The sequence below is a fragment of the Lepeophtheirus salmonis genome, chromosome 2 (genome assembly GCF_016086655.4).
Source record: "Lepeophtheirus salmonis chromosome 2, UVic_Lsal_1.4, whole genome shotgun sequence".
Taxonomy (NCBI): Eukaryota; Metazoa; Arthropoda; class Copepoda; order Siphonostomatoida; family Caligidae; genus Lepeophtheirus; species Lepeophtheirus salmonis.
In genome coordinates, this window is record NC_052132.2 from 23,433,667 (window position 1) to 23,722,024 (window position 288,358).

At 28.4% G+C, this 288,358-nt stretch overlaps 1 protein-coding gene across 1 annotated transcript; it reads right to left on the minus strand.

Moving 5' to 3' along the window:
• Positions 1–69,898: 69,898 nt before the first annotated feature.
• On the minus strand, positions 69,899–222,306 carry LOC121132231 (dopamine receptor 2). The gene is made up of 3 exons (XM_040727618.2): positions 221,211–222,306; positions 75,301–75,400; positions 69,899–70,420 (listed from the first exon to the last, which is right to left on the minus strand). Exons 1-3 carry the CDS (start codon positions 222,269–222,271, stop codon positions 70,031–70,033), a joined length of 1,551 nt encoding a protein of 516 aa, XP_040583552.2. The 5' UTR covers positions 222,272–222,306; the 3' UTR covers positions 69,899–70,030.
• Between the last annotated feature and the right edge of the window lie 66,052 nt (positions 222,307–288,358).

The window sequence follows — 288,358 nt, forward strand, 5'->3', positions numbered from 1 at the left end:
ATTACAATACGAGGGTTTGATACGCCGAAGATAATCAAGAAATTGTTAAATTATTAATTGTGCCCTTTTCTGAAACTTAAATCAATCCCATTGTTACGTTATAAAATGACATTATTCTTCGAAATTTATCTAAAAGTTAAAATAAAAATACAGGATTATCATCTTGAGAGAGAGGAGTCTCATCCGACGATTTACATGAGATCTAACGATTTCAGAGTTACTGGATATTTTGATAATAATTAACTATAATTAGTACACTCTACAGGGGGTAAATTAAAATATTATAAAAATTTGTAGAGATTTATATAAAGAATAATATACCAACCTTATCTCAATTTTAGAAATAATAAAAGCGTTTTGTTTTCCAGTAATTGACTTACAAATACAAACATATTAGCTAGTTATAACTTATAAAAACTTATCCACTCTACGATCTCAATGATGTTATGATGTGATGCTAACATTTATTGCTGATTAACTCGTAAAGTAGGGGGAAAATGCATGTTATTTACTGGAAGTCAATGATTGAAAATGTTTAAATGTTTTCATTGATTTTAAAAATAAGGAAGCAGTATAAATTTAGGACATTACATTTCTCTAGCATCCAGAAAAAATTATGCTAATCATAAAAATTTGAATATATTTACTAAAATAATTACAACAAAATTATGCAGAATTCTTATCAGAACGATATAACAAAGAATAGATATTTTTATGAAAAATAACTTTGGCACCCATTGTTTTTTTTGGTTTTTTTGCTCATACATCTGACTAATTTTGTTTCATTTTAAAATTGGCATGTATAATTATGATTTTTTCCTGTCTCAGCGTATTTTTCTTCTATTGTATATCGTATATGTTTTCATTAAGTTGAATGGTATTTAAAGAACCATTAAAAATCCATAAAAATGTTAACTATTTAAAAAAAAAATGCAGATAAAGTTGATGTATGAAGCAAAATTATTTTTAATTATTAAAATTATTTTTACTATATTTTTAATGATGGCCTAGGCTTTAAAAGTAGTGACTGAAGACATATTTATTGAAGGAAAAATATATTAGGGCGGTAAACATTTACATTAATATATAGTGGCAGCAGTCTCGGAAAAAACACCTCTGATAAACGGATGAAGAATGTTTGTTGTCAAATTGGGTAGTATTTACTTGTTAGTAGAAGCTTTCGAAAAAGATGGATCCTCAGAGATCGTTGATCACTCCATAATTAACCAGTCATTAGCCTCTAATATTTGTGTGTTATTAATAAATATACATACATAGTGTTTGGAAAAATCTTGACAAAAAAGTTGAATTACTGCAAAAAAAAAACACAACAAATTCTCTTGTTCGGTATTTGTGAATAGTAAGTTTTTTTTCTTCAACTTTTTATGACTGCTAAGAACAACATTCCTACTACACCATGGTATTTGAAAATTTTATATTCGAGGGATTTTAAGAATAATGTTACTGAGATATGTGAACATTTTAGATCTTACGATAACATGGATAAAAAAGAGAGAGACCCTTACGACGACAAAAAATTTACTACAAAGTTGGAAATATTGGCTGGCCTTATTTTTTTATAATGCTCCGTGTAAGGACTGTGGAAAAACTTTTAACACCTTTTTACATTGTTTTGTGGATTGTCCCCGTGTTAGAGTTCGAAAACAATGGATTCTCTATGCTTCATTTAGAGAAAAAATGTTCCCGGGTTTCTTCTTCAATTTTACAGAAAAAGACATAGTGTCTCCTATGGTGTTTTTACATATATTTTTTCGAGATGGGTGAGTATTTGTTATGGTTTTGAAAATGACAAAAATTCGGGAAAGGAAAAGTATTTTAAAATTTATAGAATGCCTTAACAACCATAGATTCCCGTTTATTGTTTATTTATCTCATATATTGTGTTTTCGTGAATTTACGGACATGCAATCTCCAAACCTGACTAATTCTCTGTCGGTTTATTAAACTAAATGAACTATCCCGCGGTGCAGTCTACATTCCAAGTACTTTTACGTTTTTAGGAACTCTCTTGTTCTCCAATTCCTCAAGGTAGGTCGAATGATGATTTTCATTGATAATCTTGCCAACATAATCGAATTTAATTTTTTTTTTTAACTCTGACTTAAAATACAGTCGAGGACTTTTATTAAAAGGTTCCTTCCAGACTATTGTTTTATTTGTCTTCAAAGACATCTACCTCATTATTGTGGATGTTATTTTCGAAATGTTATTAATTTACCCAATGGCTTCAAATAATTTGTCAGGGCCATTGCTCAAAATTTTTCATATCGAAACACTGTCAACAACAGCTCCTCCTTTAAAAATAACTTCCAACCAGTTCGAATCATCCTCAAAAATTATTGTACTTCTACTTTGGTCAGTTATATCAGTATTGGTAGTTATTTATAGTCAATAACAAGTATATTATAGAATAAAACATGGCTACCACATAGCATTAATGAGCATGCTTAACCGTAACAACAAAAGTTGAAATTATAACCACATTCTATCTATTGATTCTAGTTTTAATATTCCAACGTCATTAGTTCTGTTTCCCATTGCTCTGTTTGACATCATTAAAAGGGCAATCAATTCACAGACTCTAATTTTGACATCTCTTCTAATAGTGTGTAATAGTGTTGTGCTATTTATTACCAGGAAAATTGCAACTCATGTTGTTAAACTTCTCTGTGTATTGAGGGTAACAACACATTGGATCCGGATACTAAAAGTTCCTTTGATCTAATTTCCGAACCAGCTTCAGAATCTTGAATCTTAAAATAATCTGAGGGATTTTTCAGATCTTAAGAAGCGTACAGCATTGCCTAATAAAGATAAAAATACCATTGAATCCGGATCTAAAGTACTCGGGTACGGTTTAAGTAAATTTGTATTATTTGGAACCAAATAGCTTTTAGGTATTTGACCTTTTACGGATCTTAAAAAAAATCCAAAGGAGTTTCGGATCGGAAAAGCTTATAGTATTGCCTAATAAAGATAAGACTGGCCTTGGATTTTGATCCGATTAACTATGGTACGATCAAGGTAAATTTTATTACCATGATCCAAACAGCCCTGCGGGTACTCGAACATTTAAAGATCTTAAAAAAAAAATCTAAAGAATTTTGTGGATGTTAAGTATTTTATAGTATTGCTTAATACTTAATCTAATTTAAAAATAAAAATATACTATTTAAGTCGAACGTAGACTCTACATTTCACGACTAGCTTTTTTATCCACTCCCAACTTCGATAATTATGTTATAACAGCTAGTTGCTGGTACTCTTAGGCATCAGTAAATATTAAAAATGTTATGTAATCCAGATTATATTTTATTTAGGTCCAAACTTTGGTTAACATCGTTATAAAATTAATGAGAAGTGTCTTTTTATTTTGGTTTTGAATCTGAATTTGAAAGTTTGGGTATCCCAAATTTACTCAAATAATTAGTTTAAATATCGAATCAACCTGGACAAAGAAAATGTGGATTTGTCCTATTTTAACTCAATAAGGGAATTTTGATATAATTATATCTACATGGTTTCTAATAGGAGAATTCGCCTCAAAAATGTTCGCCTCGCACTCTTTTGCCTCGAGCAAACTTGTAGTCAAGCTTCTTTGCCGTCATACATGTTTGCCTCCAACACATATTCCGTCCTATATACTAGCCACCCAGCACTTTCTTCGTTAAAAGTTATAAAATAGATCTTCTACAGTAAATATTGATATTATTAGTATTTTTCATAGATAACAAAATACATCTTAGTTCTAATTAATTGAAGTCAGGCTTTAGGTATGAAATAGCGAATTGACTTCCATAATTCAAAAAAAAAATATATATATATCTGTATAAACTTGAAGTTTTTTTGATTTTTTTACTGTTCCATTACTATTGAAAGAAGATAGAAGATAATTCTCCAACAAAGCCATCCACGAATGGCTTAGCACGATGTAGAATATTGCACATGTATAGTTTTAAGATTCATCATAGCATGTGATTTTTGGATCTACTTAACGAGCCAGACTATTTCCTGTATGAGATTTATTTTATATCTTTGGACAATGAAGGTGCTGAGTGATAAGTATGTAGCACGGCAAAAATGTTGGAGGCAAGCATGTATGACGCAAAAAAGTTTAATGGCGAGAGTGCTCGAGATAAAAGAGTGCAATGCGAACGTGTTTGAGGCAAAGCTGCCTGTCACCATCTACATGATGGCAAAATAATTAGTAACCAAAATGCTATTAGTTACAGGGAAAACAATGAAAAACTGTCTCCTTTATTACTAAAATAAGGATACTATTTTACACACGAAAAAACATTGAGTACTTGTGAATAAAATGAAAATTAAAAATTATTTATGTAAAAACATTATTTAAAAAAAATTATTTACGTGAAATACATATATATCTATTAAAGCTTTAAGGATTGTAAAATATTTGTATACAAATGTTTAAGGATAAGATTTTTTTTCTTTTTTTTTGAAATAATATCCTCTCAAATCTTTAATAAAATATTTATGTATATATTATTGGTAGGAAGTGTAAGATTATTTATAGTGTATTATCAATAATAAAGTACATGAATGGGATATTTTCAATATAATTTTTTGGTTGAGTAAAATATTACAACACAAAAAAATTATAACGTTTTAAAATGATATTGGTGTATATATGTTGAAATTATTGTAGGAATTTATATTTAATTGAAAGAAGAATTAAAATACAAAGATAATAAATCGAGGTATCATAGATTAATAAAAAAATTAAAAATGTGAATATAAATCTATAATTTTTTTTATTGCTATAAATATTTTGATGTTTTATTTTTTACTAAAAAGAAGGATTTAATAAAGTTAATACTTTTATCCGGATTAGACTAGTCAACAATTGACTCATTCCTTTTTAAATATGTATAATGTATATCTATTTTTATATAAGGTTTGCTTTTTTCAATAAACACAGATGTACGTAGTGTATTTTTCTTTCTACTATTTTTATAAGTTGACCTTTGTATGATTTAAAACAGGCGACTACACGTATTATGAACTAAAAAAAGGTATTACATGAAATTTTGACTTTTATATTAATTTATTTCAATCAAAAGCCTTTAAAGTGTATGCCACATTATCATTATTTTGATAAAATTATCAATTCAATAAATGTTATAATCAAAAAGTATTCTCTAAATAGTCATTAGTTTTTGGCAAAAAAAAATACTTAGCATATGTTTTATCAGTCGATATAAAAAGTGGGTAAAAAATTAGTTGTGATGTTCCGTGATATATATCTTTATATTTGTAAAGGAAAAAAACGTATGATGTTTCTGGTATGCAAATAACAAAGGCATTAACTTGACATTACAAAGTACCAAAGTTAAAAATTAAAAAGGGTAATTTTTAAAAGAATTGACTTAGTTTGATCAATATATGTTTTCAATTAGGGTAGACATATCTATTGCTAATTGCTAACATGTTAGATCATACAATATTCCCTTTAAGAATATGAAACGTTGTCTAGCAATTAAATACTTGACAACACATATTTGTCAACAACAATCTATGGTAGTTGGATTATTTATGACGTCAAGCATCTTATCCATATACAAAAGTAATACAAATTAATGATTGAGATATTTTTGACATAGGTCACATAAACTTATGGATTACTATCAATAGGAGGAATAAATATCTGAAATGAGCAAGAAAAAGCAGAAGGTAACTTTTACCATGTAAATATTAATATCCTGATAAAATAAAATATATCAACCTAAAAATATTTTAATCTTTCATAAATTATTTTACAATTGATTTAATTCAATATTCTTTTTTATTTAATAACAATGTATTGTACTTTAAAAAATACCCTTTAGTTGGTCAAAAAATAATGCATGTTCATTGTAAAAATAATTCATAGATTGATGCCATAGAATATATCATAGCCATCATGAAAAAAATATGAATCGGCTTGCCTATGTATACGAGTTGATGCTTACCTTTTCAATTGTACACACTAATTGAAAATTCTTGCAATTCAACATGTGCAAAACATGGGTTTTAATAAAAAACAAGGTGAAAAAATATTCAATCTTCAAAATATTTTTATTAATCTATTTAAAATCCACATTTGTTAATAATTTGGTATGAAAAGACATATTTTGTTTCTTTATTTACTATCTCCTTTCACCCCTAAAAAATATAAATTATGCGAAAAATAAAAATTCCTTTAATAAGTATATATAGTTGCTCTAGATATTACGTGTATAAATTTATATTTTGTAAAGATTTACATACTTATACAAATAGGACATTGCATTGATTGACTTATCTTATCTTATTTGGTTCAATTTCTATTCAAAATGAGTAGCACATTGACAAAATATATGTTATATTTAGGTTTCAGATTAGAATTGTGTTCAAAATCTCATCATCCAAGACCAAGACAATACCAAGAATTTAATTATACTTTACTTTTTCTTCAAATTCTTACGTGACAACTTTTTTGGGATTTTTATTACCCCTGACTCAAAAAAATATAAATTATAATTATTTATAACAGAAATTTTCCTTACAATAGTATCTTGATCAATGTATGTGGTTTGATGAACAATTGGAATATTTTTTAACTTTGTATCTCATTTATTTTTGTTTAAATTTTTTTTTTTTTTTTTTTTGTGTCCTTAATGAAATTATTTTGAAATGATGCATTATGTACATATATGTCTTCATAGGAGTACTTCCAAGTTCTACACGTGCACCAGTTTAAAAAAAATTTATATATTCGGACATATAGATGGAACTATACCTCAACGGCTGCAACACGTTCTTTTACCCCTTGGAGGTAATACATATATGTAATTAGTTTAAATAAGCTTTGATATAAGTTTAAAAATTTTATTATTTCTTATTGCAAAAAAAATTCTGAACTTGGTAGTTCGTTTTTTATTTAAAGATAGAACGTAAAAAAATCTACGGACAGGCACTAAAACTTTTTTTTTTTTTACATTATTATTTTACTTTATTATACTTGTTGTTGACAATTAAATTAGTAATTTGGTTTATTTGGTACTTACAGTTGTCATGGTTTCATGAACTTTTTTTTTAGTAAACAATAAATTTCTCAGTTATAAGTACAGATGGCATATCTACTATGTCTCTCTGGAAAAAAAATAGTCTAAGAAATGTTGTATGATCCAGTGTACTTAATGAACATATGTTCAAAAAACATTTTTTATTCAACATTAAATGTAATTTTTATATGAGTTATTTTTATGTGATAGATAAATATTAAAGAACAATATTTCAATAACAGTGAAGTTATGTGTAACATTATGTATTCCATTAAATAAATTACTCAAAATCTTTAACACAGAATCATTTCTTTGGAAGATTAACACTCTTACACTTCGGGGGGAGTACAGTAACCAATGAAGATAAATAAAGTCACGGTACAGTTTGCCTTTGATTTTTCTAGATTTGATGTTCCTAATCAATGTTTTAAACAGTTTCAAGTTGACTCTCTCAACAAACAAGAGTGTATAAAAAATCTTGAATATTTCAAAATATATCACCAATCACATCAATGTATAACATTGTTATTCTCAATTGTAAGTATGATTTGTCTGAAAAAAACATTGCTTGATATATTGCTTGACTTGTTGTGGTACTAGATCATATAAAATGTGGCCCAATGGCGTAACCCCCAAACTTCTGAGCTCCCTACAACAAAATAAATTGTCCATGATAAAGAAAATGTCATCAAATTACTGAGCACAGCCTCTTTTTAAAAAATACACTGATGAGTCCCTTTAAGTGCATGACTGTTAAATTGTTCAAAATTACATTTTTGTCTTGTATTATTTTAGAAAAAGTATTGAAATGTACCAAAATAATAATAAATATTTTGGTACCGAAACTGTTTGTATCATGACAACACTAGTCTCAACTAAACATATGAATATTTTTATGCAAATATTATCAAAACCAAAAAAGAAAAAGGAATTTTATATTTTTTAGTTATTTAGCTTAAAATTTTGGACTTTAGTGCCAATGCGTAGATTTTTCAACCTACCTACCTCTCAACTGTGACTTATTAGAAATTTCATTATTATAAGTTAATTTTTCAACTTTCGGCTTTAATGCGTGAAATATGTTGTATCTTTCTTAGGAAATAAATATATTGACAAAATAAACTTCAGTGTTTTATTAAATATATACAGGGTTCGGAAGCAAAACGTGGACTGAATGACGGATTTTAGAAAAATGTCAATAATTTTATTTTTTGATAAATAATTTTGAAATTGTTTAACTAAACTATTAGACAAGACCTTTGTGAAATGTTCACTCAATATGGCCACCTCAGTAGCAATCACAGCCTCCACACGGCGGGGGAAAGCCTTGCAGAAGTTGATGATGAACTTCTCAGACAAGTTGTTCACTCCTTCACAATGGCTGCCTTCAGGGAGTCCATGTTCGGGTAAGATGTCTGGTTACTTTCCCTCTCCAAAGTGCCCCACAGCAAATTCCAACGGTTTCAAATCCGGCGAAGATGATGGTCACATGTCCTTGTGCCAAAAATCAGCCATATTGTTGGCGCAGAACTTCTGGCATGTGGCCGATGTGTGTGAGGGTGCACCACCTTGGGTCAACACGTAGTTGTCCTCTGCGTAGGTGGCATTGAGCCATGGCATTATGATGAACCTCAGCACTTTGTAGTTGGCCTACTGGAACAAAGGATCCGGATCCAAGGCGTTGTTACCCACAATACACAGAGAACTTTAACAACGTGAGTTGCAATTTTCCTCGTAAGAGGACAACCCCAAGTCCTCTTTCACAGCCCTCCTGATTGTCCCCTTATCCACTTCAAACTCGTTAGGGAAAAAATTACCCAATTTCTGTTGTGCTTCAGATCATTCAAAAAGTTGCAGAGATCGCTGAAGATGGAGTTCTTTTTGAGGTTGGGACAGGAGTGGCCTTTCAATTCTTCTAAGTAACCTTCCTCCAGCCTTTTGGATGGCCTTGCCCACTGTAGACAGATACACCTCTTTCTTCTTCTTGGCGTACTCTGACGCCTTTACCGTTGAGTTGACCTTAAAGGCCTCCATGATGTCTTCAGGCTTCGGTTTGGTGAAGGATTTCCACTGTTGCATTTTCCTTAAGGTTGTCCCTATCAGCCAAACGATTTCTGACCCAATAGACTGTTGCCTTGCTGACGTTTAAGGCCTTTATGTTGTCCGAGGTTATCATCGCGGTGCGGATTAAATTGCCTATGATGGATCTTTTTGCCTCCATCCCGACGTATAAAGAACTTTTGTTTACAACATGTACATCAATCAAAATCTTAGAATCTAAGCTATTCAAAAATAATCGTAACTTTAATGTTTAATTAACAGCACCTATTTAAAACTGTATATTTGAAAGATCTTATTACTTTTTCTACACCCAGTATACTAATCACACTTTATCGATCTGCAAGCAACTCATTATTACTGCTACAATGAAAAAGTTTTGAAATATACACCTACAAATATAAGAATAGAGGAAAATATTTTATGAGTGTTCATTTATTTTTCCCTTCTTCTTAAAAATAGCCTTGATAATTTAGCTTCCATTTCAAAGACTGAGGTTACTCATGGATTATATATTATTTAAAAAAGTAAAAATAAAATAGTTTACAATTGCATATAAGCGGTCATAATGTGGATGTTTTAAACCTTACAAACCCGGGAGATATATAATGTTAATTATTTTTTTTTTGTATAATGTTGGTTTTTTATTCTCAAGGATATTCTAGCATTATTTTGATAAATGAACTTTTTTTCTCTCATTCTGTTTGCCGAGAAAATTAGGAAAGAATGTTGTCCCTCTGGGAATTAAGGGAATTTTTGATCCATTCACAAATTAAGTTTATTTTTTTATTTTTACTCTTATACATTGAATTAAGTTTATTTTACATACTCTATTTGAAAAAAAGTAAATATATACATAGGGCATTGAAGTTACTATTACATTAAGAATGCATTCTCGGAAACTTATAATATTTATAGCCTAGTAGTTTATTAAAAATTTGTAAAGTTGTTGAAAGTGATCTTGTGCTTTGATTAATTTGATTATACTTCCTCTAAGCTTCAATAACCTTTGTGATACATGGCCTGAATTGTGCTGCAGAATTGATTACACAATCAGCTGGGTTTTACTAGAGATATGTCCGGAACAATTTATTATCACTTGGTAAACATCACAAGCCATACAAAAAAGGTTATATTTTATTTATCTTCTCATGCATAATACAGATATTTTTTCCGGGTTTACTGTAAAGTTGTTTTAAGATTACCGGATAATTTGATAATATATTTTATTGGTTCTATTTCCATGATCTATAGTTGATTCAACTGAATATGTTTAATTATCATTTGCACAAAAAATGGTATAAGATAGAAAAAAAACTATGATGAACCAGTTAATACATTGACAAAAAAAAATATTTTCACACCCAAAGGAATACCAGTCTCCCACAGAATTCAAACGTAAATACTTTTGAGGTATATGTTACGGACAATGTGCAAAATGCCCGGGCAATCTATAAACTTCCAATAGTCAATTATCACTTTAACTTCATTTAAATTGTCAGGTGAAAATAAATTTGATTATTAATCAATGCATTGCTAAGCAATTTGATCATTTAGGATTTGATTATGATACAATTTCATTGCAAGTAATTTGATACTTTAGTTTAATTAATTGAAATTTATATTGTACATAAGGAATCAAACTATTGTATGATAGAAATTGTCACGAGAGACTCAATGCTATTTTTCAAAATATAACTCGGCCAATAGGTTTTTCCGGTGAATAGCTGGTCCCTAAGGGGGATCAAAACCTATCCCCACTACTACTCTGAGTATCATGGACCCCTTATAATATTTTATAATACTCCACGGGTTACGCTAGTGAACCTCTTGTCGACAAGGGGAATCAAAATCTATAGCCACCGCTATCCTGAGTATCAAGGATTCCTCCAAATATCCTATGATACAGCGACTCATGGGCTGTGCAAGTCGACCATTACCAACCCCAACCACTTCTCTGAGCATCAAAGACCCCCTTTGGTATCCTATAATACACCCCACTCTCGGGTTGTGCCAAAGAACCACAGGTTCAAGAGATGACTCGTTACTCACTGCCTCTTCTTCCCTGAGTCTCAAGGACCCCTTTCAATATCTGACTTTACTCGCCAGTCCATGGGTTGTGCAAAATTACATAGATTTAATGTTACTTTGTTCAAATTTGAAAAAAGAGAGGAACACGAATTTACGACCCAGTTCAAAATTTCAAAGGATGTATTTTCTTCAGAACACCTTTCAAGGATTGTGGGAGTATAGTAAATTCAGTTCTACATGCTTTTGTGGAGTATCCAGTGGTATCGGAAATGTTATGTCCATTCATTCAAAATGCTTAGTTGTTGAGCTTGATGGGGTTTCCTTTAAACATCTTGCAAGCCCATATTTGGCTCAGAATTTGTTTTCAAAAGAAATTCCAGCCCTGAAATCAGTGCAGTAAATTATGCATTAATATGTTTTAAAGCACTTATAGCAGGTCCACTTACTTCTTGCAACGAACCACGATTTGGAAAAATCAAAAAAGTAATCTTCGGTTCTGAGTTGGTTTGATATTTTCCTTCTGGGTCGGTTAGATATTATCATAAACTAAATGTCTTTGGTATCTTTTAGTACTATATTATAAATAGTCTTTAAATTTAGATTTTAGTTGTCACTAAGATGTGTATATTTTTCGTTGTATGTGTACATCTTGATTTAAAAAAATGATTCATGAGTTTATTTCAACTCAATGGATTTTTATGATATTTTTAGAAATAGTGTATGGAAATGGTTGTCAAAGTTATATGATTCAAAGGTATACAAATGGGATTGTGGGATATAATTGAGGAGGAAAATGGTTATTTATGATATTTATTTTCGCATTCCCTCTAAACTTTTTATTATTTCATGATGCTATATATGTTTAGTATATACTTTTGTGAATAATAAAAACCCATGAAGAAAAAAATATACATATTTCAAAATTAATGGTGGGTTTAAAACAATTTTACAATAAAACTAGGCAAAGTGTCTGTACATTGTGAGAGAAAATAAACAAAAAAATACTTTTCTTGTATGTATAGCTTGTGATGTAGCTTTATTTTCACTAAATGAAATAATTTCCAAAAATATTAATTATAAAATTTAAAGTAATTTCAAAGAAAATTGTATATTTAATATTTTGTTGTTCATGTCAATTTACTAAAAGTGTTATGTATTAGAATCATAATAATTGTTTGTCAAATATAATATTAAATAAAAGTACTCAAATGAAAATCTCCCGTCACAAGCAGAGGGCTACAAGTGTCCCATAGTTTTTCTCGGAAAACAGGATAAATTATAATTTATTCTTAATTATAATAGTGTTTGTACTATCCTAAGACCACAAAAAAAAATCAACATTCAAGAAAAAAAAAAAATATACCTCATGGGTTTGAAAAGGTTAAAACTTTCATTTTCCGTCCATCTATATATTTATTCACTTACTGGCTGTTCAGATTTCTAGGGAAAATGCTTGAAATACAATTTTGAAAGGAATACGGGTTTCATGGGTCCTGCTTAGCTGTTCAAGTCTTCAAGTATAGTTAGAGCTCACTCGAAGAAAATATGACAAATTCATGAAAATGAATTGTAGATTCCGTTCTTCCAATGGTGGTCCTTGACAATCCATTGAACTTCAACCATAGGTTGAACACTAGATATGAATCCTTCGAAGCATGGGTTCCCCGGCTTAGTTGGTGAGTAAACGCTTCCTTCGATTAGGTTGTAAGCCCTGAGAAGATGTACTGAAAAACTCAAATTAAATATTTTGCAAGCCTTTCATGGGCTCAAAAGAAAAGTGGTTCCGCAACAGTATGACTACTTCAACCCTTTTAGAAAAAAAGTCAAAGATATAGAGAGAGACTTCAAGACATTTGTTTTGGGATTTCCCCAAAAGCGGTTAACTTTGTGCAAATGACCATTGAGTTTTTGAGGAAAAACTACAATTCAGAAATAAAGATTGGGGATTGGCTTTTAATGATACACCCTAAACATATAATTCACATCAAAATAGAATACTTAATAACTATGGTGCTATTTTTTCTCTACGCTGCAAGAAGTAAGAACTCTTGCATACCTATTAGTAAGGGCAGACTACTCTTAAGATCCCACAAAGGGGCTAGAGAGGTTCTATATGAATGGAAAATTGTCTTATAGTTTTTTTTTTTTTTTAATTTAATTGCTTAGTCGATTTTCGTTAAAATGCTATTATCTTTTTTCATTTAACCATGCTTGTTTTTTTATTGGAACACAAATGATTGTCACTATTATTTTATTAATTAGTTCATATTATTTTGTGATGAAGTTGCTATGTGTTTTTTAGAATGTTAAGATATATAAAATTAATGTACAGATAACAAAGTAATTGATTTAAAAAAAACATTAAGAGCTACCCGAAACATTTTGTTTATTGATCACGGTTCACCTTGAAGACATTGGCAATATATTTCAAATCAATCAAGAACTGAAAGGATACATTAGGCCAGTAGCACACAAGATTGAACGACGTATCAAACCTGTTACAATCGATATTTTAATCCTGAGATATCTGGCCATTAAAAAAGTTTTTAAAGTAGTGACATATTTACCCAAATCTAAGGGTTTGTATTTTATCAAGTCAAAAACATTGTCTTGGGAATTACCATCTATTTTTATTATAAAAAACAGTAGATATAACTCTAGAGGATACAATTATTGCTCTAAAGCCTTCTTGATAAATTGGCTCTCCACATTTTAATTTATTGTCAATACGAGATTTTACTCTTAAAAGAGTAAAATACATTCCCTTACTTTAAGAGGATCTTTTATGTTTCTTTAATTGTTCAGACTTATTAAGTATAAATAAAGATTATAGTATTACATTTACTCCATCTGCCCCAGGAATCTTCTATAAAGTACATATAGATTAAGTCCATTTTCTTCGCTAGGAATGGCCGGGGCGCAAACTTACGCACATTGAGTTGAAGAGAATAATTTCTCCCTTAGCGCGTTGTCTATTGAGCTGAGTCGAAAGTTTGTCGTTACTTTATCCGTAAAACAAACTAAATAATTGTCATCAAGATATTAACAATTTCCCTTTTCCCATTAAAAGAAATAAATATGACTCAAAATGAAACTTAAAAAAAAAAAATGAAAAACACTATCAACAAAAGTATGCAAAGTACTGTTAAAAATATTTGCCTAATCTTCATAGGAATTGTATAAAAAAACAATTTATCGAAATCCGGAATTGACCTATAAATTTTCTTGCTTCATCTACATTATTAAAAACTTCAGCCTTAGACTCCGTCATCTCCAGTTTGCTTGCAAACTTATAACATATCTCGTTAGATACATCAGTACGCGAAGGTAAAATACTCATTTTTAAGTAATCCTATAAGTAAAGGATGGCTGGGAGATTTCTTAGAGGAAAGATATATTTTCTGCAAATTAATATGCAGAAAAAGGTGGCAGGATTCAGATGATGAAGAGTCAGTTTATTACCATTTATAGGTTCTTTCAAAATTTCTAAGATTTTCTATACACTTGATAAAACATATTTAGGATAAGTTTTGTTTTTATGATATTCAGTGTTAATGTAGAATTAAAGAAACTAGATCTTCAAGCCCTATAATTATTTGTATTGCCACCAAAGTCTGAGAGATATACTCTATAAAAACAGTTTGATAGGTCAGAGTTGAGCATAATCCAGGAGTACTATTAAAATGACACTCATTCGATCTTCATTTAAGTTGAGGTATATTAGACATATCAAATAAAAGTGTTATGCATATTTTAGGCAAAAACCTGATGAATTTTTTAATGTAGTTTAATAACCTTTTATAAGAAAAAAACAGGAGTTGATGACCATTTATTATATTAAGCTAAATTAACCCTCTGTCTATTCTACTAATAATGTTCTTGTACATTGTCTTGTATAGTTTGATAAATAATTATGTATCATTCAATTTATCTCAAACGTCAAAAATAAAAGTTAATATATTGGATATATTTGAAAGCTCTCATTTTGTTCTTAAATATAACGATGCTCATAAAAAGAAAATAACACTCGAGGGTTATAATAATATTAGAGCAGAGGAAATATAATTTTATCATGAAATTGAAGTACACCAAAATTAGACTTCAAGTTATCTTTCAGAGAGAGATAATATCACCCGGACATTCTATGAAAGAGTTAACATAATTTTATAAAAGTTTTTCCTTTTCTAATACTAAAACAGTTGTTTTTTCTACTTTTTGCCTTTTTCTAAGTTTAGATAAATCTAAGAGTGTCAGCAAAATCCGGATTTAACATGGATTAATCTCGAATTAATTGTCAATGTCAATATTTTTAATAATGCAAGACAGACGGTCGAGGGAGATGAAGTGGTGACATTTTTTCTTCAATCTTTTTACGATTAATTTTGTGTGGATTATCTAAAAACTTTTCTCCTTGCAAGATTTAGCTAAGGTTTTATATAAATTCTAGAAATTTTTTCATTATTTCTCGTGACGTTTGCAATTTATTTTTCCCTTTACAATTAACAAGGTGAATTTATAAACTTTTGTGTAGTTAGTTATATATTCATGGGACTTTCAGTGCCCCTAGTAGACAAAAAGGTCATATTGTAGCCTAGAGACTTGTTTCATAAGTAACCTTATCGTTGTTTTATCAATTTCTTTTATTTTTTTAGGTAAATTTGCCATAATAAGGGGGGGGGGGTAACTTGAAAACTGTTGTTCTATTCCTTGAAACTTTTGTTCAGGACAATATGGGCAACATCTGTCATAGAAAATGAGGATATACATATTAAGAAAAGAAAGAATGACTGACTTCTGACTCTTTTATGCACTCTTAGATATATTTTGAACATGGTTTTTAAAAACTGTTCCAGTCTTTTAATGATGAGCAAACTCACGATGCTTTTCAAATAATTAGCTACTCAGATTGTATCCAACATCTGTCTAATATGAGGATCATATTGAAATAATAAAAAGGATTCATCTTTTACTAGAGGCATTAGAGAACCACTGGGGGGGGAATGTACCACTCCTGATTTCCCGGAGACTTATGCAACTTGGTTCCCAGAAACTATAAACAGTCGGCAAAGTAAAAAGTCCAGTTCCATGCCAATTTCAGTTTTTTTTTTTTAAATTCTTGAGACAAGCTGATACATAAAAAATTTAGGGCTGCAATTGACATTGGTATTATCATATTTCTACAAATATGTTAAAAAGGCAAAATATATTATTTAATTAAAAAATGCGATTTGTGTATTACATAATAGGGCTAATCATTTATCTGGAAATCATGGTTTAGAAGGATGCCGGGAAACAACATCATCCTTTGTGTATATAATAAACATGAAAAATTATTATTGTGAAAGGAATGAAAAATTGAACGGCGTTCCATAAACGGAACACATTTTTTTTACGCTGAATGCTAAAAATGAGATTTTAATGTTCCGTTCCAATAGGTTATAGTAATTTCGAACGGTGTTGCAAATTGAAGCAACTTTTGAAATCCGGGAGGGACCTAAGCCTCCTCCTCCCCTGCAAAAACCCTTGATATCAATATTTATGTAAATGGGAATTAAATCTTCGTACAAGTAAATAATTTTTATTTCGCCCCCCTTTCACGCTTAGTAATAATTCAATTTATCTTGTACTGGATGAAAATATTTTTACGCTCTTTATTATTTCAAAAGTACTTTACAGCAAAAATAAAAAAACAAAGAGGCACAAAACATTTCCCGTATGGATTGAAGGGAGCTCCCGAAAAGTGGATATCTTAGTTAAATGTTATGTTTAACGCTACTGCCTGCAATCAAGCTTGATATTCCTTCTATTAATCTTGGCTTCAATTTATTTTTTTAATGTTGCCTACATGTTCAGGGTTTAGGTCAAAAAACTATTTACTTTTTATGAAAAATACACGAATTATATAGTCAAAGGTATATTAAAAAAATGACGGCCAATATTTAGAAGATATATTACAGTGAATTAACTAAATTTGACCAATACATTTTCTTATAAATATATTTTAATAATTTCCTAAATCGATAAATGTTGTGGTGAATTTTGGCTACTTCTAGTAGAATTTTCGATGCCTCCAAAGGATTAATCAGAATCATTTGTCCATGAAATAAAAATTTGTTGGAAAATGTATTCCATGCTAAATTTTGAGAAAAATTATTTTAACTTTCTTTTGGGTAGACGTGTTAGCAATTTTCAATTTTATAACAATTACTGAGTACTATTAAGAGTTCGTTATTAGTTATATTTTAATAATTAGTTATGACTTAAATCATTTGTATTTACATATGAGATTAAGAGAAGATAAGAGACGGACATAGCTATTCTACATCTGTGAAAATAAAATATTGTAATTTTTAGTATTCCGAACTTGAGTTTGATTAATTTTTTTATTATTCCCAAAGACAATTCATACAAAAAAAAAAAAAAAGAAAGCGCCAGACATACATGAAAGCGTTTTCATTTTTCTATGTTCAATCTGACTTAGCAATCTCACTTGAACTATCCGATATTTTTATGCCCATTAAACTTTATAGCTTCATTTGTACTGTGTGTTTGCATACTGTACTAGTCTGGTACTACCTCATTATTGGAATGCTGAACGGAACGCGGAACATAATGAAAATAATGGCGAAAGATGAACAGTGAACAAAAAAAAAAAAAAAAATAGAACGGCACGCTTACAAGCCTGTGAACAATGAAATAAAATTATGTATAATTAAACTTTTTGAAAAATTCATAAATTTTTGTACAGCCTTAACCATATATATTCTAAATTCATATTTTCTATATTTTGTTTTTATTACTAATAAACGTTGTATGCGCATTGGTTATTTTTGAAATTGTGTAACCCAATTGGGCACACACAAAAAAAAAAACTATAATAGTAAGTTATAAAAGAGCTAATTTTTGTTGGGTAGGATGTTTTATAATTGTGACATACACAAATAGATTTGCGAGGCTAAAAGATAGTGAATTAGAATATATAATTATCAGGTGTTCCAAAAATGTTTGACTACTTTGCTTAAGTAAAAAATAACAATGTGCAACAGATCAAAATGAGGTTGTACAGCAAAATACTTTTTTATTTAATAATTATCCTTATTATTATTAATGAATTCAATTTCCACCAACTTCAATTACAGCCTCCAGACGAGGTGATAAGGCAGTATCTACTTTTAAAATGTAAATGCTCGCCATCTTTTACTAATGGGACTCCATAAAGGCTTGAAGAATGGGTTCAGATCAGGGGCCTGGGAGGCCAAAAGTATTTGACGGAGAAACTCATGTTGTCTCTCATCCAGATTTATTTGTCTTCCACTTCTAGACCAATCCCTATGGCTTTTTACATTCTCCACGAGCTTTCTGACCGTAGAATGTATACCGATTAACCTTTTGTATCTTATCAATGTCATAGTTGCTATGCCAGGTGAGGACAAATGTGTTCCTTCTATTTTTTTCATAATTTATTTATAACCATGTTACACCATTTTCTTAAAGCTGATAAATCCTGCTTCAGCTGGTATAACTCGAAAAAAATTTATAATTAATTAAAAGGAAGCTTTCAAAAAATAATTAAATGGGGAATTACTAGAGAAGTTTCAGTTGGTGTTAAATTCCTAGAAATACCGTGAAACTAGAGGTAAAACCTTTTAAAAAATTATATATACATTCGTAATATATTTATTTCACACCCACGTTTCATACATTTATTAAAGCTATTCCAAATATTTTCATCCATGTAGACATTTATCTTTTTCAAGATTACATTCAGCCTTTAGAAAAACATTGTTGTTTTTGAGTTGTTGTAGAAATACACCCTTTTTTTTTTTTACAAATATTGTTTTGTAATATTAAGTAATAAAAATGACAAATTGCTTGTGTTTCCAAGTTAAATGAAAGAGACAACTAAAATGTTCAAGACATTCTGTCAAATCATAATGACTTGATGTATGATACTATGATGAAATTTACGTTCCGTAATCGAATTAAAAATCTAATTCATAGAAAAACTAGCCTTCTCTTGAATGAACAAATTGATGTTTTACTTTTCATCATTTATAAACAGACTTGAAACCTCTCACAATTTTGTTTGTTCATTCATTCATTTCCGAAAAAATTGTGCTCAGACGCTTATTCGTAAATTTAATTATGATCTTTTATTCTTTTTTCCTTGAGTCGTTCACTTTTTTTATATGAAACAACAAATGAGGTTTCTAAATCATTAGAAGTATGCATTTTTTTCTAACCTACGAATTCAATTAATAATGTGAACTCACGGAGATAGTCAAAGTTCCATCAAAAAATTAAATTACTCAATCAGAATGGTTTTTGTTATAATGTGTTTAATAATTTTATTTTTATATTACTACAACAGATTGTTCAATTCGCTTGTCTTTATTCTGACCAAATTAGTGGTGACGCCTTGTCAACTTGTATACACGACATCTTTTGGAATATTTTGTCCACACTGCTGCCATCAGGAAGTTTTTTTTGATCCTGGAAACTGTATTAACATCCCATTTGGAGCATATCCTTCCTTTTCAAAGGGTTAGGAACAGGTTAAATTAGAGATCAAAATATTTATTGCCAAAATTTTGTTTGTACCGTTCTTGGACTCAGCAGATAGACGTACTAAAAAACTTTGAGGATGCGGGGTTCCCCTCGAGAAAGCAGGTCTCGCCAGAAACTTTACACTAATAATTAGAAGTTTATCATAAGTCTTGTTTACCGGCTCGCTTCTCGTCCTTTATTTTTTGCTCTCTTTCATCATTTTACATTATGCAGTAATAATGTCAGTATGTGTATTATTGCTCCGTTGTGCTGGATGAGGAGTGAGGACAAATACTCATGGAGTACTTTAGAACGCTCGCGAATAATATGAAGGAGCGAGCGATATATAGAATAGGTGAAATATTTGATATCAAAGCTTATGTGTGTACGCCTTCTGTTTCTCCTTTTTTTCCTCCCATCTTCTCCCTTTTGCTTATATTAAATAAGAATGTATAAAACACGGATGTACATTACTACTTTAAAAAAATATTTTTACTACTTTAAATGAATAACTGGGAATTTTTTTTTTTTTAATAAAAATATAAAATATTACAATTAGATCTCTTTAATGTAAATGTATGAATATGAAATAAATAGATATATATATACAAATCCGCTTCAATCTCTGAGGATCCATTAATGATAAAATATCCATTTTTTTCTGATTGAATTTTTTAACACCTTCCCTCATTTTCCCCATCCTCGTTTTAATCTTGAAGTGATTCTCAAATAATAACTTCTTCAAATATTTTATTTGTGTATCAAATAATCGTAATTGTGCTTTTTCAAACATCCAAACATCGGCAATTTGGTATCCTTATTTGACATCATCCTTGTATGTTCTTCCAAAAAGGAGTTATACTTATATCTGAGTTCTCACGATACTTAAAACACTAATACATGCGCCATGTAATGATCAAATATTTTCGGTTTTATTATTGTGGAAAAAAAGGATTGTGTAGACAGTGTGGCTTCCAATTTCTTCCAAAGAATCGGGAAATGGGGCCTGGAAAAAGTGTTGAATGCTAAAGATGCGGTAAAAAAGACTACTAAGAAAGGATGTGCAGATGTCTAAAAGAAAACTTCATTAAAATAATCTTCTCTATTCAAAAATGTGGATACTCACGTAATCAAATATTTCATGTCAAAATCTAGATCAAACGTCCCTACACATAAAAAAAGAATGAAGAAACACATTCAAGTGTTTAAAAGATGGTGAAATATAAGCTTATGAAATCAAAAATCATAATACGACATCCATTCCAAATTATTTATTGGAATTAGTAATCTAATTAAAAAATTATGAAACAAAATTAGAATAGTAATTTCACAGAAACACAGAACATATAAAATGTACATGGAAAACAGAAAGGTATATTGGAGGAAAAGACGTTTCTGAAGAGTCACCTGCCAGCGTGCAAAGACCAAGGAGACAACTCCGAATATCCCAAATAGAAAGATTAATCTAGATACCAACACAATTCAAGGAGTATTATTCAGGATATAACGTAGCCTTAAATTATTTATTTATATATGAAGGAAGAGGCGGTTGTATATTATTTATTTTTAAATTCCGTATAAATAATTTATTAAATTAAATTATTTAATTAATTAATATTTAATATTGTAAATTTTGCAAGATAGAATATATTGTCAGTCACTTAGAGAACGTCAAGCCCATGTTTACAACTATTGTAATTTGATGATCAAAATACGGCTTTAGCCATCTATGACCAATCATAGTCATCTATGCAAATGTTAGAACTCTAGAAGTATTGGAGTTTGATTGGAAAGAAAAATTGGGATGGACCAAAGCTATAATCAAATGCATGTATGTATCATTTTTTTTTTTTTTGGTTCAGTTGTGGCGTTGAATATTACGCCTCTAAGTAACTAGGAATCTTAAATGAATTCGCCTTTTCAATTTAGTACACCTATAAATTCTGCAAAATTAACATAAAACTGAATGGAAACGCCTCGGGAAAATTATTCTATTGAATTCAATGTACGTGGGTTTGCGACTCGGTCATTCTTAAGAAAGAAAACATGCATTTTGTATATGGACTTCAAAGAAGATTCCTAGAAAAAAGATGTGTACGTCCTCAAGGTAACGATCATGTGAATATGTGGTATTATAAAAAATACATCTTGTGGGGGAAAGATTTCAATAAGCCAATGAGTCTACTTAAGCAATCAAGTACATTTATAAACATGGTTTATAGTTTTGAAACTGACTGACGAACAAAATTAACATTCTGAATTACATAAATGATGAAGAAGTTGTCGTAGATTCAAAATTAGATTATTTTTTAACTATTTCATTCATTTAACCCTTGTATGTATGGATGAAAACGGAACATAAAATATAAACAGTAGTCTATGGCAAAAAGAAAAAATACATCCTTCTTTAAAAGTTAATCCAAACCAAATAAGTGTTGGGAGCCTTAACAATATTATTTTATTTATTAAAATATTATAATTTAATTTTTTTAAAAGCTTATATCAAACATTCCTTACTTTTTTTACAATTTTGGTGTACTAATACACTCATACATTACACTACATATGAAAAATAAGAATATGAAAATTCTTACACACATACAAATACCTGTGTTATATACTCATTATTTCAAAATGATAATCTAGTTATTATAGCAAGGGGTTTTAAAATATTTATACATATTCCTACACAAGGAGAAGAAAGTTCTAAGGTATCCTAGTCTAAAAAAAGTTTATTAAGCGATAAAAAACAGAGCTTTACTCCTATTCACAATATTTTTTATTCAACATTGCAAACTATTCGTATTCCATAAAGTATAAATTATAATATAAAAAGTTTTTACATGTTATGTCAATAAAAAAAATGTTAAAGTAAAAGTAGTTGATCGAGCCCATACTTCTTACCCATTACGTATTGCACTTATCAAACAACCACTGTAATTTAAACTTATATTCTAAATTATACATACTTTAATTCTCTCAATAACAAAAAATTATGTACAAAAAAAACATATTTTTCTGTACATAAAACGTGAAGTGCCATTGTAAAAGATCGAGTTGTTATTATTGAACCTTCCTGAAATAAATATTCCAGTTGATTCAACTTAACCTTTATCTAATGTTAGTGTCACCAGTAACTCATTTTGGATTTCAATTGTGTTTCGTTTCTTTATATGTGATTGCGTTGTATCTATATCTTTTGATTTTGCTTGATAACCTGATTTGCTTGACTAAAATCATCAAATACCTAAGCACAAAATTACCTTTATAAAAATCATAATACTGATCATGTTAGGATAATTTTTAACGAAGTTTGATAAAAATGATGAAAAACAAGACAAGCATATTCCTATATTCATAATAAACTATATTATAAAATAAGTTTATTTTAAAATGAACTTGTCAAAAAATGACGACATATACTCTATTGTTGTTTTTTTGTATATGTTTAACATTCTTGCGTACAATGCTTTTATTCTGCAGTTCCAAATCAAAAAACAGTAGAATGATAGATATTGAAAATAATATATGAATTTTAGTAAAATCAAAGCAAAAAAGTGTCATACATCATACGTTAACGTAATTTGTGTGCGTAAAAAGTCAATAACAGAGAAAAACTAAAGTATATTTATGAATTTTAGATTAATTATACTTTTGAAAACATATTTTTAAATGAGCTTTATAATTATACAAACTAACTTTAATTCCAGAGTTTATATTCGTTAATTTATTCATTAATTGTCAAATTGATAGCTTAGGTAATGTTTATCTCATGTTACTCTTAGAAAAACCACCTTTTTTAACCTCTATTAGTAAACATTCTTTTTATATCGTGGTTCTAAAATATTTGTACAAATGTAGGATATGGAGAAAAAACAAGAGCTAATAAATTGGAAATTAAATTATTTATCACGAAAGTTTCTAAGATTTCACAAACACAATAATCATTAAAATTTAAAACTAGAAATATTTTAAATAATATAAACGAGTACATTAATAAATTAAATATCGGAAGATTCTTCATGTACATGATCGTAATCTCACATAAATTCATAATCATTTTACGAAAAAAATAATTTTTTATTTTATTATCTGTTTTGCACGGACAAATGACTTCTTCTTTTTTTCAGTAACTAGCTTCTAACATTTTTTTTATACAGAATTACTACGGTTCTCGTTGTAAAAAGTGTTATGCTTATATTGAGTGATAAAAGTTTTTTTTTTTTTTAAATGAAGAAACAAAATTATAGCACTTTTTTCATTCCATTGACAGCATAACAGCTGACATAATGGACGAGGATATCAGGAGAAAAAGTACTTTATACAAGGTGGGCGGGTTATATTTGCCGCCTCTTTGGTGCGCTCTTTATGTCAAACAATTAATATAATATATAAATGTGCTCAATCAAATCCAATTCGTTAGGCGTTGTTATGTTTTTTAAAGAAAAAATTTGTGTACTTGTATAAAATAACACAATCTGCGTATTTTCTGAAAATTCTAAAAACAATTACTTTTTATATGCGGAATCGTTACATGTAGAAAATGAAATTGCTCTCTAAAAAACTAATAAAGTTCAATTATAACTAAGATGAAAAAACCCATCTGTATTTGAATTCCATCTATAAAAATAACTATTAGGTACATATAGTTTATTGTCTACATAACAAAATACAAAGAAAAATAGAATTTACGCTCTCTATATAATTAGTAATCTACTGAAGTTATTTAAAGATGTAAAATATGTCATTGTTACACGCCATTATTTCACTGACAAATAAATTTACTGTTTTTTGTAGATTGTTCAAATTTTTTCCTATTCATACCGTATATTACTGTTTTAAACATAGTCTGACAGGCCAATTGTTCGGAAAATCTTGATATATTATTAAAGTAACAGTTGAAGAGGTTTGGTAAGCATTTTCTGTGTAAACATCTAGCTGCAACACTTTCTTTGACACGATAGTTTTAGAAGTAGTTCAGCTCTATGGGTAAGATAAAATTCTTTTGAGTAGAAAATGGAAGCAAAAAAAAAAAAAAAAAAAAGATAAAATGAAAGGAGGTTGGCTGTTCTAATCCGTGCAGTCAGGACAACCTCATGACCATTCTTATAGTCAACAACCAGACAGTCAAGAGGATTAGGAAAAATATTTCTCAATCGGGATCCGGTTGTCTAAGATTTATCTAGGGGTTTAAATAGAAAGTTTTTCCTATCAATAACAGGATCAACAGCGAAGTTTTTTCGTAACTGAAGAAAATTACCCTGTTTTCATGATGTTTAAAATAATTCAGGATATGTTTCTAGTACTGGAGACAAATGATTCATTTTTTACTTGACTAAGTAAAGGTCTTCAATTTGGTTAGGCACTTTGCTTTATATTTATCCATCGAATTGTCTGAACGTCTCTCCAAATGTGGGACTACTCGAGATTTTCTCAAACTCTCTCGTATATTCTTTTTTGATGTCATTCAAATTCCTAAATACTTCCTCTGTTATTTGAGTATATTTTTTAACTGCATTTTTTACAGCTTAACGGATAATATCGATATAAAATGAAGTCAAACAATATTGTTTATCTTTTGATTGTGTTTCAAATTATCATTTAGAGCATTTCAATTTTTTCTCACTATGAAAAACATGGCAGTTTTCTTTTCTTTTTACATTTTGTGTGTTCTTTACTTCTTTAAGTCAATAAATGTTTGATATTTTTATAAGAGCTTTTAGTAGCTATGAACATACGCCTTATATTCGAAAAAATCATCTCAGAAAACTAAGAGCACCATGTAATAATATTCAATCTTGATAATGAAACTCATGCACTCCGCTTTATCAGGTTCTATATACAATTGTATACTTTATTAAATTTTAATTTAATGCGTAATATTAAAGAATTATATAGTTGTATATAGACCATGATGATATTCATATATATTTTGCTCCAAAAACTATTTTATATTGATTTTTAATTTCATGCTGAATAGTATATACATCCTTTTTTGGAGCAAAATATTATTATTATTATAAATACATGGTTTTTACGAAATATGAAGAAAATAATAAATTAAAAACGTAAATCTATAAATTTATCGAAGCATTATAAGTACTGTGTAGGGCTGTAAAATGTGGATACAGATGGATTTAGATCTACATCAATAATTTTAAACTTTCAATAATAGGTAAAAAAAATCTGTTAACAAAATCTTGTTGAATAAGATTCTGCAAAAACTTTTTTCCTTCAATATGGTCACCTTCATTATCAATTACAGCATTTACTCGTCATCTGAAAGTCATGCAGGAGTTGATGAGAAATCTGTTTTTCTGTCTAACCTTCGAAAAGAACAGAGGCTTTTCTTTCCATAAGCGGCCATAACGCTAAGGACCATTGTTTGGGCCGTATATTTGGTGCGATAACCCCCCTGGATCTCTTCTTTTCTTTTTGCAAGTCAACAGTCGTTCTGGCGGTTGTGGAATGATCAACAGTCAAAATCTTCTTGTCTGAGAATATTTTCACAATATTACCTTGATCCATTTGAGGATTTTCTTGTACCAATAAAGGTTCCTAGCTTTCATGTCATCTGTCAAAAGGTGGTGGGGAGTCTTTGTGAAAGAAACTAATCCCAAGTTGTGCTGTATAGGGCTCTTAATGGTCCTAGGAGCCGCAGAGAAGTCGTCGACGAGGCGATTCATCGTCTTTGTGCGATCCTTCTTTATATTATTCTCCAAACTTAACTTGGACTTCGTATCCCTCTTCCAATTATGCGTTCGACTTTTTGCCATCCTGGAAATGTCTTTTCCAATTTCTTTATCTTGACCCACTAAAAAACCAGATTTTTCGAACACTTAACAATGTCCGTAATCTTCATCACATCAACTCCAGTAACTAGGAGATCTGAGAAACGCTGCCTTTATCTTTGTTGCTTGCTCATGATGATTAAATGACTAAGTAATTATTATAGTTTCCTTATGTAAAAAGGACGGCAGAATATCAATAATAGTCACTAAAACTTTTCATAGAAATGAGAAAACACACATTAATTAACAGTCAACGTTTTGTTGCCCTACTCTGAATGTGTGTTACGTAGAAAAAAAAAAGATTTTATCAAAAAATTTGGCAGATTAGTTGGTATCTTTGCTGTAATTAATGGTAAAGAAAAACTGTTAATATGACGCAATGGCACGACTTTAGAACTAAATTTTGAAGGGTTAATTGATTAAAAAAATTGTCGGATCTGTATAAGTCAGACACTAGAAGTAAAAGTTAATTGGGTAAACTCTAAATAGCCTTGGTGTTACTATTATTGAAGAATAATCCGACATTAGGGAGGAATTGGCTATTTTGTCTTTATAAAAAAAGTTTGAGAAATATCCCGATCCGGCTAATCTAATCTTACACATTTTTATTTTTTTCAATTTAGAATGACATTGGTGTAAAATCAACAACAACAAGACATCTTATCTATAGACAGAGCAAGCTGAGACGGTTGGAAAGACCAAAAAAGTTTCTAAATTATCACTATTATAATTTTATTATAAATGTCCTAAAAATACATCTTTTTTAAATTTTACTCTTGAAAAATTGAGAATTATAAAATGATTACTACTAGATAAAATCAATCCATAAACTGTCAAAATATGAGAATGTCATACTTAGTTGGGAATCTACAAATAGCACTTTAGTTCATTCACTAATCAAAGGTTTTATATATCTAATATATGTATACGATTGACACATAATAATGTGTTATTTTATTAAAAAAATTATTATTTTTTAATCAAAATCTTTTTTATATAAGCCAAGCAAATTTGCATGTTATTATGGGGTTTCATAGAAATCATTATTCTATAATCAATTTGAAATTCAATTAAGTAGGAATTATTGCTTTTTGATTGGAATGAACAATGGAATATATATGAAAACAAAAAAAAGTATGTATATGATAAAAAGATAAGTATAAAAGCTAAGTCTTTATTAATAAAACAAAGTTTGTTTGTATTTTAGTAGAGACACCATTTTTGAGTGGGCAATTAATATCTATTTCACGTAACACATTGGCTGAAAAATATACAAATAGTGCAATTCTTTTTATTAATTCACTTCATTTTCAGTTAGGAAACACCTTCAAAATACAGCTGTCAAAATCTCGTGACAAAATGTCCATTATTTTTGGGTTAAGGTTCTAAGTGTGAAGCTAATTTTGTTATTTCCAAAGCAATTGATGATAAGCAGGTTCTTAAATAAATTTTAAATTGCTTATTGATGAGATAAAATACAAATCAAACTAAGTAAAGACTTCAAAGTGTTATGTGGGCTTCACTACATAAAGTGAAAAATACAATAATTATAATAATTTCAAAAAAGGCCATTTGGAACAAAAATATTTTTTTTTGTTCAGACCGGGACTTTTCAGGTCATCTGTTACTTGATCTAAAAAACAAGAATGTAATAACTAATATGTTTAAGTAAAGCACAGTGGTTCAAATTAAAAAAAGAAAAAACATGGTCATTTGTATGTTGGATGCTAAAGTATTTAAAAAAAGTTTTACTGAAAAAAAAAAAAAAACATTTTTGCTCTACTTGAATAATTTATTTATGAAATAAATCCAATTAATTTTTGTTCATAAAATATAATTTTCTTTTACTTTTTTTGAATGCCCTATTTGTAGCTTTTCCTATACTTTTTAATAAAATTTGTTAATATTTCCTAAAATACAATTTCTTTCAATTTTCCAAATGCCTTTTTTTTAAGTTCCTCCCACATATATTCAATCCGAATTAAAAATATGAAATAGTATATTTTAAGAAGCGACATTTTTTCATGTCATTACATAAATTATTCATATTTTCCATCTACCAACATATTTTCCCGTCTAATCATCCATGCGATGTCTCCTTCCCGTTATACTAACTATCTTAAACATTGTGCATTTGTAAAAGAAAGATTTTGTCGTGTAGAAAGATATATATTTCATGTTTTAGGAAAGAAGAATTTGGTAAATGTGTTTACTGTATACACAGAAAAACTCTATTGATTACATAATTTTGGTGTGAATAACTGTTATTTGGGTTAAAATGCCTATAACAAAATATATTGACCGTTACTTTACTTCAAGTAATAACGTAATAATTCTTTATGACGTTTACTAACCTCATATTACATAATATTTTCGAAATACAAAACTTTTTTTCCCTTTAGAACATGTAACTATAAGCAAATGAGAACAAAATGAATACTTTTCAGAAATATATTTTAAACTTGTGAATTATGGTGTATCATACATATCCTTTCAAGTAAAAAATATTGCCTCGGCGGTATGATAAAAATGTTTTACCTATAATAGAAAATATTTTTAAGTTTAAATAAATTCTACCGGGCCTACATTAAGGATTTTCAAATGATATATTATATGGATTTATTACTATTGCAGGAAACGCTAAACATTAATTTTGTTTTTTTTAGTAAGAAATACATGGTTATTGTGTAGAAATAATGTTTTAATGGGTTAAGAGAGCCAATGCAAAGAAATTGTATCACTTCACTGGTATTCAAAACATATGTGTACTATCCTGCATAAAACTCCCATGATTTAAATTGTTTTTTATATTTTGTTATAGCGGTATAGCAAAAGTGTATTACCTGATAAAAAAATATTTTATGGAAATTTCATATATGTCGGTTAACATTTACTGGGCCCATATCTATGGTAAAAAAGGGAATATTACAAGATTTATGTCCATAAACTAAATAAATGAGACAAAGGTAATTTAAATAATAAGAAACATATTTCATGTTTATACTTTCTTGCACAAAACATAAGACATCAAATAGTATTTTTGTTTTCGAAGTCACTGAAAAAATACTAGAATTTTGTTTTTTGATAGCCAAAGTTAGAAATATACATATCAAAGGTAAATATATAATTTACAAAGGGATAATTTTCACAGCTACACAGGTTTACTAACTATAAAATTTGATTTCTCTTGCGTAATTCCATCTCTTTTTACTATTTGTAAAACATTCTGAAACTCTTTTTCTAATTTAGCTACACCAGTAAAGTTGAAGCTTAATTTTATGATTCTTTTTCCAAATTCATTAATGACGTTAATGGAATTGATCTTTGATTTGGAAGACATATAAGACGCCAAATTGAATCAACTTTGTGACTTTTTGGTTAGGAAATTAGTCTCTAAGGCCAGCAGTGTAAAGATAACCCATGAGTCGCATGAAACTAAATTTACGAATGTCGTAGACTGTGTTATGTCAATTGGAAAGCAATATGTATGTATGTCTTGTCTGTCAATGAGTTCAAATTTTATTAATATGAGCCTATTAGTCATTTTGTGTTGCTCACTTGATTGAGTTAAATCACTGTAGAGTATTAGTGGTACCATTTCTGCGGTTTCTGGGATTTCTTGTACAGACACAAATCATTCTAAAGAGTATCTATGGCTGTGGAACATGCCTTCCACCATGAACCCTAGATAAAACATACAAAATTGACAGAAGCATCTAACTTTTCACTCTGATATTTGGAATAAATGGTTCCAGGTGACAAAAATAAGATTGTTATGTAAAATAACCATTTAGATGGAAAACAGCAATTTCAAACATCCAGTGGGTCAAATGTTATGCACCAGGACGCTTGAGGCAGAAACCCTTGTTGCTGAGGGTAACTAAATACAACACGTACCGTTCAAAGAATTCCTTGTAATCATCACACTGATGTTGTGTGAAGACTTTTATCAAACTGAATTGCTTCATTTCTCCATTCTTGTTTAACAGTCTTTATGTTATCAATGATCCTGGATTAAAGAGTTTCAGCTTTTCTTTGCTGAGACAGCTCACATAAGCTATTGAACGGGATACTACTAGTGATTTTGATGTTTCTATTTTCTTGTCTTGCAATATCTGTGTCAGCATCACTTTGAGGACGACATGGTACCCAGAGTAACGGCCGTCCGAAGAATTGTTGAAGAAAAATAAAAGCAGCATGGCCTGTGTTAGAGGCATTTGTGTCAAACAATCTTGATAGAACTGATTTTTCACATTTCCATAGTTTCAGCAATTCCATGCTTTTCTCAGTTATAATTTATTTTTTTGAGCTTCAGTACGTGCCTGTTTTGTTAGATGGAATCCCAAGAAGCTTCCTTCACATAATCAATCAGCCGCTCTTCCTTAACATTCTTACTTGTCAAGGTACTCATAAGTTTTGAATCCCGCTGAATTAATGACATTTCTTTCACATGGCTTTGCTATACCATTAAAATCAATATTTATTGATTAGTAACCATGTATTTATTATCTCCTAAAGTTAAGATAATATATTTTTGAGGATGTGCAAATGAACAATAATAATATTAAACACATAATTCTGAACAAAAAATGAATGTTTAGCGTGCTTTGCAATAGAAATATAACCATATTTTAAAATTTCTAATAAAATTTAAAATTTATACAAATTTAAAAATATTTCATACAGTGTGTTTTTATTATACCGCCAAGGTAATTTTTTTTGAACTTGGGGGGTCTGATGCATCATCATATTGTGAATTTATAACTATATTGTATAATGGATATAGTATTAATTTTTTTAAACTCTGGAGGATAGGTTTTTTCTTGTTCCATAACGCATTATGAAATGAGTCGTGTTCTTTAGAGAAAGAAAAATGTATTAACCTCACCTAGGCACCTTATACAATTTGGTCAAAGCAGTCTTGGTTAAAACTTGAGATATCGATTGAACCGCTTTTCTCTCTCAAAGGAACAAGAAACTCCGTTTCGAACGTGGCTTGTGCCTAATAAATATTATTCGGCATCATATAATTTTTTTTAGCTTTTCTCAGATGAGAAGACATTTGATATTGATCTGATAATAAATTATTCCAATGGTTGCCATTATAAACTTGGCCGCATATATAGGATTAAGTATCCTACAAAAGTGAAGACACAATTCAGTTTGATATTAAGTAGTTGGTAATCTTGAAGAAAAAGGTTCGCTCTTAGAGTTACAAAAAACTTAACATACTCAGAAGTATAGTTAAGTTGTCTTATACTACTCTATCTGGTGACTCATTCAATTCAAAGGTAGCCAAATTAATTACTAGTAATATTGAAGACCTAAAGTTATATATAAACAAAGGATGAAGAAAATTATTAAGGGGTATATTTAAAAAATAGTATGAACATCCAGTCTCGTTTGCAGGTCCTAATTGAAAACTAAAGAAATTATATTAGTGATTAAGGATCCTTTACATGTCTGGCTGAATTAGAGTTAAGAATTAATCTGAAGTGTTAAAAGACTGCAAAGAATTTGAATTACGATTTTGCTTCGAAGCTGGAGCAAAAAATGAACCCAAAGATATAACAAGGATATTAATAGTCGCTGAGATTAATAAACTTAAGGGGAAGTAAGGGATGACCAGGCCTAATTTAATTGTAACACCTTACACTCGTATTGGACTTGTATTTATTACACTTAAGTTGACAGTATCCTGGGAACAATGAAAAATATGCCAAAATAATTTTTGGCACAGTGATAACCCTATTTATATTAAACATGTTCCCAAAGTTTGATATTCATATGGTTTTTTATTGTTGATCAAGTACATGCTAGTGTATTTCAGATTCTTATTTTTAAATCAAAATTAAGGTCATAAGAAATTTAAATATCGTAATTTTGACCTTTTTTTGTTCCTCACTCTTCAAGATAGTTAAGTACCAAATTTGAAGAGGTTAGCATTTTTGGATCACAAAATATACAAGAAAAAGTAGCGTCCATTAAAAAGACATAAAAGTGACGTATAAAATTTTGGTCTGAGACGAGTATCTATATCCCAGAAACGACTTAGGATGATGTGCTGAAATTTGGCATCCTTAATTTACTTATGAATTTGAGCTTCTGTGCCAAAAATCATCCAAATCAGAGAGGGTTGGATGACTAGTATAGTTGATTAGACCTATACTAAAAACGATTTTCTTAATTTAAAAGAACACCAAACATAGATAATTATCAATGATATGAATGATTGTACGTATATAGATTTTTCTAATACTATTAGAATAAAAGAACATTGTTGATTGCAGATTCGAAGGATTAGCTAGATATTATCGGAATTGTGTTTTGAAATTCATTAATTTCTGTCTTTTTTTTTATTAAAACGAATAGAAAATTAGTAAATTTTGTAAATACCAGCATCTTAGATTAATTGTAACGAAGTTTAACAGTTGAAATTTTAACACTGAGTCCAGTAGGCGGAAGAAGTTAGAAGCCTACATCCTCAAAGTTAAGACAATATGACACACTTAACTCTATAAATATTTAATGGCGAATTCACTTCATTTATATTAGAATCACATAAGGTTCACAGTAGTAATGAGATTGCATATAAGTACATAACTCACTAAAATTTCAAAACTTGTATAGTTTTCAAATAAGATATTTTTATGGAGTCTATTACCAGCCGAGTTCACAACAACTCAAGACAATTCATTTTATTTTGTATCGATACATACACCATTTGAACAAAGATCCGTACGTAAATAAACTAAACCTCAATAGTCATAATTCATAAATATTTACTTTCTCTTCCAAAAGACAAACAAAGGAATGCCTTTATAGTGAAACAGTTAATTAAATTCACAAAACCTTCATTAAAAATTGCAAAGTTTACGAATAGATCCTAAACTAGGCATTATCAAGAGAAATAAAGTATTGTGTATTATCTGATTGAATGTTTCAAGAGCATACTGAAAAGTATTGGAGATAAAATATAGATTCAAAGAGAACATAAGCATTTTTATAAATATAGGGGTGTGGAAAATCTCAAATCAATAACCCAGGGTTAATAAAAACACTAATATTTTTCGGATAACAAACTTACACTTTTTTTTAAATTTATGATCACAAACATTTTGACAATTTTACATCCCTATCGATGGGGCACTCCCCCTCCTTCCCCACATTTACTCAAATAACTGATTTAAACATGTAATGATTTCAATTTTTATTGACTTACTTATCAACCCATGGGTCATTCCATGTTAAAATAACGAGTTAACGTCTTGAAATTTGGTACTTAAATATTTTGATAGGCCTGATTAATTGGATACTGTGGCATGTCAACCAGCAGTTCCTTTAAAAAATAAATGGGAATTGGCTATTTGTGTATGTGCTCCATGATTAATTAAGGTCCATTATACAATATATAGAAGGAATTATAATCAAAGCAGAAATACATTTGTTTTAGCTTTCATGAACTGCAAGGCTTGAGCATCAGAAGCACTACAGATTAGTTCAATAAAGGCCACTGCCCTTTCCTTCATATAATTATCTTCTCAAGGATAGGGGTTATATCCAAGAAATCCACTCCTCGAATGTACTTGTTTTATTTCGAAACACTATCTTGAACTGACAGGTTTACATATGTACTTTTTTTTAACTCTATTCGATTCTCTTTTATAATATGGAATATCTTTGAATAACTGTTAAGTAATAGGCCCTATTTTTTTCACACAAAACTTTCAAAAACATTCTTTTTAAAGTTATAAATCACTTGCTTTCCATATTGGTTAGAGGTTAAATTTTTAAAAAGCAAATAATAAAATGAAATAAGAAGGTTAGAAATTAATAGAAAAGATTCAAAAAAATTCATGAGGATCACAAAAACAGTCTTTTATTTTAAAATTGAATATGTAGACTTACATAAATACTTTTCGAATGAAACAATACAATAGTTTTCATGTTCAAAAGATGTATTATCAAATTGCGAATCCAAGACAGAAATACTTTGCCTTTTCTAGGAACCTATAATGTTCAATTGAACACACCCTCAATTCGAGCTAGACTCTTAAGTAATGCAGCACCACGTTAAATAATTCATACTTTTACATTTTTATAAAATATTAAGTAGAGTACTCTGGACGACAGATAAACATAAATTGATTAATAAGTATTACATTTAAAAGTCAAAAATTTATACTCATATGTTGTAGTAAATTAATTTATCTATATCCTATAATGTGTTGAAATAAACCTGCAAAAAAAGACAAGGTTTGAAAATCAACCATTTCCTTTCTTTAATTTTTATTACATTTCTAGAACATAAGTCATACGATTATTATAAAACAATTTACTAACAGAACGTTGAAGCAAATACGACATTGAATCAAACAAGCAGAGAAAACAGCTTATATTTTTAAATATATTTAGAATAAGATAAGGTAAATGGAATTACCATAAGTCATGGAAAACGTGCTCGGGAGAAGTTATTCTCTTGAATTCAATGTGTGTACATTCGCACCCAGGGATTCCTAGAGAAGGAAATACACTTTGTGTATATGGGTTTGACCAAAAAATTCCTAGTTTAGATGGAGTAAATGTTTAATTACACTTAACAACTTCATCTATCAAATTATAGGAACATTTAAAAAAGAAAAGACAAAACAGTTACATTTTTTGCTCAACTGAAATTAAAATGTATGCAACATCAAAAAATCAACAAATTATAAAAAATACAAATTCAAAGGTAATTTTTGAAATTTTAAAGGGTCCTAAAGCCTCCTTCCCTACAAAACACCCATGATATTAATATAATGTAAATTAACCACTCTAAAAAGTACTTAATTATTATTTATGTCTATTTTACGCAAAAATAATTTAATTTCTCTTGTAGTCAATAAACAAATTCTCACGCTTTTAATTGTTTCAAGAGTACTCTACAGCCAAAAAAAAAAAAGGCGCACAAAATATTTCCTGTATGAATTCAAAGTACTTCAATTAGATATTATGTTTAACTTTACCGACTGCAATCAATGTTAATAGTATTTCTATTAATCTTGGCTGTAATGTATTGTTTCAATGTCGCCTACATGTTGGGGTTTAGTTAAAAAAGACTATTACTTTTTATGAAAAATACACGAATCATAAATTTAAAGGTTCAACCATATATAGTTATGAAATGGCAGGCATTATTTCAAAGAAATTTTACAGTCAATTATTGGCTTTGAATTCAAATTTCTGAGATGTAAAGATATACCCTAAGGTATTACCATTAGTTGAAAACTTATTTTTTATCTATCTGAATTAATTAGGCCTCAATATTGTCTTAAAAATATAATTTATTAATTTCCTAATTCAATAAATGTGCTTGTGAATTTTGGCTACATTAAGTGTAATTTGCAGTTTCTCCAAAGAATTAATCAGAATCATTTGCTTATTAAAATAAATTATAATATCTCGGAAAATGTATTCCATGTTCGATTTCGCGATTTTTTTCTTCAAATTTCCTTGTGCGTGCTACAAATATGCAAACTTTATAAAATGACTCAGTACTATTAATGGTTGGTCATAAGTTATATATAATAGATTTTAATAATTAATTATGACTTAATTAATCTATATTTGCATGTTGGATTAAGATAAGAGCGATATGAATCACAACAGACATAACTATTCTACCTTTGTGAAAAAAAAAAGAAGATTGAAATGTTTATTCTACTTTTAGTATTTAGAGCTTTAGTTTGATTAATTTTTTTATGATTCCCTTTGACATTTCAGACAAAAAAAGCTTCGGCGCCCAGAAATATATGAAAGTGTTCTTTTTTTCTACATTCAATCTAATTTAGCAGTCTCATTTGGAGTATTTGACTTTTTTATGCCTCAAAAACTTTACAGCTTCATTTAACGGGCGCAATAGTGTATATACAATACAAGCCTAATACCACCTTATTATTGTAACCCTGAATGGAACGCAGAACGGAACGAAAATAATGGCTGAACGATGAACAATTAACGATAAAAAAAACTTGAGCGAAACACCAAAATAGCAGAACGCTTACAGGCCTATATTAAACTATAAAAATGAAGTTTCTGACGGCTATGTACATTGTACTTCTTCTATCATAATTAATGTGAAATCTTAAAGATAAATTTATACAGAGCTATCCATTCAAAATATACATACATTAAGTATTATTGTCGTAAAAAAATAATTGGCAGACGATTCTAAAAATGAAATACCCACGTACAGATGGCAAAATAAAAATCTGGAAGTAGTTGATCTCTTTTGTGACCTTTGATCTTCAATATGATCTTAAAACTATATTTTATTAATTAAAAAAATAATAAAGATTTTGCTTTAAGCATAAAAGGGCTTTACTGATAACGAATTCACAAGTTTTTTCTTATAACTTTGAAAAAAGGTTCTTAAATCACGCATTCAGACTTGAAAAAGTAAGTTTTGTTGTACGAGGGGGAGTTAACAACCAATATTATAATTATTTTTTCTACCAAAACACTACCAAGATATGTGGTAATTAAAAATGTTGGACTTGCTGTATTTGATCATTTCATAAATTAACACTCCCTCCCTCGTTTAAATGATGAAATAACTTTGAATATGTCTCAATCCTTTACTAATCGGTTTGATTTTAAAATATTTTGAGTTTTACGTTACAACATTGTGAATGGCTTTTATCTTTTTTCAGAATAGAAATGTACATTTTCTTTCAAAATAAAGATGTTTGAAATGCTTTCAATAATAACATAAGTTATTTCAAATGTTATTTTTCTCTTCTTTACATTTTTATCAAATTAATGTTGTTTATACTTGAGCCGATATAAGATGGAAAATATCAATTTTGACCCAAAATATAAAAGACCTAACTTTTTGCCTATATGATTTTTTTTATTGTTTCCAATAGAAAATGCGTTGGAAATATAAAACAAAGTTGACCCAAAAATGGAACACTCGAATATAATCATTATACAAAGTGATTGTTCAAATGATAAATTATATTGAAGTAACTTTTCTTAGATATGATTTATGGGTATATTTAGGAAAATAACATAAAGCTAATAAAAATCTTGTATTCCTTGATGTATGTATTAAAAAAATGGTCTATAAATGTATGTATATTAAATTTATGTCAAAAAAAAATTCTTTGTCTTATTTATTTATTATAAATATATTTTTTTCTTTCAATTGTAAGTTTGAATTGCACCACAATATGAGATATGTCAGTTAGAGACATTAAAAAGGTTAAAATCCCGTAGACAGTGAGTATAAAAAAAGTATTACATGTTAGTAAATTCAAACGTAGACAAAAAACACTCTATAGTGTAGGGCAGCAAAACATGGACTGTTAATTAATGTTTATTTTCTCATTACTAGGAAAAGGTTTGGTGATTATTTTCTGATATTCTGTTTCCTCCGTCCTTTTTACATAAACAAACTTTTCTAATCTTTTAGTCATTTCATCATCATGATCGAGCAACATCAAAAAGGTAGAGCATCTCAGATCTCCTAGATGCTGGAGTTGATGTTATGAAGACATTGTTAAGTGTTCTAGGAGTCTGGTTTTTTAGTTGGCCAAGATATAAAAAAAGTGGAAACATAATATAAAGAGGGAAACGAAGTTCTTATTAATTTTGGAGAATAATATAAAAGGGGATCCCGCTAAGTCGATGAATCGCATCACCAACGACTTCTCTGTAGCTTTTAGGACCATCAGGAGGTCTATAAATCACAACTGGGGATGAGTTCCTTTCACAAGGCCCCCACGCCACCTTCTGAACGAGGGCTTGAATGCCGGGAGGCTCGAGCAGAGTAAGAAAATCCTCACATGGATCAAGGCAAATGGGTAAATTGTGAAAATTTTCTAGGAGAGGAAGATTTTCACAATTAATCAATTCCACAGCCAACAGAACGAGCGCTCGCTTTCCGAAAAAAAGAAGAAACATAATGGGTTTACCACACCAAAATCCAGTTTAAACAATGCTCCTCGGCGTTGTGGCCTCTGATTGAGAAAAGATTCCTCGATTCTCTTTCAAGGCTGTACAGAAAATCGGTAAGGAGGCCTACTTTAAGGTGCTTAGGTACACCACCTTGCCATGGCTGAAGACCAACTACCCTGAGGGTAGCTAACTACATGTGGACCCAGAACGGTGCCCCTCTTTCACGTCCACCAAGTCCAAAAAGTTCATAACATGGCTCGATTCTGGTCCAAAGAGATATGCTCCCCTTCATAAACAGTTATAAACTCACTGAACATTGATATATCAGACACCAAAAGAACCTCACAACCAACTGTGGACTCACTGAAGTTCTCCATAGTGGCTGCATGGGACAACTTATCAGAGGAGTTTGCCATCAACATCTGCATGGCCTTCAAACGACGTGTAAAGGCTGTGATTGATAATGAACATTATTTTTTGGTTATTATTGAAAATATAAAATATTGATGTATTTCTAAATCCATCTCTTGAGTCCACGTTTTTTACCCTACCCTAAATTTATAACTAGGGTTGCAGAATGTAAGCATTTTCGATATGTAAAAAAATCTTTTTTTTTTCTTGTGAGGATTTTTCCAAAAGAGATTTTGGTATTTGAGCAGATGATGATACTTTTTCTATTAATAAAACTGGTTCTGAATTGTAAATAAGAAACTTTATTTTGTGATTTGAAGACTCGTTTATATTATACACATCTTTGAAAATATGTAGAAAAAGTTTTCAAAGAAAGAGCCTTTGATCTAATAATACAAGTTTTATTTTAACTCTGAATCATCAGTTTGATTCAATAATATAATAATTGTGTAAGGAAAAACTGTACAAGGTAGTTTTAAATGAATGAAACAAATAAATTAATATAAAACAATGGTAACTTTATATTAAGACGAGAAAAGTTAAAATATAATATATTGGAAACATTCAACATTATAGTATTTAAAAATGTCACACTTTAATACCCACCACTTACCCAAACTACGCCTGGAAAGCTCTGATATCCCTCTATGAAGCCTCATTGGTCATTGGTCTTTTTTTTCCACCATCCTCTACATTTCAAAGTACAAGGGATTGCAATCAGGTGAGAAAGGAGGCCAAAACTATAATGGCCAAAAATGCTCAAAATTTGAGGCATACTAATCCTTAACAATTTTAGAAGTATGGGTTAAGCCCATATAACTGGAAACAGATAAAGGTATCCCGAAACTCTTTTGGGACCGGGGAGGTACCTTGTTCTCTAAGAAGTCCAGATCTTATTGACTTTTACACCCTTCGGAATACAAAAAAGTGGTTATTTTATACTATTCGATTAACTGCACTCTGCATTACGATTGAGGCTGGTTTTTAAACGTTCCTAATCACTTGAGAGATGCTGGAGGGACCCTTGACAAAGATTTTGTCTTTTGGGAGTTGATTTTTTTTTGTTTTCAACAATTTATCATCAGAAAAGTTCATAATAACATCAAGATGGGCTGGATAACAGCCTAGGAGTTTTTGGGATCTGATCTTCCTTTTAACACTAGTGGCCTCAGAAAGAAGCTTTTATTTCTATTTATTTTTGATTGTAAGGCTTCATAATTAAGTCCTCATTGACTACACTTATGGCTGTACTTCTGGACAATTTGCCTATGGATCTGGCATGATTCCACCCGATTTGTCTGTTTATTACCTTGGTTATCCTTTTAGTTCGGACAGTCAGTTTTCATTCTTGAGGTCTTTCTATTCACCTCAAAAACTTTTTTAGTTGAGAAGGTCAAGGTCCTGCAAACATTGAGGGTCTTGATGATGATCTTGTTAGAGGAGTCATTTTACAATATTTTCAAGACTGCCGGACGCTTACTTTTGTTTCCATACTATTCTTTTGGTTAAAATTTAATTAATTTTTTGTAAAAACACAAAATTGTATAGGAAACAATCTTTTAATGTTTCTTTTTGTATTTAGTAGTTATATTAATATTTCAGCTGTTATTACCTCCACCAACAAAGTTGAAATAAGGATATATTTTTTTTATCTTTGTTTGTCTATTTATTAGCAGGGTTATAGAAAATGTTAAAAATTGATTTTGTTGAAACTTTTTAAAAGGTTATAATGTATACTAACGGTAATAACTTATTATATTTTGAATGGTCAATGTCAAAGTTCACATAAAATGTTCAAAAGGTAAAATTGATTTTGTTTAAATTTTGAACAAATTGAGATGCATAACTCCATTAATGTTAGTTTTTTTTACGGAAAACGATTGTAGGGGAGGTTTGCACTATACCAAGTGCCCATTCTAGTATTCATAAAATTAAATTAACATTCAATAATTAAAAGGTCAACGTCACATATAACTTCTTACTTTCATGTAACCGTGAAAATGAGAAATAAAATATAATTTTGAGAAATAAAAAATCTTACAAATTTTGCAAAACTGGTGTCATGATAACATTATACTGAATCAATCTCGAAAATATATTTTCTGTTCTAAGAAAACTTACATCTAAGAAATGATCAGAATATTAGCTTAACGTAATAATATAGTCTCAAGTTAAATGCAAAATATTCATATTTCCCAATTATAAGAAGTTTAAATTATTATATAACCAATTCCTACGCACCCTCTACCAAGTAAATAATTTATCTGGGAAGCTATTATTATTAAATTATATTTTACTACAAGCTTCAGATTACTTTATTATTCATTTCAAAGAACAAATTTGATATATTTTAATGTATTTGAATGAATGTTTACACTCATATATTAATAAAACCCTGGTCGCTTATATTAGCATATATGTAGTAACAAGTATATCTCTGAGGGGTTTAAAACTTCAAGAAATTACATGGAAATATTGTATTTTACATTTTAACAATATTAACTTCCTTAATGGTATTAATTTAACTCTTTCCAATCGATAAAGTATCGGAAGTGTTTTGCCTCCTCGTCTAGAGAGAGTTGTATTATATTCTATCTTTGTTGCAAAGTGGGATTGTCAATCTAGGAAAAGGGTGTAATACGGTCGATAAGTTTATATTAAGTTAATATTAAAACTATTATACGTACTATATTTACATGTTAATAATAATACAAAGCTTTACTCCCTAATCAATGAATCAATTAATTGGTCACCTTATTCTTCAGTATTTGTTTTGTATGTCTTTTTCAAAACCACCCTGCACAGTTTTCTTCCTTACAAGGTATCACAACTCTCATTTTATGACCAAGTATCAATTTTGGGCTCCTAGGTAAGTAGGAACGCGTCTACACACAAGTTCATTGTTTGAACTCAGGTTCCTTAGGCTCTGTAACTTTGGACTTATGGGATTTATCCGTCTACTTTCTTTCTCATAATCCAGGCAAATAAGAGTTATTATGAAGATTGTCCTCTTACTAGCGGTAATGCTTTATATGCAAACAGAAATTCATCCAGACTGGATTATAGTTTTTTTTTCAGTATTCCGATAGTTCACTCTGCAAATCTGTTTTTTTGGCATAATGAGGTGGAGAAAGGGAAAACTTTGATTCCCCATTTTGTTATCTTCTTTTTGTAAATTACACTAAGAAATAGTGAACTTTAATTCATATGGAATTGTTGATGGAATTCGAAACCCAGAAACCATATAAATAGTTGTTTAGAGTTTGGAGTGTTGTTCAGGTATTCAAAAGCAAAGCCTCAGTGCATTTATACCCTACGTCAACATCAAGTTGCCTTTTTCCCGTATCAAAGAAAGATCAATTTATATACTTAAACACATAATAAGAGTAAAATGGTTTAATCAAATCTTTCCAGGAGTTAAGGAATGCTTTAATGATGAATTTACAAATCACAGTCAATTTATTAGCATTAGCTTATATTTTTATTGCCATTTTCCATAGTTTAATTACTAGAGTATTAAGAATACTGAAAAATGTACAATTAGGACATTAATAACAAAAGAATATCATATGAAACAATAAGTTAAAGATGGTATAGGTCATTCGATCAAGTTTTGTTAGTTGTATTTGGTTCATTACATTTAATTTGAGCTCATCAAAAGTAGTCATTGTAGTCACTACGTTTCCATGAAAAGTATTTTAAAAGTGTTTTCAATTTAATAACTATTCTTTGTGCTCACATATGTTATGTAAAACTTAACAATTTCTTCCTATTACTCAAGTGTCAAGGTTCGAGTAATTTTAAAGCTTGAATCGTAATTGAATGTCTTTTCCTAAAGGATTTCTTAGGATAGTCTACCTCCATTCAAAGGCTCTATGTCTCTAAATAAGGATTGATCTTGATGTGTTTTGTCATCTTCATAGTATTGTGGAAGGATCTTTGATAGCTTATCAAGGTATTGTTGGTGCATTAACGAATCGGAGTAGGGTCCTGAGTTCAATTGCCAATTATTAATGGAGCCCTCTTCCTTCACAAACCGTGACCCAGGAGAAATCCACGGATTGATTAGTGGGGAGTTCACTCTTGCCACCAGGGAATATCCACCATCCCTTCGTGATGGTGGAGGGACAGTTGGATTCTTTTTTATCACGCAAGTTGAACCAAAATCAACTGTGCTTCCTTCATTTTCAGTTGTAAAGGCAATATATACCGGCTTTTCTAGTACAGAATCAGATGTGTCTGTCCAGGATACAAGGGAGTTTTCTATGTTTATTGGAACTCCATTCAAACCAACACTCATTGTTCCTCCAAAGCCCTTTTTGTAAGAATACATTATCCAAAATCCAACAAATTCTTTTTCCATGAGCTGAAGGGTTTTTATATCCTCTACTCCTGTTTTTTCTCTAGTATAGTCATTTTCGAAAAAGAAGCCTCTGGATCGAAGAGTATCATCAATTGTAATTCGACCATCAGATCTATCGAATGAAACGCTCAGCATCTTATCTCCACTTTTATATTTATTTAGTAATTTAATGACTGCGACGTCACTGTAACCTTTTAGATTTTTAGAATTTGGAGAGAATGGATCTACTTGAAATTTGATTTGCACTGAGGCAATATAAGCTTCCTCATCATGGTCGTATACAAAGTCTGTCACTTTTTTTGGAACCCTATATGCTGTATCAACTCGAAATCTTTCCAAACATCCATGAATCGTAAGTTTTTCCTTTTCTGTTAAGATAGAGCATCCTTCAATTAATCCAGTTTTGGGATCAGGATTAAAGGGCTTGTGCCCAAGTAGACACTGGCAAGAATGGTTATATCGTGGGATTTCGTAATCAGATTTACATGCTGTATTGGGTAATGATTCACAATGATGATCAGAGAAGCAAGCCTCCTTCAGTGTAATAACAGAACGGACTGGATCATAGCATCCCTTAGAACCTCGAATTCGAATATGGCCCTTCTTACAAAAGCATGCTTTTAAAATAGAATTTCTTTTTTTCCCATTCATCATAGGGTACATCACGTCCGCTTTGATCGAATTCAGAATCAATAGGTTCTTTGCGACAGATAGTTAAAGGATACTCACTGCAATCTTCATCAGTGATGCAGGTGTCAGAGAAATGTAGGTTATTTGCTTCACAACTCACTCCAAATGAAGCAGATGATGATGTTGGTGTTGTAATTCCCAAGAAATAAGGTTTCTTTGGCCCTTTGCTATAAGTATCATTCCACATTATGAGGGGCTTCACAAGAGTATCTCCAATTTTACCGAGGGAAATTTCGTCATTTCGTACTGCTACCCAAAAACCAAAATATCTCTCTTGTGAGAGCCTAATGGCATTATTTTCTGATTTTTTGCGATTTTCTTCCTCACGACCTTTCTTGTTTACACTCACAAAAAAAAGATATTGAACCAACATTGTAGAGTTTGAAGGTATACATCGTTTCGTTAGATTTGGACTCATCAATGATTCTAACGATAAAATGATCGTTATTATTTTGTAAAGAGTTAAATTTAGCATAAAATACTCCAACTTTTGCACCTGATGCTCGATCCATAGTGAGGGGTATAAGGTTCTTTGGGAGCCATTCCTCAGCGGAAGTACTACTAAAGTATTTTTGACAATGGCTTTGAGTCACTTTAGATAAAGCAGCTTCTATTGGGGTGTGAGTAGATATAGAAGGGCGTTGAAGGTAGTTGTCAAAGTGATCTGAGGAAAACGAATAGGGATTATATGGAACACGGTATGAGGGAGCTCCATCTATGCGTCGAAGTATATCTGGAAGAACATGTCTTTGTCTTGAAAGGATTTGAGATGCAGAAGAGGAAGAGAACATGTCTTCAAGAGGAGGTCCTGGATAAAGGATTTCCTTTTTTTTAATACCTGTATTGCACCCAGAGTCTTGACAGCATTCCACAGAAGCGGAATTCTTTTCGTTTCCCCCATAGTATACGTCAATGAATTTAGACCAAAATGCAATTTTAGAGTGTGTACATTCTTCGTCAAACTTGACTACATTTTGTAAGATAACTGTACCGTTCCCCAATCTCCAAGTAACACATGCATTGAACTCATTACTTGCCGTTACAATCACAGCATTCTCTGGGCAGTATTGTTGATCCACTGACGCACACTTCCAACAGCGGAGTTCCGATACAATCAATGGTGTATTCAATACCAATATAACTAAATTATACAAAACGAGTCTCTGATGAGAAACCCTAGTCTGAAATCCCATCATCCTTGATCATTCATACACATATACATACAAATATTTAAACTAATTTTCCTCAACGCTGCTTAAAAACTAAAAGAAAATTATTTAAAAAATCCTTTACAGTAGGAAAAGATTCATGAAAGATACAAAGACGCGCGGGATTTTTTATTTTTGAAGATGTTTTCTATTCAATCAATGCGGCAAAGAGTGTATATATTCATTAGAGTCTTACTTTAATGTCTTGTAAGGTCATGGATGACTTAAGAAGTATAATTTGATGAGAAATCCCTTATAAACCGAGTGCTGGGAACAAGTTATAAGACAAAGTGTTTTTTTTTTTCATTTTTCATTTGATGTTCTCACATGAAGAAAAAAAAAGTACGAAATCGCGTACTCTTTTTTATGATTTCACTCTTTACACACAAATAAAGTATTATTATTCCTACATAATATCACATTAAAATGAAATAACATCCTGGGTGAAAATACTAAACTATTTTTCATTTTGTAATTGAAAAAACAAAACAATTGTGAGTTGATTTTTTTTAAAAAATTATCCGAAGTATTTCCTACCAGCCACATTTGGCTTGATTTGTTGGGAAAAAAACATGTCAGTTCTTACTTTTTAATTTTTACAATCCATAAGTTATCAGATGTATAATGGACGTTTTGTGATTACTCAAAACTGTTCAGTTATGATAAATTAAGTAATTCACGAATTTATATTCCTAAAAGAAAAATTTTAGACTGCATTTTGTTGTTAACTGTCAATTCCCCCCTCTCCCATTGGTGTTTTTATCGTTGATCGGTATAACTTTAATGAGCTCTTGTAAAGCTTTAAACATTTATTGCAAAAATTTCATTGTACGTCGTTATTTTTATTGTATCACGCAACAATTTCCTCCATAAAGAAACAAAGAAAAAAAAAGACCAAAAATCATTTGATAGTTTCCCAAGGATGGAATTATTATTTAACAATTGCTTAGAGCTTAACAAGAGTTGATTTTAATTCAACTAATAAACTTTCAAAACATTTATTAGGAGAAAAGAAATACAATTGTTGACAGTTGAAAATAAAATACACTCTTTCTCAATTTTTATCATTGGAAAGTAATTACATAATAGTTGGGAAAAATTATTAGCTGACTAACAACTGATCTTGGGCTCCCTCCTGTTCTTTTAGGAGGGAAGGTTGTGAGATAAAATACAGGTAACGTCGGGATGACATGAATATATATTGCCAATTTGTATGTGTACACATGCTGAGGATAATTAATGATGTACGACTCATTGCATGAGTAGCCATTTTTCCTGGCATTTCATATGAAGAAGATATGTTTATAGTTTTATCTTTCTTATTGAAACGCTTCATTTCTGTCTTGACTAAAGTAGTTCCATAGTTATTTTCATGTTGTCGTGTTTGTAGGAACAAAAACTAAGTGGAGAGAAAGTTAGGAGCATAACGGAGGGGATCTTTATATATGTAAGTACCTTCTTCAATGTCTTCAAATCTTAATTAATGGAGTTTACATTACATTGAATTCTATGTATTTTTAACAATGTAAATAGAATATATACACACATCAACGACAGTGATTCATCAAATCATTTGCCCTATTTGCTTATTGATGACAACAGTGATTTGTAAAAATCCCATTGTTCCTTCTTAAATCTATAGAAGTCTATTGATTACTATAGAAAAAACAGTTTGAAATGTTTTTTTTTTTTAATTCAAAAGACTTTACTGATGGATTTTTATTAATAAAAAACTAAATAGGTAATTACATTGACGTATAAATATTAAATTACCTATTTTTTATGGGGCTGTACTATATCAAATCCCATAAAAAATAGATCGTAGCTACACCAGAATAGGAGTTACAAAAATATATTTGAAATAAGATTGATTGTCCATCAAACTAAATATTTAATCACGTTGATGTATAAATATTAAATACCTTTTTTTACAGGGTTATACTATATCAAATCCCATAAAAAATGGATCATAGCTACCCTGGAATAAGAGCTACAAAAATGCATGTAAAATAAGATTAACTGTCCATTATAATAGTCCATTTAACACGGTACACAGTCTTAAGTAGGGCTATTATACCGTTTTCATTCCTCAATTTTACTAAAAAGAATTTAAACTTATAACTCTTCAACAAATCCTCAAACTTACTCTCCGTCATTCAAGAGACAAGGTTACAGATTATACTTACATGTTCTCTCCTCAAGAATATGTATAACAGTTCTAAAAAAAAAAGAGATACTAATTAGTTTGGCAACTACCACAAAATAACTTTCACAAAGTTAGATATACACCAAACCAAAACGATTTTGTCATTTTTTAAAAAGAATATAACATGATCATTACTTCTTAGTTACGGAAAAAAATCGAGAACTACATTTCGTTTTTTTTATGTGAAACAATGCCTATTGCACAAATTTTACTGGAAAACTTGAATCAAGGGGGAGTATACCTACCGTAGATACAAGGTTGTGTGGACAGATGTTCTACTGTCCATACAAGTACCTTAGTCCTTAGGAAGTTGATAAATAAAGTATATGATTTTTTTCCAAATTTACCTAGAAATTGCAAAACATTGAGAAACAGTAATTTTTTACAACCCAGCATGATCATGAAGTGTAATTTCCTACCACATAATAATCAGCTGGAATTTACTATTTTACATATATCTAAAGTAGTTATTTATTCCTCACTACATATTTTCTTACAATTGATCAAAATTAAAAATACTTTGATGGTTTACTAAAGAGTTTATAATAAGTATTCACATGGAGCGTAAAAAAGGCTCAAATGTAAGAGTGAAAGTTTGTCACGATCAATCATGTTGGAGTTTATAGGCGTATGCGTAGTTTTTTTTTTTTTTTTTTTTTTAATTACATGGATATTGACATACCCATAATTTCTTTCCATCATAAGTTTCAAAATTTCTAGATTATAAATCCTTAATGAGGTAATGTACCCCTGAGACGCCAATTTCAACTCATTACCAGTTTTAAATTATGTATGTGTTAACAAATAGTAACTATTTCATCATTGAACCAATTTGGTTCTTGTCCATCTTAAACATATGTTGTGCTGAAAAACGTCCAGTCGCCATCCTAAGACTCCTAGGCAATTATGATTGTAAAAAAATTGTACACAGTTATGGAATAAAGCCAAAGGCTATAGTGTATCTAAGAAATTATGACTGAGTAGGCGATCTGGTTTAGTTCGGATGTTTAATCATAATCAAGTAAATTTCGGGAATGCAAACCTTTGAATAAAAGTAACAGCGTTTGAGGTAACACAGTGTAGAATAACAGTACGATGCACTGTATATGTTGATATATCTGGAATATTTCTAGGATCTTTTTTATGATCCCTAAAAATTGAAGTACATAAAGATATAACTTGCTTTTGGGAAACTGTGTCTGGATACTTCGAATATGGATACAAGACCCATCCTTTCTCTTAGTTAGTTAGGACATTTAGTATTGTTCGCAAAGGCGAGAGCGAGACTTGTGGTACCACTGAAATAATATCCATGTTAATATCAGCTGGATTTTGTATAGTTTTAAGGGGGAAATGTATGGCTGCTAAAGATTAAAAAAAGTTCAACATTTTTAATATCGTTATATCGTGAAAAATATTTTTAGGCTAAAATCAATGAATACTAAATTCTCTTATTTTTTATTTTACACCAATATCATGTTCATAGATTAATTGAGAAAATACAACATATATCTCCAAAACGAACACACACCATAAATTAAATTAAAGTCAGTTAGAATAAATAAAACCATCCTAAAAATAATAAAATATTTATACATAGAATTCATAGACTCGAGGTTGTGTGCAATTCTAAAAATGTTCCGACAAATTGATCAAAATAATGATTTCTCTATTAATAATTGTATAAGTTATTGCTTTAGTCACTATCCTCAAAGTCAAGTTTTAGCGGTCCGACAAGAAGTCGTACAGTAGTTCGTGTTGCATTGGTAATCTCCCAATATTTTAAAAAATACCAGCCGCAAGGAATCTCACTTTTATCTAGTCCCTTACACTCCCTGAAGTCGAACTCCGATGTGAGGGTCTCATTTCAGTGATTACAGAGGTTCTGCTCATTTTGAAATACATTCGGCGTGAAGTAGAAGCCCAATGCTATTCTCAAACTATGTATACAAATGTTTTGCTGTTAGATTAGGGTACCATAATGCTTTTATATCTTCTCACATCTTTTTTTTTAAATTTGAAAAAAATCTATAGACATAAAAACATAGAGTAATAATATGAAAAATAAGTTTACAACGTTGTAATTGACCAAAACATTCGAACTTTAGTAGTAATAAATATTTATGTTAACAGTATAGATGGTACTTCAAATATTTAGTTAATTTTTTTTAGTACTTATTACATAATCATTGAGGATTCCCGAAACCTGTGTGTACCAAGATACACGTCATTTCTGACATCTAATATACTAAATATAAATCAAAGGACATAAGTACTTTTCTACCTATTCATTATGGACATATACATTAAGGAACAGGCAACAAGATCAAGATAGTGAAATAAGCATTTCTTACGTGATACCTGGGATGGAATTGGTAATCTTCCAAAACGTCTTGGGAATCGGTTCCATAGTGATAAATTCCTTACACAAGTCGGAATGGATGAACCAAGTGACAACATAAAAAGTAATCGCATTTGGATAGATAATAATCAGATTAAGAATCTTGACGCGATCATCTATAAAGACACTCGTCTAAAGACAAATACAGAAACACTGGGCTGGATGGGCCATCACCAAGGTGATACATCAATTTGTCATTCAATGCCTTCAATCAATAAAGAGGCTTATCTGTTTCAAGCATAGATTTTTGTAAACACAAGGTGTAAAAGCTTTCTCAAGTACGAAAAAACACTGAACAGTGTAATAATTAGATTGGACTCCCAATCAGCAATTGCTGCAATCTTTAATCAATTACTATTAGTAAAGAAGTTTTAAAATGTAAAGAAACCTTCCTCAAAAGAATGATTGAGAAAAAATATACATCTAGAATGGTGCAAGGAACATTCTGACATTATAGGAAATGAATTTGCAGACCATCTTGCGAAGAGTGTACTGAGAGACAAAACCAGTTTACTATTGGGACGCCTCCAAGCTACATACAGAAGGTAATTTATGACTTCTTCTATCAATATTGGTGTGAACAATATAAAAAAGATCAAAGTATGAAACATACGCAGTTATTCTTAATAAGCCGATGTCAAAGCGTATCAAGCTCAGAAGAGAAAAATTGAGACTCATTGTACAAGCCTACACTGGACATGGCCCTTTTCTAGCCCACCTAAGCAAGTGGAAGGACACAAGCTAAACGTGTAATGTATGTGTAGAAGAATTGCAAAGTGCAGACTATCTCATCAATAAATGATCCCCCTATCTTACGAGAGACATCAAGCAGTGAATGAGGAAAACGAAGACTTTTGTATTTATAAAATTTATCAAATGAAAAAAAGTTCATAAATATTATTGAAAAAAATAATTAATGTCAACTAGGTTTTAGAATCTTCTGTAGTAGCACAAATACCCTGTTGTGTGGTCGTGGTCATTGTCTTATATTTGTAAAATTTTATTTTATATATGTATGCCAAGCATTAATAACTATTTAACTAACTTGAACCTCACTTAATTTTACATTTAAATATATTTTTCTTATTGGAACCTTTCCAATTTTTACAAGTATAAGAAGACTAAATATAAGATCTGGAGTGATTGATGTAAAAATAACTCATATTTTTATTGTTTTGATCAAAAAACTTTCGGCTTCAAAGAAAAACAAAATCCTTTGATTTTGCTCAGCGTAAGCAGTCAATGTATTTTATCTATATAAAAAGCCTTCTATGTGTTTTGGTTTTTATCCCGAACAAGAATAATATCATTTCATTGCTACTATATAAGTTCTTAATATGAATGTGAAAAATGTATACAAATATAATGCAAATTGAATGCGTCTTTTGTAGTAAAATGGGAATTCATTTTATCTAGATGAAAATAAAGGTGAGAATCGATTGTAATCTAATCATATTTTTAAATACTAGAGGCAATCAGTTAATTGAATTAGATAAATGATTTAGATTGCTTTATAAATAAAGTGTACGTAATCAAATTAAAGGATTTCCAAATTAATCACGTAGTCCTTATTCAGCTTTTTAAAATTGACAGTTGTTTCTATGTATTAAAACTACTTTTTTTTGTACAATGGAATCATGCTTGTCTTTCTCTAAACTGTGAGCTTTTTAAACTTCTAGTCGTTTCGTTTTAATTAATTTCAGAAAAATAAAAGACAATTATAGTACATCGACAAATTTCAAACATCTTTTAATACAATGTTCATTAGACTACGGGTGACGGGTCATACCCAGTCTTCCATACCCTTTTGATAGTCCCTAGTCTTCTTACTACATAAAACAGACCTCAGTATATTTTTGATTATTGAGATTGTTATATATTCAACGAATGAAAGTTTAAGTAGACGTTCTGAGTGTTTTTCGCTACATGTCTTTAGCGAGTTATATCTCACGATATTAAAAAAATATGGTAAAGATTAGGTGTATACTAGAAAAAAAAGTTCCTTTACAAGTTTATGTTTGGTGAAACCAGTCGTGATTTACACGTTCCAAAATGGAAGTAAAAAAAGAAAAAAACTTGATAGAAACTTCAGTATCACTACGATTAAGGTGAAAAGGCGGAGAAGGAGGCCAAAAAAAAAATTGGTGTTGGACTCATTATATTTTCGAATACTACATAAAAGTGGTGATTTTCATTTTTTTTTAAATTGGGACTTTTACTTTCAACAACTGATCATATTGCAGAAACAATCGACCGGGATTGTTCAATAGAAAGAATGTTGAATTCTAACATTGCAACGCCAGACCACACACATGTTTAACGGCGTATCAGAAGCTCCGAGATCTTGGATGGGAGTTTCTATTACACCCACCGTGTAGTCCAAGCGTATAGCACCAAGTGGTTACCACCTTTTCAAGCAATTGTTAAATTTTCTCGATGGTCCAAAATTGGCCTCATGAGAGGCTTCTGAAAATGAGTTGAGTAAGTTTTTGACCAATGGCGAAGGAGAAATCTTCAATCTCGGAATTATGATAGATATATTTAAAATGAACAAAAGTTATCCAACAAAACGGCGTATATTTTATATAATTCGAATAATCCTAAATATGTTAATTATTAGTATCAAAATAAAGCGAAAAAACACTCAGAACTTTTTACTGTACCTATTATTTTATCTAATAAGATATAGCTATATTTTTGCACAGAGTTCTATTGAGTCAAAATTATAATTATTATTTCCCTGTTATTTCAAAACATTAACTTCTCATTGTTCTCCCTTTTCGCCATTCAAAAGCGTCCTTTCAGTACAAAGCGAGCGCCAGGTCCGTAGAATATACAAATCTGTATATAAATAATAATAGAGAGTGTGTATGTGTCCGTTATGGGTGCTTACAACCTTGGGCCTGAGAGGCTGAAATCTTGCGTGGTTGTCTGTTTTGAACCTGGTCAGGAGGTTAAGATGGGCTGACGAGTCGAGGGGGGCTGGGGGTCATGTTCTATACCCAAAACACAAAAAATATTTTGGGGACTCAAGGAAACTAGATAGAGGCTAAAATAATTTACTATGTACATATAAACAAAATACTTAAGTTACGCTAATTCTATCATGGAAAAATTATTAATATTAATGAAATAAATGTCTTACATGTTAAACATAAAGCAGCACCTCCTATCTCTTCCCAAGCATAAAGTAAGATTACAAATACTAATGGCCAAATTTTGATTTTCTATTTTTTGCTTGCACAGTAGCACATTTTTTTTTTCTTTGTTCAAACTCGGTAAATGTCATCCATGATTTTCTATTAAAAAAGTTACATTTTTTCTCTTTGGTGTTCTAGAAGATTGGGTTGCTCTATGGCAGCCTTCATAATATTTAATCAGACTCGTAGCAATCACAACTTTCTAATCACGAACTGATATTTATTTGGATATTAAATGTTATAAACGACATTGGTATTTGCCCATGCTTTATCAAGAAAATCAAAGAAAATTCTTTGATAACAACATGTTGATGACTTGCAATCTAGGAGTTATGAAGCAGTTCTTTCATCCATGAGATCGACTTCCCCATGCCTCTGTTGTTGAGCTTTACAATTGTAGGACAAAAAATTTATGAACCTTTCGTTCAAATAGACAATCAGTTGTCTTACTTTATATGCTTTGTCACTCTTTTATCTTTGAGATTATCATCAAAGTGAAAAATACTTATGTATCGGTTATTACTAAGTGAATGTTAGCTTCAAGGGTCAATGAAGCAGTGAAGCATCTTACGTATTCGTTACGGTGATAACTCTTCATCAGCCATAAATTAAGTATCAAAGTCAGTCATTTAATAAATTGTCAATGTTTTCTTCGTCAGCACTGTCTACTTTGTCTCAAATGCTATAAATTTGGTGACAAATAGTGCTGCTAAGAAAGTTAATATATCTTGTTCCATGTTTTCTTTCTATTAGTTAGTTTAGGAATAAAGTATTCATAAAAAATATACGTACATAGGTGTTTTATTTGCTAATTTGTTTACCAATAAAGAGTAAAAAACCAAAGATACACGTTTAATCTTGAAAAAATATTGAAATCTAATAAAAAGAGAAAAAATTTACAATTCAAACCCAAATAGACATTACTGTCCCAACAATTTTAAAGTGCCATAACTTTTGCATTTTTCATCAAAGCATACCAAATTTTTAATAATTATTCTTGAGACTAGATAAATATTAAATAAGTAATAAAAAAATTAAATTATTTATACTTGAGAATCATATTATATTTAGAATGATATTTTATCGAATTCCAAAAAGTGACAAAGTTTGGAGACATATATAGAACAAACATAAATATCTATGACAAAAGATTATTAATAAAGTTTAAAGAGCTGCTATTATCCTTTCTAATAATTTAAAAATATCATAGATAACACGAAAAATAATACATTAACGAATGAATCATTATATGGGGTACCAGTGTCCGTAGATGCTAAAGGGATAAGGGCAAAAAAAAAAAAAAAAAAAAAAGCAAAGCGTATGTTCACGTACTAAATATTGCATTCTTTGTTGTGCATTGGACTCCAAAAGTTTCCTCATTAAGATGCCCAAAAATACCAAAATTTACGAGAACAATCGGAACTTTCAGGAGGGCAAGAGTCTTATATTTCTATCTTGTTGATGAAGATTTTGCTCTGGAGCACACGCTTTACTTAATCTAAAGGATTCAAACCCTGACTAGGAGTTCTCTAGTGGGGATTAAGGTTTAAATATTGCTTCATCAAACGGTGCATGGTGTCTGGCAACTGTCAAATTCACGGAGAAGGCCATTGGTGGTCACATTGCCTTTTCTACCTTTAATAGTCCCTTTACCTGCCTTTATCAATTCTGTTGGCCTTGATTTAGACCCTGTAAAAGCTTTTGTCGTGTATCTTACGGTCATCCGGTACACATCCAATTGATTTCAGTCCAGCATTTTAGAGATCTCTAAATTTGATTTTTCACGTACAAATAGCTCCAGAATTGCAGCTCTGAATTGTTGTATGTTTTTGATTATGACTCTTGTTGACTTTGCTTATTTTTTGTTTACAGTTTCTTTAGAAAATTTAGGGGCCAGTATTAAATTGTTTGAGTTGAAATATTTAAAAAAAAAATATTTTTTCAAACAATTAATATTTTGTTAGATGTGGAAAATTCATATATATATACTATATAAATGATCGTATACTACTTTTTTTGGCCTTTTTTTAGAACGACCAACAGTAAAATTTTGAAAGCCTATACTGCAGGCATAGCCGCGGTCCAAAATCCAAATGAATGGAAATATTAGTTTCTATAAGCCTTGGAAAACGGAAAAAACTGAAATATTAATAGGGTTGAAAAGAAAAATGAACAGGTCTAATATACATAAAGTATAACTTCTTCCCTTGAGTTCAAAAGAATATTTTATCAAAAGTACATTGTGCGTTGAGGTATGTCGTTCCCAAAATAAATTTTAATTTCTCAATAATATTTTATATTCCATGTTAGTAACTAACGAACTTATTACAAATATGGATTCCATTTCTAAGCGTATTATTTATAAATTGATTATTAGCAATGAGGTCAAAACAAAGGTTAAATCGTCAATAAATGACTATAAAAAGTATTATTGCTTTTTCTAACGAGTAAATTTATATTTTCCATGGATGTTTTTTTTTGCCTTTTGGTAGAAGAAATGGAAACATATAAGATAATATCGTTTTTAGATCTTTGTATCGATAAAAAGTACACTGTAAAGTCAAACAGCATTATTGATCCTTGGTGTATGTAATATGTATTTTTGAAAGTAAAAGTCTAAAAATATTTTCTTATGTTCATTACACACCCTGATCATAATATCCCAAATGAAATGCAAAATACTTCAAGATTGTTCTGACATCTAGTTTAAAAATGTCTTTGTTCATAATAAAAATCCTAATCATTGATAAAGTTTTGAGTGTATTACGCCAGCAAGGAGTTGGTAGGTTTCAGTGAATATTGTCAATTATCTCCAGTGACTTAGTTTGCTTCAATCGCTTTTTTAAGTGGATAAGGGAAATCCTCCTGTATATAAGTTTTTACGGAAGTTTTCCATATATTCTCCAAGATTCTCCTTTATAAAATTGCTTGAAAAAAAGAAGCTTTCTCGTTTAATCTTTGACGATATTAAATTGCAGCTTATTGGTAAATACGTTTATTTTGTGTCTGTCACTCTTTAACAAGTATTTCTCTCTCTCTCTCTATATATATATATAAGGATTCTCCCAAGCTCATAAATACAAAACTAATTAATCCTTTTTAAGTATTACATCCCGTTAAATAGTTATTATAATCTGATGGATGACATAACACTGAATTACTATTACAAAACAATCAAAACTGATTCCATCGTTGGTCTAATATTAAAGCAATTACAAATGAGATTTCTACCCAGGAAGAAAAAAGGAATCGAATTATAGTCAAAAACACTCAAACGTTCAAAAGAATGTTTTTATTAGTTATCTATCCAAAAAATGAATATAAAAAAGATATATGAAATAGAAGTAAAAGATGTCTTATTCTACAATGACAATATATTTTCTAATTATTATCTATTAATTTAAAAATAACTTTTCTACAACAATTTACAGAATTTAATATTTCTTTCCCCCTACTCCATTTCAGATGATGAATTAAAAGGTATAATATATATGAGTAAAAAACATTAAATTGTTCGCTGATGCCTATGGTATCATATATGACAACTACTAAAGGCAAATAAAGATTTATGTTGCTAAAATACTCATTTTAATGTTTAAATAATCTCAAAGAAGTACTTGCATTATGATTTGAACATAAATAACAGTTTTTATATAAATTGATATTTGAAGAAATTGAGTAGTTTTAAGATTAACTTAAAATGTATTCTTATTGTTGATAGTAATAGCAGTAATAAATTCTTGATTATAGTAAATAAATGCGGTTGTATTTAAAGGCAAATTGATCATTTGTTCTGCAGTACAATATTTATATACATTTCATATTGATGAAGTAAATATTAGCATTTCCAAAGATTGCTATTAAACAAATAAAATAACATCAATCCCGTTTATAACAATAGCGACGAATATTTATGTTTCGTTGGTTAGAAACGGACCCTCGAGTTTTGAAATTTATTTGTGTGGAATTTTTACATTTCCTTTTATAAAAATCTTAACTTTTTAACTAATTCATTACAATTGAAGAAACATATTTACAAAATAAACTATATATTGACTTCAAATTTAACATTCAACGGCACTTGTTGATTATTTTGAGTTCTATATGAAGGGATTCTACAGCTCCCGTTCAAAAAATTGTAATTTTAAGTAAGTAATTTACACTGTCATAACTGATAAGAGATTAAAATTGTGTGAGAAATGATATACGAAGAGGTGTGAGAGCATGAAATTGAATATAAACGCAAAGATCTTGAAAGTCCCGGTAACTCTTATGAATAAAGTTTATTATTTTGGTAACAGATAAAAATTAATCATGAGCCAATCAACTAACTAAAAATTTTTTTACCACTTTTGATGAATTATAATTTTCAGAATTATTTTATATATATCTCATATTTTTTCTGTTTTTAGCTCCACAGAAAGTTATGGTATTGGGCGTTGTTAGCAGCGGTGGTTAGGTTATGCCACCCTTCATCTTCATGCTTGATTGTCAACACCGAGGTCTACATCAGTGGTATACCCACCAAAGTCTTCCCCTGGATCTGAAGCATCATGAAAGATGAACTTTGGATCTGACAGCACGACGGAGCACCCTGCCACACCAGGAAAAGAGCACTCAATTTTCTTTATTCTGAGAATGTGATGTACGTTCCACCGAGTTATCGTTCTCTTAACTCGTCGGAATTGAGCCTTTTGTACTATTTTGTCTAAGTTAATGTTGAATGTGTTTCCAATTATGTTCCCCACAACACTACAAGATCATTGAGAGCTGGGGTAAAGAGTGCATAAGTATTTTGTTAGTTTCCTCATGATTCATTTGATTTATTCAAAAATTATTTAAAAAAACGGAAACTTATCAAAATTTGCCTTTTTTCTATTATTTTATATATAATTTTAAAATACTTTTTTCACGTGTTTTTATTAAATTTTATTTTATAAAAAAAATTGTTATTGATTTAACCCCATTCATCTTCCTTTTATTGGTGAGATAGAGCTAAGCCAACTATGTATATGTATATATTATATTTTACACTTAATTAATCAAATCTCAAAATATTTTCAAAATCAAAATAAATCATGTATTTTCTTCTTTAAAAACGACCTGGAATCCATTTTATATGATAAAATTTCAGAAAAACACTGTATTAAATAATGACTTTTATCATACAAAAAAAAATACATATAAATTTTATATAATGTAAATTTACGTAATTTTTAGAAAAAGTTTTGAACTTTAAAAATATTGTTCATCCAAAAATGATATTTAATTTAGATATCTCTAAAAATGGAATAGTTTCACAAACATATTTATACTCAACTTACCAATAATGAAATAATTAGTTATTCTTCTGTCCAATTCTTGTTTTTGAGATCGAAGTTTTTTTAACTCATGAGTGGAAAGATAACATATTCTTCTTAAGTATACTATAAACAATAAAGTTCAATGAACCCCCGGCACTTAACAATTAAGTTTGATTTGGAAGAAGAATGTCGATAGTACAACAGTCGATTTTTTTTCCTCACCAGCAAAGTTTCATTACAAAAATATTTGTGTTCAGTTGAGTCGAGTTGAGTCGTGTTTGAAATCAACATTCCCTTTAAAAAATGATTTAAAACTGATACAGTCGTTCTCAACCATAAATTTTCCCTCTAAAAAATTACGAGAATCCTGCAAAAAAAGTTAAACTCAGCCATAGAATGTTTTAAAGCCTGCTAAAAAACCAACTAGGGGCATACGAACTAATCTTGAACTTATTTTTGTTCCCAAAAATTCTCATGTTCGTGTTGCATTTTAAAGTTTAGGTCGAACTCCATACCAAAATTTTATCACAATTTTACTCCATACCCTGAAAATGTGGATAAGTGAGGAGTAAAAGTTCTGGGGCTATTCTGTAATTGAAATAATGTATGCTAGTATACATTAGCTTATAATGTTGATTTTTTTAGAAAATATTCAAAAAACCTTAAGAAAGTATAAAGTTTGGTTATATAAACCAATATCAACTATTTAATAGGTCCTTTTAAAGTACACATAAGGTATTTAACTTTAAGTTCGCTTTTTCTCATTACTCAATTTGCCATGTTCTTCAGATTTATTGCTAGAAATTGAAGAAATGAAAAAAAAAAAAAACCGTATATGGGACTAAAATATTATTTGCTACATGGATTTTTTTTTAAACCCGACTTCCTTACAGATATAGTCGACTGTATCGATCTAAAAACCTCTTCTGCAATATTTGGACAATAATTTCTATTTTCCTTATCGAAACTGTAATAATTTATCTCATTCTATTCATCGATATCTTTTTAAAGATATCTTGTATTTGTATCAATGGTTTGTACATTAAGTATATGAGGATTTTTTCATTCCTTTGTATTTTCTTTAGGTAAAATAATTCATTTTTTATCATTCTAAGCTAAACTCAATGGTTTCTTCTTAAAGATACGTCATAGAAGATCTGACCATTACTGCAAATTTTGACTTTGGACAGGCCCAGTTACTGAGAATTTGTTTATTCAATAACAAATAATATTTTTTTTAATCTGTTTTTTTTTTTTAAAAGAGATAAATGTATATTTTTATCGGAAGTTAAAAAAGGTAATTTGCATCCATCTACTTGTCGGACCTTGAAAAATACAGGTAAACACAATTTTTAGGATATATTTAATTATATATTATGTCGTAGTATTAAAAAATCTTCTTTTGAGAAAATTTATTTGTAGATTTTATACTCATAGTTATTGTCTATTACTTATCTAATGTTTATTCGATAATGACATTTTCACGTAAAAAAGCTTACAATGCCTACATTTTGCGTTTATTGTTAGATTAATATTTGAACATTTAAAAATCCATATCAATCTAATTTTCTTTGTTGTTTCCCTTCGAAGAAAAATTAATTATCATCTGACGGCTCTGTTATTTAACAAGTATGTATTTAGGTCTTGATTCTACCCTATACACCGCATGATATGCTTCACTTGTCATTTTGACTTACCGTGAATATGTGGGCAGGTTCGGAACTTCTTTAGGCTTGAATACGAGGCATGTTTTCTGTTTAATCTAAAACGATATTTGACAACGTTTATTATACGTAAAATAACTTTTACAGGCAAATTGTACAAATCAAAATTGGTCCCTATATAATAATAAAATTAATATAATACATAAATTATCAACATTCTTAACCAGCTAAAACAAACTTCTTACTCTTATGTACACAAAACTTTATTCACGAAATACAGCATCGTCTTAAAAATGAAGAATAACATTAAAACATAGTTTTTTTTTAGCAAATAAAGATTTAACTAGGTTGCATTTATATATTTGTGTAGATATTGTTGTGTTTGTACTTATTTATTTAGTACAGTTCATTCTGAGAACTAGTTCTTTAAGGACTGAGATCCGGTCCTTAAGACTACCTCTGCATAAACTGATTTAATAAAAAAATATGTTATTCATCAAGAACAGAACTTTATACGTTTTTATAACTTATATGCAGGACTGAGCTGGGCGGGACTGAAGTTCTCAGTCACTAATAAGGATCGACACAACACTACGTGTAGTACTCTTAAGGTAGAAAAATTTAGATTTCTTTTAAGTAAGGTTCTACAAATGCATCGGAATCGGCAAGAATCAGCCTTGTTTGAAGTATAAGAATCGGCTCAATAACGCTGATTCCACCTATACCTAATCATAATCATTTATATGGATAAAACTACTCATTTGAGCGTATCTTTGGAGACAAAATTAGTATTTCAAATCAATAAAATAGATTGACTAGTCGACATCGTTGGGACAAATTAAAAAAAAAATATATATATAAGAAAGAACATTGATAGATTATACAAATTTGCAGGTTTGTTAGAAAATTTACTTGAAAGTTACAATATATAAAAAATCACATTTTAAGTACCCCATGCATTTGAATTGTATCATGAGTCGTTCAAAAAGTCCGTAAGGCTAGTAATTGGGTTGAACCGTTTACTTTAAAACCATTAAAAGTAACTGTTTCATTAAATATTTCTTTTTTGTATGCTTGTTGTATAATATTGCTTATAATAGAACTGAAGTCAATTACATATTTTCTGTCTCAAGTTCGAGTCATCACTAGCCTTCCAGTGTCCATTAAAGAAGACTCGTGTCCAAACTTGAGCACTGGTTTATATATATTTCTATTCCTTGGGCAATCCTATAAAGCTCAATTAGCAACTGGAGACAGTTCGAAACCATTTGATCCAGTATGGGCCGAACTAGTAATATAATATAAAATAGCATATTGCCAGTGTCGCAATTTTTTTTTATCAGTGACACAGTTGAAATTAGATCAGAGCCCGAGGGTTGAGGAGGCTAACTATAAATATATAACAAAGCAAGGGCGTCAAGCTTCCTAATATGAGCCATCTAGAATTTAATTGAAAAATAATATGTACAAGTTGTAATTTCTTTACAAATTTTATCTCTTATTCTACGTGTCATTGCTTTTTATTATTAATTAAAACATCAATAGTCATTTTAAATGCCAACTATTAATTGATTTACTTTTTTTTCATGTCGAATTTCTATTAAAATCATGCATTTATGTCTAATAAAAATATAGGCATTTGAGCTTAAGAATATCCCATAAAATACTTATCAATTTGTAATTTTAATTCAAATAGTTAAAAAATTACGTATTATATATATTTTATATTTTTGAAATATTCAATGATTACACTTTACTCATAACAAGTATTCTAAATACTTCATTGAATCTTATTCCCCCCATTTTTAAATTACAAAATGTACGTAATATTTTTTTTTTTATGGTGAGATTCCATTCATCACAAGAACCCATTCATAAATACATACTTTTTAAGACACAAAAGTCCTTTATTCTTTTTCTTTTGTGAATTTTTCAAACTATAATAATATTCTTACAAATCGGGTGTAAGGTGGTACGGACAGGTATCATGCTTCAGGGAGTTTTTTTTTTTAATTTCTTAAAGACAAAATTTTAATATTGTTAGAATTGTTCATTATGATTCATTTAATTTATTTCTTTATGAAAAAAGTTTTAATTCCTATTGAACCCCTTGATCTGTCAAAGCCGTGACCTCGATGCCAAGATCAAAATCAAAGACATAAGATTCAAAGAATATTTGTAAAAAACAAACACAAATTAAACCAGAACAATTGTCTCCACTTATTCTCCCCCTATTACAGTTTTGATATATTCTAGGTTGAAAACATTTATTTATATTTACGTCTAGTAAATCGAGACTGGATCTATCAATTTGTCGGTTTAACGTTTATTTTAACCTGTGTTTATTTTGTCATATTGTTTTAATCTTAACATAATTAAATAGTAAGTGTGTCCGAGAAGATCTGATAATTTTAGTCCACAAGCTATCATTATGGTCCATACCTCTTTATTTAACTTCTCCACAATCCCACTCAAAAGGTGACGAGTCTTAGTACTAATATTCTAACATTCATTATTTATTTAATTACTACAACATCAAAGTTTCGTAACCCAATTTGATGTTTTTGAGCAATAACAATAATACTAAATATTTACAGTAAAAAATGGGGGGTTGGATGGGGGTCTCGAAGAAATCCACCTCCATACCATTTCATATTGTGTAATTTACAAAAATCATATCCCTTTTCATAATAATTTATACAGATAAAATAATCTATATGTGTTTCTTTATCTTGTTTCAGTTTAATAAATCTGAATTGAAATTGAAAATAGAACAATTGACAACTACCGGGATGGGAAAAAGACATGAAACTATATTGAAATTTCATTTTTTGATATGTTTAGTGAGTTCAATTAAAAAGTTTCCCCCACTTAACTGAAAGCATAGGTTCTCCAATTTACTTTTGAATATGTAATACAGGTGTGCACGTCTAAAACTGAACACTCCTTTAAATTTTACGGCTTTAGGGTTTGACGAGGGGTTCTCTTGTATACCTTAAGTCCAAGATCTTTCTTAACTAGCCGGTCCATGGTCCTTCTGCTGACGTTGAACTCCCTGGAGAGGCTGCTGACGGTGACCCTGCCTCTCTTGTCCTCGATAGACTTTTTCACAGCAGCCACCATTTCGTCAGACCTTCGAGGCCTTGACTTAGATCTTGTGGTCACCTCAGGAGTTCCTTTAGCTACCACGCTGTAAATCTTGCAGAATCTTGGCAATTTCAGTGGGAATTTTTCCCCCCGCGGAAAGTTCCAAAATTGCGACTCGACGTTTCTCCATATTATGGGCTGTTGTTTCACTGTTGCTATTTACATTTTGCTGAAGTTTTGTTTATAACTAGTCAAGACCCTTGCCTCGAAGTATAAATCGGTTTCAACTCAATGAAATCACGAATATGTGCATGGCGTAAAATTTAAAGAAGTGATCAGATTTAGACTCGCACGCCTATATATACGAAATAAGAAAAATAGTGATGATGGAAGAAAAAAGAGCATTAATGGGCTTTCTAGTCCGTGCCAACATGTCAATATTTTTTCTCCCATTAAGTCTCTAATCTATAATATTATCCCAAAGCCGGCTGTTTGATCTTAGTGACACCTTTATTGTTCCAGCTGGTATGAATAAAACAAGCTATGAGATCATTTTGTTTGTTGTAGAAACGGTTCAAAATGATTGCTTTCAATAAATAAAAAAATTGCATTGTGGTTTAAGTCATTTAGCAGTCGCTAGCAAAGCTCCAGATGGATTTTTTGTGATTCTTATAAAAGGAGCGACCTCTCAATCTTCTTGAGTGACATTTTACCTCTCTTTATTCTGGCTTTGCCAACTGTGAACCTGTCTACCTTCTTCTTTTTGGCGTACGTGGGGAACTTCCGTGTTCTTATCAAGGGCTTTACTTACTTCCTTGAGCATCAACCTGGTTTGTCTACGATACGGTTATTCTTAATGGAAAAACGAGTTCCCTCTCTGGTTTTAAGGGTATTCATGATGTCATAGTCTTGCCGACACGGACTAAACCCCTAATTTAAGTTATTTTTTCTTCAATCATGATTCTCCTTCTTGTTTTTTTTGTTCTATCTATCAAATAAAAGACGAAAAACCTTAACGTTCAGTTAAGTAACTGGAACTTCTTAATTTAATGTACTATACTTATAAAAAATGCAATTGAAAATGGTCTCAAGACTTTTTTAGTAATGTTATTGAAATAAATGATTCATATAAAGCTAATGAGATGCTTAATTTAATTTTTATCTAATATAAGAAAAAATTTGCAATCAGTAGAATTGACATTTTCACATTTATTTTTATTATGTATAGATGAATGTGTGAGTTTATTTCCGATAGTTCTTTGTGTGTTATAAAATACATTTATTTGCAAATAATTTAATAAACATGAAATTTTTGACTTTACTATATGAATACGAAGAAAACATATATAAATTGTTTGCACCATATCAGACACATTGATCTTTGAAAACTTGACCTCCCGAAATTAATTTTATGCAAATATATAACTCGAAGGTTACGTTTGATTACGATAGTATAATGATAATACGATGTCATCTTGATCATAATTTTATGAATTTTATAAAAAAAATATTGAAATGTTCGTGACTTTTATAGGTAAATGTGCAGACGGGATTTATGAATATTAATAAATAGAAAAACAATTTGTATACATATACATACTTATATGAATAAGTGGCATTCATGGCCAGAATATGGACTATTAGTAAGTGGTCCATACAATAAACAATGATTGCATTCTATCGTAGCAACAAGATAATGTACATTTAAATATCATATTAGTTAATTATTGACAGAGATCAGTTGAGGGACTTTTTCGAAAAAAATTGTTGAACCAATATCCTTATTACAATAACATATTCAATGGGAAAATAATTACAATTTCCTTACATATGAACATCAAATATATTGATGCAAGTTAGATAGAAAACAGTTGCTGCATTCAGTTAATATTATAATTTATTTTATTATCACTTAATCAAAATTCCTCTGTAATTTAAGATATCTTCGTTAATATTTGATTGACACATTAATTAATGTGTTTATAGTATATTGAAAGCAACACTTCAATACGCTGAAAAATCTAATTGGGAGGGTAAATTTTTCTGATCATTAATATAAAAAATTATTTTATTTAAATATGCTCTAATACACAGAAAGCAAATCATTCGTCACATTTAAATGATTAATAAATTAGTTATTCCTCAAAAAATATTATTTGTCTAATTTTCTTAATTTCTATCTCAAGTTCTTTAATTGGCTACAAAGACAGTGGCAAAATTATACAGATCGTATTCAAGTGCAATATGTTTTAAAAATAAATTATAATCTCAAAATAGATGGATGAAAGTATGTTTTTTAACCCGGCAATACCCAAGTCTTTTGACATTCGAAAACAATATTATATGAATTTATCTTTAAGTTTGCAAACTAACCAAAGATTTAAAAAATGTTTTCATTTTTTTTATTTTTAGTAATGCAGTTTATCTCCAATAATAGCCTTAGTATATTAAATTACCTGAAAAAAAAATTAAATACCGAAACAAACCAGGTGTAGCAATTAACTTTAAAAAAGTGAAGGTAGGGAATACGAACTTTTTTCTTTCCAAAGTTATTTTAAAATTAAAATTTGATTTTACGGAGACATATCAAGAAGGTTAAAAGTTATCAACATTAAGGAGATTGTTAAGATTATGGTAAAATTGCATCAATATTACAAAAGAAAATATTTGTACAAAAATAACAACTTTTAAATTTCCAATACAATAATATAGACCAACGCTATTTCCTTTTCCCAAAAAGTAATCAGACATTTGTTTTCATTTTTTCTTTGTTCCTCTTTAACCCTTTAATGGATTTCTCTATTTTTCAAATTCATGCCAATTTATTGGGGAACTATATTTAAATAAATATCAATATTTATTATTTGTAAAATAATAAGATCTGACGTAATATGAATTCAATATGGTATCCCGATTCCTTAGAGACAGCATATCAGCTGTTGTTATTTGACACTTTAGAAAGGGGTGTATCAATACTCACCATGCTGTTTCGAGAAATGAATCATGATGAAATCGAAAACCCATAATTCTTGGATCTGTGAATTGTAATCCTACTCTCGGAGGACTATAGCATTAATATAATTCATTAATCACCTTCGCTCATCTTTGTCAAAGTGACCATGGATTCACAACGGTGGAAGAGTCCAGGAAGTTTATTAACTCCGTTTTCCTTCGTACTTCAGGCCTACTTTAACTTGTCAACATTATAGAAATTGAGGACTCTAAATAATTGATTTTCAATTCAATCTATCCTCTCATTATTCTAACTATTTATTCAGGGGTAAGATTTGTTTTGAAAATGTAAATAATAATTTACATTTTTATTATTAATATTTAAACTAGACCAATGTTTTAAAATAAAACCAACAAGACATTTTTCACATCAGTTTCCTAGTCGCCCGGCCTTTTCTTTTTTAAGAAAAAAGTCTCTGGATACTTCGATTCCATGTAGGAAAGCCGTGCTGACGAATTTGAAATTTACCGATCATAGACCCAGATCTTCCTCACTATTTGTAACATTTTCCTACGTTAACTAATAATCAAGAGTGTATTTTGAATTTTCCTAATATCTTGATGATTGCATTTTTAGAGACTTCATTACTTTTTCTTTGATCCTGAACAAAAAACGGGGATGTAATCAGTATGTATAATCTCATTTTCAATATGTGGTCGTTATTTCAGAGTAAGACGCATGATATCGAATGCTGTCAACTGATTATTTCTCTTATTTCAGATTATGTGATGCAATAAATATTTTTGTAAAAATATAAACAAAGTAGAAGTCATTACCAGTATTATATCACTCAACCTTTCCTCCCAAAAGAAACACAAAAAAAAAAGGGTGGAAATCTTGTAAATTATGCTAACTGATATTTATCTATTAAATCCTCACTGACTGTCATTGTCATATTATTTCTTAACAATTTCTAAAATGTGACATATATATATTTCATTTTATTAAAATGCTACATAGTATTTTATTCGATATTTTATTCTAATATTCCTTAGTAGTATCCTATTACAAACTTTTTTGTATTCTACATGACAGTCAAAACGTTTTCACGACGGATCAACCAAAAATTGTATTCTTGTCCTTTTCAAAACGGATCATCATTAGTCGATTAAACTGATGAATTAATTTATTTATCGAAAATAATTTATTATGAAATAACCATGACGTATCAAATGAGACAACGGAATTGACAGCTGACAAAATAATAAAAAAGGGTAATTTTTGTGTTAAGGAGGTAACGCAAGAAAATATAGACATGATATATCAATAAATGATTAAATCCCATCGTATGGTATCGAAATATTAATGAGGAAATATGTTAAAACTATATTGAAACTTACATATTTAGATAAGAATCTATGAGAAATTGAATTGTGACATCAGATTTACAAATTATTGATCTCTATTTTATGGATGTTCCAATCATTTCTTCATCGTTAAGAGCTTTATTTATACTGGAGTTATACTTCCCTTTTTTATAAACATAGGAGTCCAATCGGGCATCAGACTTCCAAAATAATTAATCCCTTTTTCAATATTGAGAATAACTTTGTATTTAAAGAAATATAACTTAAAGAACCTTTGAAATTAAAATTCATATAATTGGACTCATTTCTTTAAAAACTAAATAATTGGTTTAGTAGATCTATATATTTAAGAAATAATGAATTGATACATAGGAAATTTAATGAAGAGTAAAGAAAGTATAATTATTTTAAATGACTTCTTCAGCAAGGATGGATATGAAAGTAAATATTTTAATAAAGACGAGTTCAGATTTCAATGAGTACAAACAAAATATTCAAACAGTTTCAAGGCATTTCAATCAGGACTTGATGAGGTAAATAGGGATTTTCAGCACATCAAATTCAATTAAATGATAAATTATTATAACACTCTCTCTCCTCCAAACATTTTTGAATCCTTGTAAAATATTAATTTTTTTAGTTGGGAACTTTTTTTTTACAAAATACTACTTAATACAGTTAGACTCAAATATTGAAGGATCCTTTTAATAAAATGAATATACGATAATTTCAATTCATGACAAATAAATTGAATATACTCATCTAAAATCGAAATAATATGAATGCGAATCATAACGGTTTTGTATTGTAACATGACTAAAAATAGATTTATTACTTTTTCTGTTCGGTAATATATTCGTTCGTCTAAACCTTCTTAAACCATTAATATGAATAATTTAAAGTCAATTATTCGATTTACATATTTATCCAAATTGAAAGTATCAATTTGTTCCAATTTTATGTTAAAAAAACTGATATAAGGGAGGATATTTCATTATTTTAAAAGAAATCAGTAGTGGATTGCATTCCTTATCATACGCCTTATTCTGAAATAACGACCATATATTGAATTGTAAATAATGATTCCAAGTTGAAAAATTAGATTAGACCAAGACTACAAAACGGAAGGGAGTCCATAAAAACATATTTTTATTAAATTTAGCACCTCCATGTCAAACCATCTCTCAGTATTAGAGCCATAAGAAAGACGCTTCGCAAATGTCCAAAGTCTTCCCAAAAAATCAAATTACAATTATTATTAATTATCCTACTTATAATTGTCGGGGCAGAGTAAATATGTATCCTCCATCCCTCATCATATGTATAAAAAAATACATAAAGCTACAATAAATATTTTTAATTATTAGTATAATTTTCAAATAAATGAACATTACTTTTTTTTTATTTCACCCAATTAGACAATTAACAATTAACACGCCGTAACTTTTAATTTAGTACATTTAGGTAATTTTGTGATTACATAATATAAAACTTAAATCTATTTACAATATAGGATATAAATAATTACTTCATGGTACAGGACAATAAAAAAATAAATATATATAATAATAAACTTTTTACTATTTACAAATTATATAATATAAATCATTTCATAGACATTTTTCTTTAATTCTACATAAATAACTTCTTTTAATGCAACAAATGAAAAGTTATTAAAACTTTTTTTTTCGTTTGCTATCATAATTGGTCTGTTTTCTCTTGCTAACAAAGATAAATAAGTGGGATCAGAGAATACTCTTTCTATTTAATGGGCAATCTTTATTTCTCTTCCATTTTTTTTGACCGAATAGACGCTATTTTTTATATTAGTACAGTAGTTATCAAATGAAAGATACAATTGAATTTAGAAAATGTTGTAATGAATGTCTTAATCCTTTGTAATTTAACTCGGATGTGATAACCCACACAATTTTAAATATAAATAATTTTTATTCCATTTTGCCCCAGCATTTTATTATCATTTCTTTTGAGTATGCTCTTAAAAAATGCAATTAGACTAAATGCAATAATTTATTCATTATGATAAAACCTTATGTTTCAGAAGTTTCAATCGAGATTTTGTGAATTTAATAAACTATTTTTATTTTTTTTTTAATTTTGCTTAAAAGTAGTTTTTTTTGATTTTTTTTTCTATGGCATACAAAGGTAGCTACAAAACTATAAAATTGTAACTATTATTTTATACCATACCCTCAAAAATGGATGGGTAATAATTTGATTACCAAAATTTTCATAAAGTAATGACTATTTCATACAAAATTTAATAATTTTACTTTGAGAATAACATATCATATCTTGTTGTACCTCAAAACTCATGTTGTTAATTTTATTTCAAAATATTGATTTATTTTATTCATTACATAATTGTTTTTCTTAAATTCCTGTCATATCATAACTAGTTTATTGCTAAAAAATACCACTTAGTTGGTCATAATAATAGAAAGCAAATAAGGAGTGAGTATTCCAAAATAAATTATTTCTTGATTTGATATAAATAAAAAATGATACTCTGAGTAAAGATAAAGACGATCTTTCTTTAATTATAAATGCCCTCACAACCTAAAATCTTAATACTCAAAAAAAAAAAAAAAAAAAAAATTTATTGACACAAAAAATTAAAAAAGAGATAATATGGATAAATACATAATATGTAATAAATAATTCAAATAATATATATATATAATAATTAAAATCGTATCATTTTATCACCTTCTAAATAAAATCAAAGTAATTTTTCAATTGATCTTTTTGGATCAAAGCAATAATTGGGTGGTGGAATGGAGTATAAGTTGAGCTCTGACTGTTTTCGAAAATGTGGTTCAATGATATGCCTCCTTAAGGGATGAGGAGAGAAGGCAGTTTTGTGATCACTTCCAGTTCTAAGAACATAATATCGAACTTGGGAATTATTCAAAATAATTTTTGAAGTCTCTTCGTCTATAATTAAATTTTCTTGGGATGATGAGTTTTGACATTTTGATCTGGTTCCATTTGCTTCAGACCAATTTTGAGTTCGTTTATTGTCAGATTGATTGATATTTAATGATAGTACAGAGTCGTTCTGTCTCTTATTGGATTTGCTATAGGGACAACAAGACAATGATTGGAATCCCTGAAAATATGAAAAAATAACATTTTTACTTATGGTCGGTTCTCCAACTATGAATACGTTTAATTTTAAAATTCCAAATTATTCAAGTTTCTATTACTTCACACACTTGCTATTTTTTAAAAGGTCTTTATTTATATTGTTGATATACTTACAAAATAAATACGAAAATACAATACAAAAGTTTGAAAGAATTGCGTTGCTAAAAATATTAGTATGTACTTGAGTTAGAGACTACTGATCTCCATTCGAGTTCAGGTCTAGTCGATAGGTCAATAAGAAACTTGTTATAAATTTTAGGTAAAATTTTAGACAAAAGAACTAACCCTATGCCAGATCCTTTCTCGACCTTTTGAGAGGCGGAATATAACTTTTATGGAAAATACATATAAGTGACTTATCCTCCTCTTTGATTGCAAAGTCTGCTTTGCTAGGCATATATATATAATACCAAGTTAATAATGAAGTTATTATAACAGTCAATCCGGGTCTGAAGATTCAAGTGCCTCCATCGTACCATTTTTTTATATGCCATATCCCCCAATGAACACCTATTGCTACTAGATTCCTAATATTTTCGGTACTCTATACCCAATATAAACCCTCGTTCTTTAACATAACATCCTGCAACTTTTGTACCGTTCTTCGAACTGCACTCCCCCACTGGTAAAATATTTGTTTTCTTTTCATTCATTTCCAGGCCGGATCTTACTCTAAATTTACCAAAAAAAGACAAAATTACTTCAATTCTCTTGATAAGTGGAGCCTCAAAGATGCCCTCTACATATGTATAAAGTAACATCTTCCGCATAAACATCTATTATGTGTTTGTGATGTTCGAATAAAACGCCAAATCCACTATATTTACTTTTAATTGCTAAAGCTAACTCCTCAATTGCCATAAAAAAAAGTAGAGGAGCAGCCGGGAAACCTTGATGAGAGCTTTTTCCAAGGAAAATTGGATCACTTTCTTTTCCGTTTAATGTGAATCTTGAAGTCCCATGGAGTAAAAGTGCTTTAATTGGGTTATAAAGTCGTCTTGGTAAATACTTTCTTGTTGTTCCCAATATGTGGTTATAGGAATTGGAGTCAAACGGTTTTCTAAAGTCTATTGCAATAATGGCAACAAATGTTTTTCTTTTTTAATGTTTTTTGCAATATCTGCCACTCTTCTGCCTTTTATAAATCGATGCCTACCAATTCTCTTATTAAGGAGTGGTTCTACTGCATTGGCTACCACTCCTGAAAGAGTGATGTATGTTTTATTCGACATTGTTATTGGCCGCCAATGACTTACATCAGTGCCGTCTCCCTTTTTTGGTATCAGAACTATCTTGGAGAGCCTTCCATTATTATCCATTGATCTTGGCACACAGTATGGAAACAGGATCAAAAAATTTCATCTTGTTTTTTATTTGAGAACTTTGAGTATAGTCACCCAATTTCTATTTTTTAAGTATAAGAGATATGTCGTTCTCTAAAACCACTCTTCTTCTTGTTTCCTGCTCAACTATATCTGCTCTCCTAAAATAATTGATGGTATCTGAATTGATAGTTCGCCAAAATAAAGGTTAGTTCTTCAAGATTTTATCGGTCTTATTTTGAAATATATTAGCACTCCTCCTATGACTTTTAATAAAAAACTTAAAAGAATCTCGGAGGCGATGTCTAAGAGAACAAACAGAACTAGAAGCCGAAAAGGAGGCATGAAAACTATGCTTCAATTTAGAAAAGTGGGGTTGTTTAAAATCATCCTTCTTCAGAATTCAATTCGGGAGCCGAAATGGTTGTGGAGATGATATATTACAAATCTCGAGTTCAATGACTTTATGATCTGAGGACGGCTCAGGAAAGTACTTCGCTTCTTTAATCTGAAAAAATAGTACAGGAGAAAGTAGAGCAACATAAATCAATCCTAAAGGATTGAATCCCTCCTCTTCAAGATACACTATCACTTGGATGAAAGACAATTAAGGTGTCAATTAGACTTAGATGCAGTATCAACTTTTCAAGAAGAGGTCCATTTACATTTTTTTATATTATCAAGATCAATGTAAATCTTATTTTTCAATCGGATCATACGCGTTAATTACGCTAAACTTAAAATTGGAGGACGTCAATAAACTTTTATACCACTCCAATGAACTCTTTAATTCAATTAAGATTATCAACTTTTTTTGATATGAAGGTTTTGATCCCTCTTCAAGTTCCAAATCCGGTAAAAAATTATAGAAGGAATGTGGAAGATAAAAGGAGCAAGATAATTCACAAGACAAAGATTTTTCCTAAAATTTTTTGGATATAGTTCTGATACTTTTTTGATTCATTTTGAAAATCAATAGAAGAGTTTTATTGTTTATTTATACAAATTAGTTGTTCGGGCTATAATTTGGTTTTCTTCAAATGAGAAATATGGATTATATTTTTTTTTTGCATAAACTGAGTAAATGAGTTTAAATAAAATAATTAAAAAAGCATCATATATTTAAATTAAAACATCTAAATCCTTTTACAAATATATTAAAATATCAATTTCAAATGGCTTAAGAAGTTAAAAAAGCGGGTTTAAAAGCGGGAACTTTTCTAACATAACTCTTTCATCAATGCAAAATATAAAATCAAATTAACAGATAGTACACACGCTAAAATATATATGTACTTTATCATTATAATTTTTGATTTAAAATATTTTATAGCCGTTGCTTGAAGTATAAAAGATCAATCATATTATTTAATCAAAACAAACGAGAATTTTTTCTTATTAATTTGAGAATAATAATTAAAAACCCCGTATTATGAATTAAAAAAAAAAAAATTTTGGGAGAAATTTTTATTTTTTTCAAAATAAATTTTAAGATTAGTGGACCTAAAAAAATGGGGCTTGAATTTGCTCTTTTTAAAAAATGAAAACCCCTTTCTACTTAAATAAAAATTGTACATATATAAAAAAATCTTTAAATTGAATATAATTAATAGGCTTGGGACTCATTTTTTTAAATATTTGAGTCATTTCCAAATAAATTCAAATATGGAAAATTCAAAAGATTTTCCATATGATAGAAAAAACACATATTTTTTTTAAATTTGTTACTATGAGCAAGATAGTTTCGATTTAAGTTGAAAAAAGCTGCAACTTGTCATTATGAAATTCTGTTTTCTTCATTTTAATTATTTCATATATTCGTATTCATATAATATAAGTCCTACGCAAGAATTAAAATAGTGAAGGGGCCAATGAACAATTTGTGTTTGTATTTACCTAAAATGAATTTGATAATTAATCCAACTATAAATTAAAACTATAATAAAATAAAATGAGACTTAATATAATGAAAGTTTAATTTAATAAATTTACAAAACTTAACAGGGTGAGGACTCAAAAATTAGAAAATTTTCAAAGCCGTCTTGAAGTAATTGTTGGTAATTTAACAATTTTCTACCCTTTTTATACAATATGTCCCCCTCAATGTTGATTGATAGATTCAATACGGGGACGAACAGAAGGGGTTCACGTCGGGTGAGGACGAAGTGCAGAAGTCGGCCGGCCAGAAGGCAGCCATGATCTCCGTGCAGAAATACTGCACCTTTTTGGACGTGTGTGCCTGGGCGCCGTATTGAACACAAAGTTATCCCTTGGGAACGTGCTCTTCAACCATTGAAAGATATGGTACCTGAGGAGGGTGTAGTAGATGTCTGTGTTGACTTTCTCGTTGACCTTGAAGATATAGGGAGGGATTTTGCGGACCCCACGATGCCGATTACCTTGACCTTAGATGGATGTTTGGTACTGAACGTTCCCTCGACCTGAGTTCTTGATTAAGCCAAGCATCGATCATTTCTCCTGTTCAAAACAGCGTCCACTGTCCACTCGCCCGCGGATGAGATTGCACACCCTCTGCCGTTTTGCTTGTTGCTCGTACATTTTTACCGCACAAAATCAAAACAAACATCAAATTGTAGGTTTTTGTCAGTTCTTTCGACTGACACTAAGTACACAATTCCCAGACTTTTAAAACTGAGACAAGATGGCCGCGAAGAATATTCTAATTTTTGAGTTCTCACCCTGTAGATACGTAATATATTATATATAAATTTTTGTAAAAAATTTCGAGTCGTTTAAATTTTTCAAACCATTGATGTTGACAAGATCTTAATTTAAAACCAGTTATTGTCTCGAGAAAGCCAAAATTTTGTGTGGCATGAAACAAAAACTAAAGTAGTCACACGAATGTGCTTGTAAATTATTGGGAATTTATTTATAGATATGTTGTAGAATGAAACTTTAATACAAAGTGTAGAAGAAAGAAATTCATTATTTTTAATGGATTTTTTTTTTGTTTATCTCCTTGGTAATACAAAAACAGCTGAACTTGACCATTTCCTTTATTTTATCCCAATTTTGGACAATCGTTCTAGGAGATCGTGATCAATTTTAAAAATAAAAATACTGGAACGAAATCAACAAAATCAGAATTGTATGCAATTGGCTATTATACTACCAGAAGCATGAACACTACTAACATTTTCAGCCGCTTGGCGTTCGTTTTGCCTTTGTTAAAGAATACCAGCTGTAATATTTTCTCTTTGTTGGTATCCATCTTTGATGCGAGCTCAAGTAATACTCAGTAAAATAATTTCAAAATTGCTTGAGAAGTTTTTAGTACTAAATCTTATCACTCTAACGCCTCCTGGTGATAACTAATTACATTAATGAAAATATGAGAGAATATTTCTAAAATTGTATATGGAATCAATGATTGATTTATTTTTATGGCGGCTATTATATAAAAAATTAGCTGTATCTATTTTATAATTATAATTTTTTTTTAAATATTACTATTTTTTTTAAAGTGGAGGGGGTTTAATATATACTTGTTACATACTTTTTTCCCTCCTTCTTGAGATGATGAGTTGGAGTTTAACTTCATGAGTCTATGCCGTTGTTTATTTCTACAGCAGATGCACAATATTGATATAAATGCCCTGCAAAACAGAAAAAGAAAATTTAATTTTATAAAACTGGCAAAAGTACTGTTATTAATTGTTGGGTAAATATGTCTTCATTAATAAATTGTGAGTTTTTAAATTAGTATAATATTTCTTTTGTAGATAAGTCTCTTTATTTTATTATAAACATAAATAATATTATCCTAAACAAGGTATTTATGTTAATTCAATATTATTTAAGGATATGGTTCAATTTGTGCTATATTTATACATGCTCTAAATATATACTCAGTCATCATTACTGTGTTTAAGCAATCTTAGATAAAACTTTGCATAATCAAGATTAATAGAAATACAAGGTTAGACCATCATATAATTGGGCTTGTTAAAATTTTCAATTTAATGCATCGTACCGACTGCTGAGTAAGACAGACAGATTTAGACAAAACGTGCAACCACACATAGTCTATGACGTCATTATTGCTAGAATTTTCAATTTAATGTATCGTACATATTGCTGGCAAGAAAAACAGATTTTGACAAAACACAAAACCCCTCATACACTATGACTTCAATATGAAAAAGTATGGTGGTAGTCAAACATCAGTCGTACATGCGTAATGGTATAATTTTATATTTCTATTAACCTAGGCATAATCTAACAAGCTGGGTTGAATTAATAAATATTCTTCTTGTAAGTATAAATATGTAAATATATGTATGTTAGACTGTCCTGTTTTTGTTAGTATACCTCCCCCCCACCCCCAAGAAAGAAAACCTTTTTTGCTGAGAAAACTGGAATTGTCTCAGTTGAATTCCTTTTAGGCATTTTTGGCGTCATACAGGCCTTTTTGATTGGATTAAGTATTATTTTTGGGTCGAAATTGTAACGTCCCACATATCATGCTACTTGTAAAAAGAAAAAAAATAGTGGCTGTAAATATAAATTAATTAAAATAAAGAAGAATCTATTGATTATACGATAATAAAAGTGTGTCAAACGTCAAAACGAACATATATTGCAGAAACTGGGACCATCTGTTCGTTTGGACAGCATATCAACTCTATTAGCCTGTCCTTCAGAACAATTTTCTTGTCCTGGACGATCGGATAAGTGCTAATATGAAGCTCCCTATGGTAGTATAAAAATAGTCTTAGTGTCATACACAAAGAGTACAACTTTTATCAATTCAGTAACACTGTCATCAATTTGATGTAAATAATATGCTATGTTTGACATTTTCCAGTATTCAAATCAAATATACAACAAAGAAAAACTACAATAGACTTTGACATTTACTTGTTTTAAGTGGGAATTGTATTATCATTACATTATAAATAACAACTCCAAAGTGCTATGCTTATTATCCTGTTATATTTTATTTCTACTAATTCCAGTAGTTATAAATTTATTTTCAAATAATGTGTATTCACTGACGTCAAAAAGTGAATCAAATTTGAAGGTGATGATTTTTAAGAGGCTCAAAGTTGTATAGTTTCATTAAATAAAATAGATTTAAGATTAAAAAAGACTTAAAACCTTCATTGAATACTACTTATTGCCAATGATAAAACCGGATTTGAATGAAATCAAAGTATTATGTACTAAAAATCCCTAAAAAGGCCTAATTTTATTCCATAGTCCTATTTTGAAATCAAATAGTTCATCATTTCCCTTAATATTAATAAAAAACAGCTTTCAGTAACCTATACAACTTAGTTTTTAGGCCCCTGAAAAAGCCGCCTTCGACAAAGCTGACGTCACTTAAAAACACTATTTTCATAAATACAATGGAACAATTTATTTTATTTATAAGCTTTGCTGCATTTAAGTAGTTAGTAAAATGAAACACATATATTATTTAGCCGGTTGTTGCAATTAGTCTCAAATGGACTTGTAGGCAATTTTATATAACAGTAAAATCTACAAATAAATATTGTTAACTTTCTTTTATTTATATACATTTCTGACTTATTTTAGAAAGTTTAATTGTATAGGTATTTTTCATTCAGGTCTAGGTTGTCAAAATTTACACTTTTTTGAGTATCTAAGTAAACAATAAGTGTACTTGCAAATTTTGGTATGTATTAGCTAAACGGATTGGTTGTAATTAGCTAAGGAACAGAAAAATAGGGGGAATCTTCAGCTGATATAACTACAGTTATAGTTCATTTGGACAATTAGATCTGGAGTTCTTATAAAAAATAAATAAATAAAAACTATATTTCACTAAATTTGTTATTTGTTGTTTCACTAAAAAGCTGTAATGATTGATTTATAGAAAAAAACTTTTCAAAACAAAAATAAATAGTGTATAGCCTTAATACATAGTGAATAAAAAATGTATTTTTGCTCTTCTCTAAGATAAGCAGATATAATTTTCTTTATAATGGTTCGAAATTTCTTAATCCTATTGTTTAAGAGATTTGAAGAAAAGCCTTACACGTTTTAAATAAATGATGTTCATTTTTTTTAATATTGAAGCTAAGGTAATGCATCAGAAATTAAATGGTGCTGATAAACCAATGATTAAAATTAATGATATGCAATGATAATGCCTAGCATTTAAAGTATTATAATAGATTATATAGTTTTGTCTAATGATTCGTAAAATCTTTATAAACATTTTTATTCTAATAACATGGTGCATACAAAAAGATAAGTGAAATTTAAATGAAATTTTACAAATTTTGAATTGTCATGGTAATACAAAGCAAAAATTAATACATGAATAAATAGTTAACTTTTTAGGAGAGAAATACTAAGTATTGATGAACGACGGAGAGGAATAGTGAGGATTTGTTAGGGAGCAATAGGTGTACGTTCTTTTTGGATTGAAAATAGATTGGGAGATTGACATCGGAGTAATTCCTTCCTATATCATTGGTTGATACGGAGTAGGGTTATGTTTATTTCCATAATCTCCAAACTGGTTTTAGCTAATCGAATAAAAGACGTCATATACATTTGTCAAATAGTTTAAGTTATCACGTCATTTTTTTATTTTATATTTTTTACATATGAAAAGTCCTTAGAATTTACAACTCAATTCATATCTCATGAAAAGGGTTACGAATTATGTTAAAATGTTGGAGCATATCCAGAATTGATCTACTGATAATAAATAATAATGATAGAGCTTATAACAGATTTTGTACCAACTGTTATTTTTCTTTTTTCCCGTAAATTCTATTTTATCTCAACATTTTTTGCAACTTTAAAGACTCAACCAACAAAATAAAACATAGATGTTTATAGGATCAATAACATTTAATCAATTTCGTCTCCCTTGGAGACCTCTTCAGAAATAATAATGTAACACTATTCTTTAATTTTCAAGTTTTCACAATAAAAAAAAACAGTATTTAAATTTAAAACTAAGAATATATAAAATAATTTATACGAGTACATGAATAACAAAATATCGTAATATTTTCCGTTACCAGAATTGTTACCTTACATAAATTCATTATTATGTTTTTTTAAAAACAAAACTGTTTTACAATAAATTTAATGAACGTCCAATTGAACAATGTAAATTATACATATTTCTGCAAATTTTTCTCGAACCAAAAGCAACTGTATCATATCAGAATCGGATCTTGTAGGCCGGAATTGTTCTAGTACATGTACTTTCAAATTGAATGGCATTGAATTGAAGTATTCTTCAGTGGCTCCCAAACATTTATCAACATATCTCATCTGATCCCTTATCTGATCTTTTAATCTTCTATTGGTTTGGCCGACATTTTGCTTAGATTTATTAAGGAAAGTTCAACCAAACTTATGAACACGTGCAAGGAAAGTTACTTGAGACAAAAGATTGAAATATCCTTTTATATAACACGACAGTAACTCAATAACATAAAATTGTACTTATCAACTCACTTTTTTTCAACATTTCACAAATTAATGGCTAGATTATATCAATGTTTTTGCTATTAAATGGCACAAAACATTTTATAACAATGAAGTCTCAACTGCTGTGTTGTCAGTATTCTTTGCATTTTAATCTTGAATATTTCTAGTGGAATAGCGTTCCTGTGTATTCATGGAAGGGTATCTTATCTATCAAATCCTATTCTCAATTGTTCAATAATCATTTATTTTATATTCTGATAGAGCTACATATACATACTCATACGGATCTTGAAAACACAACTTAAGGCTCAAAACATAGCTAATCAATCACAACAACAAAGAAAAGAAAATATCATTTATGAAAAGTTGCTAGGATTTATTTAATAACGAAGTCATATAACATCATATCATCCTTATTATATGATTTTTTTTTATTAAAGGCTAATTGATTGTAAAGTACACACCCAGAAAATACTTTTTTTTAGTAATCAATTTGTCTATTTTTTCTATTAATAGCACTCTGAAAATTGATTTGTCAAACTTTTATTAAATCTTAATAAGTAACTAACAGTTTCCTAATATTTGATTTAAACTAATTAAACAGTTTGGGATCCAAATGGTATAAAATTGGCTACCGTATAGTTTTGGGAAATTTTTATTTCTCATTTTGGAACAAAAATCTGATATAGAGAATAAGGATAACATTTCGATAAGGATACTTATTGGTAGCTAACATTACATAAAGCAGTTATTAAAATAAATTAATAAAAATATCTTATAATTACTTTCCTACATATCGATATTTATAATTATAAGTTCAAATAATGGATTCTATATAAAATATGCATATTTATTTAGTTAATAAAGAAAATTCTGACATTTGTAAGTGTAATTTATCAAAAAAAATCCAATGAACTTTTTTTAAAGATACTATTGGCTGTTCTTCAATAACCTTAATATTCAAATCAATCACAAGATGATTGAGTAACAAACAAAAGTTTGATTTTTTAATACTTTTTTGTTTTTTGTAACGACATGGATCAGCATTTTTTTTTCTTAGGAAATTCAAAATACAAGGGTCCTTCTAAACCACAGAAAGGTAAATCCTCATTTACAATACGATCCTATAATTCATTGAGGCTCTTCTATGTCAAAATGTAAAATATTGTGATAAAATGTTAGATCCATTTCGAAGAGAAGCTGTCTGTCACTACGAATCCTTCATTAACTTCAACAATGAAGAGTTATTATTTGTATTGCGATAGATGATGTTGATGTGCAAGTCTTTTTTTATTATTTGGTCTCGTTTATTAATAATAATGATTAATCAGCTAATACACCACAGTCTTCTTTACACATCTTTTCATTACCTTTCTATTACCTTTTTACAAAATCCAATTTATCCTCTTTGTTGAAAAAGAGGATAAATTCACTAACTTGAAAGATTCATGTTTGATTTGGTTCGCAATATTAATAGGCAATGTAGTCTATGGTTTAAATTTCCTTGGATAAGTGTCACGAAACCCTCGATAGCTCATCATGTTTTTAAGAATAAAAAACGCTAAGCCCCTCCATGATTAAGGAACAAACAACTAACAATTAACCATTCCGTTATTGCTAAGTTCAAATTCTCATTTATAAAAATATTAAATATTAATTATTTCAAATATCCATCTCTTTCTACTCATCTACAGCTATTTTTTCATTATCTAGCTATTTATTCGATAATTTAGTTAGCTATTTATTATTTTAACTTGCTGTCCGAAAATATCAACCTTTAACTCTTAGGAATTTACAATTTTAGACACTGTCCGATAATATGAATTTGTCAATTTTTTGGTTCATTTTGTCAGACAGCCAATATTTTGCATAAAAATATAATGAAAATGCAGAAAATAAATAAAATAATTAAATCAAAACTCTTACTAAACTGTAACTGTGCAAGTGTGTTTTATTTAACAATATGGAAAATTTTCATATCAACACACACCAAAAATATATTAGTGTTGAATTTTAACTGGATATTAATAGAACCTCAAACCTTAAAGTGTTGTTTCTCAAAAAGTTCATTACTAATCGATTATAAATTTCATAAGATTATTCAGATATTTATGAAAAATTACTCACAACATCTTTTGATATCCTAAGTTGAAGTACTGCATAATTGGTGTGACGTGACTGTTAAATGTTCCATAATTTGGAACATCCTACAATGCGTAACTTACTCTATTGTCTCATTCAACTATCTATTAAATGATTGATACGTGTCTGGGTATAACAATTCTACCCAGAAAAAAAATCAAAAAATATGGTTTGATTCTTCATAAACTCGAACAAAATCTGAAAATAACAATAGCTTCCGTCGTTGCCTCAAACTGAATATTCACAGTAATACCAAACATTCCACATAAATATGTAAAGTTTATAAGTAAATTATTGTTTACTTGTTTTGTCCAAAAAAAAAAACAAAAAAACTAAACATTGGCTTAATATTTAGTGCAATTTGGTTAATGAAAACCAAGTTATTCATTTTAACCAGTGAGCACTAAATAATTCTTCCGTCTTCACTCTTGGAAAATGCATATGTCAGCTACGTTGTTATCATGGCAGTTTTATAGAAATTAATAATCTATGTTTACATTCCATAAAAACAAACAAAAACAATTTACCTATTTGCTAATCAAAAGTAAAAAAAATAACCCAAAATTTGACAAGAACAAAGCAAATAAATAGTAATTCATATGAATAAATATCCCTTTCAGCTTAAATACGAAGGAGAATTGAAATAATTTTCCTTTTGCAGATTCTTTTGATGTTGTCACTGAAAAATAATTAGTTTCAGATAAAAAAATAAGATAATTATTTTTTTACGTAGGATTTTCTTACTCCCTTGGTTAACAGAACATAAAATATTTAATTCATAAATGTATGTTTTCTGCATACTTAATTAGCCTCTTAAAAATTTACTTATAAATAATGCATTTATTTTTGTAATTCTATAGAATGTTAATGTGCAATTAAATATACCTATTTATGCATATGTAATGCAGTTAAATTGCAAATAAGACCAAATAGTCTCTTTTTTTCTTCCCTGTGCAAAAACAGTGATAAAAAAGAGCTAATATTACTATCCCAGCCACTGGTATCCGGAAAAAATCCCTCTAAGAACCAAATCCCGTATTCAACAAAATGCCCATCGACAAAAATAACCAATAGCTTTAAGGGATTTTCCCGTTAATGGGATTTTTTAGTCTATGTGATTTCCATTATGTCCAATGGTTATCCAGACAACCCCTGAACAAATACTCCAGGGCAAAATTCCATGTAGAGAACCCTTCTCCCTCAAGATAATAAAACACCAAGCAACCAAAAAGGAGCTAATACACTATTTTGACGGGGTTACATTTTGTCTGTCGTTAATATTGTATCGGAAGACTTTTCCCTTGGTAGAGGGGTTATCTTAGTTACAAAGTCAATACTTATCATTTTTTAAATTGACCCTTTAATTGGTTAGATGAAGTTCCACAGGCTCAGTATAAGTAAACATTAAAGTATTATAGAATAACTTCATCTGACGACGGAGTGATTTTTCAAGACAATATAAATAAGCTATATTTCCTTCTCTCATAGTTACCGTGAATCAAACCTATGGACATTGAGATCAAAAAAATAATTTACTCCATCTATACTTTTTTTTTCCATTATTAAAGAAAGATAATATATAAATTAAAAATATTTCGTCTTAGAATTCTCAAGCTATTAACTCAGGTCTGCTGTACAGAGTACAGATGTGTGTTCCTTGATCTTTGAAGCTATGTATTTGTTATTTTAATGAGTAAGTAAACATTAATCATTCTTGAGAGTTAATATTTGTTATTTCAACCACCCAACGGGATAAAAATACCAATGAATAAAAAAATAGGCAATATTGTTAGGGTATTTTTTTTCTACGGGGGGTCTGTCTTTGGTACATATCGTTCACTAGGGGTTGTTCACTCTTTACTACCGCAAAGTAATTTTGTTATAATTTTTTTCAATTAAGCTATATTTTATTGATGGATGCTTAAGTAACATATATCAGTTTTGGAAGGAAAAAAATTGCCAAGCTACATTTTTTCTAGAAAATCCTTTAGAAATTTTTGAATGGCTTACAAACAATGTTCATATGTCATTGTCGTAATCACGGTTTTTTTATTTGAGGGGGGAGGAGGCGTTGACTGTAATGATGATGTGCTATTAATGGGCAGATAACAAAACCTACTAAAATAGTTAATGATGGCCTCAAGTCAAGCTATTTTATTGAATATACATAAATAGGACTAAAGTAAAAAAAACAACACAATATCCCTTTAGTGCATAAAATTGTAAAAAATAATTATGAAACTTTGTTATTATCCATTGTAATTTAATCTAATTTCCAAATGGGATTTCAAACTATCGCAGAAGTTGCTATAATAATATTCATATGAATAAAAACAATGAAAACTTTTTAAAGGCATAATCAAAATGAACATTTGAGCAGAACACACATATTTTTTATGCATTCATAAATTGTAATGCAAGACACATTCTTATCATAAGGTTAGGAAGGCCTTCCCTTTTTGTGACTTATGAATATTTTAAAGTTTTTTTTTTTTTTTTTTTTTTTACAATATATATAAAAATCTATTATAGAATGAGTGCAGTTATAAATCAGAATAAATCAATTACAATTCCTTAACTGCACTTATCATAAATCATAAATGCATTTATGTATTTTTTATTATTGATAGCAGAATTTGATGATATCAATAATAAAATATTGTTAATTTTTCTTTCTTAGCTCGGGGTGAGCCAAATACTGTTTCCAGTCCGCATGGAATCTTATACATACTTTTTTTAGCCAATTTTAAAGTAATGCATCAAGGATTAAAGTTGGGGTATCACATCTATCATAGGCTTATAGGCAATTTATTTAAAAATATATTCTTCAAATATTAACAAATCTACCCTTAAAAATAAAGAGGTTCTGTTATATAAAGTGTGTCTTGTTTGGGGGAGAGAAAATGCCAAGTTAGTATTTTTCGTGAATTTGCAAGATTATGGTATTTCCTCTCATTCAAACAAAAAACATCTAAAATCACAGAGCGTCTTCATTTTGAAAATGAGAATTACTTAGGGTTGAAGATTATGAAATTCAAAGTTTATGGAAATTCATGATTTATTGGTCGGTTTCGAAATTATATAGGTTTAAACAAACAATAAACGTCGTAACCCATCTCAGAGAGGTTTAAATATAGATTAATAAAATAAATAGCGTCTTTATTGTATGACTTGACCTTTCCTTTTCCAAAAGGAGAAAGGAAAAAGATTTGAAATTAAAGGACGTCTAGTTGGCCTGTAATGGCTAAAGGACTTTTTTCCATTTAATATCAGATAATAAAAATTACTCAAGTCTTAACATCATCTATTTAGAATTCAACCAATCAATCTATATAATTTTGATAAAGGACAAATTATGTTGAACATCCACAGCTGACATGAAGATTTATAATTGTTTTATTTACTTTAAAGACATCAATAATTTTACTTGTAAAAGATTAGATCAAACTTTTTTAATTATTTAACCTTTTAAGACTCAACACTCCTGATGACGTCACACATTCTTTTTTAGATACTAACAAATAATAATTAGTAAGATGTGGAATACAGATAATAAATATGTGATGTATTTGGTAACATAATAATCGTAAATATCAAATTAATGTTGTCTGTTTACTATTTACAACAAAAGAAAAATATGAAACAACATTTAATTGAACAAAAAACTTTTTTGAAACATACTTTTAAAATGAAAGTATCCATGAATATATTTTTTTTTCAATTTATAACACAATTCAATGATAAAGCTTTTATATTCCATACCCAATACTAACAGACCTAAATACACTGATCACGAAACTGTCATTATATTTTCCATAACAAATCTGGTTATTGAGAATTTTCAATTTTGAAGTATTGTTACCTACTTTATAGGTTTGGGACAACTTTGTAGTGGTTGAATTTGCAAAGTTTTATGCTGGTTTTAAATATGTGCTTATATTTCATATGCAGTAGTTTAATTCTAAGTCAATGCTATTTAAATGTTAAAAAATCATCATATTTGATGATTTTCATTTGAAAAAGAATAATGCATTAGCTTTTCAATTATTTTTACAACAAATGAAATTATTTAAGTATAAATAATGAAGATTTTACTTTAAAAAAAAATATATTTGTTTTAAAAAACTCTGGATAAGCTGAAATTTCTGGTGCTTTCAATTTTATTAAAGAAAGAATCAATAAAAAGTTGATAAAATAATAAATAAAAACTTCATTGTTCATCTTTTAGGACCAATAAGCAGTTTATGAATCATCTGCAAATATATTTTTTTATTTATTTTATCCAAAATGTCCATTCAACAAAATTATCATTCTGCAAAGTAGCTTCTCCCCCCTTATACTTTCAATATAAAGAGCAACCGAATTTAACAACAGTCTCACATCGAGATCAATAGCTTGCTCAATTTGAATGCATTTAAATTCTAAATTAGTATTTTGATTATATAAATTATGTTAAAGCAAAAAATCAGGGTGGTAAATAATAATGGCCCATTGTTCATTTAAACAAAAAGCCATTTAGTTGGTGTTTTTCGTAATCAATCAAACAATATTTATTTCAAAAATCAATGTCATTTAAACCTTTTTTCTAAATACCCATCAAAAAGGATTATTTGATAATATAATATCTATATAAATTTAAGCGATTTCTGTAACATGACGTAGAAAAAAATAGTTGATAAAGATTTACTTGGAAAAGGTTTCTCTTTTCATTAATATTTAAAAATGGTAGCTTAAGAATGCTACCATTTACATGACAACATCTATAAAATTTTGAAAAAGAAAAAAAAATTAGGTTCTTTTATTTTATAGTAAAAAGTAATACATATAATTTATGATGCTATTATAATGGTATTTGTACATTTTTCATCGGTAGTTTCAAATACCTAGATGTTTTTTTTGCATAAACTGATAAAATGATAAAAAGCTTACCATTATGTCCTAAAACTTCTTATAAAAATATGGGGGAAAATACAAAACATAGAAGTTTATAAAAAGATTTGTAATGTTCTGGTAGTCTGATGTGATGAACTACACCAAATGTAATTATTGTTTTAGAAAAGTACACTTCTTTATTTTTGTTTATGTTTATATTTTTAATTAATACAAAGCTTTTTCATGCATGTTTAAATACGAAAATGTCACATCATTCATTATAAAACAAATATTTGCGCAACCTTTGCTAATAGTTTATGGTTGTTTAACATTTTATTTGCTTAAATTAACTTCCTTCAAAAGTTTAGCTTTTAAAAATGATTCAAGTTCTACAGCTATACAGCTTAGTCAGATGGAGTTGTATTATGTTAATACTATAGCATTGTAGTTACTCCGTCGGACCTAGAAATTGTTTTTAAACAGTCAATATACCGAGTAGTCCATTAAAATCGGAACACTTGGAGTTTTATAGATATAATATAATTAATAAACTAAAAAAAATAATACTTTAAATAGGTGTGTGTCTCAGTTCACTTAATCATTAATGTAGCCGGCCACAGCGGCAAGTATGGCTTCCAGGCGGGGGAAGAAGCCCTGGCTCCTGCTGCAGATGTAATCCTCAGTTATGGCGTTATAGCAGTGGCTGATAGTAGCTTAAAGGGTCTCGGTGTTTTGATGGAGGATATTACAGGCCTTCTCCTCGACATACACCCAAAAGGTGTACTATATTCGAAAGGTTTGATATTGGGAGTGTAGAGGGACCAAAAGTGTCAAAAAAGAGTTAAAAAGAAACTCAAAATACTTATTCAAAACAGTCTCGCAACAGAACAGATACGTGCCTTTCATTGTTTTTGTCAAAAGTTGTTTCTCCATCCTCATAAAGCTTTTTTCACCCATTTTTTTGATATTTTTCTCGAGAGTCTGGTATGAAAACTCCATACCTCTTCCATAGGCCCTCATTGAATAGCTCATTCTTCCTCTCCAACGTTTCGGATGTTGTCCTGGAGACACCAAATTGCTTGGAGTGAGCATTGGAAATTTGTCTATCAAGGTTCAAGTGTAATTTTTTCAACTTGTACGTAATAGAAAAAGCTCAGATTTGTTTTGCTGTGTAACTTATTGTTTATGCTTTAATATATCGACACATGAATTAATTTGAATCACTCAACCTTCATAAATTATTGAATTAGGAAGTGTTAAGATTTTAATGAATCTCTCGGTACATAAAATATATTTTCTTTAATAGGAGCGACCGTGAATAGAACATACGCACATTGAGTTCAAGAGAATAGTCTCCTTCGTGTGCTTTTTTTCACTAAGCTACGTCGCTCTAAAATAAATTTAGTTCATATTTGGAAACTTGATAGTCCCCCCTTTCCCAATAAATTAATCCCAAGTCCCATAAAGAAACACTTTCGCTAAGGATACAATATAGAGAGAGGAATTAATCATAAAACTTTAGATACTTGGAATAAAATTGATTTTTTTTTAGTTATTTTTTAAAATTATTACTGGTAGTATACTAAAGTAGAATAGAACCTTAACGTATTGTGTTTAACATTTTAAAATGGTCACAGTAAAATTTGTCAAAGTTGGAAGCATGGATGTGAACTTTTTCCATTTTGGATTCTCTGTTCCATATCATCCGAATTTCTATTTCTATTTTTTTCCTACTTTATTTACAAAAATTTTAATTCCTTTTTAGAGACAAATCTGTATCATTTTGACCATAACAAATTATGTAAATTTAATATTGAAATAGCATAAAGGACACATATATACACTGTATGGGGATAATTCTATGTCAAATTGACATAAACAAGGTAAATTGGCATAGCTCAAAATTTAACTTGATAAAATCTGCCGTTTACGAATTATAATTATTTTATTTAAATGTCTCAAATTACAGGACTGTTCTAAATTATTAAAAAATTCAGTTCAATGCCTTCTTAATCATTTCCAATGGATTTTTTGGGTTTAAATAAAGAAAAATTTTCCACACCCAAATTTTTTTATCCACACAAAATTACATTTGCATCGAAACAATGGACCTCGAAAATAAGGGTTCATTTCGGATTTATTTCGGCATTATAGAGAATGCCAGTGAAGAAGATCAATGCTGTATCATGGACCAATAAGGACCAGCTAATTAAGACATGGGTCGATATCTCAGAGGATATCGTGCGCAACAGCTGTGCTCATGGATAAAAAAAATTATGTCTGGGGTTTGGAAAAATGGAAACCATTTCGAATGAAATTTTAATTTATTCTACTATGAAATATTTGCAATATGTTATATTATTATTTTGCTCGCATAAATATAAAAATGTATATATACTAAATTATGTGCTTGACTAATTTAGAACATCTCTGTATTATGCGTCAAACTAAGGGTTTACTTACGAGAAAAACAAATCCTATTTTTTTTGCAATTTTAAATTTATTTTGCGAACAAAAATTGATTATATGATGTCCATTCCAGAAAACATCATTTATCAAAACAGTTTAAAACTAAGTACATTTGGAAGTATAATAAAACATTGTTATACCAACAGGGTTGTTCTAAATTACCGTCCCATCAGAAATTGCTCATTGTTGGTTTATTAATTTATTTCAACTTTTTATATAAAGTCCATTTATATATACATAGAGTAAAGAAAAGTGGACGCCAGAAACAAGGACATTACACAATAAATAATGTTTATAGCATCAATTAGTTTTAAACAATGCTCTTTTGAAACATTAATTATCTATCATTAATATACAGTATGCAACATAATTCCATACTACAAGTTAACAAAGCTTTGTATAATCTTAATATTGCATTATTGCGTCTTTCAACTCATTTAAGGTATAAGTTTTTATTCAATTTTATCAATTAAATTCATTAAAACTAGACAAAAAGAATATAAATGAGAATTTCAATAGACTTAATGCATTAATTTAACTTAAAATCAGTATAAGAACAATCAACCCGTTCGCATATATGTAAGTTATAACCCTTTAATTAATATTTTCAATGTTAGGAACGCTATGCAGCCTAGCAATAAATTACCATTCAATCTAAACCTATCAATCAATTAATCCTTGATCAAATGTAATGACAATCCAGTAAATCTATTCTACACAGGTACATAAATTTCGCTACTCGTTTGACGTAAATTTAGATAATAATATAATGAAGACTCTTACAGAACAGGAACTGGAGAAGATATAGTCATTATATTTATTAATTTTGACTATCCAATGAATAAATCAGTTTTGATAACTATTAAACAATATTCAAGTGTTTGAATATTTTTCTACAATTAAACAGTTTTTATTATTCTATCCTCATAAAACTATGTAATAACATTTTGACCAATAGGCTGAAACCTAGATTTATTATTTTATTTAAGCCATTGAACACGAATATGGCTATAAAAAGTTTCAAACTTTTCAGGTCTGGCCTTTAAAGTCTTTCTTTGGAAATAAAGTTTTTAATATATAACTACGATTCAAACCCATACTTCGACGTGAAATAGCTATATAAATGAAAAAAATCTTTACATATGAAGGACCTTACTTAGAGGCTAATATCTTTTCATTTTTTCTTCAAGTGCTTAATGTCTCAGCTGAAGTTATATAATATTTTTATTTAAAAAAAAAGTTACTCATAAAAAGGTCAATTTTGATTGATTTTTGTTCAATATTCGTTGATAAATTTTAATATTAATATCTGGTTAGGTTGCTTAAATATAGATTACAATAATATTTCGGGGAGCAAAATAAATCGTTTATGAGTTTTTAACTATCAAGTAATAAATTATTTTGAATAAGAATGATTTATAATCTTGTTTAATCGCCTTACATCTAAATTATTAATTATTTTAGTATAAATTATGATGAACAATTCAATTTTTAATGGTTTCAGCAGCCAGGGAGATGTTGTTGGTAGCACAATTCATCGATTTGGTGGTGCCTTCCTTGATTTTCTTTTTTTTCTGGACAAGAGCCTTGGATCCCTCTTTAAATTTTTCCCTCTAGTTTTTACCTTCCTGGAGAGGTCTTCTCCATCATTCTTCATCTTGTCCACCTCGAAACCAGTCTCCTGGAATATCCATAATTCTCGCCACCTTAACTTCATTACATCGGAGATCTGAGATGTCTAGCCTTATGGCTTTTTGCTCACTTCTAATAACGAAATGACAATCTTTTTATTATTGTTTGTTTATGTACCAAAAATTGCTGAACAAGAAAATAAAAAAAATCACTACGCCTTCTTATATTAATAAAAATACTAACATTACTTAATAACCTATATTTTGATGCCTTACTCAGTAAATCTTTTGAACCTTTGATTTAATCTAGTTGACAATTGGAATAGAGGCATATCTTGAATTATTTAAGTGAAATGATGCTTATTTTAAGTTTTCAAATTATGAAGAACAAAAAAGCCGGTACAATAAGTCAATGGTAAATAAATTGCCACTCTCTCCCAGGAATCAAATAATTTCAAATTGATCAGAGACATTTATACAACATAAACTATTTGTATAGGGAAAATCTTATTGGCACACTTATGTTAAACGTTTTTATAGAGTCAATGCTTAATTATATAATTTGTCTCATTGATAATTTTAATATAAGGTTTTGAACTTTTTTTATAATAATTATATTACTTAAATCGAAACTATTTTGTATTAACATTTTTATTTTAACATTGAATTAAAACTAAATCAATACCTGTATTCATATAAACAATACTTTTGTTAATTGTCAAAGTAATAGGTAAGTTGAACATTTGTATATAACATAATCAACTATTTATTATATAATTAAAATATATAGCATAGCTAAATATTCAAGATATTCAATATACATATCTTGCTTTCAATAGTAATACCTATAGTATAAAATAAAATGTTATTTATCAATGTTTTTTTGTTATTTTACAGAAAAAATAACAACCCAAATTTGGTTGGTACACGAGTATAAAGAACTAAAAAAAAAAAAAAGATATTTTATTTATCGTTGAAAAAGGCATTACAACCATGTATTAATATTTATAGATATTCCTTATATGTACAATATTTTTTTCTTTGTCATTTTTTATATACTACTCTCTAAACCTAGAAAATATTTTTAATGAATAGTTATATACATAAAACAAGAACTCTTAACTCCTTGAAGATTTTGACATGATTTGAGTGGAATCTATTTCCTGTTTATCCATTATTTTATAATATACTTGTTTTTTCATTCTCTGTTTATAATTTTTGGTAGACTATAGTTTTATGAAGAAATATTTCATTTTTGGGGAAATTATAATTGGTCGAATTTGGTACACTAGGAATGTTAAAAAAGTTTGTGCTATACAATTTTGTATAAGTTTAGCTAACATGAACCAAATATGATGTGACAAAAAAGTGAAAAGTTCTATAAAAATTGATAATTGAACAATTCTTAGCGCATAATGAAATTAAATGTTACTTAGATTTTGAATTAATATCATATATATATAATTAAGTTATGTGCAGATATGACTATTGGTTGCATTAGATGACTTTTGTTACTATTAAATTCATTTAAATTTTATGTTCCCAATTTGGTATATACAGCAGTAAAGCGCCATAAATAAAATAATAAAATCATTTTAAATTTTTAATTTTCTGTTATAATCGGTTTTATAATTAAGCTTTTTTTTGGGCAGGTTTAGCTACTACAGACTTTTTACTAGGTATGCAAAAGGTTGTTTTTGATTAATTGACCTCTCTTTTTAACTGAAGATTTTATTTATATGATTGTAGTAACGAGCTCTGCCATTGAAGGTAATGCGTGTCTTAGATCTTGGTGAATTATTGGGATTATCAAAAAATTGGTAGCTTCTATTTTAATTGCTTAAAGAATAATTTCATCTAAAAGGTTTCAATAGGTGAACCATTTTTCTATAAGACTCAACTCATAGACTTTCAGTGCAGAAATATTTTTACAAATGTTATATGTAAGGAGAGCTTTACCTTGTTAAATAACTCTTTGTAAACATAAAGTTTGCGTATTAACAAGGCTTAAGAAGTGCTCTCATTGAGATGTTACAATATTATAACTCACGGTCTGAAAAATTGCAAGCTCTACATATAGTTTTTTTCAATGTCAAAATTTCATCAAAATATATTCTTTAGTTTGTGAGTTTTTGGGGCTATGTGACTTTTCTTATTTACAAAACAATAGATCAAAAACAATTTTTTGTTTAAATTTTACACTTCTTCTTGATGGGAAAACACCGTTTTAGCTAAACAATAGGCTTCAAAAGTCATATGAGCTCCTTAAAATGAATAAAAAAGTATTGCAAAAGAAGCGAAATTTGATATAACAAAAAAAAGATTTCTTTGTAGAGCTCAGGACTTTTCAGTTAAGTCTTACTGTCATTTAATCTGTTTTTTAACTGTATTTGCTATACTTTTAATAAATAACCGGTCAATTTACAACTCCCAATTATCATTTTGATGTGCCTTTTTGTTATCTTATTATTAAAATAATAGTTACTTCCTTTTTTTTCTATTAAAGACTCAATAGTTATAACATGGATCGCATCCTTTCTTTTGAGTTTTTACTTGTTATTACATACTTTTATTACTTTACAAACATCCATATATTGGTATCCAAAGAACTTACCATTTTTTTGTAAAAAAAAAAAAATAAGAACTGGATCGAGTAAAATTATTTCTTTAACTTTTTGTCAATCAATTCCTTTAGTTTGTGATTGTAGCAAATAATAATTTTTAAATTTATTTAAAATAAGATCTAAGGATTCTTTATAACTAATATGGAGTTTAGTTTCATAATAAATGCTTATGAAATTCTTTCTTTGATGACATAAAATATAATGTGTTGTACGAACATAATTGGTGATAAAACTATCTTCTGTTTAAGATACTAAATTAATATGTTTTTAAAGATATTTTATCTATTTTAAACCAAAAAAATATCCAGAAGTTTTGTCAAGTTTTTGAGGTCCTTAGAATCATACTAGTATTCAAATTAAATACAAACTCTAGCTTGAACCATTTGCCCAAAAAATTTGAAACACTTGTGTCTCTTTGGGTATGGAGGGAGTTTTTTCAATCCTTAATTATTTATTATATCTTTGAGTACTTTTATTTTATATTCAACTAAATTTTGTGTAAACAAAAATAAAATATTTTTGCATTTGCTTTGATAAATTATTTAAAAAAATTACAGTGATATTTTTGAAATAATTTATATCTTTCAGTAAATACAAATGTGCATCACTTACATGCAATAAAGCTATTGTATTTTCATTGATATCTCCTAAAATAGTCGAATTAAGTGAGCATTGCTTCTGTTTCTTTATTTGAAAAGTTTACTCCACCTCAAATTCTGTTTGTCATTACAATCTTTTTTTTCCTCAAAATAACGTGAATTGCCACAGATGTTCTAAGCGAATTGCTATCACTAATTTTTATCGTAGGAATCTCTTAGTAAACGATAAATTCCCTAATTTTATTTTACATGGCTTAGGAATAAATATTTTAAGGATTTTAAATTTGCAGGAAAAGCTGTAGCCTTTTCGTTTCTGACCCACCAAAGGAGTGAGAAAAATTAAAAAAAGTTATTATGGTCTGTAAAATGGATGGACGAATAAATCCTTTAGATATACTGAAGAACCGTCTTATGTTTTACCCGGGCTTAAAGTTAACTACTTTAACGAACAATTTTGCCTTTAATGGACACAATAATATTAAAAAAGTATTTAATTTGCCTATCATTTTTAGATCAAAAAACATAAAACAAGAAGATCAACCCATTGAGGAAGTGCAAATTCATCTATGCCTGCTGCTATATTACTTACTTTTGTATATTTTAATGATTAAGTATATATGTACATTTGGATTATATATAAATTTAGAAAAATAATAACTATCAAAACACGTCCTACAGTGGCTCCTCTGGCTCGCCCAATTGATTGAGCGTTACAAATATGTTTTTTTTTTGTTATTGGAATAGTTTTAAACATAAATTTATACAAAAAAGATACAAAGTAATCTTTCAAAAAGAAAGCAAAACAAAAATGTAATTATAAGGTTACTAGCATGATTATAGTCTTTATAATAAAATAAGAAATTGTCCATAGTAATTTGGAAAGAGCTTTTTCTTGCTTCACAAATAAACGTCCAAATCACCAATAAGGAAAAAATTGTGCAAACAAATTGAAAGATGAAAAAGAAAAAAGTAAATGATGATTCCGAGATACTATTGTAAAAAATTAATTGTTTTTGTATTATAAATGTTTATGTACTAAATGGTAAAACGAATACCACGTGATGCATATTTGTACCAGGATGTTTTCTAAGGAACGTACATTTTGGGGACAACGAGTAATAAATATTGCTCTATAACTAACAATCCACGAATTGACTCTTTCAGAACAATTTATTTAAGTGAGCTCTATAAAGAGAAAAAAAAGCCAAAGCTAACAGGTGCGTTTTGCACCTTTCTTTTCAAGCTATAGTGGGCTCATGAATGACGGAGAGTAACACTGAGGATTTGTTGTGGAGTTATAAGTATACGTCATCGTTGTACGTGGATTATAAATGAGGATCGACACATGAGTAATTCTTGCTAATCACAACTTGCTAAATACGGAGTTGATTTTTTATACCCTTCCCCTCAAACCGGCTCGAAGCTAATATAATAAATCATTACTAAAAATAAGCAACTCTCTTAACATACGTTTTTAAATAGACAGGGTTACCATGTATTTTTTTGGTATTTGTAACATACCGAAAATTCAAAGGATTTAGAAAATGACTAATTTCTGTAATTCAATATCAATGTCCATCCTTTATACATTCATAAAGACCGGTACACGTAAACGTTCACAAGCTGATAAAATAAAGTTAAACGCTCATACCAATTTTTTTCAGAAAGGATTTTATTAAAATTACGACAAAAATCAACATTATAACATAAATTTGATATGCAATCAATAAAATTGCCGTAACCTCAGACCACACGTTCACAACATTCCACTGCCTTCTTGACTGTCCCACTGCATTAAGTCTAGAATGACCTCCTGATTCCAAATCCTTAAGGCTACGGTTGTTCTATGGGGACCTTAATTGGAAATCGGGTCAACGTTGCACAAAAAAAAGACTCTAAAATGCTCATTTCTGGCTAGTTAGCAGGCAAATAACTTGGTGGGACGTACATCATATTATCTGAACCAAGAAAATCGAGTGTTCTTTTGCTGGTGTGCCATATTCAAGGTCTGTCTTTGATGATGCTTCAGATATTGAGAAAGACTTTGGTGAGCAGAATACTAATGTTGCTCTCGGTGTTGATCTTCAGTCCCTGCTTGTAGATGAAAGGGGGCATAACGTGACCTTTACTGTTAATAACGCCAAGAACCATATCTTGCTTTGTGTCCATTTCTTTCATGACCTTAGAGCCTTTTTAGGACTTTTCGCCCAGTATCTATTATTCCTCGAGTTATGTTTCTAGGCTTTAAAAAATCTCATCTATGAAGAAAACCAGACAAAATATTCACGGGAATCTTCTGTCTTGGATTGATCAAAGCTTAAGTTTTCTTTCTGTTTGACGTAATTAGTAGATCTCTCTTACGACGTGAATAGACTGTAGATTTTTATTGATGATACGATGGACAATTGAATTGGAAGTTACGTCCATCTTGTTAGCAAGTGCATTCATGGATCGGCCTGTATTTTTCCATATTTTAGTTTATTTTCCACAACAAAATAGAAATTCGTACAATTTGGCCGTTTTCGAGTTATAAAGCGTCCAGAAAACCTCTTGACTATCCTGCTTAACATATTTTCTGAATTTTTAATGTATTTTTAATAGTAGTACAATCGAAAGCATACTCACCTGTCGTCAATTTTAACAAATAGAAAACACAAAATACCCATAAGTGCACAAAGTTGACGTTCCTTATTAAAAGAAGATGGGGTTTGTTGTTGTTACAGAAGCTTAATGAGCAAATATCGTGTATGTGTGACATTTGAACTGAACTTACTCTCTATTATTGTATATTTTTATTAAAACCGGTTTTCAGGGGGATTGGGTGAGGCCAGAGAAAGTGTGAAACGTTACCAAAGAACTACCCTTAATAGTTTATCTTAAATTACATTTGCATTTGTATATAGGTTTATTTTTTTAGTATTATATCTTTTTATTTAATATATGTATGAGAAAAAAACTATTTGATACAAAACATATACAAGTACAAAAAACTTTTTGACTGTATATTTCAAGTGAGTTACTAAGGAATAGACTATAGAAAAAGCTAACTTATTTATATGTAATACAATTATAAATATAATATTAAAGCCTCTATTACTTTAATCTAATAGCATTACAAATGCACTCAATAAAATAAAGATTAATCATTCAATTAACAACGTACATACATACTATGTTTATTATCACAATATTTTGTATTAAATGAGAATGACTTAATATTATGAGTGTTTATATTTAGTAATAATAACTCAACAATCAAATATGTCATATCATCTTTTATGGAACATAAAGTTCATCAATAGTAAAAATAACTTTTAACATATCTTAACTTCTTTAAGGTTGTCATCTATCCCAGAGACTGAACTATCCTAGTAAAATATTGTCAGAAGTTCATAAGAAGTTTTCAAATGGAAAGTAATTTCATTCAAAATTGGTATGTTGTATTATTGACAGTGGACTAGCTCCGAAATGAAATCCAACTTTGAGATATACGTCTTCAAGATGAAGAAATTATCATTTTTATTAGTAATTGATTAGTGATATAACTGAAGCAAAATGCATAATACGCAAGTAAAATACATCATTTAAAAGTTAACAGTATGCTTAACAATATTTATTATCTAATTTTGTTAAGAAAAATAAGTAATCCATGGTCAAATTTTTAAAGGTAAATGGCCTTTGATTTTAAATAAAATGTAAAATACAATATTAAAAACCTCATTTAAAAAAAAACAAAAAAAACTGTAGAATCGAAAATTCAACGAATTAGGAATGTTGGTGTCATTTAAATAAAAACGACGTAAGAAGAACGGGGAAAAAAAAAAGAAAAAAAAAAGGAAGGAGAGTTGATAAGCCTTTCCCTTTTAAAAATTCCGGTTGATCGTAGAGAAACTATGTAATCATAACAATAAACATTATTTACATAAGCCACTTTTATAGTATATATGTTTCCCCATCATCAATCCATCCTTTCCTATACACGTGCGTCCGATTCAAGCCGGTTCCCTATCTGTGAAGTATCCAAAAATACAGATCGATTACTCCATATATTTCTTGGAACCACCTGGGATTCCCTTGCCTCGGCACGGATCGTATAAAGTATTAAAAGGACGCTGACATCATATTCTCAAGTTTTGTGCAGTTAGCTTACCGTCGTTATGAGCCAGTATAAGACGTCTAGTTTCACCCCGTACTCCGCAAGAATATTCCTCTCTACGGCCACCTTAATACCATAAATAATTGTACAACATGTTACGGCTTGTTTCGGTTTCTAATCCAGAGAAGGAACAACTTTTCTTTGCTGTATCTGAGAGTAACTTATTTAGAGATAATGAGGAAGTGGACATTCGATACTATAACCACTTTATACCAAAGTTCATAAATGGATTCATTATATTTAATTTGGGCGCCAAATCCCAAATTTTCCTCGAAGATCCACCAAGTTTTTTTATTCACTCCACAACTATCGTGTGAGAACTTGAAGATTTATACCTTGACAGAATTGCATTCCTAATATCATAATTCTAGGATAATGGTCGGACGAACTAATGGACCGTGTAGAAGTAAAGGTATTGTTGACATAAGTTAACAGAGTTTAAATAAAAACTTTAGGTAACTTAACAGATTGCTTAGGTTTTTAGCTTTCCTTTCACATACAAAATATTAAAAAAAACAATGTAGTAACAATGGATGAAAAAGGAACGTCATATTATCTTTCGACCCATTAAGGTAGTAGCGTATCAAATCCTCCGTGTACTTCCAAGTTATATTAAAAGAATCCGGAATTTTTATGGCCTTTAACAGAGTATCTCGCAGCTGTCGAACCAAGAATAGCTCTAAGTTCTTCATTTCGGATAGGGTCGCCTTCTGTCAGCTTCTCTACTATCCTACTTCTACATCTCAAGAGAGCTAACTTTATAGCGCGAGAGTATGTAGGAGAACTCGAAATATTTGAAGTGAGCCCTGAGAAAGGAACAGCAGTCACGAATTTATCATTTTTTCCCTTTATGTCAAGTAATATGAATTTTTTCAGTATATGTAGTGAAAGGCAGTCCACAAAGGCATGAATAACTGTGTTAGACAATTTTCCACAGTCCCTTCATGGAGCATTAAAAAATATACATCCTGAAGGTATATGAAATTGCAAAGTAAATCGTTTTCCATTCTTTACTTTAGAAATTAAACCCATGATTCTCTTCTTACGCGATATTTGTAGAAATTTTAGAAGAATTTGACAGATTTCTTCATATAATTTAATGCAAAAGACATTCTCAAATGTCATGTGATCATTCATAAAATCTGTTGGGTAAAAGCATGAATCACAGAGTTAAATAGTTTACCACAGTCTTTACAGAGAGAAAGGAAATAAATGCATCTTGAGGATATTTTTTTGAATTTTAAAGTGCCAGGGTATTGGTAATCGATTAGAACACGCATCCCTTTTCTGATGAAATAAAAACGACCACAATTGAAAATTTACTTACATATGTCAGAGAAAGTTAAGATATTTTTTGAGAGAGCTTCAATCTCCAAATTTACTGGAAACATCAGCTTTTAAAATAGTTCTTTCTCATGCTATTGTTACTAATTATATTCACTGTACTACTTGAGGCATACGTAGGCTAACACGAGCATGACAAACAGTAAAGGAGCAGAGGAACATCCTTGACGGCAGCTACATTGTAGAAAATATAATATCACTAACTTTTCCCTCCAACGTAAGAGTAGATGATCCGTTGAGAGGACGGCTCTAATTGTATTGTAGAAACACTTTGATAAAAAACAAACTCTGAATTGTCCTGAGAATATGATCGTGAAGAACAGAATTAAAAGCTAAAAGTTAAAGTCCACGGCCACTATAGCCCCAAATTTTCCCCTCCTATTCGCTGAGTCAATTCCATATTGTATATTTCTTGAAACATCCGATATTTTTCTATGCTTAAGAAAACCCTTTTGATGGGCAGCTATTTTCATATTCAATATTGGTTCCATTTGCTTAGCAATAATACCTAAAAGAATTTGATATGAGTAATGAAGGATTGTTATTGGTTGTCAATGACTTATTTCAGTTTCTTTCTTGTGTAGCTGTGCTTGGTAGCTTAGCATGTCTTTCCTTTGCCCGTCCCATACATATTAAATAAGGGAAACATTTTTATAACCTTAGATGAGAAATTATTCACATCTAAAGATTGTTAAAACTTTCCCTCCAATTCTTTCTGGACCGGTCGTCTTGTTATCTTTGAAAATATTTCTTAATGAATCCGAAATAATATTAGTAGAAAAAATAGAAACTGAATAACACCATGGCTTCTTAGAAAAATTAGACTTCCGTCTTCCGATGTAGATTGAAAATATTTCTGAAAACATTTTAAAATATACTCAGGCTTTTTAAAAGTTTATCCACTACGAATAACTTTAGTAATCTTAAGAAGTTCCACAACTCTTATTTCCTTTTATTTTTTTGAGTCTCAAACTGGAGTCACATTTCAATTACCATTTTTTTCTTTCTCTCTTCTTCAACTATATCTTATATTCTTTAAGTAGTAACGGCATCCGAAGTGAAAGATCTCCAAAATATGAAACCATTCACCAAAACTTCCTCCAAGTTTTCTTGAAACTCCCGTTATTTGTTTTTATATCTTTTAACAGTGTCCTTACTCGTTTGAATTATACAAAACTTAAGAACAGCAGCTGCTCTTAGACCCGAGTAAGACCAATGAAAATGACTCCCGAGTCTATAACGAAGAAGTTCTTTCAATTCATATTCCTCCAATATCCACATTGGTATCTTATAATCTTTATACGATGTTACATTATGTATTTGAAGATCAATAATGCTATGATCTGAGGCTGGACCAGTATGGTATGATACATTTATAATATGGGAAAACAGTTTCGGATATATAAGCAACAAGTTAATATCCTACAATCCTTTCTATTTATAAAAATGATTGTTAAAGTTCTGAACCCTTATTATATCGGTCCAAATCTAGTTTTAGGTTTTGCTTTTATAAAATATGTTTATTTAAACATTATCTCTATTAAGGTGCCAATTAAATCACTTTTTATGAAAAAGTAAAAACTTGAGTGTTCAAATGCGTTCCTTTTGATTACGGTAATTGTATTTCTAATTACCAACTATTAATTTACTCTATCCTATATTCCAATTATATTCAATTATACACATCCCAAGTAATGTAAGTCCTTCATATGAAATTATTCATCTCGTTTTTTGGTGGCATCTTCTACAATTACCTTATACAAGTTACGAATGGTACAAAATCGCAACTTGCTCAAAAGTTGAGCAATAATTTGATGCTCATTGTTTAAATTTTTGAATAATGGTGCTTTAAGGTCTCAAGTTGAAAATTAAAAAACTGTAGGACTGTTGAGTAACCACTTAATATTTCTAAAGAGCTCAAAATTTGTACCCTGAAACGAATCTTTTTTGTTGAGATCTAACAACATTTTGAAAATTCAAAAAATAAGCCTTTTGCTAATATACAAAAACTACCAAAAATATAGCATAAACTGTTTTTTGAAGAGGTTTGATTATACAAATGAAATATAGAGCAGAATAAAATTATAAATGAAACTGATGTTCTTTAAATTAATAATAGATAATTTTTACCAATCTTTCTTAAGAGTGATAATTTTGATAAAAATTTTTAAATATAATAAATCAATAATTTTTTTTGACTGTGCGGATTATAAAAATTAGGCGGTATTAATGTATATAATATTTCAAAATGCAGTCATAATATATTTTTAAACGGAAAACAGCATTTTCTTTGTATTTGAGTCAGTCCCAGATAGTTTAAATACTCCTAAATTGATATTTAAGAAATAAAACTTAGACATACTGTAATTATGTAATTAATAATAATTAAAGAAAATTTTGTAAATATTTGCATAAAAATTAAAAAATTTGCCCCTTTAATACTACACATTTCTTCTAACGGGAGCAATAGCTATGGATGGGACAGATAGTTTATTCATCATCAAGTCATCCATGGCTTCAAGCTTTGGATGATGTGTTGAACACGCTTTCCTATGGACAACACTCCAACAATTATAAGCCTGAGGATTGAAATTTGATGACGTGAAAGCCATTTTTATAATCTCCGAGTATGTCTTGTGCAAAAACCTCGAAATAGAATCTCTAAAATGTGTAAGGAGGCTCCATCTTGTCGATCTAGACCAAAAATTTCGTTGCATTAAATAAATAGTGCTTTCTGAGACGCCATCCATCTCTTTCATAGTCTATAAATCGACATACGCAAAGAGATTATGGACTCTTTGTTTTTGTTGTTGTTGCTCCGGCATCTTTACAGCTACTGAAGCTGTCACACCTCTATAGTACTCTAAAGAAGATAATTTCTTTGTAGGCATTTAAAAAAAAATTATTTTGATTATATTTGCATGGTATTCCAATCCACAAAACACTTTCATTTTCTTCATAAATAGATGAAATACATAGCTAAAAATTTTTCACAATCGATAAATATACATAACCTATATTTGGAATATCTTGTAAGTATACATATTTTTAAAACTATCCTTATAAGACATTTCTTTGGAGTATTTGACAGAACAAGTATAGTATTCACGTGAATATTTTAAACGAAAGTTGTAACGGAGGATTAAATTGCATTATATTTATAATTAGTTTCAGTGTAATTACGTAAAAACACTTTCAGATACATTCATCATGATTTTACAGTTATATGATATTTTAAAATGAAAATTGGGAAAAAGTAATTAAAACAAGTATTTTTAAATTTATTTTCAAATATTTTGATTCAGTTCTTAATACTTAAATATAATTCCACACGATGTGTTCAACAAGTAAGGTGACCTTGTATTTTTAGCAAAAAATATGTATTCAATCATCAATATTTATGTTGCCTCTTTCAAAGTAATTCCATTCAGATACAATACACAATCCCCAACACTGTTTCCAGTCCTCGAAGCACTTCTCATCAGAACTCTTCAGTATAGTATTGAGCTCTTCCAGCGATGCAGTCTTTATCTCCTCAATCGTTCCAAATCTCCATCCTTTCATGGTCTCTTCATTTTTTGGGAAAATAAAAAGTCATATGGTGGCTCAGGCATTCTTCGGTTTTCAGAAACAATTTTCTGCACTGCTTCAACGTTTTTATATGTTGTTGACGTGCTTGGGCTTTCAGAGTGAGGCCATCTTGGATGAGTTTGTACCACTTGTAGACTTCTTTTTGTGTACTCAGAACAGTTTTTCCATATCCCACTGTCAGCATTCCAAGTGTTTCGAGCACTTAATTAATTTTTTCTACAAAATTTTATGCAAATTCCATATTTTTCATCAGCAAAAAATCGAATTCTTGCTGTTACGTCTCTCACAGACAAACTAAACATATTATATACCTGTAAAAGTAAATATGTGTTTATGGCGAATGTACTAACATGAAAAATAAAAAAATCGTTTATACCAAATGTAAGTTGCCCGAGAAAAGTATTTGAAAAGTAACCTTACTTTTTAAACACACCTCGTATATCAACCCAAAATTAAATGTGATCATTTTTCTCTGTATTAAGAATTAAACAGATTCTGAATTTGAGTCCAATTAACAATATTGTTTTTAAATTAAGAGTATTATGTTTGCAGACGTATCAGTCAACCCATAAGTATTGAAACATTGTTTTGTCGTAACAAATTGTATACTGTGGGTCCCAGCCACATTGCAAAGGAAGAGCAAGAATGGTGTAAAAACGATTTTGAACACTTTTGACCGTCCTCTCCAGCTGATCTTAACTCTCTTGACTTGAACATGTAGGATGCAGTCAAAGGGACAACAATGCAATTTTCAGGCTCAACAAGGACTTCCTAATGATAGATGAGAAGACTGTGGGGGTATCTGCCAAACTGTTCAGAACAAGGGCTAGCACATTATATTGGTAAGTTCTTGAACAATATTAAATCTGTAAAAAAAGTATCAATACATAATGTAATACAAACCATAATCTTAATGTCCTAAATGTTGAATTTTAGTAAAAACAAAGTAAACTTACGTTTGGACGTGCAATTTGTTTAGTTAGTATCTTCTTAAAAATTACATTTTCCTTCAAATGTAATTTAAAGTAGCTTTTGTAACTAGATAATCAGAACTGATGAATAAATTAAATTTTATTAATCAGTATAGTCCTATTAATAAAAGATTTGGTTCAATTGATTTCCATTTATTTTTATGATACTAAGATATGTTTGTGTTACAACGTCATTATGATCTATTTTAAGTCAAGAGATACAAAGAAACAATTAAAAGTAAGGACAACAGGGGTACTAGGAAGATAATTTTCACCCGTAAATATCCCTGAAAGTCATTTTTTTCTAGTTCTTAAAATCTTTTTCGGTAAAGCCATGTTAGCTGTAAAAAGTTTTAAATTACAAATAAAGCAAAAAAACTCTAATTATTAAAAAAAACTAGGCTTCTCCAGTCGTATATAAAACGTTGTAAAATTATAAAGGATATAGACAAAGGTATTTTTTCCTTTCATCAAGCAACAAAACTAAATAAAGAATGTACTGCATACAATATTAAAATTTCTTGCATTTAAAAAAAATGTCCTTCCATATTTCAATATTTTACGCCGTATTTATTTAGCTTGTTAGACAAAATTAAGTATAACCATTTCTGACACAATGCCAATAATTTAAATTGATTTTACTCAGTGTCAAGTATTTCTTCAACACTTACACTACTGCTGGCATTGCACAGAGTAATTAGGTGTTATATAACAGAAAAAATATGTTTAAAAAAATATAAAATAACTCTGTCACAAACGTTTTCATAAGCCTCGGAGAATTTTATTCTCTAGAGAGAACACACACATATGCAAATAAACATTTTAAAAAACGCACAAATTTGTATTTATTTATTTGGTTTAAACTTGTATTTATATATTTTTCCGAACAAGTGACTTTATGCAAATAGAAGAAAAATAAAATTAAACTATAAAAACATAGAATATCAATGCATGGTCCAATTTTCAGAGAATACTTATCAAAAAGAATATTTAAAAAATAACCTGAGCGAAAACCTTTATGTAGAGGCTCAATGGAATGATGGAGGAGGTGGATCTTTATATAATTTTGAATATATTTTATAATCCTATAATGGAACTTTTATCGATCCATCACAGCCAGATTATGTTCTTATCTAAACACTATCAGTTATTCAGAAAATACTTATATAAATTAAAGACTTAGTCGTATTTATTTTTTGCTTCTTCAAAGAGCTGTTTATTTCAATACACATAAGTACATTAGAACATGACACACACTAAATTTTTCAAAAAACAACTTGAGTATCTTATAATCAAAGTTATTTAATTATATAAAAACTAAAATTGTTTTTTATGAGGTAAAGTAACGGAGGAATTTTAATTCCTACTAATAAAAATTATTGAATATATATTCATAAAAAATATCAACAGTGATCAAAACGCCTCCCCACTATTCCAGCCACATACTACTCTGTTGTGTTTATATAATGATAATTGATGAATACAATATAAAAAAAATATATTTTTTTGCAAAAAATAAACTTAATAATTTACCAATTTGACATATTTAGTATATAAACATTTTATGCATTTAATAATTTTTTTAAATTGAATTAAAAAATGCAATCGTACATATATTAAATATCATTTTTCAACCTAATGTCCACAAAGGTCCTTGGAATGTCCGTTTGAAAAAATTTCCAAGAACAAAATGTACATTCGGCATATTCTCCTTCCTCAAAATTGTCTTTTTGCCAAAATGTCTGTTCGGCAAAATGTCATGCATTGAAAGGTCAAAAAAGGTGCACATACTCTGTATATTGCCCCTAACTCTGGCTTCTCAATATACCACTTTCTAATGGATTTTTAACCATACTTTTTAGTTAGGGTTATACTTATAAAACTAGGGGAAAATAGATTTTGTGTTCATTATTACTATATATAAAATAAGACATAAATATATGAATCATATTAATCCTATACATATTTGGGGGAAATAACTATTTCTAATTGTTTTGCAAAGATTAAACTTATATTCTTTAAGCCATTTTATATACAAAAGTGCATCAAAACAATAATAGGTTTTATTGTTAATATAATAACAGGGCCCAGTCTATGGTAAATATGTAGTCATGTACAATAACTTTTTCATTATATGCAAATGCCCTATGTAAAAAAATCAGTAAAGATAACATTGAATGCGTTGTTGCTTCTTTATTTTAGTTATTGTTTCATATGTTACATTCATGAACATTTTCGTTCTAAAAGAAAGACTTTTTGAATAACTTTTTGAATTGATAAATGTGGCCAGGCTTTTATATCACTCTTAATATTTTTATGAATGTATATTGTGCATATATCTATCCCTATCTACTGAGGGATAAAATTACCCCTGCGTTGCTTGTTCAATTTATAACTGTAATACTTTCCTGGGATGTCTTATCACCCCAAAACAAAAATGATTTGAAAAATTTAAAAAAATGGGACTTTGATTACAAGATACTCAAGTTGCTTTTGAAAACTTAGTATGTGTCATGTTACAATGTAGTTATGTGTATTGAAATAAACAGCTAATTAAAGAAGCAAGAAATAAATACGACGAAGTTTTTAATTTATATAAGTATTTGCTGAATAACTGAGAGTGTTGAGATAAGAACATAATCTGACTGTGATTGATCGATAAAAGCTCCATAATAGGATTATAAAATGTGTTCAAAATTATATAATGATCCACCTCGTCTATCAATCCGTTGAGACTTAACATAAAGGTTTTTGCTGGAGATATTTTGAATGTTCTTGTTGATAAATATTCTATGAACTATTTATTTACTACTAGACAGCACTTTAGCTATCTATTGAGATTCTAGTGATGAATGTTTAATGTTGTATACCACTTAATTGCATAAATAATTGTAGATATACAAGGTCATGCAAATAAATGGGTCTGAATTTAACTTGTCCTAGATCAATAAAGGTTGCAAGTAGAAAAAAAGTGTAATGATTTAATATATTCATTTTATTATTGCCAATAATGTTATTCAATCTTATTTCCATTTTTGTGAACCATTTTCTCGATTCTCAGCCTGAAAGTCTTGCATGCATTGACAACTTCTTTGGGATCAATAACCGCCAAGTACTTGGTTATAGGGATTTGATACTATTGTGGATGGTAGCAAAAACATGTTTTTCTCACATTTCTAAGAAGTAAAAGTCTAAGGGCTGATATCAGGGGGGGATAGGGGCCAGGTTTTGTGGCTCCAAAAAGGGATTTTATTGCTGTTAAGAAGCTCCTGAGTCTTCTTGACCGTTTGTGCAGGAGGAGAGTCTTGCTGAAACCGAACTTTAACTAAAATAACATATACCGGGTGGAGATAAATTAATGATTTTTGAATTGGTGTTTTGATTAAAGTTCGGATTATTTTTGAATAGATTAGGTTCCAAGCCTCTGATTGATATACGAGTTGTAAACAACAATTCAATCTAGCTCTGGAGGACCAACTCGGACATAATGAAGGTCTTAAACTTCAGCCAGGGTACAATCTGACGTGTCAGAAATCGTTTGGCTGAGGGGGACAACTTTAAAGACAACCCCAAGAGTAGAAGACCCACCAAAGCGAAGTCTGAAGACAACATGGAGGCCTTTAGGTCAACTTAATGCTGAACATGTCGGAGTACGCTTAGAAGAAGAAGGTGCATCGGTCGACTGTGGGTCAGAACATCTGAAAGACTGGAAAGAGGTTGCTTAGAAGAATGGAGAGGCCCTTCCTGTCCCAATGTCAGAAATAACTCCGTATTTAGCGATGTCAACAACTCTTGAATGATCGGAAGCACCACAGAAACCGGGTATTTTTTTCTCTGACGAAAATAACTTTACCGTTCATCCCGTCTACAACAAGCAAAATGATCGGGTGGCATACTTTAGCAAGGCTAACAACGGTATCACGATAGTTACCAAGATCAAACATCTGGCCTTTGTGATGATGTTGGGGAATGTGGCCTCAACTTGAGAAAAAATCCTCCTGTTGGATAGAGGTTACCTGCAACTGACTGTTTGATGATGTTAAACAAAAATGTGGTTACATAGATCACCAAGACCATGAAAAAGTACAAAAAGGCCACGTATTTATTTCAACAGGATGGGCTCCGTCCCATACTGCTAATATTGTACAAGAGTGCATGCGTAGCAACATGAACTTCTGGCCAAAAACATTTGGCTTCCTCAGAGCCTAAATCTGAATCCACTGGATTACTCCATTTCGGGGGAAATTAAGAAGATGGCCTACAAAGTCCACCACCCTACAGACCTACGTTAACCAGCCGTGGAGGATCATAAAAAAGGATTATTTTCCCAATGTGTGAAAGGGGTTCTGGAGGCGGTTGGAGGCTTTCATTGAGGGCGATGGTGGCCAGATTCATAATTTATGTGCATTGTTATAGTATAAAATTAAATTTTCTATGTGCAATGCAGGTCAATACTTCTTCTACACCCAATTTATTTAGTGAGAAAAAATTTAAAGGCATTCCAAACATGGTATCCCCTTTATATTTGCTCAGTATTACAATATATAATAATACAATTTTTATCCAAAAATAGAAGACATACAATGTTAAATTTAGAGAATTACATGCTGAAAAAGAAATGAAGCTATTTAACTTTAATTTTATTTACTTAAAGACCATTCCTCAAGTTCAGAACAATAAAATAAGTTTTGTGAAACAAAATCAATCAATCAAACAATCAAAAAACTGTCTTAAATTTTTTTATTGTACGTTATCTTATCTAGAGTAAACCGATCTCACTTATAAAATGCGACAAGCACATTAAAATAGCCTTTTATTTGAAAAAAAGATTTACTTTTACTATAGCTATTGTTTAAATGCCAAAATCATTTTTAACAAGAATGGAGACCTTTTATTATAATTTTTGATGCACATTTTTGAAAATAAAACTGTATCTCTAGAATACATATACCAAAAGTCAATCTGTATAACGACAAAAAAAAATTTTTATATTTGCTTGTGTGTTATTTGATTTAATAGCAATAAAATCCGAGCAGATATGTTTAAATTTTGCTGCATGGCACATATTTTTAATGGGTGAATCTAGAATATATTTTAATTTTAGCAATTTAATATTGTCTATTTGTATTGAGGAAATCAAATAAAATACGAATTCCAAATTATTTTAAGTAAATGGAAATTCATTGACAAATGATTACCCCTATTAATTTTGTGTTTCTCTCGTATAAATCAATGTGTATATAAACAAACTTTTTTGTCATTTGCTAATTTATTTTGTTATTTTGATATAACTGCAAGGCTAGGGTTTCCAAAAAGGGCCGTGAAGTGGCGTGGTTGTAGCACACTCAACAAAATCAAAAAGTTATTCAATAAGTCCGAATCTGATTTCAGTAAAGATGTTCCAAACTAATTATATCAGGACAAAAAAAAAATAGTTGACCAAATCCCAACATTAAATCTATAAACTTTGGTATATATGTACTAATGATTTTATTAAAAGTACACAAACAATACAAACTTATTAAAATAATTTTATTCTTAACAAGACAAAAAAACCAGACAATATATCTGAATCTTTACAGTATAGATTGATGAAATATCTAAATGAAGTGGACTATTTTTGTGTCCATTTGCATTATTTATTGTGTAAGGAAGGGGAGCGTTTGTTTCCACTGGTGTTATTATTAGTATCCCAACAAATATTGTTTATTGATTCATTTTCATAGTCCAATCTAAATATTCAGTACCTTTGGCAAAAAATAGAATATATATTATGAGGTTATAATTGAAACTAATGGATTTGTAATATCTTTTTGTTTCAAGGAGATATATATTCCATTCAACTCTTATACCCTTCTCTTCAAGTATCATTATTTATTTATCCCGGATGCTCTTTTATAACATCAGTCAGACTTTCCTGGATAAACATTAATTGGATTAAAAAAGTAAGCTTGTTAATGGTTCCAGAAAGCAACTTGTGACAAAGTTGGAAAATCATCATTCTACATAGTATTAAAATAATTTATGTGTGTGTGTGATATACGACCGACTTAGAAAAACAATGATAAAAACCCATCTATTTCAAAACGGAGACAGATACATACTTTAAACACAAAATAAAAGTTGTTTAGAATTTCGAGTTACGTATATATAACGCATGCTTAATTCTGATCAGAATAGATTCCTGGGCTCTGGAGAGAAAGTTTGATTTTTTGCTAATAATTTGGCTTTTGTCAAAAAGCAAGATCGATTCCCCGTGTCTCAAAGTTTTTTTTTAAGTAATGGGTTGTCCATTCGAAAATGTACAAAAAAAAAAAATCACAAAAAAGAATTATTTGTGCTAACAGAAAAAGGAAGAACGTATATTAAATGCGAATTAAAAAAGGGAATTAAGAAGAGGATGAGCGAATTAATGTTAGTATGTTTTCAATTTTCATTATGGTTGAAGAAGGACAAGGCACAATGACAATAAATAAATGACAAGGTCAAATATTTGAAAAAATTGCTTCATGTTTACCAAAATCAGTATTTTCACTTGGTCAATTAAATTTTGTATTTTCAAGAGTGTCAAAAGAGGATGGTTGTTTGACTATATTTACATCAAACGGACAAAAACAAATTTAAAATGTTGTATATAGAAGGAGGTTTTACAATAAAAATTTACTTTATTACATATATAATAATAGTTGATTGTTTTGGTTTAGAATTTTCACATAAATAATCTAAATATAAATAAAATCCTTTTTATTTTTCATTGTATATCTTAAAATAGTGTGTTCGTGCTAGTTTCTATATAAAATAATTATATTTATAATTAATTAGCCAAAAAAAACATTTTGAAATGTCAATTAAATAGACAAAAGATGAACATTTGTTGAAATATTAAATATGCATTCACCACATAAAATAGCTTTTGAATTTTGCTCAAATAAGTTGCATATATTGGCACGTAGTTCTGCAAATCTACAGACATAATGATCCAACATTTGTAAATATCTATGACAAAATAGAAGCTGTAACTTTAAGTTATATAATTTCTAATTAGTTTTGGCATTACATTATACATATATCTTTAGCACTTCGAGTTGACGAATGGTTTTTTTAATTCATATAATTTATAAAGAACTGGTTGTTTGTTGTTAAAGACAGATTACAAATAACTTTAATCTGTAAATTGTTTATAGCGGAGTTAAAAGTTTCAATTTCATACAAAAAATGCATTTAAATTTTTTGGAAATTTTTTACTCTTAAGTTATGCAACTAAATAAGACTAAACTAAATTAAATACAAAATTATTTTCTTCAATTTTGAAAATTTACATTATAAAAATTATCTTATATTACTCTCTATAATCAAATAAATGTTTTTTATACAAATTTATTAACATTATTTTTTCTAAATAATACTTCTTTTTTTGGTAAATATTTTGTCGTAAAGATATATGATTATGACCTTCCAAGATGAATATGGTTGTCTTACTGTAGTCTTTTTTACCTTTTTCACTTAATAGTGTAACAAAAAATGAGCAAATGCAAGAAGCAAAGTACTAAATTTAAAAAAATTAAAATTAACTCATCCTGTTTTGCAGATTTAAAATAAGCTATTAAAAGTTTCTACCATCATTTTTTTAATTATTTTTATGGAGACTAAATAGCTTCATAAAAAATATAAATATATTTTTAGGAGATTTCTTAAAGTAGGAAAGAATTTCGAAGTTACACATTTATAGTGAAAGAACTTTCTCAACTCGATATTTAAATATCTTACCTTAATATTATTTTGATATCTTATAATTTTAACTTAATTTTAGGAATACATAATTAGATTAGATGTCATAAATCAGGATATTGTTTTTTCAATCTGATTTTTAGTTTCAAATAAAATAAAATAATTTTCCTTAAAATATGTTTATGTTTTAAAAATATTTATTTTTACTAATAGAGGGACGTAGCGCAATGGACAACTCGCTTGGATGTGTGGAGTTTAGATACACAGTCACTGTTAGAGAAGGAAATATACTTTTAATTTGAAAACGTTTCCTAGGTCAGATGATGGAGCAATTGTTAGACTATCATATTTACTTATTATTAACCAGTGCCAATCCATCTGATCAATTGAATTTAAAAAAATGGATTCTTACGACATGTTTGATCATCGATTAGACTACTTAAATGTAAAGATGTTTTGAAATAAGATTAAATGGTGGAGAGTGATTTCTGTCTTTCTTCATAGTCAAAATATTTCTTAAGCACTATCAAAAACATTGAAAAAAAAATAATCTGAAGACTTTTAATAAATTATCAATGAAAATATCACTTTTTTTAATGTTCATTTTATTGGTCAGATGAAGTTGTACTGATACAGTTTAAGAAAACATATTAGTATTAGAATTAAAAAAATATTAACTTTATGGAAGAGACAAAAAACATGCAATTCAAGAATATTGTAAAAATAATGATCATATTGGCTCGATATTACTATATAAAAAATATTTTTTTTGAAATGAAAGAACAAGAAACAAATGATATAGAAAGTCAAAAAGCTCTCAAATTGTTTATCAATACACATTTGTTTAGTATTATATCCTTGTTGTATTTGGTAGTTATTAATATACAATATTACATTTATATTGTGTAGCCTGTCGTTAACCTCGGTCTCAAATGACCGCAGAAGATATTTTTTTATGTGTAAAAATGACTTCAATTACTAATTATTTTTTAGTTTTTATGTATTATTCTGATTTATTTAATAAAGTTTAGTAATATAGTTACTTTTGGTCAAAAATCTTAATGTGTACTTTTTTCTTTATATGAGAAAATAATAAGCATATTTTGATATCTATTCGTTGATACACGAAGAATGTACAAATAGGGGAAAAGCTTCAATTTATGTAGCTACACTCATAAATTTGTGGAAAATTTGATACGGAATTCTCATTAAAACTTATCAAATTTTGATAAACATATTTTTTTTAATTTGAACAAAAAGTAGTTTTGTGTACTATATAAAGGATATCAAAACAAAAACACAATTTTTTACGGAAAAAATATTTCAAGTTTAAGGTTGCTGCGGTACCCCTAGATATTTTGTGCATTGACCGTTGATTCTGGTGTGATGTGGAAAGGAAGAGTGCTATAATATATACTGTATGCATCTACATTAGACTTCGATATTGAGAGGAAGGGGAACTACTTAGTTTAATTGTAATACATAACACTACCTCCTCAATCTCCAAACTACACCAACTAGGTAATTAAAATTAAAATTAAAATTTACACCTTAGTATACACTAATAAATATCTCGATCAGGAAGATAAACTCATTTGAAAGTTTTACTAAGACCCCTATTCCCAAATCTTTACATCTATAAACGAACCCAAACATATGCCATTCAATATATATGGATTAAAGTAATCATTTAAGACCCTAACACCACATATTTCGAAAATAAAAAATTAGCATCACCTTAATGTACCCTTTATAATATGAAATATTATGAAAATTAATAATTCCTTTAAAAAGGACTTTTTCATGAAGTGATGAAAAATAAAATTTAAATAAAAGGTTATCAAACGTATTTAATTTTGCAAATTGTGATCAACATTAACATAACAACAAATGTTAACTTTTGATTGGAAAGAAGCTTATTTATTGTAAAATGTATATATAGAGTTTTTTTTTGAAAAATTTTTAGTCTTTTGATTTAACTATTATTAAGAAATAAGTTAAAAGAATGTAGAGAAGGACAAGGGGGGAAATTGACACAATATTTACGGTTGGCATATTTATATATAAAAGTGATATTGAGACCTAACTTTCGGTTTGTAAAGTTCAAAGCAATATGGAATTTTGGGCACACATATTTTACCCTATTGTAATATCATTTAATTAAATAAATTATATTTATGGGCATTATGTTTTGATCATAAACTGACCGCGTTATAAAAAGAATGTTCAGTAAGGGAGAGTTAATTTGTAATCCCATTTATCTAATAAACTATTTTATAATGAAATATTATCAAAAAAATGTAAAGGTTCTCAATACTGTCATCTAACTCATTCTGAAGTAATATTTCCGAACACAAAATAATACTTGAATTTCAAAAAAGAAAGAAAATGATCTACTTTAAAATAAAATAGATCAAAATTGAGTGTACTACGCACCCTAAAATAAGTGATTACAACAGGAATAAGCTGAGCACACTTTAAAAAAATCGCTCAAAAAATTATGTTGATTAGTAGTGTTAAAAATTGTGAGTATCTTATGCATGTTAAAAAAAGAAACTAAAAATCAATATGGCGCAACCCCCGACAGTTTGAAGATAGTTATAGAGGAGAGCAGCATAGGTAGCTGTCATGACGTTTCATTAAATCAGTTACAATCAGCAGTGACAAGGGGGAGATAGAAGGAAATAAGCAAAGTCATTGTCAAAAATTACTCCGATGTCGATCTTCAATTCTACTCCGAAGCCAACAAAGACTTACAATTATAACTCCAAAACAAATCTTCAAGGGTACTCATCAAGTTTAGTCGCATGCCCAAGAGCCCTGCTTTCTTATACATATAACGTATATAACTTACTGTATATTAAATTTGAAATCTTGTGGCAATAATAAAAGTGCCTTATATCTCATAAAGATCTTTGTTAAAATCCACATAAAAATATGGAAGAACAAAATACGTCAACTTGATTGATGAAAATGTCGCTCAAGAATGAAAATAAAATAAGAAAGAACAAAATCACTCTATATAACAATAACAAGAAATGACAAAATTAAAATTTTAACAACATGAGATGAAAGAAGAATTTTGTCAAATACAGAGGAATTTAAAAACACACATAACTGAATATAATTTAAAATTATAATTATATATAAAGGCAAGAAAATATTTACATATTTCTAATTTTCGGGAAAATATACGTTTAAGTTTAATTTTTAAATTATTCGTTGTTTTTTTTTTTTTTGACATCTACAAAATAAACAATTTTCTTCATGCATATTGTAAACATTTATTTATACAAAATATGATAAAATCTAGCCATATCCCCTTTTGTCCAGATTTAATTATATATTTTTCTACAGTTTTTAAAAGGATTTCTTTTTAACCCTCAGTTAGATAATTTTCCTTGTGATATCTTATATGTATCATTTTTTGCTTCACCTTTTATAAAAAATCCTTTATTTATCATATAACTTCTATGTCTAATACTTTTTGAATTGCACATCGTTAGATTGTGAGTTTTTTATTTTTTTTATATATTCATAGCTCATGTGCTTATAAAGAATGTTATTATAAAAATGAAAAATAAATTAATAAGTAAATAGCTTACCATTTAAAATAAATGTAATTTATCTACACATTAAATGAGGCCCTTACCCTTTGTTAGATAACTGGGTATTATTCCTCTCAATATTGATAAAAATGCTTCTTATTCCTTTGAATCTAAATTTTATGGACAATCCTTTCCAGTATGATAATGTGAGAACTGAGGCGTACAACAATAGCTACAAAAATACACTATTGCACCTATTATATTATATAATACACACAAAACTTATCAAAACTTACGAGCATATAATTTGACGGGTAATTTCCCTAAAGTAATAAATATGTTCTAGTATTGATCGAATTGATAGAATACTTAAAAATGATACAAAATTTAAATTTTCTAATTATCATAATCGTTCAAAGGCGTATCATATTATTTAATGCGTTTTATTTTCGGAATCCCTTTTCCAAACATTCATTAACAGGGGAATACAAATGATTTTCACTCATGGAGGGTTACAATTCTGGTTAATGCTATATGATAAAATTATTAAATATTATTTAATTTACATATTTACTATAATGTTTATCCATTCTTCCCATAGAATATCCTTCCGTCGTCTCTTTTTTAGATACAAAAGCTGACTCTATCATCTGTGAACCATTTGAAGAGACTGGCCAACTGCTGTATATATTTCTAAAAGCTGCCCTGGATTCCCATTTCTCTACATCAGATTGCTTAGAGAAATGAGAGGATTCTCGCAGTTAAACTTCCTTTTCTTTACACTGTGTGAATGCCGGATTGACGTCGTTCTGGTCTGTGAGTGAAGTCTAAAAAAATTATCTTCTCCACAACTCCCTGAATCATTTCAACTTTGAGCACTGGTAGATGTGTCTACTTTTCTCATTTTCCAACGAAGGGAAATTTAAACTTCTATTTATTGGATTTTGGAGTGATTTATTTGTAAGTACTAAAGATGTAGATATTCAGTACTAGAACCATTTCTTTTCAGAGTCCGTGAATGGATTCAGCATCTTTGCATTGTCTTCGTATACATATGTCTTTCCATTGAGATCCCTAAATTTTTTTGACGTACCCTGCTACTATCGTGTGAGAAATCGAAGAGTTTACCTTTGACTTAATTTTATTTGTAATGCCAGTATTTCTAAAAGACTCTAAAGTAATAGTTGAAGAAAATAAATGGACCATGTGAGAGATAATGTGTGGGTTTGTTTCTAAGTTATTAATAACTTTATCCATTAATTATCAAAGTTAAAAATAATGTTTTTTTCATACGTTTTTATTATTTATATACGCTAATGACGAATATGAAAAATGGAGGTGGAAGAATTAATGGGAGATATCTTAGTATGTATTGGAAAGTCTGGATATTCTATCAAAAAGAAAACATCCTATACATTCTAATAGTTTACTGGTGCTTATCGTATTATATGTAACAATAGCATATAGTCACTTCAGTTTTGAGTACGAAAAAGATCCTTTTTAATATATGTGTGGCTTAACATTCTAAAGAAATACACACGTTAGGATTTGAATTGAAGAAAAAGGGGGGGTTCATAAAACTCACTGTCCTAATTTCAATGTTTGTAAATCTACTCCTCTTAAACTACTCGTTTCATTTTAATTAAACTTTTTTTGTTACTCACAATTTTCTTAGGCGTGTTTATTTCAATGTTGATCAATACTAGGAGTGCAGAACGTGTTCAAATGGTCTATTTACAAATCTCAATTTATCATTAAATATATACTTTTGGATACGAAAAAAAAAAAAAAAAAATGCCGGTTGTCTTATATATAGGTAAATTTATATACTTCTGAAACTTCATAAGCCTACAGAAAACCTCTAAGAATTTTTTACCAAAAAACTGTCACTAATTTTTCTACACATAAAATACTTCGATGATTTTAAGAACTTTTATGTCTATCTATAATTAATTTGAGAGCTTTTCTGTATGTTCTTAAAATGGCCCACAAAGTTGACATTATAAGAATATTTTTTTCTATTCTATCATGAATATATTCATATACACCTGCAAGCTCTTCCATGATAAAATTCTATGTATTTCATTTATCTAAGATGGCGCTGGCACATATATCCCAAGGTATTAAATATTATGATACAATTAATCAGAAGACTAACGTATTATTCGCGCGTATTGACATTAGGATTAATTAATCCTGTTAATTCGATTGATTGATTATTAACAAAGTAATGACTAAATATTTTGTACTCGCAATTAACCCAGCCCTAGATTAGTATGCCAGCCAAAAGCAAACCTATGCAATTTACATACAAACAATAATAATAAGTTATTAATTTGTATACCTGCAAGTATCAAATTGGAATATCCACGGAACCAATAACTTTGGATTTTTTACTTCAATTTAAACTGAACAAACAGATTCATTAATTTATGTAACGTAATTGTTATAAGTGTCACAGATAAATATTTTATTGATATTAATTTTATTTATTTACTCCTATAATTTTCTATTTGAAACGAATCCTTTCTTTAAAAAATACATTAGTTTTTTCTGTAATATCTGTTTGACAGCATTAAATGCAACCCATTTTACAATCTAAACTGTATGTATAACATAATGTTAAAAGTACCATCAAGGTGCCAAAAGTATTAATTTAACATTCCGTATGACGGATTAATCCAATAATAGATATATTGTAATATCCTTGCATTCTTTCGTTTCCTTGAAATATCTAAATACATTTCTTTTTGTATATTTTTTTCTTAGTTATATCACTTTTTTTGTAGAAGACATTAAAATGTCAAATTGCATTTATAAATTAATTCTATTATTAAATAATGTAAATATTTATTTCTAAATATATATAGCCAAATAAGGACTATTTCTTTACAAATTTTAAAACATTTTTTTTACTTATTCGTTTTAAAATGAATCATTTATTATGTAACTTGGATCAAATTACAAAAAAAATCTTTATTTATTATATGTGTGCCATTGTGTGAATAGATGACAAACACATTCCCTTCAAATGTCATCAATTAGTAGCTCAGGGTAAATAAGTTCAATGCTATTAAATATTATTATAATTTTATTATCCATAGCTTACCTAGAAGTAGAGTAAATAGCTAAAGTAGTGGAGTAAGATGCAGCTGAGTAAACAATAATAAAAGAAGCTTTAGTAGACTATTAACTATTACTCCAGTTGTACAACTTTCGTTCAACAAATTATTTTTACTTTCATCTATCCACATTTGTTTGAAATAGTATATAAATGTTCTACTGGTCCTTTTAAAGTTACATCTACTCGGGTCATATGGGTTCATTTTTAGGTCATACTCGATAATATTTTTGATTTTGTTTTAAATTACATAGAAAGATATTTTCATTATTTTAAATATATTACCAATTGAATTTGCTTCAGTTCTTTCTTATGAAATAAATGAATAATTGTCAATATATTAAACCTCTAAAATTAAATTTGTCATCTTTTGAAATCCAGATTTATAAAATATCAAAAGTTTTTCATTTAAAACTTTAACTACACTTAAAGAAAATTTATACTATAGCTCAACAATATGATCAAATCCAAATATTTAATTTAAAAAATTTTATTTTTATGAAATAGGACTATAAAAATATCAATTTATTCAATATGGTGATTTTTATACAAGTCCTTTGTAATATCACTATATCCCTTATTTAAATAATGATATAAAACTTAATATTTTTTCTTTCTCAGTATGAAAACGAAAAGTTAACAGTCTTATATTTTTTTGTTTATAAAAAAATTCATTACACTTAATGATTAAACTAATAATCCACTTTTAATGACAAGCTTTTAGTAAGTAGCTTTTTTAGCCAGATATATTGATATTTTAGTATTTGGCTAGTATGCTATCTATGTTAAATATTTCAAGACTTTAGCTCGTTTAATTTGTCTATGAAATCATGTTTTGTGTTTAACTACGTATAGTAACTCTGAAATTTAGTAAAATATATTAAATAACAAGCATATCAATAAAAAAGTTTTCTCATTTTTATTTCATTCAGACAAAAGATATAATGGATTATTTTTACATGTATATATACAAATATACATGAGAAAGAAATTATCACCTTGAATTTTGATAGCTTTTAAATTGCTCATTGGCCACTTTTTATCTTTGGACTTATGTCATTGTCTGGTATGGGATTCTGGTAAGGAATCATTTCAATAGTATTATTCTAGCGATGTAAAGACCATGCATCTTCATTTTTTGAAGATGTTGAGTGAATGAGGTAACACAATTTATAAGGATAGAGGTGTTGTCCATTTGCTAAATTATTATTTCAACTTTATACTCTTCTTTTTTCCTTGGAGTCTTACAAATTCTTTTTAATTAGAAACTGTTAGTTGTGGAAAGTATATTTCTTGATTAAACTCATTGTTAAAGTATAGTCAAATACTTTATATTTGTATATTCCCAAATTCTGAACGTTATATGCTTTGATAAATTATCAATGTCTTTTATTAACTAAATATATATATATCTACCAAAAAAATGCTGTACTACAACTGATAATAAAAATACTTGAGCCATTGATTGCAAATCAGTAATCATTTTTTCGGAAATAAATTACGGTTATCGAGAATTTTTGATTTTTTTTAGCCCTGTTATGGTTCAGCTGTTTATCATGTAAATAAATAGTTTTTATTTTTGGGTTCGTAAATTACCCAGTTCATTCATTGTGATTGGAAAAGTATGTTCACTAACGTAGTGCTATTTTTACCTTTTAATAAGGGAAAAATTAGTAATCCATATATAAATACACAAAATATTTTCAAAAGCTAATTTCTAATATAAGTTATCTTTTAAGAAAAATCATTCAATTTGGGGAAAAAATCAATTTACAGATGGGAATTTTTTTTGTTTGTTATTATTTTTTTTTTGTGCAAATAATAATTATGTCTTTTAATAACTTTTTTAGAAATAATTTTATGTATATTTTAATTTCTTTGATTTCTGTTATTAAAAAAAAAGTAAACTTTGCCTTTGAATATGTAATTTTTCAAGGTATAAAGGTCATTAATTTTTTACCATATATCGATAGAAACATTACATTTATATATTTTTTGTTCTGTGGAGTTGAAAATTCATTGAAATAGAGAAATTGTGTAATTGATAAAAATCTTGTCATTTATATAATATTTTTTGTACATTTAGTATTTGTTCATTAATAATCATATGTCCGATGTAACCTTTTTTTTCTAATAAATTTATAATTTTTATAAATCATTCCATTTTTCCTACCTCGATGAGTTTTTTTTTAATAATAGAGGGTCTACCTTTATTTGGTTAAATTAAAAGAAATTGAAATAATTAAGGTCACAAACTGAGGTCACAGTTTACTTTTTTTTCGCATAACAAAAACAAAAAATATTGTTTTTAGTTAAGCTTATTGATTGCTTTTTAATGATATACTATATTTGTATATCATTGCTTTTATTTACAATATATGGCAAAACAAACATTCATCAGAATACTAATTTCTTCATTTTTTATACCTTAGAATCACAGTTAGCATAAGTTACAGAACCAAAACTTAATTTCCAGGTTTGTCTACTGTCATTAGTAATACATATACAATTTTAGTCGAATCCATTTCCTTGTGAAAGTATCTCATTGTATAACACGTAATTAAGTTAACCTCGAGTAATATTGTAATATAACTAAATATGAAATATAAAAGTTTTTTGTGTTATGAATTACTGAATTTATTTGATTTTGCAGAAAATAATAGTAATCGTATGTATTATTCATTAATATCATTATAAATCCTAGATAAGCTTTATATCTCCAGATTGATTAAAGTTAGTTATGCTTGTTTGAATAATATATTCAATTGGTTTTTCTTTATCGCTCACTTTTTTTCGGAGGATACAAAGAAATATCGAACATTTGTGTTTTTATATTGTTTCCTGGATAAAACATAATCAATAATTATATATTATTAGTATTTCAATTATGAATTTTTCTTCAATATTTATTTCAGCTCTTACCACAAAAGGTTTTGATATTAATTTATTAGTTCTGTATAAATTTTACATACCTATACAAAAGTTATAATTCATCTTACCTTAAAAAATAGAAAATATTAGTTGAATCATACACAATTAAGATATTACAAATATAAAAATATAGTATGATTATTAAATTCTTAGTATTTTATAAAGTGGTAATTTTCTTAGCAAATATTGTTTGATTTCTATTTTCAAATGATTTGCTTTATTCTTTCATTCTTGATTGGAGAAAATATCACAATTTGTATGATGTAACCATGTGGAATTTGTTGGAAAGTTAGAAATATAGAGCCTTGTCAATGTATTTTTTACCTTCTTCCTTAATAGACACAGAGCGGGATTTATGCTTTAGAGGGTCGTTTGAAAAGTCCATGCATAGTGCAAGAGATGGTTATACCAGCGTATATCGAGGCTCTATTTAGTTAGTAGCATCTCTTGGAACAACACACATCAACTTTCATCCAGATCAGTTCCTTGGACTTTGCGCAAACTTTTCAAACGACCCTCGTATTACCTGCATTTCAAGACTGTTACTAACACATTTACTGAAACATCATGGAGGCTAAGCTGCTGTTTTCTTAAGTGTTATTTAATTTCCAGGATGACGATGCCTTTTTTGTTTCATTTTTTTTTCATTCTGGCAATACTTAGAACTTACAACTTTGCAAATAACTCTTCACTATGTTTTTAGTCTTTAATTCCAATGAATTAAAAAAAGAAATGAACTAGTTTAGAAAATACTTTATAAATGGTATCATTACAGAAGGGAAGGGTTATAAAAATGCCTCTTAGAGCAAAAAAGCTTGTTCCAAAATGTAATCATTCTCTGTTCTAAAACTATATGACGTAAAAAACAAATTTCCCTATATTTGTTTCAACAAATTGTATTAGTATTTTCATTTTCTAAATTTCATATTCTATAAATATTAAATTAAATATTTTATGATCTTTTGCTGGAATTGCCCATGGTGGAGCTACTTCCCGCATATCCAAAAATATTATATAGTTTTTATTTTATATATATATTACCTACTTATATAACACTAGAAAAATAATCATTATTGTTTGTTATACCACAAATATTTCGTTTTATTTGAAAGCTGTCTTTTTTTCATTCAAAATGCAATAAAAGCATTTCAAAACAGTATCCCTTATCCTAATATTTTAACGAAATTGAAATAGAAGCTTATTTTTGTGAAATAAATTGTGTTGCACGTAATTTTGCCTGAACATTTTTTACTTTGGAGATTTTACAGCATGCCACATTGTCATTTTGTTTATATTTATATCTTATAGGTTCTGACTTTATCCTTAGTTTTTGTTGTTGTATCACAGCTTTAGATATGAAGAAGAAAAAAAAAAATAGTGAGGCAATAAAAATGAATAGAATTTATAAGGACTAATAAGAAATAATTGACTTTTGACATTTTACTCATAGTCATGATCTAAGTTGAGGCCGAAAGAAACGTAAAAAACTCCATCCATAGACAAAATGGAATGTTTCAACAATAAACACAAAAAATAAATTAGAACTTAGAATATAAAAATATAAAATTACTGCCAATATGTTATGCTGTAAAATTGAATACATATAACTATAAAATGTTTTCAGTAATACCTTGAGATACGAGCTGGATTATGCACGAAAATTTGCCCCCAAAAACGAGTTGGTAAATAATTGATAACGGGAGTACAACTTGTTTATTGATTTCTTATAGAATAAATGGCTTCCACTTACAAGCTCTGCCTAGTAACAAACTAAACTCGTAACTAAAGGTGTTTATTGCTATAATTTAATTCATGACTCAAGTTTTTGGGGTTTTAAAGTGTTTTTCAATAGGGACCCTCACATTTTATGTTGATAGATTTCGAAAACGACGTCATATTTGTTATTGTTTCTTTGACAGCTGTGCTCAAAAATAATTTTGTTTTATATTGGAGCAGTACACACTCAAGCAACGCTTGCAAATTATTAAAATTTATTACAAAAGTGGTGAGTCTTTGATCCAAACTTGAAGAGCGTTAACACCAATTTATGGTCAACGTAATCGACATTCAAAATCAACAATTCAACGTTTGGTGAAAAAATTTGAGTCCACATACACGCTACATAATGTTCCTGTGCCAGTGAGACAAAGAAATGCACGAAGTGTAAAAAATTTGGCTGCCGCAAGTGCATCAATTCAAGATGACCATAACTTGTCTCTTACGCGCCGTTCTCAATCGTTGGGTATCTCTGTGGCATCGTTGTGGCGAAGTTTGTGAAAAGATATTGGCCTACACCCGTATAAGATCAAATTAACACAAGAACTGAAGCCGCTTGACCACTTTAAACGACGGGAATTCGTAAAATGGGCTGAAGAAAAATTGAAAATGATCCTGATTTTCAACGTAAAATCATCGTCAGCGATGAGGCACATTTTTGGCCCAATGGCTTTATTAACAAGCAAAACATGACTATTTGGCCGGAAAAAAGCCCCACGTGATTCATGAGGCGCCATTATATCCCAAAAAGATTACTGTTTGGTGTGGATTGCATGCTGGCGGTGTCATTGGGCCTTACTTTTTCGTCGACGATAACAATCACCACGTTACTGTGAATGGAAATCGTTACCGCGCCATGATAACCGATTTTTTTTGGCCTGAAGTGGAAGATATGGACTTGGACAATATGTGGATTCAACAAGACTTCACTTCACACATAGCAAATGTTACAATCGATTTATTGAAGAGTAAGTTGGGTGAGCGTCTTATCTCCAGAAATGGACCAGTCAATTGGCTGCCTCACAGTGCGAATTAACCCCATAAGACTATTTTCTTTGGGGTCACGTGAAAGCCCTGGTCTACACCAATAATCTGTTGACGTTAGAAGAGCTCAGAACAAATATTCAACGCGAAATTGCTGCAGTTTCAGCCAATTTATGCAGAAAAATAGTCAAAAATTGGGTTCAACGATTGGACTTCGTAAACGTGCACGTGGTGGTCATTCAAACAACATCGAATTTTATTCATAAATAAACTTGAATCTATTTTAACGGCAAATAAAGAAATTGTCGATATCCCAAACCGTTTTTGTTTTATTAAAAAAAAAAATCTGAGCACTGTTAATGAAAAATCCTTTATTACTAAATACCAAAGATTTCTTTGATCATACAATTTGATACATGATTATTTTTGATAGTTATAATTTATGTAATGCACACATATAATTGAAACAAATTAAAATACTATTTTTTTCACGAGTAAAAAAAAAAGGAATCAAATATTTTTTTAATTGATAGTATATATATAATTATGCATGTTTTGAGCCATGTCAGTCTATTCTTGTATTATTTAAAAAAAAGTTTAAATTGTTATTTTTACTTTTACATAAACATTTTCATTGATTGCTCAATGCACAATGAAGGTAAATCCTTTTTTGAAAAGTATACTTGATTATCTTATTTTTGAGTGAATGTTTTAGCCCTTTTTAAACTTTTTAATGAGGGTCTCTTGCCAAATTTCCACCTTTCCAAATTTTGTTTTGAATTATTTTCCTACAAGGCTCTCTTTATTTCATGATTATGGGTTCTTAAATATCACTAAATAAGATCATGGAAGTTGGACATTTGAATTATCTTTAAAATAATCTCCTGCCATCATAGGACCTTCATTTTTTCGAATAAATTAAGCCTATTTTTGTAGTTTATATTGGGTATCGTTAAATTAGAATCAAGTCATCAGTATTGTAAAGGACTCATTTGGAAATGTGTAGAGTATAAAAAAATTAGAGATTCAGTACATTAAGTTATTTAAAAAGAAAAAAATATTCATCAATTGAAGTTCGGACTGAATGTTCTTAAGAACATGAACGTGTTAAATTTTTTAGACTAAAACTAAACTGCCGTGAAAAGTATCCACTAGCACTGAAAATATAGGCATATTTTCAGAATAACATAATATTTAACAATATACTTTAATTTTTGGCATCAACATGTATCAGACTCGAACTTTGTTAAAAAAAGTATTTTGATTAAATCTTGCAATAAATGTTGTTCAAATTTAAGGAAAAAATCATAAATTATTGAATTTTTGAACTGTTTCATGAGATTAAGGTCTAAGTCAAATATCAAAACATAGCATCATGGTACAAAAATTCATTTAAATGATCAAACATTTTTACTTTTAAAAGATTTGTTCAAATCAGATCAATGATTTATAAGTAAAATTGATCCTTCTCGTCCGGTTTAGTCTTGCTTATGCTAATGTCGATGAAAATGTCACAAATTTTAAATTGCTCTTTACGTACTGCATCACTTTTATTCATGTCTCATATACTTAAATTACCGATTTTTTCGTTTTCTAAAACATAAATTACATTAGTCAATTAGTGTAGTTTGGGTCTTTCGAATATTGAAAGGGAATGACAAGTTTGAATCTACCTTAGTTAAAAAGAATTAGAGTTATTAACGATTTCTGGGCAATACAAATCAAACAAGAATTCAATCGGATGAATGAATACCCCTTTGTAAATAGAATAGCTATGGGACCCAACGAACTATTAAAATATGTGAGAACGCTGAGCATTTAAATTTAAAAATATATATGTAATATGTCTTTATATATCCCAAATTTGGTACATATATTCAGCAACTACATTATTATTTGTTTTATTTTAATGATCGTATTGTCTGTTTTTTACAGTATTTTATTGTTTTTTAAGTAACTATGTAATTTAGTAAATTAATGTTTCTTGAGAACTAAATAAAGTATTTAAAATAAGATAATTTACTAATTACATATTCGTACAAAAATAAACAATTTTTAATATTTTGTTTTTAATAATATTAGCCTTTTTTACATTTGATTGTTTTAAAAATACAGTCAACTGATTGAATTCATATTAGTTCCTTATTCAGCAAAAATTTTAAGTACCATTATTTGGGTCTAAGCCTCAATCAACACTTCCTCTACCATAAAACTCCACTGTGCCCAGTAATTATACCTTAAACTTAAATCCATTTTACATCAAGAGTTTGCCCCTTAATATTTATTTAAATGATATACGTCTGTATATTTTTATTTTTTTGTTGAAATTCCTGTTACTTTTGAATATATAATATTTATAGCTATGAAATGCAATATATGTTTGTCTTCTGTTGGAATAATGATGAATTATTATCTTGCTTCATATTATGCTTGTTCGTCTATCCATGGGTCTTTTCTGCTATGAATAATTAATCATGTCTATGGATAATTACTGACAAGAAAGTAATATGTAACTATTCTATTTGTATTTTCTTATTATACTAATTTTATTACCTACTCACTTTTTATAGTTTTATGAGTAAAATTCAAAGGATCTGTCTTAATAATTTCAGGCTTTTGATAATGTTAAATTTTCACTGTTTATCAAACTCTATTTCATCAACAAAACATGTTCCATAATATTAATTTATATGTAAATAACAGATCTTGAAACGGTAATAGAATATAGATTATTGTACAAATATAAAAAATAATAATTATATTATTTATATAACAAATTGAAACTTCGAAGTACTGTATAATATATTTATGCATAAAATGACATCTATTTGATCATGTAAGGGTTAAGATTACTTTTTTTTTTTTTTTTTTTTTTTTTTTTTTTTTTTTTTGGGGAATTTATTTATTTTCTGACAAATCATATCTTTTTAATTTTAATATTAATATTTACCTAACTATGTAAATTAGACATTTTAGAATGCTATAAAATTATAAACCTATTAATTTTAACTTCATTTAGTTATCCAATTAATTCAAGATTTCTTGCACCATTTTAAAACTTGTTTATTGTTAACATAAAAGCAATATTTGAGGGAAACAATGTTTACGAATATTCTTTTAAGGGGTTATCACCACTTAAATGCACTTAAGTCTAGTGTCTTTTATATCCCCAAATATACATTTTGTTGCAAGGGAGAAACTCTGGCAAAAAACTTCAATAAAATTGTAAATTGTTTGGATTATTTATATTATTTTTTGCAGAAAAAGTGTTTCTTATTTTTGTATCCTTAGTGATGTTATTCAGTAAAATTTATATTTAAAACTGGTCCCTATGATTTATAGCAAAATATGACTTTATTTTTGGCTATTACTCCTACAAATATAAAATAATTATAGCGGTCCTTAGGATAGTACAGGAAGAGATCTGGATACACTTTGATTTAAGACTGAGTCCTTGTGATTGGCTCATTGTAACGTCCTTACGGTGGAAGGTTAGATGGAAGATGAAGTGTCTTATCTCCAAAGTACGATATATAATACACACAATTAAGAACAAGAATAAATAACTTATATCTTGCCTCAATGATTATGTCTCTCAATCAAATATAATTCTCAACTCCTTCTCCATCAATGGGAAATTCTAATAAATAATATAAAAGATTTACCAACGATTATTTGTGAGAACAGGATCGAGATCTTCTCTTTTGGATCTGATTTCCTTATCATATTTCTGGATCTGCCAGTTTTCCTTCTTAGTTTTACACCTTCTGTCGTTAACCTTACTTTAATTAAATGTGCAGGTGTTCTTCTTTTTTTTTTTAAACCCAAAACATGATAATAATTACGTATAGTTAAATTAAATATTTCTGTAGATTTAGAATATGTATAATTAAAAATAAAGATATGCCTTTTGCCTTTTAAAAAAATGTTCAGGAGAAACAATTACTGCGAGGGTATTGTCAGCATTAATCTGTTCGGAGTATTATTGCAGAGATTTTGTTACTTCATCAGAAACTACATACATCAGGATTGGGCTACTTTTTATACGGCTAGTACATTGCAAAATCAATTTTGAGCACTTTGGACCACCTTCTTCAACTGATTTTAACTTTTTTTCTTTAAAATATAGCGTGTAGTCAAGGGAAAGGCCAATGCAAATTATAATTTCTCCATGTTTTTCTTGATAGGAGTTGTAGAGTCTGAGTGTTTAAAATATACCTGAATCGTCACAGCCAATTTGTTCAGAAAAGAGAAAACAAAATGAATTAAGTATTAGTTAATTGTAGAACAATATTAAAATATTAAATAAGTATTCATCTATATTCTAATGCAAACCATAATCTCTGTTTAATATCATCTTATTGATGGAACTCTAATTATGGACTTTCTTGTATGTGCAAGTCGTAGCTTTTTTGCTTCAGAAAGCTCTTTTTTGATTACAGAGTAACATCATTTAATTAACGATCATAAAAAGTCGTCAAGAAAAGGAAAAAAATATTCATAAATATTCCCGCAAAATTTGTAACTCCCTTTCTTTTAATTTTTTTTTTTTTTCATTTGTTTGATTGTAATTATATATTATTTCGATGAAATTGTAGCTTAGATGTTAATTTAGAAATTATAATTTATCATTACCAAACTTTTTGAAAATGTGACACTATTTTTTCATATAAAGCTTCTACGTAGATAAATTGGCACTCATTTAATAATTAACTATCCTTAATATTTGATGAGAAAAATGAGATGGTTAAATCAGAATTATTCAATGCTTTCAAATATTTACACATATGCTAGCTTAAAGAAAAAATTCAAATAGAAATAATCAAGTACAATATTAATAGAAGTTCAACAGTTTCATAACTTAGACCCTGGCCAAACTAAAAGATGATTATGGCAATATTTGTTTTCTATATTGATATATATATATTTGTAAAAATGTAAAAAAAGTAATTCCAATAACTATAAAATCATGCCTGAGATAAAGTAATGTAAATACTTTTGTACGAAGAGACAATTATTAATCTCTTTATGTAACAAGTAACCGAAAACCATTAATAATGATTTTTTTGGGGGGGTTAACATACCAAAAAAGTATTTCTTATAAGGATTCGACAGCTAGAAAAGAATATAGCTTTTTCCCTTGTATCTTATAGTCATACATACATGTATGACTATACAAAACTATCAATATTTTGAAAGAAGAATATATTATAAATTCAGCAGCTTTAAAGTAATGATTTATATTGTACTTGCAAAAACCAGTATATATATAAATCACGAATATACAAAGTCTATAGAGTTTTTGTTAAAGAAAATCTTCATAAATTATAAAAATAATAAGTTTGTATTTAATATTTTGCAAAAGCTTTAAAAAAATAATTAAAATATATTGCAATTTATTTGTGTATACAGTATTGATTCAAAGACCAGCGCTGCTCTACATTATTCAAAACAGAGTAGCATCTTTATTCAAGACTGACTTTCTAATGTTACATCCTTTTGTATCATTTTTTTAAACAAAGTATCAAAAATTTAATTAATGCTCATCATATATTATATTCTATTATTATTTAATTATAAGGATAAATTAGTTTATCACCACTTTTTACACATTTACAGCTTTAATTTTAACGATATATATTTTTTAAATTTTTGTGACGTTCCTTTGGTGATATTAAAATCTCTTTGTAAGATGATGAGAGTATTTGACTTCTATTCAAAATCTTAATTTGATAGACTCTATAGTTATATCAAATTCTTATATAATATTACTTTGATATCTTTTAAGTTATTAACAGAAAATGGAATTACTTATAGAAGTTTCAAATAATATTTTTATTTGTTCTTATTATTAGAGATGTGAATACTGTCTCAGTTGCAGTGAGTATAAATTGTGATAGTTTTATATTTTGGCAATATATGAATACTCTTATAAATTATTTAAAACATTCAAACATATTGAAAGTAAGAATCACAATATTTTAAAGGATTTCTGTTGTCCATCAAAGTTATCATATTTTTATGACATTTTCTCAGGCACATTTTTACGCTCACTGCATCCATAGTGGGGCATTCTATGTCAAGTGTACAACGCACTTCTCGAATTTTTTTGATATAGTTATCACCGATTTTGATAATTTTAGTCAGAGTGTCTATTGCAAAAAAGAAATAACATGTGTTAAATTTTAGACATTGGGAGTCCCTCAAAGTTTGGCCCCCTCAAAAGACCTTTGAACTTGAGTAACCCATAAAACTCCATTTAAAATATACCTATTTTATTTTTTTTCCATCAAAATAATTCCAAAAGTAAGAACTTCAACTCATATTTGATAAAAAAATGACAAATCTGCAAAAAATACTATGAAAACATTATTACAAAAAATTGTATATTTGGTACTCCAGCCAAGCTTTATAATTGATTTAGCCAATTTTTTGTAAGATGATGAATCTTCAAAATTAAGAAGGGATTGAAAAGAAGAATAACAGAGAATTACATATTTTTTAAAATAAAAGGACGGAATTTACTATTAGGGCGATTATGACCTTTGTAGTTACAGCCTTGAATAAAGATGAACCCAATCAGAACCTATTCTAATTTTATGCTCATATATTTAACATAAGTAAGTTCAAGCTCTTCGAAGAAATTGGCGAAATTAAATAAAAGGTTTTGTTGGAGTGCAATTTTTATACATTGCGATAATATTTTCACAGTATTTTTTGCAGATATGTCCTTTTTTATGAAATATGTATCTACTAACGATCTTACTTTTGGAAGTATTTTAATTTAAAAAGAAAGGAATCGTTGTATTTAAATTGTACTAATAGCTTACTTAAGATCTTTAAAAGGATGACAAACTTTTAGGGACTCCCAAGCAAGCCTTTGTTCCTCCTCAAGTCTTAAAGTTTACACATGTTGTCTCTTTGATGAGATGGTCATCCTGATCAAAAGTTGATGTTGAAAAGTGATGGTAGAAGGGTTCGTATTCTTTCACAGAATGTCATTACTTATAATTGATCAATTCCAATTATGAATACAAAAAGAAAGTTTGTAGGGGACTAAGAGATGTTTTTTTTTCCTGCTTTAAACAACTATTGTTTGATAATAAACTATTATTTAGAAATAATATATCCTCTAGTGTCTAAAACATATTTTATTCTTGGTATTATGGTAATATTTAGAATTAATTATAAAAAGTGTGTGAAGATTTGGAGTATATAAGCTTATTTATATAAAACTTAAACCGTAGCAAATGTCAAATTTATATTTATCATAGGTATTTATTTACAAATATCACAATAAAAAGAATTGTGATTAAGTTTTTGGGTGATCCTTCCTTTATGCGAGAAAATGAGAGTTAAAAGAAGCAAACATCTTTAAAATCTGGTTTATAATAAAGTTATGCATATCAGTTGAATCAAAATTTAACTCACCAAATCATTGTATTTTGGCAAAGAAGGATCTTATTTCCCCATATTGGAAGCACAACCAGGGTTAATGATTGTATATAATATGATATATTAGCCAGTGCTAATGTAAGGTTATGCACGACTTATCTTTATAGGTTTTGGAATAGCAACTTTTTGCCTCCTTCTAGTCCAGACAAGAATCCTGCAGATTTGGGAATCTCGTTAATTTGTGAAGAAACTATCTTCAAGAAGCCTTATCCAAATTTGGATACAAAAAAAGCCTCACTAATTAAGGAATATCATTTTTTTTTTCACCTATTAATATGATAATATATTTTGGTTTCATTATTTCCGTAAGCTAGTAAATATTACGTTTGTTCAAATAACAACATTATTACCTAATTGAGAATATATTTATTTTTAAATTTCCATTTGACATACTTAATATATCAATTTATTTGTAACTGATATACAATTTTAGTATTTTTTAACATTGTACTTTCTCTAATCTTCGGTTATTTTAGTTTTTAGACTATAATACCGGGAAAAAACATAAACTACATATTATTAAACACTGACCTTGAGTTTAATAGAATAAAAAAAAATTAAAGTTAGAACTTAAGCTAAAAAGTAAGGAAAAACTTGATATAGATTAATGAAGATAATCCAGGAATTTTTCTTTATGAAAGAACGAAAAAATTGTGGCTACAAGAAAATGCACTCCAAGAAAGAAACGACAAAATAATTTTTTTATGGCATTATGAAATAATGTAGTTATATAATTGTTTTTCAAACGTAGGAACGCGTAACGTATAGATATTTTCTTAACTGTTCTGAAACGTCAATAGTTTTAGATATTAGATATTTACATATGGTTGGAAAATTATATAAGTCAAAATTTAACTGTAACAACTCTAGATATAACCTTCTTTAGTGTAAAAAATGAGAAAAATTATAGCTTACTAATATTATTAAAAAACTTGTCGTCTTTTAATTATAAATATACCAATTAAAAAAAGATGCGATTCAAAAACTTTTTTTTATTGTCCTATTTATTGAAAATTATGATACAAGCAGCCCTATCATAATGTATACAGCTGGAAAAATATAAATGAATAACGAATAATTAAAAGAATTTAAAAAATTCCACAATTTTAATCCGATTACTATGTAATGTTTTTTTGTTTGTTTTTTTATAAAGAAAAGATTTAGAATTAAAATTTAATCCTAAATGGGAACAGATTACATAAAATGGATAAATAAAATATTTAATCAGTTTATCATTTGTTTTATGTTTTAAAGCTTTCATTTTTTATTTGACTTTTGATATATATTTACATTAGAGTACCAAAATATATCTGGAGGTATTTTTCAGTTTACATACTATCTTGAAGTTCTACAAAAAAAATATTTTCTACACTTTTTCTTATAGGGATTATAATTAAACACGCTCATAATCCTTCTCTTAAAAAAATGGGAAGTATAAGATATTTAAATAAAAATAACTTGTCATTGTTATTATGAATATTTGAAACACCAAAAGACACAAACAAACGACATAATTGTATTATTAGGATTATATTACATTTGATCGTCTTATTATTATTTTTTTTGTATCCTTCTGAAAGTTCCATCTTCATAAATGAAAATGTGTTTTTGCTTCTTATGTTTTTTCCCGGAAGACTTTGTATATTTTTAACCAAAGTATGATAAATTTAGTTCATTTGTTAGCATATAACTTTTATTTTGGGTTTATTTAATTTAATGTGATATATAAGCCTTGCTACTAATAAATAACTCATTAATTAAGTAAAAAAAAATCACTAACGAGGGATGATATTTAAATACAAAATAAATAAATAAAAGGTGAACAATTAATTAACGTGATTACTCATAATTAAATATATATAGATATTCCTTAATTGGAGCTACATTGTGTTTCATGCTATTTAAAACTTTTTTTTAAATAAATTTTAACAAAGTCTTTGATGATTGTTTATGGGCATTTCCGCTAACTCTACCTATTGTTTAACATTTAGAAAGTGACACCATCTTGAATAATAAATTAGAAAAAAATATTTTTGAATTCAAACGACTTAATGGTACGTCGACACTATCCTCCCAAAGTTAACAAAAAATTCAATTTATTTCAACAACTCGTATTACATATACGTATATCGAAGACTAGGATAATTTGACATCTATCGATAACACATACAATACAATAACAATTTATAAAAAAAAAACACAGGATGGAATTGAACAAACAAAAAAAAATAATCATTCAAACAACGTAGATTTCTCTTTTATTTTGCCAAGTTTTTTATATTGTTCAATTTTTTGTGTCTTCAAACAATCTACAAGATGCCTTTTCAACCTTTTCTATGATTTTTAGATGTAAAATTAGTTATTAATATACTTTAAAGATTCTATTTAGTATGATTACGAAGATCGCCGATACAGGCTCAATGAGAAAAGCATTAATTCATTTTTATTCCTGATATTCACTATCAACTTTCTGATTACAGGAAAATTTTGACATATTTTCCATATGACAGGAGATCGCCCTTGAGTCTGGCAACAACACTCAACACTTTTTCACGTCTCAGGCATGTCATTGTATATTCCTTTGTCTAATTCAAGCTAATTTAGAAATAAATCCGCCAAGAAATGTAACCTCTCTAACATTTCAAAGATTTTTGAAAAAATCTGCCGATTTGGTCTGAATACCCTATTCATAATGTTATATGTCTTTTTTTCTTCTTTATAATTGACTGTACCACGCACAATGGGTTTGAAGAAAATAATTTCTCCTCAGGATGTTGTTCATTATCGATATTTCAAAAAAATATTTTTTTACACTCCTAATATTTATTTAGTCCAACTATGAATATGTGGAACGAGGGAGATTGAGGGGAAGTGAGTGATGTCTTTTTCTATATAGAACATGTTTAGTAAGAACATAACTTATTAATCAAGAAATTATTTATCCTTTACAGTTTAGGAACTTAAATATTTCTTTCTCCAACTACTATTTTAGAATATGAACTCATTGGTAATAAATATAGATACATTTTTTTAGTTGTCTGATATTACATATAACTTGAAGCTACTTGTAAGAAAAAGTAATGTCTTGTATTACTAAAATATCTACTTTGAATGAAGTGGTGACTAAACACCCCAGGGAAGTACTTGCAGTAGGTTGTAAATGAAGTAAAAAACGGATTAATAAAAATACTGTGGTTCATATGAAAATGGATGATTCAAGAGTTATTTCAAGCAACAATATGTAATTTTAAGTGATGAAAATGAAATAGTTTCTCACATCTTTATATGGTATTTAAGGTTATTTATTTCATTATAATAATGGTTTTATGTGGCGTACAAATTATCCATGGATTGTAGTCTCTTTTATAAATAAAAGAGCCACAATTATCACTCTGGATGTATCATTATACTTCATAGTATTAAATTAATTTGTGTGTGTGTGATGTACGTCCCGCTTATTCAAAAAATGATAAAAACGTGTTTATTTAAAAAATAAAGACATATACAGACTTTATACATAGGATAAAAGTTGTTTAGAATTTTAAGTTATTTATGTAAGGCTATGTTAATTATAATCAGGCCAGATTCCTGAGCTCTCTAGGGCAAGTTAGATTTTTTGCTAATAAGTTGATTTTTTTTGTAAAACAAGATCGATTGTTCATGTCACAAAGTTTTTTTTAAAGGTATTGGTTGTTAATGTAACAATGTACCAAAAAAACTAAAATCAAATCACAATGGCAATATATCACAGGTCAACCATTTCAAAAAATTGATTTATATTGAACAAAATCAGTATTTTTACATGGTCAATTATATGTAGCATTTTCAAGACTGTCAAAAAGGGGGGTGCAAGTTTGATTATATATACATCAACTGGACAGAAACAACAAAAAATGTTGTATACAAGGATATTTAAAAATTAAAATTTACAAATAATGGTATTAAAGTAGATCGTTCTAATTAAAATTTTAACATAAATAAGCAATATACCTATAAAATATTTTTAATTGTATGTCTTTAAGATAGAGTCTTCGTGCTAGTCTTTATAATAGTTATTGTATAAACGTTAGGCTAATTCGAGCTTCAGAATTTTAGAAATCAATGATTGGGAAATTTGTAATACTATCAAAAACTATTACATACCCTATTTCAGGACGATCTATTATATTTTGGAGATTCCCCATATATTCAGTTGAATACATATTTTTTTGATATTATAAATATTTTCCTCATTATTATCAATTATCCTATAATTAAGTCCTACTAATTAAATTTATATTTTCCTTTTAAATATTGTGTCCTTTTTATCTTTGTGCGTCAAGTGCAAAACAATGATACTTCGATTCTTTCTAATATAATAAATATTATTCATTATCAACACCTATAAAATAGTTAATTATAATAAAATTAAGTAAAATGATTATACTCACAAAATAAATGAAATATACATTCAATATGTGTTTATTTATTGGGAATCTCAAAACTTACAGCCTCGAAGTGATATTTTAAACCAATTATCAACTCTTATTGATACCTCCTTAACAAAATTCGAAAAGTTTTTCAAACCCTTTAAAAATATCCCACCCTAGTTTGGAAACAAGTTACAACTTGTACAAAATCCGAAATTGTACAGAGCATATGCCGAAATAGACAAATAAAAGCCACAATAATACTATAATACAGAATACCAATTTTCAAAGAAACATAAGTATGAATTTTGCAATCTACATGCAATATTTATTGAATAATTTTTGTTTATTCGTCGTGCAGAGTACTTTGATTAATAGTATACTATAAATATAAGCGCCGCATCACTCAATAGCCTAGCCCGAATCGAGAGTGTCGTTCAATTCAAAATTATAGCTTCCAGGAAAAAGTAAACATCTCTCAAAGGTTAAGGTCTATATTATAAATTCTAATTGGAAATGTTTTTTTGATTCTTCATGTTGCTCAAGATTTGTTTTTTCTTAAAGTAATCTCATTTTTAATCTTTCACTAGTAAGATAAGTATAAAGATTTATAAAAAGATATTATTTTAAATGAAATATCGTACTGTTAATGAAAATTTTTTACACTACTCAGTCAAACATATTCTAACTTAGATGACAAAAAAAAAAGAAAATGAAGAGAATATACTATATTTAATTGAAGAATGACTCATGAAAGCATGAAAAAAAGTATATCTGTCAAAATTATAATTAATCCGTCATATTGAACAATAAACCCTAATCAAGCATAGAGAAAAAAGAAAAAGACTCAGTCTCTAAGCATACTTTATAGGAGCAGCTAGCGAATGCTTGAGAGGTGGGAAGGATCTTAATTTTATTAGATCTTATTTGCAGTTATGTCATTGTAATAAGGTCCAATATGTATGAGAACGCCAAAATTTGTGTGTTCTATGTGTATTGGAACACACATGTATTACTTCTACAATTCTCATAAATAATAGAGATTATACTAGTAATAATAATATTTTTTCTTTAAGTTTTATTCATGTCAATAGAAAGTCAACCTTTGTACATAAATTTATTCATATTTATTTTATAGCTTTGAATACAATAACAACATACAAATATGTCTCCAAATCATATTATCTTCTTAAATTTAAATAAAATTAATACTGGCAATATATTAATTGATTAAAAAGGCCCATATTTGGGTTCATTGGGTCTTTATGAACTATTTTAATATAATCATCTTATTTAAGTCCTAAATAACTATTGTCTTTAGTGGGTTATGTATGAGTAAAAAATACCTATTTTGTATTTTTTAATATAGTAATTGGTAATTAATAAATGTTTAGAGTATAAATAGTATATTTTAATAATTATTTACATATACTTAATCCTTTGTTAGTGAATTGGGATTTTCTGTACTCCAAATAGGATAAAACTGCTTCAATTCTGTTTAAAATAGATTTTAATGCTGAAAAAAGCATCAATTTGCTCTTGAAGCATTTTTCAGAATGAATGCAACTTTTTTTGCTAAAAAATGTAAGTTCTTTGAACTATTTGCAATTTTTAATCAAGGTTTTCTGAATTTTTAATTCGTTCTTTAGTTTTGCTAATTTCAGTTTTTTCCCTCTTAAGGTATTTGCGTTTCTACAAATGTAATATCTGATGTTTAATTAGTGAACAGTGTATCATGAAATAAAAATCACTTAATATTTGGCCTAACGTATAACCCATATTCATTATCGATGAGTTTAACTTTGTTATCTCTTGACCTAACAAAAGAAAATGACGTTATTAATGGTTGAACGGTCACTTATTTATTTCACAAATTTAAGTATTTAAGGATGCATGATAAATAAATTAATTGATACACACACCCTGTGGGTGCGTGTTATTTATGATTTTTATCCTGAAACTAGAGGATGCAATTTATCTGAACTTATACTTAATTTTATAACATAAAAATCTTCAAATAAGGTTCAATATTACTTATTGCAATATAAAGACTACAACTGATTTTAGTCTCCTCTACTACTAATTGAACAATTTTATTGATTACTCTGTTAGGCAAAAAGAAATGATATGTTGTAATATAATCACTTTTTGATTGTTAATTAAATACAGAGAAACTGTTGTATTTGCTTAAAATACTCTCTTAAAACATCTTAACGAGCAAAATCCTAATTATAAAGACATATAAACATATTGGTATAATATTTATTTCTTTTCTCCCAAAAATTGGTTTGTTGTCAGAGTATTCAGTTCTAACTCTCCTAAGTCTACCCTACTATGATAATGATACATATCCTAGTCGTGGGCTTACGTTTAAGAATCATACAGTGGTCGGAAACCGTAATGATTCTTAGTTCATCAATCTCAGAGTTAAAATTCATTAAATAAACATAGGAGATAAAGCCGTTTAAATTTAATATAAGAGATTGCGGGTGATATACTGTGATGGTTTTTAATAATAATCGTTTTAATATTGATGATTGATCCCCAAAATGAAGGGTATAATACATAAAAGTTCACAGGAGGGATTGAGAGAAGTATTCAGAACAACAATATGTTTCGAAATCATTTGCCTGAGAATTTTTATCTCTAGCACACTCTTCCCTTAGTCTAATCGCCGAAACTATATATTTTTTACAAAATAAAACACTATCCTGACAATTAGGGATCTTTAATTGCCGAAATCAAGAAGCAGTTTCACAGTCTCCAAAAAAACTTAATAAAAAATGTTGCAGAGGCTGCACTTAGGCTGTTATCAATAAAAATAGTGAATATTTTGAATAAAAACAAAATTATCAAAATTGGTACCAATTTTTTTACCAGTGTTTAATTTAGGTGGTAATTGAACCAAAATTTAATCGTAATACAGTATAAAGTTAGTATGAACTAAGTGTGTCTAAATGTGTATATATATTTTTAAAGATTTGATCAGAAAATTTTTGAATAAAAATAACAACATAAATGTTTCTTTATGCAATCATTTATAAAACTTTGCTCATTTAATACATTTAGAACATAATGTTCAAATTTCAAAATGGAAAACTTTTATTTAAAAAGTATATTCGGATGTAAAATCAAAGACGATTCTTTAGCAAAATATCAAATATGATGATAGATTATGTGTTTAGGAACGCAAAGCAAACAAATATACATTCTATACATATAGGGAGCACAACAATAACTTTGCTTTCGCATCTCTTTTTGTAAATTACATTATAGGATTGAATTTGTCTCAATCAATAATTATGTTTTTGTCCCAGTACTCTATGGAAAAAAGTAAGAAAATCCATATATAAAATTAAGATCTTTGCAATCAACATACTTTTTTTTGCTTACAAAACATAGATTTTTAGAAAGGCATAATGTAATATCATCAATATGTATTATATTGATATCTTTTGCCTAAGAACTTGGATCCCATAAAATAATACGTCATACCTTTTTCTTATAAAAATACAAGCAAGAATATGGAAATATATTTGTAAGGACAAACAATTATATTGCCTGTTTGACAATGACCATTTAACTGATATTACTCTTTATTTCTTACTCTATTTCGATTATCATAATTTAGCCAAAATTTGGTCCAAGATATTTCATGTATGTTCAAATAAATAAAAATAAGAGCACTATCTCAATTATTTTCACAACCACATTTTGTTTATACCAAAGAGAAAATAAATTAATGTTTATATTATGAAAGTATTTCTAATACAAAATTAAGAAAAAAAATTACATTACAAATTCCAACAAAAATAACACTTCATCCAAAGTATTCAGAATGGTCTGACTAAAACACGCCAAAATTTAACAAAACAAATCGAAGTATTTCAATAATTGCTGAAATATGATTAAAGGTTATTACAATCAATAGTTTTTCTACAAATTGTATTTGAATTCGAAATGTTGGTCTTCTATGAATATTTTTTTTTTTACAATGAAAAAATTTGATATTAGAACATTTTGGATTAATAACATAAATGTATAAAGTGTGTGCAAGCTATCATCTCAAAGAGAATGTTTTTTTTAAAGCAATTTTCTCTCCAACTTGTTGTAGGGTAAATAAAAAAATTCCAGACTTTGTAAGCTTGAAGGATTATGATTTATATAATTAACAAAATCACCTCCACGCTCAATTATTGTCCTTTTACGAGGCCGAAAGCACAAGCAGGCCTTTGTTACTTGGTACATGGGAAAATCGTGTAATTGCTTCATGATATCACATATACGTTTGTCTTTGGGGTTGCAAGCGGTTCGGATGGTTTTTTGTTCGATCGGAACCCACCCAAAAATTTCCGTCAAATTCAGATCCAGTGAGTTTGGAGGCCAAAAGTCCGGCGAAATGAATCGTCAAAATTGTTTGAGAGGCATTTCATACTTTTTTTTCTCGAGATGTGGCAAGGCACTGAGTACTTAAATGCCTCCAATTCCCTCTTAACCCCTAAAACAACGTCTCACTGAACCCCAGAGTTAAGCATTGGCTATGTAATCCCTCCTGGCGCAGATTCCAAGGAGGACTGCGTGTCTTTTCCAAATTTATGATACAACAAATCTGTCAAATTGATTCCATTTTTTCCTACTGACAATGCTGTATTCTTTCATTGAGAGATGAATATAAAATTTGGAAAGCATTTTATGTTAATAGAAGACTTAAAGGTTATATCAACTAATAATCAAAGTTATTTGGCTATATTGATCCAAAATAAAGATTTTAATATTAAAATAATATATGAAACAAATAAATATGAAATAATCGAATTTATTATACATATAAAATCAGCGATATATTCATTCCTTGCAATAACTGCTATACTTACTATCTATTCTCTTTTTTTCGGTTAATAAGGTAAAAAATGGGACTTACAAACAAATAAAATTATAGGCTGTGGAGTGTGGATGTGCAAATAGGTTTATAAATGAATCAAGATCTTAATGTGGCAGAAAAGATTCATAAAAATAATTAAAAAGTATTATAATTTACAACAAAAACAATGAAAATTTGACTTCATTATCCCAAAAAATAATGTATCTCAAAATCAGTGAATATCTAATATACGGTAGAAAAAATTACAAACATGATTGATTTTTTCACAATAATCGACATTATGATAAACAATTGTAATGTAAATTCTATAACTTTAAGTTTTTTTATTTTTGAGAAAAAGAGCCCTTAATAAATTAGTTTTCTAAAGAAAATAGGCTCAAACGATCACAAACTATAATATCAATACTTGTTTTTTTAAATATTCAGCATTCCTAATATTTGTTATGTTTATCGAGAGTATATATTATGTTACATAAATATTTTTTTTTTCCTATCATACTATCAATTCTTTAAGAAAGTAAGAAAATGTATACATAAATATATGTTTAGGACGGAAGTAGTCAACGGAGTGAAGAAGTAAATATTATTCGTATATAAGTATATATAGAACGTCTTGTACAAAGATTAAGGTATACCTGTTAGTGTATTTAAATGCTAATCTTAAAGAAAGCTTTCAAAATGTGCGGGCAGAGTGTATAACTTACAATTTGTTAGTCACATAACGTTTTATTTGATTACAAAATCAGTCATATAAATAAATAACTACAAATTGCTGCTATCATTTGATTTTGGGGTATTATATTTATTTATTTACGCATGAAAAAAACATGGATCCTTTGATTATCCCAGGAATGCTTACTAAAAAGATAACATTACTTTTATTTTCTCTTCTTTCATTTATCCTTAGTTGGTCAAACTAGGATTTTTCAAAACTGTTGTTAGTATTACGTAATTCTTGAAGACAAAACTTTGAAGTATAAAGAAAATAACTTGTTTGTGACCTCATGAAAGACAAAAAGGAAAGATGAGGGTTTGCTCAGGAACTATAAGTGTAAGTCTGATATGGACTTGGAGTAGAATTGAGAACCAACATTGGAGTAATTATAGCCTATATGTCATTTTTGTTTATTTTCTTTATCACGGCTCCTTGAACTTCATCTTCTAAAATGTCACAACTGCTAAGCTGCTCTCCTCTCAAGCATTTTTCAAATTGCCAGGGATACCATATAAATTTTCTGTTTCTTTTATCCCCGCAGTTTTTAAATCAAACCAAAGGGGATAAAAGAGAAAATGCTCTGTGTATAAATTGCTCGATGGATTATTTAACGTATCAATTCGTAACTTTTACCAAATAAGTCCAAAATTACACTATTAGTATACTGTTCATTTAATTGAACATCAAACATAACATTATTATGGTATATTTTTCCTTTAGACAACTTTATCTTATTTTTTGGTTGCAACTTAAACAATTATCTTGTTCATTTTTTAATTTGTAGAAAAAGGCGAGAATTATATCTTACGTCTTATACTTGGAATTTTTTTTAGTTTTTATAGTTTTGATGAATTACTTATGTTAATGTGAAACTCTTTTAAATGTATTATGGATTATCAAAAAAGTTTTTATTTTATTTTATTAAAAGGTTAGGAAAATAACAAGTTGAATTGGATGAACTTTAAAAAAAAATTGTAATGTTGATTACTAAGACTACTCGATGGATGTTGTATCATACAATAACGTTACATGTTGAATTGGATATAATTATCTCTCTTTTACTTTTCGTGGTTTTAGGAAACTCCGTTTTTAAAATATAAAAAAACAGGTGCCTTTGTTCTTCCTTTAGCGTCAATTCTTTATTCATATTATTTATTATATTTCTAGTTTTTTTATTTCAACTTATCGAATATTTTCTGATATTATACTAGATTATTTCTTGTTTTGCCTCCTTCTGATACATGTTGATGTTAAAATGAAGCATTAAGTCCTATATGATAATTTACCTCGAATGTTGGTTTTTTTTTTAAAACAAGGAAATGGTGAAATAAAATATTATATACAGAGAAGGTAACGATCTCAAAACCTCTTAATAAATAAAGAGTTTATTTTCAAATTCTTCTAGAGAAGTTAAAGTTAAATACTTTATCTAAAGTAATATTTTTTTATTTCATGAGAAAAATACGAAAATATTCAACTCAAAGTAATTTTACATATAGTTTATAATATATATTTTCTCAATACTTGATTAAATAAGAGATGCCATACAAAGTTTCAAAAACTCATAATTGTTTTATCTTGTTAGTGATAGTAAGAAAAAAAAATCATGTTGGAGTTTTGAAAAACTCAAAGAAAGGTTTCACATTACCATTTTCAGACTAACTAATAATGTTTGTTTATGTTGTAAAAACATAGCTTATAAAACTATTCATGCTAAAATTATCAAAGTTTTCATTACAAAGAGATTGCATTTAGGAAATATACCTATATCATATTAAAATTCAGTTATACGCTCCTTTATATTGTTTGAGCAATAAACATAAAAAAAAGAACACCAATTTTTCTTACGTAACTTATTTCACGCATTTGATTTTGTTTCCATCTTATCAAAAGGTAAGGGAGGAGAAGATAATATAAGATTTTATATTATTTTGTCATAATATATTTTTTTCCCTTTATTCTTTTCCCATAACAATATGTTTAATAAATAAAGAACATTGCAAAAATGGATATCCTTATTTTCATAAAATTTCCACAGCATCTCTCAGCCTTTTCTATTGAAGAATGGAAAAAATGAAACAAAATCAACTTATATTTAACCAATTACGGCATTTGTTGCACGTTTATTTATTAAAAAGTAAAGAGGATATTTTGAAAACTTAACAATAAGATATAATTAGAGTTGTAAATTCTAAGCAAAAATGATATGTAAAAAATAGAACCCAAAAATGTAATTTTGAAATTCAAGGAAATACAATCTATCAATTAACAATATTTTTTAACAAAATTAATACTATAAATATATGTGTGTTTGAGCTCTCTAAATCATTAATGGAGCGCCTCTAGCGGTTATGATGACTTCCAGGCGACCGTAGAAGGCCTGGCACTCACTGGAGATATAGTCCTCTGTCCTGGCGTTCAAGTGTTTTGCTGATAGTGGCTTTGAGGGTCCCGGTATTTGGATGAAGGACATTAAATGCCTTCTTTTTGACATGCCCAAAAGGTGTAGTCAAGAAGGTTGGCATTAGAGCCATAAGGGGGCCAAAAGTATCAAAAAAGAAATCAAAAGAACTCAAATTACTCCTTCAAAAGAGTTATGGAACGGTGGAGTTGGGTTTTTTTATTACTGGTATCAAAAGTGGCCTTATCACCCTTAAAAGGTTCTTTCCATCCACTTTTTTGTAGTTCTTTCGACAGTTTGGTGAGAAATCCAAAGATCTTTTATATAGGCCATCATGGACTTGAGGGGATTGCTCTGGGGTGTTTTCTTTAACTCCTTCGGTTCTAGTTTCGCCTTTTTGACAGAACCATTATTCTTCTCCAATGTTTCGAACTTGCTAATGGCGTAGATAGTGGTCTTGGTAACGCACAACTGCTTGCAGTGTGCAAATAGAAATAGTCGATCCCGTTCAAGTGTCATTTTCTCGACTTGTACGAAAACTAAAGTTTGTTTGTCTTATGTAACTAATTATTTATGCTTTATCGTATCGAAATATGAATTAATTTCAATCATTTAACCTGCATTAATTATTGAATTATTAAGTGTTCAGATTTTAATGGTATTGCTTGATTGTATCTTTTAATTTTTAAAGAGAGTTGGGTAAGACATTTAGTATGCAATTATGAATATTTTAATTATAGTTAATTTATTTAAGGTTTGTTTAAGTATGTAATATTTTTACGAAAAGTCTAGAAATACACATGTTGAAAAAAATAACAGTATATCTTTATAGAATGTATATATTTGCTTATTCGCAGAGACAGAAAAAAAAATTATTATTTATATTAAAATTTAATTTTAAGCATGAGTTTAAAGTTTCTGTAAATGATTTAATCTAAAAAACCCTTTTCTTACTAGAAAAATGAATTTCATCCATCATCATACCTTTATATTTTGCTTTTTGATTGATTTATATCCTATCGGGGGGGATCTAGCCCACCAGAAATACTGATTAAATTTTTATATAAAAATTACTCTAGTGTAAGTCTTTTAAATTAACTATAGGGACTTGTAATGCCACCACTTAAAAATAGAATACTTCATAACTAAGGTGATATTTATTGTCTATACCGCCAGAAGTAAGAACTCTTACATACCTACTTGTCTGGATATACTCCTCTAAAGATTCCATAAAGTGCTAGATATGAATGAAAATGGAATTGTCTGATAGTTTTTGATTTTTATTATAATTGTTTGGCACATTTTCAATAAGATTTTATTATCTTTTTTTCATTGACCCAAGCTAATTTTCTTTTTTTTTTGTTTGAACAATGGCTAACAAATGATTGTCACAATAGTTATATTTTTTTATTGACTTTTTTCTTTCGACCAGCAGTGATAAACAAATTCTGTAAATGTCGACTTATATTTCATGCTTGTTTAATTATAATTTTTAATAAAAGTAAATAATTTCAAATACAAATATTAAAATTTTTAAAAATAACGTGACAGTGAAAAGATAAAAAACCCCACATAATAAAGTAAATCACCAATGTAAATAATATATATATACGTGTCACACACACAAAAAAAAGTTAACTAAAAATTGCTTGAGGTCAGCCTCACTTCCCCGGCAAAAGGGAGAAGAATTTCAAAGACTCGTCGGTTTGTAATAGAAAATATGCTTAAAAATGAAAATCTTTGGTTTGGTTGGTAGATTGTATTGTGGGTGGAGAGGCCCGTTTTGTGGAAGAAATAACCTTTATTTAGTATCTAGATTAATTTTTTTATTTAAAATTTGGTGTAGCGTGTTTATATCTTTAATATCACGTCTATGAGACAAAGTGATGAGGCCTAGTCTTTTTATTTTTCATTCATGGTTTAACTAATTAATATTATTTTGTGATGAAGTTACTAAAGGTTTTTGGAATGTATAGATATATGAAATTAATATATAAAGAATAACGTAATCAAGGAATTGGAAATTTATATATATCTCTGAAGGTTTTAGTATGAATCATATTGATATAAACTTTTCATTTTTTAGAAAGCTCAAACCACAAAATCTCTCATATAATAGCTAAAAAACCAATATTTTATTTAAAAAATAACAGTTATGGTGTTTTTCCAAAACAAGGATTACTTTTTTTTTCTCACACTTAATAGCATTAGATCCACCAACACTACAACTTTAAATGTTAAATAAATCCGATCATTATTTTTATGTGTGTATTTTGACGAAAAGGTATTTTATTTGTATTTATTTTTCTTTAAATCGTATTTTTCCCATGAAAGCTTCATCAACCATATGTATTAAGTTTCTAATGTAGAATCCCAAAATTTTCAAGGCTTTATATCTACAGAAAAATACTAAGAAATAGTTATTTCTCTATGAAATCGTACACTTAATTATTTTAGCTATATATAGTTATAGTATAAGTATCATTTAATTATATAAAACGGGCTACAAACCTTCAAAAGAAATGTGTCAAATTTGAATGGCAATCTGTTGTTCAGTTTGTGAGTTGTTTTGCAAAAAATGACCCTACTTCGTTATTTCAAAAATATATATATATAAACAATTTTGTTTTTAATTTTATGCTGCTTCTTGATGGGAAAAAATACGGTTGATTATAAACAATAGCTTAAAAAGTGTTCTGAAGATTTTGCTTCATAATGGAAATAAAATATAATAATAATAAAAAAATTTTAACGAAAAAGAAATCGTAAGACTTCTTGGATCCTTTTTTTTTTCAATGTGAGGACTGAGATGTACAACGGTCGTTCCAAAATTATAATATTATATACATTTTTTAAATTCTAAACCCAACCTCATTAAGAACTGTTAGGTTCTAATTTGATACCCAAAGATCGAATAAAGTATAAAACGTTTGATATAAATATTTATAAAAAAATTAATGTTTTTAAAAAAATAATAACAAATTATATTTTGTTGAAACCCCAAGCTTATGATATTGAAATTATTTAAAAATAAGGATTTTATACAATTTAAATATTGTATGATTAAAAAATGATACAATATTGAAATGACGTATTTAGTGGAATCGTTGATGAGTTTATTAAGTAATTAAATATGTTTTATTTTCATCCCAGTTCACTAATCACATTCTAAAAAAGATATTCATTAACGGAAAGTGAACGGGATTGGGTTATTTCCCAGAATCTTGTAATTTAAAAATTTGAAGTTCCTGTAGTACTTTCTTTTTTCAGGTCTCCAAAAGTTAGGAGAAAAATGTACTCTATTTCATTTATTTGAATGAAAAACTAATTATAATTATATTAAAAAACATTATTTGAATTTGTGTGCCTGGAGTCTATTCTGTGGATAGAGGAATGAGGCCAGAGGATATCATTAAGTAAGTCACTGCGACATTACGATGTTATATTTCATGGTAGATAAAAAAAAAGTAGTGGTGCCTTTCATAATGATTGCATCTGGCTTCATCCTTCTGTCTCTCTCTCTGATACTCCATAAAACACTAACTCAAAAACTCCTCCATATAATAATACCTTCTATCTACCTGCATGATCATCCAAAGTTTTAATTGTTCGAATATCTCGAAAAAGTCGAAATCTCCCTCTCCTGTTCCAATAACATATTCTTCGCTTCGCTACGTGTACCATCACCTCTCATAGCAAAGTTATGTCCTTAGTATTAGAAAGTTCTGATAATTGAATTTCACTATCCACTGTCTCCAATTTCGAGATACAAAGAGAATGTTTGAAGTGTGGGCAAACTTATACAATTTAACCATTTTATGGAATATTCATAACTTAATTCAAATTTTGGAAATCAAATATGTATTCATCTGTTTTGAAGAGGTTGTATTAAATAATTAATAGCTAAAATATTATTTTTCTATAGTTACCGTTGTACGTCTCAGTCCTCTTTGAACAAAGACAAATCCAAGAAATAAAAAGATATATAAAGAAACGAGTTTTATGTAAAACGCTCAGTTTCATTTTTCTAATCCTGAGATGAGAAATTACTAAATACGCGCAGAAATTATAAGCAGACAAGCTTGGGCTTTTAAATTTATGTTAATGTCCAGGATCAATTATGATTTATTTAATTTTTTTTAAAAGTCACAAAAATATTAGTTCAAGGTTATCGTAAATATTAATTATGCTCATTATTTTTATTTGAAAAAACAAGGAACAAAAAAAAAAAAAAAAAAAAGATTATACACTAAGTTAAAAAATATTCCATTTATTTATCATCAAACTTACAATGATGCTTAATATATATTTGCATTGTCCCTTAAATTTAATATCATATTCGTGCTAAATCATTAATCAAAATGTTGTATAGTGACTATTTTTCAGTAAGTAACCCTTTGTTAACTCACCCTATTTATAGGAATAAATAATAAATGATGGCTTTCTCCAAAGTAAAATTGTTTTGAACTCATTTTTGAGCATACTCATTCAACACTAGAGACAGTCACAAAACAAGACTCGTTAGTCTAAAGAAATACTGAATGTTTTCGAACATACCTTTAAAAAAATAACAGGTGAAACCATGAACGGTACGCCACCCTTCTGCACACACAAGTGTTAACTGTAAGAAGTTAAAATAATAAAACCATGTTATAAAAGCTTGATGGATTCTGATTTATTTTATTCAATAAAATCTCATCCAGCCTCTGTACCAGAACAAAAACGCAAACAGGCCTGCGAAAGTTGGTCCTTTTCAAATCCTGGAATATGTTTTTGTTCCGACTGATAAGTTTGGTGTGTCGTTCAATAACGCCCCATACAAGAAAAAAAACTAACAGTATCAGAGCAAATATTTTGCCTTTATGAACATTTATTATTTAATATTTTTCGCAATTTGTTACACAACCAATTTATATGTATATTCTGCTTCCTTAGAGATTAGAAGAACCTCATTAGATGTTGTGATTAATAAGAAAATCAATGAGAACAACAGTGTCACAAGGCTCCAAGTATTAGTGGAGGTTGAGCAAGAAAAATCAATCTGACAAAATTTAATATGAAGAATATTTTTTTCGAATTTGAAATTGACTCATTATTTGAGTCAAATCAATAATTATACGAGTTGACGCATCAATAGTGTAAAACCCCTAATGTAACTTTTTTTTTTTTTTTTTACAAAAAGATTACTTCTATTTTAAACAACCAAATATATAAAAAAAGTCAAATCTATGATAAATAGTTTTAATCATTAGTTAACATAACATGTTACTAACTTCTGATCATTTTTAGACTTGTAACTCCCATTTCTATTGACATTCTTTGAAATAACTAACAGAAATTTTAATGCTCACCGATTTATTTATGTTTTCAATTTAGACTAACATTCAATTTTTTGTTACAAGAGGTTTTACTTTTCATGGGTATTGAAAAAAAACATAGAAATAACAAAGAAACAGTTCCAATCCCCCTTTTCCTAATAGTGTCTTTGTTTTACTAACAATGATAAACTCTTGGTAATGAATCTCTTTATAATAGTTTTTTTTTATTGTGTGTTATATCCTACTGTGTTAAACATAATGTACCATTAGGGAAAATGATGGTACGTCTTTATCTAGATATTTATTGATCAGCAATATTTGTAGACGTGGATAGAAAAATTTATTGTTTTTTTCTTTCTTTTGTAGCTACATTACTTAATCGAATAAATTTGTTTCTTATAACTTGTTTTGAAATAGAATTAAAAAAGATACAAACAAATTTTGAGTTGAATAATATTTTTATATCTTCATTACTTCCTTTACATCCTAACACGTGTGCCCCCCTTGGATGACGAGCCACTCCAAAATTAAATTAAATTTTTTTGAAATAAACATATTTCCTTAACCTGAGTAGTTGTTTGATATGATTTAACAGTGCTGCTAAACAAATTTTTCTAATGCTTTTTCTTGTGAATTCATAATCTAAAATCTTAATGAAAATATAATATAAATTTTATAGAATGTTACAGTAATTAGTTCTAAACTATTCAACTATATAAAAATAAGACATAATCTTTACTGAAATTAGATATTCCCGTTTTTAATATTCATCGTTGTAGTTGATAAATAATAGGAATGCATAAAAACCATTCTTCGAAACCTTGAAAGTTAATCCCAAAATTGGTTATTTACTCAAAAACAGAGAAAGTACCACCCTTCAAAAATTGAACACGTAAAATATCGATGGCTAATTTAAAATACAAAACCTTCAAGTTATTACAAGGATATATCTGATAGAAAAAAACAATAGAGAGTTAAATATTTGTCATTCTTATTATTTAAAATTAGCTCAATCCGAGTTATTTTTGAATAGAGATTACAAATTTTTGAATAACGTACAACTCATCAGTTCGATCAAATATTTAATTACGGATGAGACTCAGACATATGTTTGAAATCGGAAATAGATTGAGCCATACTAAAAAGAGAATAAATTGAAGTGTTAAAGCAATAAAACTAGATCCACATAACTTTATATACAAAAGTTATGATGACATAAAATTGCAAACTTTTATCAAAATTTTAAAAATAAAGATTATGTCAACAAACTTCAAAATAGTTTAATCTTAAAAAATATTGAATTCCATAACAACTTAATTATCCATCATAATGTACTTTCACATAGTACATAATATTACATACCTTTTTCTTTAGTTGATTATTTTTCAATAATATAACACAAGAAGGTATTTGTAAAAATATACCCTTCAAATATTAAATTCATTTTATATAATCCCTATAATATAGTCCTATATATTTTTGTTGAAATTATATTATTGTATTAGTAAATAGATAACATAATATTTGATTTAAACTTACATAAGAAAATATATATTATATCTATTCATTTTCCAGGATTATTATGAATTCTGTGACATCGGCAAAAAAAAAATATTAAAAACAGACACACATATAGTAATATGACATAGATGATTCATTTTTTTTGTAAAAGTATTCATGTAACTAATAATTAATTCGATTTAGTTTATTTTTATGAAAGTAGAAATATTGATTTGATAACTGTAGTTTAAGCAAAATTTGTATTAAATATATTTCACAGTTGATTGTTATTTCTTTCAATATACATATACCAGATGTAAATTCTATAATACATACTTTTTAAGTAATTTTTCTACAGATACTATTAACTGAAGTAATGATTATTTAGCTGTTATTTTCAGTGTTTGTAAAAAAAAGTCTTTAAATATATCAACAACTCATTTCAGTCATGTTGGAAGTCATTACCAAATTTTCCCGAATTTCTTAAAAATTCTATCTGTATAATGGTCAACCGTAAATCAGCTCAGATATATAATATCGTAATTTTAGGATTAAAAACTATTTTTGTCACAATCCACACCAATTAATATTTTTATCGATTTACTTCAGAATAAACGAATTATTTGGATGAAAGACCATATAGGCGAATCTGACTAAGTACATCATGCGAGATACAGTATGCTGAAAATATCTCTTTTGCCCTCTATCCTGGGTTGACTTCACCCTTTTGACTACAGTATATTGATGCCTAGCATCTTTGTTTAACGTAAATCCTATGAAGAACGTTATTGAGACAAAAGGGCTTAAATTCACTAAAATATGAATGTTATGTTATTTTTAACATAAAATATCAAGTTGATGGGTGTGTACTATAATGCTTCATTAATCTAAAGTGTGTCGAAATTAAATTGCCTTTTATTTTCATTAACCTGAATTTATCACTATTCCACTTAATGCGCTGCAAATAGACCTGAAATAAGTAGAAATCTTTGGTTGAAATGAAATAAGAGTTTATTAATTTTATTTGAAAGACCATATTTATACTAAAATAAGTCTTATAAATTCAATGAAGGCTTTCAACTATAGTTAATATTCTTGAATATCTTAATTCATCTCAGAAATTTAAAAAAACTCTATAATTACAAAAAAAAAAAAGTCTATAAAATATTGAAATATATTTATTTAAATATGTTATAAAACAATTAAATTGGTCTGTTTGTTGTTAAGTGAGCCCTTATATTAATTTGAAGGCTATTTTCGAAGTAAGGCATCAATTTAATTTCATAGTTTTCTGTTCACTTTATATTTGTATTCTATTCTTTTTCTTTTTTGGATAGTCATATATTGCAATAATGATGTACTTTTTATAGAATTCATGTTTCAATAAGTAATGATCTATAATTTGATCTGGTATCTCCTTATATATATTATATACAAATATGAATAAAAGGATCATATACATTTGCTAAAAGGATTTCTTTATTTCTACTATTAGTTTTTATTAAACAATACGTATATTCATTGTACATAGATTCTCGTAAATGAATAAATGTTAGCTTAATGCTGTATTAGGATTAGTGTTAGATTCAAACTCAAACTCCCAAAAAACTTGATTGTAGTCAATCTTCTCGAATACTTGAAAAACTGGCAAAAACTCGAAATATTCTATTATAATATATCATTATCAATTATTTTTACATTTTATTGAGTAATTAGCCCTGCCAAAGAAACGGAATCTGAGGTTATGTTTTTGCTTTATCTTTTTCTTTTTTGTTTGTTTGTCAGCAAGATTACGGAAAAACTTTTTTGAAAGATTATGTATGTAACACCAACAGACCATAATAATTTGATGGGTCTATCTCAAGATTACACGAAACATTAAATGCACAAAATTGACAATAACTTTTGAACGAATTAATATAAATGACTCAAATTTAACTTTGAGATGTAATTGTCAAATAATCAAGGTCCAAAAAATGTTAAAGATCAATCCCCAACCATATTTAAAGAAAATAGTTTTAATTAGAGGTTGGTGCTATACCAAGTGCCCATCTTCATTCTTGATAAGTTTCATTGTTATAGGTTTGACGACATTTTTTTTATTTTGTCTAATTCGCACTTAGTTCTTCTTCTGGCTAATTTTATAAGAAAAAAATATATATATATATAGCCCTCATTCTAAGCTTTCACAATATACTGTTGTGGAACAAGGATCTCAAAATACAATCATTTGTCAAATATAAATTCCAATATGTTTAGAGCTCCAAAAGACCGCAAAGGGATTATAAATGAATCTCACGGAAGAATTTTACATTTATTGCTCCCTAAATTAATTTAATTTATTGTTTGTTGAGATTAACTTTCTTTTAAATATTTTTTTTTATTATGCATATAATAATTTCTAATATGAATTTCACTTTTTAATTTATAATTTACTGCCTTCTTCAAATGATCAAACTCTCTTAATAGGTGAACTTAGATTTTATTAAAAAAATAATTATATATTTGTACTTGCCTGATACATTTACTTGAACTCAACTTGACTTGATGCTCAAAAACTAAAACTTGAGAGGTTACTCTATAACTATCATTATTTGACTACCAATCAATAGCAGGTTAGGAAGTATATGTACGAGGATTTCTTTGTTATTTCTTCTGCATTATTTTTTAATTTAATATAAATTTGAATAAAAATAGGGAATCAAAACTATTTTGAATGCAGTACTATATTTTATTATGACTATATTTAATATCCCATGAGGAAATAAACAATGCTTAAATACATGCACATTAGGGTGAGATGGATCTCCAACTTTGTCCAATCAAGTTTCATCTTATTTATGTACTGTGTATGATGGTTTAAATTAACTTATCCATGTAATTTCATTCCAATATATTTGTATTTATTTTAAGGACAAAGATGACGAAACTTTAGAAACACTGACAAAAATTTGTAGAAATCATATTCTTGAATGCACAAGATGCAAAATAAAAAATTCATAAAAAGCTCTATTAATATTCATCTTTGGAGTTTGTCGTAGAAAGCTGTTTTAAAGTGCTGATAGTACGTTCTATTGTCTATGGCAATAAAGTTCATGTAAACTGAGAAATATCTCAACAAGAAGAAAAAACAAAATTCTGATTTGCTCCACACACAAGTGGCCCATAAAACAGATGTAGACATTGTTTGCATATCCTTGGTCATGGTTTACAACATCAAAACAGTTCTGTAGGAAGATGAATATGTATGAATGACAGTAAGGATTTGTAGGATAAAATAATGTACATGTGTTTTGTGTACGGAATAATACCCTCTAACTTTCAGACCTGTATTAGCACCGATCTTAATCCATTGGATTATACTATGTATTGACAATACAGCCTCACCCCTAAGCGTTGAGTCTCTGAAGTTCGTCATCACCTAGGAGTGGCATAACATCTGTGACAAGTTAATCATTAACAACCATTTGAACTTCAGCCTTTGTGTGAAAGCCGTCATTGAAGCAAAAGGGGGACATATTGAATAAAATTTATGCCTTGAGCAGTCTTTAAAATCGTTCCTACATCCTACCTTTTTCTGAACAATTAAAGTTATAAAAATTCTAACTGGAGCTTTGCACCCGAGACCTTCTATTATTATTTTTGCGTCAAAAATTTTAAATATTTACTTTATTGGCATTTTTAAATCTTTATCTGGAAGGATTTGTGCTCAAAATAAACATTCGTATATTTTAAAGAAATTTTTCAGATATTTCCATGAAGTCCGATCACAGAGGTTAAGTGTTATCCGTCAAAATTTAAGATTTTTTTGGGCACCAAACTCATCCTAATGGGTATACATAAATATACGATCCCTTTTTGAAGTGAGAAATGTATATATAGTAGCATTGAAGGGGTATTAAACGTACACACATGCAAATGCCTGTATTATGCATTCATTGCTGCCTTAATTTATTATTTAATACTACTATTTCTTAAAGGATGGCTCATTAAATCTATTCAAATAAAATAATAATATATAAACTAATTAGATATTCATGGAGAATGCATATTAGTGACTTTGGTTCAATCTATGAACTTTGACAATGTGTTAGAACTATCCGAGTAAACATTTTGTTAGCGTATAACATATATTAGAGAGTATTGCTCAATTTACATAGATTTTGAAAGATATACTAAGTAGTGAATAAACCTTGGATCACCTTGTGCTTCATTACAAATTAAACTCCAAATAGGAATGCTTCTGTCATCCTTTTTGTTACTTAGGATTAACTTCTAATCACTTTCATTCATTTTTACATTTTATTTTTATTTCTAAATTAGGTGGTTAAAAATTTAACCTTAATGGTCTTCACCACATTATATCTATCTCTCAGTCAAACATTATTTTCTGAACTTATTTGAATATGTTTACATCATTTCTCAAAAATTTAATAACAATTTTTTTTTTCTAACTAACCGATATAATTAATTTAGAGAAAAAAAAATGTTACCAGTCTTGCTAATAAATAACATGTTCCTAAATGGTACCTGAAAATTTTGATATTAAACAAACATAATAAATAAATTTATATTTTGTCACTTTGTGGATAATTCAATTTTGAGAGTGTGGTTACTATCTGATTGAATGAATAATCTATGGAATAAAAATGTAGCAATGATCATGGTTAGCTAAAGCTCAGCACAGCATAAAGAAAATAAAAGAGGAGTAAAATACAAATCAATGTACGTTTATTAGTAAATCAAAGTACACCGATGCCTAACATCTCTGACCAACGACGTGTACTTACTTCAATATTCATAATAACATTAAAAAGTATTTAATTACAATTCTTATATTATATATTTAGCTCATTTTTAAAATATTCAAATGCCTGTTAATGGAAATTCTGCTAAACAAACATAGAATTACCTTTCTTATAATCCTAAGATAACACTGTTCAATAGCAAAAATGCTACAAGAACAGGACTTGTAGAGTTTGATCCTTAAATTCAAAATAGGGCCTTTTTTTCTCTCTTTTAGTTTCTTCACCTTCAAAAAAAGTATTTTTTTTTGTTATTTTTAAGGTGCATAGCCTTTTTTAACCCTTTGTATTTAAGATAAGGATAGATTAAATAGATAAAAATGTCTAATGTTAAAAAGTTATACACCCCTTTTTAAAATGTATCTATTATGCTTAAAAAGTCATGTTATCTTTCTTTAAAGTGGAATATTGGTGCTTTTTATTAAGAGTCTTATAGTTTCAAGACGAATATATTTTCAAAATTTTTAAAAGTATCTTATTTGATATCAGAAAGTTAAATTTTTATTTTAAAAAAAGAGATTTACCACAAGTTATCTATATTGTTGTCAATTTGAGATAAGACTACGACAATATTTCAAGAATAAAACTAACTTTTGAATTGATCTCATATGAAAAGTCCATATAAGAATAGCCAAAAATAACAAAAAAAAACAATAATGTATTTTTTTGAAGGCATTGAGGCTAACTGAGAAAAAAAGAGGGCATAATTGGAATCAGAGGATCAAATTCTACTAAGTTTAGCATATGTTGTTCTAGTACTTTCAAAACAAAGGGTGAATTGGTTGAATAGTGTATTTTAAATATAGTTTCCTTAATCTAATTGTTACAAATTTGAAGTCAATAAATTAATTTTATTGAAATTGATATATATGTTTTATTATGTAATTGTTATAATTATTTTTAACGTGAAAATTAAATGTATTTATTGTCTTCAAAATTCAAAAATCATAACAAGTACATTAAAGAAAGTACTATATAAAATAGCATTATGTCATAATACATATGTGATATTTAGGTAAGTGTATTTTTCTTCCTTAATTAATCTAGAAAAGTGGCATCTTATACATGTGACCCGTCAACCCAAAAGCAAGTAAAAAGTGTCAGTTGATATATATATTTTGTAAAAAACATTAATATAATTCATTTTAAAGATGAGTCTATGGTAAATAAATATGAATAAAGAATTGAATATAATCTGATTGAATGTTTAAGACTCTGAATGAAATGTATTTGCGATAACATAATTTTTTTTGTAAAAAGTTTAACATAAAAAAAGGGAGATTTCTGGATATAAAATTTGACGTACTATGTATGTATAAATAAATATATAGATATTTAAATTAATTAAAAATTGTATGTATAATATAATAATTAATATTATCAGCAGCACAAAAAATATCGAGGAAATTACAATTTATTATGTCAAGGAATTTGGTAATAATAATAATAATTCTTTGCTCTTGAAATGAATGAACTATTGTGAATTATATATCTCATATTTTGTATTAAGATGTTTATCTTTTTCTCATACTTTTCACACTTATATTTATGTATGCTCTAAAATATTTTTATAATGCAATATTTGAAAGACAATGCTTTCTTCCCATTGTACCTTCTATATATATTTGCAATATTTGTAGAGTTAATTGACTGCAAATATGAAATAAACTAAGGGCAATATATATATATATATGTAATCACATATGTTATAAGTAACAAGACGGATAAATAAATATTCTTCGAAAAATACTTAGAAATATTTATATATATATAGTAAAGTAAGTGAATTATTGAATGGAATTAATAATAAAAATGAGTATGTCTTAGGATGTTCAAACTATTTACTTTATTCAATAAATATTTGGAAGTTTTATCTACAAGAACTAATGCTTAAAAATTATTAAATAAGTAGATATTAATAGATCATCCCGTTTTAGAAGTAAAGTTTTTTAATGTACAATGGGCTTTTTTACTAAAAATATAAAATACCCTAAATTTAAAACTAACTAGATCCTTCAAATTATTTTATCAATTGCCTTTAAAAATGAAATATGAGCAGTTTTGTTCAAATTTAGCCATTTGAAGAGCCTAATCTTCTTCCAAAACTGATATTAAGTCCCTAAGCCACATCACTAGTAAAAAATATGTATATTTAATATGTATGCAAATAATTGAGTAAAATTTTGTTACAAAAACATACAAATATTTTTTTTTCAAATTTGTCAAAAACATGCAAAAAATATTATTCAAAAAATATTTTTTTTTGTCATTTAAAAAAAAGCGTTTTGTATAATTAAGATTTTCTGAGGTAATACGCAATGTAAAAAGTTTGATAATTGCCGTTTTAGAACCTTAATTCTATTCAGTAAATTGGATTCATACTCGATATACTACTGTTGATTATCATAGATGAATGTCTTTCTTCTTATTTCAGTCACTTTTAACAAAATTATTAATGTTATGATATGATTTACTTTTGTTCTGAACGATAAACAAATATTGCTTATTTTCATTTACTTAAAAGCTCTAAAATCATATTTTCAACACCCTGTAAGTTGTGGTTATAATGAGGGCTGATTCTATTGAATCTTATCACAGGGTTGAGTCTTAATCAAGCATTTCAATTACTTGTTTAATAAGCTACGAAATTGTAATAGTCAAGGTACTTTACAAATAATAAATGCTTTAGTTTATAATGTGAAATATAATGATATCAATGCCTTAAAAGATTAAATTACAAATAGTATGTATATAATAAAATGTATGGAAGTATTTTTTTGAAAATTAAAATTGTGCTTAATTTTTAATTAATTGTATTTTGTTACCATAAAGAAGTTGAGGTTAGCTGTAGAAACCATCGCAAAGGAATCAGTCAATTTTAGCTATATAGGTATAGTGTCAAACAGTCACTATGAGTGATGTGTATTAATAAGTATTATCTAAAGAAAGAATAATTAAATGTATACACTATACATCGTTTAATAAAGATTACTTAAAGCGTTTAAAAAAATCATTTCATATGTGTATGTTTTTGAACAAAAATATGAAAGTAATGTATTATGGATATCTATAGTTATATCTTAACTGAAATAAAAGGTTAATTTTTTATCAGAAAAAAAGGATTAAACTAAAGTGTTCAATATGGTACTGTTGATAGTGAATTGAAATTTTGGATCTGTAACTCAATCCAACATTTATACATACTCCAATTATACTCTCCTAAAATTGCTCGGTTAACGACTTATTACATGTTCATTAAAATGCTAATTTCTTCCTATTAAGGCCTCATAACTCAGATTTGGAATAAGTTACAGATCCAAAATTGCATTTCTAAGCTTTAATTAAAACCTATTTCCTATAGGAAAGTTGATCAATGAAACATTAATTAAATAATCAATTTTAAATGTCCATAGCCTTATGGTGAATTAAATTTCGTCTCCATCTTGTATAATAATTAATATGTTTGCATAGAATTAATATTTTATAGATATAAGTTTGCCTAAATTACTTAAAATATATATTGGGCACAAAATACTTTTCCAATCTATTTGTAAATTTGCCATCATATAATACAAGAATATGCATTACTTTTTACCTTATAGTTTCTTTGGTATTGTTTGCTTTGTTGTACATAGTTGTGGGTGGGAAATTTACGTTGTCTAATATTAAAAAAATATAACCCTAAAATATTTAAGAATGCTTCATTTATGACAATTTAATACACCATATCCTTTTTATTAAATTATTATCTAGCCGCATCTGTTTTGATATATCTTGCCTACTATTAAACTGTATGAGAAAAATAATAATACCTTATAATTTGCATGGTCAAAAAGGAATGAGACACAGTATAATATCTGTTACAGGTGGCTTAGTAAATTGATTGCACAGAGTAATTATTTGATAAATATGTGTAAAAACCGTAGTCAGTTAAAATTATGAGTTTTTCCTAGACGAAAGAAAGTCCAACGTGGGATACATTTCAACGAATTCATACTTTATATGAGGTAAACTGAAGACTCACATTATGATTCCATATGGTGATATTTTAATCTTTGGTTACTTCATGTTAAATGAGCAAAAGTACTTTTAAAATTTAAAAACAATGTTTTATTAATGTTCAATTATCAATTTCTGTCTACACAACTTTGAAAGTCTAAAAAAATAATTCTAAAAAAATAACTGAAAACTTAAAAATTATGTTGCTTTTGATGATGGTTTTTATAAATACAAGATCAATATTTCTTCTTTTATTCAGAGTCAGACTTTTATCATTAACATTTAAATAGAAAAAAAAAAATACACCGAACCAAATAATCAATTTTAATCTATATTACGTACTTATCAGCAATTTTCTAAGTTCAAAACTTCATATGGAAAATTTAAAAAAACTAAACTAAAATTGAGACTTTTTAATAACTTATTCCATTTTTTTAAAGCTATTAACCATTTTATTAAGCAATAATGTTGTTAGATTATGATCATTCCTTAGATAAAAAGTTAAAAAATATTTTTACTTTTTATTAAACAAAATGTGTTACAAATGATTTGCTACGAATAAGTACAAAGAACAATCATTTTTTAAATGACTCGATATATTTATCAGAAGTTGACGTTATCACCAATATATCACGGCTATATAATAACTATAAAGATACAATGCGTAGATTGATCCTAGGTTGTGATTTCCTAAACAGTCTTTTTCCACCTCTCCCCTTTAGTCTTTTTTGATTGGTCCGAAATTTTTTGCCATTCAAGGGTACTAAGAAGTCCTAGTTATCTTTACATTTTCTAAACTCCTCCCTAAGATTGAAGAATATAAAAACAAAGAAAATATTAAAAGATAGGTAGAACTTATAATAATAAGTTTTACCCAGAAACCACTTACTTTTACCTTCAGGTATTTTGTCTCCTTGATAAATATTATGATAAATTTTCAATATTTGCAATGAGTTAGTTGGTCACTACGTCCTTTTAGCTATTCTCAACACCAATAAAGAATTTTCCTGGGACTGAAAAAATTATCAGATCGGAATTGATAGAACTGCAGTCTTTTTAGTAACTTAGACCGATCCAACTCTATTTCACTTCGACTCATGGAACCTCGGAAAATAATAAACTTTGCAAAGATTTGCTATAATTCTCGTGTCTTGTATGCTTCTATCGTCAATTCCAGAAAGTTGAATCCTCATTTCCTATACGATTTTATATATCATTGAGACTTTTCCATGTCAAAATGTAAATTAATTATCATCCTGATAATATGTTGATCAATTATGAAGAGGAGTTGTCTCTAAAACTCTAAATCCTTCATATACTTCAACAATCAAGAGTTATCATATATTTTCCGATTAATGATGTTGATTTTATAGCCTTTTAGATTCTTTGGTTTCATTTGTCAATTTGAATCATGAATTATAACATAACCATCTGCATAGACATTTTGCATTACCGTTCTACAAAATCCAATATAATCCTCTTTGTTGAGAAAGGCTTCATTCACTAATTTGGAAGATTCATGTTCGATTTATTAATAAGCAAGGAAGTCAATGGACTACCTCGCACCTCGATAACTCTAATGTATTTAAGAATACAAAACAAAGCTGAGCTCTTACAGGATTAAGGAACTAATAAATTACAATTTACCACTTTGTTATTGCTAAATTCTGTTTCTCATTGATTCACTGATTAAAAATTGTTTTCATATTGTCTAATTTATTGTTTTATTAATCAATTAATTTAATATTATACACTTCATTAAGGAATTAAAATGAGTTCTTAATTGATTAATTAGTTGGAATATAACGCCTTGATTGGGTAATAAACCATTGGAAAAGGTGGAACATAATATGGGATAAAGAATATTCTCCTGTCCCATATCTTTCCATTAATAAAACGTATTCATCCAAATGACTTCAACATTTAACTCCCCAGATTGACTATGCTTCAAGGGAAAAATTCTTGTTAACCCAGTTGAACTTAATGTTGGTATCAACACCTATTAGGGGATCCATAACAATTATTTATGCAAGAAAACAAAATGTGGATAATTTCCCAAGGGGATGAGTAGGAGTGAAGCAATTCGAACTATGAGAGACTCCATACGATTCTTGGACAGTTCTAATTAGGAGAGAAATTTAACCCGGCAATCAAATTTGTATTGGAGGTATTATCCATGGGATAAATGACATGATCTTACCGAAGTGGATCTGTTATATTCCTTTCCGAGAGGGAGTTGGATGATCGGATACAAACTTCCTCCTTTTCTTCTTTCTGATCAATATCTATTTGAATGATTTTCTCTTTGGTATCCAGCTATTTATTTGGCTATTTAGTGAGCTACTTGCTATTTTATTCAATTAAAAACACTGTCTGATCATTTGAATTTGTGGATTATTCGGTTCATATTATGAAACAGCGATTATTTCGCAAATAATATGACAAAAATCCAGCAAATAAATAAAATAACTAATGTCAAAACTACTATTGAACTCGAACATGGCAATTTTGTTCTAATAAGACTAAATGGAGAGGAAATATCTACATATTATCATTCACCATAAAATATGAAAGTGTTTAATTCTAAATAAAAATAATTAAAACCTCGAACTTTATACTTTTATTTCTCATAAACTATGCCACCAATCGATTCAAAATTTTACAGGATTATTTAAAAATGTGTGATAATTAAATGACAATCTCTTTTGATATTCTTGGTTGAAGTAATAAAAAATTGTTGCGACTTAACCGTTAAGTTTCTGACAATCTGAAACGTCCGACGATGTGTAACTTACCATATATAGATATATATAATTACTATTTAACTATATAAAAAGTACTAATATAAATTAATTATAATTTTTTCTATAGGTATTATTTGTTTTGCTTAGAATGATATCTACTAGGGATATTTTATTTTTGCAAAATATTTATATCTTAGATTTTACAACAGATTACCTTCATTCATTTTAATGGGTATGTATAAATGTAATATCTGGCTAATAGCATGGAATTGTCAATATAAATATTAATCAAGTGTATACCTTTTTATACAAAAATTAAATATTCAAATTAAATTTGCAAAGATGTTTTCAATATTAACCGAATATTATCTTTCTATGATAACTCAAAGCAGTGAAATCCTTTAAAATTATATATAAATTACTCAAAATTTTAATAACTGACATTAAACAAAATTTGTAAAATGAGATGCAATATACGATCATATATGTGTATGGTTGTTGTTAAAGGGTTAATACCCAAATAGCCGTGTTTTCGTTGTTGTTCCAATTCTAACTTTAAGAATTTAATATTTAATATGTCTTATAACTTATCACTTGTGAGGTTATAAAATATATACAACAACTGTTATTTTATATCACCATAACACAATGTCTTCCCTTATGTACAAACATTTTCAACAGTTTGGTTAAAAGATGTGATTATATTAAAAAACTTTTTAAAAGCTTACTAACTCGGCAATAATAATAAAAACATTTTCTTATTAATACTTGCGTTTCTTTTTATTATGAATGATTTAATTTATTTTTAGATTGAAATGCAGTCCATCAATTTTCTTTTTAAACTTAAACGATAATATATAATTGATATTTCATATTAATCTACATTGAATTAATGGTGTAATTAGATTTGTAAATAGTGTCTCATTTTAATAGAATTTTTTAACTATTTAATAATCTTTTATGTTTGAAGGCATCAAAAAATACTTTTTACAAAGTGTTAGGGTTATAGTGTCATTCTTGGCATAAGATTGACATAAAAAAATGTAGTAAAAATGTTGTCAAAGAAGTAAATTCAATATAAGAAGAAGTTGATTTTTTTTAAATTCTTTAAAAAATTATATATGTTGCAATTTTTGTAAGATTTTTTTATACAAGATTTCAAAGTCACCATTAATTTTTTTAACTTTCTTCATTGAAACTTTGAATCATATTTTTATGTTTTTTTATAATCTATATTTATTTTTAAAAAAAATTACCAATTTTTTTGTAATTTGATTTAGCCTTAAATTTTTGTCCTTTGTGTTTACTAATAAAATACGAATCAAAAAATAAGGAAACGATGGTTAATTTTCAGAAAACTGTACTTTAAAAAAATAGCACATCATGAATGTAAAAACTAAATTATGAGGAGAATGAAAATAATTTAAAAAAGTTTTTGGATCTTTAATCAAACCTAAGACTAAGTTTTTTTCACCGTGATCGTACATTTATTATTAAAAAAATCTGTCTTTTATCTGTGAAAGTATGTGTGCACTGGTTTGAAGTGATTTTGATTATAATACTAATGACTGGATGATTCATTTGTTTAAGGTGTAAAACTATTTTTTATTAAATATTTATGTGTACTAACAAATTCATAGAAAAATTAATAATTTTATTATCAAAAAATACTTTTTTTTTTAAATTTTCATTACTTTTTATTAAAATAATTAATAATTTTGTGACACACAGTTATACAAAGTGCCCTTATAATATATTTTTGTATTCTGAAATACCTAAAAAAAAATCAAATTGACCATTTTTGATGCACAAACATATTAAAATGATATTCTAATATAGACTGAACTTGTTATTGTATATTCTTAAAGTATTAGTCTTACATTGTACAACGCACACTGGATAAATAACTCTCCTGAAATCAATGTGCAAGGGGCGATAGCCTGTAGCTGCTTGAGAAAGAAATATATATAAAGGGTGCAACAACACAACTAATTTTTTTATTTTGTGTGGTACTTCAAATATTAATGTACAAGTGGGTTGGGAATTATTTAATTCACAAAATGTGATTCTAAATTTTTTTTTTGTAAATACAGACAGTCGCTTTTATACAATGAAAATTCTTTGAACGCAAATAACTCCACAAATAATAAATTTAGAGAGCTAAAGTTGATGTCATGCAAGAACTTTAAATTGATAAAATCAGATAATTAAAAAAATGATTTTTTTTTTAAATGTAATATTTTTAAAGCATTTGCAAAATTACTTATTAACTTATAAAATAATCATCCACAATTTAAGAAAAAACAAAAGTATATTTTTGTTTAAAATATATATTCTCTCAAATCTTTTCAGAAAAGTTAAATTTAAAAAGAAATACAAAATCAATGGGTATGAAAATACAATAACTTCAACTTATTCAGGTTAAGGACAATATGGGATGTCACTAATTTTTTTTAAATGCCTATAACAAAATTTTAAATGTGTAAGATTTTTTTATACAAGATTTCAAAGTCACCATTAATTTTTTTAACTTTCTTCATTGAAACTTTGAATCATATTTTTATGTTTTTTTATAATCTATATTTATTTTTAAAAAAAAATTACCAATTTTTTTGTACTTTGATTTAGCCTTATTATAAAACAAAAATAAAAATTTGATCGTTCATTAAACTTGTTTTATTTTATTTTGAAAAAAGGAAGTAAAGTTTGTGCACCCTGTATAACATGTATATTGGCTTCAATTTTGTAAGCTCAAATGGAGTAATTGTTGTAATTTATAGAATATCTACGCATAACTAATTGGTGCAACTCTATCTGACCAATAGGAAACAAATGACTTTCCTAACTAATCAGTGAAGAATACATTAATATTATGTAAAAGAAACATTTATTCAGGTTACAAGTGTAGTTTCCTGTAGTGCTTATGCTTTAAATATTTATAAATCCTATTTAAAATGCATTATCTCATTACTTTTTAGAAATAAATGTAAAGCCATAAATTATAGACTACCATTAATATGGCAAACAAAGTAATTAAAACAATATTGAATATGTATTTGAATAAACATTTTCTAATTATAATTTACTTTCTGGGGTGTTGTGAATCCCCAATAATCAAAACCGTGAGTTTATTTATTTATTAATAATTATTATATTTGCGATGTAGTAAAATTTGAAAACAGAGAAACATACAAGTCAAAAATCGATAAGATGAATTTCTTCAAAATTCTCTAAATATTTATAAACACATATACGTGGATGTGACATATTTAAAAAAATGGTAATTATAAGACTTTTTGATGTTGGGTTGTTGAAAAATCAAGAAAAATTATATACGCGAAGACTTGAAAGGAAAGTAACTCAGAGTTGACATACATAGTAGAAGAAAGTGGTACCATGGTACTGGCGCATTTAAAACAGTAATAAATATACAAATATTGGAATTGGTACATACTATGTCATAAAAAAATGGCCCCATGATCACCTATTCCCTCAAATTTTTACCCCTTCCACTTTTTCAAAATAAAATTATGCAGACCCCCTTTGAAATGCCTGTCAGTTAATCTGGACGACATTTTTGTTGTATATTTTTAGTTGAAAAAGTATTAAAAAATACTGAAATATCAATATCTCCATAACACATTTCCAGCGATTGCTTAGTTTGAATGGACATTTTTTCTATCAAGAAGCAGTGTAAAATTAAAACATCCTTTTTTTGGAATCCATTGTTTTCGAAATAACAAGAGTAACGTCACATTCAGAACTATTACTCACAAAATAAAGAACAAATTTTCATGAAATTTTGACAGTTGTCAATTGAAGTTTGGTACAAACTGAAAATGAGGATAATTAAAAAAACAGTATCATCTATGTTGATAATATTAATGTCATAACAACACTAGTCCAATAGAACAAGAAAGTTTGAATAATAGTATAACTTACTTGAATAGTTACGAGTAGTATTAAGTATACTTTGTCTTAAGAATTTGTTAAAACATTTAATTCATCTTTAAAATGTTCTTTTTTAAATTATATTTAAAATATATAACTAAGTAGGTCTGGTTAAAATATACCTCCTTCAGGAAAAAAATATATACAAATTATAACAAATCCTTTCTTCAGCAGGGAAAATAATAAGAGAGTTCTTAGCAATTTAAAACTTAATGAGGTTGTCAAATTAACCGTGTACAAGTAAATTTCTTAATGATAACTTATTTCCATTTACTTAAATAAGAAAGAAAAAAAAAAATTTTACCATTGCAAAAGAAAATTAAGAATAAACGCTTGTTTCTGTGTTGTGAAGTAGATGTATTAAAAATAAATTAAGAATCAGAATTTAACCATAAAAAATTATTATATTTTCAACAGACATACTTATTTTTAAGAGAAAAAACTTTCTGGCATTTGTGATTTTAAATAATTTGGAAATAGATAACTCATAAATAAAAAATGAACAACAAAATATCAGTTCAAAAATACTATTTATTTATGATTGGTTAATGTTTCATAATATTTTATAGTTTTTGTTTTCTTGTTGAAACTAAGATATGTGTTAAAAAAAAATTACGTAGTGGCATATTAGATCTGATATCTATTTGATTATTTGAAAGTATCACTTTATAAATGAACTTAATATATTTATAAGTATCACCATTTAGGCGGGTTATAACATCTATTGCGTGTGTACTCGTAAAAATGTATTTATAAATGATATCAAAAGAAGAGTTGCACTAACAAAAATATAATTTATATATATATATAGGAGTATTTCAACCTAAAGATACAATTAGACGTCTACATGCACAATATATGTGGTAATTTATATTTACTTATAAGCTCATAATTTATTAATCAACACTTTTTGTAAAAAGATTTAAAATGTTAAAATTTAAAAAAATTAAATACACCAACCTTTAAAGCTAGTAGTTGTTTTTAAAACAAAAATTCCGAAATAATCATTGGAAATTTCAGAGTGACAAGATGCTCAAGCAAAGTTATTCTCCTGAAATCAGTGTACGTGAGTTCATCAATAACAATATTTACAAATCTATTGTAAATATTTTGATCATCATAACATAGTTTAAAAGGGATTTGATTAATAAATTATTTCTAAGGAAAAATAATAAAATTGTCTTTGGTTGCAACAGTATCTAAATTCTATATTCTTTTCCATTTAACAATTTAAAATTTAGAGTGGAAGAATAAAACTTATTTCAATCTGTTGTATCTCAATCTTGATATATTTGTAAAAAAAAATATTTCTTAAAAAATTTAAAATTATAGGGAAACTTTCAATATGTTAAGTTAAGAAAATGGAAATATATATTTACATGATTTTTTCAAATGATCAATAATTAAACGTAAAATGTAACAATATTTGTAGGTTGCTTGGATAACATTTTGACTTAATTTCCAAGTTAATATATAAGTGTGCACAAGATTATGTTAGTTTTATAAACACATCCGTACCTCATTTCAATCTAATTGTTGAATCGATTGGTTCATTTAAAATTGAGGTAAAAACCGATTGAATTCTACAAGAGAGATTATAGATGTGCCACGGTGAGGATTTTTATTAACCCTGATTTTAGTTTTGATAAACCAACGATGTCTGAAATAACTGTAATTCCCCTGAGATCAATTTAAAACTATAAGAAGGCTCCTAGGCACTAACGGCTTTCAAGGAGCAATTAAGAAAAAGAAAATTGACTAAGAGGATACTAGGAAGCTCATTTTATAAATTCCCCGACCTTAATCTAATAGATTATTTTGCTTGTAGCTATTTAGAGACACTTACCAAAAAAGAATATCTCATAATTCCCCCCAATCAAAGAACAGTGCCACCGTCTCCGCAGGAATCTTACTAAAAAGCCACGTAGAAAGTTTACAAGGCCATATTCAGGCCTTCATTAACAACATCGGTGGTAATTTGAAAAATAATATGCTTGCATTAATACTACAGACACCAATTTTATCAAAAAATAAGGATGAGCCATGGTTTTAAGATGTTTTTAAGTTCAATAATTGTTGGACAAAAATTTGATAACAAACACCCTCTATACATAATCAACTAATATACAATTATTTATTGTATCCTAAAACATAATGGCTTCTTTCATCACATATTAAATCGACATTTATTTTTTCTTTAAAGATTAAATGCTTATACTTCTATCTTTTTTGGCTCTTTGCTCCTATCATTTTTCTTAAAATAAAATAAATCTAAAAATTTACATTTTTATTGACTGTTTCAATTCAAGAGGTATAAAAAATAAAGAAAGCCCGGTAAGGGACTTGTTTGAAATAATAATGCCTAATATTTGAATTACAGTCATGCTTCGTGTATGTATACTATATAGATATGTGGTATATCATTACTCATATACTCAATATTGAGAAATAAATTATTTGTTTTTGGGTGTATATATAACAATTACTCTGTTCTTACAATATTTCTAAGTAATAACACAATATTTCCTTCAAGCCATGACTTCATTTTTTATAATACTCCATCATTAGAAAAAATAAGTGTGGTTAAAGTAATAATAACAGTATTTTATCCAAAAAAAAAATAAAGAAAAATTGTATGCCAGTAAAAAAATAAAATTGTTCACTGATTCTTCATTAATCTAAAAACCAAAAACTTCAGTTTTTATTACAAATAATAAATATTAAGAATAATTAAAAAAAAAAAAAAAAAAACTTAAGCAATAAAATATAAAACCAAATAAATTGCATTGATTGCACAATGTGTAACAGTAATTTTGACCATTAAAACCTTCCACAGAAAGCCATTCTTAAAGACTTTTTTTTTTTTTTTTTGTTAGACTGTGTTGTACACCAGACCACTTTAAGCATAAATGCGTTATTCAAAAAAGTGCATAATCTTTTTGCTCCTGATTTCAAGAAGTTGTCTTAAGAAAGCATAATGAGCAACTGACGTAGTAGAGATTCTTACCGGACTTATTCTTCTTTAGTGTTTGTTTATACAAAACCCAGTTTGTAGAGGGATTAGATGAGGCCAGAGAAAATTCCAAACGTTTATAAGAATTTACCTTGATTTCCATATTTTTTAAACAAAATTAATTGTATTGATGATTATTTTCATTCAATAAATCTTAACCCTTTTGTGCTCCAGTTCTAGACCTTGTGTACCAATTCTAGCTAGCTATTTTCTTATCATTTTCAATTAAATATCAAATATAATTATGACAGTGATATTCTAAAGCCCTTATAATTTTTAATACTACTTTTTCAATTTTATAGAAATGACTTTTCGAAACCCAAATCATTATTAAAATTATGTAATTCTCGTTTTTATATTTTCTTGCAATATTTTTTAATATTATATGCACAAAATACAATTTATAATATATAATAAAAAGTATTACATAATTTTAAGAGCGTTAATTTCCCCTTTATTTCTCTTTTCCTTCTCCCCCTTGTCTGCATCAAAATTTAAAAATAATAAAAGGGAAAATAAGTATTTAAACGATCCAGTTATTCTAATATTTATAGAGTTAGAAGCATAATATTATAAAGGTTAGACGTAGTAAAAATAAACAAACCGGCTTCACCGATTAAAAACAGCTTAGTTTTAAAGAATAAACAGTTATTATGTACGAGTATATAGACAAAGTGGAGACTTTAAATCCAGAACAAGTGTAGACCTCAGAATCTCGACGATCCTAAGATCTGCGTATATAAAACTGTGCACGTCAGATTCAACTGACAAAATTGTATTAAAAAAATATATAATTCTTCAGATTTTATCTGAATGCGAACTCCGTGCAGCCATTATTGTGTTTCTTTGTACCAGGTGGATACACAAGGATGCAAATAACTCAATTGAAAATGATGCTAGAGAGCTTAAATTGATGTTGAAAAATTCTATTTTATTTTAATTTATTCTAGGAAAAGCAATATTTTTTAAGAAACTGTATGTTTTGCGAAAAGGAAACGTGGTCTCCAATATTTCCGAATCTAAACCCCTTAGACTATTATGCGTGGACTGTCATAAGTACAATAAATATGCACATATCAATGATGACTCCTTAGGGGCTTCTTTTCTCGAGGTAGTGGCTATCATGGACAACATCAAGGCTTGTTCCAGGCTCAGGGAGCTTTGGAGGTAGTGGTTGTAGTTGAAGGTGTTTGGTTTAAGGGATTTACTTCACTATGGACTCCTACATGTAAGGACAAAAGATTTATTAATTGCTGAATTAATTTTGAGAAATAAATCTTAATAAACATTGTCCTTAAATTTTTCGGATATATAATGTTACGATAATAGCAAACGTACAAAACCCAACCATTCTTAAATGTGGCTCCGGCAAAGAACTTCTTAAAGTTGAGCTCTGTAACACAGCTTTGACAAATTTTCTTGTGATATGGCGTCTCAGGGAGGTACTCTTCGCAAACATTGTTTAAAAACTTTGGGACTGTCTTAAAACGAAATCCTGAAAGGTACATTTTGGCTTTCTGGCAAGAAAAGTTAGGATAAATATTTTTTTGTTTGTGATCTCCAAATATTTTTAAAATACCCACTGCCGGGACTCCTACTGCGGTTTTCAGTCTATGCTTTCTTTAAATTTCTATTTTTTTCATGTAGATTAGACACATATGGGTCTAAAGACTGCTATTTATTACCACAATCAACTATCTATTTTCTAATCATTTTGAATCTAATAGCAAATATAGTCATGAAACTGACATTCTAAAGCCCTGATGATCTTTTAAACCCCTTTTTCAAATTCATAAAAATGCATTTTTAAGAGCCTTATCTTTTATATAATTTGTAAGATTTGTATTTATATATTTTTCTACACTATATTCGTGGCATTTCCTTAATGATTGTATAATATCAAAATTCATCAAAAATAAAACTTAACTTAAATACAGGGTTTAAGCTAATGAGTTTAGATTTTAAGAGAAAAAGTTATGGTTTTTGTCAATAACATAAATATCTAAATGTAAAATCCTTCAAAAAAAGCAAGCCAAATTTTTACTAATATAAAGAACTGATGCAGGGTTGAGGAGAAAAAAGATGGCACAAATAAAAAAAATATTGAATAAAGAATGTTACGGATTCAAAATAATAAAGCTTGAAAAAAATAAATGACATTGAAGCTAAATGACTAAAGTCTCTAAATCTATAACAATATTATTCAATAAATATTTCATAAAAAACAAAAAATCTAAACAAATATACTTTTTTATACAACTTTTTAAATGTTTTAATAAAAGGTTTTTTCTTTAGTTTAATCGATGATTTTAAAAACAAATATGGAAAAAATATCATCTTTTAAATAAGATTCCTCCTGATACTCTATTTTTATGATTAGATACCTTTTGAAAGGAATTAAAACAGGATTATGTTTTAAATCATTAATCTTGATTTTGAACTGTAGCTAATGCAACTCTAATGGACGTTTGTTCATTCAACAACACTTTAGTAAACAAGTATCATCAAGGCATATGCTTAGTTTATTAAATTGTTGTATAAATATACTAACTTTATTGTTGTTGTTTTTTCCTAATTGGTGAGCCACAATTACATCTATATATAAGTAAAAATTATAGTATTATATTTTCTGCAATTGCCATAGGAAATACATCTATCACCAAAATTTTGAATACGTTATTTTTTTTATTTCTGAGCTAGTTGATTTTTTTAAATAGATCAAATTAATCCATAAAGAGATTAGCCTTAAGACTTATGTTAATTTAATTAAATAAATAACAGAATAAATGGAAAATAATAATTGTATTACTTAAACATATTTGAACTACTCAAAATAGGTATTTCAAATCCTTATTTTTTTGAAAATGTTGTTAAGATAATACTAATAGACTTTAAGAGGTTTATACGCAAAATATTTTTTTTCACCAACTTTCTACTAGGTATAACAATTTGTTGTATTTAAATCATAATATTGGGTTCGTTTTTATGTAGAACATTTCTTTGAAAACATAAATTTTATGCTAAGCGAAGCATTTGATATAATAAAAATTACCTATTCTTTTGTACTACATATTTGATGGTTAAATTAATGAAAAGAAAAAAAAAACGAAATCGAGGAGGAAATTGACATTTTTTATGCCAAACTATAAAATTGCTTTCTTTAAACAGTTACAGAATAATATATGATGTCATAACTTTATTAATATTTAAGATAGAGTAAAAACTATTTAACTAACAAAATATATTAGACCTATTCAAAAAGATACTTTTTTTAATTTTGGAATGTTTCTGTATTTTTTTTCAATGTGTTAATATGTGAAAAGCTCAAAAATATATATATTTTTATTTTTTGTCCTATACCCTGCCTCCTTGGCCTTTAATTTTCCAAAATGCCTTTTTTGATGATTTTGCGTAGTTTTTTGACAAAAATTATATATACAACACACCCTGGAATGCCAAAGAAGGCATAAAACTAAAATAAAAACACTTTTGAATAATATTTTTTATTATCTTAAAAATCTATAAACTATCTTCAAGATAGCTCAGTACAATGAAGGTAAAAAGACACATCTAGGTATCCGTACCTCAGTACTAAAATTGTATACTCCCATCTATCATTTTTATTTTTTAAATGATTACTGACTATGCAAACCTAATAACTAAAAATTCCAAGCAGAAAGAGTATATCCTTCCACCGTCGAATATAAAAGGCAATGATTTGATTGTTTGAAAAATAATATCTTCAATTAATAAATGGATTATAAAAATAATCCCTTTTCTTAAATTTTTACGTTTTGATTTATAGAAATCTAAGAAAATATATAAAATATATTTTCATATTGGTATTAGAATTTTTTTTTTAAATAAGAAATTGAGGTAAGTATATAATATTTCGAAAATAATGAAACACTTACTGCAAAAAGGGCTAAATATAAGACACAATAACATTGATAGATGGGAGCATACAATTTTAGTACAGCGGTCTGCGAACCTAGATGTTTTTCTTTATTTTAAGAGCAACTTCTAAAGCTTCTTAAAAGTTAAGTTTATAATTAATATTTTTGGACTATATTTTCATACAAAAATAATCCTTAATGCTATGAAATGATTGGTCAAATATGCATCTATTACATTTTGTTCCAAATTTAATTTGTTTTAATTGCAATTTCATAAAATATTAACCATAAAAATTCATTGTCGACATCTGTATATATAACTGAAATATATTTGAAAAGAACAAATACTTTCTTCAAAATAGTTCCCTTAAGTTTATTTTTAGAACAGACAATTTTTTAATCTTATTCTTTTCAATTTGATCTCTTTTTAAATGGTGTAATTGAACATCACTTATGGTTATTTTACATCAATTATTACCATACAATAAAGTATGAACTCATTTTTTCAATAAAATATGGCAATAAAAGTAACACTTTTAGTTTGGTGAAATGTAAAGTGTGGCTTTTATTATAATGCAATTCTATTTTATACTAAGGTTAAATGTATTTGTAACACTTGTTGATAAAACTAATTCGAAATTATTTCAGTGTGAAGGTAATAAACATTCTTATAATGGATAACAGGGGTTTATATATTAAGTAATGTCTTTAGGAGTTAAAAGATTTTTAAATATTGATTAACTTTTAATCATATAAATTGGATTGAGAACCCAAAAAAATATTAACAATCTTCAAACTTTCGTATGCAAACTGGGATTGTCGTTGGCCTGAATTTCTAAAATTGCTCTAAATCTATTTTCAATATATTTTATAGTGAGAACTTTTTAGTATGCCCTTAAAACATCTTAATGAATAAACTTAAGTTGAAATTATCTTTCTTCCATTTCCCTTTTTTTTCAATTTAGAACATGATCTACTAATTTAATATAATCTGTTATTATATATATGTTATATAACATTAAAATCAAAATTTGATACCTAAAATTTGTTAAAACTAATTAATACTTTATTGAAGTTTCTATCAAAAATGATATTATAATTTTTAAACTATAATATTCACAAATTATATCTTGTTGATACCAAATACTATAAACTTTTAAAAAAAAGTATTTCTCCTCTCTTTTTATCGAACACAAAAAAGTATTTAACAAATTTTGACTGATATTTACGCGTGAAAAATGTAAAAATCTCCCAGTTGGTCAAAAATATAAAAAAGGCAACACTTTTTTATTTCCAACATCTACAGCCGGGCAAAAAGGGCAAGTGCCTCCATTAAATTGAAATTATTATTTATGTTTAACGATTTTTCCTAGATATATTATGTGTCAATGTATTCTTTCAATATTTGAGTGCAATTTGTGACCTTTTAGAATGAAAATGTAATGCTATACTCTAAATTTTTTCACATAATTTTTTTTTAAAAAAACAATGAATAATTTACAAAAAAATATTAGAGCTATAATGAAAAAATATAAAGAAAGTTTAGATATTTAGTAATTAAAATAAATCATGAAATTAGAGATGAAGCAAAAAGATAGTCTGAATAAGAAAATATGTACACACATTTCAAACAGGGGATTTCAAAAAAACTCTTTAGAAGAAAAAAAAAAAGGTTCAACAATTTAATTTTATTAATTAACCTACTATTTTCTATACAAAACATACTTTATAAATTTTCAAAAAATACAACATGAAACTATTCAGAAATATATATTTTTTCTTTAAAAGCGTAAAGACAAGAGTTAAATTTTTTTACGAATCAGACAAAGAAATAAAAACTCTATAAAAAATTATTAATTTAATACAAATAAGAAAAAAAGAAAGATCAAATTACTTTTGACCTCATATAGTTAAACCATCTATATATCTATATCCCTCATTAAAAACTTTAATTGCACTTTTGAATATCACTATGTGAAATTAATGACAAAAATATACTGTTGAAATATTCAATCAATCTAAAAAATATACTTTATCAGCATTTTATGGATAAAAAAATTACTCTCTTAAATAATTATAACTTATTTGCATTTTCATGAAAATACTTTATATTTACATAATGATCGTAAAACCTATCTTAATCTTGATTAAAGGATAAATAAAAGTAAAATAATTAATTCATAATTCTACTGCATTGGCTTATAACTCTAATTCAGTTCATGAATAGATTATTATTATACATTGTTTATCACTTGCATACATATTTATGCCGGAATTTTGGATATAAAAGTTTATATGTGAAATGAATTCAGAACATCTCAGGCAAATAAAACATTAGTAGTTTCAATTAATAAATTGATAATATTTTTGGTACTTGAGTAAAATTCCGGTTTATAACGTAATCATTCAAGTTGATGAGATAAAAATATACCCTTTCTAAAAAAAAATAAGTGATTTTTATTAATGACATATTACTGTTGAAATACCGACCAAAATTGTTACGGAAGTCTATGTAAGTGCATGTGAATTGCACGTTTTTTAAATATTTTTTAGCCAAAAATAATCGAAATACCGCTACTAATTTTGTATTGTAACAACACCTATGTTTTAGTTCAAATTAATTTGGGTGTTTCTTAGACATTATTTTCTGTTGAAGATCACATTTCAGCAACTTTTTCAAAATGTTAGGATTGGCAAAATAATATAAATGTTTTTTTTTTTTTATAAATAGAACCAAACCTTTCATAAACGATCTCGTCTTGTGTTTAGATAAACAAAGTCTTAGCTATTTTTCTAATGTTGGATGAAACTATAGATTCCCTAACCTACAGCATCATTATCATTGGACCTTTGAATATTGCACAAGTTGCATTAAATGCTTTATGGATGTATTTACAATAAGAAATGAGTAAATATCCATAAATTCATCATCTTAAACGACTCACAAAATATTGATGACGATGGGGTTTGTGGTCTAAGTTTTAATCAAAATTGGATGAAAAGTTTTGTTCTATTGAATAAAATACTCATTGATCTAATTTATAATGTTTATAATTTGAAAAAGTCTCTGATGTAATATCATTTGCAAAATCATATTATTTCTTTTAAATAAGACATGGTTACGTTTTAAAATTATTCTATAATAACGTAGGATTTTTTAACTAGATATTTAAAGCATAAACTATCGAAATAAATATAGTAATGCTTTATTCATATGTTGAATGATTGCACTCAATTTTGATAACAAAAAAGCTACACAACATATAATATTCCCATTGGGATGTTCATTGCCAATACTTTATAAGTTGTCCATTTATTTATCTTGGGAAAAATACTCACTAATGGATGTTTATTATCGATATACCATAAAAAAGTATCTATTTAACTGAAAATAAGCAATTTTTACCATTCCTATTCAGTTTAGCTTCAGCCCTTACTCTGTGAGAATATTTCTCTCCGTGGCTTCCCTAAAATTTTGAATAAAACTTGTAAGCTTGTCTTGGTTTGTAATCCCCAAAAAGAGCCTCTTTGTTGAATCTAGGCGTTACTTATTTTAAAAATAATGAAGTGGAAATTTGTTCCTGAAACCTTTTTCTGACGGAGTCCATGAATGGATTAATAATACTTGTCCATTTCTCGTCCATTTTAGCTCAGTCCCGTCTAGTTCAGTCTCAAAACTAATAAAGTTTGGCCTTGATGATGTGAATCAAATTTATTTCTTATTTTTGAATCAGTTCTAGTACTGACAGTCCAAATGTCCGACAGTCTTATGGAGTAGCCCAAAGACTGACAGGACCTGTTCCAAAACTGCAATGGACAACACCGAATAAATAAGGACTGACACAACACAATTTACAAAAGCACATATACAGAAAGTATTTTTCCGTCTCTAGAATCGAACATGTGCGCGAATCTACGCACATTGAGTTCAGGATAATAATTTCTTTCAAATGTGTTATCTATTAAGCTACACCATCGCATCAGGTGTTCTTCGTTTCAACACTAGGTACATAGCTTTGGATCAATCTTTTAAAAGTATGGATAGAGAGGGAGATGGAAGACTTTCCACAGGTAAATAAAAAGAAATTTCCTTTCATCCTCACGTAATTTTATAAAAACAGGTGACAATTTCCATTTTTTTTCATTTGAAATTTTAATTGTCTAGTCGTTGTTAAAATAGAAAACCGTTCATAATGCTTAATAAAAATAGTTAACTATAGGTATGCAAATTATTAAAACTTAAAATATCCAATCCTTTTATTCTTGTTTGTAGAAGGTTAATTTATTTTCTTCATATTGTAATGTAAATGAATTCCTTTATCACAATTTTCCATATGTTGCTATTACATTATTTCTACAAGAGGCTTTACCATATCTGATTTTTGTCTAGGCAATACTACACAACTTTCATTTTTAAATAATCATACTAAGGGATGTAAAATTTATTGTGAGTATACATTAAAAAAAATTAAACGTTGGTAAACTGCAAGACATAAATACTCATATTAAGTGTTCCCCCTATTTTGTAATTTTAAAAGTATTAGTGAGCATAGGGTCACTTTAGTATATATAGGGATCTCTGTAATCTACTGTTGGATCGGTCTAAAAAAAATAACAAAATTTACAGTCCCATCAGTCTTGTCCGAACAAAATTTTTAAGTAATAGGACTGATGATAGTCGGTCTTTTATGTTAACTACAATAGCTGAAAATTATGTAGTTACTAAAGATTAAAGGAATCCATCGAGTCCTTTACTAACAAGGTCCTTACATCTGTTCACCAGACAAAAGTATTTTGTGTTTCAAGAGACAAGCTAGTTGATGTTTTAAGTAGGATGTGTGTGGATAGAACTTATTATCATACGTTTGACCTATCATTTATGATTTTCTTCCTTTTTATATTATTTAATCCTAGGTATGAGTGAAGAATAGTTATAATGATAGCGCTTAGCACCGTTAAATAGTAAAAAAGATCAGACGGATTAGGCAATCAGTCCTAGGATCGATCCAATACTATTATCAGCAGATATGTCGTCTATCAAAGTGCCAAAATACTCGTATATTATTCTTTTTATGTACACTCATAATGATTTATACAATTTTTAAATCCTTAATCATAGTTTAGACGTAATGACATGAAACAAATGATGAAACTAGAGATGAAATAAAAAAACTTATAATTTTTCTAACAAGAAAGATTAGTTACTCTATTTAAAAAATAAGAAATAAATAATCTACTTGACTTTTTATATTAAATAATATTTGTTTTTCTAAGAAATATTTCCCTGAAGAGGGATTCATATAATTTTTTGTTGGGCATGTCAAAAATTGCTTCTTTTTTGGTTAATATCTTTCTTAATAATGTATGAGTATTGGAGTGATTCGTAAATTATTATTTTTTCGAAAGGTTAAAGCAGAGATTCTCAATCAACCATTTCATTACTTGAGTTCCTATATATATTATTAATAGTAGGGGGAGGGGGAGTAATTATTTTTGGTTTTGAATCTTTTATCAGGCATACTTTTGAAAACTTGTTTTACAGATTTTTTTTTAAGAAATTAAATTTTTAAATAAGCTATTATTTGAAAAAAAATATGTTTAAGTGACCTTGATTCTTGCATGGCCCCTATTTAGAATTACTATGTTTGAAGAGCATTGTCAAAAATTTTAATATTAATTAAATATTAATAAATATATATTTTGAGCCTTATTGATCAATGTTTATGGGTTGTATCCTTGACTTTTATAAATTGCCTTATTTTTTTGATAAGAAGCATGTATGTAATATGCAATAAAAGTTAAATCCATAATAAATAAATGTTTGAATATATCGTTTTGAGATGAATATAAATCTTTTAAAAGTTTTTACTTGATTTTCTTCTAAAACGATTATTTTACATGAAAAAATTTTGTAGATAAAAATCTTGCAAAGAAATATTTATACATAAAGAATATGTAATATTTTCACTCTGTTATAAAATTTATTCTAATATATAAAATTGTAATTAAAAAAAGAAAAATCCTCTATGACGTCTTGAGGGATCAATTTTACTTTAATTCATGACCGACAAGAGGTTCTAAGTATGAATTGATATCACAACTAGAAAAAAAGCTCCCTTTTCCATTATCATACTTTTTTCATCTCTGGACATAAATATGTTTGTACATTATGTTGCTCATAAGACATTTCCACCAGCTTAAACACTATTAAGTATGTATCTTCTTTTTTTGTCTTTGTTTTACATTCAATTAGTATGACATAATTTATGTACTCTATATATAAAGAAAAAAATAGCATCAAACTACTTCCCCATCCATAAGATATCTTTATTATACATGTATTTTTCTTTTCATATATCAGGGAACTGTCAGAGAATAACATAGACTCATAGAAATTCGTTTACACAGTAAATTGCACTACTTTAAATTTATCATTTTTTTGCTCAAGACTTTCCCATAGGAATTTTTCAATATATCAGGTAAAATCTTCGAATAGTTTATATAATATTAACATATTTTGAATACTCACTAATGTTTATCATGAACCGTATGTAAAGTTTTTTTTTATTATTATTATTATTATTTTGGGTTTTATCAATGATATAATTTACTGTCTTGCAAAACTTTAATTTCCTGGATATTCTAAAAATTTTAAGAAGCAAAAACTTTTTTTTCTGCTTCTCCTGTACTCTTTTAAAGTAATTAGATTCAATATTTTTATTCTTAAGTAGCGATAATTAAGTAATATAGGTCAAATTTATGATTTGGTATTCATAATATTTTAAATTGAGACAAAATATAAATAATTTGGATAAATTTAACGTTAGAGTGGTGAAATTTGGTGGAATCGTGGCAAGTGCTATTTTATATATAAATATATAATTAAAACAATTTATATGTATGTTTGATAAAAGTCTCACTTAGTAACAGAAAAAGATTCAAGGCTAGGTCTCCCACCCAAGAGAAATATTGAAGATGGCTATTAATATGTCGTTATTCATGAATATAATAACAAATGTTACAGAAAAACAATTCATTTTGTAAACTCTTAAAGAAAGAAAATATGATCCTAAATCGATTTGTTATTTTGATGAAACCTTTGAAAGTTCTGCAAATTGCACTTGCTAAAGTTTATTAATAATAAAATAAGACATTCATGGATGTATTTGTAAAAAGCTTTTTTTGAGGTTCTAATATAACTTTTTTAAATCAAATAAAAGAATTAACATAACATTTTTTTTTTTTGGTATCTTAAATAATCTGACAAAATAGGATTGAAAACCTATAATTTACTCAAATATGTCTGTGAAATATTGAAACTATTCTTCATTTTTGTTCAATATTGATTTTATGTTGATACGCAACATATCAATTAGTAAAATATATTAAACAAAATACATAATAATTCTATTTATTCGAGAATTTTCTTTATTTCTGAATTTGATGATATTTGCTTTCGCATTTTTGTATAATGAAATTATATGTTTAAAGTATAAATTTCTCTAAAAAAGTTGCTTCATTTTACCCATCTCAACTCTTATTAATTCTACATAATTTTTGAATGTTGAAATTCAATACAATATTAAATTCTAAATAAAATAACTTTAATTAAGTAAGAGAGTAAAAAAAAATCATGAGACAATTTTGCGTAAAAATATTTAGCTTTCCCGAAAATATGATATTTGACAATTGATTTATGTTTTGTTATTTTTTAAGTATTTTTAAAGCCGTAAATGAGTACTTAAAAAGGGTTAAAAAAAATATAGTTTTTGCCATTACCCTCATGAACAATGTTTTTTTTCTTAAATCTTCATTTTTGTTAAAAATAATTGTTGGGCAGCTGTTGCTATACTCTTAAAAAGTGGGCATAAGTAGACATTTATATAAAATATCGATTGCAATAAATTCAATACAGTACTTTACATATAAATAACACCACATTTATTTCCGTGGGTGTTTACAAAGTGTTTATTTAAAAAGTTGTGTTTTTTCTCATTCATACCCATTTGAGCTTCTCATTTAATGGAAATTGCTGACTTATTTACTGTAATATTTATATATATATTTTTCTTGGCTTTTTCTAGAAAAGAAAAGTTTTTATCTCCTATATAGCAAATATATATGTATAGGATTTCTCTTTTTTGGTACTAAGATACCTCGAAAGACCTAAACGTGCAAAAAACCATATCTTCATTAACGTAATCTAGTCTATGAAAAAAGAAAACAGATTCTGGGCAAAAAAATTACAAACTAAACTTGGCTAAATATATATTAAATTTTCTTTTTGTCCCTAATAAAATACGCTATGGTATCTTTTCACTTTTGTCGAAGATTCAAAAGAGGGAAGAGGGTTTGTTCGAAAATGAGAAGGAATAAAACAAACCCATATTATTTTCTTTATTTTTTCTTTTACATTTCATTATATTCATAGCCATTGTTAATATACAATGAAATTATTGGAAATTGATGAATTACACTAATGATACACTTCTGATCAACAGCATTGTGGTAGAGCTTTTTGGTAACAGCTCTTCCCAGTTCGTTTGGAGAAAATCTGGAAAGGTCTACTCTCTTCTCAACACGATACCTACAGTAAATCCTGGTGGTTGATCAATCATACTTAGGGACTGCTTTTCCTCCAAAGATACTGGAAGACTTTGTCGAAGTGAATGGAAAAATGAAAAAAGTGGATTATGTCAATTTAATAGAGAAAAATTTAAAATCATAGGGAAAATTTTTAGGCATTGTCGTACAATATTATTCCAACATGAGAATCACCCTAATCATTCCATTAAATTTACATCCTCGTGGCTTCAAAAGAGTAAGAGTAAGATTTTGGACTGGCTTTTGTTCAATCTAGATAAACTTTGGGTAGAGCTAAAAACGGGTTCATGTTAGAAACCCAAAAATATTTAAGAAATCGAGTCCTTAGCATTGAAGAGAAGCAAAATATTTCTTCTAAAACTTATTTGGACTTAATTTTAAATTATAATAAAAGAAATGTTGAAGTTATCAGGAGTAAAGGTTACATTATTGACTATTAATTAAAGGTGTGCGAATGCTTTTGCCGTGTACTTTTTTTTTTAATTATTGCCTATAAAATAAAATTTAAAATTTTTCCTTCTCCTCAAAGTAAAAAAAGTTTAAATCATTAATAAACATTTGTTTTATTATCATTTATCCTATCTTATTTATTTTTGTTGTTATAATAGAGTGTAACAATATTTATGGTATAAACATGACTGTAATTCAAATTTATGACCTGCTATTCAAAATATTATATTTTGAGCTAAAATGGACCATAATTTTGATATTTTTAACTATTTGAGTTCGTTTCAGGTGTAATATTTGGTGAAATCTCGGCAAGTCTTAATTTATAAATTAAAAAAAAGATTATGTTGATTATTTACTTAAGATTTCTACTGTTTTATAAATTAGAATCTTTTCTATTTTAAAAATTTAAACACTATTAATAGAAAAGGAGCAACGCATTGATATGCAGGGTCGAGATTCTAAATCCGGAACAAGTTTAGATATCAATATCGTGCAACCCTGAGATTTATCTTCATATAACTATTCTTATCAAATGTAGCTGCCAAAACTGTATGTCAAAAAACATGAAATACATTATAATGAAAATTGTGTGTATAAAGGGAATGCTAAAAAATATGAAAACGAAAATCAACATGACAACCCAGACAATTTGAAAAATGGGTTGACGTTTCATTAAATCAGCTTCAATCATATTTAATGAGGGAGAAGGGGAGAAGACAATAAACAAGGACATTTGAAGGAATCCCTCCGAAGTCGATCCCCAATTCTACTCTGAGTCCATCAAGGACTTTCAACTACAACTATGCAACAAATCCTCAAAGTTACTTTCTGTCTTTTATGAGCAAACACGAATGTTCTAAAAGGTCTTTAATATAATTGAATGTAGGAGAAGAGTAAGTTTACTACTCAGGGCTTAAATAATGAAGTAAAAAATATCATTCTACGAATTGCCAATTCAAAAAAAAACTGATAAAAAATACCAGATTTTCATTACTATGTATACATAGGCATAGTATAGAAAATATTTCATAAGGAAACATTTTCGAAAAAATATTATTAAAAGATTGGTTTGGTGTGTTAAAAACGCACAGCAAAATATTCACGTTAAATTCGAAAGGAAACTAACAGAGGATACAAACAAAATGATACAAAAACAAATTTATAAGGCGATACATTTTATTATTTTTTTATTCTTTTCATTGATTATCAATACTATTTAGAAGAAAGGATATTTTAAAATCAAAGTTGAAAAATATAAATATATATTGATTATTTATAAGAATCAAAATTATATTGCAATAAAGTTATATTTGAAAGTAAAAAATATATTTTAGATAAAATTTCATCCATATCAATTGGCATATTCTAAAAGGAAGATAACATAAAATCAAAAAAAAAAAAAAAAATTTACAGTTGATTTCTTTTGTATATATAATATCTGAATTTTATACTTTAAATACTTATATATCTATTGAAATATATTGCTTTTAGAAAAGAAGTCTATAAATTACCTTGTTAAAATAACCATTATATATTTATTTTTCAAATACCAAAATGTTTTTCATTGATATAACAATAATAAATGAGTTTACATACAAAAATGCTACAAATTTTACATACAATGTATAAATAAAAATCATAGCTCCCATTTACTATTATTTTAAAAATTAACTTAATAGTTATAAATTCTAATTAACCTTCAAATACTAACGTTATCGGAGTTATTATTAATAAACTTCTAACTTTGGCAGAAAAATGATTTACTTATCATAAATCATCCGGTAACCTGGAAGTTAAAAGTAGAGTTTATGAACACATACGTGGAGAAGTTCCTTTTTTTGTTTATAATCGAGAATACTAAACAATGGTTGTAGGAATGTCCTCTTTAAAAATAATATTTAGAGACGTTTTTTTCAGATTTAGATAACTCATTTAGGTGCAAGCTCCAAAATGACGACTTCTAGACCTTTTTAACGGGTCAAGCAATCAAAAAGTTAATCCTGTCCTTACAAAAGCAAATCAAAATTTTGTATACCCTAAGGTTAAGGATGTAAAAAGCCACAGGAGGAGTTTTAAAAATTGTAAAATTGTACACAAATATTTTAAAATATTGATAATACCTAGTACTTTTTTTCGATGTTTTTCATTATGACATAGGGGATAATGTATCTGCTTATTACTGCACTTGCGTATTTTTTTTTTTTATGTATTGCGTTCGTTTTTGTTACAATTTGAAAATATATAAATACCAACGAGTAGGTAAGGAAAGAAAAAAAGAAACCTTCGACCCTCTTTTCTGGGGAGTTCCTTATTGGTAATTGGATGTAATATCCTGTATGTATCCTTTAAATTATATTATAATTAAAATACTATTAAAAAAATTGCCTAAATGACACGGAACCATTACATTGAATTAATGAAAATAAAATACTGCGAAGACATTAACAAATATAAATACATATATTAATTACTCACATAGTATACCTATATATTTTATTCTTTAACCCTTTTGCATCATATTTTGATTCATTCGTTATTGCACTATTTTCATGATATTTAAAATATATCAAAGATTGATTGTAGATTTCTTATATATTAGGTTAATATTTTGCCATAGTAATTTTCGTTTGCACTATATATGTCTTCACACTCTGTCTTTTTTTGGAATTCGATAAAAAAAACATTCTACTTATTATATAATTTTTATATGTGGATAATTTAAATTTTTGATTGATTATTTAATATTTGTCAAGTATAAGGAATAATTTTGGAAAATTTTGCTATTTTTTTTTTGAAAAGTGCAAAATATATAGGAGTTTAAAATATTTGAAATACTGGTGTCCCTCTAGGTTTGAAAAGTAAATTTGTATCTTTTTTATCAGATTTAAAGATTAGTTCATGATTAGACAAGTATCTTTTGATTTTGATTTTTTAGAGTATTCATACTCAAGTACACTTTCTTAGTAGGCAGATTAGTAAGTAAAGTAATCTACAAACATACAAGAAACTTCAACAATTATTTATACATATATTTTGTATGAATGATTTATTATTGAATGTAAAGTTGCTCATAAGTTAGGTAATGGAAAGAAAACAAAAGAACTAGGTACTTTAATATTTTTAGTAGCACTATTAGTTACCAAATTTAAAAGTATTTTACATCAAGTAGACAGTGCTGATAAAGAGAACATTGAAAATTTATAAAATGACGATGATACTTAATTTATAGGTAATGAAGTGAACTCCACAGAACCACAGAAACTAATTTATAAGATGTTTCACTGGCTCCTGAAGCCAACATTCAAGTCGTTATCAATGATACTTGGAAGATAATCTCAAAAACGAGAAAAGTAACAGAGTATATAAAATAAGACCGACAATATTCTATCAGATAGATAGGTTCACAAAATTATTTTCTTACAATTGTAAAACTTTACAACAAAAGCATGAAGCAGTTTTCTCATTGATCAAAGAAGATATATCTTCCAGATATAGCATGCGTAAATAGCTTTGTCGAAATAAATAATCACTTCTTGACTAGAAAATTGTAATTGTCAATAGTATGATCAAGTATTATGAAGGGCATCAAAGAGCAATCAAATCGTCTAGACCAACAACAATTTAAAAAAATATATTTTATAATCATTAACTTTTTTTTTATTAAAAATAAAATTATATCAAAAGAATGAATAAATATAAAGAATTCAATTCCATAGCGTAACTTTAATATTTTGTCTAATAAAAAGTTACTGTTCACACCTTGAGAGACACGAGTGTCCCATCAAATTTTAGCAACACAATAGATGTATTTTCAAATATATGTATTTCTAATTAGTTTCAATATGATCAAAAAGATTAAGAATTTGCTAGAATTATCTTTGATTTTATTTTCCAATCTGGGTTTGAAAAGGTTAAGCATAATTTCATTTAATTTTCCCTATCTTTACATGAAAAGTAACAACATTAGGAATAAAAGTCAACATGAAATCCATAACAAAATACATCAATCAGCATCAACTAAAAGGCTATTATTAAAGGTATATTTAAAAAAAAATACAAAATACCCACTCAATAAAAAAAATTATTTTATTATATAGTTTGTTAAATACATATTTATAAAATAAACTGGACATAATCTATAATGATATACATTTTTGTTATCATTATTTTAGAGTTAAATAATAAAATTTAATAATACTATAAACTATCTTTTATTTTTATCTAACAAGTGGTTTTTAAATATAAAATGAATATTATAATAACATTTCTAGTAAAAATCATTCATATTTATACAAAAAAATTGATATACAGTTTAATTTTTGAAAATTTTTTCAAAGGTGGTGCAAGAAGGCTTTTGACGGGGGAGTATTTAATTGATTTCGAAAGGATGATTATACCCAGGGTTGAAATTGGAGGAGGTCAATGAGCCCTTTAGGCATAATGAGGTTGAGGGTTCAAAGAAATTATTCATTTAATATTATTATTTTGCTGTGTTCGGGAGCTAAGGTGAATTGAATATAATTATTACATGGGGACCATAAAAATAAGCTTTAAGCTTATTAGTGACTGCATTATTATTAGTCGTGTATTTAATTTGTTTGCAAGGTTGAAATATTTTGAACCCAGGCTTATGATTAAAGATAGCGTATCTGGTTAAGCTTGTTATTATTGATAGGGTTTCACAGTTTATACGTGTTAGTAAGTGCCCCTTTTTAGGAATATGTTATTTGCAAACTTTGCTGGCTGGGGTAATATATATATTTGTACAATAATGCTAAGAGTATTTTAATCTACTTCAGATTTTTATTATCTTTTTGATGTGCAAAGGTTCGAGTACAGAAACAAATGTTAAAAAATTATTGCCTTATTTTTATAAATACTTAGGAAACAATAACTATTTTTATGACATATTATATAAATGACTTTAAATTTGTAAGATAAAAAAGAAATTGAATTTTATTTCCCCATAAATTTTTATTAAAACCCTAAGGGACGAAAAAAACTTCCCATCACCATTAAAATAAATTGATAAAAGAAATGAGGAAGGTTTATTCTTATATGAATGTGCTTTAAGACTGCAAAAACAGATTAATAGACTAAAGGGGGTTTCTTATAGATATGAATCAATAATTTGTCATTTTGTAGGGTACTTCTTAAGATTGCAGAAAAAAATATTTACTAATGTTGTAACGAATTAAAGATTGCTTCAAAAAATAAATAAAATAATATGTTGTATGTATAAAAAGAGGTTATTTAATATTTTTAGAGCATAATAGATTTACGTTTTTTTATGTAAAGAAAGTAATCATTTGGATTTGTTAATATTTTTTTTTTTTTTTGTAAATAACTTTATGAAAAGAAGATAAGGGGTTTTTGTGAAAGGGTTAAATTTGTCCCATAAAAGAATGTTTTCAATGATATAAACTATTACTATTGCTGTGAAAGGGTAGGTTTGAGTTATTTTTAATAGAAAAATCAGTTCTTTCATTATACATACTCTTTATGAAGAAAACTAATAACTAATGATTCGTTTTTGGGAAACATTTCGTAAATTTTAAATGTTATAAACATACTTAAATAAGTTTCATGTGTATTGACTTAATCCAGCCGGAACTATGATATGACGAATTCTTCCAATAAGCAAATAAATTGATCTACTTTCTTATTTTCACACTTTTCCTTTGTTTCTAATTATACCTCCTTTTAAGAATGTTAATAATTAGTTCTCTGTTTTTTGGGTGAGACACATCCAGAAAAGTATTCATCATTAAGATTTAAAGGGAAAGTAATGGAGTGTTATAATATTTCATAAAAGCTAAATTACATTTGGAGCTTAGTTTTAAATGTCTATGTAGTAGAGTTTGTAAAAATATTAAGATTTACAGTATGACCCAAAATTCCTACAGTGGTATAGTATATAATTATAGAATAAAATAGTCCATCTTTCTTTTGAATTTTTTGATTCGTGACTTTTAATCGAAGCTATAAAATAAAGTAGAAAAATGTGCTTGTTGGAGTAGATTTTTTGTATGGCTACGGGAATATTTTTCCCTCCCGAATATATATAACAGATAACTGTGCTTTATTCTTGTGATTTATGACATTTCTTCTTCCCATAGAAGAGTTTACATTGTTCATTATATTAAAAGGACGCATTCACCGGGGTTCGGCATTTAGTTATAGAACAATATTCATTGTTCTCTCAACGCCTCCAACGGTGAAACATTTGTCAATAAGCCTACTATATTTGAATACAGATTGATTATGTAGCCTTCATTTTGCATCTGAGCTAATAGTTTTGCTTGTAGCACGAAAAAAACTTGTAAGAACCTCAAAAGTGTGTTCAAGCTATCTATAACACCACTTTGGTATGCTGTCTTGGGAAAATGTCGCTATATAGTCAGCTGATTTTTTGTTCAATAGCTTTTTTAAACTTGTACCAGTTGGAAAAAAACCGGAAATAAGTTGTCCCAAGTATTTGAAAAGGCATGGAGCCCTCTGTAGAAGCTGCACTGGGAATGACAATATAACAATTGCCCGAACTCTAAGACACAAAAAGACGTTCTTTCACAAGATCAAGAGATAATTTAAGACCTCAAAAGGTTGTACTGTGACAGCAGCAACATGGATTGAAGTCAACAATCGATGTAACTCTATCTGGACGCTTGAATTCGTGGCCAAAATCCAGCAAATCGTCAATAAGGACCCAAATGAATTCAATTAAGTCAATTAATTAATAACTTTGTCAAAAAAAGTCTCTTATCTGACTCTGCATTCACAAAACCTTTGTTACTACTGATACAAGATGAGAAAAGGCCAAATCTTGACAAAAAAGACAAGGAAAAACACTTAAAGCACTCTCAAAAGCTCATTAATCGCCTCAAGCAACCTCCTCATTAATATATGGTTTTTCTTGGACGAAAAATTCCTCCTAGACATTTTTGATGACTTCATCCAGCCAGACTTTTGGCTTCTAAACTCGCTGGATCAGAATCTGATGGAATTTTTTGTGTAGGGTATGATTGAATACCAAATCAACTGAAGCCCCTGCCAAACCAAAGACGAACTTATCAATCGGATCAAGAAAGAATTTAAGGATCTGCAAAGGTACAAAGGGCGAAGGCCTGCTTGCGTCTTCAGCCTCGTATAGATAATATAATTGAGACTAAATGTGATTTTATTCATTCAAAAAATCAGAATAGATCAAGCTTTCAGAATCTGGTGTTATTTTTTTAAATTTAATAACTGGTTGCAGAGAAAATTGAATTTAAAAATGGAAAAAAAAAGAAAAAAATTAGGAAAACAAATTTGGTTGTGCACCCATTAAATAGGTAGTAGATACCTATACATAAATAGTCTATCTTCGTTAGTTGTATCACTAAATATCTATATATATATATAGTATATCCATTATACAAACAAAGTTAATAATTGAAAATATATTCAGTGGACCATTTTATACAGATTATATCGTAATATCACGCATTTCTAATACATACGTATTCTTTAACTATTTAAAAAAATACCCAATAGTCGAAAAACTTTTGCTTTACATAGAATATAAACAATGTATGTTTTCATCTTTTCTATATTTGTCTATGAACATTAGCTTTTATGATTATAGCTTGAACATCTCTGAGATAAGAATAGTTAAATTTTACATTCTTTATTATTAAAAATAGCAATTAACTTTTTTATTCATCCATAATTTTATGAGAAACACTATAAAACCTTGTTTGAGTGCGCATATGTTAGTAACGACCAAAATGTTTGATTTGACTTCATGTTTGTCCCCCACAAGTAATTAATTTTGGTAAATTATTTGGCTGACTATGTTTATTCCTATGTAATAAACAATACTGAAAAATGTCAAATTATAAAATAATATGATTTCAAATAAACAAAACTTTTCATTTTTTATATTTACATACATTTTGAAATATTGAATTCGAAAAAAAGGAGGTTAACTAAGTATGATAAAATCATTGCTAGGACAATACAATTAACAGCTAAACTAAATCCAACACTTAAATGTGTACGGTTTATCAAAATTTTTCAAAGAAGAACAAAACCAGATAAAATTTTGAAATTTTAAACGCAAATAATATATAGGCATTCCAGCCAAATCCTTTAGCCTCATTTCATTATTATATCTAATTTAGAAAATAGAGTAGTATTAATAGTTTAGAAGTTACCAATTGATCATTTTATTAAATACAAATTGAATCTAAGCACATTAACATTAATTCCACAATTTAGAAAATAAAAACACTTAAGAAAACAAAACAATGTTAATTATAAATACATTCTTAATTAATATTTTCCTAAAAATCTAACGTTTCATTGATTAATGAACGTAAATTGATTACTAATATAGTTAATTATAAAAGAAACTGAAATCATTTGTAAGACAGGTTATTTCTGCAAAATTGCTCTATGCTATTGCTACCTAAATATCCCAAAATTTAACACAGCCAATTTATATTTATGTTTGTTATTTTATAAAATATATCTATTTTTTATCAAATTGCAATTGAATGCAATGATTCAAATTTTACAACTACCCAAATTTACAGAGCGATGTTCTTAACAAATAATAAGGGGGGACTTCAGTCTCATTCAATTCTTTAGGATAGTTGCAAGAGTTAAAAATGGAGTATGAGTTAGAAGTTAAGAAAAGTAGTTTTTTGATAAATAAACTAATGTACCTTGTGATACTTAACTTGAAAGTTTGAAATGCACTGTATGCATAAGCAAATCGTACCGTTTTTGATAGTAAGCTTAAAATTGAAATCATTAAGAACAAAATTTACCTACTATTATCATTATAACTTTTTTTTATTAATGTTATACCTTCGTATAAGATACATTGTACAAGACCTAACACCTCTCATTAAAAGATAAATAAAAAAATTTGGAGTGCATTTTATGCAATTAGACTATTCAAAATCCATATAAACCCTATAAAGTTCACCCCAGAGGCAAATAATAAAATTTGTTTGAGGATATTGGTAAAAAAGAGTTTTAATTTTACATATATCAAAAAAATTAACAAAAAAAAAAGGAGATAAAACGACAAAATAATCGAATATATTATAGATATGAAATCAGCGATATCTGTACTAGTTAAAATCATTACTATATTATCAACTTTCTTTTTTCTGGTGAATAAAGTCAAAATTGACACTCGCAAACAAATAACATTACAGAATGAGGATGTGCAAATAGGTTTAAAAACGAATCAAGATCTTAACTTCACTAATGTGCATTATGCAATGAGAGTATCAGGTCAATTTTCAGTTAAATTTTGGACGCAGCAACACGACGTTCCTTTTACGCTAAGCCTAGATATGTATTTGTTTATACAGTTTGTTAATACGGAAAATGTGTTCTCAAATAAAAAAAGTTGTGCCAAATAGTATTAGTAAACCAAAAAGAGTTTTAGCCAGCACTGGGACATATTAATCTCAGAAATTCAGAATTGGTCAAGTTTTATATATCAAAATCTTTTGTTTAGTGTTTGTTCACTTGAAAGTTCGATACGCCATCTTTCATATATCTTTTTATAAAAAGTATATACATTCATCATTATATAAGTTTTGATAATACTTACATTATTGTTAATTTAAAATATATTCTTCTTTTGGAAACCAATGCAATAGTACCACATATACAGCTGATACTTTTTTATACAACATCAAATGCAAGTATAATTGCTCTATAGAGCTTACACACACTTGTTTAGAGTTAAGATACAATAAGACTTCATATCAATGTGTATGTGCTTGTAATCTCAGACAACCATCTTTATAACCTTGGCTTGCAAATTATTTTATGTATTCTAATGAAACGTAAATGTATAAACTAAAATAATGAATACGGGAGAATTGAACACTTTTGGAAATTTATCAGTTTGTACTGAGTGTTAAAATAGCTAAATTCTGCCTCAATATTCAAACTTTAATCGTTCAGTACCTCCCCTATAATTTTTTATATTTTAATTCATCTATATATTTCTATTTTAGATAGATAGATTTTTTTTAAACAGTGACTCCCAACCTTTTAACACTGTAAAACACCAAAACGTATTTTGTTTTTTGAGAAATGGGCGGAGACTATCTCATTTTGAATAAATATTTAGATCTAGATTTTTTTTTTTTTTTGAGAAAAGACATTTCCTGGAAATTTTTGATATCGTTTGTTTTTTCATATTCATATTCAGGATGGATAAATAATAAAAACGTAAAATAAATTAATTTCATACTTAGATAATGAATTCCAAAATTTGTTAATAAATCAGAAACTAATGCAGTATTAAAAAAAAATGGGATACAGAAAGTAAACTATTAATAAAATGAAAATTAAAGATATTTATTATGAATAACACAGTTGTGTAAAATAAATATACGATACACACATGATATTAATAGGAAATTTATTATCTGGAGTAAATAAACATACAAGGCAAGTAACAGAGGATTAACAGTTTAAATATATTCAAACCTGTATTTAGCGGTCAATCATGGAAAATTTAACATGTGACAGCTAATTACAGTAGAAGCATTAAGCCAGGATAATCTTATTTTCTAACAACCCAAAATTTTAAAACAGAAGCAGGGCTGTTTATGGCAGTCTAGTAAAATAACACGCTTAAGACAGGTAGTTACTAGACAAGGTTCCACTGTATATTAATTTCAACTTGTACATCAAGTAGCGTGCATTTTAATATATATATCAACTTTTTTTTTCCCAAAAGTAGGAACAATACCTAATAAATATAATCATGATTAGAATAAACCCATTTTATAAATGTTCAAGCCTTGTCAAAAGTTTTTCTTGATTTATGTTCAATATGTATACCCTGTTTGAAAAATCTAGTATATCATCTTAAAAATATGTTACATTGATAAATGATAAAAATTCATTACAATATGTTGGATATATCTGTTTTTAAGTTCTTATTATTAGAGACGTCAATTTGGATCTAAGAAGTAGACTATATATTTTACTTTATTATCAATTTGCATTTACTTTTGTAAGTCATAATTTTTCTTTCTCAAATACTTCTTATTCATTGTAGATAAATTATGGACAAAGATAACTAATAATTAATATATTAATACATACTCAGTTTAGTAAATTAACATGATACACTTGTATGAGAGACCAGGAACAGTTCTTTTTCTCAAACATCAAATTAGCTACAGCCACACACAAATTTTGACTTGTATATTTTATAGTTGGAGGTATTGGCTACAAATAAAATGGCCAATAATTCTTCTGAAGAAATGATAAAAAAAAAGGTTTTAATTATTCATTGTTTTTGGCGTAAGTTTTGCATAATTTAAGATGTTGCAACTCTGTGAACAAAGTAGTTCATTTCCTCGTACTGTTCAGGTCTTCATATATTTATGGGACACAGCACACATGTATATAAGTCAGGTCAGGGCCCTGATGCGAGTTATGAGAGTGAATTTAATACTGATTAGTGATCAATAGACTTGTGAGGGATTTGCTCAATTGCTCATTTTGACCTTGTTGTGTATTTTTTTTAGACTGATATGATATGAAATAAATAAAGGAAATTTGGATTATAGTTGGATTACACAATAGATTTAATGATATTTTTGGAAATAAAAGTACATTCAAAACCTTTTATTCCTAAGGTGGAAAAATAATATAAACACTCACTCTTTTTTTTGAAGGGGAAACTATATATTTGATGCAATCAAGGTTATAATAACATGATCAGATATGCGAGAGAGCCATATTCTGGCTAAAAATAATGAAAGGATATGAAATTTTGCCCAAAGTTAACTGATAAATCCCTTTTAATCTTGGATTAAAAGGAAAAATACTTTTGCACCAAATTACAAAATCTTGATCTTTCATTTATCCAAAAATTAGAAGTAAAATGAATAATGAGTCGGCTACATTTTACAAGACTCCATTTTTTTCCAACTACTAATGTGCACGTTAAACGGCCTGTATTATATTTAAAACTACTAGTACTGATCGAAGGCAAAAAATGTATGAATAAAATCTTTTTTTAAATCTTGATTTCTTGACATAATATAGAAAATTTTATTAATTAATTATTATAAATAGAATACAACACTTATATAAGAGTAATTTTCCTTTAAATACAAATTACTCAATTTTGATATTTTCGGTACTCATTGTTCAAAATTTTAGTACTTCTTTTTTACTCATTTGGACCAAAAAAATGGCTCTAAAATCATAGTTCTACTGATATATATTATCAAACTAAAACTAACAACACTACCAACAGAGATCATTACAACATGTTTTTACAATAACGATAAAATCAATAACAATTTATTTCCAAGTTTCCGAATTATTGATGATTACGTAATTCTATATGTAATTTAGTATGTACATACATCAAGAGTTTTTTCCTCCAAGGAAAAAATAAAAACTTTGTGATTAGATATGACGTTGGTATTTCATAAGATATTACATATTTTTTATTTTGTTGAAATGTACAAGTCGCCTGGTCAAAATCCTTTTCTTTTGATAAAATATAAAATTGGAAAGGTTTGAAGAAAATTGAATAACATTTAGAGGTAGCTCAACAACCTCAAAGTTTTGAAAATTGACTATTATTTTCAAAAATATTCATCCTTCCTTAATATCTTGTAAACAATTCACAATCAAGCTTTTTATGTTCTATATTTTTTTAAAGAGGATTTAATTTACTCTAATAAAATATTTTGCTGCTACGAGAAAAAAAAAAATATTTATAATTTGAACTACAAAGCAGAATATTAAAAGATAAAACTAATACATCTAATATTTGTGCATTTTCCCTATTTTCATTTTACATAAAAATTTGGTTTTGGTTGTATCAGTTATTTATAGTTTTTTTATCAAAAGGAACTAATCTTTTTAAATTGGAAACACCCTATAATTCATTAACGGGGGACTTACAAGTCTTATGTTAACAACTTTAATTTAATATTTATTCAAAACGGCTTTATATTTTTTATTACCCTTTGTAGCATATGATTCACGGAATCTCCATCATTTTTTGTTTTAAAACATACTTTTTCTAAAACGTCTTATTGAGCCTCTAACGACGATAATATGAACCTGAAGTGCCCATCATTTCGCTTTATTTGGAAGGGAAGAGCCATTACCAAGGGCCTGAAATACATTCATGTGTCCACGTCATCAGTTTACTACACATCAAGCTATACAAGGAGACTGGGAGTATCGATGAGAGGTCCAGGAGTGGTCGCCCGAGTTCTATGAGGACACTCAAATTTATCGGAGCAAGGAAGTCGCAGATCAACCGCAAAAAGAAACGTTCCATGAGAAAGTATGGGGCTGGTATGTCTCGAAAAATCATACGTAAGCTGGTTGAGGAGGACCTGAGGATAAAACCGTATCGTCTACAAAAGTGGCACCTTCTCAGCGAGGCTACAATGCCTTAGAGGATGTTCCGGGGTAAGGTGCTTCTGAAATTTATCAATTCTTGCACGCACGATAAAATCATTTTAGTAGACAAGAATATGTTCACCGTGGAGCTGGCTTACAATAGCCTCAATGACCGAGTGTTGGGTTGGAGCATCAAGGACATTCCCTGAAGGAGTTTAGTGTGTTCAACGACAAAAACCCGTCATCAGTGATTGTCTGGGTGGGAATCACCTCCAGCAGGATGAAGATGCCCTTGATCTTCATTTCAGAGATTGTACAGAGATTTTAACGTGTTAATCTGGACATGTTACAGGCACAAGTACTTTCCTACATACAGAAACAGCACTAGAAATGATCATACTGGTTCCAGCAGGACGGAACACCTTCAAATACTAAAAAAATCGGTGCTACACCACTTTTGAAGCAAGGAAATGTGACCCCCTTCTTCCCCAGATCTCAACGTAAGAGACTTTTTCATATATTCTACTCGAGAGAGGGAGGTTAGTGTGACTTCCTATTGCAGGCCGAAAAAAAAGCCCGCCATGCAGTAACTTTTCGAAGAAGACTATCTGTACAGGGTGTAAAGCAGTTCCAAAACGTCTGAGAGCTTTAGTTGCCCTAAATGTTGGCCATGTGGAAATAATTGGACTCATTTTGAATGAAATTTTACAATGATGGCAATTACTTCATGTTTCGAGAAATAAGTATTTGTGTACTTTCTTGGCTGTTGAAGTTGTGCTCAAACTAATGGGTCCTCCTGTATATATAACTAGCCTTTCCCCATAATTTTTCTTTTACATGTTGTTCGTCTACTAAACAATATTTATCAATCAAATGTTTTTGCTTTTCATGCTGTATTTATATTTGTTATTCAGGAAAATAAACATGCACAATGTTCCTCCTATACTGTTACCCTTATATAATCAAATTATAGATATAAAACAATTATTTCATTTGTACGGTAAACCAAAAAAACGACTACATGTTTCATATAAAACTTTTAAATTTCAAAAACAATACTTGTGTAAATAAAAAGAATAAGAACATAATTGTAAAACATTTTTTTTTTTAGAAGCAAAATGTGTGTACGAATAAATACTCATGAATTAAGTTAAGATTTATATGCCCTTGCCCATGCCTTGTATAATTTAATTGAATCCAATATATTGTTATATTGAGAACAATATAAAATTTCCTCCAAAACCTTATAAATAGTCAACTTTTACCTTCCACCGATTCCAATTAACAATCATAATTTTTTTCACATCTCAATATCTAAAAATGACCTTAAATTTAACATTTATTTCTCTTCCGAGTATGATTCCATAACTGCTAATTTACGAGCAGAGTTAAATCGTAGATTGATGTTATGCTTAGTAATCGAAGGGTCACTGGCCTATGAGTACTGCTGTGCCCTTCATAATATTGATCTCATATTATGACCAAAAACCATCCTAGCAGCGCTCAATCTACTTTTTCTAGTTGTGTTTCTCATCTCCAAAACTCCATGGATGGTCATTTTTTGATATATCCTACCATTAACCATAGTTTTTCTTACTAAATATTTTAGTTTTGAAACTTCAATATCTACAATACCAATAGATTTAGGATTATATGATATATGAGCATCTTCACTCCACTTTCCAATCTTTTAAAACTTCTTGTAACTCTGGCGATGTAAAATTAGTACCTCCACCTTATTTTTATTGTTCAGATGCCCCATCATAAATATATTCACTATATTTACAAAAATTTAGGGAAGGTAATCCAGAGTTCTATCAAAATATGGTAAAAGGGTTTTTCCTTGTTCAGATAACATATCTACCTCTTTCAATTGAAAGTATTTTTATTGTTTTGGTAATTCAATTTACAACTCTGATGATAAACTCGTTAGTTATATATATTGAAGGATACAAAATATATGTATTCAAATTTTTAGTTAATCATTTGCTTTCTGTATTTAATTTTTTTTAAAGAATAGTATTACATTAGTTTCTGATTTATTAAAGAAAAAACCCAAATAGGTTTCAAATAATATAATTGAGAAATAATTCAACCAATATAGTAATATTTTATTCAACTTCTAACTCATACTACGATATACATTTCATATAAATGTTCGGGGCCCTTAACTCCGTAAATTATTTTAGAATTTGAATGAAGTAATGGAGGGTTAAGTTGGTGTAATGCCGAAATCAATTCATAATCTATGAGTTATTCTAAAATTGTATTTATTTTTATTCAGTTACTTCTCAGTATAATCGTATGTCATCAGGAAAGTAATATAACAGGTTGGCGAAAAAGTTAATTTTTTGGACATGTTTGATAAAGAATAATAAATATCCCACTCTTCCGATCTCACTTTTTTATATTCATTGTTGGAGTAGATAAATAATTTGAACGCTTAAAAAACGTAATTTGAAAATTGGACAACATTTCCAGAATTTGTAATTAACTAAAAAACTAATGCATGATTTTTCATCTTGAAAAATGGTATAGAGTAAGTATATGAGGATGATGACATAATCTTCAATAGCTTGGTCAGCTGACAATAAAATTGTAAATGATGTAACCATTTTTTTAATTATGTAGGTGAGACCAGGAATAGATCTAATACTTTTTTTTTAATTTATAAATAATCTTTCCTCTATCGTCTACGAAATTTAATATTGCTTTCTTTTACTCCGATTTTAGTTTATAAATTGAGATGTTTAAAATATATTGCAAAACAATTATCCATTTTAAATAATGTTCCATATTACAAAAGTATCAATTTTTATGACGGGGTTGTTATTTATTCAAAACATTTATTGTGATACATCATATCAAAACATAAAATCCATATGGGCACAATTAAAAATAACTTTAACTAGTGGTGCCCCTTGCAAGGGTTGTTATACATCAATGGAGAGGTTTTGCAGTAGGGTTTGAAGGGTATTAACAAAAGATTAATGGCGTTAACTTTTAGTATAATTTAATTGTATGGAAGGACATAAAGATAATTAAAAAAGTTGTTTGTAATTCTTTGATAAAAACTTTTTGTTTAAAGTTAATAATTATTATTATTTGTTTAGTGTATCATCATTAGACAGACATAGCCTGGATTGAGTTTCTAAAATTAATGAATATGATTAATTTTTTTGATGTACATTACTTGTACTTTTGTTTTTGAAAGTATCATATCCAAATAAAATATTTATTTATATAATTTTATATTAGGTATTTTTTTAATCCTGTTATTTATTTTCAAATCCCAAAACAAGTACTTTCCTTGAGTGCTTAGCTACCCCATGAGAAAAGTAACTACTTTAGCAATATAGAAAGGAAATATAACCTTTGTAATTATTACTTACTAATTTAATTTTATAATGTATTAATTAACAATTTAAATACTTTTTTATCTTTGTATTTAATAGCTCAAAATTTATTATCCATAATTTTAGTTGAGATACATCATTTTGTAGACAATAAAATATAAATGATAATCTTATACATAATAAATAATTTTCAAATCCTACATGTTTTCAAAATCATATTATGTCAATCCACACTTTTTGATAAAAAAGCAAGATATTTATATGTTTTGGCCAGCCTCCACTCAAGGCCATTATTCTATTTTAAATCAAATTTCGTATTTTTGAAAACTGTTTTTACGTCAAAAAAATCTTTAAAAACCCTTTAACACATAAAAGAAATTGTAAAATCTGCTTGTACTAGTTGAAACTTGATTTCTTTCTCTATTAAATAAAAAAATCCATCAAAATCATACTTTTTTGTGTAACCAAAACAATGAATGAATTTGGTAAATTTTAATCCTATGATTATAAATATGATTTTATTTTTTCTCTATTTACTTTATAAAAAGGCAATCTTTTTTTTGTTTTTTTTTGCTATTTTTTCAACGCTTTTTGATGTTGAAAATAAGAATTAATTATTAAAATATATTTTAAAGACATATATTAAAAAATCTAAAACCACTTTTAAAATGTCTATATTATGTTTGAAACTCGAGTTATATTTTTTAAAGTTGAAAATAAATCCAGAATATGTAAAAATATATCATTTGCATGAATATAGAGTTTTTAATTAAAAAATATCACTTTTAAAAACTTTCTTTATAGTTTTCAATTTTAGAAAAAACTCTTTTTTGAATTGGTCTTATAAGAAAAGTCCATGTGTTTGTGTATCATAAGATGAACGAGAAAAAGAAAATGGGAGAAAAAAGAGATAGAGGAGACGTTATTCAAAAGACAAAAAGTGTTTAATTAAATACCTCTTAACTGAAGGATCCTATCTACAAGGAATTGGTTTTTGTAATTATGTGCTACTATACTCCCTTGAATGTTTGTTTTAGTCATCCATCCCTCACTACAGGCATGTATTGATTGATTTTGTGTCAAAAGAATAGGAAAAAAGGATACATGAGTAGATGGATCAATTAAATAAAATTAGTTCATACTGAATATATGTTTATTATTAGAAAATTTCCTTGAATGTACATCTTTCCTATTTTTTATTTTTTTTGTTTAAAAACAAGTCTGAAAAGAGTGACTTTGTGTCTAAGGAGGTTGAAATAAAAATTTATAAGTACATGGATCTATAGGATGAACTCATCTCCAAAAAATGTGTAGAAAGATGCTATAATCAGTTAATTTAATATTATATTTGTTATGAAAGAATACAAACAATCAAACCTAAGACTTTATTCATTTATATATATTATGCATACATTTGATGATACCTTGAACTATGATTTTATTATAATACTAATGATACGGATATTGTATCATTTTGAGTCCAAGCATTCGATGAATCTTCTTTTTGAGTTCATAATCATCTTCATAAGCCTTTCCAGAGAGTTACTCATATCCATCCACCGGACATTCATCTTTTGATCTAAACATACTCAGGAAGGATGAATTCGTATGATTGACAGTTAGCACAATTATAGAAGTACGTGGATATTCTCAAAACACAGTGAATCCAGAGCCAATTATTCAAAACTCATAGTTGACGAGCTCTTGAATTTTGTACATAGATACTCCTGAAACGATCTAGAAATATCCACCTTATCCATTCTACTCTCTCGAAGAATTTACAATTACACTTTTCATTTTTTAGTTCTGCCGCCTCTTTGCTTCCCCTCCCTCTCTCTCTCTATCCCTTTTTATCTTTCTCTCTCACTCAATTTCCTTTTTTACTTATGGCCTACTCCCAGTTAAAGTTTATTTGATGACCTTATCACAAATTTAAAATTTATATAAAATATTATATTAAAAGTTCTTTTTTTAAGTCCAAACTTTGAGATATCAAATGAGATATGCAAAGGTTTCAATACATATTTTTCTAGAAACTATGAGTCTTTACCTTCAACACCAAGGGCTGAAGAAAAAAAATTTAAATTTTCAAAATAACAAAAAAATTATGGGCTTTTTTTGAAAGTTTAGAGGTTAATATTTGGAATTAAGGGAACAAACACATTAAAATAACTATATTAAGTTAATGTAGAATTTTTCCTGTTGAGCATTGGAATTATTAAGACTATTTGCATATGATACTCAAATATTATTAACTTTGGATCAAGCCAATATCATCTTTTTGTAGACACTAAGCTTTTTGAATCTGTATAAATGAAATGCAGTATTAATTTAAAAACTTTGTTGTGAGGACAAATAATTTTTTTCCAAATTATTAAATAAATTATAGAATTTTTAATGCCAAACAAAAATTAATGCTATAACTATATGATAAAATAAGAATTTGCATGAAAGTTGGAGCAAATTTGAGATTTATAACACATATAATTTGAAGAATAGTTATGCGTCTTGGGTAAATAAACACAAAAGGAAATAACAGAGGCTACAGAAAAGTAAAAATTAAGAATTCATCCCAACTTCGAGGAACAATACATTTAACAATTTGTTTACAGAATACAAAAAATTACATACATCAAAAAGAAGTCAATAAATTCGATATATTTTATTGTCAATTTATTGAAAAAGGTATTTGTATCATTATAAAAGTATATAAATTATTAGAAAACGTTTGAATTTTTCCTTCATATTGAAATTAAATATCATATATTAATTTTTCTTTTAATTATTATATGTATTTTGAATTTTTTTAACACACATTAAAGTATGAAAATTGATAAAAAGGTTTTTGCAAAGTTAAAGATGATAATTGATGGTTGTATCAATACTTTGAGATTTTTTTAAAATATACTTTGTAATAAACAAAAAATTAGCATATAAAAAAAATATTAGCTTCTTATTTTTACAAAATTATTCATATATATTTTTAGAAATCGATTATTTATGCTTATAGTTGACATATGTAAAGTTTTAGAGATATTTATTTTCTTAAAAATATATAGATGTTAATCAAAAACAGATGCAGAAAAAAATAATATAGAAATATGATTATGATTTATGTAGACAATGTACATTAACTTTCGCATAAAAATTAAATATTCTACTGGCCTTTTTTTTATTTTAAGGGAGGTTATGAGTTATTTTTATGTAAAAAGAAAAAAAAATCATTCAATATCCATTCCCAATATTTTTTTATACTAAATAAATAATCATCACTTTGTTTGAGTCATTTATATTCAATTACTTTATGTAAAAGATATGAATATTTTTTAAATTTTAGGTTTGTAAAAAAATAAAATAAAAATTCAAGAATATTTCTATTTTGGAAAAAAGTTTTTAAATACTTATTTTTACTTAGTAGTATTTATTAATAGCTTTTGTAAAAAGCAATTCATTAAAAACTAATTGAAATACCTGATAAATGTACCTTCTACTAGGACATCAATTTAACGTCCGAATTAAAATTATGAAATTAAATATAAAAATATAATCACTTCCATAATACTTGTAAGCTCTATTTTCCAGCATAAAAGTTGTTACCTATTAACTTTGTATGTATTCTACATAATTTAAATGTTGCAGAATACTAGATGCATGAAAAAGTATCAAGATGTCTATTTGATGTTTCCATTAAAATATGGAATAATAATGAAATAGCTTATGCATTCTATTTACTCTATCAAGGGTTCTCAACTTTTTTTCTAATTTTAAAATTAATAGCAATAAAAAACGCAATTGACCACATAATAAAGTCCCCAAAATAGTAGAAAGAGTAAATAGGTATTAAAATCAAGCTCTATTGCTTCTTGGTATAACCACATATAGCTAAAAATTTATTTTTCCTGAAATGTCTAAATAAATATCCCTTAGTTTAAACAGTAATAACTGTAAAAATCAGTCCATCAATTTTGAACAAAAAAGTGTGCGCCGTAAATTTCTTTGAAGCTTGACACGGATGTCATTTGACGTTCTAGTGTTTAGCTTCTTGCTTTAATAAATATTAAGCTTTAAAATTATAATATTGACATATAATTAAATGAATCAAACTTTCTTTGTTACTTCATTCATGAACATCTAAAAAGTTTATGTTCAGTGCACATTGAAATATTTTTTTAAAGTGGTTTTAACTGCTTTTAGACTTTTTTTTTTGTGCCAGTGTTTTTATATGGACTCATTTAATCCCTTTTTGGATCTTGAGGGTTGGATCTTATTAATAAATAAGGAGGTAATTAGGATCCCTAGGATCTATTGCATCATATCTGACGTCTTCAAAAAGGTACGCGAATGACTTTTTTTGTTCATCTTTATTCAAAAGAATCACATTAAGAATGTCAGACCCCCGCTTGATAGATGATCTCAGAGGAAGAATCCCTCCTTACTTTTTTCAAAAGCTGTGACGAAAGGAAATAATTTGAAGGGGAAGAAAATATAAATGGGAGATATTTCTTGTTCTACTTGAAGATGATGCAGATAAATCCTTTCGTTTAGAAGTATTAGTACACATTGATGTTTATGACATTGGTGAGCTCTTTGGATTCAAATAGTACGAACTTGGCGGAGCGAATCCAAAATTTGCGTTAAATCAAGCAGGATTTTGAACAAAGTTTCCAATTGATATAAGAAGAAGCCTTGAAGACCTTAAGAAAGTACACTCCTTTATAGTTAAAACATTGAAAGGGCCTTTGTAAATGTGAATATCAAATTAAAAGGAATTGACAAAATTAATGTTATTACAAAAAGCTAAATCCTCACAATGGTTAACACCTTTAAGAGGTTTGATGAAGATAAAGCAGTTAAATGAAAAGTTTCAAAAAACTTGGAGAAGTAGTAGGGCAATACCCAAAGAAGAATCCAGCCAATGAATATGTAGGCTGATCGCCATTTCAAAGAATAAAAAGACGTAGGGAGAGACAGTAGTGACGTTATAGAAATTATTATTGACCCTGCTACCATACCACAGATAGTTCCATTGCAAGTACAAGGCAAATGACTCTCTTTCATGTTCACTACCTATTTCAGATGAAGAAGTTCGTATAGAGGTGATTATTTCTGAGTCAACTGTTGGATTGGAATCAAGAGAAGACTCATGATGTCTCGAAAAATTAGTACAAATGTGAGAAGCTTCTACAATCCATAACAAGAGGCTGGATAGTACTGATTCCTAAAAAAGGGGTGGCTACCGATATTAACAATGGGAGACCAAACAATTTTGAACCAATTTTGAACTCCAAAGTTGGAAAAGATCCAAAAATCTTCCTAAAGGGGAGAAAGAAACTTAGTGTGTTCTGCTGAAATTGTAACAAAAAAATGAACTTTTGATGCAATTATAGCTGGGGACTTCCGCAAAGCATTTGATAGAGACATTCATAGTCATATTTTGAAAGCAGTTAAAAGACTTCTTCTACAGAAATCCTTTAATCAAATCATAGCTCTTCTCTTCAATGACACATCAACTATCTCGATGGTTGATGGACAAAGCGACCTAATTACTTTAAGAAAGAGTTGCCGTCAAGGTTGTCCTTCAGTCCCCATTTTTTCTGCACTATAAGATCTTGGAGATTCAATAATAGAGATATTCAAGGAGTTTTGAGTGAATTTTGAGATATCGAGATATTTAATTGATATGTATGTTGACGGTGTCAAATTGATGTTAGAAGCTAAGTCTGAGGGTCAATTAACTAAATGGGTTGACGTGATTTTAAATTATTTCAAGAAGTATTAAAGGATGTGCAGTTGGAAGAAAAAACTATAAAAACCCGTTTTTCTTCCTATTGGTAAATTGAGCTATAGTAAGGATATAAAAATCACTAGTTGTTCAATTAAGGACACAGTTGAAATATGGGGATTATATGGGATACAAAAGGTGCCTCTCTTATTCAAACTGGATATTCTTAAAAAAGTAAGTCCGTTTCCTCTACCCTCATCTATAATTGGTGGATGTTAGGTACTGACTTGAGTAATTATATGATTTCAATGCATTCCCCCTCCATGGCAGCTAGCCAGAGAATTACTTGTAAAAGATACTCCAAATTTTACATCTTCCTCAACATTGTGCGTCGGAATTGTGAGAAAAAGTTTTTCTTTAAAAATAAGTTACACTCACAAAAGCTAGTATTAGAGACTTTATCAGAAAATAATTATTACAATTATTGATATTCGCGATGACTCAATGTTAAGTTACGGGAAATTTAAGTCCCCTCTTAAAAGAGCAGCATAAAATCTTTTGCCACCTGTACTTTGGCACTTGGTAATGAATTATTTGTCTCAAACAGAAGCAGAAGCGATAAAAATATGTTATTATTTTCTGGAATGACTAAATTTACCTTTTGCATGGACAAATATATTTATGGTCTCAATCTTTAACATATAGCATGGGAAAAAATTTATCACCGAATTTCAAATTTCATCAGGTAGCATTTATTTTAAGGCTCCCTGTAAGGATTTTGGTAAAATGTTTAATTCAACAATTTATGCTTTTCCAGTTCCCCAGCTATCAAAATTGTTAGAGAGTTAAACACACTTTTATTTCAACTATTACAGATAGATTTGCCATCGTTTTATTGTTATTTTGACTTCCATTGAAAAGCCGTAATGCTAAAAATCGAGAATTTGAACATGCTATTTCATGTTGCAAAAGCTTGATAGCAGTAAAATCAACTATTGCAGAACCCATCAGAGTAGAAAATCTTAGAAAAATAAAGATTGCAGCTGCAGCAAGATATTCGTCATTTTTAATCAAGATTCCTAATATTGGTTTAACTTGGAGATTTATTAATATATTATCCCTCTTGTTCAGTTTAAAGCTCCTGCATCGATTGGTTAGTAATTTTAGAAAATTTCAACATGAATCAATTTGTCTTATTTAATTTGTTGCAGTTAGTTTTATAATTTTATTTTCCAATATATTTAGTTGCTTAATTAATTTCAAAGTTTAGTTCATATTCATATTAAAAGCCGTGCATGGGAAGTAATCTTTTTCAATAATTTAAAAAAAGTATAGATGTATTTTGGTCGAGTAATTTTATTAATAATTGTCTCAAATGTCACAATTGTTTTCATAAGGATAACTTTTTTTTTCTAGAAACCTGATTTTAAACTAAAATGTTTATTTATATATATTATGTATGTAATCTTTGGAGAATGAATAAAACTAACAAAAAAACATTTAATTTTATTGCTCTTTTTATTTCAAGAAAAAGAGCCATTTTGCAACTGTGCCGGTTATCCTTACTTTAATTTAAAATTAATTAAGAAGTTATATTACTCCTTCTTTTTTACATAAGTATGCCATATACATATTTTTATATATTATGTCCTTACGAATTGTGAATGAATTTTCCCACACTCAATTTTATCAAGTCTCCCAAAAAGTACATGTTGTAAGACAATGAAGCTTTTTATTAAAAAAAAATCTAAATGTGACCATACTTGGTCTCCACCGTGTCATCAATCCTAGGCGTGATGCTCTTGCAGGTATTCTTCACGTATTCTTCCGTCATGTTGGTACACAAGACACCATAGGCAAAAGGATTGTAGTCTGATGAAAACGGAGACCACATTGATCAACTCTAAAAATTGGCCAAGTTTACTTCACTAAACTTTTGAATTTTTCTTTGATTTTGCTAGAAAGCATAATTGCCCAAAGAGTAGTGGCCTTCAACTGGAGAAATACCACACTGTCTCCTTAACCTGAATTCATTATTCATTGGGAAAGGTTGTAAGATAAAGACTTGAATATAGTTCCTAAAAGTAATTACAAAATGATGATTATATACACTTTTACACTCTGTATTTGACAGATTAATTAAGAAACTATATTTCGCGCTTGATATTGTCAACTATGTTTTATTCATGCAACCATAAAAGTGTTTGTTTATTAGCTATTTGTTAACCTTTATGTAAAACTTATTAATGATATTATAATGTTGCTGTTAATAGCTTAATTAGAAGTATTATTATTTAATAAAAATTGAAAGGGCAATGCATTATCTCAATAAAAGGAAATTTACACGTAATGTATTCCCTAACAGCTGTTGACTTTTTTTACAGTGCATCTTATTTGTCTTCAGAATTTGGATCTAGTAAATTATTATTAAATCTTGTAATCTTGTTAAATAATCAAAATGTTTCTATTTCGCCCAAAAATTCTATTTTTGAAAAATAACAAAAAAATCGGTTGATGCTCTCTTTTTTTCTATATTTTTTCCATGATAACATGTGTGATTCAATTTTTCTCAATTTTTTTTGAAAATTTATATATAGTTACATACTAACCTATATACCTACAAACTTAAACAACTCTACCTTTCAAAATATAAAGATTTTGGGTTTTAAAGTGTATCTTTTTGTTGGTGTGAAAATACAATGATTAATTAAATTTTAATTACCAAAATTAACAGGCCTGCCACTTTCTTTTACCCAAACAATGTTTGTTTGACACAGATTGGTAACTGAGTTACTTTCCTTAATCTCATAGCTTCTTGTAGCTAATTTAATGAAAAGTTGAGAAAATTTAGCTTTTCCTTTCTCAAAGATTGTTAAATTTGTCCTGGCTATTATGATTATTTTACATATTAAAAATTTTTACAATTTACAACCTTAACAAAATATATTTTATAAGAAATTACTTTACAAACTTTAAAATTTACTGCTAGCTAATACTTATGAACTTTCAAAATGGAGAGAAATAGGAACACTAAATTCTAGAAGGATACCAACATATACTAAAAGAAAACAATTTAGGTTACCTTCATGATGATGGCTTACAAATTTAATAATTTGTTTTTCAATTTATTTCTAGTTTATAGCTCTAATTAAACACCATGTAAATACTCAAACTATGAAATTCTTTAAAGCTTTTTCTACAATTAATTAATTTATTAACTTTAAAACTACAGCAAAGAAGAAAACATTGTTTATAATGTGATACAATTATATAAAGAATACATTTTGACTAATTAGACAAAATGTTTGTTTTGTTTTTTGTTTTTTCAGTAGAAAATTTAAGTGTCCATTTTTTTAAATCGAGGGTACAACGTATATTAGGTACAAATATAATTAAAGATTCATAACTAGGACAAAAGTTGCTTCACTGATGAAGTATAATCAACAATGCAAAAAAAAAATATATATATATGTTAGTGCATTTAAGGCACTGTCCATATTTTACAAATTTTGTTTTAAACATATTTATGTCTTATTTTATTTTAAGTATTTAAGCATATTACATTAATTAACAAACGTGAAACATTTTTGTCCGAATTGTTTCTACCTTGAAACTCATGAAGTTTATAAGCCAAAATACCTGCTTTTGCGACAATTATATTTTATATGTGTCAGTTGGTTAGTACATATTTTTCTTCATTTATAAGTTGTTCTCGATCGAGACATGTGATATAAAGAATGTCCCATATCTAACCCACTTTTCTCTTCCAATTTCAAATTTATTGTTTAGAAGATAAATAATATAAACGCATATCAAACATTCTTTATAACCTTGATAATCAATTTCACAATTTGTTAAGAACTTATAAACTAATTAAATATCAATCCCTAAGAAATGTTTGGATTCTGTTTCTTATTGGAGAAAAGGTTTAGAGATGGAATTATTATTACAATTCATGACAGACAAAAAACTTAATTTTTGTCATTCAAAAGGCAGAATATAAATTATTGTTACTTATAAATAGTGAAATCTTAATCTTTATGAGTTAGTGCTAACAGAATGATAAGCGAGGGTATATTAATAATTTATTAGGATTCATATTAACTATCTCTGTAGAGCATATTAAACAATTCCTCAGACAAAATTATATAGGTAGCATTTAAATCATAAATTCTCCTAATTCGGATTATCTATACATCTACGTTCGACTATAAATGAAGCCCAGATAATTAATCACCTGAAGTGAACTTGTTATTGAGAATATAGCCTTTTAAAAGTGAAAATTTGTTCTAAGGAATGAAGAATTCTCCCAGTATCTTCATCACGGTTTGACAAACCATTTTTACATGTAAATTATCCATAAATATGTCTATGATGTATTCATTTATCATTTTTTTTTTTTGTCGTGTGTTATAAAAACATAAGAATATGTAAACAGGTTGTAGACCTTAAATATATTTAAATTTATTATTAAAATGTATTTTTTATCAATTTTAATGTCATCCCTATATCCTTAGATAAGTGCATAAAATGCCTTATTTAGAAATAGCTAATGACGTGTTCAACCATGGTATTATATTTTTACTATTGTTGGGTTCGAGACTGAATCATTTTTTTTTTTCAATTAGGTCTTAAAGTATATTTTTAGACCAATTTGAATCGATATGTTATATGTAGAGATGAAAATCTTTTATATTTGGGTATTTTAAAAAGAAACCGAAAATTAAAATGGTAACCCTGACAATTTGAAGAATATTCTAGAGGAGAGTAGTTTAGCTGTCATAACGTTTCATCAGATCAGATATAATTATCTGTGAATAGAGCGGAAAGGGAGAAGGAAAAAAACAAGGATATAGGCAATAATTACTCCAATGTCAATCCTCAGTTCTACTTGGAGTCCGATAAGGAAATAACTAAACACAAAATCCTTAGGCTTACTTCATTTTCGTCTTTTATGTACAAACACTCGTGGTACATCAGATTTTAAATATAATTGTATGTAGAAAGCAATTAAGTTCACTACTCAGGGATAAAATAATAAAGACAACAGCTGCGGGAAAAAATCATTCAAAATAAACTAAATTTAAAATGGTGTACAAAACTTTTGCCCTGATTTAGTAAAAGGGGAAATATATATGTCTTCTGTCACAACTTTTATTGTATCTCTCAACCTTTCCTTTAAATAAAACAGAAAAAGGCCAAATCTTCCTAAATATACAATTGTTATTAGAAAATATTCTCAGTTGGTTAACGACAGCTAATTCAAATTCATCAAATTAACGCTTAGATCACTGATTAGGGCAAAGGAAGAAAAAACATCCACAGCTAAGTGCAGTGTACATATTAGTGTGATTCATGAAATGACTTTTAATTTTCTAAAAACGTCATTTTATGGACTGATTCAGACATGTTTATATATAGAAAGAGTTTTCATAAGAGACTAGTCCAGACTGAGCATGAACTAAATTATCTCGGTCTTAGAAAAATCATAATGGTGGTAGATTTACCGACGGACACTCAAAATAAATTTTAACATACTACTGATAAATAAATAAACAATTATCAACTCGTTTTGATGCTTTGTACTTAGTTGCAAAGAATATTCATAGTACATGTGAACATAAATCTCAATGGAGTTGTACGCATAAAAACTGAGTAACTCTTAAAATAGACATTAAAAAAATTTATGAGACAATTAAACATATAAGTATCTAAAAGACAACATAAATCTATAGGAGAGGTGCCAAAGAGTTGATGAAGACTAGATATATATGTAAATACATATATTTTTTATTTCATTTTTAATAGTTTAACGGAATATTAAAGAAAGTATAAATAATTACTAATTGCACGACGGAGTAAATCTAGACATGGATTTGTATTCCAATGGAATTTGACATCATGTTCAATTTGTGGTGTATTAACACAAAAATAAACCAGAACAAATATCATGAAAATGAGAAATGTTCGATGTATTTTATGAAGATAGAATACGTCTCAATAACACTCTAACAATTTAATTATGTAAAAAAAAAGTGAATAACTTTTTCAAGAATAATTAAACGTAACTTTATATTTATAATCAGTTAAACTACTTTTAAATATAGGCTGTAGAATTATAACTTGTCAAAAATGCCGCCTTTTGCTGCCATACATATCTCCACCCTTATCCTTAACCGTGGGCACACTAACTTCAAAGTCGATGTGCACATTTTGTCCAAGGTTTTCAGCCTGATTATACTTTAGTGGTAGGGAGCAAAAGTATTTTTCCCAATGGCAGCTAGTATATAGTGAAGGAGATTCAGGTTTGAAGATGACAGGGACAAAAGTTGCTCCAAACACCGCCTAGCTTCCTCACTTCTAGGTGTCCAATAAGTTTTCACTCCTGAGGAAAATCTATCTTGATTCTGCACCAAGGTTTCAACCTTTTCCTTAAGGATTCCCCGTTACATGGATGGATGAGAGGAACTACGCAGCAGACATTGTTAAGCTTTTCCACAATGGTCATTTAAGTACTACTCAACACTAAAATGTTTAATTAGTCGTTATCTGATAATGAGCATGAGAGCATCGAAGATATAGTTATTGCTTTTTGTTTGTTTGTTTGCTTTAAATTTTATTATTTTCGTGCTGTATATACCCATATTTTGAAGCAGTCGACTTTTAGGTTTTTTACATAGTCTGTTAAAAATAAGTTTTAATTTTGAAGGGCTGGGCTTTGATCAAGGGGGTTAATTTTAAACTATAACGTTTATCTATAACTATTTTATTGTAATCCCTTTTGATGTATTTTATTTGATCTTTATTTTCTTATATATAAATTGATAATATTAATAAAAACCCAATAAATAAAAATTAAATATTTGATCCTTAATCCTAATTTTATTATCAATTTTTTTATTTCATTTATTTAAGTATTCTTAGTATTACAGATGTTTTTTTAAATCCCTTAACTTTATTTTAATAATTAGTTAAAAATTAATATCTGTTTTGTTTTTACTTACGATTAAGTATAATGTATTCCAATGGAGGTATTAATATTAAACCAGACCGGAATATTAAGAAAGTTGTACACCGTTACAGAAAAAAAAAATTAAATCTTTGATCTTGAATCCTAATTTTATTTTCAAGTAGCCTTGAGTGATGTTTAATGTGTATCATGGAGCCCCTTCTTGATTCCATACCCAATTGCCAACCGTATAGGAGCTGCTGAGAAAAAACATTCTGGGCCAAAATATGACTATATATAATGCTATCAATTTTATAATTTATTCATACTGGAGGAGAGGCGTAACTGACATAACATTGAAAGATAAAATTTCGAAAGACAAAACATTGAACGAACAAAAATTTAAAACAGACAAAATTTTGAACGGACAAAACGTGGAACCTGCCACATTTTTGGGAGGATATCTCGAAATAATAAAAAAATCATGGTACTAAGGAAAATGCAAAAAAGAAAAGAAAAATAAGTCATAGGGCATGATGAAACTGTAACCAATTAATGCCTATTTACGTTTTAAAAATTTTAGTTAATTATAAATTTGTAGTAAACTTTAGAAAAATTTGTGCAGAAATAATCCTCAAATTTTATTTGATATTATTTATATTGTAAAGCATTTTCTTCTAAAAAAACAATAAATTAATAAATTATTCCTAAAAACATTTATATAACCTCACAAATGATTCCAGTTTTTCAAATTGAACAAAAATAATTTTAAGTTAATTATTTAAATCTCCATATACTTTTTTTTTGTCCTTCATGTTCATTTCTTATTTTATTTTTTAGAACACTTCAATTCGGGAGGACATAAGAAGTCCAATATGAAAGTACAGGTGCAAGAACATGTCCGGCCTATCAAATCTGATCCTAATAAGATATAGTTGCTTTTGGTCCCAGAAAAATTAGGGATCAATCAATATTAGTCAAAAACACCGGTTGAAATTAATAAACATTGAATGGGATGTTCATTAAATTTACTGTAAAACAGTTACGTTTAAAAAAAATCATTTCACGGAGTTGTTGGTTCGGAGCAAGTACTTTTTTTGTTTTTTTACAAAAATTCAAATGTTCGTTATTGTTTTGTTTTTTTCAAATATTTGTTTTCTTCATCTCGACCTTTTAATAGTTCCTTTTAGCAGTGAATTAGTATCGAAACCAATGGTATTCATAAAATTTCGAAATGCTTGACATCACCGATAATTTTCGTTATAATATCTTTATTATTCCATGCCATGCTTGAAGGCTAAAGGTTTGAATCTATCGTCATAAACACTGACATAATTAGAAGAAGCATGCCAAAAATTTAATTTCAGGTGAAATTACTTTTTCAAACTATAAACAAAACAACGCAGAGTTAAAAGTTACATTTATACTTTTGAAAATATGGCTTTCCAATTGTGTTTTGACATTTTGTATTTTCCAAGATTTGTTCTAGTGCCTTTTCTATCACTTTCAATTACTCACAACATAATAGCTGAATACTTCACAGACATATTTTTGTTAATCATAGCCTTTGTATTCAAATTTATGTTCAGATATCCGGTACTCAAAAGCATTATCTATAGTTTAAAACTGTCATTTGATTAATGGAACTTAATTTGATCCCAATAAGGTCTTTCAAATAAAAATCTATTACATTATAGGTACTTTATAATAACGTTCTTTTTCCTACTTTAAGTGTAATTGAATGTCAATCAAAAGGAATATTGGTTCTAATAATTTTTTGATCAAATTTCATCATAGATCAACTAATAATAAAAATGTTATCGTGACTCTATTTTGAGAACAAATAATTTAACTTGCTTTGTTTCAACATAGTTTTTTTTTCATAATAAAATAATTTCGCAGAAATTAATTACTTAATTTCTCTTCTTTCATATTTCTTCCATTAATTTAATTCTACTAATGAATTAAAATTAGATTTAAGAATAAGGAAACCCCATTTTATTGTTAACAACTAAAATATAAAAGTAATGAGAAATATATCAAACTTTATTATTGCTTATATTTCTAAAAAATATTTGTTTATCATATACATGTTATACCAAATTATTTTTATATATTTTTTTTTAAATTTATTTGTAAATCAAACTTTTTTTAAATATGCTTGCCGATCCATATCACTTGGTTATTATTATTTTATTTTTTTTATGTCGGAACATTTTGTCCAAAAAAGAACAAATATTGGGCCTGCCCCTGTCGTGGAAGAAGAGAATCATGGTTCAATTTTAAAAGTAAAAGATGGAAAGCGATTCACTCCGTAACTTCAAATATCGTCAGGATGTAGGATGTATATTCTTCAATGCTCCTTGCAAGGACTGTGGAAAGTTGTTCCTTACAGTTATTCATGCTTTTGCTGAATGTCCTTCACTACATAAACTAAAAATCATATTGCTTAACATAGGAGGAATAAGTGATCAATTAGTGACTGCTATTCTTTTATTCGGGCTCACTTCAAATATGTCGAGTGCTCCTACAAAAACTCGTGCCATAGAGTTGGTGCCTGTAGAAGTAGGATAGCAGAGAAGCTGACAGAACGTGTCCCTATCCAAAATAAAGAATTTAGAGCTATTTTTATTTCAACTGCTGCAAGATACTTCGTCTTTGCCATTAAAATTCCGGATTTTTCTAATATAACGTGGAAGTACATGAGGGATTTGATACGCTACTACCCATATGGTTTGAAAGACAATGTGACGTTTCTTCGCCGTCTAATACACACCCACAGATGGTTTAAAAAGTTTAGTGCATCCAATGCTTAATTGTTGTATTTTTTTTCTCCATCCTTCGTTATTGTTTTTTTTTATTTGTATGATTTTGATAATTTTTATTGATTTGTTTACTACCTGATCATGTTATTAACTTTATTGAAGATTTTATGAAATGTGATAAACTACTACCGAGTATTTCAATTATCGTTTGACTCACCGTGCTAATTAACTGTTGTAATTACTTTAGTTTAGGGTTTTAATTGTAAACTAAAATGTTTATTTATATGTTTTAATATATGTAACTTTTCTAAACGAATAAAGTCTTTATGTGAAAAAACAAAAAAAGAACAGAGAAAAGGAACATAATTAGTCAAATCTTCCCAACAATATTTAGACTTAGTATTCAATACTTGTTGGAAATTATTGACAGCTTAACAAGAAGTGCTGATTCAAATTCACAGCTTAATTTAGAACACTGATAATGGAGGAAAGTAGAACATTCGAGGGTTGATAAAAAAACTCAATATGGTTTTGTATGTTTGATAGTATAATGCCCTTGAAAAGTTTTAATCGTTTTATTTTTCAGTAAAATTATATTGGTGTAATATCAATTAATATGATATGATCCCGCATTATAACATTACTATACTTAACAGTTCATATCTCCATTGTAAATATATTTGTACAAAGTATACTCGTACTAATTACAAGATGATTTAACTTTTTTTAAACTATCACCTTCTATGTTTTTTAACTTCTTTGTAACACCAATTACGCATGAGGTTTTTTTATAAATATTAAAGGCAAAGTAAATTTGGTAATTGTCACATTTCGTAATGTATTAACGTATTTTATTATAAGTCTGTTTTTTTAACATAGTTCTAAATACTGAAAAATTATAGGTTCAAGTAGAAGGTTTGGGTATTAGCCAATTACGATTAATGAAAATTGCTACAACTAAATTATAATATGGAAGTAAAAAACGAAAAAATTATTCGTTAAAGATTTATGTTATATTAAAATACACATAATAATTATGAATACATTTGATAGTCGGATTTAATAACAACTCATATGAGAAAAGAAGGAATTACTATATAAATTTGAAAAATATGTAATGTAGTCATTTAACGACATTCAAGAGGAGATAAAAATTCCAAAACTTGAAAAACTCCTTTCGGACTCAGTTGATGTTGGTAGGATGTATTGTCAAAAGAGCCTCTTTCAATAAACAATGACTTTATCTTAATTCATGTACACAATCTGGTCATATACGACCTTTTCATTAAACTTTATTAGTGTAATATTAATTTTCACATAACTTAGAAGCTATGTTCTTGTTTAAGAATTCCTTATAGTTGTCTATAACACCCTGACTTTTTTGGTTTTTTTGTTTTTTGTATCTTATATAATATAAAAACTAGTATCTGTAATAAAAAAGTTAATTATAATTTTGTAGAATACTAGTATAATCTCCATTCTTGAAAAATTATACCTTGTTGAATGGGAAAGTTTTTTGAATGCATGTCGTTTGGAATCTTATAGCAACTGGCGTACATAAAAAGTAAAGATAACACAAGAGTACAGTATCACATCATTTCAATTAATGAACCAAACAAAGTCAAGTATTAAGAATCAAATCAAATCCCAAAATAACCAAATTTACCACTTGTTTATTGATTTGATCTACATTTTTGACAACTGTAAGGTGTCTGAAAATTTATTGGTTGAAGTGATTACATAAACGCTTGAATAATTATGAACTAACAAATTTGATATCATACGCAAATTAGTGTATTATTAGATTTATCTATATAGTTGTCGCTGATGGTGAATGTATTGTAAAATATAAATTCAATATGAGAGTTACACAATTCTAAATATTTAAGTAAGGATGTAGTATTAACAAAGTTTTAAATATATTTTTTATAGGCACACACTTTGAGAAACGCTGCTCTAAAGAGTGATTGAAAAGTTAGGAAAATTTTCAAAGATCGATAACATAGAAGGGATAGAACAATTTTTATTCCCATATTGGCTCAATACAACTCTTTAATACAGTTGTTAATGGCAAAATAAATTATCGCCATTTGCAACTCAATTATTTAAAACATTCAAAGTCCTTAAATTTATTTATGTATGAACAATGCTGTAAAAAAGATATCTTACCAAAAATCTATTATATTTATAATAATATTCCATAATTGATTCGAAGTCATAGTTTCTTCAAATAATTTTACCTTCGATTATAATAAGTAATTTATTGCGACTAATTTAAAAATTATGTAGGGAAGTACATCATATTACTCTTGTTAAATTTTAACAAGTTTTTATTTAATTATTTCATAAGAAATACGTTTTACTTTTTATTATATGTACATAAGTACATGCCTAGATATCTAATTGAATTACAATTTCTTTGTATGCTTTCTATTCTTATCCAAATTTTAGAGTATGCTCATAGGTAAATTCATTCATGAATATCAGAAAATGTTCGTAAAGATAAGATTACTCACGTAGTGTAATAAAAGAATAATCAGCTCCTATCTATGTATAAAAAACTTTGAATTGTCATTTGCTGATATAAGATGTTATTTCTTACCTTTATTATGGCATGAACAAATAAGCCTTATGAACAATGAATGTAAGTAAGTGAAAAAATTGCTGAATATTCTAGTGTGGATTTGCATATATAATGTTAAATTTCGTCGAAACTATATTTATTTAAATAATATGTTTTGGAATAAATCAGTGTGATTTACACAATGTTGCGCACATAAAAGAAATAAAATCCTGCAGTTTCCATATTTTTTCCTTATTTATATCATTAACAAAATAATGAAGAAATTACAAATTAAAAACTTCAAAAAGTTTGTGAGTATAAATGAATCAATGTTAGAGTATTTTTAAAATGCAGAGTAAAAAGATTATAACGAGAAGTGTTGAGACTAAAAAGCTTAAGTTAGTATATTAAGAATATGTACCATTTTATTAAATTTTGAGTAAACATTAATTTATATATTAATATATATATATATATATATGGAAAAACATTTGTGATATTAAATTGGTTCACAAAACATAAATTCAAACTTCTTTGTTCTTCTGAATACAACCAAAATATTTGAAACTCATTTATGTTTGTTTTTTCTTTTTTGCAAGCTAATGAGGATTGATAAAGGCACAATTCAAAACAAATAAAGTATATAATACTAATAGATTTAAGCATTTTGTTCTCATAAACTAATTAATTTCAAAAGTTTTACCTGCAATCGGAAAACTATAAATATAAAATCTGGTTAAACTATTTTTGTTCAGTTTAGGACTTCTTTTTTTTTTGAATACTTATATTATTCCAAAGGTAATCCATCTACCACTTTTATCTCAGATACTTTGGACTGAATTTTGGAGGTTGGGAGCTCCTTTTTGAACTTAAAAGAAAAAAAACACAATATAAACTCGATAAGGAAGATATTTTAACCTTTTATAATGGCACATGCTTTGGGAAAATCAATGCTATTTTAACAAAAAAAAACCAGAATTTGTTATATACGATGAAAATGCAAGGGATAATTAAAACTAATGGAATAGTATCTATTGCAAAACATTATATTCGCGGTTTATTAAGTATTTAAAGGTATTTTCTTTGATTATTTTATGCTTTATTTTGAAAAAAACTTTTCATGCCCTAACTTTGGAGCTCTTGTTTTGTTTTTTGTATGCCTGTCTACCGATGAAATTTTTATATAAATGTGTTTTAATGTATTTACTGCTTAGTTCAATGTTTGTACTTCAGTATATTGCTTACACATTAAGCATGGCAATTCTTTATTTATCTCGATTATATTTTGTTTAAGATTTATTCGTTTATATAAAAAAATTTAGTTTTAAATTTAAAGGAACTTGATTAACAATTTTGCTTCAATGTCGTTCTTCTTTTTCCCCCCCCCCTTTTTTTTATTGTCCATAGAGACAAGCTTATAAGTAATAAATGCTGATATAGAAATGCTTTTATACTCAACATATTATCTAGCTAGATATTGAGTGTTTTGATGACGTTACATATTAGATAATAACTCGAAGGCCTAACATTCATATATCTATTACATAAATAGACAAATTTCAAAAAAAAAAAAATCTGTAAGAAATTTTATCAATTGGCTTTGAAAGTAAAAAGTAATAATTATATCACATATTTAATACTATTAAATGCCAAAGAAATATATTATCCTCGCAAATATAGTAGTTAATTCATTGTCTACACTATGTAAATAAGAATTTATATTATTGTAATAACACAGTTTTCATACTTATAAATGTCTAAAATGTTACAATAGATTTTTGATGTGCTGTCAAGGTTTAATTTCTTTCATTTGTCAGTCTCATTTGGAAATCCAATTACACGGCTGTATTTCATTATTTTCGCCTTAAAAAAGGATTTTCTTCATATAAAATTTGACTTTTAAGAACTTAAGATAAACGATTTCAATAATAATGATGTCACTTGAAACTTTTCTATTGTTTAAGCTTTCAAAGATTATTTAGGCCTTCGTTCGTGCCATCATTTTTTATAACTCAATTAGTGAACTAAGTACAATAAATCCTGAGAATAAAACATAATTAACTATACGATAAACACAGTTGATTGATTTAAATAATTATACCATTTGAATTTTGTATCATTTTATAAGTATTTCATTCACTTTGCAGTTGTAAATATATATAAATATAATAAAAACACTTGAATGAATATCAAGAAACCAAAAAATAATCACTCCAAGGAATCAAAAAGGAAAAACAAAGTAACATCTTTTAGGCTAAAAAGTTAGTGAATCGCAGTAATAGTCGATTTGAAATGGCTAAACATACTTACTAAAAGAGAGTTATATATTACATTGGTCAATGTCAGCTTTGTTTAATCAAAATATAAGTAAATCGTTTTTACAGAAAATTATTACAAAAAAAGTGTGATGACTCCCGGATATATATTTCTCTGTCAAATAAATACAATGTTTTATCGTTCGAGCTGTTAAAATACACTCTTAACTAGAATTAAAGTATGAATGTATAAAATTTTCGACGTTTAAATACCTATAACTAATCGTGATTAGCGTACTCTGTAGGAGTAATGGTAAAAAGATTTATACAAATATATATAGAGATATCAACCACTGTGTAGGTTGAGTAGTTTACATTTTTTTAAAGCAGTCAACCTTTCCTTTTAATTTGCTTTAATTGTTTTGTGGTAAAGTTGAACCAACTAAAAAAAATCCATTTATTAATATAAATCAATATTTACTTCCTTTTTTTCAGATGTACCAAGTCATATAGAGGGGATAAAAAAAAGGATTTATGAGATTGTTTTTACTCAATTTTTGCATTTACCGAATTTGTTTATGCTTTAAAAGTTATATGGATATTTTCACTTCAATTTTGACATGGACAAAATAAGAATCAATCAAACATTCTCTTGCGTCATAATTAGTAGAATAATATTTACATTGACAAATCGTGAAATAAACTCATTCTTATATTTACATGCAGTATCAAAACTATCAACAACAATAAATGTAAACTTGTTTTTGTACGATAAATACAGGGTGGTTTAGAATTAAAGTATTATTCGAAAATTACATTACTCATATATGATAGTTTGTAGATACAATCAGAAATGATATTAATACTTTAATAAACATATGTTTAATATTGTCCTATAATTGACAATCATCTCATTCAATGTACTTGCCCTAGTTCTAAAATAACGTTGGGGATACCCTTTTCATTAACTTGAGTCATCCTACCGAATGCGTAGTTGAAATCTGGACACAGTTAATAAAAATGTATAATAAAGCCTATGAGAGAAATTGATAATTCCTTCCATCAGCTGACACCCCCTCCAAAATAATGGTCGAATTGTTGATGACTAAGCTGATCCTATGGATCAGGATGAATATATAAATATTTTTTTTGGAGACCCAATATTCCATTCTGGTCGAAAACAATGTTGCCACCATACTCACTAGACCTACTCGACTTTTCCTTCTAAAAATTAACGAATCTCAAGCTCTCAAACCTTCCACTGATGAGTATTGGAACTTTGTGATCACCAATTACATTATTACCGTCTGTCAGAGTTTCCGGCGATGACTGGATGTCATTACCAAAGTCGACCAAGACTACGTTGAAGATTAAAAATGCCAATAAATGTTCCAACATCTGTACAAAGTTTAGTGAATGAAGCTCCCTAGTTTCCAAAATAAAACTTGTTAAAATTCCAGTTTGAAATTGTATAGGTTTTTAATTAGGCAACCAGTACTCTGTCATAATATTTCTCACTTGAGTTACGAAATTTTCTTGACGCTTATACTATTATTAATTTAATAACTCGTAAGTTAATGTGATTATCATTTTGAACCAAGCTGTATATGTTAATGCTCATTATTGTGTAGAATTATTTGTTATGATGAAGTCGAATGCATGTTACTTCTATCTCATATAAAACCTTGCTTTATTATTTATTTATGATACTTAAAATGCATTTTTGATAGACTTTTCATAGTAGGTAAAACTCCATGTTTAATGAGTAGAAAAAATATATTTACCCCTTATTTACATTGAAAACATTTTATATAGGCACAAAATATGAAGACGTTACGTTTCATGTCACTGATCATTACACAAGTTTTTTTTTTTAGTGATAATTATTTAAAACTTTTTTGTTCCCTATGAAAATAATTTATGGTACATAAAGATATACAGGGGAGTTCATAAATAAAAAGTATCAACCTTTCATATTTCAAACTTTTTATTTATTACGTGCAAACAAGTCAACCCACTATAACATTAAATTCGATGAATGTGTATTTTTAACCATTATTCAACACATATTTGTAGATATTATTTGAGTATATGTTTTTTTTAATTAAGTAATGAAGGAAGTAACCACTCGTTAATTTGGTAGCATTGTTTTAATGTATCTCTTCATGATGGTATCATCACATAAGATATTGTATTTTATCATTAATCCTTATTTGGACATGTGTTTGATATAAATACATATTATAAGTGTGGCATTTACTGTATGGCAAAAGATGTTACAAGTATCATTATATCATTAATACGTACATAAATTGGTTGTAATGTAATATAATTTTGAGCTTACCTCCTAAAATCTTTGCTACAATAAGCATAAATTGCCGGATTCATTCCCGAATTAATCCATCCCAGCCACGTTACAACTTGAATAATGAAGTCCGGATTAGCAATACAATCACTACAGAGTCCCGATATAATGTTCGTAATAAAAAAAGGTAGCCAGCATATAATAAATACCCCCATCACTGTGCCTAAAGTTTTTGCAGCCTTTTTCTCCTTGCTAAACTTCATAATCTTCTTTGAGAAACTGATGCTATTTTTGTCACGATTGACTAAAGTACAATGCACATCATTATTATTTGACTTTTGGGAGTTATCCCGCCCTCCACCTCCTCGATGGATCCTTAATGTGGAGTCTGGTCCTCCCGTTGCAGCTAAAACTTTTGCTCCTAACTTTAAACTACGAGTGTGTTCTAGTGCAGCTTTGTATATCTTTGCGTAGGCAAATACCATGATTGTAAGGGGTCCGTAGAAAGAAACAGTTGATGAAAATATCAAATAGCCCATATCTTCTGTGAATGGACATTTCCACTCTGGAGGCACATTTTCAGCAACAAGTCTCCACCAAGCAATGGCTGGAAATGAAATGACAGAGCTACAGACCCATACAAGAACAATAAGTATAGCTGCTCTTTTTCCTGTCATTTTATAAGGATACGTCATTGGATCCGTGATTGCCCAATATCGATCTAAACTAATGACACAGAGATTCAGAATGGAGGCAGTAGAAGCAAGAACATCCATAGAATGCCAAATATCACACCAATCTGGTCCAAAGATCCATCTTTGATCCATGGCTTCGTAAGTTGCTGAGAATGGCATTACAACGAGACCAACAAGAAAATCTGCTATTGCTAGGGATGTTATGAAGTAATTCGTTGCTGTATGAAGTGATCTCTTTTTTAAAACTGATACTATGATGAGAGAGTTTCCTAAAACTGTAGCTACTCCAAAACTAATTAGAATAGCAAATAAATAGCCCCGTTTAAATGTGGGAACGTTATTGTCATTTAAACAATAGACACAGCTGAGATTTGATATATTTAACATTCTGTTTGATTCATTCATGTTTAATATTCAGTAGAATAAATCAAACTGAGTTTAATTTTAAAAAAATACTTCTTTTTCTTTTCTTTTTTACACTCTCTGTCTCCGCTCAATTTCTTTAATCTTATTCCTTTTGCGTAGTGAAGGAAAAAGTACACGATTCGTCCGTCCTTACTCCTTATATAATCGTCGGAGGAGGAGGAATACTTTTTTTTTACAAAAATTACCACAAGTAGCTGGTTTTGATGTAGACTTTAATGATATTGAAAGGGAATACGAATGCAAATTTTCCTGGCATTACTTGAATAAAGTTTTGTACACTAGATAAATTGTGTTATCATTTGTAGCTAATGTTGAACCAAATGAAGTGTAATTAATTTTAAAAAGATACCATATATTTATTTAAGAAAATGATACGCCTCTTAAAAAATATACATATGTGTGTACATTAGAGCGTTTCAGAATTGTAGTTACTATAGATTTGTAAATGGAGGAGCATTTTTTGACGATTGGAGTTAATTTAAGCTCATGAAGATAAATAATATAAGATGTAGTAAAAATAAATACATTATCTTAATGTTTCCTTAATGTTGACAAACAAAAGAGTGATTACAGCATGCTCAAACTTGAAGATTTCCATTATTTTATTCACTATTTTACACAATTGGCTTTCCATGTTGGACATCAAAATTATTGGAACAGAATAAACAAAATTGTGTGTCATTATTGGCTTTATAGTATCACATCATTCACAATACTCATATTTTTAGATATCTGGCTTGCGTTTTCGCTTTCTCAAAGAAACACTGTTAAACATGACGGATTTTTTAAATTCAGAATACTACGCCAAACAATAACAAACTATGTAATAAGTTATTTAGTATGATTTTTTTAACACCATCTTGAATAAGCTGATTGTACTTATAAAACGCAAGATTCACATTACTAACCCGTCTTTTGGAAAAATAATGGATTCCTTTTTACTACAACTATTATCTCTGAAATGTTGATATTAACTAAGACCATGATGAAATATGTTGCCATTGTGAGTTATGAAAGAAATTTGAATGTACTCCCATTTTCTCATAACAATCCTCCTAATGCCAGATGCGGCAAAAGAACATTAACACTTCCTCTATGGTACATAAATCTAGGCAATTGTGAATGCAGTAAAACTGTTCCGGTCAAATACTAAAAAAAAATAAATGAAAAAAACAAACAAACTAGATCATCCAACGAATTTTGGTGCGACCAACATGAACCTGGTGTTCCAGCTGGGTGGTGCACGTCCAAAAAGGCCCAGAAGTGGATGGAGAACAACCTCCCACCATTTGGCCAAAAAAAATGTGGCTCCCTGCTCACCAGATACCAACTCATTGGACTTCACATTTTGGGTGCATGTTGAGTCTAATGCCTGCACCGTCTGTCCCCCAAATATCAACGACCTCAAGGACACCGTCAACTAGTATTTGGATGCCACGTTTGAGTACACACCTGCAATGGGTGCAAGGCTTTCTGTGGCCTCTCGGAAGCCATAATTATTGCCAAAGAAGACTACATCGATGATTATGGTAGCCAGCACATCATATTACTTATTTTTATTTATTGACATACCATTTTACGACTGATTTCTGAAATACATCTTGATAAAGTTCTAGATTGAAAGTATAAAAAAAATTTCCCGCACCCGGTAACACAACTGTAGAAATACTTCATTTGATATACGTACTGTTTCAGGTAAATTGTCGTAAGAGAATAACACTTATAAGCTTATTATTATATACATATATACTCTGAAATAGTTAACTATAAAATTCAATATAAAGATGTAGACCAATCACTTTAATTTAATGTGTCCTCCATTTTGGTCCCGGACTTTTTCCAAACGTCCCTAGAAAAAGGAACATGCTCAAGCTACCTCCATGGAATAAAAATTCCTATTTGCTGAAGTGATGGATCGTTTTAGGGGGTAATATTGTTACGGTGAGTCCTATAAACACTGGGTGTCAACCTTCCAAAAAGATAGTAATAGTATGAATTGAAATCTGGGAAGTTAGAAGGTTATTCTTCAAGTGGCCAAAACTGATGTACATACATCGGTTTCTAACCATATAATTGATTTTAGACTATATGTACTGGTGATTTGTCTTCCTTGAATGTGTAAGAACTGCAAGGAGTCACAATCTTCGTCCAGGGTACAATAACCGTTTCTAGAACATTGATGTAAACATCTTTGTTCACTCAGAGGCAAAATCTAAAAAAATATAGATCCATATCACGGTATTCACTGATGATGATACACAAAGTTATATTAGCATCTGGATGTTTGCTTCTGAACTCAGCAAGGATTTTTTGAGTATCTTGGCAGGTAAGGCCAACATCATCAAAAAAGTTGGTAGATTGTTTCCTTGCTCAACTGAGGATCTTTTTCGAACTTAATTATTGGAAAATCTGGGGATGCTATTCCCTACCGTTTGACCTAAGCCAGGAGTAGTTGGGTACGTTTAATATCATTCTGAGGCTTATGTTTCTTTCTAGTATCATTATCAGATTGTTTAAATGTGTTTATAACACGATGGACAGTTCTATTAAGGAAATTTAAGAGCTTTGCAAGTATGTAGCTAAAGCTCAGCCAGTCTCAATAAACGATGAATGTGGGTAACAAAGGCATTTAACTTTTTGTACTATATAAACTAAATAGCTCCGAGGAATGTTAGGTACTCCCACCAGGAAACAAAAAAGGATAGATTAATGGTTTAAGAACGTATAAATATCGTTTTAAAATCTACAATGCCTAAATCTTTAACGCCGATCCGCACTGTCATATCAACATCTTCGAAATATTATTTATCTGCATGACCTTAAATTGCGCCAAACAATTTGAAAATTGTGTTTTTCATTTAAAATTCCATGCGACTACAATTCTGAACCACTCCAATTTACAAATATAGATTTATCACATTCTGAATAGAGTATATCAAGAATGAGGAAAGTAATTTTATTTTGAACAATCTAAGATAAAAGAAATAATGAGGAAATTAACGAATTGCTATATGCAAATATTTCTCTATATATACTCTTTTTTATTTATCTCTATAATTCATATGTATATGATCAAAAATTTATATAATCCATATAAGTATTTAAGATATGACCTGAAGGGTGGTTTACATTTAGAAAATATCAATAAAAATTGTAATTTAAAGCTAGACCCATTAGTGAGAAACAGTTTCTTTTTAAAGTATTTACTTTCTTTGAGCAATACATTCCAGAAAAATTAATGTATTTCAGTGAAATTAACACCAATATATGTACAAAGTAGGACAGCAAAACGTGGACTCAAGAGATAGATGTATAAATACATCAATAATTGTTGATTTTCAATCATAGACCAAACATAAAGTGAATAAACATGTAGATGAGGCTATTGCAAAACTTTTTTCACTCAATATGGCCACCTACATTATCAGTCATAGAATTTACACGTATGTAATTTACACCATGTAGGAATTGATAAAAAACTCCTCTAACAAGTTGTACCATGCAGCCACTAAGGAGGACTTCAGTGGTTCCACATTTTAGTGTAAGGTCCTGTTGGTTTCCCTCTCCAAAGTAATTCATAAAGAAAAGTCCAGTGGGTTCAAATCTTGTGAGGAAGGGGCGGGCCATCACTTTTTGGACCAGAATTGCAATATTTATATTTTTCTTTTTTTAAATCAGTGTTCTGAGTGTTAATTGGCTGTATTGGAATTGCTCTTTTTAAGTAATGAACAATTCCAAACAATGACTAAATGATGAGTCTGTAGTTGGGAAAAATTGGCTAACTACCAATTGTTTTTGCCCCTTTTTTTCTTTTTCTTTTCTGATGAGAGATTGCGTGATTCAATAAATGTAACGATATGAGAAGTATCAAGCTTAGATTAATTAATTAATGTATCAATTATGACTTAAGCATAAAGTTGATAATCCTGTAGAGAAAAACGCGTACAAGGGGGAGGGGGGAGGAAGACTTATGGTATCATTGTTTAAAATACTGATTATCTCTTGCCTGCTTTATTATTATTTTTGAGGGTAGAACGAAATTATTTATTCGTAAAATGTTTAATAAAGATATACAAGTTATAATTGAATTAGACGTTTTTTATCCGTTACAGTAGGTTTGAAAACGTCACTCTCCATGAAATTGTAATGCATTTTGAACCATATTTTCAGAATAATAACTAATGAAACGACAAAGTAGAAGTTCCAAGTTTAAAAAGAAAGCTTAAATCAAATATAATCTACATACTAAAAAATAAACCTTCATACGTTTATGTTAAATATACAAAATTAAACAATTAGAATCATATAACTAATAATAGCAATAAATTATAAATACAGAATATTGAAATAATAGATTGATCCAAATAATATTTTCTGGTTTTGACTTGAATTCAGTTAAATATGTCATAACTTTAAGTTGCTAAATACAAGCCAGACGTAGAGTTTAATCAAAAAGTTCATCGCCCTTTTTTTCTCATGTGGAAGTTGCTATATACAATTGTGCACAGGATAGATATATCTCTACCGATGAGATTTAAATAATTATTAAAAATAAAGTAAATGTCAAAATCATAAAATTAGACAATAAATATACTAATAAAAAAATCTTGGAATTAAATCCATCGATAAGATTTAAATGTCCGGCGATATTACTACTTATTAAGAGCATCAAAAAAGATTTTTTCCCCAGTTTTTTATGCTTGTATAACAACATATTATAATCATGAAGGATACACACAATTGCTAATTATAATTATACACCCAATGCAACTACCCCTGTAGTTGTGGCCATTTAAGCAGTTGTTTTTACCTTTTATGACATTTCTGAACACCATTTCTTGAGCTTATCAACTATAGCTAATCCTTAAGTGATAAAAAAGTAATATTTATTGACTATGTAATATTGGAAAACCTAATGATCACACCTGAGTCTTAAAAGGAAGAAACTAGTGTCGGACAAACTAGTTGCGAACCATCCAAAGCTACTACCCCCCACCCTTGTTGTGAACATTTAAGGAGTTGTTTTTGCCATTTAATGAGTTGTGTATCATAGTCCTTGATATTTTTAGCTAAAATATAATCATATTTTATGATTAGATTTTTTTTTTAAATGAATACTTACTGTTTGATGGTACAAAATTCAGAGTTCTATTTCGTAATTTGGTGTGGATGATTCTAAACATACTGGAAATTATCTAAATTTCACAATTTACAATGGGGGTATTTCTATATATGACATCATTAATAACATCCTCCATTAATTTAATGATAGTTCCTTGGAAAGGGACGGATTAACCCGTGTATTTCTTCATAAATTTTTAGACGTAGGATGATATACAATTGATACCGTTATATTACAGGCAATAAGATCAAAGTTAAATTCTGACTTGATAAATTAATTATTAACTTGATTTTATAGATGAATATCCATGCTCTTGATATGATATGAGGATAATGTGTGGCGTTTAATTCTAGACAGGGGACTAAAGGCACATTTATATCGACAAATCTGACAAGCCATCTGTTTCTCGTTCGGTAAGTATTTTCCAAATTCCTGGGCCTCCATTTCCAGAAATCCAGACAGAAGGCGACATTATTTTAGGCATTTTATTCAATTCTCTATCGACTATCAACATCTCTAATTCAATATTAATATTGAAAAATAAAGGCGGGAATTGATAATGTTCTTGATAGAGGAATATGTTTATGATTTAATCAATGATGAGTGATGACATAAGCATTTTTTCCCTTCTCCTTGCACGCTTTCGTATCCTTACTAAAATGATCAAACTTACTTATACACTTCTTAAAAAGTTTTTCTCCCTGGTCATTACGTACAAAAAAAAAGATAATTTGCCTTTTTTTTTAAATCGCTCTCTATTTTTTAAACGGTCATTTTGTTAACATTACTAAACTGGGATCAAACAAGAAGAATGAGCAGCATGTTCTTAACCCCCAAAATAACTAGACGGATTCCAGACTCTCATTGACTTGATTAAAACTTCATTGTATATATGTCAATTTTCTGAAGATGAAAATACAAGACTCGCCCATTGTTTCATTTGTAAAATATCAATTTAGAAAATATATTTAAAGATATAAGACCAGGTATTGGAAGGAAAAATATAATAATTTTAATAGACCATGTTTTCTAATAATATTTGTTCACTTATACTTAATCAGTGCCAATTTATCTGACCAATTTATGGAATATCAAAGAAAAAGAAAAGATCAGTTCATGTCTACTAATCACAAAAGATTTATTTGAAGATATAAGTATCATTTCAATCAAACAAAAACTACGGATTGAAATACTTTATAGTTGCACCATATTTAAAATATTTCAAAAAATATTCCACGTTATCCAGGATCCCCTCTGTTTCAAATCATGACATAATTGTTCAACAAAGTAAAATCAACGACATTTGAAAATACTGTAATGTAATTGTTCATAAATACATTGTTATACTAATGGAATAACTATTTTATTAAATAGTTCCATTAATAATACATACATATGATATGATTCAATTGTTAAAGCTCTGTTAAGTGCATACTTAAAAGTAATGTTGTCTCAGTCCTTGTTTATTCGATCCATTCCAGTCCTAAGACTGGCCATTTCGTTCTTTTCTTCTGTCAGTACTAGAACTAAAAATAATAAAAAAATGAGTGACGTCATCAAGGACCAAATTTCCTAAATAAGGACAGACACAGCACTACTTAAAAGCAAATTTTATGATTGGAAGTCCTTTTTCATTATTAGGGGTTTTTCATGTTTATGTGTTGATGAACATTTTTTATTGTTTTTTTTTGTGAAATAATGATAAAAAATTAACTTCTTAGCATGTGTAAAATTTTAATCGATTAAAAGTAGTACAAATACCTCATACCACAGTTAGTTTATTTGTTGTTTTTAAAAAAGAAGACTTTTATTACAACTGTTGTGTATACAAAAGATGCATTTATAATGCTTCCTTTTAAAATAATCCGTTAAGCTTTTATATTTATCTAATGGATTAATTAAACTAAAAGATTACACAATTTAATTTAACTTTCGACAGAATATTTTGACTTAACCCATCCTTTCTTGGTGATCCCGAGTGATATATAATGAAGATATTTTCCAAATCAAAATGTTTATGTAAATAAATGAATTATATTTTTTTTTCATAACTAGAGTACATATGATCGGATTTCCAGTACATCAAAACTTTTTCAGGGTCATTTAACCCTATCTGTACCTGAATATTCTTCAAAGTTGTTGTCAATTATGTATTTCCAAATTTTCTATATACAATAAAATTAGTCAGAATTTTTTGTAAAATAAAAAAAATTAACAAAAAGAAGTTTAGTAGGGGGACTTTGAGCTCTTTTGAGGCTTAGGGGTAAAGTGCTCAATTATATACTTTGAAAATGACAATAGTACAAAATACAGTGAAAAAGTTATCAAACGAAGTTATTTAGAGGTTATTATGAAATGGAGATACAGTTTGATAAATGATCCTTAATAGCCCGCCATCATTTATTATTCTAGAATAAGCAAGCTTCCTTGCATTTATATTGTTCTTTGATAATTTGTTTACATCTCTGCTCTTACTTAATGAGAAACGCAGAGGATATAAGGGAAGAAGAACCTCTATACCGTCAGAATAAGTAATGTTTTATCCTATCTTGGAATGATTTCGATATTGTGTTACAAGTTAAAATATTTATTTATGTATTTAAGGAGCATATAGGCGAAACTGATCATATGGATCAATGTGAATGAAATTGAAATAAGGTGTAAATAATAGTGTGGTCTCTTTTTACTTGGTTGGTTAATACATTGCTTGGATTTTGCTATTAATACGAATCAAAATGCGCATTCTTTGTCTTCTAGAAGATAAATTTTGATGTATTATTTCTTATTTGCTATCAATGTTGTCCAAAAACTATTGGAGGGAAGCCATTGTCAATGCGGGAGATAATGAAACACGTACCTTACAAATTTTGAACTTGCCTTCACAATGACAATGTTTTAAATGCCTAGTGAGGTTAAGCATTCATTGTTTCAAAAAATTAGTAATGGTTTTAGATAATGATTAGAATTTTATGAAAAATAATGGAATAAATGTTTCCTTTTATTCATGTTAAAAATGATATATACTTTACTAGCTAAGGATTACCCAGATTTCAAATTAATTTAGAAAATTAAAAAAATATTTGGAAAATAATTATATTTACTACAAATCTACAATAACATAATATTTTAATTCTATGTATGTTGTCATGCGGATTAGCAAGTTTGTCTTATATCAAACGGGTACGTCTTATGTACTATAATATGTAGATGTATGTATCTGTGTTGAATACGAATGACAGTCTTGATATGTATTAATAAAATAGTTCGAAATAAAATCTATAAAACGGGTACATCCTAGTCTACAATAAATTACAATTTAATGTTATAGTACGTGTATGTATGTATGTCACGAGAATTAGCAAGTTATACGAATTATGAAGAGGAGTAGCGAGTTTGTCTTAGTACCTATTAATCTATAATCCTAGGGCTAATAATTATAAAATGAATGTTTTATTGTTGTCGAAAAAGATCCTGATAATTCTAACATTATTTCTCTTGTATTCTTCAAACTATATCAATCCGGCTAAGTATAGTAATCCACAAAGTCTCATCATAGCAAACTTCCCCCGGTAAAAAAAAATTTCTCATTATTGTCTCTTGTAACCTTTGTAATATTATTATGAATATAATAAAAAAATCTGTTATAAACTTAAAATAACATACCAACATATATGCATCTAAAGAATTACCTGGATGAGAAGTCTATTTTTTATTTACTTCAAAAAATTCCCAAATCAAAATTCGCAAAAAAACACCCAAAAATTTTTTTCCACTAATTTTGAAAAAAAATACTTAATTGCATTTATTAGAATTGTAAAAAAACACAAACCTACCAAATATTTTTTTCCTAACTTGAAAAACAAAAAAGCTATGAAGAATATTGATGTCGAAAAATTAACTCTCGATATCTGGTTTATTTTTGCAAATATTACAAAAATAACGAACTAAAATGTTCCGGAAATTAAAAATACCATAAAGAGAAATTAGAATTCTAAAATTTTATTTCCAAAATATTTCGTTTTGCGGTATTTCTTTTAAAAAATTGAAAATTGAAAAAACGGAGAAAAAGAATGAAAATAATTAAAAAATACTAAGATATTTTGGTTAAACATCAAATTTTTATTTGGCAAATTTGTATGCAAACGAATCTCCAGACCGATTATTACAAACTTTTTTCTATTTTTTAATGAAATATTCCATTGGAAGTTCATTTTTTTGCACCTGAAATAAACTAACTTGCAATTTTAACCGATTTCTATTTTTGCTCATTACATTTTTTGACTTTGAATGAATTGAGAAAACGTACTTATTCGTATAGTTATTATTTAAACGCCAATCTATTTTTGATGAATAACTGAAACCCCTATCTAGTCTTCTTGAGCTGCAAAAACGATTTTAGTATTTTGGGTAGAGCATAAGCCCTCTTATATGATCCCCCCAAAAATGGACACCCCCATCTTAGCTTGTCCAAGCTCAAAAGAGAGACCCATGCAAAATTTCAGCCTCCTAGGTCCTATGGTGTGAGACACACACACACACATTCTCGTTTATATACAGATTAATTATTCCCAAAAATCAAAAAATACATCGTTTTGCCCTTGTATGAGACATACTGTATCAAATAAACTAAATGAATTAAAATTTCAAATATATTAATTTACATGAGTACTTAAAAAATCTGTAGATATTTTTGTAATTTACCAAGAAAAACAATTTTCGAGAGGAGGGGTAATTTTAGCAACAAAGAAAACTAAGTTTATTTAAGGCTCATCCTTAAATTATTTAATGATTGAGCAACTGCTTTGTAAGAACCTATATTTCATAAATCAGTTTAACCTTTAGTCTTATTTTTATTCGAAATATTAATAACAATTCAATAATTATGAAAAAATACTTCTTTGTTAATTACTTTAAAAGGTCATTTGACTTTATGTAATGTTGTCTAAAAATAATATGTAATATGGACATTAGGGTTAAGTTTATTTTTTAATTGTTAAAATATGAAGTCTATTATTTAGTACAGGCTTAAGCTTTTGATTTAAATAGAAAAATTAGATTATCAAGCTTTGTATCAAATATACTTTATAATTTTTTTTTGATAATTTCTTATCTATGTTCCTAAAAAAACGATAACTGTATTTATATTAGTTGTAACTTTGTGCATATCTGTCGATTCGTTAGCGTATCGCAGCCAAACAATTTAAATAAAATATATAAAAAATTCAAAGATCAGGCATCAAAATTTGAATTTTTTGATGACCTTGACCTTGATCACCTATTTATTATTTATATTTGAGGAAAAATATGTATATGAGCTCCTACGTCTTTCAAGGCTGAGGTAAACCGTTTTTGACCTCATATTTTACTATTACTAACTACTAAAATGCAGCAGAGCCTATGCATAAAATAAATTCCTTAATTGCATTTTTTGAATTGGAAAATACATATTTAATGGTACAAGGAAAACTGCCTATGGAAGATTGCCCTGGAGAAAATTGCCAGTTAGAAAAATTGCCCGTATTTCGTTCAAACTGCATGATGAATAATAAGATATTATGATATTATTGTTACACAATTTCCTTGCAATCTATGTTGCTCAATCCAATCTTCTAAGAGGGAGGGGATCGTAAGGAGGAGGGGATAATAGCTGGCTCCTCTTAAGATATGGTTAAATACCTTCCGCTCTCGGATTGTCCATGGGGGTAGTGTAGGATTGCTAAAAACCACTGTCAAGTCATCCAGTATATCCAAGGAATCCCTCTGATACGAAGAAAAAAAATTCTAAGCCCTGGGCTACACGGAGTACTTGGGGTAACCCTGCATCCTTAAAAACCACCACCAATTAATCCGAAATTTATCCAGTTTTCAACCATATTTTAAAAGGACCTAAGTTATTTATCTTCCTTCTCCTCCTATATTGCAATAATATTACTCACACTTGAAGGTATTCCCTTCGTGGATGGACCAAACAAATATGTTTAGATTTTTGTAATAAATAATATTAAGCGAATTAATAATATGTTATTATTCATCGTGAAGTTTGAAAAAGTATGGGAAATTTTCCCCTGGGTAATTTTCCTCACTTGCAATTTTCCTCTATGGTAACTTTCTCCAAGGCAATTTTTCAATGGCAATTTTCTCCAAGTCATTTTTCCAAGCACAATTTTTAACTATTTGCATATATAATGAAAAGCATAATAAACTTAGTTCATTTTTATCATTTTGCATCGACGGGACACTGGGGTCCCATATTTTGAATCATTCATCAATGCATTATTTTTCATAATAATTAAGATATTTTAAAATATTAGATAGAGTAATTGTAGATCACTAAAATTTATAGATAATAATTTTATCTTAGAACTTCATGTTTTTGATATATAAGTATTCAAATTAGAATTCTATAGAATAACATTCTGCCTATCATATACATTTCAAGTAGGAATAGTTTAAATTTTTTATTGTTAATTTAATATTTGTCTAGTATAAGAAATCATTTTGAAAATTTCGTTTTGTTTCGATCAAAAATGCAAAAGTTCAAAATTGTTGGGACACTGGTGTATCTTTAGGTTTTGAAATGTATAGTATTCTCTCTTTATTATCAGATTTAAAAATTTGTTCAGGATTAAACACATATTTTTTTTTTGTTCTTTTAAAGTACACTTCATTAGTGGAAAGATTAGCAATGTACAAAAATCAACGAAACTCCAACAATTATAATTTTTTTAATGAATACTTTACTATTGAATATAGAACTGTTCATAAACTAAATAACAGAAAAAAATAAAGAAAAATATATTTTAATATTTTTAACAGCACTATTAATTACCAAATTAATAGCACTTGATATGGAAAAGAGAATAGGATAAAATAACTATGATATAAATCATTTTAGGTGATGAAGAGGTTACCGCAGAAACGAATGCATGATATATTTCATTGACTCCTGAAGTCAGCATTCACGTCATTATAAATGATAATTTGAAATCACCACTTTGATGATTATTTCAAAGATAATAAGATTAACTAGGCATATAATTGTAAGAACACTGATAGTCTATCAGAACAAAAGGTTCACAAAATTAAAATTTAAAACTTTACAATAATGACATATGGCATAGGGGAGGGGGGGATCGATTGCATTAATTAAAGAAGCTATATATTCTATAAATAGCATATGTAAATAGCTATATCATTTATAACTTTAAATATCCAATTCATTTATCGCTTCTTGACTACAAAGTTGTAATTCTCCAGAGTCTGGTTAAATATCATGATGGACAATCCAATCGTCTCGATCTACAAAAATCAAAAAACTTATTTATCTTATTGGACAATCATGGTGGATATTTACCGAATTTTGAACAAAAAAGAAAAATAGGTGCCTACTGTACAAGCAAGAATATAGAAAATCGAACTTTGGTTAATTGTATTGCTTGTAGTCTTGCTTTATGCTTGGTCGTATATAGGAATTACTTCGTTATGCTTCACATGTAAGAGTGCAACTGCATAGAGTTGCTTTTGTCTTTTGTATGTATAATAGAAAGTTACCGTTCACAAACAAAGGGACAGGAGGTTCATCAGGAGGATCCTGATGAACCTATTGAAATTATTAAGAAAAATTATTTGTAATTAGTTCTAATATGAAAAAAGATCAAAATTGACGTTAATTATCTCTGATTTTATTTTCAATTTCTTGTGGGTCTGAATGTGTTAATTATTTTAATATGGACTATTATATACTTATAACTACTTGAAACTATTATATATAAATCCTTGTGGTAGTTATCTTTAGACTTTTGTTGTATAGTTGACTTTTATGTTGTAAAATTTGTGTCAAATTTTATTAAATTTAAAACTTAATTAAATCTGATTGGTGACAGTGAAAAGGTATTGAAAGGTAACAAGTTGTTACTGGGCCTATTTTTATATCACCATACTCATCTTCAAAAGAGAATCTGAAAATCATTTGATGTTACTGAAAAGCTAGTGTTTGAGAAAGAGCTAAGATTTCTATTAAGGATAATGAAAATTACTGCTCTAAATTTGAGATGGTTTATAGTCAATGAAGGCTACAACAAAGAACAAAGGACTTACATCAAAAGCTCAACTTAAAAGAAGAAGCACCATTGTTTCTTCTTTTTGAAGATCTGTTTACATTTTTCATGCTGATACTCTTACTAAAACGTCAGTATTACAAAAAGACAAAAATGTCTTGATAACCTAGCGAAAGGAAATGAGAAGGGGGAAAAAGGCCGGTTTCCATCAAGAGCGGTAGCTTAAGAAAACAGTGTGATTAAAATATTTGAGAAAATGATAACTAAATTATACAAGCATATCATCAACATTGAATTGATCTCCATTGAATATAAAAATACCGAAGAGATGAATGATGAGGATATTCTTAATCTTACACCAATAAGGCATAGAGTAAGAAAAAATATCCTAACACTTAAATTATCAGATACTTTTGATTGTATAAAAATATTTGATTGAAAAGCTAAGTTTATTTTGCTACTATAAGCTAAAGCCATGAAGCAGAACATTCATCAACTTGCTCTTAAGTGAGACACAATTCACCAAAAACGAATGGAGTTCTGACGAGGAAAACCTTTTAAAATAAATACAATTTTCCAAAGTAATGTACTTCTTTTAGTTTATTGAAATGGTAAAATGATTACTATACTTAAAGGGGAAAAGAAGGCTAAGCGATTCCTATATCGATTTCAGGGAAAGGAATTTCTAAATTACTTTATGTTGGAAAGTTTCTTTTTTTCCAAAACAAGTGAGGCTCAAGCTAATGCTGTACACAAACTAAACCATTCAAGACTGAACCATAGGTGACAGTATTAAATGTATGTATAAAGACAAAAGAAATTAAAATACAGGTTAGAATAGTGGAGCTTGTATTCGTCTAGATTTTTTTTTTAGAAAAGAGTTATGAAACTTTTCGTCTTCATACTATTTTTAATAATCTAAATTTGAGTAAGTTTTTCAATCATGTTCGAATCATCATATTTTCTTGAGGTTAAAATATTTGAGACATTTCTTTTGGGAGATATAAAGATATAAAGCGTGGCAAATAATATTATAAAGAGGCTCAAGGTACTATTGAGCAACTAAAAGTATATTGGTTTATTAACATATGATTAATCACAGCTGTAATTCCTCCTCTAAGTATTCGAAGGTCATAGATGTTAAATACCGATTCTAGTAAAGCAACTCTGAATCTAAATAATAATTGAACTAACAACTAAAAAATACAAGAATTTAAAATACTATCGAGTAAATATTGATTAATTATATATGTATTTTTGATATTCTGTTTCCGCCGTCCTTTTTATATAAACAAATGTCATAGTCATTTCATCATTTTGAGCGAGCAACAAGCAAAAGGGCAGCTTGGACTTTTCTAAAAATCATAAAGGATTTTTTTTTAAATTGAATTAAAAAAGAACGCTAAAAACTGGCGCTGGTTATGGCTTAACCATATCTATATCTGTGTATTTTGGTTTATATCTAAAAATTCATAGCTGGTTTACGACTACAGGAAATTTTTTCATTTATTTATTTTATAGTATATATAAGTTTCGTGTATGTAACTAATTAAATAAATAGTTTAATATACAGGGTAGGATTTTAAATCCCAAAGAAGCTTAGATATTAATATCTTGAAAACCTACAAATCTATGTTTATGAAAGTGTGCTCATCAGATTTAGCTGACGAAATTGTAAAATAAAAAATATAAAATTCTTGAGATGTCAAAAGAATACCAACGCCATTCTGGCATGATGGTGTGCTTCTGGGCCGGGTACACACACAAAGAGTTTATAGAGCTCGCAAAGCTGCCCAATCAGCTGTTTAAGATGTTGTTACGTCTTTTAAAACGTCTGAGGGGCCAGGAACTCCTGCAAAAAAGACGCATGATCTTTCTTAGAACAAAAAACGCACTCCAGGCTTCCTGAAGCAAGAGCCAAAGGAAATGCAGCCTCCGAGCTCGCTAGATCTGAACTCCTTGTACTACTATGCACATAAAGAGGCAAATAATAATGATGACTCCGTTCTCGAGTCATTGGCCAACATAGACAAAAAGTTCCTCATCAAGGCATGTGCCGGGGTTATGGACAGATGGGAGAATCTAGTTCAAGCTGGAAGTGGTTGGTTTGTTGGATTGACTTCACTATGGCCCCCTATATGTAAGAACAAAAGATTTGTTGATTGATGAATTAATTGTGAGAACTAAATTGTTATATCCATTATCCTTCAATCTTCCGTGTTTAAAATTTCGTCCCTGTATAGTAAAAATTCACTGGAGAATAGGTTTTTTTACGATTTATAGTGTAGTGTAGGTAGGGATGGGAAAAATGGTCAAATTGTCGTAGGCGTTAAAACCCCATCTAAGAGAATATCACGATGATAACCATAGATGAAAATAATATCATAATGGAAAAATACACGACTTTTTGTACTTGCTACCTGAATATATGCTTTTTTATTTTCTAAAGCTTTTCATATTATTTTTTCCTTTTTGAGGAGAGAACATATTATACGTATATACTATAAAGTGTAACCACTAATGTGTTTGATCATGAATGACTAAGAGTAACGCTGAGGAGTTATGTGAGTAAGACTTGGTTTGAATCGGAGTAAAATTGAGGATTGACAAAGGAATAATTCCTGCCTTATCATTGCTAGATACGGAGCGATGTTTATATTTATGCCCCCATCTCATAGATTCTCTCATCTCATTTAATCAAACTTCTAAGCTTCTCTCCTTCAAAACATTCTTTAAAATTGTCCAGGTGCCCACATTAAATTCGGTTTCATTAGATAGCATTATAATCATCTATGATTATACTATTGAGATACGACATATCTGTTGAGAAAGATCCGTATAAATTATAATATTTGTTTTTTTTTGTTTTAGCTCTCTGATATCCTACGTTAGAATTACCAAAATAGGTTGGAATCACCGTAGCTCATGGACAACAAGCTCAGAAGAATTTATTCTCTTGAACCTGGGATTCCCAGGATAGCTGGAGTAATTGTTATATTCTAATTTTTACTTATGCTTAGTCAGTGCAACTCAATCTAACCAATTAAAGGAATATTTGAAAAAAAAATAGAAAAGAATCATTAATAAGAGGAGTAATAGCCTAAACTTACTAACATATACTTTATTCAAACAATTACTCCTCTTTCAAATATAAAAATCTGCACACAAGGAGTTCAAACAAAGTATTCATAACAAACCTATATATTTTCATTGTTCCTTTAATTGGTTAGATGGAGTTACACTAATTAAGTATAAGTAAACATTATAGTATTAAAATTATCCATCTAAGTAAGGAATCTTTTGGTGTAATCATAAACATAAAGTATATTTTTTACTCTAGGAATCACCGGGGCACGAACGTACACACATCAAGTTCAAGAGAATAACTCCCAAGCGTTATGTCCATGAGCTATATGTTATGATTAAAATTATTTTCTAAAATCAAAAATACACAACTGAATAACTAGATTGAAAGAACATTCATAATAATAATATCAAAAGACCCAAAAGACGTTGCTCATCTCATTCTTTACTTTTCTGGAATTTATCGCTTATAGTCTTTAGTTTATGATAATCCAAGAAGGAATACGCAAGGAAAAAGTGCCATATCTTGATACATATACAATAATTACTTTCCTAATTTCTCGAATCGTAGTTCATTGCCAGAAGTAATTTAACAGTTCCAATACCGCTTGACACCCCACGAAAACATTTAGGACTGAATTGAATATCTTCCAACAATCCTTGTATGGCGTACAGAAGAAAATACACCATGTTGAAATATAGAACCTGACCGTTAATTTCTTTTCTTCTATGCCAATTTTAGTCGATTGCATGATTATTTTCACCCATATTGGTGACATATCCATATATTTTTTTATATGTTAATGCTGAACCAGAGTTGGGAAATTAACTCTAAGCTATAATTTTTGCTTATGTTGTGTATCCATGCAAATTTATTTTTTGTTTTATTTGTATATTTACTTATTTGTGTATGTATGAAAAAGTGTAATGAGGATGAATAAAGACATTGTAGGAAAAAAAAAAAGTAAGTTACCAATTATTTTTCTTTATGACCACTTGCCATGATTTTAAAAATTTTATAGTTTTTACAAAACTTCGATTGAATAACAGAAGAAAGAAAGTAATAAAAGGAGACATAAAAACTTGGAAGAATTTTTTTGATTTAGGACCAGAAAATTTACTTTATAAGACTATTCATATATAACGTCGTTGAAGACATATCTGAAACACTGTAAGAGAAAGTAGGGTTCCACTTCTAGATGACAAAACCTTATAGTAAAGCAACTCGATGGCAACATAAAAACCAATATTGGTATTATAAAATGAATTTGAGCCCTTATTAAAGATGAGGCAGATTTCATCAAAATAAAACACACTTTTTAAGCTTTATTATTTGAATACAATCAAAGTGGTTTTGTTCATGAAAGATATTTTATTATAATCTAATCTAATTCGAAAGCTCCGAAACTACTTTAAAAATAATATTTTGTAAATGGGGTTTTGGAACAAACACTTTAATAGTTTTTATTAGAGTCGAATTAAATTGTTAACAGGAAAAGTTTTTCAAAACTTTAAAGATATTTATTTGAATCCAATTAAAATCTTCTTTTTTTTTTAATTACAAGATTATTTTACTATAACCCAAGCTTATTCCAAAGTTTGTAAGGCTCTTTGAAGATATTTTATTAGAATTCGTTCATGTGGTTTAGGAGCAAACACCTTGAAGATTTTTTATTAAGATCAACTCAATGTGTTACAAGGAAAAGTTAATAAAACTCTTTAAAGATTTTTTATTTGAATCCAATTAAAGTGTTTAAGAGAAGACCATAACACTATTCGAAAAATGTATACTAAACCCAATGTCTATGAAGAAAAGAGTTTGATTCTATATAAAACATATCAAGTAATTTCATAACTCTTTTTGCATAAGATTATCATCACGAAATCTTGGGGTAGATTATGGCAAATTAGACTTTGGGTTTCAATCTATTTAATCAAAGGTGGGTAATCAATGGATGTTTTATAACACGGAACCCCGATTTATGAATAAATAATCAAAGTTAAATTATAATTTAAGATTTAATTATGAAAATAAATCTTAAACTTGATTATTCTAAGTCAAAGCTGTGGTGGTTCTTAGATTATTATTTGGGTAACACAACCGATTTATACTATATATTTAGTTCATGCCAACTTTGGAGTTTTATTTCGCATAATATATCAAAGTTGATGGTGATCTTAGAAGCTATATGTGGGCACCCAACCTCAATTTAAGAAATCTGGAGAAAATTAATATGAATCTATTTTGATATGAACAAGTAATTTTACGTAAGTAAAACACATTTTCAGGCCAAATAATTGAAAAAGGGGGTTATTTCTAGGTAACTTATTCTAAAATGGTTGTACTAAGCCAATTTTTAATTTAAAAAAAATATAGAATTATTTATTAAATTAAAACTATTCGCTCAAATTCAATGTCTCTGCTCTGAAATACGTTATGAATGCCTCTGGAGCAAAATAGTCTCAATTCTTGAATTATTTATATTAATGTAAAAGTTTTCAAACCGGTTAGATCCAAGAAAAAATAAACAGCATTCCTACTCTTGCAGCGTTCAAAGCTAAAGGCAGAACATTGGGCTCTAGTAATTTACTTATTGAGGTCCAGGGTGATCCAAAAAACCATTCCTCTACTTCTTCGCATTAGAGGGTATAATACCATAATCAAACTCTAATTTGAGAGGGATAGGAAAACATACTCTAAATGCTTAAAATATTGAATAAAAATGCTTCCAAGAATGAGAAAACTACGCTCAAATACCTAACCCCTGAAAACTTAACTCAAGATAAGAGATAGTGATTTTAGAAAAATATTATACAAAGATGGCGGTTCTACAAATACTAAAACATATATGTATATTGAATATAATTATTTATAAGGCCGGATTATAAATTTAATAATGACGTAAATAAAGATGCAATTCAAAAAAGTATTATTAATACATTATTCACATATTTTATTATAATTTTTCTTATTTGCAAATATTTGATCAAGACCTTGAATTTTTGTCCATCTCCCTTTTTTTAATAAAACATAGTTCGCAAATATGTTTTTCCACTTCAAAGTGTTTACCATAAATGTATTGACAGCTCAAAAACCAAGATTATAGTAAAGTCAATATAAAAATTGTAATTATACTTTTTATTGAAAGAATATGATATCAACAATACATAAACATGAAACAATTGGCTCTTTTGTTATTGTAGTAATTTTTTAGCTATAACATTATTAGTAATATTGTTTTGTTTTTTTCTCTTCATAGGCAACAAAGTATTGTTAATTTAATTTACAAAAATATACATCGTTTGAAAACTAGGAAGCTACCTAATTTCAAATATGTTCTATAAGTAGTATTTTACCGAGTCTTACATTTATTTTTTATCTCATTAGATGTACATATATATGAAAATAAAGTAGCACATATTACAAAATTTGCTATAGTGTACAGCATTTTTTTTATTTGCATATATAATACCTTTTTTGCTGTTTTACTGTGTGTCACATAACTATTCCCCATCACAAAACTTAAATTTGATCGGGATATATTTCTGAAATAACATGAGTAAGAAATATATGTATTACATTTTGTATTTTAAACTTCAATGTGAGCCCCTATGGCCTCAATGCCAGCAGTGCTTGATTGAATCATATTACCTTCAAATGAAGTTATCATCCATGCCCTTCTACTCAGCATTGCTAAAGACGCATGGAGCTTTAAGGCTGGAATGAAGTGTACAGCAGGTCTTGGCCTCAATGTTCGCCTAAAAGATAAAGTGGTTTGCATCTTTGGAGTATGAGGTCACATTTGTCCCTGACGGAGGAAGTGTTTGGTCACATTTAAGTTTAGAGTGGCTACCATTCTGCTAGAGGGCTTCTTTAATGTCAGGTAAGTTTATTTTGACTTTCAGTTAAAGTTTCGACATGTTTTTGTCAGCATAAACAGCTGCAATGAGGTGTTATCCGTGCTTAAACCCGATCAACCTTGATCGACTCTGTTTAATTGTAGTTTCGGTAATTTTGAAGAGTGAAACTCTTTCAAGTCTACACTAAAGTGATTCACCAGCTTCAATACGCCTGTTTATGTGGTGTACACTCTTGAGATTGACTGTAACCTGCTTAGTAATTTTTATTAGGTGGATTCACGCGCAGAATGTATCTCTCCATGTTAATCTTGATTACATCTACCTATTGATGAAATCAAACAAGGCCTGTTGTTGCCTACGTTCATATGTGACGATTATCTTTTTTTTAAATTCGACACACACAATTTAGTATAGTTAATTTTTAATGATCGGTCAATAGTTATGTGACACCTAATATATAAATTGCCCCGACATATATATAAATAATTTAATTTGTATTTCTATATATTTTGTAGCTTCTAAAATTTTTAATGCATTTTGATTTAGTTATTAACTAATTCAAACAAATAAAAAATTGTTTAATATTTTAATTAAAATTGTTATACTATGATTATAAATATTATTAATCGTTAATTCTCTTTTTATTATGAACTTCACATGGCATTTTAATTCCCATACTTTAAAAATAACATTATTATATGGACAAAAACATAGTTTTCAATAAAAGAAATTTTTATTCCGTATTAATATCCTATTAAATATATTTTACACATTGAAGGTAAATTTTTTTACAATGACACATTCACCTATTATTGATTGATGGTATTAGATAATGTTTTTCTCCTGAACCGAAAATAAATGATATAAATAATTTCAATAAAACAAGTTTGAGGCATTTAATATGGACGGTTACATGAATCAACAAGAATATTTTTTTTAAATTTCGATATGTTTTCTGTGTAAACATGTACAACTATACGACATATTTACAATTTATTTTCCCTGCAAACAGGTCCCCCTAAACAATTTAAGAAAACACACACAACACAATACAGTATCAAACTACATAAAAATAAAGACCACATTCAAAAAATTAAAAGTAGAACATCAAAATAAAGACCATAATCAAAAAAATAAACATCAAAACATCCTTCATTATATTTGTCTTCGTTGGTGTGGATATTGCTTCAAATGGTGAATAAAATTATTTGAATTATTATTGGAGTTTCAGTACTTTTGAGTTGATACAAAATGATGAAAACTTTTGTAAAGCATAAAAACATTAGTTTCAAAAGTGTCTTGGTTGTAAAATAACCCCCTACATATGGAAAACCATGAGGTATATCTTGTTTCTTTTATACATATTTTGTGCCTTCATATTATGACAAAAATAAACAGATGTACCTAAACAGTGCTCTTTCCATCAATACTTAAGGTCGTAAAAGTATTAGTGACAATTCTATACTTAAACCAATAAACGAAATAGTCAAACTTCCCATTCTATAGACTTTTTTTTTTAATAAATTGATATTGTGACTTGTACTTGCAGCATTATTGCATGATAATAATATTGGACTACCAATGACGTAATCCCCGATATTCTTAACGAGACCTTGCTTGCCAAACAAAATGAATGATATTTTGGAATGACATCAAGATATGCAATTTATTGGAAATATACATCTAATACCTGCATGGTTTCTGTATCGGAGACAATTCCAATAAAATTTTGATATTTATTTGTAATTAAAAAATTGCTATTCATTTTTGTAAACATTAAATACTTACCACAATAAGTACTAATATTAACTAAATGAATAAATACATATTTTATAAAGGTAGATATCATTCCTAAGGGTTTATCCTAATATCTTGGGATATTGATGTCAAGTTAGGAAATTCTTGAAATCTTGGGATTTTGATAAATGAACCAATAATTAATCACTTTTATTAGATTATGATATGTTAGTGATAAAAGTAATTTCGTATTTCCCGCTTCTTTATTTAACCAAGTATGTCTTGTTTATTATTGGTCACATCGGATCATACGATAAAGTGTTGTAAAGGTGTGAGTGTATAATTCAAAATTTTATGTAACAGTGTGTCGCTTGGCTCGTCCAATCGTGAATTATAGTGCGTAGAGTATGGAGGTCTCAAAGGATAAAATTTCTCCATATTATACATTTATACTACATGAAAGGGACACCACATCAAAAGAGACCAAGAAACTTTGCGATATAGGTATACGGAGCCAATACTTTTTCAGTTCGTATTACTAAACAGTGATTCAAGAAATTTCTTTCTGGTGTCATGGAGATGAATGATGCACCATGTAATGAATGTACCGTCGTCGAAAATGTCGCTAAACGTATAGAAAATATCGACATAGAATGTCAGGTTAGTGCAAGAGCTGAACATGGACAATAAAACCGTTTTGAACCATTTGCAGAAGGCTGTATACAAAAAAAAAAACTCGAATGGAAGAGGAATCGTGTTTAGTCAAGACAACGCCAGTCCGCACGTATCTTTGATGGTGCGTCAGAAGCTTGATGAGATCGTATGGGAAGTTTTTATGCATCCGCCTTTCAATCCAGAGCCTGCTTGGGAGTACAAATTTGGTCTTATTGTAGGCATTTGGAAATTGGCTGTCTTGGTTTTTACCAAAAGGGACAAGGGCTTATACGAAAAGGGTATTTTGAAGTTGTATTCTCGTGGGCAACAAGTTATCAAACAGGACAGGGCACACTTGACTTAAATCAAATTATTGTTACACTTCTTATAAAGCATTGAAATAAAGCGAAAAGTACAAAATTACTTTCGTCCCATCCTAATATTAATAATACCCTCAAACTTTATTTATCTAAACCGTTAAGAGTTACTACTCACTTAAACGTCTCGTTTTGTCTGATTTTAACTGCAGTGAAATGATATATTAGAAAGAACAGTGGAATTGCCGAGAAATAAAGGCCAAACCTACTTCACTGGAAAATTGTAATATTTATTCTCGTGTTCTATGGCTTAAATAACAATAAAAAATGTGAATTTTTGCTGGCAGGCGAAAATACTGTTGCATTAGGTCATTGACAAAATATTGATTTCATTTCAATTTTAGTTTATAAAAGACGCCGTGAGCAACTGCAATCATTAATCATATTATAAAATGAAAACAAAAATCTACAAAAAAACAACAACTACACTGTTGTTACCTTCATTGTTTGTAAATCCTATCAAATTGAATAACCTAAAAGTTTAATTTTAAGTTAAAGGATATTTAAAAATATTTATTATAGGCGTTGCATCATATCTATTTTTACCATCATATCACTTTAAAATAATATATACATTCATATTTGATGGTTAAAAATGTGTTGTGAATATTTAAAAAAATATTATACGTCTTTTTTATTATTATTAAATACTGAGATATATTTTTAAAATACTAATCATTATTTTTGCATCACTTTGTGTTTGATATTTACAATATTTTGAATCTTAGATTAGAAATAATATATCTTTCCAAAAAGATATTAACTCCTTTAAATGTTATATTATTGTTTCTTTATAAAAATACATACATAAAGACTAAGGTTTTAGTCCTAATTCCTTTTTTAGCATAAATTATGCACATACAATATCTATTGCATTTAGTAACTATTACATTAATAGATCTATTTATAACAAATGAATGAAAATTAACAATCTAATAAGGTTTAAGTTTTATATTATAGTCCTAAGGTAGTAGGCATTGAAAAAAGAAATCCTTCTGCTATATGTAAGATATTTTTTTTCCATCTTCGATTTAAACTCATAATTTATCATTTACTTTATATACTCAATTTGTTTGGAGGATGACACTTCAATAGTTTTGGAGTTGTTAAATTACATGACTAATTATTATTATTGTTTCAACAAATGTTTGTTTTTTATCTACAACATTGGAAAGAAAAAAAAATTAATATAAAGGTTGGGAAAAACCTATTTCCGTAGTTTTTGCAATATTTTAATTCTTTTGAAGAAGTGTTACAATCACCTGATTTAAGCCAAGTTTTGTTCGATAACACTATGCAACAAATGAAGATCTTGGAACGCTTGAAGGGTGAAACCCACATTTACTATTGTTATTTAAGCTGTAAAACACGAATATGAACATTACAACATTTAATCATCAAAGTTTGGCCTTTAAAGCCTTTCTTTTAAATTGGTTGTTTAGGGTATACCTAAGATTCAGTGCCATATTTTGACATGAAAAAAACGATATATATGAAATTCAAAGTTAATAATAAATTAACAAAAATATTTCAGCATTTAAAAAAATAAATTATTTATTACATTATTTTGATTATATTAAATAAAAAATGCATATAACCACAAAAAAATCGAATAAATGAAGAACTTTACTTAGATACTAATATTTTTTTTATTTTTTCTTCAAATTTTTTATATCATAGCTGAACTTATATAATAGTCCTTATATATTTCAATGCAAAAAAAATTGCCTTTAAAAAGGGCGATTTTGATTGATTTTTGGCCAATTTAGTTTTAATATTTATGAAGAAATTTAAATATAATAAGCTGGCTAGTTTGTGTGAATATTGATTACAATAATATTTTGACGAAAAAATTAATTACTTATGGGTTTATATAATTACATAATTTATATGTAAGTGAATTAAAACAAGTTAATAGATGCCTCATTTTAAAATTAATTGATTAGTTTTTACCCACTGTGAATAATTGTATACTAGTGAAGCATGACATCTAAAATGTGTAATTATTAAGCATATACATTTTGTTATGTCTTTCTCTGAGGGGAATTATGAGAGCAAAGAGAAGGAAATACACTTTTTCATCCAAATTAGGTGCGACATACTATAGTAGCATATAATATTGATTATAGTTTTTTATTAATTTTATTATTTGATAATTGATATTACAATCCCTATTTTATTCACTATTAGTATGTTTATCCCTATTTATTTATTTACATGATTCGAAAATGTTTTTTTAAATTTTCGATTATATTTCATATCACTGTCTCGAATCTTTCCCTGTGCTCATAACCTTTGGTACCGTTGCTCAACCCTGAGCATATTTTGGTGAAACCAATCGTCTTGTTCTTCAGAATACATCCCCTTATTTTCTTTAAAATTTTCCAAATGAGACTCTGAAATATGTAGCTTGTGGGACATCCTACAGCCCATCTTTCTGTAATTGTCCAACATAGCCTTCACTAGCTCAACATAGTTTTCCTTTTTTTGTATAACCCAAAAATCAATTCGCAGCTCTGATGCTATCAACTACTTTCAACTATTCCATACTAATCTTTCTTTTTTCTTGAGCTTCTTCTGAAACTCTTTACAATTCATGATATTTCTCTTTTGAGGACCTGTAAATACTCCAGCCTCTTGTTTTGCAGGTATTAGCTCAGGGGAAAAAATCATTGATGAACAGGAAGGCTTTAGACTTCTTATCCAAGTTTAAAAATGAAGTGTTTGAAGCTAAACATTTTTGGTATCTATCAATGGCTCCCGTTTAACATTTGTCTTTTCTACAATATATTTGAGTCGCTTTGGCCAGCTCTTTTACGACAATGGGGAAAGTCATCTCTGTTATCCAGTAGAGCAAAGTCATTTCTGTTATCCCATAGACAGAGATGACAAGGGAATTTAGTGGAACCACCTTGTAAACCGATGCAAAAAGCGACCATCTTATAATTCCCTATTACTTCCCATTTCTACTATTAATATTTTATGGAATCTAGCAAGATTTCAATATTATTATACTCTTAGTGAGCCAGAGGAAGACATAGATCGATATTTATCCCGTTATAAAGCAACACTGCTTTAAAGCTTCTGCGTGAACTATCGATGAAAAGACGCCCATCATTAACATTTAGGGAAATTCCCAATTCTTCTAAAAAGGCTAGTTATATTATGATTAAAGCAAAGGCCATTACTTTTTGTATAAAAAGTTGAAAACTTATGAAGGAGTTTTCTATAAACAGTTACAAGCAGATTCTCCTCTAATTAATTCTATTTCTTTAGCCTTAGCATCTCAGCATTGGATTTTGTGAGATACAGCTATTTAATTAAATCGTTTACTGTTTCTTGGTTTAGGAAGTATGGACTTCTTCTCTGATACTAGAAGCTCCGACGAGTGTGATACTGGAGCAATGGATGACCTAATATATGGAATAGTTTTGCCTCCACGGTACATTATATCGACAGTACACAAAAAAATAACAATGTGTTGAGTGATCTAGAGGCTCCCTCCAAATTCTTAAGATAGCAAATCCCATTTCGTATTTTTACACACATACCAATCTAAATGAATTCAAATTAGAGGGAACGGAGTAAAAGTAAAAAAATCGATGTTTAATATTTTGCAAAGTAATGCTTGGAAAGACATAGAGACTATACATATATTAATATTGGCATACACTGGAACGTATATAGTATTTCCAAATACAATAATGGTACTCTGATATGTACTAGGTAAAAATTTATCCAATGTCATTTAGGCCTATGTAAATTAATCTTTCCTGTTGAATTTTTTCTACAAATCTCACATGCAAAATGAGGGACCCATGCTTTGTCTTGGTCTCCACTAGCATCCCAAAATAAGCGTGGTAGGCCGTACATAGTTTAGAAGAAAAAGAGCATTTCCTACTTTTTGTCCTCATATTTTCGCCACAGACATAAAAAAATGAATGTGCTTTATTTTTACAAATTCTAAATGCCATGCTTCACTGATAGATAATTATTTTCAGTGGGTAAATCAATTAATTTGAATATGAAGTATCTATTAACATCTTTTATTGCCCTAAAATATAAATTATATTGACAATTAAGTAATTAATTTTGTTCGTCGGAATATTGTTGTAATCTATATTCACGCAACCTAAGCAGTCTAATATATTTAAATTTTATTACCAACCAATTTTCACAGGCCTCTATTGAGACCAAAATTGTACCTCCAAGCGCGTTGGCCAGAGAAAAGGACATGTAGTAGTCACTTGGGTCCAGGTCCTGACTGTAGGGAGGATGTATAATAATTTCACATCTGAGCTCCAGGAGCTTTTGACGTGTCATCAAATCTGAGTGCGGCCTGGCATGTTTTGATGATGTCGTGTTGTCTCCTATTCACCGATTCTGGCAGCTTCTTTTAGAAACATTTTCAAACGGTTGGGTAATTTTTGTATAGGCCAGAATTGAGCTCAAACTACTGTTGTGCAACATGAATCGAAAGAGTATCTGTCCGTATTTTCTTGGTCGCTTTTCCGTTTCAGGTAGTAAAAATGTAAAATATGGCGAAATTATTCAATAGAAACCTCCATACTCGACGGTCAGAGGGATATTCACTACAGAACTGACGAATCACAATACTGTCCGAAAAGTGTTTGTAGTATATGTTCACACACGGTGTTCCAAAATGAGGGTTAGGTCTAAAAAAATGAAGTAACATATACATATTTTTGAAGTCTGCATGCCCATAGGTATTCAAAAATGCAAATTAAAAAATCAGGGATCTATCTCCGCCCGAGATAAGGGCGTAGTCTTTTTGGGTAGCGTTATTGTAATTAATAAACTAACATAGCTTTAAGAAACGAACTTTTCAAGAAAATTTGCCTTTATATTTGGGCTGTAAAACCATTCCAACTAAAAAGTAAATGTTTTTTTTTCCATTTTGACCCATAAAGTGCCCAAATTAGTTAAGATTTGACGAAGTTATGATCAATTTAAAAAGTTCTACAAATTAAATTATAACAAGCAATAATATTCAGAAAATAGCACTAATTTTTCACAATACTATATTTATTTATAATACTTTTGTATAATTTTTTCATGTAAAAAAAGTTTAATAATAACACTGGATCATTTTCAAAGTTTTTCCAAAATCATTATAAAACACACACAAATCTACTGTATTTTATTTTCAAATGTGATATGAATTATAAAGAACTACTGCTTTCCACAACTTGTCGGTATAGTCACCGTGTCTCTTCCTTATGTATCTCATCTAGATATCCTTGAAATCCCCATGGAGAGACTCAACAACTTCCTCACTGTAAAATCCTAGTGGCTCTTGAAATCGGGCAATGGATTACATGCACAGTAGTACAGTGCACCTTAGGGGTAATTGTAATGGAAGTTTGCAATAAGCTATATTGTAGTTTTCAATCAGTTTCGCATAATTTGAATCAAGAGTCTTGTCAAAACATCCCTGCCTTATTTTTGTAGAACGAGCGAAGGGCATCAATATGTCCAACTAAATATTTGGGTACAATTTGCTCAAGAGTATCTAGCTTGGAGAGTAAAAGTATACAATTGGGGCTGTTTTCTTGGCCTCCGTGATAGACTTCCCCAACTATTCCATTTTTGAAGGCCCATTTAAATGCCAGTAAGTTTATCATTGATACTATCAAAAATCCTATTTAAATGACCGAAAAATAGGTGGGGGAGCTAAATCCAAAATGACTACATGATTTGCTTGTCCAATTAGGGGTTCATGTATACAGTTTTTGAAGTCCCTGCAACCTTTAAGTCTTCATTGCCAACATATTAAAATCATTACAGTTTACTTTGATATTGCCAAGAGTTCTAAAGGGGGATTACTCATCTGTTAAAGGTTTCTTGACCTCACATCAAGGGTAGGTAGCTACAATTCAAGCAGAATATTTAACAAATTAAAATACTTAAGCATACTTTGAAAATACCCTGGCCACCATCCATGCCAAGTTAAAACATGGGCGTCTTACATTTTCTCTTCTCAATGCTATATTTGATAAAATTTAGTTTATCATTGCAGAAAACACACCATTTTTCTATACTTAGAGGCATTCTTCTTGGAGCTAAAGACAGAGCCAGAGTCATTTTTGTTCACGTCCTTCATATCAAATAATAACATTTTGCCCTCAAAGAAAGAATCAAGCAGCCTTCTGTAAAAACATTATTTTAAATTAATGTAACCGATGCTATAACACCTTTTTCACCTTGGCTTGTCTGAAGAAAGATGAAACCATCCTCACACGGTTTACATTTCTTCAAAATAGTCGTACACCATAATGGCCATGGCAGTGGATCTTTGAAGTATTTTGTCAGGAGCATTCTGTTTTTGTTTTTTTTAGCAAAGGAGCATTGATGCCTGATTCCTCGTCTTTTCTCGCAATCGCATGTACCACAGGCATCGTAGTCTGGCGGAGAGAGTTTCATACTTCATGCTACAATACTATATAATATGCTACTACAATAAGAAACAAATTTTAATCATTATAGAGTCAGATACCTCTTCAAAATAAAGGGGTATCAATCAGGATTTAACTAGGTACACATCAGCTCCAAAAATTCGGTCCAAATGACGGATTCATTGCATCTTATCCCTTTAGTCTTAATTATTTATTCATTTCAACATATCAATACCTAATTTATTGCAAAGTTGTCCGTATTTTTGTTAATATGATTTATTAGTGGTTCGAGCCAACTGTTGAAGCATCTTCATACAGAAATAAATCATCTATTAACTAATCACTATTTAAGTATTACAATTTGTGACAAATAATTAAACATTTTATCATTTAAAATGGGTGTATTGAAGCATTGAATCATCATCAAAAATATTTGTTATTTTTTTCTACAAAGTGTCTGGGTGTGGTTTTTGATATGGTTTTATTATTTCTTTACCCTTTCGATGACTATGAAAAAACAGATATTTTAGTATGTATAATATATGTCTTTTTTTATGATAATTTATTAATTTAGAAATAATTTTTCTTCTACATTTTATAATGTTTTTTTCCTACCACTAATTTAGATTATTAACACGGGGGGAAATTGGAGGGGAAAAATTTTAACCCGTGAATTGGTGCAAATAATAAAATTCATCTTTGATATAGAATCCAAATCTGATATCATTTTTTCTCTCACTCTTCTGAATTCTGAAATATTAGGGATCATAGTGATTCGAGAATATTATCATTCAGCCATTTGTTACCCTTTAAACAATCTCTAAATTAAAAAGTAGGAAAAATTGTTTTTTGACATTATGAAATAATTTTTATAGATTCTGCATTTTTTTCTGAACGCGACATTATTCCCTTTTTAGGCTGAAAAATGAGGAAAAGCGACTTTTCTTTACATTCTGATAACTTATTAATTATCCATAGTGAAAAGCAATATCATAGCATATATTATAGAAAAATATTCAATGTTTCATTTAAAAAAATACGTAATCAAACATTTTGAAAGAAAAATTTTTTTTTGTTTAATTTTAACATATTGTTACTATAGTAACTAACTATATTTACTAAATGATTAAGATTATATCTATGAACAAATGATAAAATAGATTTGTTGATTGTGTAAATATCAAGCCATACCCCCTCTTCCAGACACAGCAATTATAATGGCATATGTTAATTTAATAATGTAAAATATGATGTATTATCAAGACATGAATACTATATTAACATAAGCTATAGTCATAATTAGCCCAGTAATTACCAACCGGAACCTGTTTTCTGGTTTTTAAATTTTAAAATGAATGTGGTGGGTACGAGGGGGTACTATCCAAACCCATCTTATACATATAAAAATAACTTTTGAATCTTCCCCCTCCTCCACCTGCTGCGGTGTCATTTTTTCAGATAGTACCACTTTTGTTCAACTTACTACTATTAAAAATATGGAGGGCAGATTGCATTAACCAGTGAATTCGTCTTGAATTATTGCAATTCAAATAAACACTTATGAGAAGTTAATCTGCTCAATACAGCCAAACAGTGACATAGTATAACTAATTTGACATATTACTTTGATAAAATTTTTAATTATCTTTTAAGTATCTATGGTCCAAAAGTTTATTTGGAGGTAAAATAATTTTAGAGTTGTTTTGTAGTAGGTACATGTATGAACATATGTTCACTTTAATGTAAGTTAGGGGAAGGTTGACGTGGGGTTGAACAATGTTTAATTTACAAAGTTATTATAATAAACTTTAAAAAAATCGAACAAAAAAAAAAATATATATTAATCATACATTAAGTTTAGCTACTTACTAAGAGGATTGTTATTTAGAAAACTATTGATTATTTACTATTATTGATTATTTGATTTACTGAACTTTAACAATTGGTATCTTTGCAATTTTTTGTGTTGTCTTCAAAGTATGCGTACTGTCGGAGTATCAACGTACACAATAACTGTTCAGGAGTAATTCTGACGAACTTAAACTTTATTTTATCAAACCCAAGAGACCACTACGCAATTTTTTTTTTTTTTGGTCGATTTCGTTTAGTTTTTTAATTATTGTTCTGGAATAAATTATGTAATTTTACATTCGATTTAAATAGACAAACATAAGTTATAAATAATATTATTTATCATAATTTTTAAATTATTTGACAGACAAAAAATACGGACTATAGACCACCGGCATTTTGTGTCCCTCCATGTGTCCGTAGAACGGATACGCTCATACTAGTTTGTATAACATGAAAGTTGATATAACTGGAAAGCTAGGTGGATATTGTTATATTTGAATGAAATCAAATGAAGCGTAAAAATTATAAATACATACTCGTACATTATTTAAGAATATTAAAAATTGATAAATCAAGAGGAATTAATTAGATATGTCTACACAATATTTTGTACATAAATATCTTTGTAGACACATAATGTGTACAGATCAATTAGCTACTTCACACATAATAATTTAAAGGAATTTTTTGAAGGATAAATCTTTAGTTTTGTGCATGCATAGATAACTTAATTAACGATAAAGAAGGAAATGTATAAAGGCGAACAGTTAGGAAATATCTTGATCTAAATTTTATCTATATTAAAAAATAGAAGTAGCATTAGCATCCGCAAGGAGAGGGCAACTGTTGATTCTGATACTAGTTTTAATATATTTATAATATTTTTGTCTTTATAAAAATTTATTTCGTATTTTTAGGAGAGGGATAACATAATTTACTTTAGGTTGTAGGAAAAGAATCATGTAAATCCACATGGGGAGGGGGCTACGAATTATAAAAAATGAACCTATAAACAACCTTAACAAGGAATTTTATAGCTTAAGAAGAAAGGATATCCTTTTTTACTGAATGCGAATAACGGTGAAAAGTAGAAAAACAGCTCTTGACTCTTAAACTATTTTACTTTAAAAAATATACTTATCTTTGTATTTTTTCCATTGTTTTATCTCTGATGGATCCATAATCTGAAATAATTGAGTCGTGGTCCTCATTATTGTTTTTCCATATCTCAATGGTGGATAATATTTTCGTCGGATAGAATGTCTATGGAAGAATAAGTCCAATTTTTTCAGCTCAAGGTTATTTGTTTTAATGATGGGAGATGGTGAAATAGTCATTCCGTTGATGATGTGAGTTAAGAACACCTAATAGTAAGTGAAAGAAAGTATTTGTGAGTTCAGTGACAAATATCCTCTCCATGTGTTTCACAATTAATCTTTTTATGGACTTGTCTCTTGTGAGATCTTGGAGTAACATTTGATTCGTCGACGACTTGGCTCAGAGATATCATGAATTGGACACAGAGAATAAGGAATGAGATGCTTAAGGACTTGGACTGAGAAAAAATATGTGTTATGGCTATCTAAGTATCTCTGAGCAATATCTAAAAATGTTATATTGGTGGATTAGAAGAAGTCAATTTGAGATAATGAAGTTATATATTTTTGTGTGTAGAAAGATAGATATTGTCTCCATGTACTTCTTATGAAGTTTGACACTACCAGGGGTGTAATTCTCTAGTTATTTTATCATTGACTTTGACTCTGAGTATTATGAATTCAGACAAAATAGGATGATGACTTTGAGGATTCTCGGAATAGTTAAAATAACTTCAACTAAGAAAAGGTGGACACCACTACAGCAGAGGATATTAAATTCAAATGAACTTAATTTATTTTGTTAATGAACGACACAAGCTTGAGTTAAGAAGGAGTGACCAATAGACATATGTTTTGTAAATAAACTAAAGTGGAACTTAAACTATCAAGGAAAAAAAAATATAATGAAATGTTTATATATTTATCCTCATATATTTTAATAATAAAAAGTATATTTTTAAAAATATCAGACACCAACTATTTATTAAAGTTTTTATTCGTACAATTTTTTTTGCCTTTAGGGGAAATTATCGTTGTTTGAACTATATTTCTCTATATTAACACCCTTATCATGTAACTCCGGAATTTATTTTGCTTGAAAATAAACGAAAAGTATTTCTTGAACAGAAATATTACCATCTTTTTAATTTCTTCTAAATTCGAAAATAAAAGAAAACATCATCTTCCCACAAAGAGAGTCATGACATTAGGAGTTACTTTTCCTTCTTTTTGATTTCACCTCTATTTTTGATTATTTCATTTTGTTTTGCGTCAATATGATTTCTTTGAATTCCATATTGGTAAATCTTATATGAAACTTTAATTTCAATAAACATATTATTCAATATGAAACTTCCCCCTTTCAAGTATAAAATATACCTCAATATCACTTTCATTGGCATTTTAAAAATTCGACTTGTCTTTTTCAAAAAAGGAGATTATTCGTTAAACATAGTCTGTTAAAAAAAAAATTACTTTACATAAAATAGAAAAACAAAATCAAAAATATTTTTTTCAAAATGGACAAAAGAGTCTACCCCGCCCCTCAAAAAAAATATAGTAACGCCACGGTCAACCGTAGCTAAAAAAAGCATATGGTATTCTTTTAAGCATCCTTGTCTCATATTATATTTCATTTTGAAACTTTTTTCATCGCGACCTGACATTGCTGGTTTGTTAACAAATAAATTTTAATTTTAAAACTCAATTAAAAATGATTTTGTTAAGAAAAGTTTTTTAAGTTGTAATAATGGGTAAATTTTTAATATCCGCTATTATACCAAACAATTTTATCAATAATAGCTTACAAATAAAGCCCATTATTTCACTGTATTCGTTAAATAATTAGACACACTTTTTAGGATTTATAATCAAGGGAAACTAAAAAATAATTTATCTGTTAAATGTGACAGTGTTCTTTTATCAATTCTTGTTAGCGCTATATTTTAACTATGTAGTTCTTTCACATTGCAATATTGCTTTAAATGGTAATTATACTCTACAAACTTGATTTGAAAAAAATGGATGTATAAGTTAAACTTATGTTTTTATACTTCTATGCAGTATAACCAAAATTAATTTCCTATAGTGTCAATGGAGGAACTTGTTGCTAAAAATGGCCATTACTACCTGTATTATTATATTTTTTTTTTAAAGATAACGCATTTATAACTTTCATGGTCATGGATATGAAGATTAACAATAGAAATTAGTGTTATATTTTGGTGATTTGTTGTTAAATATTTTAGGGTCCAAAAAAAGAAACTTATCCTTAATTTTGTAGTTTCATGCCAAAAAAGATTGCCTGGGCCGAATATTGGGGTACCATAACCCATTTTTGCCCTTGGTAACTACACATCTACATAACTATACAAAGTTTTACCTCACTAACACAAAAATGTACAGTGTATTTGGATGTCAGCTGTCTATTTTTCTTCTTTTTGTCTTTTTTTTCTCTAATTGATTGGTTGGTTCCAAATTTGTTCTTATTTAGATGTCTAACAAATATAAACCATTGTTGCATAATAATAGTATAAGCAGAAGAATTTGCATAACGACTAACTGATCTTATGCCATTTTTCTTTTAGAATTATTGGTTGCAAGATACAATAAAGGTAACGACGTGTCCAATATGATAATAATAAAAATTAATGATTGTGTTCATATAGTAAAAACATTGGGTTATTAATTATTTCGGCATCAGTAATCAGTAAAAATATACCTTTAATCCGAATCCTCATTGATTCACCCTATATCTCCTTATGTGACTAATTTGCAACATCATAAATAAATAAATACTTTAAGAAGAAATAAAGAAGTAGAGTTTAGAAACCGATTTAAACCAGCAGATAATAGGCTGTGTTTACGTTGTATGTTAGTGTTTAATTAGAAAAGCGTGCCGCTTTTCATCTAAACAAAAACTTTGGATGTGTATCAACATGTATTCAGGATCTATTACTCGAGAAAACTTGAAAGTTATGATAATAAGATTACTCTGGAAAGATTTGCCAAATATTCTGGTGTAGTTGAGGCTCAAGAGCCAGAAAGTGCTGATGCTAGAAATAGAAAAGGAAGGGACACGGGATAATAGTAGTAAATTGACTTCTATTTCTACAATTCCTTGGTCCCAAAACGTCTGTCTTCTTTTGATATTTCTAATCCACTATAGTACTTCTATCTGATGGTTTTTAGATTTGTTAGTAAAATAAACTAATTTATATGCAGCGAAGAAGAACATCAATATACCACTAAATATTACACTCAAGGAACTGGAACAATGGATTGGATTAGTATGTTACTTATCCATCAGCAAGCTCCCCAATACAACCATGCATTTGAATAAAAAAAAAAATTCTAATGACTGATATACCTGGAGCAATAATGGGTTGTGACAGATTTGAGAAATAAAAATTAATTTTAACAGTGTAGACAACTGTCAACTACAAGATGGTTTAATCAATACTGACAAGGTATGGAAGATACGGCCAATTATTAATCAACTCAGAGAAAAGTTTCAAAAAAATTCTGAAAATACATAATCTAAGCGTGGATGAGCAACTAGTTCATATCAAAGGAGCGTTGTCTATGAAACAGTATATTCCACGCCAGCCAAGAAAATGGGGGAACAAGTTATTTGTTTTAGTGGATTCTAAAGGCATGGCCTACGATTTCATTCCCTACACAGGGAATATTAAACCAGTAAACGATCATTCTGTACTAGATCTCAAACTAAGTACCAAAATTGTTCTACATTTGGTTCAAAATATCCCTTCAAATATGAACCATCTACTCTTCTTCGATAATTGGTTAATTTCATTATTACAAGTCGATCATCTTGTAAGTCGGGATATTTGGTCCTGTGGAACGGTAAGACCACCAAGATTAGTCGATATGCCAAAAAATACTAATATAGTGTACCTTACTTTTAAATCCTTTCAATGTGCAAAAGTTTAAACATAACTCCTAAATTAGTATTTTACTTAATTTTATTTAGGCTTTTCTTGTAATCAGGAACTTTAAAACATTTTAAAATGATGTCAAAATAGTGTATTTTTGAACTGCAAATAGCACTCACTTTTTCTGGGCTTTGTCCATAACATATTTTTATAAAATAAGTACATCTCTCTGAGCCCTGTTCTTTCTATCCCTCTGAACACGACAGATGTTATATAGACGAGATTTGAAAAGTAATTATCTCGGTCCTCCGATCCCTCCTGCCACTGCCTTATAAGGCATAGCATACAAAATGATTAAGCAAGCTTCGAGTGTTAGTATTAGCCGTGAAAATAGGGACTCTTCATCTATAGCAAGACTAAGGTTCGAACGTCTTGGTATTCGTGATGACAAGGAACATGCAGATCCAAACGTCATTTTGAAGAATCTATTCACTAATAAACACCAAAAATGGTAGAAGTATAGACTAGGAACGTGTTGTTTTTTAACAAACAAGTCATGGGAAGATTCTAAAGAGAGAAAGTGATATTTTTGCTATAAGGATTTACAGACCTCTTTTCATCTATTCTACAAATGTGAAATAAATTATTCCGATCTTTTAGATGTAGAGGAATATATTTGGGTGAACTTTGAGGCAAAAGATTAGTCCCTCAGATTAGCTTATGGTAAGGTCCTCACGATATAAGGTACAATGAATAATATACGCAGTGAAGCATAAGTACCAAGAGCTCCTTTTGTGGCTCCATTATTACATCTCTCAGGCGATTATAATCAACAACTCTCTCTCAATCGATGGGAAATACAAATACACATTATTTATAGATTGTTTACTAATAATTATTTGTCAGAAAAAGCTCACGATCTTCTCTTCATCATATGATTTATTTATCAGATATCTGGATTTGCCAGGTGTTTCTTATATATACTTCTTGTGTAGTTGTCATTATACTAATAAAATATTTTTTTTTAATTTTTTTTAACAAGACAATGATAAAAATATTTCTCTTGGTTCATAAACGTATTGTTTACCATGAATAAATTATATATTTAAAAAAAATATTAACAATTTAAAAAAAGATAAAAAAATAAAATATTAATTGATGTTTATGTAAAAAAGTAAATAATTTAATCTTAAAAAAAAGGATATCCCTTTTGATTTTTACGTAGTATAAATTGCCAAAGAGGCTAAATGATATTTTTAGTGGTAAAAAATCAGATATACTACTAAATCACACTATAATCACCTTAAACATTAAACACCATATACCAACAATAACTATGATATGGGGTACTCGGTGAAAAAATACAAATCTTCGTTAATAAATGTTTTTGAATAATGTAAAGTTTAATAAATATATGAAGTTTTAGTCTTTGAGAAAGCATCTCAAAAAATTATATTATGCATTAACGACAAGGAAAATAGAGCAAAATCTTTATTTTTCAATTTCTAAGATAACTTTTATAACTCTATTTTTGAGCATTGTATTCTTCCACAAAATTTGAAGAAAAAATAATATTAGAACCACTTTTATACATCATAATATTATTTGATCGTCAATTCATTTATATAGATATATAATTGATATTGAAAGAGATGAATTCCTCCTAGACGTGAAATATGCCTTTAACTTGCATTGTTCCTTGTACTCAGACATTAGTTAAGCATCTCGTTGAAAGCTCAAAGACAATTAAATAAAATCTTCTTGCATAAATTTCCAACATTTAAAATGGAAATTCTTAATAATTAGAAATCAGGTATAACAAATTATTAGATTCCTGGTAAAAAATACTACATATTTATTTTAATAATATTTAACTTGTGTGTAATGTATGTATACAGTTATTGTTTATTTTATAGATGGTAAATCCGTTGATAGCTCTAAAAAAGGACTTTGGTCTCTTCATTTAAGCATGAATATTTTGAAACAGAAACTAGATGAACAAATAAAGGACTAAAAATACGTATCTTAAGAAAAATACTGTACCATCTTTAGGATTACAAACAGACGTGACAATTAAACAAAGGACTATTTTATTGTTAATGTTCTGCATGTCCTCAACGCATTTTTTGTATATGTCTTGACTCAGTAATTATCTCTAAGAGAAACATATAATCAATCTAGAGAAAAATATAGTAAATCTAGAAAAAATAAAACTCAACATCTCAGCCACAAATAATGAACTATAAAACTATGAACTGATTCAGCATTAGGTATAAATGCTATACCCACATTAGAATAAAAACAAAAGTGACAATGAAACAAAGGACTACTATAATGCCAATAGCTGAATTGAAAACTGAACAAATCTAATTGAGGGTACAAAAAAAAATTGTGAAAAGAATTTGTTGGAGCTCAAACAAAAATGAGATATAATTCTGTAAATAGAAAAATAAGAGTATTTGGATGAAATATGAAGCCTTTAGTACGTTTCGAGTTGCAATATTTGTGGAAAATATCATGCAGTCAAAATATTATTAATTTATTCATTTCCTTAATACCTTTTTTGTAAATCTCTAGACTAAGTTATTATATCTTGTCCTACATCTTGCCAAATATTTTCAATATCCTGTAAATCATGCCATTTCTTTTATTCTTTTTTGTCCATAATATCCAATAAATTTTTCAATATTATGATGAAAATCTTTAGAGTAGCACAAAATGAAAAAAAAACGATTCTGTTACTTAGTCTTTTCAATCTAGAAAATAAAAAATCAACATCCCTGAGATAAATATTAAAGTTAAAATCTATGATCTGATTTACCATTAGGGATCCATATTTTTAATAAATAGGATCATGGATTACTCAAAATTAATATTGATTATTCCATGATAAGATTTTCAAATAAAAATAATAGTTATAGAGTTGAAAAAGAAATTATATGATTTATATGTAAAAGGGTAGATGAGGCATCCTTGATAATAAATTCTTCAAAATGAACCACAAACTTATATTCATCTTGGAAATAAAATAAGAACCAATATTATTATCACTTTTAGTTCATTGGAAAAGGGAGATCAAATCAATTTTACTGCTAAGGCATCTATAGCTTACAACAGGTTCATCATAATACAACTCTTCTCAAATACAAGATAATTATGACGAACCTCGCAGGAATTAATAATTTATTTACTATGTCATGGATATTTTCTCAAAAAATTCCTTCATTCGATGAGGTTTAATAAGAGGTCATATCTCTATACTCACTAATAATGGTGATTTGTGATTAAAAGTTAGAACTGAAAGGGATAGAAATAACCGTATGTGGTTCTTCACAGTCCTGTTGGACATATTTTCTTAATTTTTGGACTAATCAAGTAGTGCACTGGACTTCTTTAACCTAACGTCTATTTACCATTTAAAATGCACAAAATACATACAAGTGCAAAAAGTTTTGTTCCTGATATAAATAAGGCAGATGTATGTTGTTCTAAGGAAGCATAATGAGTAACTCAAGTGATAGAGGGACTTTCACACCGGACATACTCTCCATTTGTGTGTGTTTGTAGTAAAAAGGATTTGTAGGGAGATGGGATGAGGCCACAAAAAATTGCAAACGTTTCAAAAAACTACCCTTCATTTAAAAAAAAATGCCTAAAACTAATTCAGCAAATCAAAAATCTTTTACTCTTACATGGAGGGGCCCATATTGAAGAAAAACCAACAACCTCCAGCGACAAACACATCCTCCTACCTGGCCCTGAATCTGGCAAAGGCCTTATTTAAGGAACTTCACGTCCATGTTGGCCAACAGCTCGAGTATGGAAGTATGTAAGGAGTCACTTGTGTTATCTGCCCGTTTATTGGATCCTCTCTCCAAGACATTTTACATATAAACCATGGGGCTTAGATTCAGTGAGCTAAGAGACCAAATTTCCTTTGCTCAAAATATAAAAGTCTTAAAAATGTTGGTTTTTCCCGAATGAATCCTGTTTTAATGGCCCAATTTGTACAAACAGTACGAATTTAAAATTGCAGGGTTACGCCATATCTGTTAATATCAATTTAAGCTCTCTAGAATCATTATTCAAGTAATCATTTGAATCTTTGGGCATTTCAATGGCAGGAAGGCACACACTAATGGTTGCACGGCGTTGGTTTTCATAGAACATCTCAAAAAAAATTAAATACAGTTTTGTAACCTAAATCTGAAGACCAGTTTTGTACACATCTACCGCATCACTACAATTATTGTTATAATTCCCACAGCATTACAAAAGAGCTCTCGTTCTCCTGCTCTAACAATTTTGTAGAAGGTTTTTTTTCTTGTGCTGTTTCACCACTTTTATGGATTTTATGATTGTACAATGCAGGGTAATAAAAATAACATCAGAACTGAAGGGTATACTTGTATAATTCGAGTTTTGATTATTCAAGTTTAGTCGAGTTTTGTAAATTTTATTTCGAGCTAATTTTAGTAATTTGAGAAAATTTTTTACTTTTGTTCCAGTTCAAGTAACACTCGGATTCAACAAAAATTATTTAGCTATATTTGTTTTAAAAATTACAAATTATTAAAAATATTAATTAAAGGTACACAGAAAATCAATTAACTATTTTAAACTCAATCAATGAAAAAAATAAGATAGCGTAAAATCAATGCATCTTGTTGTTTTAACAATACTAATATATTAATTGGTGATGTATTCCTTAATTATTCATCGATAATTGAAGAAAAGATGCAAAGCCAAGGATTTTAATCTGGATTATGGTCCCCCTTTAATATATTTTGAGAAAATTTCTGATCGTATTATTCACTTAATATGGTAATCATTGTTGATAAAGTTGACTTACAAAGTAGGTACGAGAATATTTTATATCACGTTCTCTTTTTGTCCATTTCCTGATATGCAAAGTATAGACCATATTAAATTATTATTTATATAAAAAATACTCCCATGAAATCGATCTAAAAAAACCAATATATATTCTTTATCAAAGACATCTTTTACTTCAGGGCTTGAATGGCTCATGCAACTTCTTCAAAGTGCCTGCTATTTTCTTTAGTTACATTCAATACTTATTCAGTTTACGTGGTCATCAAAATATATGATAATTATAACTCACTAGTCAGAATTGGAGACTCAAACATGGGTTGTAGTTAACTCTTATGAAATTGGGACTTCAAACTCCAGGAGGACTGGATTCGGACTAGAAAAAAAGAAATTTCAGATTTGACTAGGTCTAAATATTAAAAACTCGTAACTCGTGTAGAATGTGCTCAGATTTTAACAAGAAGCAAGCCTTACAATTCACTAACTCACGTACCCATAAACGCGCAACTTTACTTTTGATATATTCTATAAATATATTCATATATGTAAAATCGACTCCTTTACATCTTTACGTCTGTAACAGTGTTGTTTATGTCAATATTGGGTAGTGTTTCATTCATTATTTTTACAAATTCATAACTATCTTTTTAAGTGCTATACTACATTATCAGAGATTAAAAGATGGCCAAATGAGAGTATAACAATAAAAATCATCAAAAATAAACGAAGGGTTTATCAACTACAGCAGATACCTAAACTCCAAAATTAAAAATATAGACTTGTCCTGTCCTAGATGATGATATTAGTCGTTGGAGAAAATAACTAACACATGTTATTATAATATTATAGGTATTAGTAAATCTATTATCCGTAACTCTGAATAGATACAATAAATATTATTAAGTAATAATCATATTTATACTAATTTAACTAATGAGTTTCGATGTAACTGATACTACAAGTATTATACCTGGTGCTTCATTTCTTGGAATGGCTCTTTTCTATTTAATAATCAATATTTGCTACAAAACTTATCCATAAAAACTATCCTCAAAAGTTTGTAAACTTAATTATAAAATTAAGATAATATTGCATGCTTGATTCTAAGCGAATAGTATCACCATATTTAAAAAATACTAACTAAGAATTTTACGACAATAAAATTAATATTCAATTAACCCAACAAAATAGTGGTTATATTAGTAACTACAAATAAGAAAATGAATAGCACATAGTTCATGTAAAAGACACACGCTTGTTCAAGTCCTGTAGTAAAAGATGTCTTTGACTATTTAGTAGCATAAGGTAAATGATGTTTAATTAAGGGAAGTATATCTTGGAAATCAATAACGTCAAAGAAGAGGGTCTCTCAGTTCAACCATATTGCCAATATTTGGTACAGTCATCAGTTCGTTTTAAATATTTAGACTGATAACCTGCTTCATGTAGTATATAACTTTAAAGATCAGCTCTTTGATTTTATAAGATGTTTCAAAACAGTCAATAGTTGAAGTAAAATATTTCACTTTCCTATCACTGGGCACGCATAATTGCATCATCACGGTAATTTGATATAAATTTTCCATACATTAAATTTATTCCGTTCAATCTCAAATATTGTGGTAAATACATATATTAGGTTAAGTAAAAAGTTTTCAGTGTTCTTTTTGCTAGACGTCTTTAGTGGTTAATACATGGCATAAAAATCAAAAGCTTCAAGGTTAAGTGAACATTTAAAAAAAAAAATACCTTAGAGTTTTGTGTATGGTGAAACCAATTGTGTGCTACAGCGTTCCAAAATGGAAGTAAAAGAAAAAAAAAAAGGATACATTCTTCAGTATCACTACGACCAAAGTGAAAATGCAACTTTTGACCGCCACTATTGTTCTGCTTGTGGACCCACATTCAAAAACTGACCAGATTTAAGCAGAAAATCGACCAGAAGCGGCCATCGGAAAGGGTATTGTATTCCATGAAGACAATGCTAGACCACACATATCTTTAACAACGCACAAGAAGCTATGAGAGTTTGGTTGGGAGGTTTTATTACACCTACGGTATAGTTCAGACCTGGCCTCAAGAGAAGTTTGTGAAAATGAGCTAATTAAGTTTTTTTACAATTAGGGACAAAGTTTTTTTTCAATCTGATAATTATCAAATAACCTTTGGCAAAATGGACAAAAGTTACCCAACAAAAATGGTCCATATTTCATCTCAATCGGATAATCCTTACAAAGTTAATTTTATGGTCAAAATAAGGGAGAAAAACAATGGCAACTTTTATTTCACATATTATATTACCCCATTATAGGTGATAATTGTGTAGGACAGTTGAAAAAAATTCAGGGATATGGTTTATCTATTTATGCCTCAAATAAGAAAATTATTTTGAAAAAAATATATCAAAAGATCCATTGTAACTCTGGTAAAAGGTGCTTAATTAAAAATCCTATCGCGAGTATTAATATCATTTAGATGTAAAAAGATGTATATTCGTTAAATATAATTTTAAAAAGTTATATAAGTATATTCGTATATTTTCATTTATTATTTACAGAAACAAAATTGCAAGAACAAATATCCCAATTACTTGTATAATTGCTATTATTTTTGATAAAGGGTCATATATTTATGACGTCCAGTTGAAGAGGTGAGGGAAAAGATATTGTATATTTCAGAGTCCACTACATTAAGAACTTATTACTTTTTGGCTGATCAACAAAACCTTTTCAAAAGGAAGTTTATTGATGGTCTTCAGGATAACCAATATACTTTACTTACATCAATATAACATACATTTCTATGTGGGACCCCCTGATGCATACAATCTATGAAAACCGAAGAATGAAGGATTCACAGGTTATTTTTATAAGTTATATTGCAATAACTCCTCCAAACAGATTTTATTTCGAAATAATATCATAATGAATATGGATCCACAGTATACAAATTTGATAGAATTGTATTCTCTAGCTTATCCCTATTTAAGGAAGTAACAAGGTCACAAAAAAGCTGAATAGGATTGAAACTGAGTTTAAGTGTCTTCCCAGGAGTACTAGAACATTATTCAATCACTGAAGGCCAAGGATGTAAGAAGAAAATCTATTCAATTAAATTGATGGGTTATTAGTTATGAAAATACTACAACCAATTTAAGTGAAGGTAATATGAAGGGGCTAAAAATTTAGAACGTTCTTTCAAGGGTTTTACAGTTTTGTACAAGCACAGACAGGGGAGGGAGGGAGGGAGTCAAAAAATGTACTTTTTTACGGGCATCATCAATATATGGCTCAATTATGAAAATAATGTTGTTGTTGCCCAATATTGCAACTGGAACATTCGAATTTTGCCGTTCCCTTACACATTAGACCTTTGCAACGTCTTAACTGAGAGGTAGACCTTTTGTAGCTTTTACAAGCTATTCAATATGACGGTGAAATTATAATAGGGCAGAAATACATTTTTCCTAGCTTTTATGAGTTACCAGGCTTGAAAAGCAGAAGCACTACTGACCAGTTAAAATAGGTATCGACTGTTTCCTTCATCTATTTCTCTCTCCAAAGACACCTGTGATTGCATCAAAGGGATGCCTCCCCCCCCCCCTATTCCCTTATTGTACTTATAAACACCCTGTCAGCTTGACATACTTTTTTCAAAAGTTTTCTATCCTCTAGCGATAGAAAATAGGCTTATCTTTGTTACAATATAAAAAATAGAAGAAGATGGGTAAAAAATATATTTTTTATTAGCAAATTACTCAATATGACGCAAATTTGTTTTTTATGCAATGTTTCCTCATTTTATACCACTTTTTCCTGCTCTTGAAATTGTACCTAAAAAACCAAACCTGATAACTTTAGGGCAGAAATACATTTTTCTATAGACAATTAAGCTTTTTATGAGTTACCAGGAGATTGAAAAGGAATGAATTTTTGCAGAAGCTTTTTATATATACGTTTTGCACTACTGACCAGTTAAAATAGGTATCGACTGTTTCCTTCATCTATTTCTCTTTCTCCAAAGACACCTGTGATTGAAATCAAAGGGATGCCGAATGAATGTAGTACATAATTTAAACACATATCCTTTAATTTTTATTTTATTGTGTAAATTTTTATGATTGAATCAAATTAAACGTTTAAAAAGGCTTTTTACTTTGTATTCTTAGAAAATGATATAAATTAAATTAGTATTTGTTGTTTAAAAGGCTTTTTACTCTTAGAAAAGTTAGTATTTGTTGTAAAAAAATTATGAAAAAATCAATATTCATCATAGCATTGAAATTGTTAAATTGCAATCATTTAGAGTGAATATATAGTATTTATGCTCCTTATTAAGTATAGTCGTCAAGGATATCCTTTGATTTCAAATGCTGATTTCACCTTTAACTAGTGTTGATTAAGAGTCTGAGGCCGATGTTTTTATTTTTTGTTTTCATTATGCGGCCTTAAGTGTTTTTTTTTTTTTTTTTTTTTTCAAGGCCAATCATTCGGTTCAGACCAAAATTAAACTCAAACATCTGCAAATTGAAAATAAACTTATAAAACTCTCAAACCAAATGTATCTTTCTTAAAAAAGGTCATAATTAATTGTTTTTTTCAATTTCTATAAATATAGTAGTATTTTTTGGGCCTAAAATTTCTATCATGCATAATAATATGCATGTAATACATCATGCATGTAAAACCCAATGTTTTGTACACCGAATTTTTATAAAAGACCTCAAAATACCAAAGGGTCAATCGGATATTTTTTTAAATTTCATTGTATGTCCTACTTCTCCGATTGGTCCCAGTCAACCATAATTTCGGGTAAAGCTATTAGACCAGTGTGCATTAGTGGGAGGATCTTTATTATGAAAAAGAGAAAGCAATAGCTTATTTGGATTCAATTGCATATAATGCAAAAACTAGGAACACTGAGAGAGATTATCAGAGTAGAAAACTTTAAAGGTATTTTAATAAATGTCACAGAGAGATACGTTCCTTTTAATATGTAAAAATCGAGAGTCCATGGATGGTTAGGGGACTTTGTCTCTGACATAGTGAGATTCAACCCTTCAGAATCAAAACGAAATTTGAATAAATTAAAACATATTCTTCGTATTTTTATAAAAAATCATTGTCTTTCAAAAATGTTAACGCTGTGAGGATTTTATTATAATAATTGTTAATGTTGTCTGTGTATTTTAGTCCCTTATTTAAACACTTTTTACAAATGTTTTATTACAAATTTTATGCATTATTATTTTTTTTTTTTAAATAAAAGGTAATTAAAAAATTAAACTGTTTAAGAAATTTCTAAAATTCAGGCATAAAAATCGGACGGAAGAAATCGTCTATATTTATAGGTATCATTTTAAATTCAATATATTTCCTGTAGTTATATATTTAGGTATAGGTTGATAATATTCAATGTAGGGTTATCCAATAGTAAATAGAATAGATAAAATGTTACAAAAATAGTGACTCTGTGTGTAATTTTATTCATTAAATCACATACACATATTTCTTTAGTCTAATATTATATTTTACATAAAAAACATGACAAAACCTATTATTGAATAAGTAGCGTCATAGAAATTCCCATATTTACATTATTTTTTTCTAATTTAAACTGTTCTCCATATAAGCTCATTTCAAAGTTGCTTCTTCAGAAAGGAATCACCTGCAAACAAAAATAAAGTAACAACATATTACATTGCAATTTCTTTGTTCTTTTGGCAATAAATTTGTTCATCCATTTATATGTACTCAATTTTGATATGGATTAAGTTTTCCTAAAGAAAGTACCTCATAATTAAACCCAAATTTTGTAACGAATATATTAAAAGTTTTTGCAGAGTAAATATGGATCTTTTGGATCCAGACGTTGTTAAACGCTCACTAAATTGTTTTTTATTTGAAGATTGAAATTCAAGGCTACATTGACGCTTTACGAATATTGTCTAAAAATATTTATGAAAATTGATTCAATATTTCTAAATCAACTGCAATAAGTTGGTATATGCACATATGGAAAAATTCATTTTAACAAACACAGGCTGAGACAATCAAGTAAAACCTAGCGGTTACTTTATTTCCTACAGATTTTATTAAAATTTTTACAAAAATAAACATTATAGCATTATTTACAAAAAGGTTACAATTTTACATTTAATCCATAAAATCACTGTTAGCTCGGTTTATCATGTTATACCTGATCCGAGGGAAGACTTTAGTGTGCAGAACACTGATAAAGACCAGGGATCATCAATTATTTTGGACTACTGGCCTGATAACTGTAAGAATGACAAGTGCAGGCTGCTTAATCATTCTGTTTAATACTTGCAAACCAGAACAAAATCTCTGTGAAAAAGACAAAACACATGGTTTACCATTCTATGCCTGTATTTGTAGCGCTATGTTATCTCCATGTTTTTCTGTTTTTTGTATAAATGATCTTGACGAAAGGGTGATACCTCTAAACAAATCGGCTTTCTCAGGGTACAAGTCATTTCCTGCTTTCACAAAACACTCTTTGATGAAGTTGCCACCAATAAAAGGTTTTCCTCGTTTTGTCATCTTTTACACTATTTTGTAACTTGTAATAGTGACAGATTCATTTTTATCTTTTATCGTGAAGAAGTTTCTTTGAGTGTCTAGACTACAGTTCATGGACTCATATTTCTCAGAGCGTAAATTTCTATAAAACTTTAAATATGTTGATACGTTTTTTTGTTACATATTAAAGCCGAGGATTGTATTCTTTCAAAACTGAAACACTTTCACTCCGTTTTACGCAACTACCTTTCCAGTCCTTTGTTTTTACAAATAAATATTTTACTCCGCACTCTCATTGAAAATGCAACACTCAGCGTAAACTTTTTTTTTAGTAGCCATAATGAAGGGTGAAGAAAAAGGGATCCAAAAAAGAAAGAACGGGAAAAATGCATAATTGTGGGATACCCAAATAAAGATGGAGGAAATGAATTTTCTCCTGCAGGTGCTACATATACATTGAATATATATTTGTAGAAATGCATGGAACAGGACAAAAGCTACAATTGTATCTCTCCGTTCTCACATTGAAAAAAAAATCCAAGAAAATCGAAAGATAAAACAAAAGAACGACTTTTTGCTAAATAAACAAATAAATCCTAATTACAAACAAAGAGTTAGAGTTGGGTTGGTTCAAAACCCAAGGGAAGTACTTCTTTTTCAATTTGAAAGGAAGTAACTTAGAGTTAAGTACAGTATTGGGATAATAAGTCTGCTTACTTTTCTAAGTAGGCGGCAAATCTTTAGTTGGCGTCCAAATTTTGGTGCCAAAAATTTAGTGATGACAAGTTATACTATATTGCTGACATTACATAAAGAGATTTGAACCTTAAGAATACATTGTCTATCATGATTTGATATCAAAAGGAAGCTGTCATTTCCTTATATAAAGAAGGAAATAAGATTTCTAAAATCTTTGAGATCTTGGATAGACTTATAAGTATTCAAAGGAATTATAAGCCCTGAAATGCTATCTGGATACTGGAAGTGCTCATCCAAAGCCTGAGAAATTACCTTGTGAGGATCTGTTAAATCTTAAAATACGTAGGAATAAGATTATATCGTAACTGTGTACAGTCAGTGAATAAAATGGTTCATTTAATAAGAATGAGTCTTAAAACAATATGCAGCATTGTCAAGGAGGATCAATAGATTGCTACACAGACTCATTAATTGACATCAACTGTACTGACGATTCCAGAAAGAAAAAAAGAGAAAGAGTTGCAAACCTCCTTAAAAAAGTCACATAAGGTGTGTATTTCGTTTCCTACGATGAAAAGCTGTTCACTGTGGAGGGTATTAAAAATAATTAAAGACATTAAATCCTGCCAAAGATACTTCTGAAATTCCAGAAAATAATAACTAGACATGTCAAACCTCCATCTCTTGTGGTCTTGGTTGCAAAATCATTGAAAGGGAAGAGAAGAGAAGCCTTCATCACTATTTCTATATTGTAAATAGATCAATATAAAATACATAAATATGATGCTTTAATCCTATCCTTATGATCCTTTTAGAGACGTCATAAACAAGTAATATTAAAAGAAAACGTGTTTGATATTTTTTTATTTCCCACCCACAAAAACAAGTTTTCCCGGCCACACTAAAAAAAAATTTCTCATTTGCAAATACGACATTTTGGTATAATTAATACAAACTTTATCTACTTTTTTCGTTATTAAAATAGATACATCTAATATTATTTTAAATTGATCTATAATTTCTATAATAAATAATTATATGATTTGTCATAAAAATGGTGTGAATTTTGGGCATGTACAAAACACGAAATATAATCATGGAACCTGACAATTAAAATAATGTTTTGGAGAAGAGAAGCTTAGCAGTCATGAGGTTTTATTAGAGAAGCTAGAATCAAGGAGGGAGAGAGGAGTGGGATAAGGGAATACACAAGAACCATGGCAAAAATTAATCTGATGTCAATTTACAATGCTACTCTGAAAGACTTACAATTATAACTTTGCAACAATGACTCAAAATTTCTCTCCATCTTTTATGAACATATACAAATGTTCAATCAAGTCTTAAATATAATTAAATGTTGTAGGAAAGGAAATTTGCTACTCATGAGTAAAAGAAAAATGACAACATCTTAGAATATTAAAACTAATTGATCAGATTACCAATTCCAAAAAATGGCAAGCTAAAAGATACACCTGATTTTCATGTCTAGGAAAATATATTCTTTCAAACAAGGGATTATGTCAAAGTATTAGTAAGAAGAACTCAAGATTAATTAGAGAGACTGGGAGTACGCTCATTATATTAAATGAGCAGAAAAAAATATTTATTTCGCTCATTAAAATGTCAAGGACAATTTCATGTCTTTATAAAGGTCATTAAAAAAAGGCATATAAATAATTATAATGAGCACCTGATTGAGGAATACCACAATCTCAAAGTGAGATAATAAGCAGGAGTGCACAAACATGTTTACAGTGCTTTCATTTATTTAAAAACAGTATTCAGAGTATGTTTAAGGGAAGCATCTCATAAAAATTTAAAATTAAATTTTCATTATAAATAAAAAGTAATAATCTACATTCATCTAAATGTGTTAATGAGTAGCATTGAATGAAATTCAATGCCAAAAAATTATTATTACTGTTTTTAGTGGAATAAAAAATATATTTATGTTAATTGATTCCCGAGAAACATTGCATAAAAAAGAAACTGTTATATTAGAAAGTAGTTTACGTCAAGATTTCATGAGAAACATCGCATAAAAATAAACTGTATGTCAGAAAGTATAATATATTTATTAATTCATGAGAAACATAGTTTATTGTAATTAAAACGAAAAAAATCAAACATGAATAAGATTAATAAATGAGTATGAATATATTTACTTCTTAAAACAAAATGACGTTAAATTTCAGAGTAACTAAATATACAGAGTGAGTACTGAAAAATCAGAATACTCTCCGAGGCTGTCTAGCCTCATTTCTAAAAGTCTGACAATTTTTTACTCAACGCCTTTCTGAAGAACTGAAAAAACCTACAATTTGATGTTTGTTTTGTTTTTGTGCATTCAGTAATATCCGAGCAACAAGCAAAGTGCAGAGGTTTGGCGATCTCTTTCGCGCACAAGTTGATCTCCAACAAAAAGATCTTCACAGTGGACGCTGTTCTGAACAAGAGAAATGATTTGTTTTTATTAATCCCTATGTTTCAGCCATTTTTATAAAAAAATATTTAAATATAACAGAAGAAAAAAAAAAATAAATGATTAATATTTGATAGAACATAAGATAGCTTTAAACAATAAAAAAGGAGTTCACAACTTCCTCGTTGGGATGATTCTGTGCGTATTCTGTAGTTCTTTGAGCCAAATTATTGGTTTACAGGAGAAATGATTGATTCTAGGATGAATAAAGAGCTCAGGGGAAAGAAAACTTAAGGATAAAACATTCAACTCAGGTCATGGTCCTCTGTGTCGTGGCGTCCAACGGCAGCAAGATACCTCCTTATTTCTTCTAGGCCAACAAGAAAGTCAACATGGACGTATACTACAATGTCCTCAGGTACCCTGTTTTGCCTTGGTTGAAGATCACTTTCCCCAGGGACAACTATGTATTTACCCAACACCCCGGCACACACGTCCAAAAAGGTCCATCATTTCTAAATGGAGAACATGGCTGCCTTCTGGTCGGCAGACACATTGGGAGTGAACCTTGTGGACTTCGTTGTTTGGTCCGTCTTAGAGGCAAGACGAACAAAATTTTCCCCCCAATGTCGATACCCTGAAGGGCGTGATCACGGAGGAGTGAAACAACTTTTCGTCGGACTTCATCATGGTCAGCTGTGATTCTGATTGTCCCTGTACTGTAGCTATCATTCAGAATAGATGGAGACATTCTGAATAAAAAGTGTAGAAAATTGTTAAATCACCAAATTTCCCTTCAAAAGTTTGTCATAAAAATGGCACAAATTGAAAATTTGTAGAAGTGAAAACGGTTTTAAAAATTTTATAATTTTTTAGTCCTCATCTTGAAGTTTCTCGTAGTATATAAGTTTGTTTTATTCATCCATTCTTCTTGAATTTGGAATTTTTCGTTTAGGTAGCCTGTCCAGCAGGGAATGTAAAATGTTAGTAGACAAATGACAAAGGATGAAGTAGTGCAAGTCATTTTGTCAGCCCAGATCTTACGTCTATATATGTCATCAATTGTAATTTTCCACATCATTTTCCCTATATGTGATATTATTAAATGCGTGTTTATTATTGTCTAGATTTATGTTATCGACATTTGAGGTAAAATAAATACAAAAACTATATATTAAATGTGATACAAAAACGTCTGGTTGGACATGTATATGTATCATACATATATTTCTGTCTTTTATATAAATAATATCTGACATAATAGTTTTAAAAATCAAAAACCGTAATGTTTGCTGAGGCTAAAATTAATTTGAGATGTTATCAATTTGAATAAATATCAAAGTAAAAATATGAACAAAGCATGAATCAGATTAAAAAATATCAAATAAAACAAAACAAGGTTTGAAATACAACAATAACAACTTGAGCCATTCAATGTTGCTAGAGTTATGAAAGGATTTTTATAGGAGTCATCGTTTTTGTTCGTTTGAAATTTCCCCGTTTCTAGATTGTATTTCTTCTTTGGAATGACATAATCAAAAAAATCCAGATAGTTGGCATATGAGGCTCAGAAGTAAACATTGGATATGATCTTCACCGTCTATGGTGGATCTTGTATTTAGTATCGAAATTTTTTATCTGAGTTATTTTTATTTGGATCTTAACTATGAGACCAAAAGCCACATAAGTCAACACCAACATCATCCTTAAACACATCAAAAAATAAAAAATAAGTCCTATAAATTTTACTTTATAAAAAGATTAACAAAGTCTTTCATTAGGAAAAATTTGGTTGCAAATACAAAGATAAAAATTTTTTATCTATATTTTCACAAAGGTATTAGGTATTTTTCCTAAAGCTTAAGCTGATTAGATAATAAAGGATTATAAGACACTAATTGATAGAAACGTGTTTATTTTATTACTCAACATTTTTACTCTTGCAGATTGAACATAAAAACGAACATTGTTCACGCTTTCCTCTTATATTTTGTGCAAATGAATGGAATTTATTTTCATATTCTCTCTGAAAGGTCGTTCTATGATTGTTTCCCCAATGTTACAACAATTAATTTTTGTGGCTATGGGTATGATAATTATTATAATACCTAATATTAAATAAATTGATATTGAAAAGTTATCAATTATGCCAGTTTACCACATGTGTTGTTTGTGTACCATTGGGATATAAATGAATGATTCAAGGAAGTTCTTTGTGAGAAAAAATCTTCTCCTGATATAATTTACACATATTTTATTTACGCTTAGATGTGTACACGCTCGATAAATATGGTTACCCAAAGTGATTGATTCTATAATATGTATTACTAGGACAGTGATGTTACTAACAAAAAGAGAGTGAGCAATAAATAAGGTTCATATAAAATATTTTTGGTTATACCATCGGGATCATAATGCAAATCTATAAAGAGCCCTGTTTTCTAAAAAAGTCTTAGAGTTCCGAGTTTTAATTGAATCTTTATAACACGGTTGGCTGATTCAAATCAAGTTTTTATTTATTATAAAAATAAATAAAACGAAGTTATAGAATGAATTTTATGACCCTTTTGTAATTGATGATCATTGGGCTTCATTAATGTTTTATAACTATTGATTATAAACAAAATGGAGGGAAGAATCCCGAATTTTCATGGCAAAAACAGAGTATCTCATAGCTGTTGAAATAAGAATACCTCTTAATTCTTCATTTCGGATAAGGTATCTTCCTTTCATCTTCTATGTTATCCTATTTCTACAGCTGAAGAGAGCTCACCTATGACGCCAGTTTTTGTAAGAGCACTCGAAATATTCTAAGTGAGCCCGTATTTGAAAATACGAGTTAAATCCCTTTCCATCTTTGACTTTAGAAATTGATGACTTAGTTTTCTTCTTCCACAATATAGGCAGGTCCAATATTTTTAAGAAAATGTTCCATATTTTTTCAGCTTCCTCCTTATAATTTAATGCAAAAGACATTCTCAAATACCATGGAATGGGCATCATGTATGCCGCTCTCTTTCCAGATATTTCAAACGTTGGATGACAGAGAAAAACTGAGATCCTTTTTGGATTCTGTGCTCATAGATCAATTTGATTTTTGTCCTCAATTTATTTGTAAAAAAATTACTCCCTAATTGTTTCCCTGTGTTATCATTCATTGTAGCTGTTACAAATGGATATCTTCTTTGTTAGGAGGATTAAACTAAAACTTTGAAGCATTCAAAATGTAATTATAAAAGCAAGAATTATTTTTATTTTACAATTCAACAGAAGAAATTTTTATTGGATGAACCAGGCAAAGCCTAAACAATCATATGGAAATATATAAAGCTACATGGAAATCAGGACCTAAAATGAAATCAAAATATTGTATTTTTTTATAGTTTTATAGATTAATCAAAAAATTGAAAATTGAATAAAAAAATAATAAGGTTTGATAGAGAAAACTTCAGCATTTACTATTATATAAGGGAAACTGTTTCATGCAAATAATTAATTGATTCATTCTAATATTACCAACATTCAACTAATGATTTAGTTAAATTCTATTGCAATATGCTTTTCTTAGTATAAACGAATACCAAACATATATAATTATTAATGATATGAATAATTGTAAATACATACATATTCCTTACATGATAAGAATAAAAGAAAATATACAATTGCAGAGAAAAAATGATTAGTTATATAATTTTTGAATCGACATTTGAAATTCCATTAACTACTGTCTTTTTTTTTTTTTTTTTTGTTGGCCAAAGTCTTTTTTACTTTTAGTCATTCAATCATAAGCTTCCATAAAACATAACAGTAGTGTCATAAGCATATGTATAAAAAAAGATAAAGGTTAGGTTAACACGACTTAATAAGAACAACATGTGCACATAATGTAAAATACAGATATAAATAACATCAATAAATATTATTAAATTGTTAAAATTTACGTAATTTTTTTTGTTACTTTGATTGACATCTCCACGATTGGTAATATATATTTTAGGGTGGTGTCATTTGATGATCGTTTCGCGTATAAGACTTGCTGCATTTTTGTTAATATTGCGTTCACTTCCCCTTCTTTGTTTCCAGTGAAGTAAGTCAAGAATTCCTCTTCACCAATAAATGTAATTATTCGAAAAATTATCTGCAATCTGGTATATTTTTTTTGGTGCTCTTTAGCTCCAAAAAATATTGTTTGTTGCATCTTTCATGTCCGTTAAGAAAATACGGAGGCTTTGCTGGGCATCAAAGATCTGAGACTGTACTTCCAGTGTTCCAGAAAACAGGCGGTATTTGAACCATTATACTGAGGATGAGAGCAATTGGTTTTTTATTAATAGGACACTTCCTAATGCCTCTTTTGTGGTGATTCCTCTTGCTAGCAAGTAAGAGCTAAAGGGGTCTAGCATGTTTGTCTGGAACGTTCTCCTAATTTGCTACGTAGAGGCATTATGTGCTCTCAATCTGAATGTAACTATTGGGCTTTTTGGTCAAGAGAGATTCCCAAGTCTTTTCTTGAGGAAAAGTTGAGCTATTTGGTTTACCATTACGTTTGACCCATGAACCTCTGCAGCAATATCGAAGAAAACTGTACTGTACTCAGGCTTATCGTCAGACCAGAAATAGTAGAAAAATTACGATGAAGACTCATGGTCATCCTAATTGATTTAATAATGATGAGAGGACTGCCCGAAAGACCAATGTTAAGTCATCAGCGTAACAGAGACTTTTCGAGTTATTTTGGATAGTTCCAGAACTTGGATCTATATCATTCTTTTGAATGTATTGAAGTATTTTGTGTATCCCTATGTTGGATGAAATTTGAAGCCTCTATATTTAAGGTTTAAATATTATGGCACATTTAAATCCATAGATACTTTGTGACAAATTATTTTCATTTAAAGTGGAATCACATAAGATTATAATAGTAATGAGGGTACTTATAAGTAATAGACTTATAACATTTATAGCAGCTGTGGGGCATTTTTTTTCAATAAAAGGTGTTCTAAATTTATAAGAAATTATGATAAATGACAAGGGTTACCGCATAAAATGAGTGTTGAAGGGCTTAGGAGTATCGAAGATGAAGATCCTTGAGTATTACTTAAAGAGACTATTAGGGCAAAAGGCGTCATGTATATAATTTAAGAATAATTTTTCTTATCTCTAAGTCTGATTCATCCAAAATTCTATATATTCAGTTCATTGTTATCAAATCTCTTTTAAAATCAATTCAATTTATCTTATTATAATAATGATGTATTTTGTCTTTCATTCTATAAATGAGTGTGAAACCTACAGATTAACTTTAGGTTCTACCCCTCGAAGAATGTTTTTCTTTCTGAAGGGTACAATTCGGTGAAAATTGTAATCCGCACTGCTTCTCAAATGTACTCCTATGGAGTATTCAAGAAATTAGAATTTAAGGATTCTTATTAAATGAAATATTTACCCGAATAACAAAAATACTTGTTTTAGGCTCACATTGAAGATAACATGTTCCGTTGTCACCCTTTAGAAGGCTTACAAATGCTACGGACACACGATGCACTTCTTACTATATTCGACTATCAGAAGATAATGGAAGTCAAAAAGTTGAATTAAATAGGAACAGAGTAGTAAAAGAGCTTACAAGAAATAAATCCAATCTTACTTACTGTCATTTATCCTCCAATAACTTTTCATGCTCACCCAAAAATGATAATGAAGAAGGCGATTTACAAAACAGCTATGTGAGCAGTCTACATATGGTGAATTGGATGTTAAAGTAATTGTAATACAAAAAGACTAACAAAATCCATTGGAATTATGTACAAATTATAAATATTTAGTACGTATAAATAAAGTTATCTCAGAAAAGAATCCACAACTTGAACCCCATCAAGTAAATATTTTTTGATAAACATAAGCCTCGTTATTTACGTAAAGTTTTTATATTCTAAAATTTTTTGATCGAGGTTACGTGATTCCTGAACATCATTCATATAGATAGTTTTTATTTACTTTTTAATTCTACCATCTTGTTTCCTCTTTAGTATTGGTTTAAAATAAGTAACCTTCTTGAAGTCCTCAGTATGAATATAAACTTTTAAAAATAAAAAAGCAATTATTGCGTAAATATATATGTGTTTAAGATGGATTTAGAATCAAATGGATGATAATAATTGTTCGTGAAGGAAAAGATAAAAGTAGTTGAGAGTATGGGTGAGTTTGATGACGTGGCTGAAATAAATAGAAGAGGACTTCCCTTGGGAGGGATGATCTATTAGGGTATCATGTATAAGGCATACTGTACATCATACTTTCTCTTTCTATTTCGAAATTAGAGACAGCGACAGAGGATAATTGAAATTCAATTATCGCAACCTTTAAATGATTTCATATTTTTCATCTATTTTTTTAAAGTTCATTTATGCTCCACATTTTTGTTTGTTTCCTGAGTTAGTGCATGTGATGTCATGTATGTTATTCACAATGATAACCATTACTTTCATTCAAGAAAAAGAAGAAGTATAACTGAAATATTATTCCCAAATTAGACTTGATCGATAGCTTTGGATCAGAACTTTTTCTTATAGAAGGATTGTGAATTAAACGAATTGGAAATTTGGACTGTTTTAATTTAATGTTTTTAGTTCACTTTAGGATGTGTTTTTTTTCATTATTTAAGTAACCCCTTCCACACAATGAGACGTTCCATCTAATTTTTTGACCCTTCAAAGTATTAATTATCCAAATAGTCCGAAAAAGTTGAGATCCGTCTCTTTATTCGTCAAAATATTATTTACTTCGCGTTCCTTCACTTGAAGTACCGATTTTATTTCCTTATTATTAAAAGGTTTTGCGACAATTAAACTAATCAACTATCCTCTGTCGCTGTCTCCAATTTCGAGATAGAAAGAAAAAGGATGACGTGCGGGCAAACTTATACAGGATATCCTGTTATTTTTTTGTATTGATACATTCACTGTTGGAATACAGATTTAATTCAAATTCCTTACGTAAACTAAACTCCCACCTTCTCATTAGTCATAAATATTGTTTTTTAAAAAGGAAAAACAAAAAAACTATTTTATACAGAAACAGTTTATTAAATTCACTAATCCTTTATTAAAAATTGTAAAATGTACGAATACATTCTAAGCTAGGCGTTATCAAAAAAAAATTGTATATAATTTAGTTAAATGTTTCAACAACGTATTGAAAAGTTTTGGTGGTAAAATGTAGATTCAAAGGATTAAGAAGTATTTTTATAAATTCATGGGTGTGGAAAATCCCAGTTCAGATATCCTGGGTTAAGCCAGTACTCGTCTTCTTCAATTGCCTTCTCAGCGAGCCAGTTTATGGCTTATGACTTATAGAGTATATTAGGAACATATAAGGAAATAATAGAGTCAATCTTCTTTTGAAGTTTGAAACTTCTCCGTGGGAGAATGCCAGAACGCATATACTTTTTTACGAATGTCCCGTTTGAATAAGAGGCACTTTTTGTATACTATATCATTCCCAATATTCCCACAGTGTCCTTTATTTAACAGCTGACAATTTCAATATCCTTACTTGAGTTCCATTTACCAATAAGGAGAACAGTGGGTTTTTACAGTTGATCTTCACTCAGGACCTCACTTCATAGTTCTTAAAGTAATTTAAAATCAAATAATTCGCTTAGTTAATTGACCCTTAGACTTAGTCTCTAACATCAATATGACATCGTCAGCATATATATCCATTATATGGCTCGAGGTCCCAAAATCTACTCCAAACCCTTTGAATTTATTTATATTCGAATGTCCAAGATCAATTTGTGCAGCGACGAAGAAAAGGGGGACTGCAGGACAACCTTGACGGCAACGCTTTTTTAAAGTAATTTAGTCGCTTTCTACATCGCCCATCAAGATATTAGGCTTGAATTTGAAAGAAGAGCCCTGATAGGATTAAATTTTTATTCCTATAAGAATTCTTTCAACTGTTTTCAAAATATAAATGTAAAATACAGAATAGTAACAGATAGTAAAATGAGATCAGGGTTTAGTTGTTTTGTTTTTGATTGCAAGTAACGGCTTATGAGTCCTTATTATTTTCCTTTGAATGTTTTCTTCTGTCTTCATTTGAACAAACGAAAGTCCTTTATTTTCTTCAATTGTATTCGTTATGGAGGGGTCAATGAAAGAAATATTGTCCGCAATGATTTTAGAGGCAACGATGTTATTTTCCTCAAGTAAGGGAGGATTTTTTTTGTAAGTACACCCTTTTTTAGAGCCCTCCTCGGTTTCTCCACTATTATCTTCCTTGCGTGTCATTTCCGGGACATACGAGGGAACAATGTTATTTTCTTCAAGTATAAGGCTGATTTTCTTCATAAGTTGATTTTCTTTAGGCCCTTCCTTGGGTTCTTCATTAATATCATCCTTGCCTGTAATTTCCAGGACCTTATCGAGTTTTCAAAAGTTGTATTACTTTTTTGAGATATGATAAGTCTTTTCTTGATTTGATTCCAACCGTTGCCTAAGAAATAGCTAACTCTTTAGGAACTCCTTCATCCATAAAAGGGGGTGAATTAGAGAGGGAGTCATTTTCCTTGCTTCTTGCAATAGCTTGTTTTATCACATTAGCGTACACTTGAACATTGAGCGCTGTCATAACCATGTTTTTTATGTCCTAGGCCAAAATAGTTTGGGACTACAATTTAGCTTCCTTCAATTTCAACTTAATAAGGCACCCTTGCAATGGAACTATCTGTGGTATGATATAAGGGTCAGTAATAATTTATACAACGTAATCACTGTTTCTCCATACATCGTTATATTCTTTGAATTTACACTAAGCTTCTTCATAAGCTGGAATTTTTTTTTCGAGCAATGTCCAACAACTTCATCAAGCTTTTTAAACTATTCAACTTTCTTATCTTTAGCAACCCTTTCAAATAAGTTAATCATTATGATGGTAACTCTTTTTTTGTAATAGTATTGATTTTGACTAATCCAGTTTTGTTTAATATATACGTTTACCAAGGTACCATCCATGTGTTTAACTCTAAAGGAGTTCACTTTCTTAAGGTATTCAAGCCTTCCTCTTATACAAATACGTAACTGTATATAAAATCTGGCTTGATTTAAGCCAAATTTCGGATTTGGTACGGCAATTTTAGATATTTTAATCCAAAGAGCACCACCATATCATAATAAGGTTAAACATTATTTTTTAAATTTGCGAAATGTTAAGCTGTGAGGGTCGGAAGTTTTTCCTTTTAGGCGAAAGACACTGTATATACACAATTGGAACAGGCTTCAAAAATATTTAGAGGTGGCTCAACAGATCTAAAGTTTTGAAATTTTACGATTTAAAAAAAAAGTGTTTTGACATGAATATCAAGTAAACCTTTGGTGTTACAACAAATCTTATACATTTATATATTATTTTTTGATAACGTTTGGTTTTAATTAGTTAAAAAGCTCAAGTATTCCCATTACTTGCATTTTTTGCCATATGCCTATCTGTCTACACGTAAAAGAAATACTATGTACATTTAGAATTTATGCTTCCAAAATTATTAGCAATGGTCAATTTATTACTTGAAGTAGACACTGAAGGTTAAATTACCATAAATTTGACCCTTTTCTGACATTATACTGACATTTTTATTGATAAAAAAGCCTTCATAACCTAAATTCATCTTATATAGGCAAAATCTTCGTAGTAGTGGTTTTTAAAAACTATTATTATGGGGTAGTTTTACTTTAAAATTATCATTTTAAAGTAAGATTATTATGGAGTAAGCTTAAGAAATATCACAACTTAAAGTAAATGTTTTTTTGTTTTTTTGCAATGATAAAACTTTCATATATTCTCCTAATTTATTATTCATCTAAAATTTGAATATAAAGTAATAAAGTTTTAGTAATTTCACTGGACATATATTTTTAAATTAAAATTTTAAAAGAGTATTTTTGCTTGAATCAAGGATATATAAGCTTTCCGGATCTTTGATCACTTGGAGGAGATATTGGAGCTGCTATATCAGTAGACCACAATATTATTTTATGATAATTAACAGGATTAGCAGGATAATTAACAATTCTTAATTGAATGATAGTATCAAGAGCTTTTCGGTAGTCATCTTGATCAGTCCATAAGGCAGGATTTTCTCAATGAATTTTTCTTGGAAGTGCCGACTTTCAATCAGTTTGTTTGATTTTTCTGTAGCAAAATCTTCCAAGTTTTTGTATTTTAATTCATTTATAAGTAAAGAATGGCCGATCTTAAGTTTCATTACTCAAATTTTTATGGTTTTTATTAGACGTTGTTTTGATTATAAACTTAATGCACTATCAAATAGAGCTTATGCATCATGTTCCTCGGAAAAATACCATAAATGCTTGAATTATTTTTTTATGTTGAAATTTGATATGATTGAAGTATGGTCACAAGTATTTGAATTTTTTTTGTCAAAGAAAATGCCTTGAATGACAAACCCTTCATAATTTTGTTTTTTTCTAAATATTTCTCTATGAAACTTTATAAGTACTTAGACAAAGTGCAATAACATATTTTCTGAATTTGCGATACAAATCATACAAATGTGAAGAGCTGACAAAAAAAAACCACAAAGGAATTGAGTTCGAACAATTTAAAGGATTTTCTAAACAAGTTGAAGTACCCTCATGAACCATCATGATCTGAATAAAGGACTTTTATTTTAAAATCTATCTTTTTGTTACATAATGTGAACTAAATATCCAATGTATTTTATCAATAACATCAAATCATGCGATATTTTTATTAAATAATTAATTTTAGTCTTATGTATTAAATTGTATATACAATAAATTTCATTGTGAAAATGACACCTCAGATTTTCTAAATAAGTTAAAATAAAAATATATTCCTTCCAAACATTCCTAGGTCGCATTTAACCCTTTTATAATTAAAGAAGTTAATAAAATATTTTCAAAAAATAACCTTACCCACTTTGTCATAAATAGATTTTTTCTTTAAATCATATATCTTCATTTTTAACAGTTTGTAATATACATTAAAATGCTATTTATATATGTATAGATTATAAAACGGACCAAGATATTTTTTAAAAGCCTGGAATCAATTCACTAAGTACAAATCTGCAACAAGTTTCAGGTTTTTTAAAAAAAAAACATAATAAGTGATGACTTTTTTCATAATAAGTACGAGTTTTAAAGTCCAAAGTCTATGTCTATTATCAAGAAAATGAGGACTAATTTAGATCAAGACAGAAGAAATAAAAGCCGTCATTTTTGTATACAACTATATTTGTTTCAGTTTTCTTTCATTTTGAAATATTTATTTTACAGTATATATTTATGTTAAGCCCAAGAAGCAGGGATTACACAGGAAACGTTAGTAGTTTTTCTAAAATATATATGCTCACAGGTAAAAACACATCAAATAAGTGTTTAGAATTGAAGAAATAATACAGCCTTATAAATGAACTCATATATATTAGTTTTTTGTTTGTTATGTACATTAATGTCATTTAAGGATTCAAATCAATGAGAGAGTTTTATAAGAATATTAAAAGACAAATTTGGAAGTAGTTTCAAAGGAAGAGCTGTAGTTGAGGGATTATAAGTCTCATTGTGTCTCACTGTACATTTCATTCCAGTATTAATCCTCTTGATTAAATATATTCTCAGTTATTATAGAAGTATACAACAATTTCATACAATATATCGAGGGACATATGGGTAATTGATCCAATGTATGATATAGTAATATACTTGAAGGTTAAAGGATTAAATGAGATGATATCCATCGAGTAAGACGCGAGAACCTTTTCTAAGAGATGATATCCCTAAACGTGATGTATATCCCAATGCCATAAATACAGAGGAGTTGAAGAGATCTCAGAGATCCATATATTGTAATATTTGGTGAAGAAGATCCAAGCAAATCATTCTTATCGTCTTATAAATAATTAATTTGATGACTAAATTTTATCACAACAACTCTTTTCACAAACAAGTTCAAAATCATTTACTTTCTATCTCTTTCACCAGATGATGTAGTTTGTTTGGAGGAGGTTTTGTGGTATTTCTCATTCTCTCTTGCTTGCCAATCAACATTCAAAAAACTGATTTGAGGTAAAAAAGAAGAAAAATGAATAGCTGACAAGCAAATACATTGTGAATGTTGGTTTTGCAATAGTAAATAAAATGTGAATAAACTTAAAAAAAAGAGATGTTTAGCTTGTTAATGACATTCACAATTCTAATATCTTTGTAATTCAAATTTACAAGAGGGTACGTAATTTTATTTTACAGAACAATATTGGAAATATATATATTTATAACTAGGAAGTATCATTTATATAAATAAAGCAAAATCTGCCTGAATCTATTTAGGTATGTATGTATCTATGATGAAAAGTATGTCAATTTTGAGTGTACATACTTGATCTAAGAATGTCCATTATATTTCAAAAACTGAAAGTTTTTGTATAGAATCGTATAAAAACAGTAAGTAAAAATCAATCAAATCTGGCACATGTTTAGATCAATTCATGTTAAAAAGGAAAGAAAAAATTGAAAGTACTTTATATAAAAAGCTGATTATGTCTTTAGAGGAGGGTTATCACCGAACTAAGGCACTGCCAGGCTTAACGCGTCATACTTTCTTTTTCTCAAGCAGTTATTATATTTCGTTGATTCTTGAGGAGATAATATCTATGTATTGAGTAACTACAATTGAAAGTGTACATAAAAATGAAGAGGAAAACCAAATATTTGTTACGGAGTTATTTTTTATGTTATTAACTCAAAGTGTGTCTGTTTGTTGCTACCTTAAAAACTCTGGAATTAACGCTACTATCTTTATTTGTTTACATTTGTAGTCCAATAACCTCATTTGGTAATTTTTGTTTACTTTTTTTTATTTAGTGAGATAAACTTAGTTTCTTTTGAACAGGTATGTCACAAATGCAAATGTAAAACACAGCTCCTCTAATTTTCATAAACTGTATCAATGATCAAAGGCATTTCATTAATTAAATATCATTAAATATATTAAAAGTACATATTTTGTAAAGTTATTTTGGAAATCAGGTAAGTATATTTAGGAAGATTTGAGTGAATAAAATTGAATTTGGCTTAATATATTGAATCTTGTTTAAATAAAAAGGATTAGCATGTTTGTATATTCTTTGCTGTTGTTTTTTTTAGTGATACTAGTAATTTGATAAATAATTACATGTTTTTTTTTAGTTTTGATTATTTGGTTAGGTCGAATATTCTAAAACAATATTTGGGTTGATTTCTAGTTATTTCATGAAAATTTTCGATTATTCAGGAATAGTTTTTTTTTTTTTTTCCTTTTTTATCAAATACTACTAAAAATAAATTTGACCATATGTTTAATAGACCTCTAGGTCACAAAGTTTACTCAATTTAATAGTAAAGATACTTACAGATTTGCCAAAAATCATTTGATTTCGAAAAAGTCCATGCTCAAAGCACTAATAACCGAGAAGTTGATTATATATAACTTGCAGATTTTGTGAGAATATTACCTATAAATAATTTTCATTCTCCATTTCTGTGAATTCATATTAAATCGGACACGTTTTAATCATTATCCTGCAAGTTGCCCTTTGATTTAAAAAAAGGTGTATTATGTACAAGAGTATATATTTTTTTCTTTCCTAGAACATCAAACGTACATATTAATTAGATGCAATTGGCATATTAATCTAAAAAATAATCAATTCTGTTATTCATATAAAAGTACCTTATAAACTCGGTCCTTTTTAAATTCAAGTTTCATGCTTTGTGATGTCATGTTTCCAGCTTAATCATTTTCATGGTAGTAAGGTCTTATGCACTTATTCTTCATTTATAACTCATCACGTCATTAACAAATGAGAATAAAGTAAATAAATACCATAATTGATATATGTTGTCATTGCCTTGAATGTATAAGGTATATAGATATATAGTTGGGTGTTTTTATTTTGTTGAAATTTCTGGGTCGCCCTGTCAAAACCCGTTCTTTATAGTAAAACAAAATACAACAGACAATATTTAAGTAAACTTAAATAATGTTTAGAGATAGCTCAACGAACTCAGAGTTATGAAAATGGCCATTTTTTTCCAACTACTATTTTAGGATACTATGAGGATTTATTGATGCTCAGGCAAGCAGCGTTTGAATTATCTTCGTCACATCAGCTAACTTGCACAACCTGTAGTTTGAGGCGTATTATGAAATATTAGAATTATTCCTTGAAGCCTATAAACATGGTGGTGGGAGAGTTGAAACTCTAATTCGGCTCAGCACTTCGCCTGTACAACCTGAAAGCTGGGATGTCACTTTTGGATATCAGGAGGGTTTCTTGATACTCAAAGATGTTACGGCGGAAAATTTCAGGGCCAGCTGTTCAAACACATAACCCATGTGTATTAAAAGGGCTCCTTGGTGCCTAAAAATTGCGGCAGTAGTAGAGTATAAACTATATTTTGGCTTAGCAATTCCCCTGTACAACATGAGAGCCGAGATGTATTTTAGGATATTAGGAGGGTTTCTTTTTATGCTTGATGAATAGTGGTGGTGCGTGAGTTTGCTAGTGATGTAGCATCTCGTGTTGGAACACTATTTCCATTAATTTAGTGACCATAACTGATGCGGTGTGAGCCGGTACATTGTCGTGTTAGAAAAGGACTTCTTTGTGGGCCAAACATAGGCGTTTTCTTGCACCTTGGTTTGAATAATTACTCAAAATATTCAACATTTTTAAATTTAGTTTTGCCAGTTAAATCTGATCAGTACACTTCCATAAATAACCAACTAAGAGTTGACCAGATATTGGGGTTTAAATTTGTTACGGATTTAAAATCCATACCCTATTTATAAAATATTCTAAGTTATTTCTTATTCTAGTCTTTGTAATCTAGGTTTTGTGCGGGAAAATATATTTTTTGATCATATGATGTATAGTTATTAGTCATACGCCTAGGCCCAAAATCTTGAAATTCTTCAACCCAACTCACTCTACAACATTTTTTTAAATTTGACTATTTTTGAAAGGGAAAATAAGCCACATCATAATTAATTATTTATTTCCCTATATATATACATACATATCAAATACATTTTATTTCATTATATTTAATAAATTATTTAGTAAGTTGCTTATAAATTTTGAACTCACAAAATATCCTTTTTCATGATGAAATTACACTTTTAATTCTTTTTTAGAACAATGCAACGTTTTAAAATAGAATGTACTATTTTCCGATAATTTATTTTACAACTTGTCACAGAAATGGCAGAACCCGCCACTCGAATTCGTTATGTCCAATTTTAATTTTTCAGAAACATTTGATCAATTTCAATTCAATGTTAGATTTTCTATTTACAGACAAATATGTGTGGGAAATTCTATAAG

Coding starts and splice junctions, on each gene's coding strand:
- LOC121132231 (XM_040727618.2), bottom strand. CDS start 222,271: ATGAATGAATCAAACAGAATGTTAAATATATCAAATCTCAGCTGTGTC. Junction 75,401..221,210: donor TGTAGCAAAGATTTTAGGAG/GTAAGCTCAAAA, acceptor TCTGTTTTGCAG/GGCATTTATATCAATATTGT. Junction 70,421..75,300: donor CTCAAGAAGGAGGGAAAAAA/GTATGTAACAAG, acceptor TCATATTTTCAG/GGATTCCAATCATTGTCTTG.